Source organism: Pinus tabuliformis, chromosome 4_2 (assembly GCF_031772625.1).
Source record: "Pinus tabuliformis cultivar Carrire ecotype Pingquan chromosome 4_2, CPIR1, whole genome shotgun sequence".
NCBI lineage: Eukaryota > Viridiplantae > Streptophyta > Pinopsida > Pinales > Pinaceae > Pinus > Pinus tabuliformis.
Window position 1 is genome coordinate 759586825 of NC_142304.1, and position 288358 is coordinate 759875182.

General features: G+C 39.5%; 4 protein-coding genes and 2 pseudogenes across 7 annotated transcripts; 3 read left to right on the top strand and 3 right to left on the bottom strand.

Annotated features, from left to right (window-relative positions):
- The first annotated feature begins 4002 nt into the window (after positions 1–4002).
- LOC149171817 (uncharacterized) lies at positions 4003–5393 on the top strand (annotated as a pseudogene). The gene is made up of 2 exons (XR_016259029.1): positions 4003–4801; positions 5228–5393. The product of XR_016259029.1 is annotated as an uncharacterized LOC149171817 (transcript).
- Positions 5394–6000: 607 nt separating this feature from the next.
- Positions 6001–15278, bottom strand: LOC149171818 (E3 ubiquitin-protein ligase MIEL1-like). The gene is made up of 5 exons (XM_089424126.1): positions 14051–15278; positions 12147–12179; positions 11961–12038; positions 11780–11823; positions 6001–6303 (listed from the first exon to the last, which is right to left on the bottom strand). Exons 1-5 carry the CDS (start codon positions 14102–14104, stop codon positions 6135–6137), a joined length of 378 nt encoding a protein of 125 aa, XP_089280252.1. The 5' UTR covers positions 14105–15278; the 3' UTR covers positions 6001–6134.
- A 52-nt stretch (positions 15279–15330) lies between these two features.
- LOC149171819 (E3 ubiquitin-protein ligase RSL1-like) lies at positions 15331–17167 on the bottom strand. 2 transcript variants are annotated; one of them, XM_089424125.1, is made up of 3 exons: positions 16607–17167; positions 15689–16185; positions 15331–15483 (listed from the first exon to the last, which is right to left on the bottom strand). In XM_089424125.1, the coding sequence occupies exons 2-3, from the start codon at positions 16159–16161 to the stop codon at positions 15384–15386; spliced, it is 573 nt and encodes a 190-aa protein (XP_089280251.1). In that variant the 5' UTR covers positions 16162–16185; positions 16607–17167; the 3' UTR covers positions 15331–15383. The 2 variants fall into 2 exon arrangements, with proteins under 2 accessions (XP_089280251.1, XP_089280249.1); XM_089424123.1 differs by having other exon boundaries at positions 15689–16306.
- Positions 17168–77358: 60191 nt separating this feature from the next.
- LOC149171820 (B-box zinc finger protein 22 pseudogene) lies at positions 77359–78234 on the bottom strand (annotated as a pseudogene).
- A 16465-nt stretch (positions 78235–94699) lies between these two features.
- LOC149171821 (persulfide dioxygenase ETHE1 homolog, mitochondrial-like) lies at positions 94700–233776 on the top strand. 2 transcript variants are annotated; one of them, XM_089424127.1, is made up of 9 exons: positions 94700–95081; positions 183827–183955; positions 184191–184298; positions 184922–185056; positions 192256–192297; positions 192421–192480; positions 232846–232911; positions 233020–233044; positions 233200–233776. In XM_089424127.1, the coding sequence occupies exons 1-9, from the start codon at positions 94824–94826 to the stop codon at positions 233292–233294; spliced, it is 918 nt and encodes a 305-aa protein (XP_089280253.1). In that variant the 5' UTR covers positions 94700–94823; the 3' UTR covers positions 233295–233776. The 2 variants fall into 2 exon arrangements, with proteins under 2 accessions (XP_089280253.1, XP_089280254.1); XM_089424128.1 differs by having other exon boundaries at positions 232846–232899.
- Positions 233777–263521: 29745 nt separating this feature from the next.
- LOC149171822 (uncharacterized) lies at positions 263522–267939 on the top strand. The gene is made up of 2 exons (XM_089426094.1): positions 263522–264052; positions 267916–267939. Exons 1-2 carry the CDS (start codon positions 263522–263524, stop codon positions 267937–267939), a joined length of 555 nt encoding a protein of 184 aa, XP_089282220.1.
- The last annotated feature ends 20419 nt before the right edge of the window (positions 267940–288358 follow it).

Consider the following 288358-nt stretch of genomic DNA (forward strand, 5'->3'; position numbering starts at 1 on the left):
TGAGAATCCAGAAGAATCAACAGCGAGACACATTCAACACATAATGATCGACTGAATGAAAATCAAATGTATCTTTTTGTTATCCTCTTTCATCAGAATCTATACTAGTGCCATCTCTAGCAGTAGTAGGGAAAAAAGTAGCCTAAGGATCAAGGGGGCAGCCTCATTTTGTAAACCCCTTGTCTCCTCTCAATCTGCGAACTTTATGTACAAAGAGGGATTTAGACCCTCGTTTTTTTTCAGAATATAATACATAGCAACCGACTTTTTCAAAAAAAAAATAAAGTAATAATTACAACTCATAAATGAGACAACCCACTCTTACATTTTATCTTTGATCCTTCAAGTCTTTCGAGTAAAAAAAAGAAAATTAAAAAGACAAAATGACCAGCGTAATCCTACTAATGTGATCTTTTACCTTCAAGCTTTTAAACTAAAGAAAAAAAAAATAAGAAAAAAAAATTAAAAAAAGAAAGAAAAAAAAAAAGGACGACGACAACAAAAGAAAATTAAAAAGGAAAAATGTCAACCATAATCCTACTCATGTGATTTTTGTTCCTTCAAGCCTTTAGAGTAAAGAAAACAAAATTAAAAAACAAAATGACGACCATAATCCTACTCATATCTATTCACCTAAGGAGCACTCTTGCATGTGATCTTGATCCTTCTAACGTTTAGAGTAGAGAAAAGGAAAAATGTTATAACTAGCAATTGTCCCAAAAGGTACAATGAGAGGCCGATAGGATTATTAAAAGGAGGAAACCTCTATAGATAGGCAACGAAACTATTGAACATGGTAATTGAAAAGCGGCGAATTACATTTGCAAATATTAAAACAAATCACTTACATTGGTGGTTCACATTATAACTAAAACATTAATTAAAACAAATCACTTACATTGGTGGTTCACATTATAACTAAAACATTAAGTAATTGTAAGATGCTTTTCATAAGATGCGAAATAATGGACAAAAAGCCAATCCGGGAAAAAAGCATCTCATCCTTCTTGACATTGCAAGAACCCTAGTAGCTTCATTAAATAGTTGAGGCAAGATACAAATAACAGAATTACCTCTCCTCCTCCATGCCTAAAAATTGCTTCCTTTGCATGTTCCAGAATTTAACTTTGTCAGATATGGATTGTCATTTAACCATTGCTTCCTCTGCTCTGTTTCTTTGGCACCTGAACCTTGTTTTCCATGGAACAAAGAGCAATTGGCTAGTTCACGGGAGCATCAATGCACTCTCATCATCCCAAATAGAACAAATCCATTGAAAAGTAGCATAAAATATTGTTATCAAGCAGCAAAATCTGACCTTCATGATGACCTGTATATGCAGAAATGGTCCTCCTATTTCCTCATTTCTTGTATTGAAACACACTGTTTTCAGTTTAAAGAATGGGTATTTGCATATTAGATATGTTTGGGTTTGTACGTATATCTCATGTAATAAGGCACTGATGAATGCCCGTCACATAATGAAGCTCGAAAACCAGAAACGATGATGATCATTTCCCTTTTGAAAATGCTCCTTCTTTCACATTCAATAGAACATCAAGGTAGTTGCATGACTGACATGTTGTGGGAATCATATTACCACTATTGCTTTCAAGGCAAACGTTTCTTGAAACAGTACTAACAGATATCGTATATCTTTTTTAGTATAATCTGTAGAATTTTGAAACTTTTCCAACATTTCCTGTGAACTCTCATCAGGGAAAATAGATATGACAGATATTCATATAGAGATAACTTAGATCAACATCATGACATACAATTAGTCTCCTAAATTAAGAAAAAATATCATCCTGTACAAAGGTAACTATTCCATATACCATTATTGGCTCTGACTTTTAAGTTTTCACCTAAACTGAGAATCTTCCAATGCTAACATAAACAAAACAAAGGTAACATTTGTCATTCTGTATTGTTGTTCTGTACAAAAGTGGTTTTGAGGGGAATATCAATGGAAGAAGGCTAAACACTACGTTTTTATCCTTTTCCAGTTTTCCATCAGCCAAATCGAGCCAGTCAATCTTTGTCAAAACTGCAAGTTTGAATCAGTAAAATTGTTCGTTTTAATATTCCTACTCAAAACCACTTTTGTAAAAATTAACATCTGATATGTGCATTTCCATCAAAACCAAAACGATTCTTGCTGGATTTAGACTACAGCATAGTAAAGTCAAAAGATTTCACTAAAGACAGGAATTACATCCTCCGCTGATATACATTTTCCCATTGTAGGTTCCACCATGATAAGTAAGTGACATGATTATAGACCCATTTCCTGCCTGTTGTCTGTCTTAAAACTGCATGCAACCTTTCATTTATGCCTGGATATATTGCATATTATTTTTTTCTTTATTGATTTTGTTATGAGAAGCTAAGGGTATGCATACTAAGTTTCCTTTATACCCACTCTGTCTTCTGCAAATTTTACTGTTCCAGTTTATATGAATATAAAAGACGTTTTGGTTCTGGTAGATTCAAGATATTTGACTGTGATTAATATGCTTGACATTATACATTTTCGAAAATCTTCCCTTCATGGGTTAACATGATATACAAATTGAGGCTTGAAATTGTGTGAGACTGGAGAATGCATTGCACTCATGCAAATCTTCCTTGATGGATTTTGTGATGACAGGTACTGGGACATGCACATTTCCACAAAGGTATATACTAAGGAACCGCATTCCTCCTATCATTTGTTCTTTTTTCTGTTCTGCATCCATGTTTGAGCCCTGTAGCATCTTCATGATGCTTGCCTCCAATTGAAAAGATATGAAATGTGGATACACTCGAGTGATTGTAGCCACATCATGTATCTGTCAGTTGTCCAAAAAAGCCAAATTGTTCTAGAGTCACATGCCTTGATAGAGTTGCTTTGAGCCTGCTGGCAATGATTTTAGAAATCATTTTGTAGGTTGTGTTACATAATGATATGAGTCGAAAGTCAAAAAAGGTTGAGGGCTTCTCAGTATTTGGGATGAGTGCTACGAACATAACATTGGTCACCCCTGATATTTTGCATTTTGACCTAGATTCCTCTACCAATTCTATGAGCTCCCTTAACATAATGTCTTGAAAATGTAAGAAGAGCTCCGTCAAGCAACCACTTGGTCATGGACTCTTCTCCTTTGTCATCGATTTCAGAGTGCCCAACACCTCCTATTCAGTTATTGTCCTCTCCAAGTGTGCATTCTCCTCTGCATTTACCATGGAAAAAAATAAATCTATAAACTCTTTCTGGCAATAAAAACAAAGTCCTTCTCTGGCCTTACATAAACTACTAAAATAGTGGATCGCTTCCCCTTAATATCATTTTGTGAAGAAGGTATGCTACCTTCTTCGTCTTTGATGGGCAATATGACATTTTGTTTTTTTTCATGTGAGAAACAAATGCATGTGTCATCTATGATTAAAGGTTTTGTCTCATCCTTTGTCAATGAAAAACACAATTGCCTAATCTGGATTCCTAAGGTGATCGATATCTCAGATGATAAAATGAGAAATATATTTTACTTTTCAGTCCATGAATATATGTTAAGCACTTAAACACTTGAGCCCTGAGTATTAGTCAATCCTGGGGCACATATCATGAGTAGGGTACATGCCCTGTGTGTCCAACTGATGTGGCCAATGGTTAATGTCCCCATATGTTGTCATTTGTCAATTATTTTCAAACTATCAATAGTTGGATCTTAATGCACTATGTATGATCTATGGTGTATTCTTGCACATTTTATGTGTTATAATTCTTTGTTTTATTTCTATTATTTGCACACGTACACACATCATCGGAAATAAATCGCTAGGATACTCCCAGACACTTTTCCCCATTCTAAGCATGCCTGACTTTGTGGGAATCAAACTTGGGACTTCCACAGTCTGTTGGAGTACTAATAATGTCCTGGCAATACTGGCACCAACCCATTGAACTATATATATAGAGAGAGAGAGAGGGAGAGTGACCTTCAATGGAATTCTTTTCTTTGATATGCTTTGCACTATTGCAGATAGATTATAGTTGGTGGTTCAGAACCCGTTTGCTTTCAAATATAATTTCCCGTTGGTGCAATATCTGATTACAGAGCTAGTTGGATCAAGATGAATCCAAGCCTCTCACTGGATGAGAAATGGTGGTTACAATTTCAGCCTGACTTTCAAGGGAAGATCAATTTTGGTTGTGACTCTTTGTACAGTAGGAAATTGAGCATCACTGAAGCTCAATTACCTGCATGTACAGACTCAGATTTGAGTAATTGTTCCAATGGACAAACATGTGGACAAAGCAAAAATGATACATGCTGCCCACGGGAAGTGAATGAGGAAAACTCTGCCTTTAACAAAGTCAAGAAAGTGAATGGAAGTAAAGATCATACAGCTTCAGCTGTTGATGGTTGTCAAGATCAGGCATGGACAATGGATAAGTTGATGGATGGTACTGGGCTTGAAGGTTCCATAAACCACTATCTGAACTGTACAAATGCAAAATCTTATGAGAAGGGTGGAATTAGGTGGTGTAGAGCTGATCAAAGGGAGCTTGCAAAATTGTGATCTGGCACGGGAGTGCACCTTTTAAAAGCAGTGACAAATTTAAAGAGATGGACATGTCTAAATCCAAAGATGCAGTTTTTTCAACTTCTGTTGGCAGGTTCAAATCTCCATATCAAGAAGAGAAGGGCTTGAACTCCTTGTTACTTTATGGCCATTCACCCTCAACTTCAGAAGCCACCGAATCAGAAGTTGCCCATAAATCATCCTCCACTGATTACCGAGAGAGAATCATTAGGTGAGTTTGGTTGCCCCATGATGTCTCATAAAATACTATTTTTCAAAGGTGCGTAAAATATACTTGATAAGCAGGGGCATTTTTGTCTTTGTAATTCTTGTTCTTTGCAAAAGCTAATATGTATATTTACAAAAAATCTCTTTCACAGAACGTGAACAAAAGTCCATGATAAATTGGCAAACTATATTGGCACATCCATTCAATGTCCACTTTTTTAAATATTCTGGGTTGCCATACAATTTTCAGTTCCTTTTGAGTCTTAGAGAGTTTATAAACATGCAATACATGGAGAACCCTGCATTAAAGATATAGTGATAACCATAACATGAAGGTGTCATTGACAAAGGCTTCTTGCTAATAAATCTGGGTATTGGTAATTTATTCTTATTTTCTTGGTGGCTCAAGCTAGTCATTATTGTTTGGCAGATACAATCGCAGGTTAACCAGCTCCGATGGAGAAACAGAATATCTGGAAGCTGATTATACCAGGAAGTCAGACTTATTGGATGCTCTTCGACATTCACAGACTCGGGCTAGAGAAGCTGAGAAAACATCATATAACAGTTTTCTGAATTAAATTTCATTAATTCATTTAGAAATTGATTATACAGATATTTCATGTCTACAGAATATCTTCCTAAAAACATATAGAACACATAAGAAGACTCTATTAAATCTATGAGAAAAATGGATTGTCAACATGATGAGGAAGAAATGGCATTGTTGTCTAAAAACTGTATGCATATTTGTTGCACGGACAAGATTCATTTGTGATTTCAGAAATGGAATTATTTACATGCCGAACATGCAAGAGATGGTTGCAGAACTATTTCAAGCCAAATGTTTAGCCATAAAATACCAAAGTTCATATATGTATACTACAAGGAAAAGAGAATGCCCAACCAATTTACTGATTACATTCACAGTCATACAAAACTCTGTAATTCCATGATTTGCATAAATAGATCTTGACAGAACGAGAACAAAACAACAGAGTTTGGTCCAGAGCTAAAATGCTCAACTTCCGTAATAATCTGAAGATCCTGAAGTCGACAGGGACAAGTCACTCTAGACATGGAGATGTGTTTGGAAAGATATAACTAAACATATATACAATGAAAGTATTTGTTGGCTTCTAAACATATGTACAATAAAAGCATTCTATTATGTAGAGATGTGTTTGAGCATGTGCAGCTAATCATATATGCATGATGGGCCATGGCATCGGCAACACCAGTGAGTGTTTATTGTGGTGCCATATTGTGCGAGCTGTTCCTGCAATTGATGGCGCATTTGCCTGTGTGCGTCCCTTTCATGAATGTGAATTGTCATCTTAAGTATTTGCCTTATTTTTTTTAACAACTTGATGGCTGGGCGCAAACGGTAAAGTGGCATTGATTGTTGTGGCAGGATCCTTGTCTGCATATCTTGAAGCGTAAGTTCTTGTTGCTGAATTTCTTCGCAACACTCGTACAACCTTCGTAGGTAGCATGTATTCATACCTATTTGTTGGCATTATGATTCAAGTGTTGTCCTTGATGGCAACTCACTCAGAGGTTGGTACAGATGCTCAGAAGTTGGTACAGGTGATGGCAACTTAATCAGAGGACAGATCTGAGTATAGCAGGCCAAGACAATTCATACACGCAGGTTTGTTAAGCCCAAGTCGCGTGTACACGCAGGTTGGCTTCAGTAAAAATGCGTGTATGTGAAAACGTACCTTTGGTCCATGGCGGTTAGTCCTTGGAAGTTGTGCCTATGGTTTTGGACCATGGCGTCTCGACGGACGTGTTGATCCCTAGTTTTGAAGTTGATGGTATTGTGTTACTATGGTTTTGGACCGTGGTATTGTAAAGGGCCTAAGGCTATATAAGGAGAAGATCATTAGGCAAATGAATGGAAGCAAGGTGCAAGAGTGTGTGAGTGATGAAGATCTGAGGAAGTGTGAGATCCAAGTGCTGGTTATGGGTTGGTGATCTGAACCAAGGTTTCACTCATGTGGAGGATGATGAATGATGGAATGAGATCTCAAGGCTTGGAATGATTATCTTCGTATGGTTTGCCTGTGGATAGATCAGATCTACTGACGCATGTTTATTATTATGATCTGGGTATGTTTTGATGTCTGATATAGCTGCAGAGTTATAAGTTAGAATTTGCAGATATGTACGCGGGTTGGATTTGGTAAAAGAGCGTATACACGCAGGTTGGGTTCATCCAAGTAGCGTATACAATGTGAAGTATGATATTTGAAGATGAAGTTGGATCTGGTTGTTGTTATGTTGTCTGGTTGTTGTTGACAGGGTTACAGTGATTCAGAATTGGGTGTTTCAGTGATTGATGATGCAGGTTGTTCTACAATGATGATTGTTTCATGGATCCAGTATGAAAATGTATGAAACGTGGTCCCGGGAAGATCGTAGGCCGGCACCTACGTACTGGTAAACATATCAGCCAGTACAAGAGCCAAGGGGGTTGTAGCTCCCTTCCAGGAGCAGCTGGAAAACGAGTGAAGGTTGTAGCCTTCTGTAGGGTTGGCACCTACGTACTAGTAAATGGATCGGCTAGTACAAGAGCTATGAAGGTTGTAGCCTTCTGTAGGGTTGGTACCTACGTACTAGTAAATGGATCGACTAGTACAAGAGCTATGAGGGTTGTAGCCCTCTGCAGGTTGCAGCCTGCGTGCTGGTAAATGACTGCACCAGTGCATTGTAAAAGAAGTTTCTTATTAAAGAAGAAAGAGACGAATTGCAGCAGGTGGTTTTCACCCACATTGGGTTTCCACCTTATATCATGGTGTTCATGTGTGTGGCTCTTGTGTGATGTTCTGTTCTGTTATTCTGCACCTGTTTACTGTTAATATGCTTAATAATGATCTGATGCATTTACTGAAGATTAAGCTAACTGAATTATAAGATCTCTGGATATACGCGAGTTTCATTAGACACAGTAGCGTGTACACGCGGGTTCACTTAATTGAAGTAGCGTATATGTTTCTGAGCATGAAATTGAAAAAGTTTGATTGATCTGATAATACTGATTCACCCCCCCTCTCAGTATTATTTCCAACAATTGGTATCGGAGCCGGGTCCTTCAGAGAAGCTTGATCGCTTGAAGGAGATTCGTAGAACAATGGGGAAGAAAGCACGTCAGAAGAAGAAGACAGCTCAAAGGAACAATGACAACCTGCCGTTGAGTGGAAGTAAGAATTCAGATCCTGAATCACCTCAGAATGAAGATGGACAAACAAATGAAGTATCAGATCAAACCATAGATCAGCAAGATCTACCTAGCAAAAAGGAGAATGCCCTCAAAGAAGAAATCATCAAATTAGAAGATCTGTTGAAATGTGAATCCAGAATTCGACAAATGCTGCTAGCGCTGAATAAAGAGCAAGAGAATGAGATCCTCAAACTAAGGCATCAGTTGGATGAAGGAAGGAAAGCTGAAGAGACCTTGAAGAAGCAATGTCTGGAAAAAGAAGAACAACATCAAGTTGAGGTAAATATCTTGAAAAGTAAATTAGAAGAAAAGGATAAGCTTTTACGATTTCAAGATAGCTCTAAAGTCTTGGATGATATTCTTAATAGTCAAAGGTCCCCTGCTATCAAAACTGGTCTTGGTTTTCATAAGTCTATTGAAGGTGAATCTGGTTCACAAAGTAAGACAAGAATCTCTCATGCAAAATCTGAAAGGCTCTACAAGGAGATGAAAGGTCAACCTCATCATCAATCAAGGAAAGAGACTCCTCAAAGAAAATCTTTTACTCCTCCCATGAATAATGTTGAATGTTATGTATGTCATAATCTTGGACATGTTGCAGCCATATGCAGAAAAAGAAGGTTTCAAGACCATCATGCAGAAAGATCATCACATTCAAGGTACTTTAATGGATATTGCTTTTCTTGCAATATGTTTGGTCACAAAGCTGCTGATTGCTATAGGAGGAATATGAAACATGTAAGATGCTATGCATGTAACAAGTTTGGACATAGAGCAAAGGATTGCAGGAACAAAGCTCATGATAAGAAGAAATCATCAACATGCTTGAAGATATGGAAGAGGAAGGAAGTTCAGCCAGAAAGATGTGGCATAGCACAGGGTACTCAGCACAGCACAGACATAACAGACTCAGGGGGAGCTGAAGGCATAGAACTTCAGTGTTCTAATTCTAATACGCAAGTTTCATGAAGCAAATCCGCGTATATACGCGAGTTTCACACTACAAAGTCGCGTATATGTCAGTTTGTGAAAAAGCAGTGGGGACAGACTCAGAAAAGGGGTCTGATATGATCCAGTCCAGTATATGTTCTATTGGTTAACAGTTACAGGTTGCTGAGGATGTCTGGAAATGTCTTGATACTTATGGCACAGGCTCAGGGGGAGCATATACTTCAAATAATGCATTGTTGGCATTATGGTTAGAAGCTGTTGATAAAGGCTATGATACATCTTGCTGTTTGATCAAAGGAATGGTATTGCAGGCTAATGCTTATGGTACAGATCGTGATGCTGCTGGTGGCCTTCATAAGTCCTGGTCTAGATATTTCATCTCTATGTCATGTATCTCTTTTATGATGTCAAGGTCATGTAACGGCCTATGTTGGTTTCCCCACTATGCCTGGGATGAATGATGTAATGTTCATGTCTTATCATGAGTAAACTCTTAATGTATCTCCACATGGTTAGGTAGATGAGTCAATATTGGTATATCCCCACTAGGTTGGGTGATGAATGTATGTATTGAGTCTTTTGGTGATAGGAAGGTCTTCTATGATGTATAAGTCCTTGTTCTTCTTGAAGAACATCTTTTGCAGATCTTGCCTACAGTCAAGGGGAGCATGAACAGCACAATTCAGCAAGAGCAGGATGGATAGATTGGTACACTTTGGCATACACAAAGGGGGAGCACATTTGGAGATTTCAGCATGTACTCAGGGGGAGTATGGACAGCAGTATGGACAGCAGAGGGTATACCAAAGAAGAGAATATCTTGGTCCACCCTTTGCCCTTGATGTCAAAGGGGGAGAGTGACTTGGTGTGGTGGTTGCCATCAAGTCCAAAGGGGGAGATTGTTGGCATTATGATTCAAGTGTTGTCCTTGATGGCAACTCACTCAGAGGTTGGTACAGATGCTCAGAAGTTGGTACAGGTGATGGCAACTTAATCAGAGGACAGATCTGAGTATAGCAGGCCAAGACAATTCATACACGCAGGTTTGTTAAGCCCAAGTCGCGTGTACACGCAGGTTGGCTTCAGTAAAAACGCGTGTATGTGAAAACGTACCTTTGGTCCATGGCGGTTAGTCCTTGGAAGTTGTGCTTATGGTTTTGGACCATGGCGTCTCGACGGACGTGTTGATCCCTAGTTTTGAAGTTGATGGTATTGTGTTACTATGGTTTTGGACCGTGGTATTGTAAAGGGCCTAAGGCTATATAAGGAGAAGATCATTAGGCAAATGAATGGAAGCAAGGTGCAAGAGTGTGTGAGTGATGAAGATCTGAGGAAGTGTGAGATCCAAGTGCTGGTTATGGGTTGGTGATCTGAACCAAGGTTTCACTCATGTGGAGGATGATGAATGATGGAACGAGATCTCAAGGCTTGGAATGATTATCTTCATATGGTTTGCCTGTGGATAGATCAGATCTACTGACGCATGTTTATTATTATGATCTGGGTATTTTTTGATGTCTGATATAGCTGCAGAGTTATAAGTTAGAATTTGCAGATATGTACGCGGGTTGGATTTGGTAAAAGAGCGTATACACGCAGGTTGGGTTCATCCAAGTAGCGTATACAATGTGAAGTATGATATTTGAAGATGAAGTTGGATCTGGTTGTTGTTATGTTGTCTGGTTGTTGTTGACAGGGTTACAGTGATTCAGAATTGGGTGTTTCAGTGATTGATGATGCAGGTTGTTCTACAATGATGATTGTTTCATGGATCCAGTATGAAAATGTATGAAACGTGGTCCCGAGAAGATCGTAGGCCGGCACCTACGTACTGGTAAACATATCAGCCAGTACAAGAGCCAAGGGGGTTGTAGCTCCCTTCCAGGAGCAGCTGGAAAACGAGTGAAGGTTGTAGCCTTCTGTAGGGTTGGCACCTACGTACTAGTAAATGGATCGGCTAGTACAAGAGCTATGAAGGTTGTAGCCTTCTGTAGGGTTGGTACCTACGTACTAGTAAATGGATCGACTAGTACAAGAGCTATGAGGGTTGTAGCCCTCTGCAGGTTGCAGCCTGCGTGCTGGTAAATGACTGCACCAGTGCATTGTAAAAGAAGTTTCTTATTAAAGAAGAAAGAGACGAATTACAGCAGGTGGTTTTCACCCACATTGGGTTTCCACCTTATATCATGGTGTTCATGTGTGTGGCTCTTGTGTGATGTTCTGTTCTGTTATTCTGCACCTGTTTACTGTTAATATGCTTAATAATGATCTGATGCATTTACTGAAGATTAAGCTAACTGAATTATAAGATCTCTGGATATACGCGAGTTTCATTAGACACAGTAGCGTGTACACGCGGGTTCACTTAATTGAAGTAGCGTATATGTTTCTGAGCATGAAATTGAAAAAGTTTGATTGATCTGATAATACTGATTCACCCCCCCTCTCAGTATTATTTCCAACACTATTGTCGTCCAAAAAGGAAACATTGTAAGTGACAATGAATATGTTTGACGATTTTGTTTGAATATTCGAAATAAATTAACGATTCCAAACGTTTATAAAATCATATGAAACTAAATGTAATAGCAAGCAAGTATATGTGAAACTTCGTTATGTAGTGAGTGGTGTTTACCATGTGGGTAATTCTGGATGAAAGGTTGTACGATGGGTTAAAGTGTATTATTCTCAATAGATTTTGATGCAAGGAATGATTCCTCTTGTTGTCTAATACATTTCACAATAGCATGAAAGATTACTTTACAAGAGAGCAAGAAACATCAAAGGAAAAAGAGAAAAGCATACCTGCAAATTCCACATCCGTCACAGTGGTATTGCTGTTTTGAGTCCTGGAAACCAAAGTGGCAAGTACAATTAGAACCAAAAGCGTATACATCCAAACCATCTTTTTATAATTTTGTAAGATTGAAACTCTCTGTTTTCCTAAACCAGAACTATTAAACCTGAAAAGGCATTAAAAGCGTACCTCATCATCAAAAAAATTGCATTTTTCACAGAAGTACTTTCCCATACAAACACCACAAGTAACGCAGGTTTGCTGAACCTACAAAATGACAGTGCATAATCATTTTTAAAATAACTCAAGAAGCATTATAGTGTTTACCTCTAAATTTTCTGCACATTATTAAAATTAAAAAGGCTCAGCTCTTACATCTTGTTCAGTTCTACAATGTGAACAGATAACCTGCATACATACAAGAATAACTATAAATAACAAGAGCAATATACTGCAAACATACGAGAATAACTATAAATAAACAAAAGCAATATAGTAATCCAGCAAGTTAGATAAAATTTGCTAGATAATTGACCATTTATCTTTTGAGAAGAATAAAAGTTAAACCTTTACATCTTTAAAATCTACTTTCAGACCCCGGATGCGGGTGATTGTTAGCCAAGTGACACACAAGGCTCGTCCAAAGGGCAGGTGTCCGCCCGGACGAGCCAAGCATGACAGCAGGACATGTTCGCATCCCACCACCCTTCAGCATTTAAGGAGGGGAATTAAGAAGGTTGACAGAGGAGTCCTGTCAACCATCAAGGCGATTCTTGAGAAGCGCATCATGGCGCTTCATAACGGCCTTCTCCCAGACATTCTCACGCCATTGTTTGCTGCAACTGTTTCGTTCTCGCCGGGGTTGACGGAGGTTCTGAACTTAGATTGCGATTGTGAGTGTGTTGCAGAGGATTGTGAGTGTGTTGCAGAGGAAGAGCGGGGCAATTGGCAAGCTCACAAGCAAGCCAATTGCGCCCCTGGAAATTTGGTAACGCCTCTCTGTATGCGTCTTCCGTCAGCTCCTGCTCTGGCATTGTTCGAAGGTGAGGGCTCTAGGAGCTTCAGCTCGTATCCGCATCCATTGTTAAGTCCGGTTCTTGCTTCGTTCGAAGGTGCGGAGGCTCAGAGTCTCAGCCCTCACTCAATCATTGAGAAAGAGGGTCAAGGCGCTGCTGCCACTGGTCAAGGCAATTGGGATCCTCATACCTGGTCTGGCAGCATTTCTTGGCCGACTTCGCTGTTGCACTGTGGTATTGAGTGCTCTGCTCACAAGACCAGTATGCATCGTTCAAGGGGTAGAGGTAGCGGCGGCAGGGGTGGGCACAGTGGCAGAGCCACCTCGACTTCCTCCTCAATTGAGGAATCCTCTGATTGCAGAAGGCCGAGGGGACGGCCTCCAAGCAGAAGCAGAATGGGAGAACAGCCCGCGCGCATGGATTGTGGGCACACGGAGCACCCAATGGTGCGTTACCGCCTCCCCTGCACCTTAGCTCATTCCACCTTCTTTGTGACTGTCTCTGTTGAGCATTGTAGTAATCCTTGGGAAGATGAGGATGACATCCCTCGGGCGAACCCTCCGCGTGTTCCTGGGATTGTTCCCATGGTGGATATGGAATTCCCTGCTGTTGAGATGAGGCGACCCTTTCATGACCCGGGAGCGAGCCTGAGAGAGCCTGTTGGTGACTCAGGCGCTGGCCCAAGTGACTCAGGCGCTGGCCCAAGCAACCGTGGAGCGCGCGACCGTGGCAAAGCTATCCTACAGCCTCCACGCTGCAAGGCAGAAGATGAGCCGCAGACCACCGACGAAGATTGACACGCCCAGCTCGCACTCCAGGTTCTACAGCAAGAATTTTCTCAGTCAGCTTCCTATGCGGTTACATATGAGTCTGTCACTCTGTCTCTATGTAATGGTGTCGGTTTTATGTCATCTCTGTTCTGTGTCAATGTACTGCAAGTGTCTATGTCCATGTGTCAGCTGCATGTATGTGGCTATAAGTCTCTATCCATGTGTCCTTTGTCCATGTGTTCTCTGCAATTCTGGCAAGAATTCTCAAGTGTCTAATGTCTGTCCTCGGACAAATTTTACAGGGCCGCGGCCCTGTTGTAATTTTGCACAATGTAACTCTGCTCTTGCTGTAATATAATAGTTTAGTTTTACTTAGAAAAAAAAAAAAAAAAAATCTACTTTCAGAAAATTACAAAGAATACATATTGTTCAGAGCATTAAGACAAACATCATAATGAATAACATCTAATTGGAAAACAAGATAGAACCTTACCTTTCGAACTTCATGGCGCGGTACATTATGTCTGTCATGTGGATGGACATCCATTGAATTCTGTTCAGATATGAGATCAGACCATACTATACCCTCACAAATGAAATTAGAAGAGACGTAATTTTATAGTTCTATTTTAACAAGTATATAAACCAAACACAACCATTGAACTTGAAATAGCTACGAATGAAGTAAAGAAAAAGAAGCATAATTTGGCCTCATTATGACAATTCCTACAGTCAAAGACTTCATTACAAGACGGAGCCCTTATTTGGCATCTCCGGCGGTAGTGTGAACATCTGCCATCAATTATCAGTATCAAGAAAAGACACATCAGTAAAATCATCCGTGTAAGACACATTTTTCACCACTTTGTAAGATGCATGGAGATACCAATAAGAAAATATCAAAATTATATATAATATATAAAAGGCATAAATGTTACATTAAACAATAGTGTATTGAACATCTCCATTCTATTTCAAGGAAGAAATACCAAATACAGTATGGGTATGCATGTCAAACAATGTAGACGCTCACTACCTTAAATATTTATGTTAAGGACAACAAATGACCAGGATGAATTCCTTGACAGTTAAAAACAGAAATTTCATAGCCCCACGTTAATGAATGCTATTTTTGCACACTTCAATTCCCTGAGATTCATTGTCTTAGTAGAAAGTAAATTAAGCTGAAGAAAATAGAGAGACACACAGAAATACTCTTCTCATGTTAGCAATACAAAGAGGTCACTTTAGCACAACCTCTTTTCTTGTTCTATGAGATGAGATAGGTTTGCTTATGGCCAAAGGGATAAATAGAACAAATATGTGGGATACCATAGCCCCGCATAATATGTAAGTCTGTTCCAAAGGAAGGCCTATCGGCCTAAATATTATAATATGTTATTAATAGAAAAACCATTTCTTTATGCGTTACATCGACTCTTTATTTCTACATCACACAGAGACACGTCACTTTCAGTTGCTAATTTATATCCCATCAGAGCACCGACTGTAACAGAATATTAGTAACCTCTGGGTTGTAAAGAAAAGCACTGTGCACACTAATTACTGACAGCAAACCAAAATATTCCATCCAAATACTCCATTACAAGGAACTAATTGTTGCACAAATGGCGTGAGCAGGCTTTGCCTCCTCTGCCATGGAAGTGCATTCATACAGACAATATATTTGGGGATGTTGCACAGAATCCCCATAGCACCATCTAAACTCAATCCACTAACATAGTAATTACCCGGTAAAAATCATCTACAGCCTGCGTGTATTGCAAAAAATATATATCATCAGAACTCCTGGGATTATGAACCAGTCAACGTATTAAGCGGTCAACAGTTGTCCGAGGACAATTGCAGTCAGGGCTTCCATTTCTCCATGAGGTGCCACAAACGTAACAGAATTCGTGTTGGCACCTGCATTGACCATCACCAACACAGATTACTTACGAACCCAAAAACCCTGATTGCACAGTAACCGATTATTCGGTTTGTAGCGTTTTCTTTAATAAACAAGATGCCCAGGTTCAATTCTCAGCCCTAAGTCTTTATATGGGCTCTACTTTACCTGAGAATTCAACAGACAAGCGAAGAATTTCAGAAAATAAACGAAAAAACGTACCTGCAAGTAATGTGATTACACCCATAGATCAATTCAACCATCGATTTGCACTTTCCACAGCGGCGCCACTTATGATCCTCGGCCAGCTTGAGAAGCAGAAAATCCGCTTCAGTTTTGTCGGTGGTCGGCAGGCTCTGAAATTCGGAGCACTGTAAATTTGCATGCCACGGAACCTTGCAACGCGCGCAGAACAACCTGTTGCAGAAGGGGCATTCCGCCATTTCCACTTCCTCCACATCCAAGGTTCCAACACTTTCCTTGACAAGAAGTCCAGAGCAGTCGGAAAAGGGGCAGTATACTTTCAGGGCTTTGGGAATTTCTGCCTCCACCATTACAGCCGACCACTGCTCAAAGATCTCCGCAGGCAGAAAATACCTGCACTCATCCAGCGTCAATGCTTCTCTGCAAGTTTCATGCGGGCAATATACCTGATGCCTCCGCTGTTCGAGCATCGAGTGGATGTACCGCGTCATGCACGCCTAGCACCCATTTGTGTCCTGGAAAAACAGAGAAATATGCCTCTGAACAAAATAGGGAGCAGGCTGCAGGTAATGTTCAAAAACATTTACCTGATACACCTCACTCAAAATACACCTCACTCACATCTTATCAGTATCACTGATACACAATAAATAAAAAAAGTAACATTATAATTTATGCTGTCAAAATACACCCCAGTCACATCGATGCATCATACATTATAATTTATGGTGCAATGACAACAAGATGAATAATACATCACGAGAGTTCTGCACATAGCCACAATTAATCATGGTTTCGCTTAGAACAGGGAATTCTTCTAATTTTCTAATACAATTTCAAATCAAAAGCATCCATAATCAGAACAATAAAAATGCCTAACAAAATACTACAATCCTAGGTTTAACCAGCGGCAGCAGCATAAAGTGAATCTAATACCATTTCTGTGCGCAGGAGTCAAGATTTTGCTGCCAGAATTCGATGCAGGCTCACCCGTAAAGGCTGCAATAAACCCTCATTTTCCTTCATTCCCAATGAAGTTTAGGGGTGGTCGTATTTCTGGTAAGCTGCAAGAAACACTCATTTTCTTTTATTCACAAGAAAGCTTTAGGGGATAGTCGTATTTCTGGTAGTAAGGGTGGCTACGTTAATAATTTCAAGACTTATGAGCCAGGCTCGCCAGACGTCTGCTGTGTTGGCCGGATAAAGCTCAAGACGAAAGAGGCCAAGAAACTCAAAACCCTAACCAGAGCCTGTCGTGAAGATCGACAGCCTTGTAAAACCGAAGGGGACGGAAAACTGGACTCTGCAAGCTAAAAGTTGAATATATAGTGGATTTTCCAGATTCTAGAGTCACCGCCTCGGATAATAATTTGCAGAATGTGGGGGATATTGTTAAGGAGGAGGAGACTTCTCGTGGTTCAGTTCAGCGGTTCTCGGATTTTTGCGTCATAGCTGGAGCACAGCGCATTATCAAACAATAAACCCTATAAAAAATTCGAACTGACTGTTCTGGAAGTCTGGCGGTGCGCACATATGTTAAATAGAAATCTGTGTACACATGTCAGAAAGCTATAAGAAGTGTGGGACATCATTTATGGTGGAGCATAAGGCCACGTGTCAGCACAGGAGACAAAGTAACGACGAAAGTCTGTTCCAAAGGAAGGCTTATCGGCCTAAAAATGAACTCTCCATGTTGTGAGATAGCCACAATCAGCGATAGTGAGATAGCTAAAATCTTCTTTAAATAAATACTAACCTAGATTAACATGTTTATGCATATTATTATTTTAAAAAATAATAAGAAAAGGTAAAATACATTATATTTATATAATAAAACATAAAAATATAAATAATATTTTCATAATATTTTAATAAGATTATTTGTTTGGTAAATGTATGTATTTTTTTTAAATTAGTAAAAAGTTATTATATATATAAGATGCACGAGCGGGTGGGGTTATTTTTTATTTTGATGAAGAAAGAGAGTTTCAATTCGTTTGGGGTTTAGGAGTTGCTTCAAATAAGCAGACGGAGTATCTTGCGTTGTGGCAGGTTTTGGAAATGGCTTTCTTTAGAAGTCTTCAACATTTGTTAGTTTTTGGAGACTTTAAGATTGTGATTCAACAGGTTATAAAATGTCGAAAGAATGATGATCAATTTCTTCCTCCAATATTGCATCAAATCAAGTTGATGGTGGATAAATTCGATCTGATTGAATTTTATCACATTAGAAGAAACCTTAATGAGGTAGCTAACTCCTTGGCCAACCAAGGAGTGCAGTTAAAACAAGGAGAAATAAGGTATGATGATGGGAATATTTTAAACAAAGTTATACCATATTAATGCCAAGTCTAATCATTGTTTTTATGATGTCGGGGTGTATTAAGTTGAGGACAAGGAGTCAGAGTAAGGTATTAACTCCCATCGTGCATAACCATGAAGCCATCATAAATGGAAGGATGCAGTGGCTTTGGGAGAATATGGAGAGATGTGCCAAACTGGACATTTGGGAAGGTGACGTCACCTTGAGAAGGACAACGGACAGATGGAATAAGGAAGATAAGATATATAGTGCAGATCATATGTGTGAGCTCTCATTCTGCGGGATCAAATTTCCACGTGGTCTTCACTGGGGGAGCAATACCATACCACATGGGTTCATATTGGGGGATATATATTGAGGAAAAAATGACATAATATATTGGGGGATATATAGGGGGTAAAGGGTTTTTATATTGGTAGGTATAAAAAATGGAGCTCAAAGTCAATGAAAAAATATAAAGGGATATAAAAAATGGATACCCACAATATCTAGTGGAAGTAGGGGTTTTTTAAATTGGGAAGGCGTATTGGGTTTGTATTGCTAGGGGGTTAAATAATGTGATTGTTATGCCATGAACGCACGTGATAGATCAGAGGTTCATTGAGTGAAGCCCCCGTGCAAATTTCAGTGTGGCAGTGGACACTTCATTGATTGTGGAAAGGTCGCTCTGCTCCTCATTATGACTCTTGTAAATGGTTCCCTGGCGAAGCATATAGACTTTAATTTGGAATAGCGTGAGATCGAAGTAGAACGTGAAGTTATGACAATATTTATAAGAAGTATGCGGAAGACGTGATCCAGATTTATACAGGATCGCAACAGAATACAGATACAAACATAAACATCGAGATGCAGCAGAAATAAAACTTCATTCATTAATATCAAAGAATTGAAATATGCTTACATACAGAATAGAAATAAACTAGCTCAGGCATTGGTAGCTTATCTCTAAGAAAAGATGAGTTAGCGACATGTCTTTGAATTGTGTTACAATGAGGCTCGGTGGCCTTTTTATCATTGAGAAACAATGAGAAACCCTAAACATCCAAAAATCTAACCCTATGAGATGAAGCACCAAATTATAGTGGGCCCCATTGGCGTAAGTTGGAATGTCAACTTCCCGGGGTGGTAACTTTGGCATGCGATCTCCATTTGGCTATCATAATACCTTGTTTAGAATATCTAAAAGAACAAGTTGAAAACAAATAAGTAAATTGGTTTGACACTTTCCTAGACTCTCCATTTTCCCTAAAAACATCTTTTAGTCCCTCAAAATGGCTCTGAAAGTTTAGGACTCGAAAAACTGCCAAAAATAGTAAGTTGTGCTACAATTTAGGAAACTGAAAAGAAACAACGGTGGGGGTCCAAGTGGAATAGGCGAGTGGACACCAATATCCACCTGGATCAAGATGGGTAGTTGTGAACGAGAATTACGGATTAGTATTTGTTAAATTTGCCTTCATCTCTCGTCTATTTTCAAAACAATGGAGCACATTCTAAGGGATGACAAGGAGGACTTTGGCTCCATTCTCATCAGAATGGCAGGAGCTCTTGAATTCATAATCTCCTTGACATCGCGCCATGTGGAGATGATCTCGGCTGAAGTCACAGCGAAAAATGACTTAATGGCTCATCAACTAGGTTTATTGGAGCTTAAATTGGACATTCTCTAGCTGGAAACGAAGGTGTTAGAATTTAGAATGGGTAACCTGGGGAGGGTTGTAGAAAGGGGTGTTGATGATGAGCCTCATCCAACAAACAATGGAGTGGAGCAACTTGAATTTGCAATGTAGGATGAAGATGACAACAATGATCATGCAGGTGACAACAGTGATTGTGCAAGTGCTTAGGAAATCAGTTCAAAACAGGTTGTCGAGGCAAAGAATGGTGTTCATGAAGCCCAGGTCTTGGAAGACATGTAGTTTTTCTTACTTAGTATTTTATTATGTTATGCAGATATGTTGTTTTTGGTGGATTTTTTTGGAGAACATATGGAATCCATTAGTTTAGTATTGTTAAATGCAGCTTAGGGGATTGCAAAGATAGTGTAATTTTGAAATTTTGGACAGATGTAATAGATTATATGAACTATGTTGTAAAGGCCCTAACCTTCAAACCAAGTTTGTTTATCTAATATAATGAATACTTGTTCCTTTAAAAAAAAAAAAAAAACATATATAGATATATATATATATAGTCTACGGGGTCTTGGATAGACAGTGATCGGGTGCTCTGTTAAGACACTCCTTGATGTGAATTCACTGTTCAATTACCCGCCCCGATCAGGGTGATATATTGGACATGATGAAGATGTAGTCGTGCCAACCTTACTATATATATATATATATATATATATATATAGTAAGGTTGGCACGACTACATCTTCATCATGTTTTGTATATAAATTGGATATGGAGGAGATGCTTTTATATAACCTAATATTTAAAAATAATGAAATAATCATCTTTACATCAATAAATTAAAAAATAGCAGTAACAAAAAAATCAATATCAATTGTAAACAAGTGTTACATAGTAGCTAGTCCATGTCGCTTAGTTTAAATATAGCTAAATTCAAGTAAAAATATTGAATTCAAGTTAGTGTTAAGGTATGAAATTTCGTTAATTTAGATTTTACTGATTGGTAAATTGAGTTGTTTTGTTATTTGTAATTCAACATTGTGGCCATGGAGAATCCAATCCTACTTAATGACAATAATAATGTCTTATTAGTCCCTCACATAGCATAAAATATAAAAATCAATTTCCATGAACATTTTCAATAACTATAGTTGTTTTTTAAAAACATATTAGATTTTCTATAAATTATTATATTGTTTTGCAAAAATAAATAATTATGAAAATATTGTAATTAAAATAAACAATTTTTTTATTTATATTAAAAAGGAAAAAAAAAAACAGGCCGATTGAACACATTTTGCTCCGCGGGCTTGACCTAGCCGCGCGTCCTCCTCCCCGAGCTGCCTCCTGCGGTCGCCCCGCCTGGCAGCCTCCAACTGCTGGGCTCGCCTGCCCCTGCCTCCCCCCTGAGATCCCTCCTCGCATCAGCCTGATCGACTCTCCTCCTTGCTGTGCGGTTTGTGCAGCTGAGCCTGGCCATGGCTCCCCCTGGGGGCCCGAATCCTTTGGAACCTCCTCTGGCCCCTCCCCTGGAAGTATCAGCATTCAAAGCAATGATCGCTTCGAGCGGCAAGAGAGCGACCTCTGTCAACCAGCAGAAGTTCGTCAAGAAGTTGGATTCCATCCCCACAGTAGCCCTCCCTGAAGAAGAAACCTGCAAAGTAGCCATGAATCTTGCAGAGAGATGCCTCATAGGGAAGTTCACGGGCCTCTAGCCTTCACCCAAGTCGGTGGAGGACTGGACACAAAGGAACTGGAAGCCGTTAATCAAAGAGGGTATTAAAAGCTACTTCGTAGGCAAAGGTTTTTTCATCTTTGTATTTGAAAGTGCAGAGGACAGAAGCCTAATCTTCAGAAACGGACCTTATTTTATGGGCCCCCAAGGTCTATACTTAAATAAATGGTCACCAGACTTTGATCCAACCCAGGATGTCCCTTCAGCGGTTCCGGTGTGGGTGCGGCTCCCTCATCTTCCCTTACACTGTTGGAACCAGAAGTCACTCCAGATCATTGGCAATGGTTTAGGGAAATACATAGACCAGGCGGTAAGGAAAGACCAATATTCATGTGCACGCATCTGTGTCGAAGTCGATCTGGAAGAGGGCTTGCTGGAAGCCATAAAACTCACAGTCGCAGGCTGGACGCATATCCAAGAGCTGGACTATGAACAACTGCCATTTAAATGCAGACACTGCCATGAATACGGGCATTTCGCCAAACATTGTAAGAAGAAGTCTGAAGAACAATCAGACAAACAGAATGGCGAGCAATGGATCCAAGTACAAAAATCCACTTACCAGAAGAAAAGCAACGGGAAAGGCACCCAGAAAGAGACTCCAAGCACCTCCAACCCCACTCAAGAAAAGAACCCAAATGACAAAGAAAAGATCCAGAGCAAGACAGTCACAGCAACCCCAGAAAATGTGGATCAGATCGACCCTCCCAGCAACAACACAGAAGATGCAGAAACGGTACACATGGAAGCCCCCCAAAGAATCCCCTCCAACCCCTCATACACAGAAGTAGCAAGGTAAAAACCAGCTGAAAGCTCTGACTCCTCAGATGAGGAAACCTTCGAGCAACCTACAAGAAAAGCTGGAAGGAAATCCCGCAAAGAAGCAAGGGAAGAGGAGGCGGAAAGGCTCAAAACTCAAGGGAGCCAGCCTACAATAGAGATGTCAATCGGGAGAAACCCCAGGAATAGGCCCCCAAAGAGGGGATCCCACCCCACCCCTGGTAAATAATGTACCTCATCTCTTGGAACTGTAGAGGTCTGGGAAGCCCCTCGAAAGCAGAAGCGATCAAGGATCTCCTTAAAATAGAACCCTCATACATTCTAATGCTCCAAGAGACTAAGATAGAGGGGAAAGCCCTGCTAGACATCAGCAAGAAGAAATGGAAGAAAAGTACAGGAATAGCAGTCAACGCAAGAGGATCATCTGGAGGGTTGGCAACTCTCTGGACAGAAGGTCTCTTCCAGCTGAACAAATACCATGAGACCCAGCACTGGATCTACATGGAACTTGCGCACTGCACAAGTAAGTTAACCTTCTCCCTTTTCAACCTTTATGTTCTTGTTCTGTATTCTGAAAAGAGGGATTTTTGGAAATCCCTCACTGAATTCCTTGAGCAGCACTCCCCCAGTAACATCATTCTTGCTGGGGATCTAAATATAGTTTTAACAACAAAAGAAAAAAAGGGAGGCACTAACAACAGAGACCCCATGCTCCCCATAGTGGAAGACCTCATCCAGCAGTGGGATCTCCTCGATTTCACTCCGGTCAAAGGATCCTTCACTTGGTCCAACAACAGAGTTGGCGAGGATCATATCGCTGCTCGACTGGATCGCTTTCTAGTCCAAGGCACTCTGATGATGCATAAGAAGATAATCACCACCAAAATATTTCCCAAACTGACTTTAGATCATAAGCCCATCCAGCTAATCCTAGAAGAAGAAGAAAACCTTGGCCCAATCCCCTTTCGATTCAGCTCTCTTTGGATAGAAAGGGAAGGCTTTATAGAAACAGTGAAAACCGCATGGGCAAAACCTGTCACAGGATCCTCCAGTTATGTATGGGAACAAAAGCTTAAAGCCACAAAGCAAGCCTTGAAGGATTGGATTAAAAAACCGGTCTCAAATCCAACCAATGAAAGAAAAGAAAATGTACAGCTCCTTGAGGCCCTGCAAGCAGAAATGGAAAAAGGAGAAATAACCCCAATGCTCCTTGACAAAGAAGTCAAAAATCAATGCTCAACATATCGATCTTTTTGGGGGGAGGAAGAATACTGGCGAACTAAGTCTCGAAGTTTGTGGCTGAAAGCTGGCGACCAAAACACCACTCAGGGGCAGATCTGCAAAGGGTTCAGTCAAATAAAAGAAGCAGTCGTTGACCACTTCAGACAGCTCTACGCTGCAGATAATCATACAAATGAGGAGGAAACAACTGATCTCCTTTCCAATATCCCCCATCTAGTCAGCCCTGGAGACAATTCCGTTCTCATCAGCCCCATCACTGAAGAAGAAGTCAGCAATGTCATCTGGTATTTGGATCCGGACAAGGCCCCGGGGCCAAACGGATTCACTATCCACTTCTACAAGATTTGTTGGGACATTATTAAAATTGATTTGCTAAAAATGGTGAAAGGATTCATGGGAAAAGCCAAGGTAGGGGGAGGAACCAACTCCACTTACCTCGCCCTTATCCCTAATGAAACCAACTCAGAGACCTTCTCCAGATTCAGGCCAATATCATTTTGTAACGTCTCATACAAAATTCTGGCGAAGCTACTAGCTAACAGGATCAAGCCACTGCTCAACAAGCTGATATCTAACCATCAAGGTGGCTTTGTAGAAGGCAGGCACATTTTAGACAATGTCATCCAGGTGCAGGAGATTATCCACTCAAGCAACCAGCGCAAAGAAAAAGGCATGCTGATAAAACTTGACATGGCCAATGCCTTTGACCGTGTCAATCGCTCCTTCCTCTATAAAGTCCTCCTCTCCTTTGGCTTTTCCCCGCATTTTGTCAATCTTATCTCTGCCTGCACCCACAACCCCTGGATAGCTCCTCTTGTTAATGGTCGACCCTCCTCCTTTTTTCAAGCCCAGAGAGGCCTCAGGCAAGGATGCCCGCTCTCTCCCTTTCTTTACATCTTGTTGGCAGACTCCCTCAGTAGAAATCTTGCTGCAGAAATGGCCTTTGGCTCCCTCCCTGGCCTCAAACCCTCTCTATCCTCCCCAGCTCTAAACCATGCTCTTTTCGCGGATGACTCCCTCCTCCTGGAAGGAGTCACAACCAGAATAGCCAAAGCCTTTGATTCCGTTCTCAATTGTTATTGCAAGGTCTCGGGTGCTTCTATCAACAGGAACAAAAGTGAAGTCTACGGATGGAACATTGGGCAGCAGGAACTCTCAAGCATCTCCAACCTGATAGGCTTCAAAGGTCACGCTCAATGGGAAAAGTTCAACTACCTTGGCCTCCCCATCACAAACGGTGTCAACAAGAGGTCGTTGTGGACTGGAATCATCAGCAAAATAAAAACCAAAATTACAGGTTGGGGAGGACACTGGCTCACAAAAGCAGGCAAACTCATCTTGATTAAGACTGTCCTGTCGGCGCTCCCTATCTACCAAGCAGCCTTCCTTCTCGCTCCCAAAAGCGTAACAGATCAAATCTCCAAAATTATTAGGGAATTCCTCTGGAAGGGTGGGAAAGGAAATCAAAACAAGCTTCATTTAGTGAAATGGGACGTGGTCAAGCGGCCATTCTCTGAAGGAGGCCTCCAGATTCGCGACCCAGCATCAGCGAACTTGGCATTGGGAGGCAAGATCATTTGGAAACTCTTCAAAGAGCCCAACCATCCTGTTAGCGACATGCTGAAAACAAAATATGCGCACAACACCCATCTCAGGAACATTCAGACAGCGCATCCAAATCAATGCTCCCAGGTATGGAAACTTTACAGCAAAACAATGACTTTCTTCATGCGCAGCGTGTACAGGATCCCAGGAAGCGGCAAACACACGAATCTGTGGCAAGACAGAATCATGAACCGTGACCCCCTTGGGGAAAATGTCGAAATTACAGAGTTAAAAAGCTGGCTAGAACGCGCAGGCGTAAAAAGCCTCTACGACTTGTCAAATTGGGATTGTCACGATAACTGGAAAAGTTGGGATTTCTTTGGAATTCCAGAATGTTTATATCAGCAGAAAAGTGTCTTAGAAGATCTGTTAGAAGACGCAGCCCCAGTGAACAGAAAGCTAAAGGATAGCTGGGGATGGGGGCACTCAGGTACTTACACAACAACCGCAGCCTACAATTCCCTTCAAACCAATAGAAACAGCAGTAAACTGCCAGAGTTTTGGAAGAAAGTATGGGAACAATTAGCGCTCCCCAAAGTAAAATTTTTGTAGATCTAACCCAGAATATTATAGATCTGATATAAAAGTATAAGATAATGCAAATAAACCCAGAAATAATATGAAATGATACTTTATTGATCAAAACCCTTATGGTAGGGCAACACCATACATTCACTCCTTAAGGAAGGAGAACACTCCACAAGCCATATGCTTGTTCATACAAGAATGCTTCTCTTCAATCTCTCCATGTGGAGTCTCTAGCCTCTATATAGGCCTCATACATACAATACCATGGGTCATTACCATGGTTCCCTCATACCATCCACTAATACCATGGGCCCATTACATTATTATTAACTACTTGTGGTCCCTTACATGACATGGGTTAACCACCTTATTTATTACTATGGCCCATCCCATTATTACATTATTACCTTGGGTACCTCCCTTGGTACCCCATATTATCCCCCTTAGGTATATAACATTCCACCCCCCTAAGCATGTTTCGTCCCCGAAAAATGGGAAGAACACAAATAATAAGATCTACTCAAAAGAGTAGTCCACTGATACCATGCACGTGCATCTAGCCATCCAAGAGAAAGGTGAACCCTCGATCTCGCTGGTGCCTCGCTCGCTTGAGATGGAAGTTGACCGTGGCAGCTCTTCTGTGTTGATGTGTAGTAGGTGGATTGTCTCTCATTTCTATCCATCATGTGACTACTTGGTTTCCATGATGGTTGTCTTGCGGGGTGATGTGGGTGATGATATGTTGAAGTTTTAACCCACGATGGCTTTTGCTTGACTTCACCCTGTTGTGGTGCCCGTTGTGGTGTCTTCTTTTTCAATATGACTTCAACAACTGAGCCCTCCTCTGATGTATCATCACCTGTAACCTTTTCTTCTACATCCTATGTTTGTGTTTGATTGTCGATCATGAAAGGCTCATCATCTGATATGTCAATCCCTTGAACATCTTCTGCTTCAGCCTCCATGTGCTCTACCTGTTTATGGATGGAAATATCCTGTAATGTAATTTTCTTCTTTTTATACCATAGCTTCAGGAATTTCTTCTGCACATTAATATTGATAGTACCCACGGATTCCATCCAAGGATATCCCAAAACAACATCCATATTATCCATCTCTGAGGCATAAAAATCACCATGCAACACATATTTATCCATAGAAATCTTCAAATCCTTGTACACTTGAACATCCTCATTATCAACCTGTGTATGTTCAATTTGTTTTGCTGGGACTTGCAATTTTTTTTCCAAATTAACACTGATAAAATTATGTTTACAACTAGGATTGATAGAAACAATGATCTTCTCTTTCTGAATCAATCCATGAATCTGCAATAAGGATATACCAGTAGGAAATAACCCTTTAGGTTCCTTGGTTTCCTTCTTTTCTGTAAAAATAAAATCTTTGCTAGGTTGTGTGTCTGTCTGTGTGTGCTTATTCACAAGATTTGATTTACGGTCAAAGCGCTCTATAAGAGCTTTTTTGAAGGCATCCCAATTCTGAAAAGGTCCATTGCAACGCTGATGCCATTCCGCCCATTGCCATCGTTCATTGTCCAGGTACATGGTCACCACACTAAGCTTAGTCCAATCATCTAGGATATGATTCAATCTGAAATACTGCTCCATTTGTGCTAGCCATGTTGACGTGTGAGAACCGTCAAATTTATACAAGTCCCTCGAACTCCGATCTAGGCCCGCCATCACAAAAATATTGGTGAAAAATTGAAATGGTCACAGATCCGTCAATATTGCTCAGAATCTCTATTATAACCTGTTTTTAGAAATGGAACAACCACTCTGCATCTGCCCATGTGGTAGAAATCTTGATCCAGACACTTGAAATTTCAGATCTGCGCTGCCACTCTCCCGCCGTCACCCAAAATTTCTGCAAAAAGAGCTGATTTTAATTCAGCGATATCTCCCTCATCCGGACTCCGATTCGACTGATTTTTTTTTGAAATCATGTGTTTTTTCACAAAGATTCCAGATCTACAATTAGAGCTTGCCGATCTGGCACCAAGACTTCTAGATCTGCGCCGCCAACTCGCTGTCCTGAAAATTGTCTGCAACCCCACTGATTTTTAAATCAGTGATATCTCCTTCATCCGGACTCCGATTCAACTGATTTTTTTTTTTAATTTGGGTATTTTTTCACAATGAATACAGATCTGTAATTAGATTCTGCATATCTAGCACCAAAACGTACATATCTGATCTGCAATTTTGCCACCCAAAAGTCCCTGCAAAAAAATGAAAAAAAATTCTCCACGGTTTGCCCAAGAAAGTGCTCTGATACCACTTGTTGTAGATCTAACCCAGAATATTATAGATCTGATATAAAAGTATAAGATAATGAAAATAAACCCAAAAATAATATGAAATGATACTTTATTGATCAAAACCCTTATGGTAGGGCAACACCATACATTCACTCCTTAAGGAAGGAGAACACTCCACAAGCCATATGCTTGTTCATACAAGAATACTTCTCTTCATATCTCTCCATGTGGAGTCTCTAGCCTCTATATAGGCCTCATACATACAATACCATGGGTCATTACCACGGTTCCCTCATACCATCCACTAATACCATGGGCCCATTACATTATTATTAACTACTTGTGGTCCCTTACATGACATGGGTTAACCACCTTATTTATTACTACGGCCCATCCCATTATTACATTATTACCTTGGGTACCTCCCTTGGTACCCCATATTATCCCCCCTAGGTATATAACACCTTCCTTCTCGCTCCCAAAAGCGTAACAAATCAAATCTCCAAAATTATTAGGGAATTCCTCTGGAAGGGTGGGAAAGGAAATCAAAACAAGCTTCATTTAGTGAAATGGGACGTGGTCAAGCGGCCATTCTCTGAAGGAGGCCTCCAGATTCGCGACCTAGCATCAGCGAACTTGGCATTGGGAGGCAAGATCATTTGGAAACTCTTCAAAGAGCCCAACCATCCTGTTAGCGACATGCTGAAAACAAAATATGCGCACAACACCCATCTCAGGAACATTCAGACAGCGCATCCAAATCAATGCTCCCAGGTATGGAAACTTTGCAGCAAAACAATGACTTTCTTCATGCGCAGCGTGTACAGGATCCCAGGAAGCGGCAAACACACGAATCTGTGGCAAGACAGAATCATGAATCGTGACCCCCTTGGGGAAAATGTCGAAATTACAGAGTTAAAAAGCTGGCTAGAACGCGCAGGTGTAAAAAGCCTCTACGACTTGTCAAATTGGGATTGTCACGATAACTGGAAAAGTTGGGATTTCTTTGGAATTCCAGAACATTTATATCAGCAGAAAAGTGTCTTAGAAGACCTGTTAGAAGACGCAGCCCCAGTGAACAGAAAGCTAAAGGATAGCTGGGGATGGGGGCGCTCAGGTATTTACACAACAGCCGCAGCCTACAATTCCCTTCAAACCAATAGAAACAGCAGTAAACCGCCAGAGTTTTGGAAGAAAGTATGGGAACCATTAGCGCTCCCCAAAGTAAACTTTTTCTTCTGGACGCTGGTCCACAACAAGTTGCTAACTGGAGACAATTTGATGAAGAAAAGCATAGCAGGGCCGCACAGATGCGAGCTGTGTAGAAGGAGCTCAGAAACAGCCCAACATCTCTTTATGGAATGCCAATTTGCCAAAGAAGTTTGGGGTCTCATTCTTCAAGAGCTACATATCCCAGCCCCCTCTTATAATTCTGTTGCTGATCTTTTCGATTCTTGGAATCAAAGCTATCCCAGCAAAATACCAAGCAAGTCCATCTGGAGAAAAGTCTGGAATGCTATTCCCAAGTTTGTTTGCTGGCAGATTTGGTTGACCCGGAACGACTTAATATTTAATGACAAGCTGCAAACTCCTTTCAAGGCAGCGGCAAAGGCCAAATCCCTTCTACTTGAAGCAGTCCACCAGCAACATTCCCCAGAAGACTCCTTGCTCCTCCCTGAAGAAGAGAGGTGGCTGGGCCCCCTATCCCCTCAACCTTGGAAGCAGCTAACAGCTCGACATTCAGTGAACCCGGAATGGCGTAGAAGGGACTCCGAATCCAATTTCCATGAATGGTGGCGGCAACAAAAAATAACCACGATTTTTTTTACGAAGCCTCCAAAGGCAACCTCGGGACAGCAGGAGCCGGAGGGGTCATCTATGCCCCAGATGACACTAAAAGGGACAGTTTTTGCTGAGGCATTGGGCAGAAAACCAACAATCAAGCAGAGATCCAAGCCCTCCTTATAGCTTGTCAAATAGATAGAGACAGAGGAGACAAAGAATTCCAAGCATTTGGAGACTCAGAGATCTTAATAAAGAATTTAAATATGGGCAATCTGATTAACAATGCAGGCCTCAATAAATCTCTAAGCAGACTAAAGAGCGTCCTGCTCCACTTTGCCTCCTTCAAATTCTTTCACATTCTCAGAAGCCTGAATAATGAAGCAGACTTGATGGCAAACAAAGGTTGCAATCTGGGGAAAGGACAACTCCTCATAAATGGCGAAAGCTCTTATCATCCATGTAATCCATGAGGTTCCTGAATATAGAAACAGCATAAGAAGCAGAAATGGATGTAATGTAAAGATGGTTGCGATGGCGTGAGCCCAACCTATTTCTCATATTAATAAAACATACCCGTTTTGGTAAAAAAAAAAAAAAGGAAAGAAAACAAAATTATATATTTTTGATTGGTTGAAAAACATCAATTAATTGTAGTTGAGTATTACAAACAAACAAAAAAATTATCAAGATAATCTCTAATATAAACGAAGTAAAATATCAAAAAAATGAACCCATTTAGATTGTGATTGAATTAACACCGTAAGGTTGACAGAGATAGAAAAACTATTCCACAAAAGTTGGTAGTTGAAATCCATTATTGTGACATAATTCTCTAACTTATTGTGTCCATAATTATTCTTAAAATTTTTTACCTATGCATACCAATTTCTAGCAGGGGCTCCTTTCACAAGCTTGCTCTTGCTACAATTTCTAGCAAGGGCTCCTTTCACGAGCTTGCTCTTGCTGCGTTGCTCTTTGCTGTGTCTCTCTCCTGGTGAACCAGTGGTGAACCTACTCGGAGCTTTCACACTCTGATGGCCTCAACAACGACTTTCACGCCTTCCAACGGCCTTGGTGTCCCTTCGATCCTTTGGCGAACTTCCTGCGGATGAGGACAAAGAGAAAACTACTAACACAACAGACTTTATAAATGTGCAGAGATACTCAGATTTAGAATGGCTTACTCATTTTACTTCAAAATGGAGAAAAATATTACAAAATGCTCGAAAGTTTTACAGAGATAGACTAATCTCGCATTTACCGGACTTTTCACCGTTCAAAAATGAACAAATTACTACCGGAGGCTTCCTGGAGAGGTATAGGATCTGCCTTAGAATAAGACTTTATACACAGACAGACATTAAAAGACACTTCTAATGGTTCAGCCACTTCAAGTTCTCACCAGTGCCGAGCACACTGATGCGCAGGCTCCCAAACCACCTAAGGACTTTGAGTGATTTCTCGTGTTGCAAGCAGATCAGACTGATCATCCGCAGATGCAGAGTAGGAGAACACTCGACTCAAACACACACACACAAAGACTCTAAATGTTGATGTCGTCGTAATGAGCCTTACCCTCCTTATATAGGAAGAGAGGGGGGACAAACATCACTGTAGGATATCTGTGACCTGTCCTAAAGGTGGAAAGAATCATTACTTTCGGATAAGACTGAGACGACATCCGCACAAAGATTCCAATCCGATGGATGGAATAGTTGCTTTTGGGTAACGTCAAAGTAAATCGTACTCGTATACATATCTTTTCCAGAATCATTATGCAGGCCGACCATACAAAGTGGATGCTTTTTCTGTAAAAGCCCACGAAAAACCAAAGTGGATACTTTTTCATGAAAGCCCACGAGAATATTTACACAGTGAATGCTTTGGAATAGCAAAGCTCACGATAAACTGGCCACAATTAAGCCCTTGTGACTGGTACTTATTACTCTGATCAAAATACGGTAAAATCAGGGAATCTGTTTCTTTTATATAGAAAATCATCACAGGCTTTAGTATACATCCTGCAGACTATCATTGGCTTGCCTAAGATAACTTGGTGTTGTACTTTGGTTAGAATTAACCATTCTAGATGTTCCCTCATATATTCTTGAAGTGAATAATTTGTTCTATGAAATGGATCCCACTCCTTGATTGTCATTTCTTTAACAGTTTTATATACGGAGTGAAAACATTCTCCAATGTTATTTTTAAAGCACCGTTCATAGTATTTTCTTTCATATGCTTCATGATATACTGGGTCCATAGCTGTCCTGATGACTCCATAATCAGCCCACCAATCTCGAAACCACTAGCACTGTTGAGTCCTTTGGGATGCTGTCAATGTACAGAATTTCAGTTTTGTATAATGGGTTTCTTCTTTATCATCAATATTTAGGAAATCACACCATAACTTCTTATAACCAGCAAAATCATAAACAGTGTCAGGAAAAATAATTTTTGGATCATTTCTGGGCCACCGGGCACAAGGCTGGACCGGCAAGTGTCCTTGTTCATTCCACAAATCTCTGGTCCGATAGATGCAAAAATATCTTTCGTAGATCCCCGTACTGCGACCTCCATGGTACTAGATGCCAGCAATATCATGAAAGTTCTATTCAAGGACTTGATGAGAAATTCCAGCATCCCTTTTGGCCTTGTCATATATCATATCATGGATCCATTTTCGTCCTTTGGGATACACTGTTCTTTCTGGTACAAAATGTTGGACATCAGTGTGAGGCTGTAAATTAGCATCTAGGACCTTTGTATTACTTAGCTGCCATGTGGGTCTCCAATTATTTATGTATGTTTCCAGTCTTAGTCATCTGGGATGGTCCTTAGGAATTCTTGTTTCTGTTGTTGGTCCCACTCTATGATGATCATCATGACATGATATTTTCCTTCTATATATTCTCTGCTCAAGAAATCAGGCAAATTATTATCTTTTCCTTTAATGTGTTCTACCTAGAAATCAAAATTCGCAAATAAATCTTGCCATCTAGAAAACTTAGCTTCCCTAACTTTCTTGATATTCTTTGTCAGGACCTTCTGCAAGGCAGATGCATCAGTTCTCAAAAGGAAAGGTTTATTGATAAGATAAACGTCGAACTTGCTGATACAGTTCCATGCTGCTTTTACTTCCTTTTCGATAGTGGAGTAATTTAACTCTGCTAAATTCCAAACTCCAGAAGCAAACTGAACAGCTTGTTCATTCTTTCCAACTTTTTGTTTTAATACTCCTCCCCATCCAAAATTGCTTGCGTCTATTTCAACAATTTTGTAAGCAAGATCATCAGCAACATAAAGAATAGGCAAATATTTTACCTTTGCTTTGATGTTCTCAACAGCTTTTGTGTGAATATCTGTCCACTCTGGGGGATTCTTTTTCAGCCTTTTATTCAGTAATCTTCTGTCTGTGGCACAGTCTTCATAGAAATTGCTGACATAGTTCAAGCAACCCAAAAACCTTTGCAGTTGGTTCTTATCTTTCATGATATCTGGAAACTTATCTGCAAACTCTAGCGCATGTTTTTGCAGAGAGATTTGTCCATTGCAGATTATGTGGCCTAAAAAATTTACAGAAGTCTGAAAAAATTCTATCTTTTTCTTACTAAGCACTAGGCCATTGTGATTGACGAAGTTCTTAAAAATATTCACATGCTTGAAATGGTCATGAATACTTTTAGAAAAAATTAAAACATCATCAATGTATACAATCATCCAATCAAAATATGGCTTGAAAATATCATCCATTACCTTCTGGAACTTCGATGGAGCATTTTTGAGCCCAAAGGGCGTGACATTCCATTCGTAATGTCCTGCTGGGATACTGAAGGCTGTTTTAAACTTGTCTTTCTCGGTAATGGCCACCTGACAAAAGCCTCCCTTCGGGTCAAACTTAGAAAATATCTTGGCACCTGCAATTCTTCTGATCAGATCTCCTTTGTGGGGGATCGGGTAGGTATCATCAGCAAGGACTGAATTAAGAGGCTTATAATTTATGACCAATCTGGGAATGCCTCTGATCTGTTCAGCTCTTTTGTTAACATAGAATCCATAGCAGTTCCAAGGACTGTTGGATTCTCTGATCAATTTTCTATTGAGGAGCTGTTGGATCTCCTGTTGGCAAAGATCTCTGTATTCTTTGCTCATAGGAATAGCTCTACTCTTACATGGCTTTCCAGTGTATCCTTCCTTGTAGGGTAGTTCTACAGTATGCTGCTTTCTATGCCAGAAAGCATTTGGTTCTTCTGAGCAGCATTCTTCTTCAATCAGTGTCTTTAACTCTTCAATTTTCTTCTTTATTTGGGATGAATTGAGCTGCTCTTCTACTCTTAAGGTAGATTTTAGATCCTTCAGATCAGCTAATCGAGCTTCTGCTTTGTCCAAATTTTGAACTGTCTGGACCATTGTAGAAATTCTGGGATGTGAAATATAAGGGAGCTCAATTTTCTTTCTGGGACCTTTTGATGTGGGAACAGAGATGAAATATCCGGCCTTTCCATTTTTGAGCCTGAGAGATCCATGCAGCTCTACTGCTGCTAGGAAAACGTTCCCCAGTATGCAATCTACTGGAATATCTGCAACTGCAAACTTTAGATAAACACAGTGTGTATCAAAACATACTGAGGCTTCTGGTACTTCATATTGCAGTCTTTTATTTCCCAAGCCAACAACTGTTCTTTCTGCAGTAGTCCAATATCTTGCTGGAATATTTTTCATGTTAAGAATGTTAATATCTGCTCCAGAATCTAAAAGTGCAATCAGTTTAAACATTTGGCCTTTTATGCAGACATTAATCTTGACATGGTGTTGCTGATAAGAGATAGTGAGCAATCTCATATCTCTAAAGCCAAAATTTGTATCTTTCATTCCTTCAGCAACTAGTACTTCTGAATCTTTTTCATGATGACTAGTATCCCATGCATAGTCATCTTCTTTTTCTACATTCTTCCCTTTTTGTATTTCTGCAATTTGTGCTTTCATTGCAGAAATGTCTGTCTTGAGATTGTGGATCTCTCGACTGACTTCTCCCAGAGTAAGTGATCTTACTCTGCCTGGTTTCTGATGATGCATTTGAAATGATTTTGTATTCTTTTCATAAGATGCATCAATAAATAAGGGCTTCTTACCTGATTCTTTGGAAGCTTTAGATTTGAGCTGGTCTGTAAATGCTTCGATCAGGCGTGCTTTCATATCTCCTTCCTCCATGGCTCTTATCTGAGACAATATTTTCAGTTCATCTTCTTCTGTGGCTGCCATGAGGACCTTTTCCTTCTGAGGCTTGGGCCTCATTCCCTCTTCTTCTGCGCTAGTTTCACTGAAATATTCAGAGTCAGAATCATATTGGACATGACAAGCACATTCTTCAGGGTCTGAACATAAGCATTCTGAAGAACTAGATCCTGAACATTGTTTCATATATGCATGTATTTCTTCTGCAGAGGAAGAACTAAAAGAATCATAAGAAGATTCTTCAAGCTGGTGCTGCTGGGCAATATTTCTAATAGTCACATTTGGACATCCTTCTGTCCTATGTGATCGAGAACCACATTTTAAGCAGAGCATTGATTCTCTACCTTCTTACTTAACTTGCTTGGCTTTCTTAGCATAGGCTTCAGATTTCTTTCCTCTGCTAAGTTTTGATTCTTCACCCTGAGGACATCTAGAGGCTGTATGTCCATTCTGCCCACAAAGCCAACAAGTGATATTGTTCCATTTTTCTTGCTTATGAGAATGCAGATGAATATCTGAGGGATTGTAGTAATGTGTTTTTGGAACATATCTGTAGTATCCCTTTTTCTTTCTGGAAGTTTGGCCCTTACTTTGTCTGGGATATTTTCTCCTTTCTTTTGGATAATTTATTTTGTTCTTATAAAAAAATTCTTTGAATTATCTTTTAGCTCTTTTCTTTGCCCTTCTTCTTTTTACTAAGGGGTCATCTGCTGTAAGTCCATACTTGCTGCAAATGGACTTTTTATCTGGTAATCTGGAAAGCTTTTCCAGAGACTTATTTACCTTTGAGCTTGTGCAAAGACTCACCAATGTCTTTGTGATGAGAGAATAAATCTCACCCCAAGTATATGACTCAAAAGGTAACTAAAAAATTTCTTGCAGTCTAATATAGTCAACAAATCTGGAAGGCGGCGCTGCAAGATATACCTGTTTCCATAGCAGATTTTTGGAGTCCTTGACTTTATAAATTCTCTGCATCCAATCTCTATGGAAATCATCATACTGGCACATCTTATGGCATTTTAATTTCATGAGAATAACCTCATGTTTGTCAGCAATCTCTGTTTCACTACCACACCAATGTTCAAGAATCATTGATGTTAGTGCTCCAATCATGTTGTCGGTTACCGTGCCATCAGAATTATGAATAACATCTCCTTTCTCATCTTTTAGAACTTCTGCTTCCATAGTTGAAATGAGCTTAGGAGAAGATTCTATCTCCCACCACCTGAGGAGAGTCCCTGTGAAGCACTGTATAATGGTTCTGCATGCATCAATTTCAGATTTCCCACGAAGACACATGAGTTTATATTCTATATATATTAAGTCTATCATTTGTCGAATCTGTCCGACACTCATGTTATCTATGTTCCATTCTCCGTGGGAATCAGGGAAAAAAGTATGGGCTTCGGGAAGCTTTCCTTTTCCCTCAATATCTGGTGCAGAATATTTGGAGAATCTATGTTCAAGAGGTTCATAAATAGGAAAGATTTGTGTTTGTTGTTCTTTTCCTTTATCTTCTTTTTCTTCTTCTCTGAACAAAGATGCTATAGATATTTTTGGAGTAACCTCAGTATCAGAAGAGGAGGCTACTTCTTTAGGAAATAACGAAGGGAATTTATTTACACTTTTGACAGGATCCTAAATATTTATATTTCTTTTAATAAGAAAAGATGGAGGAACTGGTTTTTCTGCTTTGGTCAGACTCATCTTATCTACCTTGTCTGACAAACCAGTTATGAGTTGTTTAGTTGTATCAAAATGATCAACTATATTTTCATCTACTCCTTCTATTTTTGTTAAGGATTCTCTAACATAGGATTGAATAAGACTTGAATCATACTGAACATTATTCAAACAATTATTTACACTATTTATTGATACTTGGACAGTATCAATCTGCTCCTTGACTTCTTTGGATTTGGAGACATTCATTTCTAGTCCTTTTATCGCAGTGTTTGTCCAGTTGATTTGTTCACTGGTTTTTTGGATTCTGCCATCAATGCCCATAGCAGAATCATCTTTTAGGACTAGAGGAATAACTTTGGCTGCATTTGTATTTTCTCCTAAGACAAGTCCTTTGTAAGGAGGAAATGTTGTAAGAGTCTCTACTGTTGACCCATCAAGTGCAGTCCAAGCATGTTTGCTTGCAGTGCTACTGGTTGAGCCAGTGAATACATTTAATGGAGCAATCTTATCTTTCCATGAGTAGAAAGATATCCATGTATTATTCACTTCCATATAATGTTTCCAGTCATCAGCAAGCTTTTTCTTTTCTTCAGGCGTATAGCCGTGGTCAAACTCATCAGCCTGTGGATTAGTATATAGATCCCAGTTTATCATTGCTTTCATCCACTTGGCGCTGATCTGGGATTTTAAGCATTCATCCATAAGAGAGAATAACTTATGCATTTCCATCACTGCAGGCTTTTTACAATCAGAAGGAACAAGGCGAAATATGCAATCTGGAATTAGGCCATTTGTCTATTCAAGGTATCCTAAGCCATATCTGGGCTTTGCAGGTTTCATTAGACAAGACATTTCAGTGAGTCTCGGATCTTCTCCTTCAAGTGTGACAATTTCGTGCATCATGAGGACATGTTCTGCATCTTCCTCATGTGGGGAAGGGATTTCAGAACACTTGGGGTTTGGACATGGATTAATAGAAGTTGATGGCAGAGCAATACCAAACCTATGGTTATGATTTGAATGCATATTTATTTCAGCCAGAGTAAGCAAGTTAACAATATTTTGACATTCACGACATTTGACTTCAAGAGAATAGTAATTTACAAGTTGGGCTAGTTCATACAAACTATTATGCTTACAGAAAGATGAAGAAGAACAAGTTGTATCTACTAAAGAAGGGTCTCTGTAATATTTTGATGATTTACAGACGGCATCAATTCTTCGGCTGTCTGTTATCACTCAGGTTGTCCCTTGGCTCCTTAAGGGATACGGCCGAGGTAACCACAAACCAATCTTTGGACTGCAGGTCCTAGCCTACCTGCAATCAGAGAGGGCTCTCTCTTTCTGTTTTAACCTAGTTTCGGGTTGATTTTAGGCTAGTTGTATGCGTCTTTGGGTTTTGTTTAAGTTTTGGTGGGATGATTGATGTTTTCAAGTAGGGAGGCATGCATAGTGTGAGAGGTTCAAACCATTGGGCATGGAGTCATGGAAATGGGCTCTTGGTGCGTTTTCTTGGTCACAAGAGGAATATAGAGCAATATAGCTACACATGAAACAATCTTTTAAGTTAAAGGATGAAATGAAGGCCAAGGAATGAAAGGCAACTAAGAATCTCTCATTCAGCTTAACAGAGGGGAGGCGAGTGAACTATATCTAGGAGCAGTCAAGTATTCCTAAATAACAGCCACACATGAATGAAATAGAGCAAATAAGAGCTGTGAGGAATTCATATTTATGCCTGAATCAGAAGAAAACATATAGAAGTCACAGAAATTGAGCATAGAGTGCAGCCACGCAAGTTCTAAACTAATCTTTCTTTCTGTAACTTAGATGGTGATATATGTATGATATATATATGAATCGAAAACAGAGGTAAGAATCACTTATTGGGCCATGTAGCAGCGCAAGAATTCTATATTTCACTCTTCAACCATTAATAACACAACAGACAGTCCATCCTCCAAGCTTTTCAGCAGTCTTTGATTATAGAAATTCTCAAAACATACAGTGCGAGTTCAGCATGAGGATTATCAACCAACCAACCCTTTAAACAATGAATTAGGGTGGTTTATATAGGGAAAATATCTAAAAATATCCATTACAGAAGATCTTAAACAGATCTGAGGGAAGTGAGTTCTTTAATCTAATCTTGTCGTGGAATTAATGCAAAAAGATATCTAAGTGCTGCGCTGGGGCAGCTGCCTCAAAAATGAGTCGAAATCTGTCCTTATGGCTCTGTGTTGTTCATTTAGCCATAACTGTGCTTTGGGCTTTGATCCCCTGCTCTTGAGTGGTTTTGATGTGCATTAACTGTGAACTGAGAGCCCTTAAATGGCTTCACCACTTTCTTTGACTTTGCTTGGGGGCCTTTAATGTTCACCTGCTTCGATCTGATACTCTTTAATGTAATCGAGGCTTCGTCTTTCCTCTGATACTCTTTAACACTTAAATTGGGCTACTTTCTCTTGATCTGATATGCTTGAAACTGTCAAATCGCCCCTTTTCTGCCCTTTCAAGGCAAGAATGGCTGCTGCAAATGATTTCCGTGGCCTCTGGAATGCTACCGGCGCTGGCTGATTTGAATAGGAATCATAAATGAGGAGTTTCTGTCAAACTGCGAGTTTTCGGGCCTGCTGGTAGCCGAGCGATATGAAGCTTTCCATTTTGGTCATTTTTTCTTAGCGATGCGCGATTAGCGCTAAGCGCTAATCGCGCATCGAAAACTGCCTCAGTTTTTCATTCTGGGCTCTCTTTGCTGCGATTTGCGCCCTTCGCGCCTTCTTTCAGTGATGACGTCAGTATGACGTCAGCAGTGGGTCCCAGTACGGCAGTGACGTGGCAGGGTGATGTGGCAGGGTGACGTGGGAGTACGGCGGGGATTAAATCGGAGATCGGCAATCGGCGGGGACAGGGGGCAATGGCTTTTATATATGTGATGCGATGGGAGCGATCGCCGATTTCGGAAAGGCGATAAGGCATGCGGCTGTGCGAAAATGGGAAATATTGCAGAAATGAATGGATCACGATGCGATATGCTTTCGGGTGCGATATCAATATCGCGTCGGTGGATGAGAGGGGGGGATATATATACAGGTACAGAAACTTGTGACTGCCGATCGCGGAATCGCATCGGAGAAGTGATATCAGGAAGATATAAAAGGGGGTGGGCCGATGAATGAATGTTGTGAGGAAAACTCATCGGAGGAGGGTTAATGCGATCAGAAAAGGTTTTTTAAAGCTTTGGAAGGGTTCTTGATGAATTGAAAGGAGTCCAATAGCATTTGAAGGGGGTTTTTGTGTTTTGGAAGGAGTCCAAACACCTTAGGAAGATGGTTTTTTAAGCGAAATGAAGGTTCTTACTAAGTTTCAAGTAAACTTAGTAATTCCTGAGCATACTTATGGTTATATTTCAACCAGAGGAGGGGATATGTAAATAATGGGGATTTTTACCATATATTTTTAGTATGGGAAGGGGAAAGATAAGGAGGGATTTACGTAATAGAGTTAGGAGTTAATATGAATTTTGTGAAGAAACTGTTAAGTATGTAAATCTTAGGCTATTTAAGGGGGAAAATGACTCATAGAGGAAGTATGAACACTCCTTGAGTAAAGTAGATCTTTACCAAGGCAAATGGTACAGAAAATGATGAAACTAAGAGGTATTAAGCAGATCTTGCCCTCTTTGGGGAGGTTAGTGAATGATTTGGGGAACAAGAAGAAGGGGGAGTTAGTCATGCCTCATTTGAAGTCCTTCAAATGAAAAACTGCCTCAAACTCGTGATATGAATAGATATGACACTTGAAAAGATGAAATGGGTCACAAGCCATGATTCTGCAACCGCAAAACTACCTACCCGGCCTACTCACCTAGCATTTTTTCTTCTTTTGGTTTGGGTGCACTTGAACTAGCATACCCAGCTTTTCATTCTTTTCTTCTTGCTATCCTCCTATCTACATCTACACTTATTTCATTCAGGGGCTCAGATTAAGCTGTTGAGCACCCTTGTTTCTCTACCTATCTACAAATCTGCCAAGATTAAGCTGTTTGGACAGATAATTATTCTCTATATTCTACAACAGGAAATTGAAACCTAGGGAGACAAGGATTAAGCTGTTTGGCCTTCCCTTAACTGAAAACTTCATCAAAAATGGATCAACTCATCAAAAAATGGATCATAGCAGTGGCACTTAGACTATCACACTCTCGTGGACACTTCTTTGGCCTCTGTAGCAAATATGGAACATTGCAGCATGCAAAGTATGACATATTGTTATGTAAAAATGTCGATCATGAAAGATGAATACTTGTTGCAACAGGAGGCTAACACTGTCAATGGTAGATCTTCGAGGAAAAGAGATGACAGCAGAAGATTGATTCTCTTGGATGTCAGCAGATGTTATATTCTTGTGTATCAAAGGTTTTGGATTATTTACTACCCAATGCTCAGGAAAAGTCAAGTCTTCCCACCTGATGACCTGATGCTCGATCTTTTGGTTTCTTACATCAGTCAATACAACTGTACTTGACTTTGAGTCTCTACTGGGAGTATGGTGGATTGCAGGCCAGAGGGTATTAGTATGTCTGAAACATCCTTTGGTCTGGATGGCTATATTATTCCTCTTTTTCTTCATATCGAAACCATAAGTTTGGATCTGTAGTTGCAGAATTTGATCTATGGTTTCGTCAAAAGTATACACAGAGAAATTTGGATAGCAATCAAAATATACAGGGCCATCAGACAGAGGGGCGACAATCCCACCAATAAGGGAATCTGTGTACTTATTGTGTGTTAAGTCTCTCACAGTGGCTAACACAAAAGTTTTTAATCCTTTATGGGTTAAAGGATTTATCCCTACTCGGATACAACCAAGATGCAAATAATTTGTCTTAAGCCTTTTGGCTTCTGCCTGTAATTCCTTGGGATTCAGCAAAGAGATAGTCTGTACATTATCTGAGTTTTCTTGAATCTGACTTACAGATTCTTTAATACTTATCCTATTGGCAGCAATTAAATGAAAAGCAGAAAGGTCACTATATACTTGAGAAGGGTTTATCTGGGGCAATTCCCATCTCGCTGAAGGTTGGGTTTCCTCATAAGTAAGTTCAGCAGAATTTAAGGTTCTACTAGAACAACTAGCAAACATGTCTCTCAAGGGATTTTCCTCAGCCTGAGAATCTTTCTCTGCAAATTCTCTGAAAGAAACTGATTTACCCAAAGATTCCATTCTTCTTAAGAGATTATAGATCTGAGTACCAACCTTAAGAACCAGACGTTATTGGCTCTGATACTATTTCTAGCAGGGGCTCCTTTCACGAGCTTGGTCTTGCTACAATTTCTAGCAGGGGCTCCTTTCACGAGCTTGCCCTTGCTGCGTTGCTCTTTGCTGCGTCTCTCTCCTAGTGAACCAGTGGTGAACCTACTCGGAGCTTTCACACTCTGACGGCCTCAACAACAGCTTTCACGCCTTCCAACGACCTTGGTGTCTCTTCGATCCTTTGGCAAACTTCCTGCGAACTTCGGATTAGGACACAGAGAAAAATACTAAAACAACAGACTTATAAATGCACAGAGATACTCAGATTCAGAATGGCTTACTCATTTTATTTCAGAATGGAGAAAAATATTACAGAATGCTCGAAACTTTTACAGAGATGGATTCTTTACAGAGATAGACTAATCTCACATTTACCAGACTTTTCACCGTTCAAAAATGAACAAATTACTACCGGAGGCTTCCTGGCGAGGTATAGGCTTTGCCTCAGAATAAGACTTTATACACAGACACATTAAAAGACACTTGTAATGGTTCGGCCACTTCAGCTTCTCACCAGTGTCGAGCACACTGATGCGCAGGCTCCCAAACCACCTAAGGACTCTAAGTGATTTCTCGCGTTGCAAGCAGATCAGACTGATCGTCCGCAGATGTAGAGCAGGAGAACACTCGACTCACACACACACACAAAGACTCTAAATGTCGATGCCCTCGTAATGAGCCTTACCCTCCTTATATAGGAAGAAAGGGGGGACAAACATCACTGTAGGATATCCGTGACCTGTCCTAAAGGCGGAAAGAATCATTACTTTCGGATAACACTGAGACGACGTCCGCACAAAGATTCCAATCCGATGGATGGAATAGTTGCTTTCGGGTAACATCAAAGTAAATCGTACTCGTATACATATCTTTTCCAGAATCATTATGCAAGCCGACCATACAAAGTGGATGCTTTTTCCGTAAAAGCCCACGAGAAACTAGTCCCTTTCAAACATTGGGCCGACAAAACCAAAGTGGATACTTTTTCATGAAAGCCCACGAGAATATTTACACAGTGAATGCTTTGTAACAGCAAAGCTCACGAGAAACTGGCCAAAATTAAGCCTACTCGGAGCTTTCACACTCTGACGGCCTCAACAACGGCTTTCACGCCTTCCAACGGCCTTGGTGTCCCTTCGATCCTTTGGCGAACTTCCTGCGAACTTCGGATGAGGACACAGAGAAAATTACTAACACATCAGACTTTATAAATGCGCAGAGATTCTCAGATTTAGAATGGCTTACTCATTTTATTTCAGAATGGAGAAAAATATTACAAAATGCTCGAAACTTTTACAGAGATGGATTCTTTACAGAGATAGACTAATCTCGCATTTACCGGACTTTTCACTGTTCAAAAATGAACAAATTACTACTGGAGGCTTCCTAGCGAGGTATAGGCTCTGCCTCAGAATAAGAATTTATACACAGACAGACATTAAAAGACACCAGCCACTTTAGGTTCTCACCAGTGTCGAGCACAATGATGTGCAGGCTCCCAAACCACCTAAGGACTTTGAGTGATTTCTCGTGTTACAAGCAGATCAGACTGATCGCCCGCAGATGCAGAGCAGGAGAACACTCGACTCAAACACACACACAAAGACTCTAAATGTCGATGCCTTCGTAATGAGCCTTACCCTCCTTATATAGGAAGAGAGGGGGGACAAACATCACTGTAGGATATCCGTGACCTGTCCTAAAGGCGGAAAGAATCATTACTTTCGGATAAGACTGAGACGACGTCCGCACAAAGATTCCAATCCGATGGATGGAATAGTTGCTTTCGGGTAACGTCAAAGTAAATCGTACTCGTATACATATCTTTTCCAGAATCATTATGCAGGCCGACCATACAAAGTGGATGCTTTTTCCGTAAAAGCCCACGAGAAACTAGGCCCTTTCAAACATTGGGCCGACAAAACCAAAGTGGATACTTTTTCATGAAAGCCCACGAGAATATTTACACAGTGAATGCTTTGGAACAGCAAAGCTCACGAGAAACTGGCCACAATTAAGCCCTTGTGACTGGTACTTATTACTCTGATCAGAATACGGTCAAATCAGGGAATCTGTTTCTTTTATATAGCAAATCATCACAGGCTTTAGTATAAATCCTGCGGACTATCATTGGCTTCCCTAAGATAACTTGGTGTTGTACTTTGGTTAGAATTAACCATTCTAGATGTTCCCTCATATATTCTTGAAGTGAATAATTTGTTCTATGAAATGGATCCCACTCCTTGATTGTCATTTCTTTAACAGTTTTATATATGGAGTGAAAACATTCTCCAATGTTATTTTCAAAGCACCGTTCACAGTATTTTCTTTCATATGCTTCATGATATACTGGGTCCATAGCTGTCCTACTGACTCCATAATCAGCCCACCAATCTCAAAACCACTGGCACTGTTGAGTCCTTTGGGATGTTGTCAATGTATAGAATTTCAGTTTTGTATAATGGGTTTCTTCTTTATCATCAATATTTAGGAAATCCCACCATAACTTCTTATAACTTGCAAAATCATAAACAGTGTCAGGAAAAATAATTTTTGGATCATTTCTGGGCCACCGGGCAAAAGGCTGGACTGGCAAGTGTCCTTGTTCATTCCAAAAATCTCTGGTATGATAGATGCAAAAATATCTTTCGTAGATCCCCGTACTGCGACCTCCATGGTACCAGATGCCAGCAATATCATGAAAGTTCTGTTCAAGGACTTGATGAGCAATTCCAGCATCCCTTTTGGCCTTGTCATATATCATATAATGGATCCATTTTCGTCCTTTGGGATACACTTTTATTTCTGGTACAAAATGTTGGACATCAGTGTGAGGCTGTAAATTAGCATCTAGGACCTTTGTATTCCTTAGCTGCCATGTGGGTCTCCAATTATTTCTGTATGTTTCCCAGCCTTGGTCATCTGGGATGGTCCTTAGGACTTCTTGTTTCTGCTGCTGGTCCCACTCTGTGATGATCATCATGATATGATCTTTTCCTTCTATATATTCACTGCTCAAGAAATCAGGCAAATTATTATCTTTTCCTTTAATGTGTTCTACCTGGAAATAAAAATTCACAAATAAAGCTTGCCATCTGGAAAACTTAGCTTCCCCAACTTTCTTGATATTATTTGTCAAGACCTTCTGCAAGGCAGATGCATCAGTTCTCAAAAGGAAAGGTTTATTGATAAGATAAACCTCGAACTTGATGATACAGTTCCATGCTGCTTTAACTTCCTTTTTGATAGTGGAGTAATTTAACACTGCTGGATTCCAAACTCCATAAGAAAACTGAACAACTTGTTCATTCTTTCCAACTTTTTGTTTTAATACTCCTCCCCATCCAACATTTCTTGCGTCTGTTTCAACAATTTTGTAAGCAAGATCATCAGCAACATAAAGAATAGGCAAAGATTTTACCTTTGCTTTCATGTTTTGAACAGCTTTTGTGTGAATATCTGTCCACTCTGGGGGATTCTTTTTCAGCCTTTTATTCAGTAATCTTCTGTCTATGGCACAGTCTTCATAGAAATTGCTGACATAGTTCAAGCAGCCCAAAAACCTTTGCAGTTGGTTCTTATCTTTCATGATATCTGGAAACTTATCTGCAAACTCTAGCACATGTTTTTGCAGAGAGATTTGTCCATTGCAGATTATGTGGCCTAAAAACTTTACAGAAGTCTGAAAATTTTCTATCTTTTTCTTACTAAGCACTAGGCCATTGTGATTGACCAAGTTCTTAAAAATATTCACATGCTTGAAATGGTCATGAATACTTTTAGAAAAAATTAAAACATCATCAATATATACAATCAGCCAATCAAAATATGGCTTGAAAATATCATCCATTACCTTCTGGAACTTCGATGGAGCATTTTTGAGCCCAAAGGGCATGACATTCCATTCATAATGTCCTGCTGGGATACTGAAGGTTGTTTTGAACTTGTCTTTCTCGGTAATGGCCACCTGCCAAAAGCCTGCCTTCAGGTCAAACTTAGAAAATATCTTGGCACCTGCAATTCTTCTAATCAGATCTCCTTTGTGGGGGATCGGGTAGGTATCATCAGCAAGGACTGAATTAAGAGGCTTATAATTTATGACCAATCTGGGAATGCCTCTGATCTGTTCAACTCTTTTGTTAACATAGAATCCATAGTAGTTCCAGGGACTGTTGGATTCTCTGATCAATTTTCTATTGAGGAGCTGTTGGATCTCCTGTTGGCAAAGATCTCTGTATTCTTTGCTCATAGGAATAGCTCTACTCTTACATGGCTTTCCAGTGTATCCTTCCTTGTAGGGTAGTTCTACAGTATGCTGCTTTCTATGCCAGAAAGCATTTGGTTCTTCTGAGCAGCATTCTTCTTCAATCAGTGTGTTTAACTCTTCAATTTTCTTCTTTATTTGGGATGAATTGAGCTGCTCTTCTACTCTTAAGGTAGATGCCCAAAGCAGAATCATCTTTTAGGACTAGAGGAATAGCTTTGGCTGCATTTGTATTTTCTCCTAACACAAGTCCTTTGTAAGGAGGAAATGTTGTAAGAGTCTCTACTGTTGACCCATCAAGTGCAGTCCAAGCATGTTTGCTTGCAGTGCTATTGGTTAAGCCAGTGAATACATTTAATGGAGCAATCTTATCTTTCAATGAGTAGAAAGATATCCATGTATTATTCACTTCCATATAATGTTTCCAGTGATCAGCAAGCCTTTTCTTCTCTTCAGGCGTAATTTGTTCATTTTTGAACGGTGAAAAGTCCGGTAAATGCGAGATTAGTCTATCTCGGTAAAGAATCCATCTCTGTAAAAGTTTCGAGCATTCTGTACTATTTTTCTCCATTCTGAAATAAAATGAGTAAGCCATTCTGAATCTGAGTATCTCTGCGCATTTATAAAGTCTGTTGTGTTAGTAATTTTCTCTGTGTCCTCATCCGAAGTTCGCAGGAAGTTCGCCAAAGGATCGAAGGGACACCAAGGCCGTTGGAAGGCGTGAAAGCCGTTGTTGAGGCCGTCAGAGTGTGAAAGCTCCGAGTAGGCTTAATTTTGGCCAGTTTCTCGTGAGCTTTGTTGTTACAAAGCATTCACTGTGTAAATATTCTCGTGGGCTTTCATGAAAAAGTATCCACTTCGGTTTTGTCGGCCCAATGTTTGAAAGGGACTAGTTTCTCATGGGCTTTTACGGAAAAAGCATCCACTTTGTATGGTCGGCTTGCATAATGATTCTGGAAAAGATATGTATACGACTACGATTTACTTTGACTTTACCCGAAAGCAACTATTCCATCCATCAGATTGGAATCTTTGTGCGGACGTCGTCTCAGTGTTATCCGAAAGTAATGATTCTTTCCGCCTTTAGGACAGGTCACGGATATCCTACAGTGATGTTTGTCCCCCCTTTCTTCCTATATAAGGAGGGTAAGGCTCATTACGAGGGGATCGGCATTTAGAGTCTTTGTGTGTGTGTGTTTGAGTCGAGTGTTCTCCTGCTCTACATCTGCGGACAATCAGTATGATCTGCTTGCAACACGAGAAATCACTCAAAGTCCTTAGGTGGTTTGGGAGCCTGCGCATCAGTGTGCTCAGCACTGGTGAGAACCTGAAGTGGCTGAACCATTACAAGTGTCTTTTAATGTCTGTCTGTGTATAAAGTCTTATTCTTAGGCAGAGCCTATACCTCGCCAGGAAGCCTCCGATAGTAATTTGTTCATTTTTGAACGGTGAAAAGTCTGGTAAATGCGAGATTAGTCTATCTCTGTAAAGAATCCATCTCTATAAAATTTTCGAGCATTCTGTAATACTTTTTCTCCATTCTGAAATAAAATGAGTAAGCCATTTTGAATCTGAGTATCTCTGCGCATTTATAAAGTCTGTTGTGTTAGTATTTTTCTCTTTGTCCTCATCCGAAGTTCACAGGAAGTTCACCAAAGGATCGAAGGGACACCAAGGCCGTTGGAAGGCATGAAAGCCGTTGTTGAGGCCGTCAGAGTGTGAAAGCTCCGAGTAGGTTCACCACTGGTTCACCAGGAGAGAGACGCAGCAAAGAGCAACGCAGCAAGGGCAAGCTCGTGAAAGGAGCCCCTGCTAGAAATTGTAGCAAGAGCAAGCTCGTGAAAGGAGCCCCTGCTAGAAATTGGTATCAGAGCCAGTAACGTCTGGTTCTTAAGGTTGGTACTCAGATCTATAATCTCTTAAGAAGAATGGAATATTTGGGTAAATCAGTTTCTTTCAGAGAATTTGCAGAGAAAGATTCTCAGGCTGAGGAAAATCCCTTGAGAGACATGTTTGCTAGTTGTTCTAGTAGAACCTTAAATTCTGCTGAACTTACATGTCTGCATCTAGGTCTGGAATACTCATTAATTTTAAAATTTGTTAGTTTCATTTAATTCCATCTGGTCATGTCGTGTTGTTGGTTAATGAAATGACGTTGCATATCATGCCATAATATTTCTTAGCTACCATGGCCATATCAGTTGTAAAAAAAATGGATATCAAGTGCAACAAAAAAGTGCACTACGTGCATGAATTTTAATATATTAAGCAATCTTCCCCTTTCAAAGGCTAAAATATAAAAAAACTATATGAATGCTTAAATGTTTGGAATCAAACGTCTTAAAGTCTCACGGAAGGTAAGACAAGACATTAGATTTAAAACTTCCAGACGCCTTACCCATACCTTGCTATAAGCCCAAGGCCACACTAGTGATGGGACTTTTTTACTTTTTGGGTTTGTTAATCGAGGCATTGCTAATAAGATGCAAATGGATAGCCAATGGCTTGAGAGATATATTTGAATAAAGCAATTGGTTGGAAATAGAAAAAATGATTTGACAAAGTTACATTTTGGTAAATTGAAAAATATATTACATGTTTGTAAAGTCAACCATTTACCGGTTGCATTATACTACCCTAATGGCGATAATAAAATATTTTATTTTTCACCCTGTTTTTACATCAATTTTATCTAGATAGATAAAATAATTGAAAGTAAAAAACAAAAAAATAGTTTATAATTATTTTTTACTTTTTGGTGTGAAGGAAATGTGTAAGTTCTTCACTACTCAATATAAAGTTGACATGTAACATTTTATTATTGATATTACAACCAAATAAGAATATATATGCAATTCATTCAATATTTGGTTGACATGTGGTATTTAATACAAAAATATATCAATACGAAGAAAATTAAATATTATCAGCGATAAATAAAATATTTCAATGTGCATATTAAATAACATAACTTTATATGAAGTAATTGTTTATTTTTATTTTTTTCCATTTGCATTGTGAGAGGGGTGCTTAATTTATTCTATTCTTATGTAATATTTACAAAATATTAATAACAATAGAAATTTCAATGTGGATTATAAATTAAATTTTTCAATATGCACATTGAGAAAAATATTTCACATCAAATATATAGAGAGACTTTATGTTCTTTCTATTGATAGGTGGTTTTGATATTTGTATATAGAATTGACATGTAACATTTTTAAAACTATTTATAACAAAAAAAAAATGTGTATGTATAGAGAGAGAGATTCTATCGCATGAATATACGTTTATAACTTTTTAATATGGAGGGAAGTGTATTTAAAAATATATTATTAATAAAAAATAAATTGGTGTGGAGAATGTGGGTTACAAATAAATATTCCAATGGCCACATTGAGGAAAATATTTCAATGTCAACTTTGTATATATTAAATAAAACAAATGAAAATAAAAAAATTCTTATAGTTAAAACATTTTATTAGTGTGTTGCTAAAAATGAATGAAATGTGTAATTCTTTTCCTACTTAGCATGGAGTTGAGACATGGTGTGTGTGGGTATGTGTGTATAAAACCAACATAGATTCATGTTAACTCCAAATCTATCAAATTTCAAGAGAGATTAAATCCCAAGAGGTGCATTTTTTTCTTCAAATTTTGCACTCTAAAATGAAGGTTTACAACTCAAGAGGTTTGGTCCTTTTCAATAATATAGATATGGGATTAACATGAATCTATATTAATATACCAATATAGATCCATCTTAACTCTGGATATATCAAGCACTGAGAGGGATCAAATGTCTTGAGGTGAAAACCTCTTTTTTTAGTACAAAACTTGAGGAAAGGTTTGCACCTCGAGAGATTTTATCCATGAACTTGATAGATGGATCTAGGTTGGTTTAATTCTTAATTCTTAATAATTATAATTATTAAATTTGTTTTTTTAATTTTGATTTTATTTTTATATAATTTGATAAGTCAAAATGTTTAAATAACATAACATAACGAGACGTTATAGCATCTCGTCCATTCTCGGCTAGAGAGTGTCTCTCACCGCAAAAATGCAATAAAATTAAATTAAAGAAAATTATTTATAAAATATTTCAATTATGAAATGAGAGATGGTTTTTGGGCATGTGGTATTGATGACCCATGGTATTGGCCCGTAGTATTGTAACATAGTCTATTTGCAAGTTAATAATATCCATGATAAATTGGGGGTGAATATCTATGTTAAAAAAATTGTTATATATTGTAAGTACTAAGATTTTATGTGCTTATTAATGAAATTTAAATATGGTTATAAAATTATTATTTTAATCTATAGTTATTATTTATATCTTATAGATTTTAATATAATAAAGGGTTTAGATATATATATATATATTGTAAGTCAGAGAAGCATCTTATATTACGATAATACAAAAAATTACATCACAGTCTGTTGGTCAGCCAGACTCGAAACCAGACCAGCTGCAGTAGAATAAAGCCTTGTTCCAGAATTTAACTAAGTTAGCCCAAAGGATATTTTGTCTATGATATCTCCTAGGCCTATTAACAAAATTAACTTGTCTACTGACACTTAAACATTTACACCATACTGGAGGTCTAAGCGTAAATTTATCTTTCAAATCCAGATCTACATACCTTCTAATTATTCTATAACTATACTTTTGCCTCGCTAGCCTATCGACTAAATACAACAAAATTAAACAAAGAGACATAATCATTTATCTAGGGACAATGGTGGAGTCCCCTCCACGTCTGAACTAGATGCAAGTGTAGCTTTCTCCATTAGGGTTGTTGGCATTGTCATTGCCGCTAATTCTCCCACTCTCGGTGTTGTTGTTGGCTTGCCCAAAATTAACTTGTCTACTGACACTTAGACATTTACACCATACTGGAGGTCTAAGCGTAAATTTATCTTTCAAATCCAGATCTACATACCTTCTAATTATTCTATAACTATATTTTTGCCTCGCTAGCCTATCGACTAAATACAACAAAATTAAACAAAGAGACATAATCATTTATCTAGGGACAATGGTGGAGTCCCCTCCACGTCTGAACTAGATGCAAGTGTAGCTTTCTCCATTAGGGTTGTTGGCATTGTCATTGCCGCTAATTCTCCCACTCTCGGTGTTGTTGTTGGCTTGCCATTGGCTCCCGCTACCTCTTTGAACTTATATTTCATTAACTTGGTCGAATCCCCACGTCCCTGCCCCAGTGTAATATCCAAGTTGTGGATATACTTCAAGTAAATTGAAAAATCTTGGTCATGTCACCAATGTGATCATCCTGTAGGCGTTCGATGTTGACCACCCTCTGGAGTGCCTCCTCAACTCCTTTCAATCTCTATTAAATCGTTTTCATTTGTGAATTTCTTTCCATCTACCGCTTAATTCTTTCCTCCATTGCCTTTGCATGTAGCTTTCCTACTAATGTTTTGACATGTCAAGTTGTTTCTGGCATTCTCTAGTACACCATTTGTCTCGTGCGAGACTTTCCCGTATCGATTATCCAGTCAACCTCTTCTTCAATCTTGTAATTTAGGGTGTTCCTCCTTAGTCACCTTACTTCATTTTCCCAGACCTCGATAATTTCCTTGCCTCGGTCAGGGACAATCTCATGGTATTTGAGGGCTGCTTCCTTTGTCGCCTCCTCTAATATTGTTCTCTTACCAACTGGGGGTGCTTGAGCTTCTGCTCTTGGCCTTCCATTCCCATTTCTTTCCATAGCTCATCTAGGTGTTGCGTCTCTCTGATAACCAAACCTTCTTTTCTTACTGCTCCCCTTTTTTTCTTCCAGACTCATCACAATGACTCCCATGCAGCGCCCCTCCTTATAATATAAAGGAAAATTCCATAACACTGCAATCCTCCCCATACTTTGGGCTCCTTCGTTGATCATTTTCGGCAATTTCTGTTTACCAATGTCATTACAGTGAAATCGTGTGAGGACGAGACAATCCTACCTCTCTTTCGCCTCTGCAAATGGCCTATGCATGCCCATTATATCCATGGTACGATACTAGTATTGCTTCACACTAAGTTTTGTCCTTCCCCACTTCTGTGACCGTCCGTTCTCATAAATTCCACCTCCCGGTGGACGATTATGTGATCCTGGCTTCCACTTATTCCCATCAGCGATTGTCATGTGCTTCAATCCTTATTGACACATTCCTCCTCGATATTCCCCACTACCTACTACTTGTCCACTCATTTTTATCATAAAATATTCCCTTCGCCAGGTGGGTTGTTGTTGTCCTCTTGGCCCACCCCGTGTCCTTCATGCTACTCCTCTGACATAGGCAGATCTCTTACCACCAACTTTCGACAACCCACCTTGAGTTGTCCTTCCACCATTTCTTTCCAGGTCATTTCAGTTAGAACTATGGTGCTCTCGACCCCTCCGTTGGCCACTATGTCTGCCAATGGATTTGTCGAACATCTAACTAGAGTGAATTCTACCTTTTTTAGCTCTTCCAGGTGATCTTAATCCAATGAATAATTTGGCTAAGCTACCATTCCTCGTGACTTTGTTCATCGAGGTACCAAATTAAAGTCTTTGTGCTACCTAAATGGATAGCATCGAGTCGCCGTCTACTATTACATTTATCTTCCTTTCCTGTTGCAACATTTCCAATCCTTGTTCTAGAGCCTGGAACTTTATTGCGTTGTTTGTGGCTTGTCCCATGTTAATGAAGTATAACCTTTGTATTTTACCAATCCAATCTTTGATGATTCCTTCTGCACCAACGTTTCCTATTTCCTTTGGCCGCCTCGTCAAAGTTCAATTTCTAGAAACCTTTGGAAGGCGCTTGCTGCAATGTAGTGCTTGTCCTGATACAAATTTATTTTGGTCTGAGGATCTTGTCACCCACGTAATTCAGGTCAAAAAAATTTAAGGTTCTTGCTTCCTGAAGGGATGGCTATTATTTCTTCATTTGAAATCATTTGCTACTAATGGTTTCCTTCATCTAACGTTGAATTTATTCCATCGGTTTTGTTATAGGGAGCTTTTTATCTTTGAAGATTATGCGATTACACTCCTTCCAAAGTGACCAAAGGATGAAACCTGAGAACAAGTTCCACGTTGAGTTAACCACTTAATTCTTGGTATATTGCACATGCCATTTTTTAATTGTGTCTTGAAAGTTTTATTTATTTCTATCGATTTGTTTGTATATAATAGCCAACCAATCCCATAGGGCTTATAAATATTTACAATTGTTTAATAAGTGGTTAAGATTTTCTTCTTCCTTCTCACACATGCAGCACCATGATGGGCCTATCATTCCTCTCTTTGTGAGATTCTCCCAAGCTAACACCTTTCTATGCAAAATTAGCCATAAGAATGTTTTGATTTTCGGCAAATGAGAAACCTCCCAAAGTTTTCTCTAGGACAGGTCATGGATCTCGAGATTTTCAACCCAAAGATAAAACTTGGCTTCCTCGAGGTTGAAATCCCCTCCATCTCATTGTCCCCATCTGAGTTGGTCTTTGTTTCCATTTTCCATGATTTGTCTTTTGCTAAGCTCTTCTGTGATATCTTGCATTTCTAAGTTGCTTAGATTAGTTTGACGGAGGATGTTTAAGTTCAATGCTCTCCATTTGTCATTTAGCAGCTTCGGAGACCAAAAATGGTGGACCTTTCTGAGTCCTAGTCTCTTTGTGGCTTCTTGTAAACTTCTCCATTCTAGTTTATTTAATTTTGGTATTTGTTGCTAGGCATCATCCCAGAATAGGGATTTTTTCTATCTCTTACTTCCCTGTTGGACTATGCTAGGGAATAAATGGTTGAGCCTGGGATTGAACCCATGAGCATGATCAAGTTTTTTATTTGACAATTTGGGGCATATTTCACTTTCCACAATTTTTCCCAAGGCGTCTTCCCTCTCATTAACCATTTCCACCACAACTTTGCTATATTTTCTTTGTTGATTATCTTAGGGTCCTAAAGCCCTAGGCCTCCTTCCTATTTGGAGTTGAAAATCACGTTCCAAGCGACAAATGCCCATTTTCTCTTTTCCTCTCCTACTCTCCACAGGAAATTTCTTTGTATCTCCTTTATTTTTTGAAGTACTTTGGGCGTTGGAAGGACATATAACATGTATCCTAGGATGGCTTGAAGCACCGCCTTTACTAGCACCAACCTGCTTGACAAGTTCAGTGCTCTCACTATCCATCTCTTGACCCTGTCTTCTAGGTTGGATATGATTTTTTCCCAATTAAACTTTTTCTAGGCTTGTGTCGTTAAGGGTACCCCAAGATATTTGGAAGGGAGGGACTTTATCTTGAAACCCAAGATAGTTGCTAGATTTCTTTGGATAACAATGTGAGTGTTGAAAAATAAAATCATGGATTTAGACAAGTTTAACTCCATACTTGATGCCTTCATGAAGGTATTCAAAATGTTTTTGTAACTACGGGCCTCCTTAACTATAGGCACACCATGCAACATGGTGTCATCTACAAATTGTTGGTGAGTGGTTGCTTGAGTGTTGTCGTGTAACTTTAGCCCTATGATAGTCCCTTCTATATTAGCCATTGTTATAGCTCTACCCAGCCCTTCCATCATTAGGATAAACAGGAAGGGAGACAATGGGTCTCCTTGCCGAATTCCCCTGGATGGGAAGAAAGGTTTTGAAGGGGCTCCATTAAGAAGAATCGAAAAGCTGGGTGAGGAGACCATTTCCATGATCCAACTGATCCAGTGGTTATCAAAGCCAAATTCTTGTAACAATGCTACCATATATTCCCAGCTGATCTTATCATAGGCCTTGGATAAGTCCAACTGCATTATCATTCCATATTTTTTCTATGTCTTCAATGAGTGAGCCACTTCATGTGCCAGTATTATATTGTCTAGGATGTGACTTCCCTCCACATAGCTTGATTGCTATTCCGAGATAGCTTGATTGCTATTCCAAGATCAGATGTGAAAGAATTGTTTTTAACATATTAACAACTACTTTGGATATGATTTTGTAGATCAAATTGCACAGTGCTATAGGTCTGAATTTGTACTTGCCAGTTCTTCCTTAGGGATTAGGGTTATAAATGATGAATTTAGAGGTTTAAGAGTTGTTGTTGATTCTTGAGAGTCAACTACCACCTTGTAGATGTATTCTTTGGCCGTTTCCTAGCAAGATGTGAAAAATTATATGGTGAATCCATCAAGCCTAGGGGCTTTCCCATTTTCCATTTCATTAACTTCCAAAGCCACTTCCTCCCTAAAGACCGGGTTATTTGTGTTTTTATTGTGTTCCTCAGTGAGTATCTTTGGTATGTGTCTCACTATCATTTGTATATATTCCCCTCTTTCCACCCGGGGCTCTTCATATATCTTTTGAAAGAGTTGAACCAAGACCTCCTCTATGTCCTGGTGAGCCTCAAAGATCTGCCCTCTATCATCCTTTATTATGAGGATTCTATTGGAGTTTTTGTGCTCTATTATTGATCAGTGAAAGGATTTGGTGCTTTTCTCTCCCTCTCCGAGCCATAACACTCAAGATTTCTGCCTCGAGAGGATTTCCTCGTGTTTGCATCTTTCCTCCCATTTCATTAGTATCTCCATTTCCTCTTCTTTTCTTCCCTTTGAGTAGTCGTATGAAATCAATTGTTGTTGTTGAACTTCCATTTTCTTTTCCAATTCCTTTTTCTCCTTAAAAAACGTTCCCAAAATCCATTTTGCTCCACTGCTTTAGTTTCATCTAGATGTATTTTAATCTACTCCGTAGGGTAAACATATTTTATTCTCTGTCATAGATTCTTTCCTTTCACCACGTGTTGATATTCTCTCTAAAGTTAGGATGTTCCAACCAAAATTCTTCAAATATGAAGGGTCTATTTTTGGGAGTTCCTGTCAGTTGCATGATTAATAACATTGGCCAGTGGTTAGATCCCCCACATGGTAGAATGTTTGTTTCTGCATCTACCCCTCTCATTAGTAAATCCTCTAAAATTAAGAATCTGTCAAGCTTAGACGCCGCTTGATGTTGCCCTTTCTGCTTATTGCTCCATGTGAAGCATCCTTTCGTTGTTTCCATGTCTATGAGTCTAGTTTCCTCTATGAATTCCTTGAATGCGTATGAATCTATGTATGTGCTTCTTTGTCCCCCCTTTTTTTTTCTTTTACGAAAGAGAGGTTATCATATTAAAATCCACCCCCCCCCCACCACCCAGTGGAGGTGTCCTTTCCTGTTTTTTATTCTTCTTAGATTTTGTAGCAACTTGATATTTTCCTCAAGCCTTTGAGGCCTGTATACATTAGTGAAAACCATTGTGCCGGGGGTTCCTATGAATTGCATTTCTACTGACAAATATGCTTTGTTGGTTTTAATATCCAGAAAAAACAGGGATGTGGGTTCCAGCAAATTGCTAAACCCCTTGTCGAGCCTTGCGCTTCCACTTCTGTTGAGTCATACTATCTTCCTAGTTTCTTACATAATTCATTTATTTTTCCTACTGAACATTTCGATTCCTGAATAAAAAGGATATTAGGTTGTTCCATTTGATTTTTGTTAAAAAAACCTTTGTTTTCTAAGGCTACTAATGCCTCTTATATTCCAAGATAAAACTTTCATGATTCAAATATGGGTGGAGGAGGGCGATCCTAGAGTGCTCATCTTACCTGAATTAATTAACATAGCTCCCAGCTCTTTTACAGTGAGTTATTAAAATTCTCTCAACATTAAAACATAAAATTCCAACAAAAAAAATAATTAATTAAATAATTAAATAAAAACACACCACTATCAAACTTGTCGGCTCTTCACACTACCATCCCTACCATATCCTCTATTTATTACACATCAATCTCTGACTTCTTCACATATCTAATCCTGATGATGAACCACAGAGGATGGTTCGAAACGTCGATACACAAAACAGTAAAATGCGATGACTCCGGAAGACATAACCACACAAAATGCAGATCGCAGAAGTCTCAAATCTATTCACTACAACAAAACAGGCAATTTACGCCAGATTTAGCACCATATTTTAGTGTATTTTTCTCTCCATTGGGATGAGCATCCTGGCGCTAAATCTGGCTCTATTGTACAATTTTTAAAGCGTCCTTTTTTCCACCAAATTTTGCATCTTTTTTCTACGCCAAATTTTGCATCATATTTTGCACCAAGATTTGCATTTGGTTTTACAATAGGTTTTGCTTCTAGTTTTGTGCCATTTTTTGCATCTTTTTTTGCTTCTCGTTTTGTGCCATTCTTTTCTTCTATTTTTATGTCGATATTTGCATCGAGTTTTACACCATCTTTTGCATCTGATTTAGTGCCTTTTTTGCATCGAGGTTGTGCTAGTTTTTGCATCTAGTCTTATGCCATTTTTTGCTTCTAATTTTGTACTTATTTTTACATCTATTTTTGCACCAATTTTTCTGTCTTTTTTTACACCATTTTTTGCATCTAATTTTGTACCATATGTTGAATCTGATTTAGTGCCAAATTTTTCATCCATTTTTGAACCATTTTTTTCATCCACTTTTTTGTTTCATTTGTCTCCATTTTTTGCATCCTATTTTGCACCTAATTTTGCATCATTTGTTGCATCCAATTTAGCATCATTTTTAACAACATTTCTTGCATCCAATTTTGCATCCTTTTGAGCATCTAAATTTTCACCCTATGTTGGACCATGCATTGCGTCCACCTTTGAATCCCATTTTGTGTCTAAAGTTACGTTCAATTTTGAGCCATTTTTTCGTCTACTTTTGCATTTGTTTTTGCACCAAGTTTTGAATCATTTGTTGCACCTCTTTTTGCATCCAAATTTGAGCCATTTTTATGCCCATTTTCACACCATTTTTCTACTTTTGTGTCCAAATTTTCACCATTTTTTATGTCCAATTTTGCATCCTTTTTGGTATATAATTTTGCATCCTTTTTGGCATCCAAATTTGCATCCTTTTTTTTGCCACATTTTGTGTCCACATTTGCATCTCATTTTGCACCTAGATTTTAGTTTGAATTTTCATCTAGTTATGTATAATTTTTGGCATCCTTAGTTTCACCATTTTTTAGCCCCATTTTGCTTCTTGTTTTGTGTCTTTTCTTACAACCTTTTTGCACCCAATTTTGCATCCTAATTTTACACCATCCTTTTCATCCTCATTTTGGTGTCCATTTTTGCATCCTTGTTTGCACCCAATTTGGTATCTTTTTGTATGCCCTATTTTGTTCCCTTCTTTGTGTCTAGTTTTGCACCCCTTTTTAATTCTACTTTAAACCCCTTTTTGTCTCATTGTTTGCATCTTGTTTCGATGGTTAGTTTAACATCCAATTTTACTCCCAATTTTGCATCGATGGTTACATCCTCTTTTGGCTTCTTGTTTAGAGTTTTACTTTTACTTCCATTTTACTAATTTTATTACATAGTGAAATATATTACAGTTTCTAAATATCATTTTGTTATAGGATTTAATGCACAGTTAGATGAACATAAAACCCTCTCAGTTTATCCTAGAAACCTAAGATAGACTGATTAAGAGAATGGTTGTTCTAAGGCTCAGGATTCTTAGTAGATCAAGATGTAGAGTATAGATTAAGAAAAGAAGAATGAATTCATGTGAGTCCTCACATGCAGGTCTTGTTGGAGTTTTTAGTGTAGCTGGGAAGCGCTCCTAGATAGCTCCAAATCTTGGTCCTACACACAAGAGAGAGAACAAAGAAAACTTCACAACATAATATCTTGATAATTGAAACTATCATAAACATATAAATATTACTGAATAAATAAATATAAACCAAAATCCCATACATTCATTAGTTAAATAGGATAAGTAAAGAATGAATAGTAGCATATGGAAGGAAGAACAAATAATCTATATTAATAAAGGAGTTGGAGGAAAGTTACAACCATCAGATGCAGTTGCAACAACACCTCCCCCAACTCCTAGCTCCAAAACTCTCCCTCTCAAGATAGATCTCAGCAGCGTGACAATACACGAATTCCCATCATTTCCTCAATGGCCAAGCCTCCAATATATAGGAAAGTGAATGCTATGAAGATTTCCCAAATTCCTCATTAGTTTAATTTTGGCAAAAGCTTTTGGGTGAATAATGTTTCCTCATAGACCTGGATGCGGGTGCTCCCTCCAGGTAACCATGTCAAACCTCACAGATCCGACAGCTGGCTTCTTTGCTGGCATAAGGGCGTACCGCATGGTACAGGAGGTAGTTGAAATTTATAGGTTCAAGGTGATTGCAATAACTGTGGAGATGTCTCGAAACTGGTTCGATTTCACCTCGCGCATGGCAAACATGAAGGCGCATGGGTTTTGGGTACTGATACCAGCTCATGGCATTAATGCTACATTGTTCTTTAATACCAAGCCGCTCCTGTCTTGCAGCATTACGATGTGTGTCTGGAGTGGAAGAATTCAGGAGGTATCCAGAGCTCCCTCCTCTCTGTGTCACTGTATTTCCTTCTGCCTTCATCAGTTCTCGGTGCCTGCTATCAAAATGCGCAGGCGTGGCATTCCTCGGAGGGGCAGCAACTATGGTAATCGGGGAGGTCGAGCTCATCCTGTACCCCCGACTGTCAATCCCATTTCTTCAATTCCGCCATCTCCTCCGTCGCAGGAACCTGTGGGAGCTCGTCCGAACAGCTCGTTTCAGTCTTCCAGCTTTTCTTTCCAGAGTGATGTTAATAGGCCTCTTATTACTATCAATTTCACTGTTTCGGTGGTAGAAGAGGAAGGTAATTCCTCCAGTTCTGCTCCCACGGAGAACGACCCCTCTCAAGATAACAGTATCCTGCTTGGGGATCTGTCAGGGCGTGTGTATCGTGCGGGTCAACAGCAAGAAGACCCTCTGGCTCCTGTTCAAACTCTGCCTCCGAATCCAGTTAATGAAAGCGCCATGGTTCAGGAACAGAGGCCGAATTCACCTCCAACTCAGATAGATGTTCCACCTGTTGGTCCTTCGCATAGGTACTCTGGAGTCCTCCATCTGGTCACTCATCCCAACGGCGAGCCAGTGATAGATGAAGACGGGTATGTTACCTGGGTAGCATCGCCCAGCCCGGAAAGGAAGGAAATGCCAACATCCCCGAATCATGGCGGTTCAGCACAGTAATCTCTGGCCGGGTGGCCATCCTGCTCTTTTGTTTTGTTTTTTTGCTATTAAGGTCATGGATAGCAAGTCCAAAGTTAAGTACTGGCATACCCTGTTAGCTGTTTTGGTCTATAGCAGAGACTTTTTGGTCATTTTGGTAATGGTTGTCAATGTAGGTCCAGAATTTCATAAGTTTGCTGCATCTAGTCTGCAGGACCTTACTGTAATTGTGACTGAAATGTTATATTGTAATATCCATGACTTTCTTGCTGAGGACTGGCTGAGGCCTCCTCCCGAAATGTAACCTCTATGTACATATTTTTACTTTCTTAATAGATTTAGCTTTTACCGAGAAAAAAAAAATAATGTTTCCTCATATAAAGATGGCATTTTCCACTTTTTAGATGCTTTTGTGCTTAGGAAAAAGCTTCCCCATGCTTTATGGCTCTTTCCCACTTTTGTATGCTTTTATTTTTTAGGAAAAATCTAAAGATGAGGACAAAGAGATCACATTCCACCATATGAGTTTCCAAAAGTGAACAAGAGTGTCAAATTCTAGTTAACTTGAGCTTTTTTTCTCGCATTAGAGGAATTTTCATTTTAAAATATTAACATTGAATTTCCATGTCATAATGTGTAAGCCAATCAAAATCCTTTAAAATTTAAAAGACATACATGTGTGACTAGGCAGTGGATTTTTTTTAATAATATAACTTACCTAATTTAACTGTGAATGATGCCCGAGTGACCCAAAACTATATTAAATATTAAAAATAAAAATAATATCTTAATCTATAAAAGTTAGAATATCGAGAATATTTTTAATGAAGGGTAAATCATGGTGTGTTAAATAAATAAATTTAAATATAAAATCCTAAATCCTAAATTTAATTTAAATTTTAAATTTACTTTCTTAATTTATTTTATTAAATCTTGTATTGATAAATTAATTTAAATATAAAATATAAATATATGGTTATTTTGATAAAAGTGCATTTATTTGGGTAACTTAAATTTAAACTTAACTTAAATTTATATTTTAAATTTTCCTTTTAAATTTAAATTTTCTTAAATCTTGTGTTAATAAATTAATTTCAATATAAAATACATGTAGATGGTCATTTTTTATAAAAGTGACGTTATTCTGGGTAATTTAAATTTAAATTTAAATTTCCTTTAAATTTAAATTTAATTTTCCTTTAAATTTTGAATTTGCTTTTTTAATTTAGATTTTCCTTTTTAATTTAGATTTACTTTTTTTAATTTAAATTTTATTAAATTTTGTGCTAGTATATTAATTTAAATATAAAATACATATACAATTATTTTGATAAATGTGACATTTATTTGGGTAAGTTTGGTAAAAGAATAATAAAAATGATATATTAAAAAATTGTCTACATGATATTATTTTATTAGTTTCTTAATTTTTTCTTAGGTGGTTATTTTTTGAGTTGAAAATTCCTCTAATGTGAGAATTTTGGTAACAAAAGTTAGATGAAAGGGACAACTTGTTATGGACTAGGATACCATGGTTCTCATGGTACATAACTTGTATTATAGGCCTATATAGTTTAGGAGAAAGGGGTATTTCAACCAACGTCATAGTATTCTCCTCCAAGATGATCAGGAGGTATTTTCATGTATAACACATTTAAGAATATATCACAATTCAAATTCATAACTTAGTATTTGTAAACAAATTTAAGAGTAATTGACAACGTTTATAAAAAATATAGCAGTATCCTCATATATAATAATTCTCCATCAAAAAATCATTGACAATTTTCAATATACATATATTACTACTAAATCAACATTTATTGCAGATATCATTATTCCAAGTTAAATTCACAACATTACATCCAAAAATAGTAATATCATCATACATAATCATTCCCCATAAAAAAACATTGACAGGTTTCAACACATATATAAAGTAACAAGATAATACTAATAATATCCTCATCATCTTTAATCAAATCAACTAAGATTCAAATGTGTGATTATCATATCAAAATATTTCATGAACACCATTATGCTAAGGTAAATTCACAACACCCATCAAAAGATAGTAATATCATCATACATAATAATTCTCCATCAAAATAATATTGATAATTTTCAATATATACATAAAATAACAAGATAAAATTGATAATATCATCATCATATTTAATCAAATCAACTAAAATTCAATGTAAAATTACCAAATGAAAATGTTTCATAGATATCATTATGCTAATGTAAATTCACAACATCCATAAAAAAATAGGAATCTCATCATACACAATAATTCTTCATAAAAAAAATTGTAAACAATTTTCAACATATTCATAAGGTAAGAAGATAGTACCGATAGTATCATCATCATTATTCAAATAAACTAAAATTCAAATGTATGATTACCATATTAAGACATCCAACAAAATATAAAAAATAACGCATGACTAGCTAGCACCACGAAAATCATAGTCAAGATCATCCTCATGATTATTTCCATGATCATCATCCTAACCATCCTGATAATATCATCCACATAATCATCACCAATGCCATTTCCATCCTCATCATCATCATCTCTGATATATGATGTAATCTAAACATAGTCTATATCATCATCTTCATGGTCATTACCTATAACTTTTTGGAAAAAAAATCAATATTACATGTTAGTACTAATTCTATAGCAAAATGCATATTTTTATTACAATGCTAATAATAAAATGAGTTAGGACATAATAACATTTAATAGTACTAAAAATAAAATGAAAATATGGCTTAAGATATATTGGAGATCCAACTAAGATTACACTTGTAATTCACATTAAGTAGTAGAAGCATTTTTTAATCCATATGAAGTAGGTACCCATTTATTCTTCATATTATATTGTGAATGTTTCTTATGATTTCCATGCATAATTGGTAAATTAATATTTACTAGAAGCTTTATTTGAAATTACAATTGTAATTCAGATTATAAATAGAAGAAATTTTAACAAGAAAAGAATGTCACATGAAAAAGTAAACTGTTTCTAATGAAAAATAAGTCGCATACAATATGAATGTCACATGAAATATTGAGTTGTTTTTAATGCATATACTTTTCTCTATAATAAGATGGATCCTAATGTTTGTTCAAGAACAAACACTCACAAATAATTACTTCATTTTATCCATTATCACACTTAATCCATTATACCTAGTGACGACAATGATTCCATTCAAATTGCTTTGAACTCCATAAATATAACGTAAAAGAGAAAACTCCACGACTATGACCATGACCGCAACCCCCTCCCTTGCCTCTTCCATCATCAGAGACAATGAACTTGGAGTTATGACCATGATAGTAACCCCTCCCTTGCCTTCTGTCCACCATTAGAGGCATTGAACTTGGAATTAAGAGTACTCATGTTTTCTTTGCTCTAATTAATCTCCAAGGAATCAAAACTTGATCAATATATCAAGGACTCCATCAAGGAATAGATATATCATAAGAGAAGCTCAATAGGCTTTGCGAAAAGAGTGTGAAATAACACTTATCTCTGTTTTATGAAATAACTTGAGTGAGTGGAATGGATGGTGGGAAACACTTACCAAGGAAAGGAATATTTTTGGTTCGTCCTTATTTCTATTATTATTTTTGCTTCTTAGAATGGAGGGAAGTGTTTAAAAAAAATCTAAAAAATATTTTAAATTTAATATATATATATATATATATATATGCTTAATTTTAGTTTTTTTTTAGATATATATTCAGTTTAGTATTTTTTTATTTTCTAAAAAAATATATTTAGTTTCTGGTTTTTGTTTGTTTGTTTGTTTGTTTTGTTTGTTTTTTTTGTTTGTTTGTTTGTTTGTTTTGTTTTGTTTTTTATTTTTTTGTTTGTTTGTTTTGTTTGTTTGTTTTTTTTTTTTTTTTTTAACAAAATTATATTTTCTTTTTATAAAAATGGGTTTTAAACATCCATTCATGTAAAATTTGTGATTTTATGATATAAGTTTAAATTATATATAAAACAGTAACTTAATGCCATGCGTTGTGTCGCTGAGATGGGTATTATACATCTCTTCCTTGCTAAGTTATAGAATGTGCTTGGGTTTTCTTAATGCGATAAAATTAATTCTTCTCTTTATTTTGAGATGTTCAACTTGCACCTAATAAAACAATAAAGTTAAAATAGGTTTGACTTTGTCCTTTGTAGATTTCTTTCCCCATTAATCCTTGTCTTACTAGATTAATTGTCTTATGGTGGCCTTGAGTGGTCACTCCCATTAGTTGCATGCTTTTTAGTTTTATGTTAGTGACATTTCTTAGGATTGATAACATGTTATTTAATTCATGAAAATGTGTTATTTTCCATATTATTGTTAAATATTAATATTAAATATGTTGGTTTTGAACATGGTTTAGAAAAAAGTTCCCAAAAGGTTTATAGATTGTAATTTATAATGTAATGCTTCATTACTTGATGAAATTGTTTTGGATATTTTTTTTAAAGATTCATTGATTTATGAAATTTTTATGGATATTTTTTTTAGTATATTAACTTGTATGTGATAAATTCAAAAGTCACCTCTTTTTGAGATTTTCATTGGTTAATTTCCCTTAAGGCTATCAAGTTCACCATTCAGTCCCAGGTTAAGGAAATATAGGAGTCATGAAGTGGCATTGTCCAATAACTTAAGTCTTGGAACATGTTTTTTTTAGTCACATTATACTTCCTTTCTGTGTAAATTCTCCATGAAAATAGTCTCATGGAACATGAGGGACCTCAATAGTAAAGGAAAAAAAATACTCCTAAAAGAAAAATGGTTCGCTAAGCACCCATCAATAACGTTGATATAAGAAATAAAAATATTAAGTGAGGTTCTACCTCATATAATTAGAAAATGGGGGAGGAATTTCCAAGTAGTAGCGATTGATGATTAGATATACTTGGGTGGAATGGCTATTATTTGGAATGATCAGGACATCAAGGTTACCAATATGTTTACCTATTTTCGCATTATGACAATAAACTTTTAGTTAATTGACATTGAGGACTAAGGTACTACCATGTATCCAATGTCTGTGACTCCAATGTCGCAAATGGAAAACCTCTATTTCTCAATTCTATTTCCAGCACAAGTAATTTATACTCCCCATCTTCGTGGATTATTGGGAGTGACTTCAATATTATCAAGTGTCTCGAGGAATAGAAAGGATGAATCACAATGTTTACCAAGAGATTTTGTAAGATATACCATCAAGGCCCTAAAGTAGTATCCATGAAAGTTCTCAAGCAATGAGTCTCCAACCCATACATGTGGATCAATGACATGTAATACATGTGTGTGTGGTGACTAACTTAATACACTGTTCTAATAACTCCACAAACTTAAGTATTTCACTCCATCACATGATTGATCGTAGTGTGACATAAGTAAACCAAGAGTAGACATGAAACCCTTAGGCAAGAAAAATTCCCTAGATCCTCAATTAGGTTCTTAAATGATGAAGTGAAAATGAAAAGGGAAAATAGGACTTCATGATTTAACCATCACAAACATGTGATCAAGTGTGACTAGGAGTGTATAAATTCATATGTTTTCCAAAGAGGGTGTGAATACATGAGTTACCATTCATTGGGCCTTATTTTTCTTTCTTTTGATTTTTCTTATATATAGGACTTAGGGAATAAGGTTTTCATAAGTTTTGAACAACTCATAGATATAATATTTACATAAATTTTCACTTTAACCTTAGAGTTTAGACTTAGATAAATCATTATAGTGTATCTTTAACGATTTTGGCTTTCACTTTTTGATTTTATTTCATCACAAATGACAAAAGGGGAAATATTTTGCCACAAATCTATGAATGCTTAATCATAAAGGCGTCATGTGATGAAAACAAATTAATGATGATATTCCCTATGAAAATGATGGGTATTCTTGAGAAACGCTTATGCTTGTGGATGTCTCCTCCCTAGTTGAGAGGGAGTGAGCATTGACACCATATTATCCATTTGTCATGTACTACGACCGAGACTAACAGTCGTAAGCCTACTTAAGACACCAGTAGGGAGAATGGTGGATTAGATAAACATATGGGACCAATATTCTTTGAGAATTTGTGCTTTGACTAGGACTAACCGCCATAAGTCAAGTACATTAATCTAAGATAAGAATAGTCATGAGGATTGACATTTCTTGGTGTCAAATATTATGGCAGTGGATTAGGAAATGATCATGCGAGGACATGCTTGATGAACATCCTAGTGTGGTAAGTGCCTAAAGAGGCAGTGGTGTCCAAATTTATGCCTCCCAACATTGTGCTATGATCTAATGGAGAGATATAACTTGTTAGTCAAGGCATTTCTATTTTGACAATGTTGGCTGTGATGATGTAAATCATCGTTGATTCTTATCAATCCAGATCCCTTCTTATATGAATATTTCAACTTGAGAGTACTTTTTTGTCTCATTATGAGTATCTCCCTAGTTTAGAGGGAGTGTCATCATCTTCATCATCATCATCACCACCATCAATCTCATCATTGCATTATCGTCATAATCGCCATTCATGTCGTCATCATCATCACCACCATCAATCTCATCATTGCATTATCGTCATAATCGCCATTCATGTCGTCATCATCATCATGATTATGGACATTGTCGTCAATTGTTCATAATTATAGGTGTTGTAAGAAATATCATCAACCCAAAAAATATTACGAGTACTCAAAAAGGGTTGTTAGGACACATGATATATGCAAGATAAATGACAACTTTAGTTTTTAGAGATGATCAATGATCATCATCATCACTACCATTATCATCGTCATCATAATTTTCATCACCCCCATCATCATAATTAATGTAATTTCTATCATCATTGTTGTCAACTTTGTCATGAACATCATAATCATCGTTCATGCCATTATTGTTGTTGATGATGACCAAGATGAAAATAATGATAATGATGATGACTTGGAAGATGACTCTAAAGATAATGATTATGATTATGACCATGACAACATTTAAAAATTGGGAAGATTGTCCAAGGTCATTAGCATCGCCATCATCATTGTCATTATAACCCCCATCATCTTTATCATCATTTTTATTATCATAATATTAATCAAAATTCATGTCATCGTCATCATCTTCATTATCATCATCGTCATAATTATTGACATTGTCATCAATTGTTCATAATTGTTAATGTCATAAGAAATATCATCAATGCAAAAAATATATGAGTGTTGGAAAATGGATGCAAAAGTCAAAAAAAAAATGGGGGCAACAATAGACGTAAAATTGGATGAAGAGTGGACACAACATAAGTAGATGCAAAACAAGACAGAAAAATTGACACAAAAGTGGATGAAAAAGTAGATGCAATAGTTGATGCAAAATTGGACACAAAATAGGATGCAAACATGGATGAAAAAGTGGAAGAAAACATGGGTGTAATAGTAGGCATAAAACTTAGCATGAATTGTTGTGAAATAAATGTGGATACAACAATGAACAAAAAAAAAGAAGACATAAACTTGGATGAAAAAAGGAGGAAAAATTGGACTAAAAAATGGATGTAAACATGGAAAAAACATGGGTGCAATAGTGGACACAAAATTAAATTCAAAATTGGACGCATCAGAAGTGGATGTAAAAGCACATGCAAAATGGAATACAAAAAACATAAAAATTATTTGGTGCAAACTTTGGACATAAAAGAGGACGCAAATGTGGATGCAAAATTGGAAGAAAATGTGGGTTTCAATGATAGGCACAAGATATGGCACAACAAAAGTGGATGAGAAAGTGGATGTAATAAAAAACACAAAAAAAGATGCAAACTTGGATGCAAGACAAGATGCAATAATGGATGCAAAAGTGGATGCAAACATGGGTGCAACAACAGAAACAAAATTGGATGAAAAATATGGATGCAATGGAAGTAGATGCAAAAGAAGATACAAAATGAGATGCAAAACCCAACACAAAAGTGGATGCAAAAATAAATGCAATATTTTAATGCAAAAGTTGATGCAAAATTGGAAGCAAACGTGGGTATAACAATAAGTACAAAACATGGTACAAGTAGTGTCACAATAAAAGTGGATGTAATGATAGATGCAAAAAAAGAAGCAAATGAAGATGAAAAATAAGATGCAAAAAGGGATGCAAAAATGGACGTAAACATGGGTGCAACAATGGATGAAAAAAATGATGCAAAATTTGATGCAACAAAATTCGATGCAAAAGTAGATGCAATATGAGACACAAAACCTTATGCAAATCTTGACGCAAAGGGGATGCAAAAAATGATGTAAAAATGGATGCAAAAAATGATTTAAAAAATTATGCAAAAGAGGATGCAAGAGATGATGAAAAAGTTGATGCAAGTTTAGGCGCAAAAAGTGGATGAAATAAATGATACAAAAGTTGGCAAAACAAAATTAGGTGCCAAACTTGATGCAAAACATAGTGCAAAGGATGGTATAAAACTGGCATAAATCCTGACGTAAAACCTAGTGTAAAACCTGATGCAAAACCTACTACAATACTTGGTGCTAAACTTGGTGTAAGACTTGGTGAAAAACTCGGTGCAAACTTTGCATCAATTTTTGCACCATATTTGATAAATGGATACAAATAGCACCAAAAATGGGCTCTAGACGCAAAAAAGGAAGAAAAAAGGGATGCTAATCACAGGGTTTTGTTGTAGTGATTGTTTTTGTGTTTATTAATTAAATTAAAATATGGTTACAAAATCATTATATTAATTTATAAGGTAAAGTGGACCTTTAACTTATAACTACTACTTATATGTTATATATTTTAATGTGATATATATATATATATATATATATATATATATATATATATATATATATTATGATTTTCTTTTATCTAAAAAGTTATTAGTAATTTTATTAATAAAAACAAAATTACAATATAAAAACTTGAATTTTATTTATTTTATTATTTTTAACTTTTTACAAACTCTACAATATTCCCTCATATTGGGCTCTATATTACTTTAACCTTTTATTATTATTTAATTGAGCCAACATGTAAATGTTTACAAATCCTTTATGTTGTAGAAATTCTCACTGTAGATCACTTGATAATGCAATGTAAATAAAGCAAAATACTTGATCTACTTCTACTATCAAACTTTGCGGAAGCTTAATCAATTTGAGCAAGATCAATCGGAACACATATAACAGAGAAGAAGAAATCAATCACACATGAACACAGAAGAATACTCTCGGGAAAGCCTCAGCTAAAAACCCCGCTATCTGTATTATCATACAAGTGGAAATATCTCCGGATTACACAAAGCTTTAACTCACAAGCTATCCAGCTCTCGGTGCAATCCCTCAATGCTGCTCATAGACTAAATAGACACAACATATGCCTTCCTTTAGTCCTTCAAGCCTCCTATTTCCTTGCGCAGTTTCTCCTGGGTCCTCTGGTTGCCACCTGTGTGAATTATCCTCTCACACAACTGACCAAACTCAAAAGTAATTGCGCAATCTCCAAGGAATGAATTCCTTCTACATGCAAGAGATATCCTCAATGGAATATTCCTGCAACTGATAGTACACTGTCCCATCATCCGATCTCAACTGGGTTTCTGACTGAACTGACATGCAGGAGTTATTTGTGAGATAATATTCAGTTATCTGAAGTACAATAGTTAATACAGTAGTTACATGCATGCATGCATTAACTAACTGAACTCACAATCAGTTCCACAAACTGTTGGAACTAATCTAACTGGACTTAACTCAGTTAACTGAGCTAACTAATTACAACTCAAAGTACAACTCATCTTGATCTCCTTAATTAAGGGATAACTTCCTCAATCAAAGGGAAAACTGTTGCATGTCTTCACATAGACTTCATGTTTGATTTTCTCCAACTAATTAACTCAAGATGAATTAATTAATTATTTTTCAAACAACTGCTAAGATCAAATTCGAATTTTAATTCTCAATTTTAGTTCAGGGACTAACTAAAATTGGAATTTATCCTGAAATGCTATTTGTGGCAATGTTATCTTTAGCATTTCTTGTTGCTATTTTCAACGCTCCCTCTCAATAAGAAAGGGATGATCTGTCACCCCAATCCTGTCTCTATGGAACTCGAATTTCCATTTTGATAATGCCTTAGTCAAAACATCTGCATCCTGTTCCTCGGTCAAAACATACAGCAACAACATGATCCTCTTCACCACACAGTCTCGAAGATGATGATACCAGATATCGATGTGCTTGGACCTGTCATGAAATACTGGATTCTCAGAGAGTTTGATGCAACTCTGATTATCGCAATAGATCACAGTTGGATCCATCCTCTAACCAAACAATCCAACTAGAATTTTCCACATCCAAATGGCCTCACATGTTGCCTGACTGGCAGCTATGTATTCAGCCTCTGCTGAGATAAGTGCAAATGACCTCTGTTTCATGCTGTACCAAGAAACTGCAGTTGAACCAAGGTTGAAAATTCCTCCCAAAGTGCTCTTCTGGTCTGATGGACTCCCTGTCCAATCTGCATCTGTGAAGACCTAAATCTTCACTCCCTCTGTCCGTCTGTACCATAATCCATACTGAGATGTTCCTATGAGGTATCTCAGCACATGCTCTGTTGCCTTCCAAAACAGCTTGGTAGGCTAAACCATAGCTTGACTCAGCTGGTTCACCGCAAAACACAAATCTGGTCATGTGTTCACTAGATACATCAATGAACCCACAAGCTGTCGATAAACAGTAGCAGCTACTACCTCACCTAAAGTAGCATCCTCCTTCCTCCAGTTACCAGCTAGAGGAGTCTGCATGGGCTTGCACTTCTCCATGTGGAATCGCCTGAGTATCTCATTGGCATACTTTCCTGGAGACACAAACACTTCCCCTTCCTTCTACCACACTTCCATGCCTAGAAAGTAGTGCATGAGACCCATGTCTTTCATCTAGAACTCTCTTGCAAGGTCCTCCTTGCAAGGTCCTCCTTGCAAGACTTGATCAACTAATCATCACATGTCAATATGAGATCATCAACATAAAGAACAATGATCAATGGATTACCTTCTACCATGATGTGGTAAAGGTTCGCATCCGCTTCACTCTTTGTGAAGCCCAACCCAGTGAAATAGTTGTCGATCCTGGTGTACCAAGCACGAGGTGCTTGCTTCAGCCCGTACAAAGCTCTCTTGAGTCAGCACACATGCGACTCACGATCAAAGGTCTCAAATCCTTCCGGCTGCTCTATGTACACCTCTTCCTCAATCTTGCCATTGAGGAACACAGTCTTCACATCCATCTGATGGATCTTCCAACCCATCTGTGCTGATAGTGCCAACATCGATCTGATAGATGAGTACCTTGCTACAGGAGAAAAAGTCTCATCGTAGTCGATCCCCTCGACCTGTGAGAAACCACGGGCAACAAACCTTGCCTTATGTTTCTCAACACTCCCATCAGCTGCTTGCTTTACCTTGTAAAGCCATTGGGAACTCACTATTGACTTGTCCTTTGGTCTTGGGATAACATCCCAAACACTGTTCCAAACGATGGAGTCGTACTCCTCCACCATAGCATCAACCCAGACTGGTTGTTGCACTACTTCCTCAAATGAAGAAGGTTCGGTCTCTATACACTCCCCAACCAGGGCCATGTAACCAGTGTATCGCTCGAGTGACCTCCTCTGTCTACGCTGAGAAGATGGTTGTCCCACATTCTCTCTCGCATCCAACATCAATCTGTCAGCTTCCCTTGAGCGTTTCCGCCCATCTCTGGAAGACTCTGCATGAGTGGATGTCTCCACTCCCGGATCCTCTACATGCGGCTGCTCCGCATCAGTCTGAGGCTCCTCCTCCTTAGGAACTAAAAGTTCCTCCTCTGCATGAAACTTGAGCTCCCTCTCAAGGGAAACTCACATGACTTTCTGCTCATCGAACTTCAGATCTCTACGTACCACTGTCCTCCGACTGGTAGGAAGGCACACCCAATAGTTGTGGGGTGTATCAGTGTACCCACAAGTATCCCCAACTCAGCTGTTGGATCTAGCTTCTTCCAAGCATCTTTGGTCACATGGCAATAAACTGATGATCCAAAGATCCTAAAGTGACTCACATTTGGTCTCTTCCCGGAAAAGGCCTCCACTGGTATCTTCATCCCTAGTATATGATGTGGGTTTCTATTCTGCAAGTATACTGTTGTATTGCATGACTTAGCCCACAAATGATGTGGTAGGCTTTGGTCATGCAGCATCGCCCGAGCTACTCCCACAATCAATTTGTTCTTCCTCGGGCACCCCATTCTGTTGTGGGTTATGGGGTGCCATCAACTCCCGTTTAATTCCTTCTGCTGCACAGAAGTCCTTAAATTGTTGGGAGACATACTCTTCACCATTGTTGCTTCGTAAGGCCTTTATTTTCTTTCCAGATTCTTTCTCTGCCAAGGCTTTGAACTCACAAAACCTTGAGAAGGTTTGATCCTTCTTCTGCATGAAGTAGATCGAACATCTACGAGAAAAATCATCAATAAAAATAGCATAGTACCTTTGTTTAGCAGTGGAGGCTGTAGAGAATGGTACACACATATCTGTATGAACTCGCTCCATGATTGCTCTAGCTCTACTATCTTGATCCTGAAAGGAAGATTTTGCATACTTACCCAAGGTACAACCTTTGCATGTATCCACTTGCTCCAGTTTTCCTTGGGAAGTCCGGTAGAAATCTGTTGCATGATCTTCAAGGCCCCATGGTGCAAGTGGCCCAATCTTCTATGCCATAGCTCGCCAATATCTTGGTTCTGCACCAACTCTGCTTTGGAACTCAATGCAACACAGTCGTCTACCTCCAGCTTGTAGAGATTCTTTACTCGAACCCCAATCCTCTTGGTTTGTCTAGTGCCGATATGCCTCAGGAATGCCTTTCCTTTACTAAAGACTACATCATAGCCTTTGTCTTCCAACATAGTGTTCTTCAGACCAGGCACATACTTTACATCAATCAGGGTGAGAGGAGCTCGATGCTCCCTCTAAAACACAACCGTGCCTTCACCTGAAACACGATACTTTCCATCATCGTCCATCTCTATGCGCATCTGGAGGTCCTTCTCATCCAAGGTACTAAAAATACTTTTGTCGTCGGTCACGTGGAATGAGGCTCCACTGTCCAGTTACCAAACACAACCCACCATTGATGAAACCATGTATGCGATGAGGGTGAAATCCAATTCAAATTGTGAGGCCAGTGCCTCACTATCTAATCCTTTCAAGGATCCCTTCTTGGATTTATTCTGTGGGCAATTTGTAGCATAATGGCCCACCTCATGACAATGAAAACATCTCATTTTCGATTTGTCAATCTTCTTCCCACCATGGGAAGAACTCGATTTGGAATGGGATGCCTTCCCCTTCCCTTTCCTCGCCTTACTCGCTAAGGCTATATTTTCTTCATCATCTTGCTTTGATGAAGATCCATCTCTAGTGCTTCTTCTTATCTCCTCTTGCATCAGATCCGAAAAAAATCGTTCCCAATCTGGCAGTTTCTCTCTTCCATTTACCGAGTCTTGGTAGCTATGCCAGCTCTTAGGAAGACCGAAGAGAGCAAGACTCACCATGTCATCATCGGCTGTCGTGATCCCTACACTTCCAAGTTCATCCCTGCAGGTGGTGAGCTTGTTCAGATATGTAGAGATCGTGTCGCCCTTTTCACACTTGATTTTTCAAAGCTTGTCTTTTAGTGCTAGCTTCCTCTGATCGCTGATGTTCTGATATAGATCCTTCAATGTTTTCCACATTGAAAACAGTGTCTCCTTCGCATGGAGACTCGAGAATATGTGGTCTCGAACTCCCTCCAAAAGAATCCTCCTCGCTGTAGCCACACATTTTTTCCATTCCACTAATTCTTGGGCATTAGCAGCTGCTGGCTTGGGGACTTCTTGATCAATGAAGTCCTTCAAACCGTTTTCCTCTAATATTGCTTCCATGCGATCCTTTCAGGCTATATAATTTGAGCTGCCATCAAGGGCATACTCGAGTCTCAAACCGTTGAACGCCATTGGTGAAATTTGAGATGTGATAAGAATTTGATTTCTATAATCAAGAACTTCAAACTTCAAACTTCTTCCTTCTTTGTATATTGTTCTTTGCTTTGATCACCTTTGCTCTGATACCATGTAGAAATTCTCACTGTAGATCACCTGATAATGCAATGTAACTAAATCAAAATACTTGATCTACTTCTACTATCAAACTTTGTGGAAGCTTAATCAATTTGAGAAAGATCAATCAGAACACATATAACAGAGAAGAAAAAATCAATCACACATGAACACAGAAGAATACTCTGTGGAAAGCCTCAGCTAAAAACCCCGCTATCTATATTATCATACAAGTGGAAATATATCCGGATTACACAAAGCTTTAGCTCACAAGCTGTCTAGCTCTCAGTACAATCCCTCAATGTTGCTCATAGACTGAATAGACACAACATATGCCTTCCTTTAGTCCTCTAAGCCTCATATTTCCTTGCGCAGTTTCTCCTGGGTCCTCTGGTTGCCACCTGTGTGAATTCTCCTCTCACACAACTCACCAAACTCAGAAGTAACTGCGCAATCTCCAAGGAATGAATTCCTTCTGCATGTAAGAGATATCCTTAATGGAATATTCCTGCAACTGATAGTACATTGTCCCATCATCTGATCTCAATTGGGTCTCTGACTGAACTGACATGCATGAGTTATTTATGAGAGAATATTCAATTATCTGAAGTACAGTAGTTACATGCATGCATGCATCAACTAACTGAACTCACAATCAGTTCCATAAACTGTTGGAACTAATTTAACTGGACTTAACTCAGTTAATTGAGCTAACTAATTACAACTCAAAGTACAACTCATCATGATCTCCTTAATTAAGGGATAACTTCCTCAATCAAAGGGAAAATTGTTGCATGTCTTCACATAGACTTCATGTTTGATTTTCTCCAACGGATTAACTCAAGATGAATTAATTAATTAATTTTCAAACAACTGTTAAGATCAAATTCGAATTTTAATTCTCAATTTTAGTTTAGGGACTAACTAAAATTGGAATGTATTCAGAAATGCTATTTTAGCACTTCTATATTTAGCATTTCTTCTTGCTATTTTCAACATATGTCTTATATATTGAACATATTAATATAAATTCAACATATTAAGCCAACATGTAAACATATATATATAATAAATTACAAGAATATTTATATTTTTGATTTAAGACTTCTATGATCCATATCATTATCAAATAAATTTCGGAATAATCACATCATTGTTTTGGAGTTGACGTTTCAAACAATCTATTGTGGTTCATCGGACAAGGATGAACCACAATAAATGGTTCAAAACTTCGACTCCAAGACAACAATGTGATTATTCCAAAATTTATTTGATAAGAATATTTATAATTATTAATTTATTTATTTTTATATTAATAAATTTTAAAATATGATATTTAATTTAATTGATTTGAAGTAATTGTGCTAAGAGATGCTTTCAGCTTAATATGGTGGAGATGATGTAATATAATGTAATGTCCTCTAAACATTTTGACTGGGTCAAAATAAAAATAAAAATAACTCTATATTTGTTGGACACCTAATCCTAATGGGTTAGTGTGGAAGTCGAATGGACAAAAGCAGTCCAAGAGACCTTGGGATCTGAAACCCAAGAGTCACATATTGTACTATAAATGTATATCTGATGTTAATAAAAAAATGTACTCACTGATTTATCTTTCCTATTCTATGTTTCCCATGTGTGTTTAACATGGTATCAGAGCAGGCGATTGCTGGTCCTGCTCCAATTTGAGCCATTTGTTTTGTGGCCTCTATGTGCATATCAGTTATGACATTTCTGTTCACTGTCCATAACACTCCATTAATTCACTGACAGTCAGAAATTTGATGCTTTGACTCTGTCCATTCCTTGGATTATCTCTCTGTTGCGCCTAATCGAAATTCATGCACATATATGTGTTTGTCTGTTAAGACTGTGCCTTCTGTCTAGACTGCGCCACTCTGATGCACTGCCCTGACATCGTATAATCTGCTGCCATGGGTGCCAAATGGTGTATCAATCTCTGGTGGAATTGAGAAGGACGTTCAGGTAACGGTAAAACCTAGAAGAAAAGAAGCCTGACAGCTCTGACGCGAACGCATTATTCACATATATACAAAATGCTGCTTTTTGCATAGAATCCACTACGTCTCTGCCAAGCCTATGCTGCCTTTGTCAAGTTAGCGTTACTGAAATAATAGCCATTACACCGTTTCATAGAATTTAGAGTCTCAGGGTGAGAAACGGTGCATCTCCCGGCGAATAATAGTGCATTTTATGTGTTCTTTTGTCCCTGGTCATGCAATCGACGATAAGACGTTGGAATTTGAGAAATGATCACGCTAAGTACCGGCTTTTGAGTAATTTAGCCGCTAAAACTCTTCAATGAGGTAAGGGAGTTTTTTCGTGATACAAAGGTCGGTGATTATTTTTCGGTGGAGATTGCTTTTGGTTTTTTATTAAGCCCAAAGGATTCTGTGGAACGGGCTTCGAACCTCGGCGGGCTGTTTAGGCATATGCATTTATGATATTTGCTCGTATATATCTGTAAAGACGGACATTGCAGGCGACATCTAAAAGTCTGTACAGAAAAGCTTTATATAGGAACTCGTGCAATTTTACGGAGATATTTGTATAACTTTTTTTATATGCATCAAATAAGATCAAATGTATAGAATCTTTGAAAACCTTGGTCTGAAATTTGTGCGACATATTTGTAGCATTTTGCCGTGCATAGAGGTAATATGAGAAAACATTTATAAGCTTTGAAAAGAAAAGCTTTGAATGAAAATTTGGGCAACTGTGAGTTGTAAGGCCGGTGAAATATCTTTACAGTTAAGCTTTGCACAGAAAACCTTGCAGCGGATCTTTGATTGGCATCTTGCTTATTTTGTCTCGTGCTCTGGTGTTGAGAGTGGGATTCATAAACCTCAGCATCATCATCTTGTTGCTACACAATACCGGCTCTAGCTCAGAAATTTGTGTGAAGGGGATTTTAGTGGGGTCGGTTGCTTCGACCATCGAATTGTTGTGGTGTTCACTTTTGTATTATGATTGCTAATGTATTCAGTTCGTGCTCTTTATATCTAAGTTGAAGCCCAAAGAAACGAGTTGAAGCAATTTTGGAACCAAGGAAGCATCATCAAATCCAAAGATCGTCAAGTCCTCTCTTCGCTTGCCTTCCTTTGGTTGACAAATAGTTTTTCGAGGCCAATAAAGCCCAGATGCGGTTGGGGGAGATGCCATTTCAGGCACCTGTGCAAGACAATTTTCAGAATTATCTTCCTCCGTGCAAAAGGAATTTGCAGGCCATTCTTCTACAAAGTTGGCATTATCTGCCCTGGAAGAACCTGCCTCGCCAAAGCCATAACCATTGTCCAAGTCAGGCAAATTGAGAAATTCATCCATTCTCCAGAGCGGTAGCAAATCCGAAAAATACTCAGAAACAGTACCTCTTCGGGATATGCCTCCTCCTCCTATTCCCTGCTGTACTCCTTGATGCAACGATGCAGGGACTTCCGTTGGACCATTTCTCAAGGTTTTTGGTTTTTCGTGGGTGATATCAGACGACTGTGTAGAAGTTTTTTTGGAAGGAGAAATGGTGTTCGAGGGTTAAAGGCCAACCTTAACCCCTGTCACTAGAAATCTTTGATGGGAAGCTACAAGATTGTTAAGAGAATGTATTGAAACATCGCATTGCCGGCAAAGAAGAGCTCGGTCTTCCAGACAGAAAAAATATCCCGTCTTCTCCTGGAAAATGTCACATTTGGGCGACTGAGAAGAAGGGATGATGAGGGATACTCTCTGATGTTTGCTAGCTAATTTGTTGGCAGCGTGGACATTATTGTCACTGGCTGAACAGAGAGCAGCCTCATCAGCACAACACAGGAAAGTGGCCTCTGCTTTTTCACAGACATCACACTGGACCTTCATCTTCATCTATTTCTGCACAACACCCTGATATCTGTTTGCTATAGCTAGACCCTGGTTATAAATTCCTATTGTAAACCTCAATTATCATGTGTGGACTATGGTGAAAGTTGTGGAATTTTGTTGAAGCAATCTTGTTTAAACCTATGTTGAATGAGGCATTGAAGTGTTTGTAAGGGTGGCAAATGTGTTCCTGAATATCTCGTGTGGAAAATGTCCATGCTAAGAACACTTTTCTAGCTACAGGAGGAACATGACCAGAAATATGTGCTCCACAATCTGAGTTTGAATTGGAATTATTCTCCATGTATGTGAACCGAGAAGATCAAGAGGCATCCTGTACTGTTGTAGTAGATGAAATTTCTTCTGGTTTGTTGATCATAAAGATCTTCTTTTTGACTTAGTTGTAAGCTTTTTTTGACATCAAGCTCACCAGTTTTATTTCCAACAATTCTCTTTGCTACCAGTGGTTTTTTAACTGTACTTGCAATAGCTGGAGGTGGAAGACCTACTTCAGCTTTAAAAGGAACTGCTTGAGAGACATTGCTACAGTTTTTGATACTCTATAAAACTTATATTCAAGAGACAGTGTTGATGAGCTAACGAAATTGGGTGTCAGAACTTGGTCTATTGTAAATGCTATTACTGAGATTATATGTCTATATCAAGTGTTGAGATATAAAAGTTTTCAATAAGAACGAATCTGCATTATCTAGTTTGCTTTCTGGTATTCCGGTTTCAGCATCTTCGAATTCTACCTGTTGCTTCTTGTTGCACACTAATCATTTGCTGCACACTTATAAGGATATTGCTGTGTACTGTGAGTGGGTATTACTTTTCTGCATTAAGTAGTAGTTTTGATCAGTTTTTAACGCATAAATGGCCAGAATCAGTGAAGTATTAGAGTTCATGAAAACTCTTATACAATCTACTGTTGATGACACATTACAAATCAACAAAGGATCTCTCTCAGAAATTCAGACATGCTTATATAATGCACAGGAAAAGATTGATTTTTTACAGCTTGAATCTCAGCTTCAACAAGAAGAATTAAAACAAAGGAGTCATCATTCTGAACCTGTTTTTGTTCAGAACAGTGAAATAGACTCCCATAAGCAGCAAGTTCATTCAGATCCAATGCCCAATAAAGCAGCAGTTGAACATGCAGATGTAGAAACTCAATCTGCACTTCCCAAGCCCATCATCAGACCTTGGGAACAGCTTGTCCACAACAAGCACAGAACTGGTCTTGGATATGACAAGGACTTGTCCTTTCATATTCCAGACTATGCCAAGCCCATTCAGTTTCAGAGTGCTGGATTGATTCATGACAGTTCACCTGCTCTTCATGACAGTTCAGCTTCAGCTGTTCCAGACTCTACCCCTCTTCCACAACAACAACAACAACAGATCATAAAATGACAACACTATGACTGAGTTGGCCATCTGAAAGATCACTGTTTTGATCTTCATCCATGTAAGCACTGTCATAAAACCAGCCATTCTTCACACAGATGCTTCAGAAATAAACGTCCTGCAAGAACAAAGATTCATCTTGGATGGATCACTTCTTGGCAATGAGCATCAACAGCCAAGAAGATATTCCAAACACATGTCAGAACTTGTTCCAGAATATTGAACAGTCTTGCAGTTGAGTTTTCTCCATCTTTTCACCTTGTATCTGACAGGGGGGGAATGATGGTCATCTACAAGCTTCAAAGTCACATCAAGCGAGCCTGAGCCACAACCTGCCACACCAGTTTCAGAGTTGTAGCCAGAGACAAAGATGCCCCTGAACATGCCTTCAGTTGGCAATCTGGGACACTTCCTCTAGCAGAAGACTCCAGCTTCTTGCCAGTTTTGGAAGAGTTCCAGGAATCGCAGAGTTGTTGGTCATCCTTAAACCATCACAGATTAAGAACACTTCCTCTAGCAGAAGACTCCAGCTTCTTGCCAGTTTTGGAAGAGCTCCAGGAATTGCATTAAGCATTCCAGAGTTGTTGGTTATCCTTAAACCATCACAGGTTGAGACTTCCCTTTTCATGTTGAAGTTTTACCTTTTATGCGGGGTGAGACCTCCCTTTTATGGTTGAAGGTTTCCCTCTTTAAAACAATAGGATCACTTCCTCTAGCAGAAAACTTCAGTTTCTTGCCAGTTTTGGAAGAGTTCCGAGAACTGCACTAAGCGTTCCAGTGTTGGTGGTCATCCTTAAACCACTACCCTTTATACCAACATTTCATAGAGCACATTCAGCCTAGTGTTGCCATGCATTTTTTGCACATTTTGTATTACAGCTCTCTTCTTGGACTCATACATAACCCTTCGGATTAAAGGGGGGAATGTTGGACACCTAATCCTAATGGGTTAGTGTGGAAGTCGAATGGACAAAAGCAGTCCAAGAGACCTTGGGATCTGAAACCCAAGAGTCACATATTGTACTATAAATGTATATCTGATGTTAATAAAAAAATGTACTCATTGATTTATCTTTCCTATTCTATGTTTCCCATGTGTCTTTAACAATATTAAAATAAAAATAATTTCAAACTAAAATATAAAAGAATTCTACATTATTATTATTATTATTTATTAATTTTTGTTGAGTAGTGTAAAATTGACTTGGTTAAGTTACAGATGGTTTTTGTGCTCTAAGTTTATGAGAACATATGGTATTGATCCATGGTATTGAAGGAAATTAAACCAACCTAGATCCATTTTAACTCGAGATCTAACAAGTGCTCAAAGAGACCAAATCTCTTCTCACTATAAAAGAAATTTACATTTCAAAAAATTTAATCCTCTCAACACTTAATAAATCCAAAAATAAAATAAATCTAAATTAATTATAATTTTTAAATATATTTTTGAAAATAATTATTTAAATATATATTTTTTTTTCAATAATAAAAATTGAAACATTATTACGTATCTTTTTCTTTTCACATGGATAAAGTTAATAAAGACTTTAATAAAATTTATTGAGTTAATTATGCAATTTGGTTAAAAATTATTACTCAACTTACCTTAATATAATCAAGAATACTATTTACCTTTACGAGTTGAGTTTTCTAAGCTTGCATTTTGTCTCTTAATCCTTGATTTCATTTTTGATGAGTTTTTAATCAATCATAATAACTTCTATATAGAAAGGGTAAACGTCACTTACCTCAAATGGGAGGTTTGTAAAGTTTTTGTTATTATTCAAAGGTTTAAGTTTTGAAATTGCCTTAAGAATTTGTATGACATCGATTCTAATTTTTTGGATTATTACTCCTTTTTATTTTCTTCAAAAAATTATCAATCTTTATATTAGTATCTTTTAAATAAATTTATTTTATGTTTATATTTTATAATTTTATCAATTTTTTATTTAATATTTAGTTAAATTATTTATATATTTAAATTTTATTTTTTATGATATTATTTATAGATTATTATTAATAATATTTTTTTTTTAATTATTTTGATGGAATAATTTTCTAAGTTAGTCAGCAAAATCTTAAATTTTATATTTAAATTTAACGAGTGTGTTTATTTTAGAATAACATTTTAAATTTTTTTAATTTAATTATCATATAATGTTAGTGTTAATAAATCAATAAATAATAATAATGTTCATAATAATAAAATAAATGAAATAATATTTTTTTTTTGGGATTATATCTTCATCATGTCCAATATATTACCCCGATCAAGGAAGGAATTGAATTGGTGACTTCACATCAATGAGTGCTTTAACAAAACACTCAATCACCATATACCCATGACCCTATAGACCAAATAAATGAAATAATATTAATATATATAAATGAAATAATAAATAATAAATTGAAGTTGTGAAGAGAGAGGGGGAGTTAACAAAAAGTAAAAAAGAATAAAATAAGTAATAGTTAAATTAAGGAAATAGTTAAGTAAAACTTAAGACAAAGAAATAAAAATTGGCATGTTGAAATATGGATTGCCAGGTGCATTTAACCTGGGTCAATTGTTTATCAAAGGAGTTAGTTTGTAAAGTTGAGATTTAAGGATTATGGGTTAGTTAGCTCTTATCAAGGGATAATGGATTAGAGAGAGATTGTAGGGATCAAAAGAGATATTTTGGGAGTTAGTTTAGGGATCTAGAACCTACCTTGGGTTCTAATCCATTTGTATAAATTGAGGTGAGTCCATGAGGCATGTGAGAGGTAGAAGTGTGTGAGTGAGTGTGAGGAATGAGAGGTCAATCATTGGGCCATGATTTCTAGATAAATATTCTCATTAATTAATTATTTTGAGATTTTATGTGCACTTTGTTATTAGGTAAATTTGAGTATATTTTTGTTATTATGGTGTGTGTAATTTATGATTGCAGACCCTATGGCTAGATGTATTTGACTCAAAGCTACCCAAGTGTGGATCTGAGTGGAGGAGTAGTGTGGGGATCGAGTTGTGTTGATGGAGACCCAATGAGCAGATGCATAAAGTCGTGTGCAGAGGACGAAGTTGATGGTGGATGGCTGCCTAGTGTAGATTTTGAAGGGCGAGGTGGTGTTCAAATCTTGCAGGTTAGCAAGGATTGAGAGAAGCAGATGATAGAACAGAACCTTACTTCTCAGGTCCAAGTGGGTTCGGTCCCTACAATGCTCTTGGCACACGCATCTCATGGTTCATCTACAATCTTTATCTTTTAATTGTAGCAAGAGCAATGTATGTGAATCTTTACAAGACTAAATGTTGAGGATACCTTGCTAATGCAAAAGTAGAGTCATTTCCTCTTGACACACACATCTCATGGTTCATCTACAATCTTTACCTTTTAATTGTAGCAAGAGCAATGTATGTGAGTTCTTTACAAGACTAGATGTTGAGGATACCTTGCTAGTGCAAAAGCAGAGTCATTCCTTCTTGGCACACACATCTCATGGTTCATCTACAATCTTTACCTTTTAATTGTAGCAAAAGCAATGCATGTGAGTTCTTTACAAGGCTAGATGTTAGTGCAAAAGCAGAGTCATTCCTTGGCGAAGAGTTTCAGCAAATTCTTGAAACCTTGAAATTCATGGTGAAACCACCGAAAGGAGAAGATGCAGGGGGTACAGTCAAGTCTCTGGCTGAAATGTGAATTTCTACTCATGTACTTTCTGGAGACGAGCATACTGCCGCAAAATATGTAGCTACATGAGGAGCTAGAGAGAAGAAAAGGTGAACGCAAGAAACACGTGTTTGGCGACAACACCCTCAAGCATTTGGAGCATCTTCGCAAAAGGGCTCGAGCATTGACTAGAGCCAATTGGCGGACCTGTAGAATCGAATTCAAGCAGCGGAAGCGTGTCTTCGAAATTTGATGTTGTGGGGAGCTATGGATGTCGTCTGTAATTGATCTCTTGATCTCTTCAACAAGTGTTTGAAGGTGTGATTTTCATTACAAACAATGCAACAACAAAAGATTGGAACAAAAGTCAAATCTGCTTTCATCGACCAACGAAATTCCCTTAAATCCACCAGGAATTAGACTAAGGGAGAGTGCACGCTGGACACCATTTGCGTTGCAGAATTCTGTGCACAGGGAGCTGTTCTTAACTGGTGTAAGTATCTCCTTGCCCCCCGGAGGGACAAGCGGCTTCGCAACCTTGATGAATTCGCCCCTACCGGTCCTTGGCCCCGGAGGGACAAGCGGCTGCGCACCTTAAAGCTTGTGAAGGTGACAGTATTGATTGGCCGGAACGCCCTTTGGTGAATAGATTGTGTCATGGGATTAACTTCTTCGAAGTTGTGGCGACGTTGATATATTTTTAAACTATTCGATGGGGTGTTGGACCAACTAGAGAGAAGATATTCTGAAAGAATCATTAAAGGGGTGTATGCAAAAAAAACACAAAGCTCAACAATTATATTAAAACATGATGCCAAGAAAATAAAAAATATAAATGACTAGTTATGATGAGAATTAATGAAAAGCATCATTATAATATTATTAAAGTTCATTGGAAGAGTGGAAATCTAGGAGGAAGGAAATGTGAAAATTGTAAAGACTTTTAAAGACAGATTGTGGTTAAATAAGGAGCGCAAAGTGATTTGCTTGGAATATAAATGTGTGTTTGAAAAGATGGAAGAAGTATGCGAGGAATGTCAGAAGCAAGTCCTAATCCTAATTGGAAAGTGCAACAATTTTAAGGTGGAGTCATGAAGTATTTATCCATCCAAAGCCAATTTGTAAGTGGTGAGAAAGTTACAAAAGAGCATATGTGAATTCAAGTTGAACTAAGTAAATGTTTTAGTCATTTAAAGTCAAATTAGAAAACTCATTAAAGGTCAAGTCTATATATTTGGTAAAAAAAAGAAGATTGTAATGAAGCTTTTGTTGAAGGTCATGAGTCATAATATTGAAAAAGTTCAAGTAAGGAAGGATGTCAAAGGTCAAGAGATCAATGTTTTTTAGCTTGAGTTAAGTCAAGATAGAGTCCACAATTAATTATTGAGTTATTGTACAAAAGGGTGCATTCTCGGTTGTAACCGACACCCAAGGTCCATTAAAAGTTGACATCAAATTAGAATTCTGGAGTCAAAAGGAAAATTAAAGTCATAAGTCAAGTCAGAGGTTTGAGTCGTTGGATGTAATGGGTGCATGATCAGTGGAGCCCGACACCCAAAGTCTCATCATTGTGAAGACAATTTGAAGAGTTACTGCAATTTTTGTTTGTAGCAAAAAGGAGCAAGGAGTGCTCGAAAAGAAGGTTTAAGTGAAGTGAACCATTAGCCAGGTTTAGAGGTGATAACTTGGAAAAGTTATTAAGTTGCAGGTTACAGTGAACAAGGTGAAGTTCACGAAAGAAGATGAAGATGGATCAAGAGAAAGGTCACATCGATAGCATAGCAGGTAGCATTACTCATGAAGAGAAAGAGATCGTGAAATTAAAGGCACGACTTGACATATTAATGGAGCTATTACAAAGATAGAGACACAGATGGGTAATAAAGAGAACAATTAAATGGCCAATCCAACAATTGATGGAGAGAAGACAGAAGCGTAAACTGAAAATTTTAGAAGTAGAGAAACTCCAGACAAATATATACATTTGCAAACGAGAGCAAGGATCATTGCTTGGTGACGTTGATGAAATGAACGTGGGTTCAATTCCCATAGACTATGCTACAAATTGTTCAGAAAACTAGCATGAAGACCTGAAGACAGATTCATTTGTCAAACCTCGTGTTTTTAAATATAACCATTGGTGTGTGCATGCAGGATATGTTGTTGAACAACAAATTGATATAGACATGAAGCAAGTTGTTGATGAATTGGAAAATGATGGGATAAACGTCAACATGAGAGATATTGCAGCAGAACTAAAGTTCTTAGAAGAATGGTTGGACAATCCAAAGCTAGAGCGTGACGCAAAGGAAATTATGATGGAATGCAACATGCCTTTAAATTAACAAATCTTGCAGAACAGAAGCATAGAGATCAACAACAAAGTTCAACAAACAAACAAACAATAATGTGCAATGAGAAGACAAGCTAGATATTGAAATTGAAGATATGAAGAAGATGACATTGAAAGAATCTCATAAGATATTCATTGAAGAAAGAAAAAGCAGAGATGACCACAAATTACTAATGACTGAACAATTATACATCAGCAAAAAGGGAGGACAACTACAACATAAAGTTTGGAAGCCTGGAAGACAAAAGAAGAAAGTCATAGAATATCAACAATATGACAAAGTAACTGATCAGCGACAGACCAAAGTTTGGGATCCAATCGCAGTTTATCATCTATTGAAGATTAATGGTCGGGAGACCATGATTTTCTTTTACCTGGGGAATCTGATGTAGGTGAATCTAACGTGGGTCAATTGTTTATCAGAGGAGTTAGTTTGTAAAGTTAGGATTTAATTAATTAATGTATTTTTCTAATAGTTTTAAGAGAGAATGGTGATTATTGTAAATAGGAGAAGATTCGAGAGTATTGTGGAAGGTTTGGGAGGATTATGGATTAGTTAGCTCTTATCTAGGGATAAGGGATTATAGAGAGATTTTATGGATCAAAAGAGATATTTTGGGAGTTAGTTTATGGATCTAGAACCTACCTTGGGTTCTAATCCATTTGTATAAATTGAGGTGAGCCCATGAGGCATGTAAGAGGTAGAAGTGTGTGAGTGAGTGTGAGGAATGAGAGGCCAATCACTGGGCCATGATTTCTCTGTAAATATTTTTATTAATTAATTACTTTGAGATTTTATGTGCATTTTGTTATTGGTAAATTTGAGTATATTTTTGGTATTATGGTGTGTGTAATTTATTATTGCAGACCCTATGGTTATATGTATTTGACTTGCGTCAAGATCCCTTTCCAATCTCCTTCCATTTAATAGATGAAAATACAGATGAGAGACACTCATTCTTTCCAGAGGAGAGCACTGTGAGACAAAGGATTATCTAGTAGTAGTGGTTGATTGAGGGCTTGGGGGTGGCCAATTGTAGAAAGATTCTATGCATCTAAACCTACAATTGGGTGGAGACTCGTCCCCAAAATTTTGTTGTGGTTAGCTAGATTCAAGTAGCACAACGACACTATAATCGACAATAAGACATAATTTCACTCTACAGGTAAGCATTCACTACTCATGGTTTTTGAGAATTCTATGTTAAAATCAGTTGAATATTTTGTGTCGATTATTCGTAACACCGTTTGATGTAATTAGTTTGTATATTTTAATTTTGACTCTAACATGTGATTATGCAATGCTCTGTATTAATAAATAAATAAATAATAAAAATAATTACGATAATAGTCATAATAAAATGTACAAACTAATTGCATCAAACAATGATTTGAATAATCAACACAAAATATTCAACTGGTATTAGCATAAAACTTTCGAAAACTATGAGCAGTGAATACTTACCTATAGAACGAAGATATGTCTTATTATCGATTATGATATTACGATGTTGTAGTGCCACTTGAATCCCACTTACTGCAACAAAGTTTTGAGGACAACTCTCTATCCAATCGTAGGCTCAACTGAACAAAATCTTTCTACACTTAGCCACCCCCAAGCCCTCAATCAACTATTACTACTAGAGAATCTTTTGTCTCATAACATTCTCCTTTGGAAAAAATGAATGTCTCTCATCTTGCTTTTCATCCATTAAATGGAAGGGGGTTGAAGATGGATTCACATGCATACAATCTATGTGTCAACATGCCAACTTATATTTCTTTGTCTTAAGTTTTACTTAACTCAAATTTTTTCTTAATTTAACTCTTACTTATTTTATTCTTTTTTACCTTTTTTTGGTCAGCGTTACTCATTCTTACTATATATATATAATTTTAGTTTATTTACTATTATTATCTTTTCTTTATTTTTTATTGTTTTTTTATATACTAATATTATTATTTTTATTATTGTTGTTATTATTATTATTTATTAATATGGGCATTATGTATCAATAATTATTATGTAGAAGTATAAATTTTACTTTGATAGATATTCTAGAATATTCTTAATAGTAGCTATCTCTAAATTAATTATACTATTTGTGCACTTTTAATTAAGTCGATTAATTATGGTTAGAGACATATCTATTCTGATGTAATGCTTCCAAATTTTTTAATTTAATTATCAATACGTATTAGGTGGATGATAAATAATAATTTTAGTGATGGTCACAAATCAAAAGTTGAGATTTATCTCCAAAAAAGTTATGTCCTTTCTATCTTTTTAATTAGATTGATTAATTAAAATGAATGTCATATAAACAAGTCCACACTAAAATAAGTTATAGTTTTTTGGACATATAATATTGATAAGTCCTAATATTATATGATGACCTACCAGGTCTATACTCCACAATCCGTAGCCTTAAAACACTAAGACTACGCTACAAGTCTTAACAAAGAGACTTCAACCCTTCCTATCCCTCACTCTTTGATTAAAATTGCAAACACATTAGTTATACATAAACATGGAAGGATTGGTTTTCAGAGTTTACCAAACGCTATACGGAATACTTGAGCGTGATTAAGAGAACACATGAGTATGTCAACCCTCTATTGCTCGAACTTCTATCTCAAAATATTTTTGACCAAGCACGACGCTTCTGAGTGAGGATGGAAAACTCAAGTTTTGGAGGCCTTCTCCTAGGTATTTTGTCGAGTTTGATGGCTCATTGGGAAGTAGACATGTGGGGCTACTTGACCTAGTTTCCAGAATTCAAAATGGACTCCTAAAAGTTGGTAAAAAAAAACCCTGAACCGACGTGATGCTTCTGCGGGCTGGTGCGACCCTTCTGTCACTTGGCGTGACCCTTCTGTCTCAGGTGTGACCCATCTATTTTCTGGCACAACCTTTCTGTTTTTCGGCGTGACCTTTCTCAATGCATTCACAATGCTCTGTCATTCTTCCTTTGCTCTTCTAGATCACGATCCAAATTGGACAATATGTGTGATTCCCTTGATTGCTCCGCTTTAGAATCCTTTTCGCTCTCCTTTGAATGAAATTGACTTTCATCAACAACAATAATCTCTAGTTCCACTCTGTAATTGGAAATCTGCATCAATGCAATAAAAATCCAACTGTGCGTCAACAAAACCCCAATTTAATAACGCTACTCCAAATTCTAATAGCGAGATCTTATTATCAGAATCAAGTCTTCTCCATAAAACACCTTGTTGTAACAATTTACACGAAAGAAGATTGGCAGATCAATTCACTTTTGGGCACACATCTTTGTCCATAGAAATTACACTTCCTGTAGCTAATTACCATTCGAAACCAATAGAAATGTTAACTATTTTATTTAGCGTCCTTTACAGAGGTATCCTGAGAATAGAAGATTATCATTTAACCCAAATTCACTATACAAATCCAACCTACAATACATTTCCTTTAGATGCATATATCACAATCTCGATGCATAAATTTCCAATTATCCAATTCAACTGAATTTTACCAGATTCCTTCAATCTACACTTTAAATTACAAACTGTGTATTCACCACATGCACATAAAAATATATTTCATTAACCTGTTTCAAATATATATAATACTTGGCCTGATTTCCAACATGGGCATGCAACCCTAGCCCTTCTCTCCACATTCCATACTCACCTCTTTTCTACATGACCCCCTTTTCTTACAATTATAGGAATAATTACATAGTTATGGATCATTTTGGTTCCTAGTTCTTCTCTATAGATCTCTCAACTTAAATCTCTCAATTAGTTCCTAAAATCTCTTAATGATCCCTTGAGGATCTCAACAACAGTTCTATATCTAAATTTTGCCTTTATGACCAGAATACCAAGTCTCTCAATCCACTTTTAAGTCAACTAATTTCCTATTCTAGGATCTCCTAATCTCCAAGATTTTTATGAGATCTTCATAAGTCTAACATCTCTCATATTCTCACATAATTCAGAATATTTACATTTAAAGCCTCACACATATATTTCTCACTCAAATTACTAAAATATACAAAATTTCCTTTAAGAAATAAAAAACATCAGATCCCCTAAGTTAACCAAATATACAATGATTTCTTGAGTAGGATGCTCTTGCATGAGACTCCCACAATAGCAAAAAAAAATCATAGACTCTTGTCTATGAGGTCTGTCACTTTTCTGTAGTAATGTCTACAAGTCTTAATGACTTTCTACCTCCAGGATCCCAAACCTTAATTTGTAATTGTCCAAATGCTTTGCACCTTTGTTGTTGTTGCATGTCTGCTGTCTTTTGGTTCATTTTCATTTCTTCAATCAGTTTCAAATTCTAATTGATCATCCCTTCTGCTGTCAGTTGTCTCCATCTGGACTGTCTCATCATCAATTTCCACAGTTCTTCAATCACAAAATCAATTTCTGCTTTCTCATGGAATCCTTTTGTCTCAGCAACTTGCCTGAGATCCTTTCTCTGCTGCAATTTTGCACATTCATTTTTAATCTGCTGGTTGCTCTTTTCAACTTTTTTTGCCATCCATACATCCTTAATGTCTTTGAAAACATCTTCCTCTACAATTTCCATTTGTTGCTTCTTATCTTCAAATTTACTTTCAAGAAGTAAATTGTCTGTCATCTTTCTGACTGCATACTCATCCACCTCTTCTTCTCTGTTAGCTAGTACATCAAAAACTTGGCAACTAACACATATCTTTGTCCCAATCAAAGCTTGAGACACTCCTTCATTTCTGACTGTAGTTACACTCTCATACTCTTGTTCTTTCAGAAAATACTCCAGCAACTCAATTTCTCTTTGACACCTCACAAGTACTTCATCATGATGTTGTTTATAGTCTTCAATAGGTTCTTCTTCTTTCTTAACATCTTTCAGTAGCTGTCCTTCCTCTTCATTCAGTCCTATGACTGTCTTCTTTTTGTCCTGAGACAAATCTGCCTCACCTCCTTCTTCAACACATTTTGCATTACTATCTTTTTGTAAGCCCTCTTCAAGAGCTATCCTTGCCCTGTCTTCTGCCTTAGCATTCTCCCGCAATTTTTCTTCATCAATAACATTAGTCAAATTCATTGGCTTACCTCTCTGAGACAATGTTCTTTCATTCTTCATCAGAATAAGATTTTGATCTTCCATCTCCATAACAACTTCAGATGATTGTCTTCTCCCATTAAGTAACTCATCAATGAACTCCTTCTGCTGCAACCATTCAAAGCCTTCCTCATCTAAGAGGTTTTCTTCATCATATTTTACTTCAAGATCTTCATCCATCCTGAAGACATCTTCAAAATTCTTCCTATCTCCTGCAATACCTGCAATCATACACAAATTGTCAATTTTAAACACATGACCTTGCTGTCTCACTTGATGCTTCAATCACTAGGTCTTCTTGCCGCTCTGAATCCTTCATATGATTCAGAAGATTCTCTATAGATTTCTCCTTTGTATTTTCACTACTTTCAAAAAGCAATGGGCCATGTTCTGGTTCACAAACCAAAACGTCATCCTCATAGTCATTTACTCTGAGTAATTCTTCCTTTAGCTGAGCATTCAATCTATGTTCCAACTTCACTTGCAATCTATGTCATTTGACTTTTCCTTTCATAATCCAACCATACCTCTAGTCTTCCTTATCCTTCTGTAAAATCTCCATCAATAACTCAAGACGAAACTTTATCTCAACTTTCTCTCTATCAATCTCTTCTTGACTCTTTCTCATGCCATTTTCCTTCTCCTTTCTATGGCTTCTCCACGTACCTCTGCAATGACTATCAATAATCACCTTCTCCTCCTTTGTGAACTCCATCTCGTTCACTTGTGGATTGCACCTAAGCCTCTCTTTTTAGCAAGTCTCCATACCTGCCTTTGATATCTCAGCAAGCTTTTCTTCTTAAGCTTAGCCTATTGATACCTTACCTTACCAAGCTATCTCCTTGAGCTTGATCTATGGTTCTCTGCCTCTGGAACAATTCTTTGAGTGAAATCTTTTTCTCTTTTAGGCTCTACAACTTCCACTTCCTTTGAGAACATTCACTTGTCCTCCTTATCCAACCTCTGTTGGAATTATTCAAGGTTCTACCATTGTTTAAGAGCTCACATGCTCTTCCACTTGAGAACACAACTAGTTCTTTGTTACAACTCCTCTCAGTTGTCTTTGCTGCTAACACCCTTTTTGTCTGCAACCTGAAATATGCAAACACAATCCTCAAAACCAAAGTTAAAAATAAAAACATACCATATCACCTTCAAGATCTCTGCATGATCTTGTTCCACCATTCATCTGCACTTTGAATGGACTATTCCTTTTTCATTTTCCTTTGTAAATTCTCCTTAAGAGTATCAACTACTTCCCGATATTCTGCCACACTTTATCTCTATATGCTTGCTGCCTGTCAGATTTAAAATATGATCCTTTCTTCCCGTGTAATATCTTTAACAAATACACACAAAGCACACTAGCTTTGTTTTCCTGCTTTGTTCTGTTAGTATTTACTGATCTCCTCTTTTTGTAATCACAATTGTATTTGCATATACAACTTCAAGAGCATAACTCTGTTCTAGTTTTCCCCAAAGAGCTTTTACCACTCTGATACCAAAATGATGACCTACCAGGTCTATACTCCACAATCGGTAGCCTTAAAACACTAAGGACTTCAACCCTTCCTATCCCTCACTCTCTGGTTAAAACTGCAAACACATTAGTTATACATAAACATGGAAGGATTGGTGTTCAGAGTTTACCAAGTGCCATATAGAATACCTGAGCGTGATTAAGAGAACACATGAGTATGTCGACCCTCTATTGCTCGAACTTCTATCTCAAAACATTTTTGACCAAGCGCGATGCTTGTGAATGAAGATGGAAAAATCAAGTTTTGGAGGTCTTCTCCTTAGTATTTTGTCGAGTTTGATGACTCATTGGGAAGTAGACACGTGGGGCTACTTGACCTAGTTTCCAGAATTCAAAATGGACTCCTAAAACTTGGTAAAAAAAAAAACCCTGAACCGACACGATGCTTCTACAGGTTGGTGAGACCCTTCTTTCACTTGGTGCGACCCTTCTGTCTCAGGCACGACCCATCTATTTTCTAGCGCGACCATTCGGTTTTCCGACGCGACCTTTCTCAACGCATTCACAATTCTCTGTCATTCATCCTTTGCTCTTCTAGATCACGATCCAAACTGGCCCAATATGTGTGATTCCCTTGATTGCTCTACTTTGGAATCCTTTTCGCTCTCCTTTGAATGAAATTGACTTTCATCAACAACAATAATCTCTAGTTCCACTCTATAATTGGCAATCTGCATCAATGCAATAAAAATCCAACTGTGCATCAACAAAAACCCAATTTAATCATGCTACTCCAAATTCTAATAGTGAGATCTTATTATCAGAATCAAGTCTTCTCCATAAAACACCTTGCTGTAACGATTTACACGAAAGAAGATTGGTAGATCAATTCACTTCTAGGCACACATCTTTGTCCATAGGAATTACACTTCCTGTACCTAATTACCAATTGAAATTTCAACTATTTTATGTAGCGTCCTTTAGAGAGGTATCCTGAGAATAATAGATTATCATTTAACCCAAATTCACTCTACAAATCTAACCTGCAATACATTTCCTTTAGATGCATATATCAAAATATCGATACATAAATTTCCAATTATCCGATTCAATCGAATTTTACTAGATTCCTTCAATCTACACTTTAAATTACAATCTGTGTATTCACCACATGCACATAAAAATGCATTTCATTAACCAATTTCAAATATATAGAATACTTGGCCTGATTTCCAACATGGGCATGCAACCTTGGCCTTTCTCCCCACATTCCATACTCACCACTTTTCTACATGCCCCCCTTTTCTTACAATTATAGGAATAATTACATAGTTATGGATCATTCTGGTTCCTAGTTCCTCTTCATAGATCTCTCCTCAATTAGTTCCTAAAATCTCTTAATAATCCCTTGCGGATCTCAACAACAATTCTATATCTAAATTTTGCTTTTATGAGCAGATTATACCAAATCTCTCAATCCACTTTTAACTCAACTAATTTCCTATTCTAAGATCTCCTAATCTCCAAGATTTTTATGAGATCTTCAAGTCTAACATCTCTCAAATTCTCACATAATTGAGAATATTTACATTTAAAACCTCACACACATATTTCTCACTCAAATTATTAAAATATACAAAATTTCCTTCAAGAAATAAAAAACATCAGATCCCCTAAGTCAATCAAATATACAATGATTTTCTTGAGCAAGATGCTCCTATATCATTATAACAACACTTATTTATAAATTATAACTCATATGCTATTTTTTTATTATAAATAATAATAATAATAATAATAATAATTATTATTTAATTTTCATGATATTTAATATTAATATTATAGCATTAAATATGTTTTTGGATATTTATATAAATTAATATTTATCTATATTTACCAACTATTTAATTTATACAACTATATTAGCTATAATGTGATCTATATATTATTATTAATAAGTATATACAAATTCGATCTATATTTACCAATTATTTAATTTATAGAACTATACTAGCTATAATTTAATCTATATATTATTATTAATAAATATATAAAAAATTTCGAGAACGAAATTTTACTTATACTCCATTTATTAAAAAATATATATTTTTAATAATTATTAAACTCAAAAATATATATTTTTAATAATTATTAAACTCTTATGTATATAAATTCTAAGTAGTTACTTAAAGTTATTTTAAATGGTTGCATAAAATAGATGTTATTTCCTGCTGACTGTTCTCCCACTTCCAGTTCAATACAATCAGAAAACTGTAATGGCCACTAACTTATATATATATATATAATTATGTATTAAAATTTTATTTCCCACTTCCAGTTCAATACAACCAGAAAACTGTAATGGCCACTAACTTATATATATATAATTATGTATTAAACCCATTTAATAAATTGAGCATTTTTTTTCCAACTCAGGTTGAAAACGACGATTCGATTTGAAAAGAGTAAAATCTCACGCTGAAAACGACAATTCAAGCTGAATCGATTCAATTTAATACACTTTTACATCGCTGATATCAGGGAGGAACAGGTCACAGAAAGAGCTTTTAATAGAAAATCTGGATAAGAATGCCCGTCAGCAGCAGAGGGCTCTCTGCAATGCAGTACGTTCGGCTCCATTTGACGTCCGTTGCTCGTTTAAACTCCCCACTGAAATCTCTTGCGCAGATTGTATCACCAACTCGCGCCAGAGGGATGTCCAGCATGGTCGCAGGGGATGGCGGGGCAAAGGCTCCGAAACTCTTCTTCAGACAGCTATTCGAGAAGGATTCGTCCACGTATACGTACCTTCTTGCTGACATGGAACACCCGGACAGGCCTGCAGTGGTGAGTGAGTTGTATTTATGGAGTAGTTTGTATAAGCTCTAAAATTTACTTAAATCTTTTTATCATTTTACGCACGAAATTTGATGTTTTTTTGAAAAAAAAATGGTAATTTTGGTTTTGTAAGCAGACAGGATTCGGTATGGGCAATTTGTGAATTCTTGGATTATTTTTTGGGAATTTGAATGAATTGCATGACTATCTTAGCATATGAACTATCCAGAGATTTGAACCCCTAACCTCCGATCTCTGAACCCCTAACCTCCTCAATCGCAGTTCAAAGATCCGATTTTTTGTTGAAAAAGCATTAAGTTCACTCTATTTTATAGTTTCTCTTTTCAGTGAAGTATGCATATTGCAATATTGATCTCAAAAGGCGAGGTTTCAATATATATATATATATATATATATACAGTGCCAGACTCTTGCCAGGTGGTTTTGAATCAAAGCTTTATAATCGCCAACGATGGCAACTCTTGTTTGTAAACATCTGAATGACATATCTGAAATTTCCTTTGTGCCATGACCCAGTCGATCCTCGCAAATTAATAGTCCCAACTTTTGGTGTTTTACTGTCTTCTGTTTTCCACAAAAGATGCAAGCAAATTTTATGAAGTTTTACTTGGCCAACTTAGCTTTGGTGGAAAGACCCAACGGTACCACAAGCCAAGCAAATGTCATGAATCCCATGGCTTTTAACTAGAGAGTGATTGGTGGCAAGACAAACACCCAACTTACACAAAAAAATGCATAAACAAACATACAAATTATGCTTGCTCAAAATATTCTTAACCACTTATTTTTTTGCTAGGAAGGGTCAACTCCCTAATGTTCTATCATTTATGTCAAAGGGTGCAAATTCATTAGCACAGGACATCAAAGATAGCGCACACACCAAAAGTGATACGCACTGGCATAACACCAAACAGGGGAAAACAACTTGAGTTGCAACTTGTCGGATTTACCCCATTGGACACTAGTCCCATCATTACTAGCCTTTTTTTTTGGTTTCAAAATACTAGCTCTCACGTTGGCATCCTTCCTCTCGCCATTACTTTGCTTCACCTGCCTCTCTAAATTAGGAGAATGAGAGTGAGTACCTTTTAAATCTTGCTACTGGTTAATGACTTAAGTGCCCTAACTTTTAACCAAAGAGTGATCCGTAAGAGGCAACCTTGCAAGCTAATTTTATTTTCTTTCCTCCATGCCATTCACCTACTCTTGACCAACTTTCAGGACTCGAAAGTCCTCTTCCTCCTCTAGTTCTTTTACCCTTTGGAGCGTTGCTCTATGACCAGGACAATCATTGATTTGATGATTAGGAACCTGATAAATGAAACATTCATTCAGGGAGTTTAGATATTGAATCTTTGGAACACATCTTTCTCATACATGACCAACTTGACATGCTTATGGAGTATTTGAGCAATATCCATTTCAATGCACACATGGGGGCATGCTTTGAAAGTATCATTCTTTGTGTCCCTTATTAACATCTTCATAAATTTATTTCAATACTTTTTACATAGATCTTGATATCCATGGCATGTTTTAAACTCCACCCAAAGGGCATATATGACTTTACTAAAGTCATTTGGGTCAAAATCATCCTGCTAAAACTAAACATACGCTAGATAACTTGAAATATTCCAAATTCACATATGGAGAATATTTTTAGCATTTGGACACATTTGAAAATCACCCCCACATAACAAAATCCCAAACCCTTGTAAGTTTGCATGACAATAACCTTGTTATTCCAATAAAAGCTACAATGATTTTTAAAATCTAGGTCTAGGCTAGAGAGGTGGAGATTGAGATGGTCCATTTGCACCAAATGTTGGAATTTGGGGTAGTGCACCTTGTATCATGAGCAATAAGGTGTTTGCTAACTCCCTAGCTTGTTTTGCTCATTCTCATCAATTTGAAGGTTGTGCTTGGAACTAAAATGGCTGTGTTGTTTGCAAGTGCTATGAGGGGCAAGATAGAAGGTTTTCATGTCTTGCACCCTAGAATGACAAATTCTAGTGTCTAGTGTTGGCTATCTTTGAGGCTGAGAATCCTCCTATGCTTGAGTATGGCAATGACGGCTAGGAGCCTATTCTCAACAATCTTGACCCTATTGTTGAAGGTTCGGCCCTGTTGTTGCTTAGATTAGCAACCTTGGCAAGGTTTGGTCAAGGTGCTAAGTAGTAAGCACACTAGAGATGCAACCACTGTCACCTCAACACTTTTTTCTCACTTTAGCTCAACTCTACAATGCCACAGGGGCTATCCTAATCTACACACACTTCACCAACATGGCAACAACCCTAAGAGACTGGTGCCTAGAAGCACTACATATGATGAAGGTTAGGAGTTAATTGAAACAAAATGCTAAGTCTGATATATAAATGATAATTGTAGAAATATGAACTACCATACAAAACTCAGTCAAAATACCCAATAAATGGTTACCTTTGATGCCTAACAGTGAGGGAAATGTACATACATCAAGTGACATGATTTGTTCTTGGTTGCCACGTGATTTGCAACCTAATTTGGAGAAGCTTACTGGTGTCCTACACATCCAGATCTGCAAAATAACTAGAAAACATAGAAATACTAGATTTGGTGTGTCCTTGAAGCAATCTGGAAGTGTGGAAATGCACTAGGGTAATGGATCCTTGGGTGCTTGAGCTTGGGTACTGAAATAAGTGTGAAACTACAGCTCAATAATGATAAAAATGCAAGTGAATGGTAGGTTACAACAATCTGATCCAAACTTGCATGAAAAGGGGTCCAATCCTCCTAGGGCCCAGGGTAAAAAATGGAAAATATCTAATCAAGATGAAACCTTTTGCAGCGTTTAGGGCAGCTTTAAACATTTCAAAATATTGATAACATGTAGTTAAAACACAGTTGAAATAAAACTAGGACTTTAAGGGCTTAGGAACAACCTCTCTCACAAAATGCTAGGCAAGGAGACTTACCAATCCTTGAGAAAATATTGCTGTAACCAAATTTCAAAATTGTGAGGGCACGTTCGAAACCCTGAAAATGATGTTAGATAGTCCTTGAAAGCATAAAACAAGAGGGTTGTTTCTCTTTGGGCCTCTAGATTATCAATATGGCAAAATTTCCAAACAAATTGTCTAGATCAAAAATATAATCCATGAACTTTCTTTTAGACAATAAATAACAAAGATTTTCCATGGTTTTACTTTTTTATTTTTGATGGTATTTTCCTATTTTAGGGTTTTTTCAATAATATAAATAAATACAAGAGAAGAACTTGAATTTTGTAAAAAATGGTTGGTTGTTGGATTAGGGCTTGAGTGCCTTATCTCCACTAGGGCTATTGGGGTCAAGATCGATGCCCCTGATAAAGTTGGTTATTCAATGCTTGTGGATTAGGGCAAAGAGGTAGAACCCTAGAAGTTCAACTACTTATTTGTCTAATCAAGACAAGTTATGAAATCAAGCCCTGCTAGAAGGGATCCTGCCAAGTTGAAAGCCTTCAACCATAAGATCAACTATGGAATGGAATAAAATCAAACCCTTGTTGAGGAACCTTAGGGTATGGCCCAACAAGGAAATTGAATCCTCACCTCACACCAACAAAGGAAAAGTGAGAGATTTACCCTATACATCTCTCCTTCTAATTGACAAAGTTGCTTTTCAAATGGATTGATCTTGATAACCTTGTAGTATTCTTGAATTGACACAAAATTGCCTTTGAAATATATGTAGAATAGCCAAGAAAAAGTGACTTCCAAGTTGACACCAAGGCTTCATGAAAATAACTAAATTATGGCAAAAATGATCACAACATTTCACAACGATTTGGGAGGAGAGTAAGCTCTCTATTTATAGAAGAGGCTCTCAACATCTCCTCTCCCCTTGCTCCTTAGAAAATGTTTAAGAAACCTTAAAGAAAGGTTGACTTGTCATCCACAATAAACTTGGAGACTAAGTCATTATGAGATTTAACTTGGCAATGTTTGAAACCCTCTAAAAAGAGGTTGACGTCCCACTTGGAGAGGCTCGACCTGCTTCAAGGAGGAGTCAGTTTGCCTTAAAGGTCCAACGTTCCCTTGAGAAATGGCTTGAATTGACTTGGGGAAAATTAGGAGGCGCAAAGTGCCCCAATGACTTGATTTTTTTGCTCATCGTTTGGTTGGGATGGAATTTATGACCTCCAATAGCTAGGAAAAGGTGGCTGGCTCCTTCATTTGGTCCAAAATTTGTTTGATTTTGTGATTTAAGGCTTGACTTTGATTGCTTTTACCTTGATCCTGGTCCATAGGAATGATCTTCACTTGCAATGATCCTTTCCTTGCTCATAAGATGTGCTATGCTGCCTAATTTACCCCTCAAGACTACCCAAAAGCAGTCAACCTTCCCTTTTTTGAATAATAACACTTGAAATGGGATTTTGAGAAGGGTGTTTTGAGTGCTTTGACTTGGAGATGATTTGGCATGCCTTGGTGGGTGCAATGGACCTCCTTCTTGCCTTGGAGAATGTGGGACGTTGCCTTGGGGAGCGCAAATGCATTGAGACTGCCATGAAGAATGATGGCCATGGCCAAAGAGGTGTGCATACATAAGAGAAATGGTCCATGTGGGGAATAAAGATAGGTGCGCTAGTACAATAATAAAATGGGTGTTCTCACCCTTACATAGTGCGATCACCTTTATAGGGTTTGTTGCCGCTAAATCTAACAGTCCTTGGAGAGGGGTACCCTACAAGGCTATTATTAGACCAAGTGACAACAATGGGGTAGTGGCCCAATGTCACCATAGCCAAAACCCCCTGCTCCTTATGGAATTTCATCAATGGGAGGAGTCTTGGTATATGTATGGTAACCCAATAGATATTCTAGGTTTGAGGTATGAGGGCAACCAAGAGTTTCCTAAGGGAAAGACTCAACTTAAGTACAAGGCTCCAATCAAAGAGTAAGGGAAATTCGCTTTCCATAGAGAGGCCAAATTTATTCACACAAGACATAGGGCTTGATTGGTAGGTTGAGAGTTGGGATCAATGTTATAAAAAACAGACCGAAATCAATGGAACGAACCGGTGTGAGTGGTTTGGGCCCAAAACCGGTATGGTTTGAGCTTCAACACTGGAATAGGCTTGTTTAGTACTGAATTGGTTGGTTCCATTACGAAATCTGCCAGTTCAGTGCGGAACCGACCTATTTCAGTGAATTGCGCAGTTCAGGGCTGGTTCCATGCGGTCTGTACCTACGTGGGCCAATTTAAAAAATTTGCCCTTTTTTTGTTTGTTTCACATTTGGTTGGCCCACTTCTAATTCTTCCCTAGGCCAGTTTAATACTGGATATTCAAGCCTATGGCCCTATTATTGATATGTAATTCATGTAATGTTAAATTTTTAAAGTAAAAGTGACATTCTCCTTATCTTTCATTTTCGACATTGTCCTTTATCTTTCGTTTTCATCCTTTTACTTAAATTTTTAACATTACCATGAAATGACTCAGGATGTTTGAGAGTGATTCCAACCTCATTGGATTTCATATGGAGAAAGTAGAATTTTAGATCCCACTCAAAATCCAGTGGACTTAACAGTTTTTTAGGATTTTAGGATTGGGGGGATTGCAACGTTTCCATTGTATTTTGTCATATACGAGGGTATAGAACTTGTATTTAATCAAGAGCACCAAGCCCTCTATGTACTTTGATGTTAGTGGCATTGGTTGTCGAACTCCTCTATCGCGACTCTACTAAAAATGTACCTATCACTCAAACAAAATCTTGACTTGACATGCTATGCTTTTTCTATTCTTAATGCTTAGAGGGTTGCGTTGATTACAAAAATCCCAATATAGACAATGATTTTGATGATATGCAGGTATTTGTTGCAGCATGATTTTTTTGGGATGCTATAGGCCATCTAGATCCTATTTGTTGATGTATTTTCAGTTTAGAGATGGATTTCACTCTATGCTATTTTGGTTATGTGCACCCTTGCATGCTATATAAATGAGAACCTTTGCTTATTTGTGTATAAATGGTTTGGTTTCATATGGATGCACATGAATATATATGTTTTTCTTTAAATTTGAATATTTTATGTGTTTTTGGTCAATCGGCTTTTTGCTCTGGCTTTTTAATCTGTTCTGGTCTGGTTCCAACCAGTTCACGGTCCACAAGGTTTTCCGGTTTGGTCACTGGTTTAGTTTCGATAACATTGGTTGGGATGGACAATGGTCAAGGTGAAGAGAAAAGATTTTCCACAATATGTTTTAGCAAGTTCAAGGAACATGAAACCCTAAAACACCCCCCAAGTTGAAGCTAAAACTAAACTAGGGTTTACCTAAGGGCAAACAATTAGGGCAAAGAAATTTATGGACGAAATTGAAGTGAATGCGTAGCAAAAGGGGTGATTTTGTGCCAACCACTATCCTTTTGATATTTAGTCTCTCCAATATTGAAAATTCCTCTTCCCTAGGAATTCACGCTAAGCCCTTGCTTGGCCGTTGGGCCTTAAGGGGGCTTAATTAGGTCAAGAGAGAGAGGGAGGAAAGTTTGTGGATAAAATGTTGAATTGATCACCAACAAGGAAGGCTAGTGCCTAGTCCTAAGGTCAATGGAGTCTATGGATTCTCAAAATTGATTTAATCTTGAAAAGGAGTAAGGATATTTTGATGCCCTAGCATCAAAACCCTAACTACCACCTTTGTGAGGGATTAAAGGTCAGTTGGGAGAGCTAACATGAGATCACCAAGGGGATTGCCAATAACATATCATATTGCGAGTAGTGCATGCAATAATATGACCTAGTTTCCAATAAATTGATCTTCAGCAAAATTTGGGCACAAAATTACACTAGATCATCAATTCATTCCATACATTAAACATAAAATCAGAAATTTGCAATAAACGAGGTACTTACAAGACAATATGCATGAAACAATCCAATTCTTGATCCAAAGTGACTTCTCCAAATACAAGAACAAATGCGCAAGAAAATTTTTGCTTCATAGATCACATTTTTCCCATTAGAACAAAACGCTGAAATTTCCAAAGAGGTAGAATTATACAAGTCCAAGTGATGATGATTGACAAGATGATCCTCTCCTCTATTTATATGAGGAGGAACAATGCCTAATTAGCCTAAAAGCCCCTAAATCTCAAGTAAAATTACAATGATGAATTGGGTTACAAGCCAACCCACTAGCCAAAACATAAAACCAAGTGAAATGCCCACATGTGCAAGTCGAAATGCTGATGTCATCCATGTGTAGGGCTCTATGAGGCATGTGTTGAGGCTTCTTGGTGCCAAGCAAGCTTCAAAAGCCTTCTAAAATTATTAACCTTCACATTTCTGTAAAATCTCTCGGTGGGCCCTAAATATCACCTTGGGGGTCAGAATGTGGTCTCAAGGGTCTCCAAATGGTCATAGTGTTAATCTCTGCTGCAATGTTGAGGGCTTCCAAGGTGGTGCTAGCCCTCCCATGTGTCAAAGGGCGAGACCATCCTCCTTTGGGCCCTAGATTAGTTGCCATCTCTCTCTAAGTGCTAAGACGACTAGGGGCCTGCTGGGTCCAGGTGCACCATTGTTAGCTTTTGTATCATCAGACAAGTGTTCTAGTCTCGACTTTGGTCAGAGAGGCTTAGAAGCACAAGATTTCCAAAACGCAAAAAAGATTTCAAGAGAAAACACCTAGAGATAGCTCAATTAAATTAATTGATCAATAATTAAATATTTCCTAAGTCTAACTTAGGAAAAGTGATTAATTAACAATAATTAATTGAGAAAGGTGAGAATTCTTTAGAAATTCACACAGATCGCGTTAGAGATGATCTTAGCTGTTGATGGGGATCTAATCAATGGCCGTTAGTTCACCAACGAGAGATTATAAGAGCAACTCGATGGGTAGATGGAGGACACACTAGTGAGGTTGAGTTCCTTGGTAGGTCGAGCTATCCAGTTGCAGAGGTCGAGTAGGGAAGAAGAGTTCAAGCCAGAAGGGACGCAGAGACAAAGATGGAGCAACAGAAGTGAATACTGGAGGAATTTCCAGTTTCAAAGGGGCAACAACAAGAGGCCAAGCTATTCCACTAGAGGCTGTGCAAGGACTGTGCAGATAACTTCAATGAGACAGTTCGATTTGGCTGAGCCAAAGGTCGATTCAGTTGCTGGAGGCTGGGATAATTTTCCAGAGGGATGGAGAATCACTTCCAGAGGCAACAACAGGCAGGGCGACTTGATCAGAGGCAAATTTAGCCTGCGTGTGAGGGTTTGCGCAAACACTGTGTAGAGCCCTGCGCAAGGGCTCTTGGAGGGCTAGTTTTCTAAAGCAGGTTTTGCTGGGATTGCTTGTGGAGAAGGGAAAACTTCCCTTAATAATTTTGGCCAAATTATTTGTTGAGGATAGCCAGTTTGGCATCCAGATTGTATTCATAAATTTCACTGCTGCATAATAATAATAAAATGCTGCACCGGTTTTCCCACATTGGTTTTTTTGGGGACATTTGTCCGAAAACAACTGTGTCAATTTTATTGTGTGTGCCCTCATTTTCTTAGTTTCCAGTTTATTTCTGCAACATATTTTATTTGTAAAATTGCAGTGCGATTTATTCGCTGTTTGTCTTAGCAAATACACTGCATAATTTATCAGTTAGAAGAATAAATTTCCAGTTGCTGCAATTTAAGGAGATTTCACATGGTATCAGAGAATTGAAGATCAAATCAGAGGCTTAGTAGCGAGAAAGAAATTTTGTGCAGGTTCAGAGGGAGTTATGAGCACATTTTTTAGGGTCTGCGCAGGCGAGCAAGGCAGTTAGAATTGTTGGGTAGGAAATTCGATTTCCAGATCCAGACTGGTGGAAAAGTTCGATTTTCCCAGTAGCAGTGCTAGCAAGCAGTGGATTTGTCGGATAGAGGGTTTCAGTGAGCAGATCAGTCAGTTCATTGAGCAAATTTGGGTGTAGTTGGTTTGCATCTAGTTCAATAGTAGCAAATCGGTGCCGGGTGGATGAGAAAAAACAAACACAGAGGAATTTCTCAAAGGGTTTCCATATCCAGTTTCTAGGAGATAGTGTGAACTTCAGGAGCAACAGATTGTGTGCCAGATTCCAGTGAAGGACTTTCGGAAGGTTGAGCGAGTTGCCCAATTGAGGTAGTAGACAGTATGAGTGTCGAAGAAGGACATCTCGAGGTAGACGATTGCAATTCTAAACACTTCAGAAGGGAGTGTAAGTAGCAGCAGTAGGACTGCAAGAAAGAGAGGGAGTTTCTTGGTTTATTTTCTCAAGTTTATTTGAGTTTCGCAGATTTTGCAGCTTTCAAGAGATGGCCGTACAAGATTGCTAGAGCAGGCCATACGAGTTAGCCAAAATGCAGATCTGGGCAATAGATCGACTTCCAGTTGCCGGAGATAAGTGCCGGAGCAAGTGCGAGTTGCAAAGCAAAGCAATTTTCCAATAAGGGACAAGGCTCAAAAGGAGATAGTGGGGCACTAGATCCAGGTGGAAGAGTATGAGACTCGAGTGTGCTAGATGGGTAGGGTCCAACACAATTGCAACAAGGAGATCAGTCAGAGCAGTTCCAGTTTGTTGCAAAGGGACCATCACCTTTGCTATAGGGTGCACAGTTTCAGTAGCAGATGGATCAATGTCAACTTGGCACAGTCAAATCTTGAGGGACAGTTGCAAGACTAGTTGCAGTCAGTTATTGAGGGGCGCATAACCAGTCAGGGTGCAGAGGGACTTAGTAGACAATGTAGAGGCTAGTTGCAGTCAAAGACTCAGGAGACAGTAGCAAAGCTAGTACAGGGACAATTGATTTAGAGTTTTACATTCTCAGTTGCAGTTGCAGCAACAACATGAGATCAGTTGTAGTGTAGAGTAGTGTTGGCAGTAGTTGTTGAGTCCCAAACTTGCATCTTCCCTATACACCTTTTTAGCCTTTTTCCATTTACCTGGACCTCCTAAGCTGTCAAATCATTGCATATTAGTTTAAAAAGAGCATATAAAATGGTTTCCTAACTATGTCTTGTGACTGCTGTTTGATCTAGATTTTTGCTCATTCAGCTGTGGAATCTTGTCACTTTCCGCAGCTAGCTCAACTTTCCGCAGCCTTTTTGTTGAAGTCTATGTTACAGGTGTCTACAGGCGAATCCGGCCACATGGGCAAGTTGCAAATGATGTGGACATGGACCGTGTCCTATTGGTTTAGCCGAATCCCTCACAGAAGGCCGTGGTCAAAGACAGTCAAGCGGTGGTCAACCTAAGAGTTTTACGGTGGCAGAACTCTGTTTTTCACCACGTGAAGACTTGTGTGGCCGTTCCTAAATCTCAGGAGACGTGTTAACACCTGGGGATTGCTCCATGAACCGAATCTAACAGTGACCCTCCTTGGATTTAATCTCCACGGTTACCATAATGCTAGATTTCTGGACATGGTTATTCACGTGTCTTTTTATCAGCGCAGATTTTAGGAAAGTAGTTGTGTCATCCTCTGTTATAAATAAAGCGTTCTCATACGCATATTAGCTAGCTTTTTGAATGTAATTTTGACTATTTACGAGCCCACTGTGCCGTGACTTTATCCTTATGTTATGACTGCATTTTAATACATGAGAAGACACTGTTTATAAGTTCAATTCGTGGTTGATTGCTGATTGACCGAGGTTGTGCAAAGGGCCCCTGTACACACCAAGGTTTTGTAATTGCTGTATAGTTTCATGCTTTATTCCTTTACGTTCTTGATGCCATAATTGTTTACTTGTATATATTACACTGCTTATGGTATTCATGTTGATTGCTGTCCATAGTTTTTATGCTTTCTAATGCTGTTAACTGATCAGTGTCTTTATTTCAGGTTCTAATAGGCAGCCCGGGCATTTGCACATAGCTTTATAATGACTACTGACATGGAATTATCTTGTCCTTTTGCTGATTTATTTTCTTAGTTCTAATTCCAACACTGTTTATTTCTTTCAGTTTTGTTCATTTACTTTTCTGCAAGATAGATATTAGATTACTCATGTCATTTTCAGTTACCTCCTATAGCTAGAGCGAGTCAAATGGTGAGGGATTGAAGTATGAATGCATAGTTTGATATTAGTTTATTTTTCTGCAAGTTAGTTATTGAATTGCTCATGTCATTTTCAGTTACCTCCTATAGCCAGAGCGAGTCAAATGGTGAGGGATTGGAGTATGAGTGTGTAGTTTAATATTAGTTTCATTTTATGCAAATTAGATATCAGATTGCTCAATTTGTTTATGATTACCTCCTAAAGCCAGAGCGAGTCAAATGGTGAGGGGTCAGAATATGAGTTGATGTAATATGATTTTAGTTTACTTTGCTTGCAGTTTTTGAATTTCTTTGAGTTCAGTTTCTTTTTATACAGCAGCAAGGATACTGGGTTTCATAGTCACTAGCTCACTGTTTGGCTTAATTAGAATATTGGTACATTTTTATTTTCTCTTAGGAATTGATTTCATCATTGCAAGTTTTAAAACCTTTTTGGAAACTTTGAAGTTTGGAAATCATTTTAAAGGTCACCATTGCCTTGAATACTTATATCCATACTTGACTTTTAGAATTTCCATCTCACATTAGGGAATCAACAAAAGATAAACCCAAAAACAAACCAAAAATCAAAAACGACAAAAAGTAAGAAATCGGTTATCTTGCATATATAGTGCACCTCACTTCAGCAGTTTACGACTCCCGGATTGACAATTAATATAGCAATTTAGGACACTCTAAATTGACCAAACATTTTGGCGCCGTTGCTGGGGAAGTGAAACTAGGTAGCCAATTTCTTAAAAAAAAAAACAAGAAAATTTCAAGGAAGGTAAAAATTGATAACTTCTCAAAGTATGCTCTCCTCTTGCACCTAGTGTGACCTGGAGGATTAGAAAAGAGAGTTATTGGTTCAATAATTTCTTGAGTATGCTCTCTTCTTGCACCTAGAGTGATCTGGAAGATCAGAAAGAGAATTATTAGCCCGACTTGAAGAAAAATAAAAAATGACATGCATAAAGCAAGAGATTTCAGGGGAAGGTTTATAGCTAGGGCCAAGAGTTCAATTTTTACAACTTCATCTACTTCAAGGCATAGACAAGATACACCTCCATCATCTCCAACTCACACTCCTAGCCTTAGGATTCCTGGAATTCAAGGGGCAACAGCTAAATTAGGAGACTCTCCCACACTATCCACCGAATCTGAGTTAGGAAAAGACCCTTTCTTTACTTCTACAGGAAAACAAATTGTAATCGAGGAAGTAGAATCACCTGAAGAAGAAGAGGGAGAAATTCCTCCTCGTTCGCCATTAATAGAAGAACCAGAGGACTCAGAAATCTCTGAGGAAACTATCATGACAGAGGAAGTAGTAAACAGATTTGGAGGAGGTAGGGGTAGAGGTAGAGGAGGAGGAAACAATGGAGGAGGTAGAGGTAACAACAGGGGAAATAGGGATGGAGATAACTCATTTGGATTTCCTATAGTTGATGAGGAATCTCGAACAACAATGAAAAACATCTCACCATCTGTCCTCCCAAACTTTTATGGGTTGCGAAGTGAGGATCCTGAAACATTTCTATTTGAGTTTGAAGTCGTGTGCCGAACTTATGATTATATGGAAGACTCTCAAAAACTCAAATTGTTTCCTTCAACATTGAAGGGAGCTGCTCTAAAATGGTTCATGGGATTAGTCACTCAATCTATTAGGACTTGGAATGATATGAAACAAACATTTTTGGATAGATACCTGGACTATTGTATGCCCACCAATCATAAGGATGAGGTATTCAAAATGGTGCAAAAAGAAGATGAAAACTTGGAGGATTTACTTGAAAGATTTCAATACAACCTGAAAAGAGCAAAAATGAATAACCTAGATGAGGAAACCTCGAAAGCCCTTCTATTGAAAGCCATTAGAGATGAATGGATAGATATTTGGAACATGATGGGAAAATGGGATATATCTCAACTTCCACTTCATGATATAGCAGAGCTATGTGTCCATCTCTCAAGGGTAAAATCTAAAACTGGAAAAGGGCCTAGAGATCCTTCTCTCATTAGAGCAAACAAATCTGCAACTGGATCAGTAAGTAGGGCTGAGATTGGCAACATGCTTGATGAGTTCAAAACTGATATTTTAGGGAGCCTTAGTGAGTAACTAGACACCCTTAAGATACAAAACAAGTAGAAAGTAGAAGCTGAAGCTTTGGCCATCTTTTGTCCAAAATGTAGGAAGAAACATGCTCTAAGGGAATGCCCCTTGGATGCAAAAGTTGTAGACACATGTATGATTTGTTCAGAAAGCCATGAGACCAAGGATTGTCCTTCAATTCTTGGGCTCAAAGCTGTCTTTCAAGAAGACCCAAATTCAATTGAGTCTCTCTGCTTTGTTTCAAGGAGACCTTGGCAGGGGCAACAAAATCAAGGGTTTAACAACCCCACGAACTTTCAACCCCCACCAAATTGGAATCCTTGGCAACAACCTTGGTCCCAACCTCAAAATCCATTTCAATCATGGGTACAAGGTATGCAAAATCCTTATGGGAGATTTGCTCAATTCTATCAATATCCTCCATCTTTTCAAAATCAACAAGCTCCACAACTTCCAAATCAAAATCCACAACTTTCATTGCCATTTCCACAACAACAACAACCTTCTCAACAAAATCCAAATTCCCAACTCTTGCTTCCATTCCAACAAAAGACAAATCAACTACCTTCCCAGCCATTGCCAAACCCCAATAATAAAAACCCTCAAAATGCTTACATGGTAGAAGGACAACAATTTCCTACCTATATGATTGTTCCTCTCAATGATGTACAACTCAGATCTGGTAGAGTTTTAGAAAAACCTTCTATAGATGCTCAAAAGCAAAGCATTTCTGAGGAAGATTCTCTTGAAGCCAATAAAGGTTCTGAAGCATCTCTTCAAAACCCAAGCACTCAAAAAGAAAAAGAAAAAGAGTCAACCCCCACAACTCCTATAGTTGAGGAACCTGCATCTTCATCCACACCTCATTTTCCTGAAAGATTACAAATTGACAAAGGAGTGGAAAAACAAATATTGTTGCCTGACTATGATTTTCTAGATGAATTAAAGAGTGTTTGTATCAAGATTCCCTTGCTACAAGCCATTAGAGAGATTCCTATTCTAGCAAAAACAATAAAGGAGTTGAGTCTCAAAAGACCAGGAAGGAAACCAAGAGATACAAAAAGAATCCACCTGGTAGGAAAAATTGCAGATATCATGATGGGAAAAATTACCATGCAGAAGTATGTAGATCCCGGTAGTCCAATTGTCAAAACACATATCAATGGGGTAGAAATTCCAAATACATTGATTGATTTAGGGGCTGCTATCAACATTATGAGTAGACATACTATGGAACAGCTAAAACTTCCTAATCCTCTTTTTACACCTACTCTATTGCAACTTGCAGATCGATCAATTATCAAACCAGATGGTGTATTAGAAAACATTTTGGTCTCCTTAGATTCTTGGGAATATCCAATAGATTTCATGTTTTTAACTCCCAAGAGTAATCTAGGAGGGCACCCACTCATCTTAGGAAGACCTTGGCTAGCCACAGCTGATGCTTTTATCAGTTGTAGATCTGGGGATATGTATATTTCTGATGGTAATTCGACAAAATAATTCAATTTGTATCCTCCAGCGAAAGCAATTACAGAAGTAGGAGATAATGAATGGGTCGATGATGAGGACACTATACAACCTGTCTTTACCATTTCTGAAATCAGTGAAGATAGTCAAATTCTGAACACATTAGAAAATTTTGAAACATCTTCAGAATATGACCACACACAATTTCAGTTAGATTCTGACATTGAGTATCTATCATCTAGACAAATGTCTCTTTACTCTATGGAAGAGTTTGGTAGTTTCGCCATTGAGATTTTTCCAGGTAAAACATTGAATATCAACAAAAACTTGGAAAAATCACAACAGGGAGAGCTAACCAAAATCTTGCAAAAACATTCTACTGCATTTGCATGGGAGTATACCGATATGAAAGGTATTGACCCTAAGACTTGCATTCTTCACATCTACATCGAGGAAAATAGTCGACCAATCAGACAACCTCAGAGAAGGATGAATCCAAACCTTAGGGAGATAGTGAAAGAAGAGCTCCAAAAATTACTCAATGTAAACTTCATTTATCCAATTTCAGATAGCCGATGGGTTTCTCCTTTGGTTATAGTACCTAAAAAGAATGGTAAATGGAGAGTCTGCATTGATTACAGGGAATTGAATAAAGCAACTTTGAATGATCACTTTCCTTTGCCCTTTATTGATCAGGTATTAGATACTCTAGCAGGCAAAAAGTACTTTTCATTTTTGGATGGTTTTAGTGGCTATAATCAAATTCAGGTAGCACCTGAAGATCAAGATAAGACCATATTTACCTGTCCATGGGGAACTTTTGCTTACCGAGTGCTCCCTTTTGGATTATGTAATGCACCTGCAACATTTCAAAGGGAAGTACTAGGAATCTTTTTTGATCTAATCCATGATTGTGTAGAGGTTTATATGGATGATTTTACAGTTTATGGTAATTCATTTGAAGAGGCATTAGAGAATTTGGAAAAAATCCTTATGAGATGTAAAGAAACAAACCTTTCATTGAGTCATGAAAAATGTTTTATGATGTTTACTGAAGGTATTGTTTTGGTACATCACATTTCAGGGGATGGGATTAAAGTTGATAGATCAAAAGTTGAACTCATCTCCAAGTTGCCTATTCCAAATTGTCAAAAAGATGTTAGAAGTTTTCTGGGATTTACTGGGTACTATAGAAGATTTATAGAAAACTTCACCAAAATAGCATCCCACTCTTCAAATTACTTTTAAAAGACTGTGAATTCAAATGGGATCCTGATTGTCAATCAGCATTTGAAACTTTGAAAACAAGAATATCTGAAGCACCCATCTTGAGAGGGCCAAATTGGAAACTTCCTTTCCATATTTCTACAGATGCTTCAGATACAGCTCTAGGAGCTGCGTTGGGTCAAAAGAATTTAGTTCCTTATGCCATTTACTATACCAGTAAAAATTTGACTCCCACTGAGTTGAACTATACTGTGACTGAAAAAGAGTTCTTAGCTGTTGTTCATGCAATCAATAAGTTTAGACATTATATAACAGGCTATGAAACTTTTGTCCATACTGATCATTCTGCGATTAGATATCTAATGAACAAACCTGTTACTAATGGTAGAGTTACAAGATGGCTCTTACTTTTACAGGAATTCAATATTACTGTGTTGGATAGACCAGGGAAACAAAATACAGTAGCTGATTTCTTGTCTAGGATCCAAAATACTAAAGAAGATTCTCCTGTAGAGGATAAGTTTCCAGATGAATATTTATTTGCAGTAACTACTAAGACTCCTTGGTATGAAGATATTGCTAACTATTTGGTTACAGGGAAACTACCTTCACATCTATTTCCTAGTGAAAGAAGAAGAATTCTTCAGGAGAGTTCAAAATATTCATGGATTTCTAACGAATTGTTTAAAACAGGGCCAGATTGTGTGATGAGAAGATGTGTTAGGGAACATGAAATGTTTGACATCCTCAAAGCATGTCATGATGAACCATGCGGTGGACACTTTGCTAACAAAATGATGGCCTATAAAATCCTTTCTTTAGGATATCATTGGCCTTCCCTCTTCAAAGATACAAAAAAATATGTCAAAAGGTGTGACAGCTGCCAAAGAGTAGGGAAACCGACTCTTTCAAATGAAATGCCATTACAACCACGGGTACTCATCGAACCCTTTGAAAAATGGGCTTTAGATTTCATTGGACCCATTAATCCACCATCTAAACAAAAGAAGTATATATTGGTATGTACTGATTATGTCACTAAATGGGTAGAAGCCAAAGCATTACTTTCTGCTACTGAAAATTTAGTTAGTTTTCTTTATGAGGACATTTTTACTCGCTTTGGTGTCCCAAGAGAAATTGTGACAGATCAGGGAAGTCAATTTACATCCAACATGATGGAAAAGCTGATGGAAGAATACAAAATCAAGCACAAAAAATCTACTCCTTACCATCCGCAAGCAAATGGCCAAGTGGAGTCTACAAATAAAGTTATTGAAGGCATCATCACCAAAACTGTTCATCTACACAGAAGAGATTGGGTAGAAAGGCTTCCTGAAGCCTTATGGGCCTACAGAACTACATGGAGGAATACAACAGGACATTCTCCCTATGAACTTGTTTATGGGAAAGAAGTCCTGCTTCCCATTGAGTTTCAAGTCAAAACTTTCAAGATGGCAGTTCAGTTGGGGATGGATCTATCAGAAGCCCAAAAGCACAGAATGGAGCAGTTGAATGAGTTGGATGAGATCAGACAAGAAGCAATCCTAAGAACTGATCTAGTTCAACATCAAAGAGCTAAGTGGCATGACAGATACATCAAAGAGAAAAAGTTTCAAGAGGGAGATTGGGCATTACTATTTGATTCCAAGTTTAAAGACTTCAAAGGTAAATTTCAGACCCATTGGCTTGGGCCATATGAGATTGACAAAGTCTTTAGCAATGGAGCGGTAAGAATCAAGACCATTGATGAATTTCAAACTCCTCTTATTGTGAATGGCCACAGATTAAAGATTTATCATAAAGCCACTCTCAAAAGAGGAATTTGTTAAATTGTATCAAGGGAATTCTGCAATAAGGTTGGTGAAGAAGAATCCTTCTTCTCCACCAGCCTAGCCTTTGTTCCTTTCTGTTAAAAAAAAAATAAAAGAATAAAAAAATAAATAAATAATTGTATAAGTCCGAAAACCAATCACTGATTTACACAGAAAATATAGAGTGAAAATCAGGAACACCTGACACCCTATATTTAAAAAAAAAAAACTCTCTTTCTTTCCCATTTTCACTCCATTTTATTTTCATTCCACTCCACTAGTGAAAATCAGGAACACCTGACACCCTATATTTAAAAAAAAAATCTCTCTTTCTTTCCCATTTTCACTCCATTTCATTTTCATTCCACTCCACTCCATTTCATCCATTTCATTCCATTTCATCAATAAAAGTCTTTCATGACCATTTCCATTCAGTTAGTTATTATCTAACTATCTTTATTCAGCCAAGTGGTTGCTGTGTCAGTTTCCGCAGCTGGAATCAGTTTCCGCAGCCAGAAGCAGTTTCCGCAGCCACCACTCTGTTTTTCAAATTAACAGTCAAGATGTTAGTTCAATAATCATGAAAATGCAGGTATGACTGAGCATATGTTATGAAGACATGGAGCATCTAAAGACATCAATAAGGAGCAGTTGATTAAGGGCTAATGGACAACAAATGGCAAAGATTCCAAGGTATGAGTAAAAATTTCTTTCAAATAGCAATCAAAGGCACAATTTTGCATAGTTATTAAACCTTAAAGCTCCACTATATGCAATGATTACCACGATAGCTCCATTACCATTTCATGACATTCCTCCATGAACCATGCATTTATTCCCTAAACGGTCTCATGATTAATTCTCGGGTTTAACTCGTAGTTGATTGCATTTTCACACCCCACTTGTAATCATGAGATGTGACCTATTTAATTACGGCTCCTCTCCACCGCATAATTTCCGCAGAGATTTCATAAATGTGTTAACATCTCCTACGCAGCCGTTCAGTTTAAAAATTCCGGGTTCACTTCACTCCCCTGCCATTCTATTGAAGCCACAACTACATTACCACCTCGTTCACATACGCCTCCACTCCATTTCGTGAACTCACCTCGGCTGCCTATCCTCTGTTTCCGCTTACAGTCCCTGAACACTCCCGTTACCTATTCTCCAGCTTCCATTTTCAGCCACTGTTTTTTTTCTCCATAAACCTCGTAACCTAGTCGTCTTACCTCTGCTAAACCCCTCACATGCAGTTGAATTTCAAACAAAAGGATGGGTCAGTTATTGAGGGTAGAACCGGAAGGGCCCAAGTTCTTAGAAGGATACCCTCAAGTAAAAGACTTGTTGAAGAAGGCAAAATGGCTACGTTTCATTCAAAAATTTAAGGGCCACAATAAGGAGATAACAAAAGCTTTTGCAAGGTCTTTCAACGGCCAGGTGGTGGAAATTGGAGACCTTAAGTTCACAGTCACCGAAGCATCCATAGCAGTTGCTACAGACCTGCCCCAGGAAGGTGAACGTTGGTTTAAAAACAAAAGTTTGGACGAGCAGGCATGGAGAGTCATATTACGTAACCCAGGTATGGACGTAACTGTATTCACAAAAGGAATTCCTGTTCATGCATTAAAAGAAGAGTGGGCCAGCTTACTGTTAATCATTCAAAAGTTCATTACTTGTGAAGGCCGTTTTGGAGCAATGTACATGTATCATACTCGGTTATTGATGAACTTCTTAGAGAACCAAACCCTTAATCTGCCCTACTTCTTATTGCTGAGCTTGAAAAAGATGTGCACAACAGTCCAAAAGAACATAGAAGACATAGAACCACATGGGCTTGTGAGGGTTCTAATTGAAGACCAATTGAAGAAAAACAAAGATACCTGGGAACGGTTTTTAGTAAGAAACTACTTTCAAGAGCCATCTGAGGCACCTGAAAGCAGTGCACCAAAAACACCAAAGAGTAGGAGAAAAGAGAAAAGTGCAATAATTCAAGACTCTCCTATTCGCAAAACTAAAGAAGTTGGTCAAAAAGAGGAGGAAAGAACTAAGGATAGAAAACAGAGAAAATTGAAAGGAAAAAGGAGCATAGAAGATGTCTACCAATCACCAGAACCATCTGTAGAGGAAGACTATCAAGTGTTGTCTGAGAGACTAGTGCATCTTCGAAAACAAGCTGCTACAGCCAAGAAGAAAGAAAAAGGAAAACAGAGTATGGAAGAAGAGAGTACTAGCCCACAGTATTTAAGAAGAAGCAGCAGGCTTAGAGGAAAGTGGAGGAAAACACAAGTAAAAGGACCCCACTTCATTGACTTGGGTGGGGAAACACCCGAGAAACCTCCAGCTGGCCGTAGCCCACCTCATCCTCAGCCAAATATTGAAACCAGTCCTCCAGATGTTGATATAAGTCCTTCTCGGCCAGAATTAGAAATCAGTCCTCCTCCTCAACAAGACTTTGAGGTCAGCCCAAGGAAAACACTCGAAATAGATCCAAATCAGCAAGAGGTGTATGATTACCTCGAATCCTTAGAGAAAACAGCTGCAGGCCCGAGCACATCATCCACTCTGCCTCACATAGCACAAGAAGCACAAGTCCAATCATTGAAACAAGAAGTGTTTGAATTGGAGGTTTTAAACAGGCACATTAAACAAGAAAATGAAGCATTAAAGGAACAAAGCATGTTAAGATATTCCGATACACAGGAAATAGCTAAGTACAACTTGGTCTAGTATAGAGTTAGGTAAAGTGTGTTTCTTTACTATGTACATTTTGTAACTTACAATCCGACGGTCACGATATGTAGTGATCCAACGATTCATTCTCTCCTCGGTATTACCGACACTTGATCCGTGGCTTAACACCCGATTGATCCATGATCTCTATTTAAAGAGCATGGAGGGTCATTTGTAGGGTAATCCGTTTATGAGAGAAGCATATGTAAATTTTCATTCTTTTATTAATAAATTGCCTGAAGTGGCCGCGTTGGCTTAGGCCGTGGACTGTTTCCCTCTTTGAGGGTTTTAACCACGTCAAAATACTGGTGTATTGATCTGTGATCTGTTTGTGAGCGGTGCCATTTGGTGTTCTGTCTGAGGAACTTACCCTGTAAATTCTTACATGGTATCAGAGCTATTTGAGGGCCGCGTCCGTTGGTGATCCAAATCTGAAGCCGGTAGAATTGCATCCGACTACCGTTTCCTAGATCTACTGTTTCTAACTGCTTTCGGGCCGAGAGGACTGCTCTGTTGTGTTGGGAGCATCTGTTCCAGTGAGGAACCCCTTTCGTTTCACGCGAAAAGGTTTCCGGTAGCCTTAGCTGCGTCATTTTTAAGATCTGGAGGTATACAGTGTTTATTTGCAGTTTACAGTTATTTTCTCTTTGTTTATTTCGGTTTTCGGTTTATTTAGCCTTTTTTATTACCGGATCTATACCTTTCATTTCTGCGTATGCTCTTTGCCCTGCTACTCTGTGCGATCTGGGCAAATCAGAAACAGAAAGGAAGGATTTTTCTCATGCGTATGCTCTTTTCCGCTGCGCCTTAGTGTGATCTCGGAAAATCAGAAACATTGAGGAAAATATTTAGTTTCCGGCTAAAGCTAACTTCGAGCCGCAAGGTTCGTTTTTTTTTTGTATGTCCGTGTTGGGTTTTGTGTTTTTTGTTTTATAGAGAAAAAGAGCTTTCTCAAAGCAAGCACGCAACTCAAAGCATTCACCCCCCTCTCTCTCTCTCTCAAACTTTTTGTATAGCTCACTTGGTGCAAAGCTAATTTATGAGAGTAGAGGTCTTGGGTTCAAGTCTCCATTTTGTAGGGGCGGATTTTTCATTTCTACACATTCCCGCACTTTGTCGGCGACTTCATCAAATTTTCTTCAAAAAGCCATAACTTCTTCATCCGGAAGCCGTTTTCAGAACCGTTTTTTTTGAAACAGTCTAATTTTTCGAGATCTTTCCATTGAAACACTTAGTTTCAGCATCTATAGCTTCAATTTTTAAAAAAAATGGAAAGTCCATGCCAAGTTATTCTTGACAACACTAACTACTTCCAATGGTGGTCCTACATTGTGGATTTACTTAGAAGTAAAGGTCTTTACAGAATGGCCACAGGCCAAGAGACCAAACCAAAAGATGAAGACAAGGCAGCTAAATGGGAAAATAGGCAAGACCAAGCGCGTGGGTTGATAGGGATGTCTATTTCTCCAGATCTTAGATTCCATATTGCAGAACTTGATACTCCTGATGAAACAATGAAACAGATCACTAAAGTCTTTGGAATTAAAAATGAACTTAAAGCCCATCAACTTGAAAATGAATTGCTTACATTGGACCCTAATAATTTTTCTTGCATTGAAGATTTTTTGTCCAAGTTCAAGACCCTTAGACTTCTCTTGGAAGGTGTTAAGGTTAAGAAAGAAGATAGTAGCCTTATCTACTCTATTCTTACTAAGTTGGGACCAACCTATTCTGTGTTTTTTTTTACACCTTCCATCTACAAGAGAAGCCTTCATTTCTGAAGGACAAACCTACAAGTCCCCTTCCTTTGATTCCTTTTGTGATTCTTTAATAAGAGAACAAGAAAAACTCTTACACCTTGGTCTTCTTCATCTTGGAAACTCTTCTAAGAAAGCGTTAGCCGCCCAGCAACAACCAAATTCAAAGAATCCTAAGAAGTCGTATCTTAAAAAGAATGGTCTTAAACCAAACAAGGGTCCTAAGCAATTTCCGCCTCAAAATGAAAAATCATTTCAACAAAATGATAAGACAAATAAAAACAAATGGAAGAAGACTGATAGACATTGCAACTTTTGTAATCGAGATGGCCACTTAGAATCCAAATGCTTTAAGAAGATGGAAGCCTTGGAAGCAGCAATGAAGAAGCATAACATCCATTTGGAGCAATCTTCAACTTCAACTTCATCTTCAGGAATGGCACTTTCTGCATGTGGTTATCAAGCATCTCGGTCTGGCTATGCACTAAATGTATCTTCTTCTTCTCATTCTCATGAGTGGCTCATTGATTCTGGAGCTTCTTATCACATGGCCAAAAACAAAGCCATGTTTTCTTCTTTAAATGATTGTAACACCAAAAATATATATGTTGGTGATGATAGATCTCTTAGTGTTGTAGGGACTGGAACTGTTCATCTAGACACTGGTCAGTTTAATGATGTATTATGTGTTCCAACCTTATCCTGCAACCTTCTATCTGTATATCAGATAACCCATTCAGGTGAAGGTAAAATCGTTGAATTTTCACCTCACGATGTTGTAATTAAGGACCTAAGAGATAGACAGATTTTAGCTACTGGCATTGCTGATGATTCTACAAGGTTGTATAAGTTTCACAACTTTGGGTCATCAAATCTTCCCTCAGTGTTTGTTGCTCATAATGATGAAGTGAGCAAACTTTGGCATGAGCGATTTGGTCACTTAAACTATCGCTCTCTTCAGAATCTATGTAAAGAAAATATGGTGACAGGTCTTCCAATGGTATCTTGCAGAGATGGTGTTTGTTCCGGATGTGTACTCGGAAAACATCATCGGGACAGTTTTGAAAAACGTGCCTCTTGGCACGCCTCAGCCCCTTTACAGCTCGTGCATAGTGATTTATGTGGTCCACTTCCAGTTGCTTCATTCTCTGGCTACAAGTATTTCTTAACATTCATTGATGATTTCTCTAGACGCACTTGGGTATACTTCTTAAAACTCAAGAGTGAAGTATTTAACATGTTCTTGGCCTTTAAGGCCTTTGTTGAAAAACAATCTGGACATCAAATTCTTAAGCTAAGATCTGATAACGGCGGAGAATATGTTAAAAACACATTCATCAACTTTTGCACTGAGAATGGAATTCAAATGCAACATACTGTTCCATATACTCCACAACAAAATGGTGTAGCTGAAAGGAAGAATCGCACCTTAAAGGAAATGGCTAATTGTATGCTTCAATCTAAAGGACTTAGTCTTAATTTTTGGGCAGAAGCAATTAACTGTTCAAATTACATAATAAATCGCACTCCTACTAAGGTTTTCAAGAATATCACTCCAGAAGAAGCATGGAGCTCAATCAAACCAGATGTAAGTCACTTTCGTGTTTTTGGAAGTGAAGCATGGGCCCATATTCCAGATGAGAAACATAAAGCTTTAGAACCTAAGAGTGAAAAATGTATTTTTGTTGGATATTCTGAAGATGTCAAAGGATATAGACTTATTCCACTTAAGTCCAAAAATGTTATCATTAGAAGAGATGTAAAGTTTGTTGAAAATATATCGGCCTGCGAGCCTAGTTCGGCGGATGTACCACCTCTCCCTATCTCTTCTACTTTTGAAAATATTTCTTCTTCAGATGATGAAAGCGAGGATGAAAATCCTCCCCCACCTTCTCAGGATCCTCCTTCAGCGCCTCAGGTTCCAAAATGGGTCCGTGCTACTCGGGATGCAGCAGGTGATCTTGTCGATGATCCTACAGATCAGCGACGTACACGTTCTCAGTTCGAGAGAGCCTCTTCTTTACTGGCTCAAGCTTCAGTGAATTATGATCCTGACACTTTTGCAGAAGCTTCAGGCTATCCAGATTGGGAAGCAGCTATGAATGAAGAATATCATTCATTATTGGCAAATGATACATGGGATCTTGTTCCTCTACCAAAGGGACGAAAACTTGTTAGATGCAAATGGGTTTACAGAACCAAGTATGGACCAGATGGGAAAGTTGATAAACATAAAGCTCGTCTTGTTGCTAAGGGTTTTTCACAAGTTGAAGGCATTGACTAATACTGAAACCTTCTCCCCTGTTGCCAAAATGAACTCTATCCGCCTTGTTCTTTCCCTTGCTGCCTCTTTCAAATGGGAAGTCCATCAGATGGATGTTAAATCCGCCTTCTTGCATGGGGACTTGCATGAAGAAATCTATATGGAACAACCTATTGGCTTTATACAAACAGACTCCAGCCTTGTATGTCGGCTTAAGAAATCCCTTTATGGTCTCAAGCAAGCTCGTCGAGCTTGGTATGCCAAAATGGATAACTTTCTTTTAGAAAATGGCTTTTCTAGGTGTCACTCTGACAATACTGTCTACACCAAGAAAGTGGGCAAGTCTCTTATCATTCTTGTTCTTTATGTTGATGATCTTATCCTGACTGGTAGTGATCCCAACCTTATAAACCATGTGAAGTCTAGCCTTAAAAGGAAGTTTGAAATGACAGACTTAGGACACTTACATTATTTTCTCGGTCTTCAAGTCTTGCAATCCAAGGAAGGTATTTCCCTTTCTCAGTCCAAGTATGCATGTGATATTCTACGTCATTTTCACATGGAAGACTGTAAGCCAGCCCCTTCTCCCTTTCAGTCTGGAGTCAAACTTTCAGTCACTTGTACTTCTCCTGAAGTTGATGCTACCTTATACCGTCAACTTGTAGGAAAACTTTTGTATCTAACCCATACTCGTCCTGACCTTTCCTTTGTCGTTGGCCTTGTTGCTCGGTTTATGCAAAACCCACATGAAAGTCATTGGAAAGCAGTGAAAAGAATACTTCGTTATGTTCGAGGTACAGTTCAGTTTGGGATTCATTATAGTGCCGCAGCTCCTCTATTGGTTGGTTTCACTGATTCCGATTGGGCTGGTGACCCTGATGATCGGAAGTCTACTGCAGGTTATGTGTTCACTCTTGGTTCAGGACCTATTACATGGGCTTGCAAGAAACAAGGTGCCATTTCTCTTTCTTCAGCAGAAGCAGAGTATCGTGGTGCCGTAGAAGCTAGTAAGGAAGCCTTGTGGCTTCGTCAGATCCCGTCAGAGTTTGGCTTTCAGCAGCAGCATCCGACTACACTTTGGTGTGATAATCAAAGTGCCATTCAACTATGCAAAGATCCAGTCCAACATCAGCGCAACAAACACATTGAACTGCACATGCACTTCATCAGAAAGCTCATTCATGACCATGTTCTTGAAGTGCAATATTGTTCAACAGATGATCAAGTTGCAGACATCTTTACAAAGGCTCTCACAGAGGCGAAGTTCACTAAACTTCGATTTGTGGTTGGAGTTCAGGAAGTTGTCACTAAGGGGGGATAGGCTCTAGTGCCTCATTCCTTCTCATATTGTGTCATATTTGTAAATCCTTCAATCCTATCCCAAGTTGTTCTTAAGGGGGGATGTTAGGATATTCCGACACATAGGAAATAGCTAAGTACAACTTGGTCTAGTATAGAGTTAGGTATAGAGTTAGGTAAAGTGTGTTTATTTACTATGTACATTTTGTAACTTACAATCCGACGGTCACGATATGTAGTGATCCGACGGTTCATTCTCTCCTCGGTATTACCAACACTTGATCCGTGGCTTAACACCTGATTGGTCCATGATCTCTATTTAAAGAGCATGGAGGGTCATTTGTAGGGTAATCCGTCTATGAGAGAAGCATATGTAAATTTTCATTCTTTTATTAATAAATTGCCTAAAGTGGCCGCGTTGGCTCAGGCCGTGGACTGTTTCCCTCTTTGAGGGTTTTAACCACGTCAAAATACTGGTGTATTGATCTGTGATCTGTTTGTGAGCGGTGTCCTTTGGTGTTCTGTCTGAGGAACTTACCCCGTAAATTCCTACAAAGCAAAGTGGACAAAATCATTCATGATAACACTATGTTACATCTGGGACTGTGGCAGAAAAAGAACAAGAAATTAAAGAAAAAGTGCAGGAAGTTGAGTAGGGAATTAATCAATCTCAAATTCAGATGTTTGATAAGGAAGCCTAGGATGGTAGTAGCACCAAGGAAGAAGAGAAGAGGACTGGATGTACTGGCAGAAGCTTCAGAACACATGGACTAAAGGGGGGATGATCAAAATTTTGGTTGCATGAGGACATGCAACACCTTCACAGTGGGGGTATGTTGAGTCCCAAACTTGCATCTTCCCTATACACCTTTTTAGCCTTTTTCCATTTACCTGGACCTCCTAAGCTGTCAAATCATTGCATATTAGTTTAAAAAGAGCATATAAAATGGTTTCCTAACTATGTCTTGTGACTGCTGTTTGATCTAGATTTTTGCTCATTCAGCTGCGGAATCTTGTCACTTTCCGCAGCCAGCTCAACTTTCCGCAGCCTTTTTGTTGAAGTCTATGTTACAGGTGTCTACAGGCGAATCCGGCCACATGGGCAAGTTGCAAATGATGTGGACATGGACCGTGTCCTATTGGTTCAGCCGAATCCCTCATAGAAGGCTGTGGTCAAAGACAGTCAAGCGGTGGTCAACCTAAGAGTTTTACGGTGGCAGAACTCTGTTTTTCACCATGTGAAGACTTGCGTGGCCGTTCCTAAATCTCAGGAGACGTGTTAACACCTGGGGACTGCTCCATGAACCGAATCTAACAGCCACCCTCCTTGGATTTAATCTCCACGGCTACCATAATGCTAGATTTCTGGACGTGGTTATTCACGTGTCTTTTTATCAGCGCAGATTTTAGGAAAGTAGTTGTGTCATCCTCTATTATAAATAAAGCGTTCTCATATGCATATTAGCTAGCTTTTTGAATGTAATTTTGACTGTTTACGAGCCCACTGTGCCGTGACTTTATCCTTATGTTATGACTGCATTTTAATACATGAGAAGACACTGTTTATAAGTTCAATTCGTGGTTGATTGCTGATTGGCCGAGGTTGTGCAGAGGGCCCTTGTACACACCAAGGTTTTGTAATTGCTGTATAGTTTCATGCTTTATTCCTTTACGTTCCTGATGCCATAATTGTTTACTTGTATATATTACACTGCTTATGGTATTCATGTTGATTGTTGTCCATAGTTTTTATGCTTTCTAATGCTGTTAACTGATCAGTGTCTTTATTTCAGGTTCTAATAGGCAGCCCGGGCATTTGCACATAGCTTTATAATGACTACTGACATGGAATTATCTTGTCCTTCTGCTGATTTATTTTCTTAGTTCTAATTCCAGCACTGTTTATTTCTTTCAGTTTTGTTCATTTACTTTTCTGCAAGATAGATATTAGATTACTCATGTCATTTTCAGTTACCTCCTATAGCTAGAGCGAGTCAAATGGTGAGGGATTGAAGTATGAATGCGTAGTTTGATATTAGTTTATTTTTCTGCAAGTTAGTTATTGAATTGCTCATGTCATTTTCAGTTACCTCCTATAGTCAGAGCGAGTCAAATGGTGAGGGATTGGAGTATGAGTGTGTAGTTTAATATTAGTTTCATTTTATGCAAATTAGATATCATATTGCTCAATTTGTTTATGATTACCTCCTAAAGCCAGAGCGAGTCAAATGGTGAGGGGTCAGAATATGATTTGATGTAATATGATTTTAGTTTACTTTGCTTGCAGTTTTTGAATTTCTTTGAGTTCAGTTTCTTTTTATACAGCATCAAGGATGCTGGGTTTCATAGTCACTAGCTCACTGTTTGGCTTAATTAGAATATTGGTACATTTTTATCTTCTCTTAGGAATTGATTTCATCATTGCAAGTTTTAAAACTTTTTTGGAAACTTTGAAGTTTGGAAATCATTTTAAAGGTCACCGTTGCTTTGAATACTTATATCCATACTTGACTTTTAGAATTGCCATCTCACATTAGGGAATCAACAAAAGATAAACCAAAAAACAAACCAAAAATCAAAAACGACAAAAAGTAAGAAATCGGTTATCTTGCATATATAGTGCACCTCACTTCAGTAGTTTACGACTCCCGGATTGACAATTAATATAGCAATTTAGGACACTCTAAATTGACCAAACAGTGGTGTACGATGACATAGTGTAGTGTCAGCAACAACACAGATGCAGGGTGGTTCAGCTACAGAGTGGTAGATGAATCAGAGTATGTGCAGTGGCTTGGTGGGTAGTGGAAGATTGTCACAGTTGTTAGACATTAGTAGTGTGAAGGAAGATGGTACAAGTGAAGACAGAGAGAACACCTTCCTCGCTAAGAGGGAGTGTTAGTTTTTGTAGCATCAGACAAGTGTTCTAGTCTTGACTTTGGTCAGAGAGGCTTAGAAACACAAGATCTCCAAAACCCATAAAAGGTTTCAGGAGAAAACACCTAGAGATAGCTCAATTAAGTTAATTGATCAATAATTAAATATATCCTAAGTCTAACTTAGGAAAAGTGATTAATTAATAGTAAATAATTGAGAAAGGTGAGAATTCTATAGAAACTCACACGGATTGAGTTGGAGATGATCTTAGTAGTTGATGGGGATCTAATCATGGCCGTTGGTTCACCAATGAGATATTATAAAAGCAACTCGATGGGTAGATGGAGGACACACTAATGAGGTCGAGTTCCTTAACAGATCGAGCTATCCAGTTGCAGAGGTCGAGTAAGGAAGCAGCGTTCGAGCCAGAAGGGACACAGAGACAGAGAGGGAGCAACATAAGTGAATTCTAGAGGAATTTCCAATTTCGAAGAGGCAACAACAAGAGGCCGAGTTATTCCACTAAAGGCTGCGCAAGGATTGCGCAGGCAACTTCAATGAAGCAGTTCGATTTGGCTGAGTAGGAGGTCGATTTAGTTGTCGGAGGCCTGGATAATTTTCCAAAGGGTCGAAGAATCACTTCCATAGGTCGCAGTAGGCAAGATGACTTGATCAAAGGTAGATTCTGGCTGTGCGTGTGAGGGTTTGCGCAAGCACTGTGCGGAGGCCTACACAAGGGATATTGGAGGCCCAGTTTTCTAAAGCAGGTTGTGCCGGGATTGCTTGTGGAGAAGGGAAAAGGGTTAGAGCTCGCTTTGCATTACTGTTCACAACTCAAAGGGTTAGAGCTTGCTTTGTATTACTGCTCACAACTCAAAGGGTTAGAGCTCGCAGTTACCTCGTGTGCGCCTTTTACTGTTGATTGATTTTTCTCTGTATTATTGCTCGCAACTCAAAGGGTTAGAGCTTGCTTTGTATAATGTATAACAATTGTATTACCCCTTAATGATGAGGAAACTCATTACCCATCAGGGTTGGGACATGCAAGGGTTCCTTCATGATGTATAGGAGCAATATTATGTTCAAGAATTGGGTTATGGCCATAATGGGTGAGGTAGAGCTCATGCTAGGCTCTTGCCCACGTGCTAATGTGTATGTCCCAACCATATTTTGCATTTTGATATGCTTTTTCCTTTTCTTTTAACTGCATCAACCTCCCAGGGAAAAGTTCTGGGCCCTACCCAGGTATGTGGATGTATGGGTGCCAAATCCTAGAGAGCCAATGGTTAGTTGAACCCGAAGAATGGAGGTGGAATAAGGGCTTGCAATGTAAGATGGAAAGTGGTAAGTATGGAATAGGGATAGATGGAACACACTATCTCAATCAAAGGTTCCTAAGTAGTGCCCCTCTTATACCCAATGGGGCATTAGGGGAGGTTGCATTGAACTAGGGTCGAAGATTAACCCCCCATTTAAGGTGATGGAACAAGATCACGGTCAATTCCCTTCCTTCTTCTAGGTCACCCCATAATCCATATCAAAAGCCCCAAATTAAAAACAAGCATAAGCACCGATTGCAAAATGATTAAAATTTAAAGTACCTTTTGATTGGAAGCCCACCTTCATCCATGTGCTATTGCCAAATGGGTGAGAAGTCACATGGCTGATGCAAGTGGCATAGATGAAAAGCATGTGGTCAACAACTAGTGGTGGCTGTTGGTTGGTCGATTGGATGTGTAGTGTGGGAGAAAAGTTTTCTCCTATGGGGTCACCCACTTTTGATGGGTAACATCTGGCTCCAACTGGGACTTGAGCTCACTGTAGAGCGCATGATCCATATGCTCGAATAGGGACTTCAGGAGAACTTCAACAATCTTTGGGACCATAGGCTTGTAAACTACACACTGTAATCAACTTGTTTGAGAGCATGTGCACTAGGCATAGGGCATTGCCCATGTTTTATACAAAAGTAATAAATCCATACAAAAAATCTAATCTAAATGCAATCTACACTACATGAAACATGAGATGAATGATGTTAGAATGCTCACATAATATGCAGCACACCTACACTACTATGCATGATATGTGAATGTCAATTTCCATCAAAGAGGGTGAGGTGTCTCCCTTTAACCGGGAAAGGTAAAAGTTCACCATCAATTTTCACAATGTAGAAGTAACCTACACCTGTTTTCCCATGGGTTTTGATAGGGATGACAAGATCACCAATTAACCAAGACAAGATCACCCACTTGGTAATCTCTCTTTGGTTTTTGGACCCATTGTTTCTTAGGAATGGTCAGGCTAGGGTCTAGCTTTTTGATGTAGCAAATCTCTACCACTAGGAGGATTGCAGTTCACCCTTTTTGGAACTTTGGTCTCTGGGCCACTACATGCAGGAAATGGAAAGGGGTTGCATCTTCAACATGATTAGGTAATTGAGGTTCCCTAGAGAGGACAAATAGGGTCCCATCAAGCTCGGGAATGGTAGCATATGATAAATCCATTTGCAATTGTCCACCAATTGACACACACCATTTCCTGGGTAAACAACATCCCCCAAGTGTCAGGGACATCAATGACAACTATGCCCATCAACACAAAAATATCTTTGTTGGCTGCTAGGGTTACCTTAATACCTTTGATAAGACCATAAATAGGGATGGACCTAGAGTCAAACCCGCACACATTCTTATAGGGCCTGTTACTGACCACCTATGGGTAGTGTGCGTGGGAGAATTTTTTTCTTCTAGATGGTCCTTGTTACCGCTCAAACTAGCAGGGGGTCCTAGAGGGGAACTTGTTAGGTCAAGAGCAACAATGAAGCTAAAGCCCACTGTCACCACAGCTAAAGCTTCCTACTCTTTACGAACTTTCACCGATGGGAGGAGACCCAATATATAGAGAATCACTTATGAAGGATAGATCAACTAAGATGGATGTGAAGTGATCTCGGGGACCCTTTCCTAGGGGAGGCTTAAGAATGGGACTTGCTTGCTTCTTAAGCAAGGTACAAGGCTTTCTAGGAGGAGGGGATGAGGATTTAAGGTCTAGGTTTAAGGAATGTGAATTGTAAAAGAGATTCCAAAACCCTAAAATCCTTGTTGAACTCAGTTTCCCAGGTGGTTTTTGAAGAGTTGACTTTTCAAAGGTATGTGACCACACGGGACCAAGTGGACCCAAGTTAGGTCAAGAGGAAGGAGTTTAGCAACCAATGATAGACTTGACTAAATTAGGAAGGGGAAGGGATCAAGGAATGAATTTTCAATGAAAGGAAATGCAAGGATCCCAGTGAGGTTTCTAGCCTAAGGGAAACCAAGGGCAAGAATTGGTCTTTGAGTTAGGGCTTGCGATATCTCAAGATCCCACAGTCGGAATCTCATGAAATTTGGAGGGCTTTTTGAGGAGACACCAACGCAGTTGTGGACCAAAAATCGAAGTATTTGGATGGCTAGATTGTGAGATAATTGATGCCCTAGGTAACCTATGTAGGCTAGGCCTAAAAAAAGAGGTTTGTTGCAACAGTGGAAGCCGAGGAGAATTACAGTCATCTTAGGGAGCCGAAGTGGAAGAAGGGCTAGTCAAAAGATAAGTTGAGATAAGCCAAGAGGATACTCCATCCTAAGCAAGGGTATCAAGGATATTTCTCTAAAAGAAGGTTTTGAATTAAGGTCAAGGATTGCAAACCTAATTCAAGAAGGCCAAAGGTTTGAAGCATAAGGAAGCCGAGGTTGAAGAAGAAGCCGAGAAGGAGGAAGGAGCAGAAGGTTGACTATCGTTTTCCAAGGATCTCATCAAGAGAACTTGTGTCTTGGTCTTGGAGTGGCAAATAGGTCAAGGGTCTTGGTCTTGGTATTTGTTAATTTGAATCTCTATAAGAAGAAGAATTTGTTCGGGTTTTCCTCTCAAGTTGGAGAGGTTTTGGCCCTCACTGATAGCCTATATTCTGTGTCTCTTTATGGTTTATGCATTGGTAGTTGTTTGATGAAGAACAACACTAATAACCTAAGTAAAAGAAGATCCTAATCTAAAGAAGTTAAAAGCACTCACAAGCAGTTACTTATATAAGAGGAATCACTTAATTGTTATGCCCTAGATTTCTCAACATGGTATCAGAGCGAATGTGACAAAGTCAAGGATGGACATCTTATCAAGGGACACTCAAGGATCAAATCTCGAGGAAGGCATCAAAGCAAAGATCATCTTTAAGACAAGATCTACAAAGGAAGCATTATAACCCTAGATTGAAGGAGGAGTCTACAAAGAAGTCTTGGGATCATCATCAAGAAAAGAAGGCCAAGTTGAAGAGATCTACGAATCAAGGTCCTTACCATTGAAGACATCACCAAGAAGTCATCATTGATCTTCATCAAAGGATCCAAAGAGATCTCACTCTCTATGGGATCAAGGATCACTCTTGAAGAAAACTACCTTCATCAAGGAGAAGTTTTCTACTCTCTATATCATCATCAACATCAAGGAAGCAGCAAGGAGAAGGAGCATCCTATCAAGTAAGTATCTAAATTTGTCAAAATGTCTTTTTGTAAGGAAAACGACAAATTGGTTGGGGCCTCAAACTATCTTGCATTGAAGAAAAGGACTTTCAATGAGGTTATGGAACATGTCAAAGGATTTGTCACTAAACCAAGAAAAGAAGATGCTCAAGCTCTTGCAAAGTATATGAAAGGGGAAGTTAGGGCTCAAAGGATTTTCATAGAATCTATCAAGGATCCTCTCATCCCATATGTATCCAAACTTGAAACTTCAAAAGAAATCTATGACAAACTGGTAGAATTGTATTCCGTAAGCATTGCTGGAGAAGCCATCTCATTAAGGCAAGAACTTTACAAGCTGAAGATGCCAAGGGAAGATGGAATAGCCTTATACTTTATGAGGATATTTGAAATCCCAGATTAGCTACAAGATCTAGGAGAAGTCATGTCTGATAGAGAAATGACTACAGTTGTATTAAATGCACTATTGGAGGAGTGGGGTAACTTTACTTCAAGTATTTATGGGAAGAAAGAAGCTACTCCATTCTTGGATCTATGGTCACTGTGCAAGATTGAAGAATTTAGACTAAAGCCAAATCTGATGTGGGAGCAGGTGAGCAAAATCAAGCATATGCTGCAATGACAAAAAGAAAAGGAAAATGTGGAAAATTTGGTCCTAAAAAAAAGAAGAAGAACATGGAAAAAATACTATGCTATGGGTGTTAAAAATATGGGCACTATAGGAGAGATTGTCCTAAGCTCAAGAAGGACAATAACAAAAGAGGAAGAGAAGAATCCCACATCACTGAGGAAGTGGAGGAAGTTGAAAAGAAGAAATCCAAGGAGGAAGTAATAGATCTCCACTATTGAGATAGTCTTCCTCACCTAAGTTCGTTTCAAGTACCTGAGTCTTCTGTTGTAAGATACAACTATCATGATTCACTAAATGGGATGTATCAAGGCATCATAGAAGCATTGAAAGCAAGAGCTCGGGACATCATCATAGAGAAGCATGAAAGATGGTTAGAATCTATGGAAGTCAAGGATATAGCTCTTGGGAATCTCATTGGAAACATAAGTGGCTAGGTCATCTAGTTCAAGGTTCATCGTACAACTGTCAAAAGGAAACATTTGCTGAGGGGGATACTTTAGATCCTCAAGATTCTCTGATGGAATCTTCATTGGAAGGTTCGTCAATCACGAGGGGAAGCAAGTGTTTCATCAAGAATTCCAAACTTGTGGAATTCATGGGATGATGGTATGATGACATAAAAGTGAAGCAGATCAAGGGATTGAAGCTCTTTCAATCAAGGAAGCTGCTGCAGGAAGTCTGGATGACCCAAAGGAAAAATGAGGTATGTGTGCTTACATTTGATATTGTGGAAGTCATGTCATATGGTTGCAAATATCATGAACCAATGCTCTATCTTAAGAGCATGATCAAAAGAAAGGATCTCGTCCCTTAAAGGGATGCAAGAATGCATGGGTCGCACATTCACTAGATGAAATCAACATAATATTCCCTCATATGAAATATGAGATGGTTGACTACAATTGAGGGACTCTGATTCGAAGCTCATGGGAATGAAATGTGTGAAGAAAGGAAGGAAGAGATCGTGAAATATGCAACCATGGTAAAGACAATCAACATCCGAAAGACCAAGAAGATTTGACTAGGATATCTCCATGGAAGATATGAAGACTCTGATGGAGTCCGAAAAAGAAAGAGACCCTTGACAATATATATCTTTGGGAGATATGTCGATATGTATGCAAGATGTTGGTGCAAACTAGAAGATGTCATGTTGAAAAAACATCACAAAGGTAATGTTGATTTTAATGTTCATTCCTTTATTTCTGAACAAATATTTGGATGGGTTTATACAAGGCTGCCAAGGGAAGATCTATGGATGTCTTCCACCACCAATGCACATGTAGTAGGATGAAAGATCCTTAAGTAAACATGGCATGAAGAAAGCAACATGGCATGAAGGAAGGCCATATATGGACTGATGGATCACTTTCTGATGATGACATGGCTGACTCATGGATGAAAGTGATGGATGGTCAGTGCCCTATGTAGAAGTCCCAAACATGAAGACTCCTTAATAACGAAAAGAATTTCATGACATCGCGAGGAGGAGTTCTTCAAGCAGCTGGTTGTCCCATCATCTCCACCTGAGGAGCTACCGTAGGTCCCTAATTAATAGGGAGCCTGGAAACAAGTTTTTTACTTGGAAAGTCCTAAGCCAAGAGGGAGCTTAGGTACATTCTTTCTATAGGAATGAGTACATTCCTTTGTTGGAATAGATATGTCCTCCCTAATTAAGAGGGAGAGATAGACACATCATTCTTGTCTTCACTTGGGAAGATAGAATGGAGGATTGGGTAAACATCTGGCATCCGATACTCTTTGATTATGAGTTAGGGCATCCAAGATAAGAGTAGTCGTAGAGGACCGATATTCTTTGAGGATTGTGAATCCAAGATAAGAATAGTCCTGGTGGAACACACCCTGAGAACCTGGGTGGGGTATGTTCCGAGAGAGACAATGATGAAGGTGTCTATACATCATTGGTCTTGCCAGCTTTGTGCTCAAATCTTGTTGAGAGATAGAGCTGTTAGTCAAGGCCTTGCTATGTGACAATGCTGGTTGATATGAAGCTAAACAGATGGGTTACCAATTTGACTCTTTTTATGAGAAATTCTTCAGATTGAGAATGACCAAGTACCATTATGAATACCTCCCTACTTAAGAGGGAGTGTTGAAAAGTGTAACTAGTTTCGGTCTTCATAATGACGTGTAATTGTGATTTTATGTAATTGATCTAAAGAAGGAAAATAAAATTATTATTGTAATGCTTATCTCATGGGTTTCATGAGCAAGGAATTTTATTTTTAGTGATGGCTCCCATTGTGAGCCTTTAGGATTTGTCATCTAGTCATAAAAGTCTATGTCATGTATGAAGGACCCTTCTTGGGCAAGTTACACATTAAAAGAGTCAAAAGACCCTCCAAGACAAGTACAAGCATCTCCTAGCATGTCGACTTCAAGATGGAATTAATAAACTCCTCCAACAGACATGTTGGCTCACCCTCTTCAAGTTGGCTAATTTGAGGGGAAACCACTAAAAATAGGCAACTCAGCCTTAATTCAGAAGACAAAATTTCGGTGGAGCAGAGATTTGAAACGAAAAGTGCAAAAAAGGAAAAAGAAGAAGTCTCCCAAACAACAAAGTAAGAAGAAGGAAGAGCGAAGTTCTTAGGGCTATTTTTGGGTATGTTTTAAGGGCTGTAAACCTCCATATGTGCAAAGAAGAGAGAGGTCCGTTGCAACAGTGGAAGCCGATGAGAATTGCAGTCCTCCTAGGGAGCCGAAGTGGAAGAAGGACTAGTCAAAAGAGAAGCCGAGACGAGCCAAGAGAATACTCTATCCTAAGCAAGGGTATCAAGGATATTTCTCTAGAAGAAGGTTCTAAATTAAGGTCAAGGATTGCAGACCTTATTCAAGAAGGCCGAAGGTCTGAAGCAGAAGGACTCCGAGGTTGCAGAAGAAGTCGAGAAGGAGGAAGGAGCAGAAGGTTGACTATCGTTGTCTAAGGATTTCATCAAGAGAACTTGTGTCTTGGTCTTGGAGTGGCAAATAGGTCAAGGGTCTTGGTCTTGGTATTCACAATTGGAATCTTTATAAGAAGAAGAATTTGTTTTGGTTTTCCTCTAAAGTGGGAGAGGTTTTGGCCCTAGCTGATAGCCTATATTCTGTGTCTCTTGTCTCTTTATGGTTTATGCATTGGTAGTTGTTTCATGAAGAAAAACACTAATAACCTAAGTAAAAGAACATCCTAATCTAAAGAAGTAAAAAGCACTCACAAGCAAATACTAATAGAAGAGAAATCACTTAATTGCTATGCCAATGATTTCTCAACATTTATTACCTGATTATTCTAATGACTTATTGTATTGGAGGGCAAGGGGACGCATTGGATCTTATGCAAGATTGCAGGTGGTTCTTCATTTGGGGCTTGGTCTCCCTATACAGGGTCCTAGCCCTCTAGAGGGCCACATTGGCACTTGTAGGATGAGCGTTGAGAGCCATGGGCCTCCACCATAGCAAATATTACTTCATGGATCCTCAACACCGATCATTGATTGCTCGTGTTCAACCTTTTGGATGAGGATGATGCACTTGGTCCACCATGCCCAGCCGACTCCACACTTGCACCATACACTTGACAGATGTTCCAGGGTCTAGGGGATGTCTCTCGTTACAGAGGGAGGGATTACATCACCATCCTAGCCCTTACAGATGGTCTACAGGCATTTTCGATCCACTTGGAGACCCATGATGATGTCTTTGTGCCCCCACACCCATTTGGGAGCACCACAAGTTCTTGATTGGAAAACAAGGGGCCAACCGCTTGTCCACTATGTTGGTGGTCAATTTCTACATCATGGCACCCCTTGGACTTCATTAGGCCTCCTAAAAGGCCAATGACTCACTTTATTGATCATTCGACTCTCTTGAGAGGCTTATTATTGTATTATTGAGCTATTTGGTGGGCTTGTCACCAAAAGTATTGTTATTATGCACATTATTTTCTTTTAGGGGCTTAATTAGGCCAATTTAGCTAAATCGAATTCATTAGAGTGTATAAATAGAAGTGAGATGATTCATTTTCATCTTCATCACTTGGATTGGGTTATTTGCTCTTGTGAAATTTTCGCTATCCCTTTGGAGGACGAGTTTGGATGTTATAGACGAATTTTGATGTTTGGATATATCTCTCGTCTTGGAGCTTCATTATTGGCATACTTGGATGATTGGATATACTCTTTTATACATGTAAATACTCTTTTAATACTTATTCTTGTCATTTACTTTTGTCACATGAATGTTGTTGGGAGTTTCGCTATACAAGTTTGAAATTTACTACTGCTCTATATGAAATTGTGGAATTTTTTGTTCTTTATAGCGTTGCATCATGTCATGGGCCATGTATGAATGGGTGAATGTTCCTAGAGATAATTTATGTTAAATACATCTTGATAAGTCATCATTTATTGCAAACCGAAGTATAAAGTCCTTGCAACAATTGTTCTCATGCTCTAAATGCCATGCGAAGTTGTTGAAGGCCTCCTTGATTGGGTGAATTCTTCCCAAACCATAAATTCTCCTTGACTCCATCTCTCCCAAAGGACAAGGCATTAATCCTCCATTGGTGATCATTTTCAATGATTATTCTTTTCACCTTCCTTTTTTTCTAGGCCTAGCCTACATAGGTCACCTAGGGCATCAATTATCTCACAATTTAGCCATCCAAACACTTAGATTTTTGGTCCACAACTATGCTGAGGTTTGCTTTAGAGGCCCTCCAAATTTGAAGCAAATCCGACAGTGGGATCTCGAGATATAACAAGCCCTAGCTCAAGGACCATTTCTTGCCCTAGTTTTCCCTTGGCTAGTGTCCTCATTAGGATCATTGAATTTAAATCTCAAAGAAAATTTGTCCTTTGATCCTCTTTTCCTCCCTAATTAGGTTAAGCCCCTCATTGGGTGATCAACTCCATACTCTTGACCTAATTTTGGGTCCGCTTGGCCCTGTGTGGTCGCACAACCTATTGACGCCAATTCCACAAAGATCACACAAAGACCAATTCTCCATAAGGATTTCTAGGCCTAGGAATCATCTTTGCAAGATATCTTGAAGGGAGGATCCCTATACTGGATCAATCTATGGAATCTCCTTCTGAAGCACTCTCTCCCTCGCATGAAGCTTCAACCACTGATGACATTTTGAGTGATGTGATTGATAGATTTGGGAGACTAAATCTAGATTCAGCCCCATCTCAGTCAACCGAGCATCCTGGGCCATCTAAGAAAGGTCCTCCAAAATGGCTGACAAAGACACTTGAAAGTGTTCATCCTGATGAGGTTGGAAAGACATGAACAAGAAGCTCAACCAAACAAAATAGAGGTGATCTAGACATTCCTGATTAACCTGCTGATATGGATGTTTCTTATGATCGTGAACTGAATTTGTCTACAGATTTCGAACCATCTTCCTTCAAAGAAGCTGCTTCTCATGATGAATGGAAAGAAGCGATGCAGAAAGAATATGATGCTATGATAAAGAATGGCACCCGAAAGCTGGTTGATCCCCCATTGGGAACCAAACCAATACGCTGCAAGTGGGTCTTCAAAAACAAGTATAAAGTTGATGGATCACTTGATAAGCACAAAGTCGGGCTTGTGGCAAAAGGTTTTGCACAGAAGGAGAGGGTTGATTATGAGGAGACTTTTGCCCCCACAGTAAAATGGGCTACCATCCGGACACTCTTTGCCTTGGCAGCTCAGATGATTGGAAAATCCATCAAATGTATGTAAAAACTGCTTTCTTGAATGGAGATCTGAAAGAGAATGTTTTTATGTCCCAACCAGAAGGATTTGTTGTGAAGGGTCAGGAACACAAAGTATGCAAGCTTGTGAAATCCTTGTATGGCCTCAAGCAAGCACCATGAGCCTGGTATGAGAAGTTAACTGAGTATATTCTGAAACCCAATTTCAAACATTATGATCTTGATGATGCAACTTTGTTTGTCAAGAAAGTTGGCAAAACAGTTGTATATCTTGTGGTGTATGTAGATGATCTTTTGATGACAGGGAACAATGAGAACTACATTGCATCCATAAAGAAGGAACTGAGGAAAGGTTTTGAAATGACAAATTTGGGCTATGTTCATTACTATCTTGGTATTGAAGTAACCCAACATCCAAAGTTTATATTCCTCTCTCAGAAGAAGTACATTAGAGATCTGTTGAATAGGTTTGGCATGGCTGAGTGCAATCCTTTGACTACTCCAATGGAACAAAACTTAAAGCTCACATCCACTGAAGGAAAATAATTTGAGGATGCAACAAAGTCGTAGGAAGTCTCAACTACCTGACTACTACCAGACCAGACATTTCATTTGTTGTTGGAATCCTCTCTAGGTTTATGCAAAAGCCTTGTGAGGGTCATTGGTCTATTGCAAAAAGAGTTCTAAAGTACTTGAAGGGAACTCAAGATTTTGGACTCAAGTATACACAGGTGGGTGATTTAAGTGTGATTGAATACTTTGATTCAAATTTCGATGGAGATAAAGATACTAAGGTATCTACTTTAGGTTATGTTATGAGTCTTGGATCAGGTGCTGTCTCCTGGAGGTCACACAAACAATCAGTTCTAGCGGATTCCACAACTAAGGCAAAATATGTGGCAGCAACTGAAGCAACAAAAGAAATTGTGTGGCTCAGGAAAATTCTGGAAGATTTGCAAGAGAAACAGGTGCATTCAACTCCTCATTTGATTGACAACACTTATGCAATAAAGCTGTCCAAGAACCTAAAGTTCCATGATCGAACCAAGCACATCAATACAAAATACCGTTTGATTCGACATCATGTTGAGGCCAAAACAATCCACCTACGACATTGTTCCAAAAATGAGCAAATTGTAGACATCTTCACCAAAGCACTTGGAAGGGAAAAGCTTGAAAGACGCAGAATGGTACTTGGACTCACCAACATCCCTTCAGATTAAGGGGGGGAATGTTGAACACCTAATCTTTGGGATTAGGAATCCTATGTAAATATTGTAAATAACAAAATAAGAGAAGTTGGAAGACGAAGAGACATTGGGAGATGAAACCTAATAGTCTCCCTCTCCTTGTATATAGTCATATTCTATCTTAATCAAAATGCAACAAAATCATTCGGAGTTACTCCTGGCCTGGCACTATTTTTGGCAGTTTTTCAGGTCCTAAACTTTCGGAGCCGTTTTGAGGCCCTAAACGATAAACAGGCAGACCCGTAGCTAGAGGCAGGGGTTTGTAGTCGAAAGTTGTTTCCCTGGGATAAATATTTCTAATGAGGTATTGTACGCATCAAACAAAGATCGTATGGCAAAGTTATGACCATGGGAAGTTGAAGTACCAACTAACCCCAACGGGGCCCAAAAACTTTTGGCGCTTCATCTCCTAGGGTTAGGTTTTTGGATGTTAAGGGTTTTCCATTGTTTCTTAATAGTAAAAAGGCATCCGAGCCTCATTGTAACACAATTCAAAAGGCATGTAGCCACCACATATATTCTCAGATATAGCTACCATTACCCGAGCTAGTTTATTTCCATTCGCATATAAATAATTTTCAGTATTTGTTATTAATGAATTGAATTTTAGTTTTCGCTGTGTTTATGAATTGACCCAACCTAATATAGGGTCCAAATTTTTTTTTCCCCGGGCGCTGCCTCGGACCCCGTAGAGGGGGGCTACCCGCTTCACTCAAACCCCCTGGACAGGGGGGTTGCCGCCCCCCCGTGACCCCCCGCTGCGTAATCGACGCAACAAAGGGGGGGCTCCGTGCCCCCTCTAATCCCTGGTTAACTACGTAGACTAGTTGTGGAAAGAATATAACACAACCTAACATTCTCCCACTTGTTGTTTTCTTTCCACAGCGGGCCACAAGAGAGCTTAGTCATTTATCGAGCCCTACAACGCCCATTGTTTCTCTACACCAAAAGAACTTCTCAGAGCTCACAGATTTTGTCAATGCATCTGCGGTATTCTTCAAAGTGTCCACCTTTACCAACAACACCTTTTTGTCTTGTATCATATCCCTCACAAAGTGATATTGAACATCAATGTGCTTTGTCTTTGAATGATAAGCAGGGTTTTTTGCCAATAAAATTGCACTTTAGCTGTCACAACCTATCCTTATAGCTCCCTGTACTAACTCCATACTTGAACACAATCTTTGCAACCAAACTGCTTCTTTGCTTGCATGAGTGGCTGCCATGTATTCTGCCTCTGTAGTTGATAGTGCCACTATAGATTGTTTCTTACTCATCCAACTAACTGCACCTCCAAATAGGTTAAACACATACCCACTTGTAGATCTTCTCTGATCCAGATCTCTAGTCCAGTTTGCATCAATAAAGCCACAAATATCCAACACTCTGTCCAATCCCGGTCTTCCTTTGTAGCACAAGCCATAATCACTAGTGCCACGCAAATACCTGAAAACCCGCTTCACTGTTGTCTAGTGCTCCTTCCCTGGTTTTGACATAAACTTGCTCAATACTCCCACTGCATGTGCAATGTTTGGTCTAGTACAGACCATCGCATACATCAGGCTATCGACTGCACTTGCATATGGAACACGGAACGTGTCCTCTTCCTCTTTTTGTGCCTTGGGACACTGTTCAACAGATAACTTTACACCTACAGGAATAGGAACCTTCACCGGTTTACTATCCTGCATATTAAACCTCTGCAATACTATTTCGACATACTTCCTCTAGTTTAACCAGAGCTTCCTCTTTGCATGATTTCTTTTAATTTCCATGCCCAAAATATAGTTTTGCAGCACCAAGATCTTTCATGTCGAATTTGGAGAACAATTGGGTCTTCAAATCTTGGATAATTTCTTTGTCATTTCCAACCAGCAACATATCATCCACATACAAGGCCAGATAAATAACACGGTCACCAATTAATTTAAAATACACACAGTGATCTGCTTTGCTTCTGATGAAGCCAAGTCCACGTATAAATGTATCAAATTTCTGATACCACATCCTTGGTGACTGTTTTAACCCATACAAAGACTTCTTTAACTTGCATACCAGTTCTTTCCTACCCTTCACCGCAAAGCCTTCAGGTTGCTTCATGTAGATCTCCTCTTCCAGATCCCCGTGAAGAAATGTTGTCTTTACATCCATCTGTTTTATCTCAAAATCAAAAGCAACAACAACAAATAAAAGTAATATAATAGAAGCTACCTTGGCAACAAGAGAAAATATATCACCAAAATCAATTCCCGACACCTGGGAATAACCTTTTGCTATCAATTGAGCTTGTATTTCTCCACCTTTCCTTCTGCATTTGTCTTCTTCTTGAACACCCATTTGTTGCCAATGGGTTTCCTTCCAGCTGGCAACTCCACCAGATCCCAAGCCTCATTGTTGTGCAAAGATGCCATTTCATCAACCATGGCCTCTTTCCAGAGTTTTCCATCCTTTGAATCTACTGCTTCCTTCACAGTTCTGGGATCATCATCAGTAATAGATAAAGCAAAATTTGAACAGAAAGCAGATGGACTATACTTTTTTGGTTGCCTTCTTTCTCGAACTGATCTTCTCACATCCAGAGTTTGTGGCTCTTCATCTTCTGATTCCTTCTATGTTGTAGAGTCTGATTTTTCTTCCTTAAGCTCAAACTCTATCTTCTCAGGTTTCTTTGGTTGGACTTCATGTTTAATAACATCGTTCACCTCTCTGAGGACCACATCTCAGTTGTACACAACCTTTCTTGTTACTGGGTTCCAAAGCTTATAACCCTTTAAACCATCCTTATACCCAATAAAGATGCACTTTTTAGATTTACTATTCAACTTGGTTCTTTTCTCCTTTGGAACATGTACATATGCATCACATCCAAATACCCTCAGATGTGAAAGAGAGGGTTTTTTACCAGTCCATACCTCGTGGAGTCTTATCCTCCAACGCTAATGAAGATGATCTATTGACCAGGTAACACGCTGTCTCCACTGCCTCTGCCCAGAATTCCTGTCTTAACCTGACACCACTGAGCATGTTTCTTGCCCTTTCCATCAACGTCTTGTTCATTCTTTTTGCAACTCCATTTTGCTCAGGTGTGTATGGAGTAGTCTTCTACCGTGCTGTACCACACTTCTTACAGAATTCTTCAAATTCTTTGCTGCAAAACTCTCCACCGTTATTTGACTTCAACACCTTTATCTTCTTCTCTGTCTGGTTTTCCACCAGAGCCTTAAATTCTTTAAACCTATCAAAGACTTCAGATTTATTCTTAAGGAAATATATCCATGTATTCCTTGAGAAGTCATCTATAAATGATACATAGTACACAGACTTACCCAGTGATGAAACCTTCACAGGTCCAAACACATCACCGTGCACAAGCTCTAATGTCTGTTTCGCCCTCTTACCACCAGAGGGGAAACTCACCCGATTCTGCTCCCTGTATACACAATTTTCACAGAAATCAAAATCCAGAGAGCTATTACTCATACCTTTTACCATACCTCTACCATGAAGTATTTGAAGGCCCTTCTCTCCAATATGTCCAAGCTTTTGATGCCACAGGAGTGAAGTGAAAGGATGCACCTGAGTCAATCAACCATGCCTCATGATCTACATGTGTACTTGAAGAAGCCAAGTACACATCCCTACCTTCATCTGAGGTGGTTTTCGCCTCTGCAGAAGGAGCATCATCAGATCCCTTTCCTTTGTCAGGAGCTTTAGATTTACAGTCCTTTTTTAGTGCCCTTCCTTTCCGCATTTCCAGCAAACCACTTTTACAGGTTTTCCTGGAGATTTAGATCTCCCACTCAATGAATTATTTCTATGTCTGTTCTGGGATCGTCCTCGTACAGACAAGGCATCACCATTCTGGCTCTTCATATTTTTCCGTCTCATCTCCTATGTCAGCAAGGATGAGACTATTTCATCAAATTGCAAGGCAGTTGCATTGCTACCTATTGCAATAACCAGAGTATCCCACAAATCTGGTAGAGAACATAACAAACTGATGTACTTATCTTCATCTGAAATTTTAATATCAACAGATAATAACTGACTTACCACAGTATTAAATGCGTTGAGATGTTCTGTCACCGAGTCTCCATCTTTCATTCTCAGGTTATATAGCTTTTTCCGTAGGAACAGTTTATTCACCAGAGACTTAGATTGGTACAAAGTCCCTAACTTGTCCCACAAAGCCTTCGCCGTAGCTTCCCCTGATACATTCAACAATACTGAATCTGAGACACAATCGTATTGTGCTCTTAGCCTTCCGATCCAACTTCTTCCATTCTTCATCGGACACTCCCGTTGGTTTAGTACTTGGATCTACCGCAATCCACTGATCTTTATCCACCAATAGATCTTCCATCTTGAGTTTCCACAACTCAAAACTCTGACCATTAAATTTCTCGATCTCTATCTTTCTACTGCTCGCCATCTTCTTTCACCACCAGAATCGATCCTGCAGATTTCCCACTGAACAGGGTCTACCACAAGCCTGAGCGAAACCCCTCAGCAATAAAGGCGTCCCCTTGAAGCCAAAACAACTTCGATACCAAATGTAAGTTTTAGCCCCGTACAGAAATTATCTACATACGAAAATTCTAAAACACAGAAAATAAACAATGCGAGAGTATAACACATAAAACACATATACACAGAGATTTTCTCCTGGATCCCAAAACCGGGACTACTAGCTTGATTTTTCATTATGTTCCGTTCAATGTTACAATACATATTTATACATGCCGAAGTATCCAATACCATGGACCAAAAACCATTGCGTCCAAAACCATGGACCAAAAACCATCGCATCCAAAACCATGTGCGAAAACCATGCACAAAACCATAGGTAGGTCCGCCCAACCTAATATAGGGTCCAATTTTTTTTTCTCTTGGGCGCTGCCCCAGACCCTGTAGAGGGGGGCTAGCCGTCCCCCTCAAACCCCCTGGATAGGGGGGGCTGCCGCCGCCTCGTTGTGCAATCGGCGCAACAAAGGGGGGGCTCCAACCACCCTTTAACCCCTCGGTTAACTACGTAGGCTAGTCGTGGAAAGAATATAACACAACCCAACAGAATCTGTATTTCATTTTGTTCCTGCATAAATTTGGATCAATGGTATCAGAGCAGTCTGCTCTTGTCTATTTTTATGCACATGTCCCGAACGAGGCCAGAGCACAAGGAGTTGGGATTTTAAATACTACAACCTTTGCAAGACTGCCTTCATCGACCTCGACAACCTTACATGGCGGATGAAAAGAAAAATGATAGAGTAGGAGATCTTGTCAAACTGTTGCTCGAGGAAGCACTTACATGGCAGAGGAGAGAGATGATGGAAGCCTTTACAACATCTCATTGGATGGTGAAAATTTACAAAGATAAGCCACCAAATCTCTACCAAGTGGATCGACAAGTGAACTATTTCAGCACCATTGTAGGTCAACTACACAAAACCCTTGCGATCGAAGTCCATTTGCTAGGCCAAACACTGTCAACATCACAGTTGGCCCACAAGCATTACATAGCATCTCTATCCTTGGATCTTCGTTCATCACGATTATGGGTCAACCACACAAAACCCTTGTCATCGAAGTCCCTTTGCTAGGCTACACGCTGTTAGCATCACAGTTGGCGCATAAGCATTACAGGGTATCTCTATTCTCGGATCTTCGTTCATCACGGTTAAGGGTCATCTACAAACCCACAGTGATGGGTTAACCACGCAAAATCCTTGTCTTCAACAACACTTGGTTTTGAGTCATCCATAACCCACAATTATGCTCTTATTCAACAAAGGCTTCCCTAGAGGAACTTTATGCAATGGGGACCATTGCTTCCTAAAAGGGGGGATCTCCACCATTGTTTCTTTCAATTTCATTAATTGTAGCACAATTTAATATTTTTGGTTGTTTTTTCGGGTCCTAAACTTTCAACCCCGTTTTGAGGCCAGATAGATCTTTCTAACAAAGCATCATACACATCAAACGAAGATCGTATGCCAAAGTTACGACCCCGGGAAGTTGATGTACCAACTAACCCCAACGGGGCCCACAAAATTTTGGCGCTTCATCTCCTAGGGTTAGGTTTTTGGATGTTTAGGGTTTTCCATTGTTTCTCAATAATAAAAAGGTCTCTGAGCCTCATTGTAACGCAGTTCAGAAGGCATGCAACTGCCACATCTCTTCAAAGATAACTACCATTGCCCAAGCTAGTTTATTTCCATTTTGCTTATAAACAATTTTCAGTATTTGTTATTAATGAATTGGAGTTTAGTTTTCACTGTAGCTCTGTGTTTATGTTTAAATCTATATTTCATTTCGTTCCTCCATAAATTTAGATCATGTGCAACATTATAGAAATTTTTCCAGCGTGGTATTTGTTTCAAGTACCAATGGAGATAAGTTGATTTCATACATCATAGAATAAGTCAAGCGACACTACTAAATCCAAGTATTTCAGAAGCAAAGCTAGATCTTGAAAAATTAGATAAAAGAATGAAAGGGATGAAGTAGAATTTGTTCCATAGGAAGAGCAAGATGCATTAAAGATAATTAGTTGAGAAGCAACATGGAAGCAAGGAATTTTTTTATCAAAGATGTTCTTGTTAGTTTTTGGTAGCATCGGAAGTGCTCTAGCCTTGAAAATTGGTGGAGAGGCTAAAGCACATGAACTCTAAAGAACCCATAAACCGTTTGGTGAAATTCCACCTGGATTGTATTTTATTAAAATAATTAACATTTTTAATGGAGTTCCTAAGTCTAAACTTAAGGAAATTAAAATATTAATGGGTATTAATCAAAATATGGGTGAGAATGATCTAAAAGGCAGATCAAGTCATGTTTTAATCTTATCCATTGATTAGAGACTCAATCTCGGCTGTTGAAAACTCAACATGAAAAGTATAAAATGGAGGTTTGGGGTTCATTTGGAAATACACATGGAGAGAATGAATTGATCAAGAATTCGATTCCTAGGGCACGATTTGCTAAGGATTTTGAATTAAGTGATCATTCTGCAGCAGAGGGGCAGTGAGAATCTGAGAGAAGGAATTTCCAGAGAATACAGACAGAGAGGCGGAGAGAGTCAGCCGAGCAAAAAAACTGCATGTCGTGTAGAAGTTGGAACTGCGAGGAACAACTGGAACTATTGGGAACTGCTAGAACAACTGGGAAAGCTGACCTAGAGGGCAGAAGCTGAAAATCCCAGGAACATTCGGAACTGCCAGGAATAACCGGAACTGTCAGAACAACTGGGAACTATCGGAGCAACCAGGAAAGCTGACGCAGAGGGCAAAAGTCGAAACTGCCAGAACAACCGGGAAAGCTTATGCATAGGGTAGAAGCCGGAACTGATAGGAACCGCCGGAACTGTCGGAACAACTAGGAAAGCTGACACAGAGGGCAGAAGCTGGAACTGCTAGGAACAGCTGGAACTACTGGAACAGCCAGGAAATTTGACACAGAGGGCAGAAGAGGTGATGCAGAAATAGCCGGGGTTAGGCAGTCTTGTGCTGGATCAACCAGAATTCTGTTCGGTGAAGTGAGGTAATACTCACTCAGATTTTCTGCCAGTATTTTCTCTGTAAGGGATTGCTATATGAGCATCCTAGATTTGTATTCAGATATTTCTCCTGTATAATAATGAAACCCTCAGAGCTGCTACACTGATTTTCCCGCATAGGGTTTTTTTCCGGGGACTATTGTGTCCAAAAATAAGTGTGTCCTATGTATCTTGTTCTTTGCTCTATTTTCTGTTTCATGAGATCAAATATTTAATTAGTGTAGGCTGCAAAAGTAATTTGCTCCAGTATTCAAAAGAATAACTTGATGAATGTAATTTAAAAATCAAGTAGGTGAAGTAGATTTAGATTTGTTGTAGTAGGGGTTCCTTGGACTAGGAACTTTCACATGGTATTAGAAGATTGATTTTGAAATAGGAAGAGCAGATCAAGCGCTGAGCAGTGAGGCCAAAAGCTGCACTTGGTAGCAATTCGAATCCCCTTGAAGGGATTGCGCAGTCCTTACCGGGAAGCAAATCTGAGGAAATCTCTCTCTGAGTGAGACGACAGAGAGGTATGATTTCTAGTTCGTAAGTTTGTAGAGGCAGAGGGAGTGACACGAAGGCTCAGCGGAGTGCTTGAATGACAAAATTTCTGCTGGGGTAGAAATCCGTCGGAAAAGAGTGAAGACACAAAGTAGGGGAATTTTCTCCTCAGAGGACTTCCAGCCAAGGAGTTTGAATCTTCACTTGCTGAACAACAGCAAAGAGGGGCAGATCTACAAGCTCCAGCAGGGACTGCGTAGGCTAGTCTAGTGCTGTGCAAAGGAGAGAGGAGGACATTTGACATTTCTATTTGGCAGAGATGGCAGCCGCATCTCTAGGAGGCCAGTGGTGAGATTTAGAGTTGTAGTTCGAAAGACCTACAGGTGGGCAAGATCCTTGAGGAGTCCACCTCTTGGATCGATTCCTTGCTACGGGAGGCCAAGATTTAGCGATAGCGAGATGGACTTAGTGTCAGATGATGCAGTGGATTGTTTGGAGGACGAATGCAGTAGCCGGAGACCAGAGACTGATCAACGCAGAGCAAGATTGGCAGTAGTGCAGTTGGCACAGTGCAGAAGTCAGCAGCAGTGCAGAAGATTCAGAGGGTCAGAGACTAGAGCAGTCAGATACCAACATTCATGGTATTATGCTGAACACAGTTAAGTTTAGTAATATTGGATATTTTTCAGTTACTTCTCTATTGACAGCGCTGGACCCACCAACATTCAGGGGATCTCCTCGATATGAAGTCCCAACTAGACCTCACACCGTTTGGTGTAGAGTCTCATCCGATGCGATGGCCTGATTGCCATTATCTTAAAGATATGCCTTAGCTCTTGCTTGTCAGCATGTGAGAGTGGTCTGCTTTGTCTTTGAACAACGAGGTTTGCGTGCCTAGTGAGTGCTTGGTGTTACTTGTGTCAAAGTTCTTTCACTGCAGAGGGAGAGGGTGGAAGTGAGTCTCAGGTTGAAAGGGAATAGTCCCAACTCTGCTAGAGACACACAACACAACAGGACATGCACAACTTCTGGCGGAGTAGTCCACATGGATGCGACAATCACAAACACAAGGTGAACAGATAACACGTACAACACCCAGCGGAATAGTCCACACGAGTGCGACAGACGTTTTAACAAGTTTAAATGAATAATTCTGTCGAGTGTTCGGCGGGATAACCCACATGGTTGAGACAACGTTAACAAGCTATACAACACATTTTCATAAGCATATGTATTAGAACAACCGAAATAGTTCAACTATTTTAACACAGGTTTAAGTAACATGCATTACAAGTGCCCAAAGAATAGTCTTACAAACAATTACAATACATGTGTGAAAACGCGCTGGCCTGCTAACAGGCTTCTGAATTAAGAGAAAGTTTCAAGACACATTCGTACACCATTACATCACTAACCCCAATAGCGGGGTGTTGGAGGCACTGCTTGCTCCCCAAAGAAAAGATTATAGACTCTCAAGGCTATGTGGGAGGAGCCGAGGTGAAAAGTCTTTTGCATGTACAAGTGGGGTATTTATAGCCAAGGGTAAAACTGGCCCTTGTGACTGTTCGACTTCCCTCATGACTGTTTGACGTACATGACTCTTCAACTTTACATGACTCTTCAGATTTACATGTGGGTCTCTTGGACTTTCACGTTACATTACATTGATTACAACAGTGTGGCACACAATAGTGATGTGGCCGAGATGACTCATGATATGACTTGACCCAACAGAGCTGGTGTGTTCATGCTGGTGGTGGTGTGCAGGTCGAGCTGTAGTGCTGCTAAGTGATGGATGTCCTCTTGGTGTATCATAGCTTCACCTCTGCATGGCAAGGTGTGCGGAGTCTTTGATGCTCTTGGTGTTCGTTTGATGTTGCATGTGCACGTCGCTCCTTCGCTTTTACTTTGGCATGCTTCATGTGTTCGTCTGTTTATAAACAAATCTCCTCGCATGTAATCCTCGTTCTTCCGTTCGCGAACAAATCTCCTGGCATGCATTCTTCGTTCGTTCGTTCGCGAAAAAATCTCCTCACATGCTCTCTTTGTTCATCCCGTTCGTCGTCGCGTCATGTCCCATTCATGTACCTGTATCTGCATTCACTCATGACGAGACGACATCAAATCTAGAAATCTCCTAGTTTACCATGATGCATTGTTGTTTGCTTTCGGATGTAGGTGACTAGGAGAGAGGACAAGGCTTTGAAACTGCATAAGGTAGATTTCAAGTTGGGATGTGGGTTCCGGGCACTGTCGGTGAAAATTGCGCAGAAGTCATTGGGAGACTAAGATGGATAGCCCGGATCAACAGTGACTATCTGCGGGATCTGGCTCTGTTGGAGGGCAGATTTGCGCAGTTTTTTTAGGGAGGTAGTGCAAATAGTAGAGGGGGACTGGTAGTAAAAACTGCGTAATTTCTTTAGGGCACTGGCAACGGGCTGCAGGAGTGCTGTTGACAAAAATTGCGCAATTTTTCTGGGGAGCTGGCAGCGGGCTGCGGGACTGCTGCTGACAAAAAATACATAATGCTGGGAGGCTGGACTACTGGACATCCTTGCGCAGTTTTTGAGTTGAGCGGAACGCTGGGGAACTGCTAATGAAAACTGCGTAGTTTTCCGGGTGAGCAGTAGGCTGACTGACTGGGTGACAGGTTGGAAAAATTGCGCAATTTTTTGAGGGGGACAGTGACGGACACAGGGTGTCTGTTTGGCATGTCTGTGAAGTTTCTTTAGCCAGCGAGCGGGCATGCTTTGCAGCTTTTGCGCAATTTTTTGGGGGAGTGAGTCCCTGGGTCAATGCTTGGTCAAACTTTCCGGTTGACCAGCTGGAGGCTCGGTTGATGTGCTTGCGGGCAGCGCAGATTGAAATGGCTTGCTGGGAAACTTCTGCACTGTTCTGGGTGGCAGTCGGTCGAGTCGATTCCAAGGTTGCGTAGTGCAGTCTGCCTGGGAAGCTGCCTTAAGCTCTGCGCAATTCTGGGCAGTAGTACATAATCACTGAGAGCTGAAACTGCGCAATGCAGCTCAACGAATGTCCGACTGTTGGAGGATGGTCTGGTCGACAAAGCTTCAACAAAATGACCAAGTGTGTGAATGAGTGACTTCGTACATGCATGACCTCGCGAACACACACTCAACATGACTTGACGACAAGACACCTCGAACCAACAAGACAACATACACTCAGTGTGACTGACCGACAGTGTGAGCAACAAACACGACACTTGTGATAGATCGTTGAACGACCGCGACGATGCTTGCATGACAGTGCATACAACTTCGTGTGTGAGTGCGACAGATGTTTACATAGCGGAGACAACTTGTACACACGAAGGCAGACCTTGTACATGGCTAGAACATGACTGCAAGCATGACATTGTGACCAACATGCAAAAAGATGTCAGTTGAACGGTCAAGTGAGGAGGGTGCAAAGACTCGACACGAGCTCACGGGATGAGCTCGAGTGCTTGCAAACAACAAGGAAAAACCCTAAGAAGGCTTTGAAATTGGATCGAGGCTAAAATTTTGGAGGGTGTTGTAGCCGCTACAACACTTGGTGACACATTGGTTGAACTCCAGCTTCTCTGTTGTAGTCCATTGACAGCACAGGGCCTTGGTCTTTCAGGGAGTATTGAATCGTTGTGCGGGTTGCTTTAGCTTCCCCACTTACCCCGTGGACAAACATGGTTCACCTTTTGCCAACTCAGTCAAACATAACAACAAGATTCAACTTGATCACAGTGTTTCGAAATCGGGAAGGGTAGTTTGGCTCGTGAGTTAAATTTTTTTCAGAGTATAAGTTTTCATCTCTGGTGTTGCTCCGTTGCCAGTAGGAGTCACGCAGGAACACATGCATTGCGCCACTGCTAGTGAGCCTAGTCAGTACCTTGATGGAGTTGCATGCTTCACATCTTTGCGCAAGAAACCTTTGTCTTCTTTTGCCTTTGTATTTTTTAAGAGGACTGTGCATAAGCACTTATTTATTTTTGGGGCAGAAGAGGGATCCTGATTTATTGAGAGCAGAAGAGGTTGTTCCTTCAGAGAAGCATGTAAGACCTTTGACATAGGTTTGCTCGTTTAGATTTTCCCCTTCTTCGTTTCTACTAGTTGGATGAGCTTGAACACATAGAGCAGGAGGTTGAGTACAGGCATGGGGTTTCCTAGTGTGGACATAGGTTGGACCCAAGCTTCCCTTGCAGACGGCTCGTATTTTTCGTCAAGGCTTCATTGGCCGAAGGTTTAACCAAGCACAGAGAAGACGGATGCAGGACTGGGCAAGTGTTGCAGCGTCACAAGACTCTTCGGATCTCAGCCACACATACTCATTCAAAAGCCAGAACTCAGTAGAGGGCAACACTTATTTACACAACTAAAAATAGCATGATACTAAGCAAACAAAACAAATCGAAACAAAAATAGTAAGCAAAGCAAAGAAAACAAACCAGAAAGCAAAGACAAGCAAGAAAGCAAACACTACTCCTACTCCTATGCTAAACAGTGCATGGGCCTACTCACGTGAAGTGATATTTCCAATGCAGCCATCGGCGCATTGGCTGGCCCATGTTGGTGAAGGCATGGTTCGCGAGAAACACAGTCAAGCAAACCAACAAACATAAAAGATATAAAAATGAAGCCCAACACACTTCGAGTTTAAACGCGTCTACAAAAAAGAAAAGAATGAAAGCACAAGGCAAACCCTCTGTGGACTTACCATGGTGCTGTGACACACTGCGTACAGATGATAAGCATATGCACTCTCTTGACTGTGTCAGACAAAGCAAACATGAGAAAAAGAGACAACTTACGCCTTGCAAGTGTGCTTGCTGCGAATGATTCCTCCAATGCACAAGCGATGGGATCATGTGATTTCGGTGGAGGAAGCGAAATCTGTGTGTTGGATTGATCTTCAGTGCATACAGATGAGTGATGAGGAGCCTTGGTTGTTTCGCAAATTTTCTGGTCAGAAGTGGAACTAACCTCAGGACAACGAGGGCCTGACATAACCATTAGCTCAGGCTGAAGTGCATCGACAGCCTGTGGGGTTCCCACTTCGTCAATAGATAGATCATCGGAGACCAGTGGCTTAGATAGATCAACAACGAGTGAATCAACGTCGCGATCGAATCGAGAAGTACAGAGATCACGACAACCATGATCAGAAAATTCAGAATGTTTGTCGGCATTCTCATGATTTGATGAATCATATAGAGGGGTAGATGAGAAGCAAGAATGTTCACCCTCTTCGTTTCCGAAAAAAGTAGATGAAACGTCAAGTGGATTCTCAATGAAAGATTTGTCCTCTCTGCTACCAAATGATGGACTGACATCGGGGGTGTTCTGCAAAAGATCGGAAGTAGACGCATTCGTGGATGGATTTACACAAGGACAATCAGAGATAACATAGTCACCAATTATGTCAAGAAAAAGTAGAGGAGGCACGGACAGAAGGGGGTCATCCTTCACCGCGGGTTCATGCTCAGATGCTCGATCATACTCTTCGTGAATGACAACGTAAGTTGGTTGTGCAACATCAACTCCGTCGATGAATTGATACTCATTCACAACATGTGTAGAGTCCGGAACGAAAGAACACAAGACAGTGCAATTCGGAGGATTAGCAGAATGCAGAGATAGAGGTTGAGGTAACAAGTGTGTATGACAACCCATGGGCTTCCCAACTAAATCTGCGTAGAAATTGGGAGTAGTGAGGGTGGGAGGATGTGACAGTTGAATAGTTGTGTGTGCATGTTTTCCCACATCACTCTACGGGGGTGGAGTTGTTTGATGAGGGGAAGGCGGACAATCACTTGTGACAACGATGGTGTCCGCTTGTTATTGCGCAGCTCCATCACCGAAGTATGCTGAGCGGGGATTGAACTTTAGTTTCATCTTGGGACAGAGTGATTTGGTGAGGCAATATTCAAATCTATCCATGAGATATTGGAATTTCATCTGACTTTTCGGAGCTTCAAACATGAATAGACGGAAATGCTGCAAAAAATCCATAGGCGATTCATGTGGGGCCTTCTGTTGTTTTAACAACTTTTTATCAAGTGCTTCAGGATCAAAATTGGGAAAAATAGATTCAATTAGATCATTGAACTGCTTGAATGAGTGCACGAAGTTATGAGGCAGTATGCTACACTATCGCAACGGGTGGTCGCAAAGTGTGTGTGCGAGGCCACTTCGTCTTCACCATTGTACGTGATTTCTGACAAGTCATCCTAGAACTCCCTCTCGACGTGGAAGATGTGTCCGTTGGACAGACATTTCGGAGGGTGAACTATAACAAACTCCATGATAGATGTGCGAAGATTCAAAGCAGATTGTGAGGACTCAGCTTGTCATCGGGCCCTCCTTCTAGCGCCAGAAATGTTGACGGTGCTGGACCCGCCAACATTCAGGGGATCTCCCTGATATGAAGTCCCAACTAAACCTCACACCGTTTGGTGTAGGAGTCCCATTGGTACGATGGCTCGATTGCCATTATCTTAAAGATATGCCTTAGCTTTTGTTTGTCATCATGTGAGAGTGGTCTGCTCTTTGAACAATGAGGTTCGTGTGCCTGGTGAGTGCTTGGTGTTACTTTTGTCAAAGTTCTTTCATTGCAGAGGGAGAAGGCGGAAGTGAGTCTCAGGTTGAAAGGGAATAGTCCCAACTTTGCTAGAGACACACAACACAACAGGACATGCACAACTTCCGGCAGAGTAGTCCACACAGATGCGGCAATCACAAACACAAGGTGAACAGATAGCACATACAACACCCAACGGAATAGTCCACACGAGTGCAACGGGCGTTATAACAAGTTTAGACGAATGAATCTGTCGAGTGTCCGGCAGGACAACCCACACGACCGAGACAACGTTAACAACTTATACAACACATTTTCATAAGCTTATGTATTAAAACAACCAAAATAGTTCAACTGTCTTAACACATGTTTAAGCAACATGCATTACAAGTGTCCAAAGAATAGTCTCACAAACAATTACAATACATGTGTGAAAACGTGCTGACCTGTTAACAGACTTCTGAATTAAGCAAAAGTTCCAAGACACATTCGTACACCATTACATCACTAACCCCGATAGCGGGGCATTAGAGACACTGCTCAACCCTCAAAGAAAAGATTAGACTCTCAAGGCTATGTGGGAGGAGCCAAGGTGAAAAGTCTTTTGCATGTACAAATGAGGGGTATTTATAGCCAAGGGTAAAATTGACCCTTGTGACTGTTCGACTTCCCTCATGACTGTTTGACTTACATGACTCTTCAGATTTACATGTGGGTCTCTTGGACTTCCACGTTACATTACATTGATTACAACAGTGTGGCACACAGTAGTGATGTGGCCGAGATGACTCATGACATGACTCGACATGATAGAGCTGGTGTGTTCATGCTGGTGGTGGTGTGCATGTCGAGCTGCAGTGTTGCTGAGTGATGGATGTCCTCTTGGTGTATCATAGCTTCATCTTCGCATGGCAAGGTGTGCGGAGTCTTCAATGGTCTTGGTGTTCGCTTGATGTTGCATGTGTACGTCGCTCCTTTGCTTGTACTTTGGCATGCTCCATGTCTTCATTTGTTTGCGAACAAATCTCCTCGCATTTATTCCTTGTTTGTCTGTTCGCGAACAAATCTCCTTGCATGCATTCCTCGTTTGTCCGTTCACGAAAAACTCTCCTCGCATGCTTTCCTTGTTCATCCCGTTCGTCGTCGCGTCATGTCTCATCCATGTACCTGTATCTGCAATCACTCATGACGAGACGACATCAAATCCAGAAATATCCTAGTCTACCATGATGCATTTTCGTTCGCTTTCGGATGCAGGTGACCGAGAGAGAGGATAAGGCTTTGAAACTGCGCAAGGCAGATTTCAAGTTGGGATGCGGGCTCCGGGCATTGTCGATGAAAATTGCGCAGAGGTCACTGGGAGACTGAGATGGACAATTTAGATCAACAGTGACTGTCCATAGGATCTGGCTCGGCTGGAGGGAAGATCTGCGCAATTTTTTTAGGGAGGCAGTGCAGGTAGCAGAGGGGGATTGGCAGCAAAAACTGCGCAATTTCTCCGGGGAGCTGGCAGCGGGCTGCAGGAGTGCTACTGACAAAAACTGCACAATTTTTCTAGGGAGCTAGTAGCAGGTTGCGGGAGTGCTGCTGGCAAAAAATGCACAATGCTGGGAGGCTGGCCTGCTGGACATCCTTGCGTAGTTTCTGAGCTGAGCGGGATGCTGGGCAGCTGGGGAACTGCTCATGAAAACTGCGCAGTTTTCCGGGTGAGTAGCACGCCGGCTGATTAGCTAGAAAAACTACGCAATTTTTTGAGGGGGACAGTGACGGACACAAGGTGTCTGTTCGGCATGTCTGTGCAGTTTCTTTAGTCAGCGGAGCAGGCATGCTTTGCAGCTTTTGCGCAATTTTTTGGGGGAGTGAATCCTGGGGTCACTGCTTGGTCAAACTCTCTGGTTGACCAGTTGGAGGCTTGGTTGATGTGCTTGTGGGCAACACAGATTGAAATGGCTTGCTGGTAAACTTCTGTGTTGTTTTGAGTGGTAGTCGGTCGAGTTGACTCTAGGGTTGCACAGTGCAAACTGTTTGGGAAGTAGCCTGAAGATCTGCGCAATTCTGGGCAGCAGTACATAATCACTGAGAGATGAAACTGCGCAATGTAACTCAGTGGATGTACGACTGTTGGAGGATGGTCTGGTCGACAAAACTTCGACAAAATGACCAAGTGTGTGAACGAGTGACTTCGTACATGCATGACCTCGCGAACACACACTCAACATGACTTGACGACAAGACACCTCGAACCAACAAGACAACATACACTCAGTGTGACTAATCAACGATGTGAGTGACAAACGCGACACTTGTGATAGATCGTTGAACGACCGCGATGACACTTGCGCGACAGTGCATACAACTTCGTGTGTGAGTGCGACAAATGTTTACATAGCGGACACAACTTGTACACACGAAGGCGGACCTTGTGCATGGCTAGAACATGACTGCAAGCATGACATTGTGACCAACATGCAAAAAGATGTCAGTTGAATGGTCAAGCGAGGAGGGTGCAAAGACTCGACACGAGCTCACGGGATGAGCCCGAGTGCTTGCAAACATCAAGGAAAAACCCCATGAAGGCTTTGAAATTGGATGCAAGCCAAAATTTTGGAGGGTTTTGCAACCGCTACAACATTCTCTTATCAACTGAGTTGCAGTACAGATGCAGTGTCAGCAGTGGCAGTGCTAGCAGCATAGCAGATGCAGCGTTTGAGAGGGAGCTGTAGTATAAATGCAGCAGTGGCAGTGACAGTATCGTGGGCAACAGTACAGTAGCAACAACAGTGCAGAAAGGAGGTGCTTCAGAAACATAGCAGCATGCAGGGGGACATTGTTGCTAGAGCACTTTCCTCGCTTAGAGGGAGTGTTAGTTTTTGGTAGATCAAAAGTGTTGAAAATTGGTGGAGAGGCCAAGGCACATGAGTTCTAAAGAACCGAGAAACCGTTTGGTGAAATTCCACTCGGATTGTATTTTATTAAAATAATTAATATTTTTAATGGAGTTCTTAAGTCTAAACTTAGGGAAATTAAAATATTAATGGGTGTTAATCAAAATATGGGTGAGAATGATCTAGAAGGCGGATCAAGTCATGTTTTAATCTTAGCCGTTGATTAGAGACTTAATCTCGGCCATTGAAGACTCAACATGAAAAGTATAAAATGGAGGCTTGGGGTTCATTTGGAAATACACACAGAGAGAATGAAATGATCAAGATTTCGATTCCTAGGGCAGGGTTTACTAAGGATTTCAAATTAAGTGATCATTCTACAGCAGAGGGGCAGTGGGAATCTGGGAGAAGGACTTTTTTGAGAATACAGACAGAGAGGCGGAGAGAGCTAGCAAAGCAGAAAAGCTGCCTGTCATTTAGAAGCCGGAACTGTTAGCAACAGTCGGAACTGTTGGGAACTGCCGGGAACGCTGACATAGAGGGCAGAAGCCGTAACTGCCGGAACAGTCGAGAAAGCTGACGCAAAGGGCAGAAGCCCGAATTGTCGGGAACAACCGGAACTGTTGAGAACTGCCTGAACAACCAGGAAAGCTGATGTAGAGGGCAGAAGCTGGAACTGTCGGGAACAACTGGAACTGCCAGGAAAGCTGACGTAGAGGGCAAAAGCTGGAACTACCGGGAACAACCGGCACTGCCGGAACAAGCGGGATAGCTGACGCAGAGGGCAGAAGGCGGAACTGTTGGGAACAACCGGGAAAGTTGATGTAGAGGGCAAAAGAGCTGACGTAGAAATAGCTGGGGTTAGCCAGTCTTGTGCCAGATCAGTCGAAATTCTGCTGGGTGAAGTGAGGTGAAACTCACTTAGATTTTCCGCAAATATTTTCTCTGTAAAGGATTGCTAGATAAGCATCCTAGATTTGTATTCAGATATTTCTCCTGCATAATAATAAAACCCTCAGAGTTGCTGCATCGGTTTTCCCGCATTGGGTTTTTCCGAGGACTATTGTGTCCAAAAATAAGTGTGTCCTGTGTATCTTGTCTTTGCTCTGTTTTATGTTTCATGAGATCAAATATTTAATTAGTGTAGGCTGTAGAAGTAATTTGCTTCAGTGTTTAGAAGAATAACTTGATGAATGTAATTTAAAAATCAAGTAGGTGAAGTAGATTCAGATTTGTTGCAGTAGGGGTTCCTTGGACTAGGAATTTTCACAGTTCTCTTACTTCAAATCAAGGAAGCTACTCTTATTTTGGAAAGGAAGTCTCAAATCAAATTCAAAAAGGGGGCTCATGGATTAGAGATATTACCTTCAGAGAGAGTTGGAGACAAAGCATGATATATGCTGATCATATATTCTACTTCTAGATGGTTGGTTAGAAAATCAAACAATGCTTACTATCAAAATTCTTCTAAGAAGGTATTGTCATCTTCTAAAAGGAGAGTTCCAGCTGTACAAAGAGGGCAAAAAGAATAGAGATGTTTGGAGCTAGCCTCCAAGCCATATGTTATCCATGATAACCCCTAGAAATAATTTTTAGTTTGATTAATCATTTGCATCTATCTGCTACTTTTCTGAAAGAGGTTGCTGTGCTTTGCAAATTGGAGATTAAAGGAGGAAGAACAGGTCCAGTTTAAATTGTTTTGGAGAAATTTCCATATTCTCTTAAAACCATTTCTTTCACAAACCCCATTTCTTCCTTTGTTTTTTAAACTCTAGCCGCAGAGACCCATTTTTTAACTCTAGCCGAAATCCCTTTGTATATCCAACTCTAGTTGTGTTTCCCATTCCCCTTTGAAATGTTTTAAAACATTCAGAAATCATGCTGAAACCCTTTTTAAGCGTCGGGACCCACAAACCATAATCGCTATCGGCCCCTTCCCTTTTTGTGATACATATCCGCCCATCTCCCTTTTTAACTTTTGCGATTGCGATATCACATATCGTAAAGTTTCCTCGCCGATTGCCATATTGAAGTCCTGTCACCCCTCCTCGCCAATTGCAATAATTCCTTCCCCCGTCGATTGCGATATTGCAATCGGGGATCGCACAAGTCAAAGTCCCTCCTTCGCCGAAGTCCCTTCCAACTTGCGATTGCGATGTGCAAGAACCCTCTCGAATGCGATATTTTATGTATCATGCTTTATTGAAGTTTTACGTCTGGACAATCGGAAAGCACTATGAAATATGGTAAAAAGGCCCTCTCCTGTATTGCGATTGCGATACCAACAGGTCCGGATCAATGACCTAGATTGAATCGGCTCGAATCAACGACCTAGATTGAGTCAACCCGGATCAACGACCTAGATTGGATTGGTTTGAATCAACGACCCAAATTGACGAACATTAAAACGTCTATTTCACTTTCGCTCAGTGGGACGACGAGGGTATTTTTCGACGTATATCCAGCAGCATGGTCATCAAACAGAGCAAACAGAGGTAATACTATGAAATGGCTGATTGTGATATCTTGGGTGGGTCCAACCCCGCATATCGGCGATCGCAAGTGTCAAGGGGAGCAAACAGAGGAAATACTATGGAATGGCCGATTGCAATATCCCGGGTGGGCCCAATCCCGCATATCGACGATCGCAAGTGTCAAGGGGAGACACCGAAGGCGAGCATTAGAAATCACCGATATGTGGGATTTTGTTTAACAAAGGGCCGAGCCTCACAGACACGAGCCCAAAGGTCCTAGCACCCAAAGACTAAAATCTTGGTCGTAGCCCCTGGTCACATGAAGCAAAAGGGGCTAAAGTAGATCGGAATGTCCCGTCCTGTAAGGACCTTTAATGGAAAACCTTGATGCGATAACTTTGTGATAAAGTAACGCAAAACTTTAAAGGCGTGGTGGGTCGACAGCTGAGGCATTTAAGAAAGGAGATGCAGCATTCAAAATCGGCATGGGCTGACCCAAAAAGGCCCCTTGTGACACGAAACCAGGGTTGATGCTGACAGAGTAAATGAAGACATGGAAGCTTGGGAGGACTTGATGATCTAGCATGGTGCTCCACACAGAGGGAAGACGAAGTACCGCCTAGGCGACCTCTGCTCCTGTACTGTGGCATTAAACTGATAATTGACCGCTCCCAGTTTTGAAGAACGAACGATCCGAGCAGTAAAGGCAGAAGCGACGGGAATCGGCTGAGTGACACAGGTGGCCAGACCGTGGGCAAGCAACAACTTGAGCAAAGGCAATCCCAGGGATGGGCATGGAGAGATTTTGTTGGCGTTTCCATCTAATTGTTGACCTATTTTGTAATCATGTAATGTGTCGACCATTTAATGAAGAAATTAATCTTTTGTAGTGATTTTTGGGCCACAGAGCCATTCTAGGCCGAGATAGCTAGTCGATCTGACAGCTGAGGCTCGGCTGAAGATATTTTGTTGTAATTATTGTTCAATGCTCCCCTCTCTAGATAAATAGTGGGAAGCAACACTTCACAGAGGTTCAGGATTCTAAAGAAAGAACTACATGTTCTATTCAAGACTGTATGATTCTATGATATGCATCTTTCAGAATATTAATGAAATGGTGGTGATTCCTCCTTCGAGTACTACAATATGTTATCCCTCTGTTAAATTCCATTATGTTCATGTTTCCTCTCTGAATTCATGTAATCGTAGCTGCTAGAAATGTTTCATATGTTCTTACAGATTCATTTGTATTGACTTGTTAATGCATGTGTGTTAATTTATGGTATGTTCTATGCTTAGTGCAATTTACTTCAATTTCTTCTTATTAGCCCAATGTCATTCACTGTTTAGCAATTGCATTAACATAAAGTAAAATGCTGATAGAACATAAATAGATCGACAGAAAACAAGCCAAGACAAGGGACACCAGATGTGGCGGCTAGCTAGGGACAAACCCCGATGTGGGGAAACCCCTTGATCAATTCTTCTATAATCTTCAATAGTTCAGCACAGAGAGAAATAGTACAAATATACAGTTTTGTAATTTTATGACAACAGTAATAAAACCCTAACCAGTGCTTTCAAAGTTGGTCAAACAGTCCACAAATGACTTTGAGTCAACTTTGGTCAACTCGTCCTTCAACAAAAATGAAGGTCAACCCAAAACAGTCCAAACGAGATGGTCAAAGTGGTCAACGCGTATGCAGCCCTGCGGTCAATCCTAACTAGTCAACGCTGGTCAATTCGGTGGTCAAATCAAGTCAACGGATTGCTGTTCAGATCTGTGGCTTGCTTGATGGAGACTCCTCACATTAGGCCGAAGTCAAAAGAACCTCCTCGCTAGTCAACCTTAGCTTACTGCTCCTTGGTCAACCTTAGTCAACGCTGAAACAAACCTGTGTCCTCCTCCCATCTGCGTCTTCCTTCTCGCTGCGTCCTTCTTCTCCCACGTGAGAGATGTTGCTCCTTGTAAACCCAATCAAGTAAGGAGAGAGAGAGAAGAATGTAAGACGAGATGAGATGAGTGAATAATGCCTCAGCCTAACTTGTATTTATATGAATCATTGAGGATGTGTGCCACACATTTAGTTGCTGGCCGACCTTGACAATTTGTCAAGTAAATACAAATAAATTCATATCTCCATAAATACTTGTCGGAATCAGATGATCGTTAGATCAATCCTACACCTCTCGAAGAGAGGAATCCAAGAAAAATATCAGCTGCCATAAATAAGATGACCCACATGGAGTTTGACCCTAGTTGCCAATTTTAACACTCCCTCTCAACTAGGGAGAACTCCATCTTCTAATCCATCTGACCGTCAGTACTATCTTTGCCATCAAATGCACTGCCCTGCACTGCTCGGCTTTGCTCTGCTGAACTATGAAGGAGAAGAAATGATTAAGGATGTATCATACCATCCTCCACTGACTTGAAGTTAGTCCCAAAGAGTGTGTCATACCACTCTTACTGATCCCAAATCAGTGCTTGAAGAGAGTGTCTCAAACCACTCATACTGATCCCAGATTAGTTTCATTGATCCCAGATCAATGGAGGTCACCCTAGCATAGGGAGTACGGTAGATACAACAATGCGTCCATCGATAGTACTACTATGGTCCCTAACCCCATTTCCCTTCTCATTGGCCCAATGAGAGGTACTTCCCATGAGTCCCAGACTGCATGGGTAGGATGCCTCAATAGGAGAACCACTCACCCTGTCCATAAGTCACCACGGGGTATCACGGGGGAAGGCTGAACCTTTCACTTTGTACACAGTGCACCACTAGGGGAGGGTGAGTCACCCTATGGTCGCTTGTCACTCCAAGAAGTACCCCAAGCCCCCCAGAGCTCCCAGAGCTCAATGCATGCATCATGCAGGACCCTCATAAGAGGGTCTCTCAACGACTCCAAGTCGTTCTCGGAAAGTCAAGAATTTGACCTTTCCCAGGGGCTTCGTCAGAATGTCGGCAACCTGCTCATCTGTACCGATATGATGGAGCCTTATTGCTCCTCATTGTACCATATCCCGGATAAAGTGGTACCTGATATTGATATGTTTGGAGCGATCATGAAATATGGGATTCTCTGATAAACGAATCCCACTTTGGTTGTCACACAGGATCACGGTAGTATCCAATGTATATCCAAACAACTCACTGAAGAGCTTCCGCAACTAGACAACCTCACAAGAGGCCATACTCGCAACAATGTACTCTGCCTCAACGATGCTCAAAGCCACCGACTTTTGCTCCCCGCTCATCCAGGATGTCGAGGCAGATCCCAAAGAGAAACAACAATCGGAAGTGCTCTTTTGGTCCACCACACTGCCTGCGCAATCAATATCGGTATATCCATGTAGTCTCACATCTCCTGCAGTGTATCTCAACCCATGAGTGATTGTGCCACGAAGATATCTCAACAGATTCTTGGCACCAATCCAATGTGAGTGGTGAGGCTCAACCATATGTTGGCTTAACGTGTTGACTGCAAAACATATATCCAGACGGGAATTCACCAAGAACATCAATATTCCTATGAGTTGATGGTACTTGGTAGCATTTTGTAAAACAGGTCCAGCAGCACTACCGCTTAACTTCTTGAAGTCAAGCTCCATCGGGGCCACATAGTTTCCTTGAGATAGGAAAATCTCCCCTGGCTTCTGCTAGACTTCCAATCCTAGGAAATAGTGCATCACTCCTAGGTCCTTCATCTCAAACTCGGAAGCCAACTTCCTCTTACATTTGTGAATGAGAGGGTCTGCACCTGTCAGAAAGAGGTCGTCAACATACAACACCAGTATGAGAGGCTTATCATCTTCAACCTTAAAGTAAAGGTTTGGATCGGCTTCACACCTAGTGAATTCCAACTTCATAAAGTAGCTATCGATCCTCTCATACCAAGCTCGGGGTGCTTGCTTTAGCCCATAGAGGGTTTTCTTCAACCTGCACACGTGAGATTCTGATCATGAATCTCAAATCCCTCGGTTGTTCCACATAGACTTCCTCTTTGATCGAACCATGCAAGAACGCGGTCTTGACATCCATCTGATGTAGGTTCCATCCTTGCGAAGTAGCAAGGGCTATGATTGAGTGGATGGTGGTGTATCAGGCAACACGTGCAAATATCTCGTCATAATCTATACCTTCCTTTTGAGAGAAGCCACGAACGACAAAACGAGCCTTATACTTTTTAGCACTACCATCAACTCCATGCTTTATCTTGTAAAGCCATTTCGAAGTGACCACTGTTTTGTCTTGGGGTCTGGGGACCATATCCTAGACATCGTTCTTCATGATGGACTCGTATTCCTCAGTCATAGCATCTTTCCATACTTGATGCTTCACGGCTTCCGCGAATGATGAGGGCTCATTTTGAATGATCGCGCTCATAATGGTCAAGTATCCTTGATACCTGGCCGACTTTTTACTCTCACGGAAAGTCCCTCTGGGTGCAATGTGTCCTTCAGCATCATCAAGTGTCCCCCTAAGCCATGAGGGCCTCTTCCTAGAAGAGGAAGGCTCTTGCGGAGGGGGATCAATAGGGTCCATGGGTTCTTCCACTTCGGGCATTGTCTCATCTTTCTTTTCCTCCGGTTTGCTGGTGTCAGCTTCTCCAGTTTTCCTTAGTATAGGAAGATTGTCAACTTTGCTAAGAGCCATATCTTCGTCAAAGGTGACATCATGGCTAATCTCGACTTCCCTTTGACCAGCCACATAGATTCTATAGCCCTTAGTATTTTCGCTATAGCCCACGAAGATTCCCTTCTTTCTAGATGCACCCAATTTATTCCTTTTCTCTTTTGGCACATGAAAATATACAGGACTTCCAAAAATTCTAAAATGAGATACATCAGGTTTCTTACTAGTGAACATCTCTTCGAGAGTCTTGGAATCCAATGCTTGATGAGGGCATCGGTTTTGAACATATACGGTGGTATTCGCAGCTTTGGCCCATAGAAACTTTGGAAGCCTTTGATCATGGAGCATGGAATGAACAACTTCCAAAATCGTACGGTTCTTCCTTTCCGCCACACCATTCTGCTCAGGAGTGTATGGTGTTGTGGTCTCCCTCTTAATGCCAGCTTCTTTGCAAAAGTCATGGAACTCATTGGATTCATACTCGGTCCCATTATCAGTCCTTAAGATCTTGATCTTCTTCTCAGTTTGATTCTCGATCAAGGCTTTGAAGTGACGGAACCAGGAGAACACTTCATCCTTCTTTTTCAAGAAGTATATCCAAGTCTTGCGAGAATAATCATCTGTAAAAGTGAGGTAATATAAATATCCTCCCAAAGAGTTCACAAGCATCATACCAGATATGTCGGAGTGAACCAACTGCAATATATCGGAGGTCTTGCTATGGCTTGAGGGGAATGGTCCCCTTTTGAGTTTTCCTTCGGCACACCCCGGACATACACCTTCTTGCTCTACTTTAAACTCGGGCATACCGGTCACCATTTGTCTCACATCGGGTAGAGCCTTATAGTGAAGGTGGGCAAACCTCCGGTGCCATAGTTCAGACTGAAGAGTTGTGTTGCAAGACATGACTCCCAACAGACTTCCTCCAACTTGATATAGAGAGTCAACTCGAAACCCAAGAGTGAAAGCATCTTTAAAATTCTTTTTCCATACACGTACCTTGCCATCGATGAAGGCCACCTTGTAGCCTTTGTCTTCCATTGCCGAAATGGATACCACGTTCTTTTTGAGATCAGGCACATATAGAACTTCTTGCAAATGAATTGTGTTACCCTGATTCAATTGAAGAGAAACATTCCCTATGCCCTTCACGGGATAGGTGGAGTTGTCTCCAAGAATAATTTCCAGGTTGGTCTCCTTCTCTATCAGATTAGAGAGAGCTTCTTTGTAACCAGTGAAGTTCCTTGAGGCACCACTATCAATAAGCCAATTGCCCAACGAGTCCGGAGGAGTAGTAGAGAGGGCCAATATCAGATAATATTCATCTTGCTTATTGTTAACAACGTTAGATTCATACCTGGAGTTTCTTGCCTTCTTGGAGGGTTGACCACTTCCTTGATTTCCGGCATTCCTCTTTCCTTTGCCATTGAACATGCCCTTCCTTTCCTTCCACCTTTCGGTCCGGCCTTTCCTTTAGATTTTGACCCGGAATTATTTCTCCTTTTAGCATGAGAGGAGAAAGCAGTGGGATTGCCTCTAAAGGCAGGCATTTCCTGCTCTTCCATCCTTGTCTCTTCTTGAATGCATCTCGCCATCAATTCCTCAAAACCTGGAATTACATTATTGTCGAGAAGAGTGGTTCTAAATACATACCATTTAGATGGGAGTCCTCCAAGAGTTGTGATAGTCAGTGCCCTGTTAGGAATGACTTCCCCAATCGATAGGAGATCATTCTTGATCCCAGTGATCCTTAAGTAGGACTGCATATTCTCGTCTTTTCCCTTCTTAATTTCCTTCAGCGTATTCTTAAGGAACAAAACTTGATTTGCATCACTAACTTTAAACAAGCTTACCAGTCTATTGTAGATTTCCTTGGAGGTGGTCAACTCGGAAACGTAGGCCACCAGGTGCTTGTCGATAGAGTCCCGGATAATCTTCACCCCTGGTCCACTTGTTCCTTGCAGCAACTGATGAATTTGATGGAGGCTCAATGATTCTGTCTCTCACATGGTCCAACACTTCCTGCTCTTTCAATGTCAGATCGAGAGACATCTTCCATCCGTGATAGTCAGACTTCTCATGGAGCTTGTCTTTGACGGGGAAGTTTGATGAGGAATCCATGAAGTCTATAGACTTTTCCAACAGTCTTCGGTGATTGCTCTTGCTTGGGCTTTGTCTTCACCTCAGCTCGATACCATGTTAATTTATGGTATGTTCTATGCTTAGTGCAATTTACTTCAATTTCTTCTTATTAGCCTAATGTCATTCACTGTTTAGCAATCACATTAACATAAAGTAAAAAGCTGATAGAACATAAATAGATTGACAGAAAACAAGCCAAGACAAGGGACACTAGATGTGGTGGTTAGCCAGGGACAAACCCCAATGTGGGGAAACCCTTTGATCAATTCTTCTATAATCTTCAATAGTTCAGCAGAGAGAAATAGTACAAATGTACAGTTCTGTAATTTTATGACAGCAGTAATAAAACCCTAACCAACACTTTCAAAATTGGTCAAACAGTCCACAAATGACCTTGAGTCAACTCGGCCTTCAACAACAATGAAGGTCAACCCAAAATAGTCCAAAAGAGATGGTCAAAAGTGGTCAACGCATCTGTAGCCCTGCGGTCAACCCTAACCAGTCAATGCTGGTCAATTCGGTGGTCAAATTAGGTCAACAGATTGCTATTCAGATCTGCAGCTTGCTTGATGGAGACTCCTCACACTAGGCCGAAGTCAAAACAACCTCCTCTTTGGTCAACATAGTCAACCTTAACTCGCTGCTCCTTGGTCAACCTCAGCGAACGCTGAAACAGACCTGCGTCCTCCTCCTATTTGCGTCTTCCTTCTTGCTGCGTCCTTCTTCTCCCACGTGAGAGATGCTGCTCCTTGTAAACCCAATCAAGTAAGGAGAGAGAGAGAAGAATGTAAGATGAGATGAGATGAGTGAATAATGCCTCAACCTAACTTGTATTTATATGAATCGTTGAGGATGTGTGCCACACATTTAGTTGCTGGCCGACCTTGACAATTTGTCAAGTAAATACAAATAAATTCATATCTCCATAAATACTTGTCGGAATCGGATGATCGTTAGATCAATCCTACACCTCTCGACGAGAGGAATCCAAGAAAAATATCAGTTGCCATAAATAAGATGACCCACATGGAGTTTGGCCCTAGTTTCCAATTTTAACAATGTGCCTGTATAGATCTTTGATATTATATCCTTAAAATTGGGCTCCATGAATCATTGCACCCATCCTCTTTCATCCATTATGTCTACCTTTAACTCAGATAAGTGTAGAATTTTAGAGGCTTCAAGCTCTATGCGATAAGTGTAGAACTCCTGACGCTTCAAGCTCTATGTGATGAGTTGCTCCTTCTCCTTATCCTCTCTCATTGCTCTGTCAAAGCTTATTAAACTGTAGGTCCTTGAAATACTCGACCTCCACTAGTTTATGCATATATTTTTGTGAGTTGTATATGTGAAGAAGTATACCATAAATACATGGCTTACGCCTTTAAATGAATGAACCAACCCATTTTGTTTATTATATATATATACATATATACAAAAATATATGTGATGTCTCTAGTTTCCCGAGAATCATATGAGACACACAAAATCTTGATGTTCCAGGCACTAGTCTTGTAAGCAATCCAAGGTTGTCTCTGGAAGCGACAACATCGTCTGGTGACGTTGCCGGGGACGTATTGAAGGATTTTTCCCCTGGGATACGACAAGTTAAGCACTCTTTGTGTAGGTGAGCAAAGACATTCTGATTGCATCCTCATCACCTTGGCGATTCCAAAAATCCCATTATTATTTATCATCCTGGCTTTTAGAAAGCCTCACACTCGCTCATATACATCTCAGCAGAAAACCCCATCTGTATCTGACCCAGAGAAATTAATTTTCAAGAGAGTCTGGAAGGAGAAAAATCCTACTACCTATGCTACTGTTTCATCATTTTTTGATGCCTCCTCATCCAGCTCCCAACCCGCTGTCATTCACTGCTAAGATCCTTACATACCCTGCTCTCAGTCTAGCCACTCCAACCACTGTGGTTTTGGCCCAAGTTCTTTCGACAAGTCTCAACCCCCCTCCATTAATTTAGATGGTTGTTCCGGGTTTCTTGCTGAATAAATATGCCCCTCTTGATTTACCTCAACCTCTAAGTGCTATGCCTCAGGACTACCTAAAGCTTTTGCCTAGGTTCAATGGGGAGGATGAAAACATTGCACAGAGGCACATTGAAACCTTCTGTGCTTTTGCTGAGAATCTAAATGTAGAACAACTGGATGTGGTCCTGAGACTCTTTGTACAATCCCTTGATGGAGAAGCCAAAAAATGGTTTAAAGCCCTACCTAATGCCTCCATCACTACCTGGGAGGAACTCGAAAACTCTTTCACACAAAAATGGGGTGAAAAGAGAAATCATGAGTATGTCCTCACAGAGTTCAATGCTATAAGGAAGAAGCCAGAAGAGGATATTTCAGAATTCATAAAAAGGTTCAATAAGCAGTATAATAACCTGCTTGGTGAGATAAAGCCCCCCTCAAGCTGCTGCTCGCGTATTATTTGTGGGGACCTTTGAATCCGACTTTGGTTGTACCCTAAGAGAAAGGAAATATTACACTTTGGATCAACTCCAAGTTGATGCTCTTGAGGTAGAAGCAAATTTCACCTCGGTAGGGAAGTCAAGAGGTAAGGATGAACCTACTGAGAAGAAAAGGGGGAAGAAGAAACATCCTCCTCTGGTCAAGCTAAAGAATCGCCAAATCTAAAGTGGGAAGAAATGGATAAATTCATCAAGAGTTTATCGCATAAGGTGGTGAAGCTTGAGCTGGAGAACAAGAGTCTCTCGAAACCGAATGCTCAAGGTAACAACCAAGGTTATAACCCACAGTACAAAAGGCCACCATTGCAGATACTTCCAAGGGAAAGAAAGGACCAACTTGATCAGATCCCTCATCCTCTATATTTAGAAGATGATCCCGATGAACAATCATCAGATACACATGAGATGCAAGGAAACTTGTATTCCTCTTTCTCTGAAGAAGAACATGAAAATATGGCTCACTAGGAGACAAGTCATGATAGAGAAGCAACAACAAATGAGGAGGACATAGGTGACTATTGTAAACAGTTTGCAGATTTCATGCAAGCACAACTATGCTGAAGGTATGATCTGAGATCTTCAAGAAAGAGGTTGAGGGAACCAGAACAACAAGAGGGAACTACTCCCCAAGATATTCCCCCAGTGCCAGATAAAGGGAAAGGTAAGCTGAATCCTGACTCATCCAAGGTAAAAGTCCCCTCAAATAAGGAATGCAATAGCTTTGAGGTACACACAGAAGAGAAGGCACTTGTTCTGATAAAAACTACCAACGATAAGGAAAGAGAACCAGAGCTAGGAGGTGTAGAAGAAAGCCAACCCGCATTCAATCTTCAGAAGGAACTTGAAAAGGTAAAGATCTATGTTCCTCTAATTGAACTTCTAAAGTAGCCCACTTATAAACTCAGTTGATGCTTCCATCCACCTCAGTACTGACCCATGACTGTTTAAACCTTCAAGAAGAAAGACCAATGGTTGTTTTTGGGCCTCATGTTGAAGAACTTGATCCTTCCACTGCACCCTTCTATGTGACCCTGATAATTCATGACCTCTTATTGCATAACTGCATGTTGGACTCCGGAGCCTCACGTAACCTCTTGCCTTTAGCTATGATGGAACAACTTGGCTTGCAGATCACCAGGCCTTACAAGGACCTATACTCCTTTGGGTCTAAGAGGGTAAAATGCTTGGGAATGATAAAAAATCTGGTGGTAAACCTGGCTCAATTCCATGTGAAGAGAGTAGTGATAGACATTGTAGTGGCAGATATTCCCCTCGATTCGGCATGCTCCTATCTAGGTCTTGGGGTTCCAAGGTTAGGGGCTCTATCAAATTAGATCTAACGTATGCGGAGGCGAAGAAAGGATGTTGTATAGAGAGTCCATATTTGTAAACACTGTGACCCTAGCTGAAGGTTCCAAAAATTTCCTAGTGTATGGAAAAGAAAGAGGCCTCTCTTGCTTGTTCCTAGAGGAAGATGAGACCATCTTAGAAGAAACACCAGCACATCTAATGATGCAGTTAGAACACCAGCACATAGATGAAAACAAAGTGTGGAAATTATACTTTGACGGAGCAAATTCCAAAGAGGGAAATGGAGCAGGAGTATTGTTGGTATCTCCTGAGGGCAGCTTGATACCCCTCTCATTCAAGCTGGAGTTTGAGGCAATCAACAACATGGCAGTGTATGAGGTATTGCTCCTTGGGCTACAAACGACAAGGAATGTGAATATTGAATGCTTAACTGTGCAAGGGGAGTCCGAGCTAATTGTAAAGCAGATCAGAAATTAGTGCCAGGCTAAACACCCCAAATTGAGGACTTACCAGAATGAAGTTTGGGATTTGATTGATAACTTCTTCCTGGCCTTTAATATCCAATTTTTGCCCAGAGAAGGAAACATAATGGCTGATTCCCTTGCTGTAGCAGCAAGCAATTTCAAACCCCCTCAAAATCCGCTTCTCAGGTACGAGGTGGAGGTCAGATACAAACCCTCTATACCTGATAATGTCAAGCACTGGAAAGTATTCAAGGACGATGAGCAGATCAAACGATTTATAGAAGTAGTTGGGGAGTTCGCTAACTCAACCTTTGATCAAGGAGAGGAAAAAGAGGCAAATCAAGAACCCACTTTGTGGGAAGACACAGTGGCTGGACATAAAATTCTACAATTGAAAGGGAATACCATTCCTCGTGGGCTAGTCCCATTGGAAAGATTATTTAATAAGGATGATGTAGCCTCCAAACCAATGGCTCCGGAGATGGACGAACAAGTAGAAGAGGCTCAGAGGATGAACCCCAGATGGTTAGACTATCAAAAGGAATCCCTTCGCAATATAAACAAAGGTATTTAAATCTCTTCAAAACCTATAAGGATGTTTTTGCTTGGTCTTATGAGGACTTAAAAGCATTTGATACTAACATCATACATCATAAGATTCCTTTAAAGGGTGGAATAAAACCATGCAAGCAGAAGCTCAGGCAGATTAATCCATTTTTACTCCCCTCCATTAAAAAAGAAGTGAGGAAACTGCTACAGGCTAAAATCATAGTGCCTTTAAGGTATTCAGAGTGGGTGGCCAACTTAGTCCTAGTCCGGAAAAAGAATGGAGAAATAAGGCTATGTGTAGATTTTCGTAACCTTAACAGGGAATCGTTGAAAGACAACTACCCGTTGCCTAAGATGGATTACATATTGCAGAAGGTGGTTGGGTCAGTCAGAATGTCCATGATGGATGGGTTCTTTGGTTACAACCAAGTGGTAGTCCACCCTGATGATCAAAAGAAGACTGCTTTCACCACCCCATGGGGAACATTCATGTATGCTCGCATGCCTTTTGGTCTTATTAATGCAGGGACCACGTTTTAGAGAGCTATGGATATAGCTTTTGTAGGGGAGCAAGACAAGTTCGTAGTGGTATATTTGGACAATATCACAGTCTTCTCTAAGACCGATGAAGAACACATCCTCCACTTGAAGCTCACCTTTGAGAAATGCAGGAGGTATGGTCTTTCTTTGAATCCCAAGAAATCTTAGTTTGCCCTGAGTGAGGGGAAGCTACTAGGACACATAGTAGCACAAGGAGTGAAAATCGATCCTAAGCGAGTCGAAGCTATCAGTCATATTCCTCTACCTAGAAATAAGAAAGAGGTCCAAGCCTTTTTGGGGAGAATCAATTTCTTGAGGAGGTTCATACCCAACTATGCAAAAATAGTGAAGGGTATTACAAATATGCTAAAAAAGGAAAATGAAGTCAAGTGGAGCCCTGCCCCTCGAGATTCTTTTACTAGAATTAAAGAAGCTTTGGCTGAAGCCCCGGTACTAGTCAACCCTGACTACTCAACACCTTTCTATATCTTTTCTTTTGCTTCTCGCATACTATTGCTGCAGTTCTGCTACAGAAGAATAAAGATGGTTATGAACAACCCATCACCTTCTTCAGCCAAGTCCTGAGGGATGCTGAGCTGAAATATAACATCTTGGAGAAACAAGCCTATGCACTAGTCAAGGCTTTGAAGGCATTTCGAATGTATGTGCTACAATCGGAAATCACAACATTTGTCCCAACGACAACAGTCAAGGACATCCTTGTGCAAGGAGACAGTGAAGGAAAAAGGGGTAGGTGGATAGCAAAGATACAGGAATATGAGTTAGACATAAAGCCTACTAAGCTCATAAAAGGCCAGGGGTTGGCCAAGGTTTTATCAGAATCTAATTGCCAAGCTTTAGGGATAAACCTGATAACAGAGGAAGGTAGACCAGAGGTTCAGTAGAATGGGATTAAAACATCAGAGCAAAAGATCTATGCTAAATATGAGGGATCACCTTGGTATAAGAATATCATCCATTATCTCTTATTCTTGAGGTGCCCACTAGGGCTGGATAAATCCAAATATAGAACTCTGAGACTGCAAGCTCAAAAGTATATCATATCCAATGGTCAACTCTACTGGAAGGACCCGGTGGGAGTTTTGCTGTTATGTTTGGTAGAAGGCGAAACTCATAAAGTGATTGAGGAATTTCATGGAGGAGTTTGTGGAGGTCATTACAACTGGAAGACCACAGCTCACAAAATCCTCAAGGCAGGATTCTACTAGCCTACACTATTTGGAAATGTTCATTCCCAAGTCAGGTCATGTCAGAAGTGCCAAGTGTTCGCTGAGAGACAAAAACTTTCTCCTCTCCCCCTGATTCCAGTGCATGTGGAAGAACCCTTCAGACAGTGGGGACTAGACTTCATAGGAGAAATAAACCCACCTTGCAGTGGCCAACATAAGTGGATATTAACAGCCACGGATTATTTCACCAAGTGGGTAGAGGCTATCCCAGCCATAAACGCTACTGACTCAGTGGTAATTAAGTTTATGGAGGAAAACATATTATCGCGTTTTGGTTGCCCTACCAAAATCATCACTGACAATGCTCAAGTCTTCAAATCCGCAAAATTCATCGGCTTTTGTCAAAAATTCAATATCATCATCGGGCACTCCACTACCTACTATCCTCAAGGTAACGGCTTGGCTGAGTCCTCAAATAAAACTGTGGTGAGAGTGTTGAAGAAGACCATCACCAAGAATCAGAGGAACTTGGACTCCCAATTGAAGTTTTCCCTCTGGGCTAACCGAGTAACTCCTAAACGATCCACTGGAAAATTACCTTTCGAGCTAGTGTATGGTAAGGCTACAGTCTTCCCAATCCAATTAGCAATGCCAGTGGCGAAGTTACTACAAGAAGCTGAGGAAGAGCCAAGTGCCTTAACACGAAGGATAAACCAATTGGTCGAACTTCATGAAAACAGAGAACAGGTGGGGGCTAAATTGGCAAATTACCAACAAAAGATGAAATCCCTGTTTGACAAGAAGGCCAAGGATCGACCTCTTCAACCAGGAGATTTAGTTCTTTGATGGGACGTTCGACGGGAAGAAAAAGGAAAACACGGAAAATTCAATCCACTCTGGTTCGACCCTTTCAAAATTTCAGAAGAGAAAGGAAATAATATGTACCTGCTCGAAAATCTGGACGGTGAATCGTTGGAGCTGCCAGTAAATGGTCAGTTCCTCAAACTCTATTTCCAAAATTAGAGGTACCTATCTTGCACCCATTGTAAATACCAATGTGTGTGTTGTAATTATTATATGAAATTTCCAGTTTCTGTTGAAAATTTCACTTTCACAAAATTTTCACTTGTTTAAAAAGACTCCATGCCCAAAAAGAGAAGTTCATAGACTGTAGGTTCTCGACGCATTGCAATCCAATGCCCCGTCCCCAGGTGGAGCCAATGTTGTCACCTTCTGAAAAGAGAGTTCTAGCTGTACAAAGAGGGAAAAAAGAACAGAGATGTTTGGAGCTAGCCTCTAAGCCATATGTTATCCATGATAACCCCTAGAAATAATTTTTAGTTTGATTAATCATTTGCATCTATCTGCTACTTTTCTGAAAGAGGTTGCTGTGCTTTGCAAATTGGAGATTAAAGGAGGAAGAATAGGTCCAGTTTAAATTGTTTTGGAGAAATTTCCATATTCTCTTAAAACCATTACTTTCATAAACCCCATTTCTTTCTTTGTTTTTTAAACTTTCGCTGCAGTGACCCATTTTTTAACACTAGCCGAAATCCCTTTGTATATCCAACTCTAGCCGTGTTTCCCATTCCCCTTTGAAATGTTTTAAAACATTTAGAAATCATGCCGAAGCCCTTTTTAAGCGTCAGGTCTCATAAACCATAATCACTATCGGTCCCTTCCCTTTTTGTGATACATATCCGCCCATCTCCCTTTTTAACTTCTGCGATTGCGATATCACATATCACAAAGTTTCCCTATTGATTTCCATATCCAAGTACCGTCACCCCTCCTCGCCGATTGCGATAATTCCTTCCCCCACCGATTGCGATATCGCAATCGGGGATTGCACAAGTCAAAGTCCCTCCTCCGCTGAAGTCCATTCCAACTTGTGATTGCGATGTGCGAGAACTCTCCCGGATGCGATATTTTATGTATCATGCTTTATTGAAGTTTCGCATCTGAACAATCGAAAAGCACTATGAAATATGGTAAAAAGGCCCTCTCCTGTATTTCTATTGCGATACCAACAAGACCGGATCAACGACCCAGATTGAATCGGCCCGAATCAACGACCCAGATTGAATCAGCCCAGATCAACGACCCATATTGAATCGACTTGGATCAACGACCCAGATCGACGAACATTAAAACGTTTATTTCGCTTACGCTCTATTATGATCTTGACTTGCGAGAAATTCCAGAATACCAAATATGCGAAGAAATACAACCCAGAACACAGAATAAAATGAGAAAAACAACAAGTATTTTATTATTCAGAGATAAAGCAATGTTCACTTGGCTCTTCGAGGGGGCAACCTCTAACAGAGCAGAGCTCGATTACAAAATAATACTCGATGATCTTTCCCTTCTAACTACAACTATTTATAGCTAAATGACCTTCAACAACCTAACGACTAGTGGTCCTTTGCATAACATGCGTTAACCACTTTATTTATTAATTATGGCCCGTTGCAACTAACTGTGGTCCCTTTCTTAAATGCGGGTCAACGACTTACAATTTTTAATACGGGCTTTATTGACTCTTGAATTAACTATGACTATGACACGACCCTATTGGGTTTATTACATAAATAAAGGGGTTAGGGTTGGACCCTAACATGCACTCCCCCATCAAAAGCAACTTTGTCCTCAAGGTTGAAGCTGCAGAAACTGCTGAAGAATAGTGGCTGGTTCCCAGGTCACATCTTCTGGAGAGGTGTCTTTCCACTTGATGAGGACTTCCTTGATCGTGCGACCGCGCAAATGTCGTTCTCGAGTATCGAGGACCTGTTCAGGTTGGAGCCAGAGTGAACCTTCATCCAATTCAGGTAGACTGGTTTGAATTCTGCAATTGTTCCCCACCACTTTCTTGAGGCATGATACATGGAAGACTGGATGGATTTTTGAAGTTGGTGGCAAGGCCAGCTTGTAGGCTACTGCTCCAATGCGCTGAAGTATTTGATAAGGTTCATAGAATTTTGGAGCTAATTTTTGGCAGCCCTTTTCTTTGAGCGATGTTTGCTTATATGGTTGTAGTCGTAGGAATACCTGATCCCCTTTTTGAAATGTGCGCTCTGAACGATGTTGGTCTGCCTGTTGCTTCATTCGATTTTGAGCTTGATGGATATTATCTTTGAGACGAGCTAGCATGGCTGCACGGTTTTGTAGGAGTTGATCAACTGCTTGCACCTTAGAGCATCCAGGGATATAAGAAATAGGTGAAGGTGGGAGTTGGCCATACACTGCTTCATATGGAGTCATCTTGGTGGCTTAATGATAGCTAGTATTATACCACCATTCAATTAAAGGTAGCCACTGTACCCATTGATGCTGCTTTTCTGAAGTGAAGCACCTTAGGTATATCTCCAAACATTTGTTGACTGCTTCAGTTTGACCATTAGTTTGGGGATGATAGGAAGTACTTAGTTGGAGTTGGGTGCCTTCTAGCTTGAAAAGTTCTTGCCAAAAGTTACTGGTGAAATTCGGGTCGCGATTAGACACAATGGAAGTGGGCATGCCATGTAGTTTGAATATTTGGTCCATGAAAGCTTGAGCCACCAAAGTGGGGGTAAATGGGTGGGGTAGAGCGCAAAAATGAGCATATTTAGAAAGTCTGTCCACAACCACCATGATGACTGATTTGTTGCCTAACTTCGGGAGACCAGTAATGAAATCCATAGAAACATCCATCTAGATGGAGGTAGGGATTGGCAATGGTTGTAAGGTTCTTGGTAACTTGACTGTTTCTCCTTTGTGGCGTTGACACACATCACATTCAGCTACAAAAGTAAGAATGTCAGTTTTCATGCCTATCCAAAAGAAAGAACGACGAGTGCGAGCATAAGTCTTCTGAAAGCCTGCATGGCCTGTAGTGGGAGATGAGTGCAACTCTGCCAAAATGCGCGTTTTGAGGGTGGATGTCGGCGATATAACTACTCGATCCTTGTAGCGAAGAATCTCATCCTTCCAAGAGTAGCCAACTGAGGAATTAGGATCTGCTCTCAAGTTATTAATGAGTTGGGAGAGAGAGGGGTGTGAAAACCATTCCTTGCGGGCTTCTTCAATCCAATCTGGTATGGGAAGAGAGATTGATAGCAGGGTGCTTTCATCCTCAAATTGGCGTGATAAAGTATCCGCTACTACATTGTCACACCCTTTCTTGTAAATTATCTCATAATCATATCCCAACATTTTGGCCAGCCATTTATTTTGTTGTGGCGAGGATAGACGTTGCTCCAAAAAATATTTGAGGCTTTGATGGTCTGTGTGGATTTGGAAATGCCACCCCAATAAGTATGGTCGCCAAGTATCTACTGCATGTAAGATGGCCATCATCTCTTTCTCATAGGTAGATTGTCCCAGATGTTTCCCACTCAGTTGTTGGTTGGTGAAAGCCAAGGGTTGACCTTCCTGCATTAAGACAACACCAATACCAGTACCTGAAGCATCGCTTTCAATGACAAAAGATTTGGTGAAGTCAGGTAGTGCCAATACTGGAGTGGAACACATGGCCTGTTTGAGAGCCATTAATGCCTGTTGTGCTGAATCAGTCTAGAGGAATGGATTTTTCTTGAGAAGGTTAGTGAGGGGTCTAGCAATGTGACCATAATTGCAGACAAATTTGCGATAGTAGCTGGTGAGACCCAAGAATCCCCTCAAACTCTTCAAGGTTTTTGGTTGGAGCCAATCTTGCATTGCTTGTATCTTTTTGGGATCAACCCTGCCACCTTCACGACCCACAATGTGTCTCAAATACTCTACTTCTTTCACGCCAAAAGAGCACTTGGACAATTTGACAAATAATTTGTGATTTCGGAGTAGTTGCAAGATCAGGTCTACATGCTGAAGATGTTTTTCCCAGGTTAGGTTGTAGATGAGAATGTCATAAAAGAAAACGAGGACAAATTTTTAGAGATATGGTTTCAGCAGGTGATTCATGAGGCTTTGAAAAGTGGATGGGGCATTACAGAGACCAAATGGCATGACCAAGAATTCATAATGGCCTTCATGAGTTCGGAAAGCAATCTTGGGAATGTCTACTTCTTTCATGCGTATTTGGTGATAGCCAGAGCGAAGATCTAGCTTAGTAAAGAATTGAGCACCATGTAGTTCATCAAGCAGATCATCAACAACTGGGATAGGGAATTTGTCTTTGACAGTGAGCTTGTTGAGGGCCCGAAAGTCTGGACACATGTGCCATTCCCCATCTTTCTTGAGCACCATGACCACTGGTGATGAATAAGGACTGATGCTAGGACGAATAACACTGGCTTCAAGGAGTTCCTTGATGATTTTTTCAATTTCATTCTTTTGGGCGAAAGGATATCAATATGGGCGCACATTCAGCGGTTGTGCCCCTGGGACCAAAGTGATGCTATGATCATGTTCCCCTCTAGAGGGTGGAAGCTCTTTAGGTTTGTCAAATACCTGTTGGTGGCGGTTTAAGACCTGTTGCATCTCAAGATGAATATGAAGAGTAGTGGGTTCTATGGCCTGGATGGCATTAAACTGGGCGATAACTCCATGATGGCCCTTTTTCAACAACTTTTCCATTCGATGCGAGCTGATGATAGAAGGAGCACCTGCCTGGAGTCCACAGAGGGTATGCATGTGGTCATTCTGCTTAAAGCTCATATATAACTCTTGGAAATCCATTGTGATTGGGCCTAGTGTGCGAAGCCATTCAACACCCAAGACAATGTCACAACCACCCATGTTAATCGCAAACATGTGGGTCTTTAGGTGGTAGTCTCCCATCTGAAGTTTAATATTTTCACAGCGGCCTTCACATTTCATTGTCCCCCCATCAGCAATAAGGACCTGGAAATTAGAGATTGCCCTTACAAAACAATGAACAACTTCGGCGACTCGTTGATGGATAAAGTTATGAGTGCTGCCACTATCAATCAATACTACTATAGGGTGATGTTTAATAAAGCCTCTGATTTTGAGAGTTTGGGGCGTAGAAATGTCCGCCAAAGCATGTAGCGAGATAACTGGTTCCTCTGGCGTAGCTGTGAGCTCATTGTCTTGCTGGGTTTCCTCAACTTCGTCCTCTGGTCCCCCAAGGGGTGGGGCTTCCTCAGATGAGCTGTGATCAGTAACATCAATTTGAAAGAATTTTGGTTCCTTGCATTTATGCCCCAGGGAGTATTTGTCATCACAGTAGTAGCACAATCCTTGTTTTCTTCTTTCAGCCATTTTCGCTGGAGACACCTTTTGAACCTTAAGTGTTTGGGTAGGGCTCTGAGCTTGGGTGGGGCGTCCCTTGGCTATGAAATTTGGACGAGTACACTGGGAAGCTAACGCACATTCCACTTCAGCAGCCTTTGTGCAAGCGTCTATCCATGTAGGTGGGTGGTGCATTTGGACATGTGCTTGGATGGCTTCTTTGAGACCACTTATAAAACATTCCAAGTAGAATTCATCTCCTAGACCTTCTGTTCGGATGGCCAATGTCTCAAAGGCTGCAATGTAGTCTTTTACTGTGCTTGTCTGTCGGAGCTTAGTAAGACGACCCAAAAAATTAGATTCTTTATCAAAGTGGTCACAAAGGGATTTTGAGAACACCTACCAAGTTATGTTCCCGGGATAGCATTTCCGATGCCACTGCCACCATTGCCATCTCTCTTGGTCCAAGTAAAGGGCTCCCACACGTAGTTTAGTTGGATCATCGCGGATATCATTCATAATGAAATATTGTTCCATTTGTGCTACCCATATTGCCGGATTAGAGCCATCAAATTTATACATGTCCAGCTTGGGTGGCTGAGGGTGGGAATGTTGGTGATTTCCATGGAAATGAATATGATGGCTAGATTCTCCTTCAAGGTGTTCATCAATACCATGTGCCTCCTGATGCAACCCTGGTGTGCTTGTATTGAATTGTGCAATGAATTGTGTAATTTTCTGCATATCTTCCTAGAAATTATCCAACCTTTTTTCAAGGCGCTCGATCTTCTCATTGCCCATGACTTGAGCTCTGGTTTCTACCATACACAGATCTCGGTCACGGAGTTTTACTCCCCGCTGATCAATACTGCAGTGGCCAATTTCTAGAAAACTTGATCCTGCCCAATGTCCTACGAAAATCGGGCCCAGACTATAGCAGCCACAAGCCTTACTGCGCAGAGGGTCAGATTTGCCTATGAGACCCCAACAACTGAATGTGAGTTGGATTGCAGCGGCAAAACCCCAACTGGTGGATCTGATTGGTGCGGCAGCGACAGAACCCCAACTACTAGATCTGAATTGTACTGCGGCGGCAGAACCCCAATTGGTGGATGAGGATCTGATTGTGGCGGCGACGACAGAACCCCAACTACTAGATCTGAATCATACTGCGGCGGTAGAACCCCAACTGGTGGATCTGATCTTGCAAATAAGATAATGGGTGATCTTCAGAGAGTCGAGGGAACTATGGTCATAAAGGAGTGTCAGGTGCTACAGATCGCAATATACATAAGGGTCCAACAATAGTACTCGGCCCAATCTTTCAGGGCACTAAGGAGGATCAACCGTACCCTTAGCCGTACTACCCGACTACCCTATCGTACGCGCGAGTAATCTCCCTGAGTGCTGTTCTCAATGTATTGTAGCAGCAAGACGACCGATGGCTTATCTAAGGCGAGGTTTCAGGTGAGTCTAGGCAGCTTCCGATATACCCAAAGGGTACGTGGAAGGCAATCCATGCGCGGTTCTGTCTAATGCGCTACTACTCAAAGGGGTGCCCACAGGGGTTACAAGGAAGTATAACAAGCGTGACCACCTGTTGTATTTCTTGCGTGCATGCCTCCCCAAATCCGCAGGTTTATGCGCTCAACGACAAATTTCGTGGTTTAAAGACATCGAAACACGTCTCTAGCCTAAAAAAAATTTCTGCCAGAAATGGAGGTACCAGCGGCCCTGGAAAGTGCTCTGATACCACTTGTTATGTTCTTGACTTGCGAGAAATTCCAGAATACCAAATATGCGAAGAAATACAACCCAGAACATAGAATAAAATGAGAAAAACAACAAGTATTTTATTATTCAGAGATAAAGCAATGTTCACTTGCCTCTTCAAGGGGGCAACCTCCAGCAGAGCAAAGCTTGATTACAAAATAAGACTAGATGATCTTTCCTTTCTAACTACGACTGTTTATAGCTAAATGAGCTTCAACAACCTAACGACTAGTGGTCCTTTGCATAACATAGGTTAACCACTTTATTTATTAAAAATGGCCCGTTGCAACTAACTGTGGTCCCTTTTTTAAATGTGGGTCAACCACTTACAATTATTAATACGGGCTTTATTGACTCTTTAACTAACCATGACTATGACACGACCCTTTTGGGTTTATTACATAAATAAAGGGGTTAGGGTTGGACCCTAACACGCTCAGTGGGATGACGAGGGTATTTTTCGGTGTATATCCAGCAACACGGTCATCAAATAGAGCAAGCAGAGGTAATACTATGAAATGGCCGATTGCGATATCCCGGGTGGGCCCAACCCTGCATATCAGCGATCGCAAGTGTCAAGGGGAGAAAATAGAGGAAATACTATGAAATGGCCGATTGCGATATCCTGGGTGGGCCCAATCTCGCATATCGGCGATCGCAAGTGTCAAGGGGAGACACCGAAGGCGAGCATCAGAAATCACCGATACGCGGGATTTTGTTTAACAAAGGGCCGAGCCTCACAGACACGAGCCCAAAGGTCCTAGCACCCAAAGACTAAAAGCTTGGTCGTAGCCCCTAGTCACATGAAGCAAAAGGGGCTAAAGTAGATCAGAATGTCTAGTCCTGTAAGGACCTTTAATGGAAAACCCCGATGCAATAACTCTGCGATAAAGTAATGCAAAACTTTAAAGGCGTGGTGGGTCGAAAATTGAGGCATTTAAGAAAGGAGATGCAACATTCAAAATTGGCATGGGCTGACTCAGAAAGGCCCCTTGTGACACGAAACCAGGGTCGACGCTGACAGAGTAAATGAAGACATGGAATCTCGGGAGGACTTGATGATCCAGCATGGTGCTCCACGCAGAGGGAAGACAGAGTACTACCCAGGCGACCTCTGATCCTATACTGTGGCATTAAACTGATAATTGACCGCTCCCAGTTTTGAAGAACGAATAATCCGAGTAGTAAAGGCAGAAGCGACGGGAATCGACTGAGTGACACAGGTGGCCAGATCATGGGCAAGCAACAACTTGAGCAAAGGCAATCCCAGGGATGGGCATGGAGAGATTTTGTTGGTGTTTCCATCTACTTGTTGATTTATTTTGTTATCATGTAATGTGTCGACCATTTAATGAAGCAATTAATCTTTTGTAGTGATTTTTGGGCCATAGAGCCATCCCAAGCCGAGACAGCTAGTCGATCTGACAGCTGAGGCTTGGCTGAAGATATTTTGTTGTAATTAATGTTCAATGCTCCCCTCTCCAGATAAATAGTGGGAAGCAACACTTCACAGAGGTTCAGAATCCTAAAGAAAGAACTACATGTTATATTCAAGACTGCATGACTTTATGATATGCAGCTATCAGAATATTAATTAAATGGTGGTGATTGCCCCTTCGAGTACTACAGTATGTTATCCCTCTGTTAAATTCCATTATGTTCATGTTTCCTCTTTAAATTCATGTAATCGTAGCTGCTAGAAATGTTTCATATGTTCTTATAGATTCATTTGTATTGACTTGTTAATGCATGTGCCTGTATGGATCTTTGATATTATATCTTTAAAATTGCACTCCATGAATCATCGCACCCATCCTCTTTCATCCATTATGTCTACCTTTAACTCAGATAAGTGTAGAATTCTGGAGGCTTCAAGCTCTATGTGATGAGTTACTCTTTCTCCTTATCCTCTCTCATTGCTCTGTCAAAGCTTATTAAACTGTAGGTCCTTGAAATACTCGACCTCCACTAGTTTATGCATATATTTCTGTGAGTTGTATATGTGAAGAAGTACCAGAAATACATGGCTTACACCTTTAGATGAATGAACCAACCCATGTTGTTTATTATATATTTTGAATATATATATATATATATATATATATATATATATATATACACAAAAATATACGTGATGTCTCCAGTTTCCCGAGAATCATATGAGACACAAAAAATCTAGATGTTCTAGGCATTGGTCTTGTAAGCAATCCAAGGTCGTCTTTGGAAGCGACAACAGAAGGTTGGTTGACAGTCTACAAATATATGGCAACATCAGTGAAGAGTTTTGATCTAGCAGCTAATTGGTTTGAAGCTTTGATCACATCATTAACAAAGCTAATGTTGACACTACTGATGGTCATTTCTACTTGGAATTCAATGGAATCTCTCGGAAGAATGTGAAGTTAGTAGTATTGAATTTTTATTGACATGAAGGATCTTACAACTTGGGATTTGAGGTTACATCGATTGTTTTGGAAAGTGTTGATAATAATGAGAGTTACTACTAATGATTGAGATATAGTATGGTCTTCTAGAAGAGTATGTAGCATAATTCTGTAGAGGCAAAAGTTGTAGCAGTTGTGAGACAATTTGTTACTGATATGTTTTCTTGAAAAAGCATGAAGCAAAACTCTGTTGCAATGCAAGGAAAGAAGTTATGAAGGCTTGTAAAATCAACTATGTAGAAGTTTGGCTTCATAAAGTGTTTGATGAATTACTTGTTGACATCAATTACAATATTGATCAACGCTGCATGAAGATTGTCAAAAAACCAAGAAGGTCGAGGTGCTTTATGATTCGTGAGTATGATGTAGATAGAAGTTGAGAAGCTCGAACATATCTCCACGGAAGAACAAGTAGTTGATGAATAGATGAAGTTCCCTTTCATAAAAGGTTAAATATTTTTGAGGCAAGCTTAGGCTTGTGGTTATCTGCTCCCTGATTGAGAGTGAGTGTGGATCTCATCCTTGGTTGAGAGAGAGTGAGGGTGGACATTGTATTCTCCATGTGTCACGTACTATGGCTAGGACTAACAACGGTAAGCCTAGTGCATGAACACTAGTAGGGAGAATGGTGGATTGGATAAGCATTAGGGACGTACATTCTTGAGTCATGTATTGTGATTGACTAGGATTAACATCCTAAGTTGGATACATGGACTTGGTAAAGAATGGTTCGGAGGATGTACTTTTCCTTGGATTAGGAAATGGTCTTGTGAGGTCATACCTTAGGAACACCTAGGTGGGGTATGTGCCTTGAGAGGCGGTGGTGTCCAAATTTATGCCTCCCAGCGTTGTGCTCTGATCTAGTGGAGAGATAGTGCATATTTGTCTAGGCCTCGATATTTTGACAATGCTGGCTATGATGATGTAAATCATCATTGATGCTTATCAATCCAGATCTTTTCTTATATGAATATTTTAATTTGAGAGTATCATGTTGTGTCATTATGAATACCTCCCTAGTTAAGAGGGAGTGTTGAAAAATGTAGTTAGTGTCGGTCTTCATAATGTAATAAAATGTGATATTTATCATTGATATATTATTATTATTATTCATTACTATTATTTTTATTTTTGGTCAAAAACATGTTCTTCATGCTTATAGAGTCAATTGGGTAAAAAAGAATTTATTAAGAGTCAAAAGAAAAGTGTTTGAGTCAAGTCCCATTACGTTTTGTAAAGAAAAAAAGATTTTTTTTGAGTCAAAGAGTCAACACAAGACCAAGTCAACCCTCCTTGGACAATTTAGCCCATGTGGCAGCTATTCGACCCTCCTGGACAAGTATATATATGAGACAACTCGACCTCTTGGAGACATTCACTCACTCATCACATACATCATCGATTTTTGTGCCTAATCAAGAAGAAGAAGAGTTGAAGTCAAAGGAGAGATAAAATTTGGTTTTCTAGCTTGTTTCTGCTCACATGTGCGAAGGTTCTGTGGCATATTAGTGAAAATTATAGGTCCGGAATTCATCCTTCACTGCTGGTCTAAAAATTCTGCAATTTGACTAGAATTCAGAGGGTTTGACTGGCATTCAATTTCGTTGACTTTGACTTGGTTAGAGGTGACTTGGAGGAGAGTTGACTGGGGATCTTTGTGGCAGTATTGGTCTTGATCTTTGAGTCTTGGATATCTCATTTTGATCTGATTCTATAAGTGAATGATTGTTTTGATTTCCCCCCTTGTGGGGTTTTGCCCTGGCTTGGAGCCTAATATTTGGTGTTCTTTGTCTCTTTGTGATCTTTATATTTTGCACATTTGTATAATTACTTGATGAAGAAGATAATATAAGTAATAAGAAGCCAACAAGCACTCACAAGTAATTATCAAGTTAAGAGAAACAAATCATTATCTTCTAGTACTTGGTTTCTCAACATCTTCAAAGTGATTTCAAGATAGGACTTCTTCAAGAGTGATCTCTGTGCTCTTTCCTTCACCAAAGCTCTGAAACCGTGTTGATTTTTCCAGTACAATAGATGCAAATACTTATTTCTGAAACTCGATAATTACTTCCAATGATTTAGATGATTATTTAGCTCTTTTAGTTCATTAAGCAATTACACATTCAAAAATTCAACCATAGAGACAATAGATCAATGTATATCACAATGCATAAAGAGACAAGAAGATTTTACCCTGGGAAAATCCACTAAGGGGGGAAGACCCTGCCAACCTTTTCTTTAGAGAATAAATGCAACAAGAGATACATCAAAGTCAAACTAACCAGTTAGATGACAACCACAAGATGCCTCAAGATGCCAAGTCAAAGCTTCACCAAAATACTTCAAGATGCCTCTTCACAAGCTCGGACTAGCTCTGCACTAAGGCTGAATTTCGGCCTCTCCTTTGCCTCATATTTTCGGATCTTTACCATAGAAATTTCAGATCATCAACCATACGTGTGAGGGTAGCAAAGAAAGAGAGATCACACGTGCAAGTGTCTTCTTCTAGAGCTTGGCTTCTTCTTCTTTAATTCATCCTTCTTTGCTATGCTAGATCAGAATTACTCTTGATTGATGAGATGCAAATTGTGCTTGGAGTTGAGACAAGTGGTCTCTATATATACATTTTGGAAGGGGTTGAATAGGCGCCTCTTGGATATGGCCGACTTCATCACTTGTAGTCCGACTTGGCATCTTGTGGTGTCTAGAATAAAAATTCAAATTTTCATTTTCCCGCTTTGATACGGTCACGAAGAACGTGCCTTATAATATTTTTTTTTGAATACAAAAATCGAAAACATTTCTTTTCTTGCAAGCATGAAGAACATGCTTCATATAATTTTCTTTTACAAATATAATTTATATTTCATCATTACAAGTACAAATGAAACATTATGAAGACTGACCATAGCTACAAAATTCAACAAGAGGTGGAGATAAAAATCTTGCCGGAGCTTTGCCACTGTCAGGCAAGCAGTTGTAATTTGTCCATAGCGGTTTTTGTTGAAAATATTAATAAAAAGCTATCAGATCTAAAAACTGGTTTTCCCCACATCGGGGTTTTTCCAGGAACATTTTGTCCAAAAATACTGGTGTAAATTGTGTGATTGGTTTATCGTATATTTCCTATAATTTGATTTTGTGATTGGTGCTGTTTATGTTATTATTCGTTACTTCCCACAAAAGAATTAATGTGCCGTGAATAAGTAACAGGAAATAATTAACTGGGTTAATAGCATCATCTGGGTAGCCAGAAATTTCACAGTCTGATATGCCAAAATCGCTTGAAGTGCAAGGCAAGGAGCATACACAGGTTGATGGAATGCCATCAAACTGAAAACTTTGCCCAGGGAAAGCTAGAGAAATAACTTCACAAATCAAAGATTTTACACTTTTTGAATGATACAAATGGTGTGTATAGTTGGAAATGATGTTCCTGGTGCAATGGAACAGTCCACTTGGCCCAGAAATGCTCTGAAATTGCAGAAACCCAACTGATCTTCATGCATGCAAAACAACTACTAGATTTAGTTGTGCAAGTGACAAAGTTCGAACTCAAACTTTGATCTACACAAATATCCTTCCATAGTTGTTGCAGGCTATTGGGATCTTGATCAAAATGCACTCTGATACAATGTTTGAAATCTTGTATAATCACACAGGTTTGGATACCAAGAATACATTTGCTCACATACAGGTCAAAGATAGTGAGACCAATATTAAAATATTTATGTGGTTAAAATCCCTCAAAGAGGGAAAATAGTGCAAGACACTAAAAGCAATTCATTAATTCAAAGTAATTGACATGAAAATAACTCTCATAAATCATTGACAAATGTTCTTCCATGCTCTTTAAATAGATATCATGGACCAATTGGGTACCAGCCACAAATAAAGTAGCATTATAATCGAGGAGATGTTGAACTGTCAGATCACTTATGTATGGGACATGATTGTAACCTCTGGATTAATAAAGTACATAAACACACTAAAGAAACACATTTAAACCACACTTGACTTAAAAGAGCATTAGACCAACTTGAAGTTGTATTTAAAGTTTAAACTTACTCCCAGGGTTGTAATATCCTAACAATGCATGCAGAGGGTGCCAGAGCACCACTGTTTCCTTCCCTGCCAATATTCTTCAGTGCCTATTTTGTAGGTCCATTTTTTTGTTTCTTTACTGGCCTCTAAATGTTTCGCTTGAGATAATCTCTACTTATGCCTTTTCTGAATAGCCTCTGATCTCCTATTACAATATAGTGAGCAAAATTAGCTGTGAATTAGATGCATCAATGGATGGTTAACTGTTTAAGATTTCAACTGATAAGACACTTCAAACTGATACAGATATAGAGTTCATATATTTACAAGAATATTTTTCTCTGTAGTTGGTGGATCCAGTGGACAAAACAGTGGACAGGGATCTTACTCTAATAAAGGAGCTAGGCTTACAACTGATATATGCCATGAATACCCATGTGCATGCTGATCATGTTACAGGGACTGGTCTGATAAAGGTACACTTCTATTATATTGCTCCCAGATTATTGATGATGTCATGCATTACAGTGAAATTGGGAAAAGGACCAAGGTTTTAAGCATAATTTGCGTTTTACAATCTTATATCATAATTGAACTGGTTGGGTGGGGATAGTAGGGTGCTTTTTAGACTCTCAAGGATGTGCTTTGAAGTGTCTAACGTTGTGGCAAATCTCAATGACACTATGGATGGATTTTGTTTTATTTTGGCAGTCTAAAATGCCAGGTGTAAAGTCTGTGATATCAGAAGCAAGTAAAGCAAAAGCAGATGTATTTGTCAATGGTGGCGACAAAATTTATGTTGGCAATCTGTTCCTGGAGGTAACTTGCACAGCATTTTCTTGTTATAAAGGGGTTCAGAAGGAATTGTTATTTGTCCTGGATTTGAGATTGTGAGTCTCATACATGGAATTACTCTGTTTGTCAAGTAAATATACACTTTGAATATTTCTTCCTGTGTATCTATGTTTTGAAATTTGGCAGTACATCTTCTTTTTGACTTGGTTATATATCACATTGCCTTTATGGGAGGAGGTTAATGAATGTATTTAGAGCTGCTTTTCTTTTGCCAAAGAAAATTTAATTGTCTGCAACAAAATTATTGCATTTTTCTTTGTTTAATTACCAACAAATGCAGTGTCCAAATGAGGTTTATATATTGATACTATTTTGTGCCTTCATTTCACAGTGCACACAAATTCCTTCTTTGGCATTATGTATTCTTTTTCATTATATAGTAACAAGAACTTGAACCCTTTTATTGTCCATTCCACATTCTACAGTCTCTTAAGCATGCTTGAAGTACTGTAGTTTGCAATCAATTTGCAACAAACAGAAAATTATGTTATCTTTAGAAATTAATATATGATGGTGGGTTGATAACTGATCTATCCCACAAGATAACTGTGGAAAATAATCTGAAAATTCCTCTCATGTATTTGCAGGTTCGACCTACTCCTGGTCACACACAAGGGTGTGTGACTTACGTAACAGGTGAAGGCCCTGGCCAGCCTAATCCAAGAATGGCTTTCACTGGAGATGCTCTTTTAATACGTGGCTGTGGTCGCACTGATTTTCAGGCAAGGGTTTCTGTGGCATATGGAAATTTGAAAGTAAAAGCTTTTATATCCAAATATGAATTGTGAATCATCACACTTTGTTTGGCTTGTGACCACCGTAGTTAAAAAAATATGCTTAGCCTTGCCAAAGACTATCCCACAGAATATGAATTGCCTAATTTGCTAAAAAGGTTCTATTCACTATTCTTAAGCTTTGTAAGAAGTCTTCAGCAGAAGATGACTCTTTTGTGCTCCATGTGTGCTGACTGTAGCCAAGATGACCAGGAATTCCTGGCCGAACTTGAAAAGTTAATTCTCAAGTTAACTCTTTCTACTTAATAACATTTAGCCTTTTTGACAAGTTTGTTAAGCATGATAAAATGTTGGGTGCAAGAGTTGGACTGCATTGAAAGAAGGTAATGGATGATTCAGATTAAATTGCTTTCTGACTTTTTGAAACTGTCGGACATGAACGTTGTTTTATATAATTTATATATTCTGCTGGCCAGCCTTTTCTTCATGACAACATGATATATAAACTGTCGTGGATATTCCACTGAACACTGCGTCACAACATATCTGATACAATTGTACTTAAAATCTGAAATCTTTACTATGGGGGTTGTTTCCTTAGACTTGTGGATCTATTAACTTGTTTTTGTGCACGCAATATATAAAATGTAGAAAAATAGAGAACAACGAAATAAAACTCACAAACCACATTGAACACAAGATATGATATGGGAAATCCTTATGGGAGAAAACCTAGCTGGAAGGTGAGGCTGCTATGTGCTTTCTTTCTTTGAATGGAAATGGATGTAAGTACAAAGTAGTGAGACCTGTGGCCCATGGGTTGCTACAGTATGAAAACCCTCTCTGTTTGCTCTCACTTTCTATCCACTCTTATCTAATCTGCTCATTTATGGAGCAAAATGCACTCAAATAGAATGAAACACCTTTTCCTCCTCGTGGCCCAGTTATAACACAGCCTGGTAGTACTCTTCCATATGGGATTTGATCTGCTTCTATCACATTGGTTGCATGATTAAAGAGACTTGCACTTGCATCGTATTCTTGGTCTTATCTTGTGACTTGATCATTGGAGCTACAAAGTTTTGAGAATGGTTGATTAGCTTCCAACACTATTTAATGGCTGTCAACTGGACATTGGCATGTTGAATGATCTTAAGCATTATTTAGTGCTGGGCTGACACTCCATTGACAGAATTCATAAATACCATGGCACCTCCACATGAATGGATTTCTACTAGGAGTCTAGGACATTGCAATCTTCCATTGGTGCTACGTCACAAAGGACATAATTGTGGAACAATTTGATTTGATCTGAAATTTGCACTACTTATTGACTAATATTTCCTTAACTTCATTCAGCCCAATTCTATAGGGTTGGGGCCCGAGGGAAAGGTAGAGTTGCTAAGACAAATCACTTGAGTATATCAACACTGATCAAGTTCCTTCGATTGCCATTATCCATTACGAAATGAAATGGAGTTCCATAACCAATATCTAAAAGTGAAAATGACACCCTTTCTCCTCCTCGGGCTCAATTAGAATATCATGAGCTGTAGGCACGGTAGAGCATAACACTTTGGATTTCAATTCCACAAATTAATTTTCTTTATTCTTGTATTGTGACCTTTAGTTTGTCATTGTACCTCCTTGCTGTTGATGAGTGTAGTAGTGGACATGTACTTATGCATTCGCTAAGTGTTAAGCATGTAGCAGTTGTCCAAAGTCTTTTTAGCATACTGGCTCAATTTATTGAGTAAGTTGCTTTTGTAATTTAGCCTAAGACCAAATTAGGAAAATCACATAATTAATTATGTTGGCTACTGAGCTAAAGAAACTAAGGAAAAAGTAAATTATTACTTTCATGAATTTCTTTTAATCTCAACCATTAATCTCAAGTGGGTTACGAATCACGATTTAATCCTAGCCGTCCATCACTTTGGAGATTAAGGTTAGGGATTCAGCTCAATGAGAAATTATAAAAGCAAGGCTAAGGTGAGGAGAAAGACACAAGTGATATTTAGATTTGAGAAAGGGATTTTCTTAGTAAGTGTGATACTTAGGGTTGAAGAGAGAGGAAGTTTTGTAGCAGAAAAATTACAGAGAAAGAGACTAAGTGGAGGCCAAAGGCTGTACTAGTTCTTAGCACAGGTTTGTAGCTAGATGCATGTTTGAGGGAGAGACAACTCGGGCTAAGCATGTGAGCAGATTGGGCCGCACATGCAAGGTAGACTGTGCATGGGCCACATGTGCGAGTGTGTAGGCATTGCTACAGGCTGCACGTGTGAGGGTTTCAGGTGGTCCAGAGGATGCACGAGTGGGAGAGATTTGGTTGGTATAGATCCAGAGTTTTCAGGGAATCAATTTGTCTAGGTTCTATTGCTGTAAATTTTGTATTTTCTCTATGGGCTATTTTCCTAGTAAGGGAGCCCTCATTATTCATATAATAAAAGTGTAGAGTAATTGGAGGGTTATTTGCTTTGTGAAAGATTTCTTCTGTATATGCTTTATAGTTTATTATCTAGTGCGTTACATTCACTAATCGCAAAAATATTTTTTGGACATAAAAAATTGCTAGGAATTCAAACCAGATCTAGAATTAAGAAATTAACATGGTATCAGAGCTATAACTTTGAAGGAAGGAGATCTGTGTGTGCTTTTGCTATTTAATTTTCTGTTAAAAATTCCAGTGTGTTTTACAGTTAGTAATTGCACAAATATTTTCTGGGTATAAAAAATCGCTAGGAATTAACACCAGATCTGGAATTATGAAATTAACACTTGCCACTGGTTCTCAGGCATTTTACATCATGATTTTGCATACTTAGATATGTGTAATTGCATTAATTTGTTGATTTCAAAAGATTGACCAACTTGAAATTATTGTATTTCATGGAAACACATAAAAAGTAATGGTTATGGCTACTTTTGGGGGCTGAATTCGCCAATGTCATGTCATGAATAATTTAGTTTGGAAGGAAGATCATCATAAGCAAGGGTGCCAGGGTTTGGGAATGTGGGTATGGGTGCAGGTTGATGTTCAAGTTCAAAACTTTGAAATTGTGGATTTGGAGGTTCGATGGTGCTACAGTATATATGTGCATGCATGTGTGGTTGAGAGAATTTGTGTATATCCATATGTGAACTTTATTTATATGTTATGTATAAAATTATTGTAAATTATTGTACTAACTTAATTAATTTCATTTTTAGATTGAGGGGCACGACCAAAGATCATGCCCCCTCATGTAATGGCTCTTGGGCTATTTTAAAGCCAGAGCCCTCATTCATTGTAATCACCACTTTTTGACTCAATTAATAAAATATATATTTCTTCTGCAAATACTGAGCGAGTTCGCTCCATCTGGTATTTTCTAATCTATAGTAAAACATGGAAAGAGATACAACATCTGGAGCAAGTTCTCACTATATTAGAAGAACATCAGTTCTATGCAAAGATGTCCAAGTGCACCTTTGGAAAAGAAGAGGTAGAGTACCTCAGACACATAATATCCAAGGAAGGAGTAAAAGTAGATCCTAATAAGATCAAAGCGATAAAAGAATGGCCCAAACCAAATAACATCTCCAAATTAAGAGGATTCTTAGGGTTGACTGGATACTATCGAAGGTTTATTCAAAATTATGCTCATGTATTTGCACCCCTAACAAATCTGTTGAAAAAGAACTCCTTTAAATGGGATGATAAGGCAAAAAAATGTTTTGAAGACGTAAAGAAAATCATGTCCAAGGCACTTGTATTAGCAACTCCAGATTTTGCAAATCCTTTTGTAATTGAATGTGACGCTTCAGGTCTTGGCATAGGAGCAGTATCGATGCAGGATGGTCATCCAGTAGCGTTTGAAAGCAGGAAGCTCAACAAGCGAGAATGTCTCAAGTCTACATACAATAAGGAAATGCTCACCATTATGCATGCATTCGCTAAATGGAGACAATATCTCTTGGGAAGTAAGTTCTTAATACGAACAAGACATAATAGTCTTCAACACCTCCTCTAGCAGAAAACACTATCTATAGAACAACAAAAGTGGATCGAAAAAATTGCTACCTTCAACATGGATATATTACATAAGAAAGGGAAAGACATCGTAGTAGCAGATGCTATGTCCAGGAAAGATGAAGAATCATCATTACTTGCAATTTCATTTGCTATCCCAGAATGGCTTAATGAAATTCGAAGTGAGTATGCAAAAGATCCAGAAACAAGTGTTATAATCAATAACCCTTAGAATTCAAAATTTGAATGGAAAAACGATATTTTGTGGTACAAGGGGGGAATTTACCTAAGTCCAAATTCTAAATTTAAAGCCAAAGTTCTCAAAGAGTCCCATGAATCATTGTCAGTCGGACATGTAGGTTTCTTTAAAACCTATTACAATACACACCAATCATTTTTCTGGAAGGAAAAGAATAATGATATTAAAAAATATGTAGCAAAATGCGATAAATGCCAGAGAAATAAAAATGAGAACATTATGACACCTGAATTGCTCCTTCTCTTAAATATTCCAAATTAGAAGTGGGAGGAAATATCAATGGACTTTATCGAAGGGTTACCTGTGTTTGATGGCAAGGAAAAAATTCTCGTAGTAGTCGACAAACTCACCAAGTATGCACACTTCATTGGAATGAGGAAATCAAACTCAACAAAACAAATTGCTAAGATATTTTGCAAGAATGTCTACAAATTACATGGGTTTCCCAAGGTCATTGTTAGCGATAGAGATGCCAAATTCAAAGGTAATTTCTGGAAGGAATTTTTCAAACATATAGGAACCTACCTCAACATGAGTTCAACATACCATCCTCAAACAGATGGCCAAACAGAAGTTGTCAATAAATGTTTAGAAGCCTACCTACGTTGTTATGCAACAAACAAACAAAATAAGTGGGCTCAATGGTTACATCTTGCCGAATGGTGGTACAATTCCACTTACCACACTTCAGCGAAAATGACTCCATTTCAAGCTTTGTACGGTTACGAACCTCCTAAATGGAAGGACCTTGCCATTATCGAGACAAAACTTCCAGCAGTTAAAGATTAGTTAGAAGAAACCCAAAAGGTTGTCCAAGCACTAAAAGAAAATCTAAATATTGCAAGAAATCGTATGAAGCAATAGGCTGATCGAAACAGAACAGAGAGAGAATTTGAACTTGGATAATGGGTAATTTTTTAAACTTCAGCCTTACAAGCAGTTATCTTTAAAATAGAAGGGAAAAAACAAATTGGCACCAAAATTCTATGGACCATACTAGATTAACAAAAAGATCAGCCAAGTAGCATACAACTTAAGCCTCTCTGATAAAAGTCATGTTCACAACGTTTTCCATGTATCTTGCCTTAAAAAGGCAATTGGAAAACGCCAATCAGCACAAACAACACTTCCGACTTTAGATGACGAAGGGAGGATCATTTTAGAACCAGAAGGTATAATCTCCACTAGAGAAAAGAAGTTGCGATCAAGAGTAATCAAAGAATACCTGATTAAGTGGAAAGACCTACCAGAAGAAGCTTCCTGGGAGACATAAGCATTTCGTCAACAACACCTGTCGTTACATATGCTTTGAGGACAAAGCATCTTTTCGAGAGGAAGGCAATGTTATGTATAAAATTATTGTAAATTATTCTACTAAATTAATTTCATTTTTAGACTGAGCGGCACGATTAAATATCATGCTCCCTCATGTAATGGCTCTTGGGCTATTTTAAAGTCAGAGCCCTCATTCATTGTAATCATCACTTTTTGACTCAATTAATAAAATATATATTTCTTCTGCAAATACTGAGCGAGTTCACTCCATTATATCTGCATGTCTCTGTGTTGTGTGTTAGGGTGAGGAATCAAGTACATTAGCTTAGAAGTTTTTTTTGCAATATTTATTTACTTCTCTTTTGACCTTCTGGTTATGTTTAGGTGGGTTATCTGGGGATATCCTGAAGAAATCTAATAAACCAACGTTTATTTAGGGTCTGTATGGAGAATCCAAGTTTGTCACAAGAATGTTTTACCAAAGTAAGAATCAATCTTGAAAAATGGGTACAGGTTGAAGTGTCCTTTGATATTGTGTTTGCAAAGCCAGTAATAGAGGTTATAAGTCTCTTAAACTTAATGTAGCCATAACCAAGTTTTAGTTGTAAGTGACATGTAAGCCTTTTGAGTTTGCAGTTGCAGATCAATGAACAACCCCTTTATACATTTATCAGTTGCAGTTGAGTGGATCATATGACATGTTCCAGTTTGACCATATCTTTGTACAGAAATTCATCCTGTAATCTAGAATCTGGATGACCTTCATTTCATCTCTAGTATACAGTTATCATATTTTATAATTTTTAATAATACCATACTATTTCCTTTTATCATTTGGATCATAAAAATACAAGTACTTGAAAAACAACCCCTTATGCAACACAACTTGGAGTGGAATGGCTTGATTTCATTGAACAAAATAGTAACATTCTGTCTCCTAGTATTCTTGATGCAAAGATCCCATTTAGGTGCTGTTGATAGTCTCACTCCTCTGAAGACAATGGAATGTTGTGCAAAAATGTTTCTATGATATTTTAATTGCAAAGGGTAACAAATTATTCTGTAGTGTCAGCATTGCAGCTATCCTTAATGATCTGGGTAACAGGGATTTACATCCCTGACTGTTGTGTCTGGAAACCGATTAGAAGGTGTTAAAGTTTGAAGTGTTTTTTTTGAAGGTACTCCCTTTCAAACTGTGTTTTTGCTATTATGTGGAAAGGTGAAATACTGACTTGAAGATAATGTGCATAAGTTCATACTCTAGTCTCTTAAGTTGGGCAGATTTTCATATATCTTATGTGAAGTACTATACTGTCTTTAGTTTCTCTACTTGCAAGAAAATGAATGCGATCCCTTAAAAATATAGCAAGCATTGACAATCAGGAATGATGAGTGGTTGTATTGAATGACCTTGTCAAGATAAATCGTTATAGTGTTTCAATCTTGGTAGTGATAAGTATGATCAGTCTGTTAAATATTACCTACAAAGTAGTTAAATTTGAGTCTGACAACTTTCCAATTCATTGAAGGAAAATCAAATCCATGTGGACTGTCAGTTTTTACAGAATTCTGTCTTATTTGATTTCTTTAAGATCTATAATGTTTGGGATGTTTGAATGGTACTGGCTATCTTATCTGCAGGGAGGAAGTGCGGAACAACTTTACAAATCTGTGCACTCAAAGGTATGAGAATAAATTTGCATGGAACTTGGTAATTACAGGCTGCATAGCAAGTTGGTATGCAGCTATGGTAATTATGATGTGCATCCTTTGCTTCACATAACATGATTTTTCTTCCTGTGTCAGATTTTGACATTGCCAAAGGACACATTGCTGTTTCCTGCTCATGATTATAAGGGCCATACAGTAAGGACCACCCTTATCCAACATCCATTAGCCTTTTAATCTAAGCAAAGAATAAGTTTAAATTTTGATTTGTTGCTTTGCAAATCTGAATGTAGTTACCTGTTAAATTCACTAGCAGTAGAATTGATTGTCACCAGCTCAAACTACACACTCATTGTAATTCAAATTGGAAAATCTTCAAACCTCTGATGTTCCCCAGGGTTTATTATGCTCTTCTGACCGAATGAACCTATCATTCAACTTGATAATATAATGGACATGGTACACATAACTACAGGGCTTCATTTGGTATCTATTGCCTATAATTACTTGTATGCACTCTCTTTTCTAAAGCTTCCTCTGACTATTAATATGTTCAGAATGTGTACAGAAAATGTATTTTACACAAAAAAGGGATGCACATCCAGCCTCCACAAGCACTATCAAAACTCAATCTGCTTGTCTATCTTCCAGAAGCCCATATATTTAAACTGCCACCAGGAGCAATATGCATAAACTGACATACCAAAGACCGTCAGTGAGACAAGAAACAAAGTGGCCTTTGGCCCAAGCATAAACAAAGTGTCTTTAAGCTATTGCAGGGAGAAGCCTCATATTGGGCTAAAGATCTTCATGATCATTGGCTGTTTGGTCCCAACTACCAATCGGCTGTGCATCCACAATTATAGATCCAGTTGTCCCTCATATTGTACAAGCACTATGACAACGACTCAGGTCGGGCGCTGTCACCCTGATCCCCGACCTCTCCGTTCTAGCTGTTTCCTAACAGCAGGCTATGTGGGGTAGTCCCTATGGAAATGTGAAGATAGAGGACAAGTTGGCAACCAACCAGTCCCGAAGACATTATTGAGTGGCCTAGCTATTTGGTTAATTTAAGCAAGATTTAGGGATTAGATTAAATTCAACTTTGAGACCAGTGCCTTATAGAGTCAATTTCTCGCTTGTTATCAATTTAAAGACCAAGTAACCAGATGGACAATCGCTGTTTAGATGGTTCACTAACCTATATGCTATGCAAATCCCAAGAACTAGGTGTGATGCAAGAATCTTGGTTACTTTTAGTTATATGCCTATTCTAAGTAAGACCTTCCTTTTAACTGTTTTGGAACTAGTCTTTAGAGTAGGTTGTGAGATGGAAGCCAACAGGAAGCAAGCAAAGGATTGATTAACGATACCTCCCCCTGTGTTTCAACCACCTGATGCCTCCGGTGTTGCAGAGACTGTGGCTCTGACGACTGCAAGGTCACCGTGTTAACCATTAGAAAGGTGCTGAATCCCTCAAGCTAGATGAGAAAGGGTGGCCCTAGATGTCTATCAACCAAGCCTATGCTTGGAGGTAATTTATTAATGCAGCTAGACTTAGGATGCTTATGCAAGGTGGATGACTGATTCTTGGTTTAAGATTTGTTTAGTGTTTAAGTAATTAAGTTATGATTGATCTTATGACGAAAGTACTTAATGACGATTTATGAAACAATTTTATAACCAAGAATGCACCAAATTATTAAGTTCCAATGCTAAACAATAGATAGATCCACAAGATGCTTAACCAATGATAGCAATTAGAGGAATTTAGAGCAATTAGCCAATGATTCTCAACACAAGATGCCAATCACAATTACTCAAGATATTCCAATGATGATTTTACAACACGATTATTAATGATCTTATGCCAGTGTTAATGCCAACCAAAAAAGATAAATAGATTAAGATGCCCAAAGAAACTTGAATTATTCAACACCAAGTTGTTTGAGATTATGGTGCTTGAGTGAGTGTTATTATTAGAAGTGAACTTATAAATCAACTCACAGCAACAAATGTGTTAGTGCACTTGCAACAATTAGAAACCACTTTGCTATAAAACCATGAAACAAGAACAATTATGATGTATAGAGCATGAGCAAAGATAGATCTTATGTTACTTATATCCCAATCAGATTTAAACGAGCGATTATTAAACTTTTAGAACAACAACATGTAAACTACTCTAGATCCAAGAAATGACAAGCATGTAAGAACCAATTATGATCAATGCGACACTAAATGACTTGCCAAATGAAAACAAAAATTAGCCATCCTTCTTATGATGAAGTATTCAGCGCTATATCAGATCTGAAATCACTTATTAGAGTAGTAAAAGAACCATGAAAACAGTGAGCTATCAATATGAGGGTGTATGCCAAAAGATGCCCAAAATTTCTGAATGCCGAAGACAAGTTTGCCAATATGAAATTATGAGTTTTTAGGCCCTTTTAAGATGTAGATTTAGATTATATCAGATCTGATCTAACTGATTATGCAGAGATATTTCAGTCAGCAAACAAGTTGATCTATGCCCAATAATCAATGCCCAACTAACCAAAACACCAGTAAATTTTTACCATGGATTTCTTAGTGTGCTTAGGCTATTTATAGGTGATTTTTAGAGCATTTGAACATGAATTTCACCCCTGTTATGAATGATTCAGAGAGCTGTAGCAAACAGTGAGAGAAAATGAGGGTTTAGAGATCAAACCTAGGCCCAAGGCCTTGAAGATTGCTTGCCCAAGTTGCCAAAATTTTTCCAATGAACTTGGCACCTGAAAACACCAAACTTGAGCTAATTTCTCCTTGCAAAACCCACCAATATTCAGTCCAAAAATTTCAGAGAACAACCAGGGGATGGATGAGGGCAAGGTGGGGCTAGGAAAATCATAGGAGGCAATGAAGAAAGGCCTTATAGGCCTGCAGCTAAGGTTATGAGGCCTAGAAAACCCCACGTCAGAGGAAGAAGGGTCCAAATAGGCCCAAGGCAAGCCTAGAAGGCTGCCGTCTAGCTCAAGGAAGGGGCTGAAAGGCCCTAAAGGGCTGCAGCCTAGGGATTTAGAGCCCTTGAGGCTTGCGGCTGCCCTAAAAGGGGAGGCCGAGGCCTAAATTAGGCCTGGTGCTAGGCCACAAGGAAGAAGTTGAAGGGGAAGAGGAGGTAGCGGACGGCAAAAGAGGACGGTGTTGAAGGAAATGTAACTAGGTTTGGTCTTCATAAATGTGATTTTGATATTTGTATTTATTTAAGAAGAGAGAAATTATTTTTATAGTATTTGTCAATGAGTTTCTTGCTCATTGAAAATAGGTCAAGCACATTTTAAAGTGCTTCTAGAAAGTCAAAGTCAAAATGTAACTATGATGAGACCCTTTGAAGGCATGTTACATCATGTACAAGGTCATGGGAACACCTCCAAGCAGAGTCAAATCCTCTCCTAGCATCAACGAAGTCTCCAAGCAGCGAAATAATGAATAAAAGATGAATTATAGTGCAAACTCTCAAGTCTGCCTAAAGAGGAGGGACATACCTCTATTTATAGAGGCTTTCCACTCCTCATTTGAGATCACTTCACTCTGAAATCTGCAAGCAAGAAAGAGGACGAAGAAGGACGAAGAAAAGCCAAGGAAAAGGGTTACAAGGGCAGTGTGATAAGGAGACAGAACAATGAGGGTAAGGAGACGGTTTCTAGAGCAGCTACAGCCACACGTGCAAGGTTAAGGAAGGTCTGCCTGCGGCCATAGTAGCAGAAAAGTAAAGGTCATCCTATCTCACCGTTTTGGGTGCAAACAAGGTCTACAAGACCTCTCTCTACAAGCGAAGGAGAAGCCCTCATAAACGAAGGAAGAAGGAACAAGATCGAAGTTGAAGGGAGTGTTTTCTAGGGTAGAAAATAGTCACATGTGCGAGAATCAGAACTCTTTATGTAGTCATAACAACCCTACATCCAAGTTAGTTGATTGGTGGAAAGAAGAAAGGAACCATCCTAAGAAGAAAGGTCTCATCAATAGTGTCTTCTCTAGAGCAAGTGCGAAAAGGTTACTAACAAGTTGAAAGAAGAACGAAGTGTCGGAAGGAGGATGAAGCACTGAGGAGCAAAGTGTTCGGAAGACAGAGGTCCATGCGCCGGAAGTTATAGTGCAGAAAGAGGAAGGATCTGACTTATGCTTGGAGGATATCCTAGTCAAGGGTCAAGGGTTCGGTAGTTGTTCAAATAAGAAGCTTCAATAAGAGAAAACTTACAAAGGGTTTTCCTTGGCAGAGAGCCAAACATTATGTTCTTGTTATTTTGTTTTGATAGCAATTTGATGAAACACACATACTGATAAGAAGAAGAAGATAAATTGTAAAAGTGCATCACAAATTGTTATCAAGTAACGAAGAATCACACTACACTACTTTTCCTTAGATTCTTCAACATGGTTTCAGAGCGTAGGTGACACATCAAGGAAAGGGCAACTCAAGAACATTCATCAATGGGAAGCATCTACAAAGTTGAAGCATCAAGCCTAGAATTCTCAATCACTTCAAGGTCAAGAAGGGTCTTGATCTGAAAATCACTTGTGAATGATCTCAGTTAATTAATAAAGGTATTACAGACTCATGTGCTGGGGTGTGTCTATGTTATTTTAAGCAACGGATCGATAAGATTGCGAAATACACAGACACTTGAAACAGTAAGAGAAACACAGTAAGCAAATACAAAACACAACAAATTTAATAAGGAGTTCACCCAATCCTCCTGGGCTACGTCTCCTGGTCCAGCCTTTAGTGGTGGCCTTTTCTATTGTGTCTTAAAGTAGAGATTTTACAATAACGAGCTCAATTTGAGTCTCACTTAACAGAGAATGATCAGTAGGGTGGTACTTGGATCCCCCAAGCCTCTAGAGTACACAGACTCCCCCTTACTGAATCTCGACCTCAACTGGTCTCAATGGTATGAGTCCAATTTGGTACTCAATACCTGACAGGTATACATAGAGGAGTTTCTTGAACCTCTCAAGCCTTCTCTGGAGTTCACAGACTCTCGGACTCTCTTTGTCTCTGTCTGCTCGATACTGCCTTTGCTCTGCAGGTCAGCTCGGCTTCGCTGCTCTCTGCGATTCACTTCTTTCTCTACGTCTGTTCCCCTCTGCTCCTTGTCTGTTCGTGGCTTAAAGCCAATCTGTTCCCTGACTGTTCGTTTCCTCTTCCCGGCTCCCTGGATCGCTTGCCTCTGTCCGTTGGAATTCCCCTGCTCTATGTCATCATCGCTGTGTAACGCTGCACAGAGAGGCGGCCACTTGTCGCCTTGCGAACTGAGTGTCAGTTTTCTTTAAACGGTCGTTATTTCCGTTACTCCAGGATTTGCCTGCGAAATTGATTCTTCTTCCAGCTCATCGGTCATGCCGGACCTCAACTCTTATGCGCCTCAGTCTATTCCCCTGTCAAATCTGGTCATCCATCGGGTTGATTCTCCGCTGTTGATTTGGAGCCTCCAGATCCTACGATCTTCGTTTATATTGCGTGGGTAAGTTGCTCGACCGTTACTCACGCGATGTAAGCGGTTTTCTCTCTCATCCGCCGGACACGTGTCGCTCGGTGTGTGGCATCGCGCTGAACTCCGCCAAACCTGCTTACCGCTCGAAGTGCACGTGATATCCTGCCGGTTTTTGGGTGCAGGACCCGCCTTCTGACGATTTCCGCACGGTTTTCCTGTTTTCCTCGCGACCAAGCGCTCGGGCCTTTCCTTCTCTGAGGGTTTTGCTTTGCGATACGCGATTAGCGCTTTGCAAACAGAAACTGCCTCTGTTTCTGGATCTAGGCTTCAGGTTGCCAATTTGTGTCCCTGCGCGGTCTCCATGGGCCAACGGTCAACACACTTTGACCGAGGTTCCTCGTTGTTCCGTGCTGGCCATAATTGCCATTGTCCAGAGGTCATTTCTGATAAGCTTGTTATTCATAAGATTTGATCTGACATAATTTGAAACAGTCATGAAAATGTTTAAGGATCCAATTCGGATCACGACCTTCCCACTGAAAAAGAGCTTTTGGACCGCCAAAAGTTGGTTTTCAAGTATCGACTAAGTGAGGGTATAACTGTCTCACTTGTCCAATCTCTATCCATTTTGCACTGCTTGGCTTTGAACCTTTGAGTCCAATCCTGAGGTACTCAACATCTCCCCTGCGCGTCGTCCTCACCTTCTTGTCCAGAATTGTGTCTTCCTGCAATTCGTTGAGATATTCAGGTAACAGATCATCAATAGAAGGCAATTGACTTTGCTCTTCGAGATCTTCAATTAATGAAGGTTCAAATAGTCTCAACCTGTCTGCATTAATGACTGAGTAGATGTGCATGTAAGTTGGTAAATCAAGGCGAAAAGCATTCTCACCAATTTTCTCAAGTATCTCGAAAGGTCCATACCTTATCGGCTTTAGCTTTTTACCTTCACCTTGCATTCTGTCCTTGCTGATATACAGCCAAACTTGATCACCAACTTGGAAACTATGCTCCATCCGATGCTTGTCATGCCTTGCCTTGTACTTGGCTTGGCTCTTTTCTAGCTGTTCCTGTACTGCCTGGTGAATCTCTTGGATTTGTTCAATGAACTTGGTTGCCTTGTCCACATCACTGTGTCCATCAACTGCTATGTCTTTACCAAAGACAAAATCCAAGGGAGACCTTGGTGTGAAACCAATACAGATCTCAAAAGGAGATCTCTGTGTAGAAGAATGTTTTGCTCGGTTGTAAGCATGCTGCACATAACACAAATGTTCATCCTAAGGCTTGGGATGCTTGCTGCAATAGCCTCTAAGCAACTGGATCACTGTCTTGTTAACTACTTCTATCTGGCCATCTGTTTGTGGATGAAAGGCTGTGCTTTTCTTCAGTTTGGTGTCCATCAGCTCCCACAGACTCGACCAAAACTTCCTAACAAATCGGGTGTCTCGATCAGATACAATGGAATTGGGTAATCCAAAATGAACCCATACATGTTGAAAGAACAACTTTGCGGTTTGTTCAGATGTAATCTGTTTGTTACAAGGTATCAAAATACACATTTTGCTGAACCTATCCACAACAACATATAAATAGTCATGACCTTTCCTAGATTTAGGCAGTCCTCCAACAAAGTCCATGGAAATACTTTCCCAAGGATGAGAAGGAACTGGCAGTGGAGTGTACAAGCCTAGTTTTCTATTGTTGGGCTTGCTTTTAGCACACATGGTACATCCTCTTACATATCTAGAAACTGTCTCATTCATTTTTGGCCAATAACAAAATCTTTGCAGCTGTGCAACTATTTTACTTACCCCAAAGTGACCTGATATTAGAGAAGTGTGTGCTTCCCGAATTATCTTTACTCTTTCAGTTTGTGGAATGCATAGCTTCCCACAATGATACAAGAGTCGGTCCTTAACATGATAATCCAATTCTTCTATTCGTTTGCCTTGACTTAAAGTTGCATATACATCTTTAAAATCTATATCTTGAGCATATTGTTCAATGTAGCTGTCATGCAGTACTGAATTATGCTTAATTATAGTGGACGCATTTATAATAAGTCTAGATAACATATCTGCAACTTTATTTTGTATGCCCTTTTTATATCTGATGACTAAATGAAACTATTGTAGAAAACCCATCCACCTATAGTGTCTTGATTGCTGCAATTTAGTTTGGGAGTGTAGATATTGAAGTGGTTGATGATCAGTATGGATAACTGTCTCTTTGCCCATTAAATAATGTTTCCACTTTTTCACACTGTACTAATGCATACAATTCTTTATCATATGTTGGATAGTTAACTACTGCAGAATTAAATGTCTCAGAATGATAACATATGGGTTTACTGTGTTGTATCAACACTCCTCCCATGGCATAGTCACTGGCATCTGTTTGGATCTCAAACGGTCTTTGAAGATCGGGCAGTGCTAGTCATGGTGCTGTACTAATATTTTATTTCAAGGTGTCGAAGGCTCTCTGCTATTTGCCTACCCACTGAAACACCTTGTTCAATCTTGTCAAAGCATGTAAGGGAGCTACAATTGAGGAAAAGTTAGAAATGAACTTTCTCCAATATTGTGCTGCTCCTAAGAAGCTTCTCACTTCTGTAGCATATTTGGGTTTAGGCCAGTTTACAATGACTGCAACTTTAGAGGGATCTATCTTCAATTCACCATCCCCTACTATATGTCCCAAATAATTCAAAGATGTTTTGCCAAATTCACATTTTGAGAGTTTAACATAAAGTTTTTCTCTTTTCAAAACATCTAGTGTCTGCTTAACATGCTTTAAATGTTCTTCCCACATTTTGCTAAATATAAGAATGTCATCCAAATATACAATAACAAAATCATCAAGAAAAGGTCTGAGTACATCATTCATTATTATCATGAAAGTAGCAGGAGCATTAGTTAAGCCAAAAGGCATAACCAGCCACTCATACAATCCCTGCTTTGTTTTGAAAGCAGTCTTTTATGCATCTTGTTCTGCAACTCTGACCTGATGATATCCACTATGCAAGTCTAACTTGGAAAAATAAACAACTTCCTTTAACTGATCTAATAGATCATCTATGCGAAGAAGGGTATAACGATTTTTGATTGTTATCTTATTCAGTGCTCGGTAATCAATGCACATTCTCCACGAGCCATCTTTCTTTCTCACCAAAACGATTGGCGACCCACATGGTGATGTGCTAGGTCTGATCAACCCCTTGCCGAGCAACTCCTGCACCTGCTTCTTGATTTCTGCAGTCTCTAAAGCGAACAACCTGTACATCCCAATGTTAGGCAATGGAGCATCTTGCTGCAAATTAATATCATGCACTATTTCCTTTTTGGGTGGCAGACCTTTAGGTTCTTGAAACAAGATATCATATTCTGAAACTACTTTTTCTAAATCAGCTTTCTGTTTAACATCATAGCCCTCAAATACATTGGTTTTATCAGGTTTCTTTTCCTTTACAACCATCAGTAAAAATTGTTTGCATGAATTTACAATTCGTTTCATCTGCCTTGAGTTTATGAGAGTATAATTATTCTTGAGCTTATGAGCTCTTACAAAGTATTCGATTCCATCTTTAACAAGTAGATACTTGTTCTCAGCTCTATAGAAAATAGCTTTTCTATCATACAAGTAAGGACTTCCTAAAACAATTCCACATATATCTAGGGGAATTATATCTAACTCAACCTCATCTACAAACATTGACCCAAAAGAAAACTTAAGTTTACATTGTCTACTCACTTGTAGTTGTGCTTTATCACTTAACCAACCTAGTGGGTATGGTTTCTTGTGAGGTGTAGTCAGTAATCCCAACTTCTTTACAATTGCTTCAGAGATTAAATTTACTTGTGAGCCACTATCAAACAAAGTATCAATCTTTTGATGTTTGGAAACAACTTGAATATGGAAAAGCTCATGTCTTTTTCTCTCATTCTCTTCATCATTAATAGATTGTGCAGAATTACTAGTAGATGCTTTAGAATTTTTACCTTTTATACCTGTGGCTGCAATGGTTGTTTCATCTCCTGAGTCCGACCCCAAATCTTTCTGAATAGCTGCAGCAATCTTCTTCTTCTTGCCCTCGAACTTCTTAGGTCTCAGCTCTGGATGCAGAATCCAACAGTGCTCATCATCATGCCCATCCTTTTTACAGTGAGTGCATGAAGACTTTGTCTTTTGTGCAGTATTGGCCTTCCTTTCTTTCCATTTCTGTTTTCTTTTCTCCTTATTCTTGCTTGCAATGGGTTTGGATGATCCCCCAACTTCTGGGTTCCCATTCTTTCCTCTAGCTTCTAGATGTGTAGCCTGAACAGATACCTCATCTATACTAGTGGGATTAAACATGAAGATAGTGTGCCTCATGTAACTGTGTAGACCACCGATGTACTTCAACAGAGTCTCAGGTGAGTCTAATGAAATTCCTAAAATCAAAGCTCTTTTCCTAAATTCTTGAGTGTAACCCTGTACACTTTGCCCTTTCAATTGGCAAAGAGTTTGCTAGCTCATCATGGCCTGTTGCATGTAAGCTGGTGGATAGAACTGCTTTTTGATTGCAGAAACAAATTCACTCCAGACAGAAAGAATCTTACCATGTTTCTTTATGTTAGCTTGGGTCCTGCCTTCCCACCATACCAAGGCAGTGCCTCTGAGGCGTAGGCTGGCCAGTTGAATCTTACTCTTGTTTGAGTCGACACTCTGCACTCTGCAATACACATCAATTTGTCTGATCCAATTATGCAACTGCTCTGCATTCAACTCTCCATCATATATGGGTAAATCAAATTTAACATCTAGTTTAATCAAAGATGTCTTCTTTTTATGTTCAGGGCTATTAGGAGGTGTGAGAAAGTTTTCTTCCTTCCCTTTGCCTTTTGAGTGGTCATGTAGGAGAGATTCTTCTTCTCCTTTATCTTGTTTGGAGCCTGATGAGTCCTCATCTTTATGTTTCCTAAAGTCATAAATTTCCTCTACCATGGACCTCATGGCCAGGAAACTATCTATAAATTGAGGATTTGGTCCCAAAGGACTTTCCTTTGACATTTTCTTCTGAGGATAGACCCTTCCAATTTCTGGGTTAGTTTCGACCAACTCTCCTTCTCCTAATTTAAGCTTTGATCTAGTTAGCATTCAACAGCAAAATCCAACACAAGCTTGTCTAACCTTAAACAACCTAGGAGCTCTGATACCACTTGATATGAAAATCACTCGTGAATGATCTCAGTTAATTAATGAAGGTATTACAGACTCATGTGCTGGGGTGTGTCTATGTTATTTTAAGCAACGGATCGATAAGATTGCGAAATACACATACACTTGAAACAATAAGAGAAACACAGTAAGCAAATACAAAACACAACAAATTTAATAAGGAGTTCACCCAATCCTCCTGGGCTACGTCTCCTAGTCCAACCTTCAGTGGTGGCCTTTTCTATTGTGTCTTAAAGCAGAGATTTTACAATAAGGAGTTCAATTTGAGTCTCACTTAACAAATGATGATCAGTAGGGTGGTACTTGGATCCCCCAAGCCTCTAGAGTACACATACTCCCCCTTACTGAATCTCGACCTCAACTGGTCTCAATGGTATGAGTCCAATTTTGTACTCAATACCTGACATGTATGCACAAAGGAGTTGCTTGAACCTCTCAAGCCTTCTATGGAGTTTATAGACTCTCGGACTCTCTCTGTCTCTGTCTGCTTGATGCTGCCTTTGCTCTGCAGGTTAGCTCGGCTTCGCTGCTCTCTACGATTCACTTCTTTCTCTACGTCTGTTCTCCTCTGCTCTTTGTCTGTTCGTGGCTTAAAGCCAATCTGTTCCCTGACTGTTCATTTCCTCTTCCCAGCTCCCTGGATCGCCTGCCTCTGTTCGCTGGAATTCCCCTGCTCTACGTCATCATCGCTGTGTAATGTTGCACAGAGAGGTGGCCACTTGTCGCCTTGCGAACTGAGTGTCAATTTTCTTTAAACGGTCGTTATTTCCGTTACTCCAGGATTTGCCCGCGAAACTGATTCTTCTGTCAGCTCATCAGTCATGCCGGTCCTCAACTCTTATGCGCCTCAGTCTATTCCCCTGTCAAATCCGGTCATCCATCGGGTTGATTCTCCACCGTTGATCTGGAGCCTCCAGATCCTACGGTCTCTGTTTATATTGCGCGAGGAAGTTTCTCGACCGTTACTCACACGATGTAAGCAGTTTTCTCTCTCATTTGCCGGACATGTGTCGCCCGGTGTGTGGCATCGCGTTGAACTCAGCCAACCCCGCTTACCGCTCGAAGTGCACGCGATATCCTACCAGTTTTTGGGCGCGGGACCTGCCTTCTGATGCTTTCCGCACAGTTTTCCTGTTTTCCTTGCGACCGAGCGCTCGGGGCTTTCCTTCTTTGAGGGTTTTGCCTTGCGATACGCGATTAGCGGTTTGCAAACAAAAACTACCTCTGTTTCTTGTTCTGGGCTTCCGGTTGCCAATTTGCATCCCTGCGCGGTCTCCATGGGCCAACGGTCAGCGCGATTTGACCGAGGGTCCTCGTTGTTCCTTGCTGGCCACAATTGCCATTGTCCAGAGGTCATTTCTGATAAGCTTGTTATTCATAAGATTTGATCTGACATAATTTGAAACAGTCATGAAAATGTTTAAGGATCCAATTCGGATCAGGTCTAAAATCCATCATTCATCAAGGTGTACAAAGCTAGAAGAAAAGCCTTACATAAAGGCACCTACAAAGAAGAGCAGATTGAAGCAGGACCTACATCAAGCTACAAGTTATCAGCCAAAATCTCATCATCAAGCAAGCCCATTTGGAGAAGGCAACTTGAAGAACATCAAAATCCAAGGAAGGCAAGCCATCAAGTCTTCAAGAAGGAAGCAAATCCATTACATCTCAGAATCTATCAAGTAAGTACATGTCCCCTTCTGAATATACATCAATGTCTTTTTGCAAGGAAAGCAATAAATTGGTAGGTACCAATAACTTTCTTGCATGGAGGAAGAGGACTGATCTACTTCTCAAGAAGAATGAACTCCTAGAACATGTTAAAGGGAATATCACTATCCCTGCTAAGGAACAGACTCAATCCTTAGCCAAGTACAATAAGGATGAGACAAGAGCTCAAAGGATTTTGATAGAATCAATCAAAGACACTCTCATTGCCTATGTCTACAAGTTTGAGACATCGAAAGAAATTTATGATAAGCTAGTAGAGCTATTCTCGGTATCCACAACCAGAGAAGTACTATCTCCAAGGAATGAATTGTACAAGATGAAGATAACAAAGGAAGGAATATCTCCCTACTTCATGAAAATCTCTGAAATGAGAGATCAACTTCAAGAGCTTGGGGAAGTCACGTCTAACAGAGAGATGACAACTGTTGTACTTAATGCTCTACCTGAGGAGTGGGGAAACTTCACATCAAGCATATATGCCAAGAAGGAAGCAACCACTCTCAGTGAAATGTGGTCTCTATGTAGAACAGAGGAAACCCGACTTAAGGCAAAAGAAGATGTGGGATCAAAGGAGCAAGCATTTGCTACCATGGCCAAAAGAAAAGGTAAATTTGGCAAGTTTGGTCCACGAAGAACAAACAACAAAGACATGTCCAAAATCCAATGTTTTGGATGCCAAGAATATAGACACTACAAAAGGAATTGTCCTAAGCTTAAAAAGGACAACAACAACAAAAGGAAGAGGGAAGAAGCTCACATAACTCAAGAGACGAAAGAAGAAGGAAAGAAGCAAAAGAAGGAAGATCCTCAAGATCTCTACTATGACTAGGTCAAACTCTTTACTTCTAGACTTCTTTCAAAGTTTGAGTAGAATAGGAGCATGTAGGAATAAATTAAAATTGCATGGCTAGAAACATCCTCTAGAATCTAGCAGCATAATGTACATAGAGTTCTAGATACTCATGTAGATATAGCATTTATGATAAAGAACAAAAATACATAAATATCTTCTAGAATATAGGAGCATGGCAAATATAGCTCAAGATATTCGTGTAGAAGAAGCATAACTAGTATAGGACCTCATACATGATGAAAGAAAAATTGATCATGATGAGAATCTTAGAAAACCTACATCATCAAAAGAAAGGAAACATTTGCAAGGCAAAGATCTTTAAGATCCTATGATGGAATCTTCAAAAGAAGGTTCATGGACCAAAGCAGATGTCTCATTGGGAATCCCATTCATGGGTTTCAAGAAAAGAATGATATGCAGGCAAGCTAAGATGAAGCAAGAAGGGGCACACCAAAGGATGATAAAAGGAGAATCAAGATGATGTATGTATGCATCAAAGTTTAAGTCATGTTATCATTTGTATATTATTGAGTCATGGGTATAGTTCTATAACATGATCAAGCATGAAAGAATCTCTTTCAGCAAGGACATGCTCAAAGGCATGCACTACAATGCAATGAAGGTCAACAAAAGAATATGCTCACATAAGGAGCATAAGATTGTCGACTAAGAAGTAAGAAGAAATGTTGACAAGTCTAGAAAGCAAGCAATGAAGGAATGCTCTCACAAGAAGCATTAGATGGTTGATCTATCTATCTGAGAAGAAGCAAATGAAGAAAGAGATCAAGCATGTGAAGAACACCATGATCACCATGAATCACTATTTGACAAAATGCTTTGAAAGATATCTCCCGAAAGAAGGCAGGACAACTTTGATGAAGGAAGAAAGGACCCTTAACACCTATGAAGGCCTTGGAGATATAAAGGTGCAGATCACTGATTCTACTCTACAGAGATGTCATGATGAAGAAGCCATCCAACAAAAGAAAAGGCAATGTTGAAACAATATTAGGATGAAGTCATGATGGGCTACTAGGTCAAAGCATGTAACCTAGCAGGTACTATGAAGCATCCATGAGAAGAGTATTTCGAAGCATGGACAAGATGACCAAAAAACCTGATTGTCACTTTCCACGAAGGAATGACATGACAAACCAAGAAAGAAAGTGATCGGTGGATGGTGTCCTACTAGAAGAAGTTCGAACAAAGACTTCATGACATCAAGAAAGGAAGGAGATCAAGCAGTTGGAGGACCCTCGAAGAAGAAGCTGCTGATGAAGGAAAGAGTCCCCAGTTAAGAGGGAACTCTGACCGATCCCTGATCAAGAGGGAGTTTTGGATCACCCTTGATTACAAAGGAGTGATAATTGTGTTTTCCATTTCATGGGTCATGCACTAGACTAGGACTAATAGCTGTAAGTCTAGATGAAGACCATGAATGGAAATGTAGACACAAGATAGACACAACATTCTTGTCTTCACTTGGAAGAAAGAATGGGAGGATTAGGTAATCATCTGGCATTCGATACTCTTTGAGGATGTGTAGGGCATCCATTGTTGATTTGGGGTAGCATCGGATGTGCTCTAGCCACACAATTTGGTGGAGAGGCGAGGGCACATGAGATCTCCAATACCCAGGAAGGGTTTGGGCAGATTCTAAACAATTAGGGAGATATTAAAATAATTAATATTTTTAATGGAGTCCCTAAGTTTAGATTGAGGGAAATTAAAATATTAATGTGGATTAATATAAAACTGTGTTAGAATGGTCCAAAAGACATAGATTAAGCCATATCTAATCTTAGCCGTTGATTAGGGACTTAATCTTGGTCGTTGATATGTCAACGAGAAAAGTATAAGAGGAGGCTTGAGGGTCACTTGGAGAACACACCAGAGTGATCAATCATTCTATTCTCTAGAGCGGGGTTTGCTAAGAGAGATAGAATCAATGATCAAAGTTGCAGCTGAGGGGCATTGAGTACAGAGAGACAGAGAGGCAGAGATAGCGTCGGGAGAGTAGTGCAGGAGCTAGAGAGAGTGATGCAGTAGCATCCAGGGCTCACGCAGAGCTACGTAGAGGCAGCTGGTAGCTGCGCAGTGCTTCAGAGAGGCCAGCGTTGCTAACGCAGAGGGACAGAAGGCTGACGGAGGGCCTCTTGAGGTTGATGCAGGCCCATTTAGGGTGACGTAGGGCCAGCGCTGGGTAGAGAGAGGTTGACGCAGTCCAGAAAGGCAGACGCTAGGGTTTCTGGGGCAGATTGGAGCTGAGGAGTTGCCAGAAGGTTTATCCGGGGTTTCAGCCGGAACACTTGTCTCAGATTGAGAGGTACTACTGCCAAGGAAATTCTCGGTTGGGTAAGCCGGATTTGGCACTGTTGACACCTAATCCTTGTGATTGGGTGAATTATTGTAAATAGATAGATAGGAAATATGAACAGTCATCAGGAGACGAACTGAACAGTCTCTCCCCCATGTATATAATGAGGACCTACCTGATGGAATAATACAGTCAAATTTTCTGCCCTATGGAGTTACTGCTTGGCCTGACATGGTATCAGAGCTAGCTCCTTTTTTAGGTTTTATGCACTTTGTAACTCCCTATTCTGCTCCTCTGCTCCTCTGCTTTCCATTCAAAAATGTTGCCTGTTCATAAATATGGTAGCCTGCTCCACTCTGTCACCTGAACGTTACTGCCTGCGCCCTCTTCTCTGACCATTTTTTTCATATTCACTGTAAGCTGCGCTGCTCATCCTCTGAAATACATTCTGGACGTTGTCAGAGGCGTTAGAGGATTTGAAAATCGTAGGCGTTGGAGGCAGGCAGAAGCGAGCGAGCATTGAAATGAGGTGAGGTTAAGATTTCCCTCTGCTGTATCTATGAATCTTATTGTTATGCTCTGTAGTGTTCTCCAACCAGTCGGCTTTTCCTTAAAGAGAAAGACACAACTGTGGTCTTAGCTGTGGTATTCGCTGCCCATACATACAGTTACGCTGCCCATGTTTTACCTCTCACAACGCTGTCATGCTGTTTTGAAAAGCTTGAACGATTGGCTCCAGAAACGCTGTCACATATATACGCTGTGTTAAATGCTGCTTTACATAAATGCTAATGTTTATATATTTATTAAGTATAGGTAACATGGATTTGGTTGCACCCTATGAACATGATTCATGCAAATTCCAAGATTGAATTTGTAATCACGTGAAAGGTAAACTAAGCAGGAATCTGTGGACAATGAAGAATCGATGCAATCATCTATTAACTGATCACATTTCTGAGCATTTCACAGATTCAAAATTTACGGTGAGAGCTGGTTATTTATTCATCTTCATCGTCGTACGGGCTGAATATAAGTCGTATGGTCCTTTTTTGTGGTTGTCACATGGTAATTGAGTTTTAAAAGGAGACGTATGCCATATAATAGTGGATTTATATAAAACTTATATGAAGTTTATATGAGATTTATATGGTGGATTTATATAAAATTTATATGAGATTTATATAAGGTGGATGGATTTATGTGGGTAATGCCCTTTTGAGGACAATTTTACTGTATATTGGCAGAAATAATTTTTTTACAGAATGCATTCAATCATATCCATGGTGGGAGTAGTTCTCACTGGCAAGGAGAACTATTCTGAATGGTCCCGGATGATAAAACACACCCTCATCTTCAATGAGTTGTGGAAGGAGTGTGTGTCGGAGAAGGAGACAATGACCCAGTACAGCCTAGCTCAGACAAAGAGCTCGTCATTTGGGAAAACAAGAACAACAAAGCTTATGCATTAATCGCAGCATCTGTAAATGAAGAGGTGAGTCGCCATATTTCGTCATATTCAACTGCCTTTGAAGCCTTACAAAAGATCAAAGAACTCTATGACTCACACTTTGCACTTGAAGTTGTCCAACTCATGATTAAACTCTTCACTCTTGAACTGCAAAATAATGATCCTCTTGCTCTTGCATCTGAAGTAAAGTCTATAATGCATGATGTCAAATCTGCTAAGGTTGAATTGGATATTCCTCTTATTGCTTTTCTCAAGGCACTTCATCCTACTTACTCCAATTATCTTGAGTCATTGCAAGCAAATGGAAATCTCAAAGATATAACCTTTGACTCTCTTGTGAAAAAGTTTGCTGAAAGAGAGAAAGCTTTTGGAAAGAAGACAGCCCCTGAATCTTCTGAAGAGACTGTGTGCCTTGCTCATAAAGAAAAGCATTCTGCTCAAGATTCTACAAGAGGAAGAGGTGGACGAAGAGGAAGAGGAAGATATTTCAAAGGCAGGGGGGGCAGACATTCTCAAGGAGAAAAGGCAGATTTGCACTGTATTCGTTGCAAAAGAAATGGATCACATGATGCCTCTACATGCAAGCTACCATGGGACAAAATTGAGCAGAGAAGAAACCAACAGAAAGGTAAAACTGATGATACAGACAAAGGTAAAGCACCTGAATCCGCTCACTATGTTGAGGCACAATGTAACATTGGAGTAAATGAAGATTTGTTTAATGCTTCACTTGATTCTTGGAAAAATGATTGGTTGCTTGATTTAGGAGCAACCTGTCACATGACTCATAGAAAAGATTTTTTTGAAGATTTCACTGACAATGTTGATGGAGCAGTATAGTTTGCAGATCAATCAAAAATCAAGCCATCGGGGCTTGGCACAATCAGGCTTAAACTGCCTGGTCTTCCAGACTTTCTTCTGCATCATGTTCTATATCTCCCACAACTGAAGAGAAACTTGCTGTCCCTGGTCCACATCCGCCAGCAAGGTCACTCCATTCATATGTTTGATGGCAAGCTTGAGGTAAGAAAAGCATCTGACCACTCACTTTTCATGAGGGGAATAGAAGAAGAAAGGCTTCTCAAACTGCAAGGAACCTCTGCTCATGCACAACATTTCTCATACAATTGTCATCATGAAGAAGGTATACTTCCATCAAGTTTATTATGGCATGCTAGATTTGGACATTTGAACTATGACAGTCTCCACTTATTGAAGAAAAATGGTGTTGCTGGTTTGCCTACAATTCCTAGGAAACTTAAGCAATGTGATGCTTGCATTCTAGGAAAGCATAGCAAACAGTCTTTTCATGATTCACATTCAAGAGCATATAGGAAGCTTGAACTCATTCATTCAGATTTATGTGGTCCAATGCCTGTTCCTTCTGCAAATGGAAATAAATATATCATGACATTTATTGATAACTACACCAGAATGTGTTGGGTTTATTTATTGAAGAACAAATCTGATGCTTTTCAAACATTCAAGAATTTTCATAAATGGATTGAAAATGATGCACAATCTCATATTGGGTCTATTCGCACTGATAATGGAAAAGAATACACATCAAATGAATTTGAAAACTATCTTCGCCAACATGGGATCAAACATCAAACAACTGTGCCTTATAATCCCCAACAGAATGGTGTCGCTGAAAGAATGAAAAGGACAATCTTAAATATGGTACGATCCATGCTTTTCTTCAAAAATGTAAAGATAATGTTTTGGGCTGATGCTGTTCTATGTGCTGCATATATAAAGAATAGATTTCCATCTAATGCTATAAGAAACAAGACTCCTTATGAAATGTGGTATGGACATGTTCTTTCGGTAAAACATCTCAGGGTCTTTGGTTCCACCCGTTATGCTTTGATACCAAAGGTACATAGAAATAAACTTGGTGCTAGAAGTCGTAAGTGTATCTTCCTGGGGTATTCAAACACCTCCAAAGCATACCGCCTCTATGATGAAGTAAATAAGAAGTTTGTTGTATCTAGAGAAGTAATTTTTCTTGAATCATCCAAAATTGACAATGTTGTTGAGCGGCAAATTGATCGCTTGGATAGATTCGCAAAAGAAAAATCATTTCAAGAATTTGATAATCAGATTCCACATCTTGAAGGGGGGATTCCTATACTAGATCAACATGTGGAATCTTCTTCTGAAGAACACTATCCCCCGCATGAAACTCCAACAACGGATGATGCTTTAAGTGATGTAATTGATAGAATTGGGAGACTAAATCTTGATTCAGTCCCAACTCAATCAATGGAGCAGCCTGGACCATCTCAGAAATGTCCCCCAAAGTGGCTGACAAAGACACTTGAAAGTGTTCATCCTGATGAAGTTGGAAAGACAGGAACCAGAAATTCAAACCGGCAAAATGGAGGTGATGTAGATGACCCTAATTCACCTGTTGATATGGATGTTTCTTATGATTGTGAATTGAACTTGTCTACAGATTTTGAACCAACTTCCTTCAAAGAAGTTGCTTCTCATGATGAATGGAAAGAAGCAATGCAAAAGGAGTATGATGCCCTCATAAAGAATGGCACTTGGAAGCTGGTTGATCCTCCATTAGGAACCAAACCAATTGGCTGCAAGTGGGTCTACAAGAACAAGTATAAAGCTGATGGCTCACTTGACAAGCACAAAGCTAGGCTTGTGGCAAAAGGTTTTGCACAGAAGGAAGGGGTCGATTATGAGGAGACTTTTGCCCCCACAGCAAAATGGGCTACCATCCGGACACTCTTTGCACTAGCAGCTCAGAACGGTTGGAAAGTCCATCAAATGGATGTAAAAATTGCCTTCTTGAATGGAGATCTAAAAGAGAATGTTTTTATGTCCCAGCCTGAAGGATTTGCTGTGAAAGGACATGAACATAAAGTATGCAAACTTGTCAAGTCCTTGTATGGCCTCAAACAAGCACCGCGAGCCTGGTATGAAAAACTAACTGAGCATCTTCTGAAACTCAATTTCAAACATTTTGATCTTGATGATGCAACTTTATTTGTCAAGAAAGTTGGCAAAACAGTTGTATATCTTGTGGTATATGTAGATGATCTTTTGATGACAGGGAACAATGAAAGCTACATTGCATCCATAAAGAAGGAATTGGGGAAAAGTTTTGAAATGACTGATTTGGGCTATGTTCATTACTATCTTGGCATTGAAGTAACCCAACATCCAAAGTCCATATTTCTCTCTCAAAAGAAATACATTGGAGATTTGTTGAACAGGTTTGGCATGACAGAGTGCAATCCTCTTACTACTCCAATGGAACAAAACTTAAAGCTCACATCTATTGAAGGAAAAGAATTTGAGGATGTAACAAAGTACAGACAACTTGTAGAAAGTCTCAACTACCTTAACTACTACCAGACCAGACATTTCATTTGCTGTTGGAATCCTCTTCAGGTTTATGCAAAAGCCTTGTGAGGGACATTGGTCTGCTGCAAAAAAAGTTCTAAGGTACTTGAAGGGAACTCAAGACTTTGGAATCAAGTATACACAGGTGGATGACTTCAGCTTGATTGGATACTCTGATTCAGATTTCGATGGAGACAAAGAAACTGGGGTATCTACTTCAGGATATGTTATGAGTCTTGGATCATGAGCTGTCTCCTGGAGATCACACAAACAATCGGTTCCAGCAGATTCCACAACAGAAGCAGAATACGTGGCAGCAGCTGAAGCAACAAAAGAAATTGTGTGGCTTAGGAAAATTCTTGAAGATTTGCAGGTAAAACAAGTACAATCAACTCCACTCATGATTGACAATACCTCTGCAATAAAGTTGGCCAAGAACCCAAAGTTCCATGATCGAACGAAGCACATCAATACTAAATATCATCTGATTTGACATCATGTTGAGGCCAAAACAATCTATCTCCGTCATTGTTCCACAAATGAGCAAATTGCAGACATCTTCACCAAAGCGCTTGGAAGAGAAAAGCTTGAACGATTCAGAGTTATGCTTGGACTCACCAACATCCCTTCAGATTAAGGGGGGGAATGTTGACACCTAATCCTTGTGATTGGGTGAATTATTGTAAATAGATAGATAGGAAATATGAATAGTCATCGGGAGATGAACTGAACAGTCTCTCCCTCATGTATATAATGAGGACCTAACTGATGGAATAATACAGTCAAATTTTCTGCCCTATGGAGTTACTGCCTGGCCTGACAGGCACCCAGATTGTACTTTGAAATTGCTTAATAAGAAAACCCTTAGATAGCTACACTGATTTTCTCACATTGGGTTTTTCCGAGGACATTGGTCGAAAAATAACGGTGTCATTTGGTGTGATTGTTTCTGTTTCCTTCAGTTGTTGATCTGTAATATGTTGAGCATGCACTAGTGTTTATTTTTAGTATTTACATTGTAAATAACTTGTTAAGTAACACAATGAGTAGGTAGGAATAAATCAGTGAAAGTGCATGGAGGGTTTCTAACTGGCAGACTTAGAAACTTCAACATCCATGACAAGAGTAGGCAAGAGGACCGATATTCTTTGAGGGCTGGGAACCCAAGATAAGAATAGTCCTAGAAGGTCATACTCGGAGAACACCCGGGTGGGTATGTACCTTGAGAGACAATGATGAAGGTGTCTATAAATCATTGGTCTCGCAAGCATTGTATCTCATGGTCTCGTAAAGAGATGGCACTGTTAGTCAAGGCCTTGCACTATGACAATGCTGCTATAACAAATGGATTGCTAATCCATTTTCTCTTATGTGAATTATTTAAGATTGAAAATTGCCAAACACCTTGTAATGGTGTATGAATACTTCCCTAGTTAAGAGGGAGTGTTGAAGGAAATGTAACTAGGTTCGGTCTTCATAAATGTAATTTTGATATTTGTATTTATTCAAGAAAAGATAAATTATTTTTATAGTATTTGTCAATGAGTTTCTTGCTCATTGAAAATAGGTCAAGCACATTTTAAAGGGCTTCTAGAAAGTCAAAGTCAAAATGTAATTATGATGAGACCCTTTGAGGGCATGTTACATCATGTACAAGGTCATGGGAACACCTCCAAGCATAGTCAAATCCTCTCCTAGCATCAACGAAGTCTCCAAGCAACAAAATAATGAATAAAAATGAATTATAGTGCACATTGTCAAGTCGACCTAATGGACAGTCAAGTCGGCCTAAAGAGGAGGGACAAACCTTTATTTATAGAGGCTATCCACTCCTCATTTGAGATCACTTCACTCTAAAATCCGCAAGCAAGAAAGAGGAGGAAGAAGGATGAAGAAAAGCCAAGGAAAAAGGGTTACAAGGGCAACGTGATAAGGAAATGAAACAATGAGGGTAAGGAGACAGTTTCTAGAGAAGCTACAGCCACACGTGCGAGGTTAAGGAAGGTCTGCCTGTGGCCATAGCAACAAAAAAGTGAAGATCATCCTATCTCATCGTTTTGGGCGCAAACAAGGTCTGCAAGACCTCTCTCTACAAGTGAAGGAGAAGCCCTCATAAACGAAGGAAGAAGGAACATGATTGAAGTTGAAGGGACTGTTTTCTACCCTAGAAAACAGTCACACGTGCGAGAATCAGAACTCTTTATGTAGTCATAACAACCCTACATCCAAGTCAATTGATTGGTGGAAAGGAACCATCCTAAGAAGAAAGGTCTCATCAATAGTGTCTTCTCTAGAGAAAGTGCAACAAGGTTACTAACAAATTGAAAGAAGAACGAAGTGCCGGAAGGAGGACGAAGTACTGAGGAGAAAAGTGCCGGAAGACAAAGGTCCATGTGTTGGAAGTTATAGTGCAGAAAGAGGAAGGATTTGACTTATGCTTGGAGGATATCCTAGTCAAGGGTCTAGGTTTTGGTAGTTGTTCAAATAAGAAGCTTCAATAAGAGAAAACTTACAAAGGGTTTTCCTCTCAAGAGTGGAGAGGTTTTGTCCCTGGCAGAGTGCCAAACTTTGTGTTCTTGTTATTTTGTTTTGATAGCAGTTTGATGAAACACACACACTAATAAGAAGAAGAAGATAAATTGTAAAAGTGCATCACAAATTGTTATCAATTAACGAAGAATCACACTACACTACTTTGCCCTAGATTCTTCAACAGACGGAGAGGAGAGGGAGGGTCAAGGGTAAGGGAAGATCCTCTAGTGCTTGCGACAACGGCTAGAGGGGAGGCCGAATGGCCTAGAGGCCACGACTAGGATTAAGAAGGCTGAAAAGGGCTGATGCTGGGGCCAAGGAGGCTAGAAGGCTAGCCTAGAGGAAAACGCTGGGCCTTAAGGCCCTAAGAAAATGAAAACCCTCGCTAGAAAATAAATTTGCTTCAAATCTTCAAATTCATTGCAAAATTCCTTAAAGTTGGCCCTACAAAAAATTATAGAGGCTAGATCTTATCTTCAAGGTTCTAGATCTAGCTCTAATCTAGCAATTTGCCTTTGATCTCACCTGCACAAATGAATTTACAAATGCCCAAAACCCCAAGATATACAAAAATTTCAAAATAATTCAAAACCCCAAAACCCCAGTTGCAAAACAAGGGTTAGAAAATAAATTATTTACAAAAATCTATTTTACAAATATATTTAGAAAATATACATGTGTACAATGCTTGAGAAAATTTAGAGAAATTATTTTTTTGTAAATCCTTGATAATGGCTAAATGTATTTTTCGAAAGATAGATGCAAAATCCACAGCCTTAGTGAAGTTAGAAAACCATGAAAATATTTAGAATCCAAACATAGTCAGCGTCCATCCAAAGTTTGTTAACTTGGAACCCAAGGGCTAGGGAGCCTGCAAACGCTATATATTTAAAAAAAAAAAAATCGCTAGAACACACAGTGAATCCACTCACCTAAATTAAGTCCACAACTTACCAATAGAATATTCCTATCACCTACAATGAAATAACGATTAATAACAATTATAAAGCACGCTATAGGAATGCCGTACCCAACACATACAACAAATCAATAGATCAAAGACACCATAAACTGCACCCCAAATTCTTTATTATGATTATTTGAACGTTTCCAGCGTGACAATAGTTTACATCATCTTTTCAGAGTTACACTAGCCAAAATCAGATGACTTGAGACACAAATGACCTATAATTTATAGATAAATCCTCCAAGTGGAAAATAACGGATAGTTGGCTTATCCCCGTCAAAATATTCTTAGCCGTTGATAAATCTTTGATGATCTTTTAATCTATGCTGTTGAAATAACTATTTTTGAAGAATTTTCGAATTTTTCATTAAATCCCTTTTTTATTAGCTCAAAACTAATTATTTTGAGCTAATTTCCTCAAAAAATTGACTTTGACTTGACCACCAAGGCCCAAGGGTCCAATTTTTCTTGAAATTTCCAATATTCCTTTGGTGGGGGACCTTGAAAAATTAATTTCTTTAAGGCCAACGATTTTTTCCACTTGGAGAATTTAATTTCTCTACTAAATTTAATTTTTTGACTCAAATTAATTAATTTTCTGGCTTAAGATCAATTTTATTTTTGCTAGAAAAATTAATTAATTGACACTTGAGGGGATTAATTATTTTTCCACCCTCAAATATTTTAGCTATCGTGTCAAAGTATGAGGGACCATGCATTAAAATATTTTTTTACATAAGATTTTACAATAATTCAACCTTTAAAGGGAGAATACCCATTTGTTATAGACCTTCAAAATACATACCCAATTCTGCGACACAATATGATCTAGTAGACCAAGTGTTTTGTAATAAAATACTTTAGCCAATTAGTTTAAATTATTTCCAAATCAATTTTACATAAAACTCGACTAAAACATTAGTACTCACCTAAGACTTTGATGATAAATTCCACCCTAGCTTTGGGGTGAGTTTGGAGGGAAAAAAGAATTTCAACCCCCACTCCAGTTATCAGTTTTCCTTATCACTCCATGCATTTAGTTTTAAATCCAAGCATGATAAAAATTTTAAAATCTGGAAGTGAAAATATTTTTTTGAAAACACAAATTTAGAAATTTCAAAACTGTTGAAATTGTAGAAATAAAACACAGCAAAATTATGACAGCCACACAAAAAATAACAGTGATTTTTGGTCAATGTGACCCTGGAAACTCCCCTTCAACTCTTGGGGAAAACCAGTTTGAGAGTTCTTCTTTATTTTTGAAAATGCTTTTACAGAGAAACTGAAATACATAGTAAAAATTCTAGCAACTACAAATTACAACTTATCTCGATTTCCGTGCTTGAACTCCACTTCGAAAATCGTGCCAATCAGCAAACCAAAAAACAGAAATTTTCCAGTGATAAAACAACATTAAATGCTGTACAACTTGCCTTAAAAAACATGCCAAGAACTTGCTGTATGAATTGTATGGATTTTAGCAGTACGGTTTCTTCGAAAATTGTACCCAAATATGCCTTGAAATTCGTGCCCTTGTTGCTGTCCCTCTTCTTTGATTTTTGTGCCTTTCTCCTGCTGTACGGTTTTGCCTTGGGATGCATGCCAATATATGTTGCTGCCCAGATTTGCTGAAATGTCTTCTTGTTGCTCTCCTTCACTTCCTCACTGCTTAGAAATTTTCTCCTTGCTCTCTCTTCTTTTTCTCTCAAATACTCATGAAAGAATGAATTGATTTTTTTCTCTTCTCTTCTCCTTTTACTCTCTAAATGACCTTTTGGGTCACCCTAAGATCTAATGGCTGAGATTCATTTAGATCTAGCGATGAGAATAAATGTGCATTTAATTCTCACTTTTTATTTTTTAACTCACCTACTTAAATAAAGACCCACTTAGCCTTTTATTTCCATAGTCATTTTTTCACTTTCTAATTTTTTATTGACTTTAATAAAGTCACCTTTAAATTAGAATATAACTTTGCCACTTATAAAGTCACTTTTAAATTAAATTGACTTTATCACTTATAAAGTCACTTTAGGAGAAAAGTACAAATATATTTGGACACTTTTTCCTAGGCCAAAGATCAAAGCCTTAGGGAACCACTTGTCCTCTGGTACCCAAATTTTAACAATCCATTCGTTATAGACCCTCAAAATACATACCCAATTCTGCGACACAATATGATCTAGTAGACCAAGTGTTTTGTAATAAAATAATTTAGCCAATTAGCTTAAATTATTCCCAAATCACTTTTACATAAGACTCTACTAAAACACTAGGACTCACCTAAGACTTTGACGATAAATTCCACCTTAGCTTTGGGGTGAGTTTGGAGGGAAAAACTCTATCGATTATCTGTGTTTAGAAACATAAATGAATCAGTGAGACGAAAAACTTCCTAGGATGAAATTCGTCGCCAAAGTAATAGGCTTACCTAGGTTGTTACATACATATATGGTCTTTATTAACATCATTTACATTAAAACTTTGTAGAATGGGTTTACAATGACATAATACTTGACGACTAATGATCTTGATCCTTTGAAAAATATGGTACAACTGCTTCCTTGGAACTTTGACAAAATGTGTGCAACATCTGGCTCCATATGGGGACATGTTGCTTCCATGAAATAACTTGAGAATCCCAAATTCCTGTATCCAAGAAAACAGAAGTCCATCAAATAGATATCCATTCAAAATCAAAATCATCATGCATACATAGAAAATTCGCTGGATTAGAAAGAATCTACTCTAACAATTTGGGAAATATAAAGAACATGTAACTTAAATACATGGAATAAAACTAGCTAACGACATAAACGAAAAGGAGTAGGGTTAGAGATACTGTACAAAAGATATCTCATGGCATCAGATGTCATCAGTGTGGCACAATTTGGAACATCTGTTTGCTTATAGGTAGATCAATAGGCTATTTATCAAATGTCCCTTGATGAAACTTGACCCTCTTTGGTTGATGAAGATTCTGATCATTGTGCTGCACATCTCTGTCATATTGAAGTCTCCTTCTTTTTCTGCTCGGAAGGAAGGATGGAAGATGTGATGAAGAAAAGTGATATGTCGGCTGAATGAATTCTGACTCAAAATGTGGTGGATGACCTTGTGGCTTGATTTCTTCACCATTCTCCAGCCTCTTTGGCACCTCGACATGATACCTTCTCTCAACTTCCCTGTATAGTCTGACCATACCACCTGCTACGACAGGAATAGTGGCATATGATAAGTCCATCTGAATAGACCCACCTAAGTCAGCTGCAAACTTCCTAGATAAGAGCATTCCCCATACATTTGGCACATCAATAATGGCTATGTCCATAGTGATGATCTTATATGGATAATCAACCAAGGAGACCTGTAGATCTTTGACTACACCAAGGACTTCAACTTTTCTAGAATCCATTGAGCAAATGTTATGGTATGGTCTAGAAATTCTTAAGTTCAACTGATCCATAACCCTTTTAGTCATAACATTCGTTGATGCACCAGAGTCAAGCATGCAATTATGAAGCAATCGATCATTAATATCCAAAGTCAAGAAGAAAGGTTGATGATCTTCATTGGTCATGTAGCAGTTTAGATCCTTTAATTTAATTTCTTCATCCTTAGGATTGTTATCGATATTACCCTGCTGAACCATACCTAAAGCTTTGAAGAATGATGCCTGCTGAGATGGAATCTTTAGAAGCTCAAGCATCGGGACAAACATTTTAATACTGTTAATCCAAGTGGCCCAATCAACTTTCAATCCTGACTTATATCTTTCAGAAGCAACCTGCTTACTTTGACTTTGTTCTTTACCCTTCCTTTGATAAGTGTAACCCTGACTTTTAGCAATTTCCAAAATTTGCTCTTGAGACGGCTTTTCACCATACATCTGCGTGATAGGATCCTTTTCATCACTAAAATTATTGATGGTGAATGATGAAGGAATCATATCCGCACAACGACTTTCCCTAGATGAATCCTGACCGACATGATTTATTCGTTCATTTGCTGCTTCATCCAAGATCTTTTTAGCTAAGGCACACGCACTTTCTTCATGGAAACTTTCACAAGGTCTGTAGAAAGGGATAGGCTCATCAACAACATTAGCAGATTCAAGTGGAGTAGGAGGACTTTAATCATTTGGAGAGTTCCTTCTTGGCCATGGATTGTTATTTCCCTTGTTATTGTTGTTATTTCTGGGCTGCATTATCTGCATTCGACTTCTTTCCATCTGTATTAGTTGATTTTTGCATATCACTTATTTGTCTGGCATGCTCAATTTTCATTTCCTTAATTGTTGATTTGAGGTAGCATCGGATGTGCTCTAGCCACGAAATTTGGTGGAGAGGTTGGGGCACATGAGATCTCCAATACCCAGAAAGGGTTTGGGTAGATTCTAAACAGTTCAGGAGATATTAAAATAATTAATATTTTTAATATAGTCCCTAAGTCTAAACTTAGGGAAATTAAAATATTAATGTGGATTAATATGAAACTGTGTTAGAATGGTCCAAAAGACATGGATCAAGCCAGATCTAATCTTATCCGTTGATTAAGGACTTAATCTCGGCCGTTGATATGTCAACGAGAAAAGTATAAAGGGGGCTTGAGGGTCACTTGGAAAATACACCAGAGTGATCAGTCATTCTTTTCTCTAGAGCGGGGTTTGCTAAGAGAGATAGAATTAGTGATTAGGAGTTGCAGTTGAGGGGCATTCAGTACAGAGAGACAGAGAGGTAGAGATAGTGCCGGGAGAGCAGCGTAGTAGCCGAGGAGAGTGACACAGTAGCAGTTAGAGCTCACGCAGGGCTACGCAAAGGTAGCCGGGAGCTATGCAGAGCCTCAAAGAGGCCAGCGTTGTTGACGCAGAGGGCCAGAAGGTTGACGCAGGGCCTCCTACGGCTGACGCAGACCCATCCGGGGTGACGCAGGGTCAACGCTGGGCAGAGATGGGTTGACGCAGTCCAGAAAAGTCTAATGCTGGGGTTTCTGGGGCAGATTGGAGGTGAGGAGCTGCCAGAAGGATTATCCAGGGTTTCAGCCAGGAGATTTGATGAAAAGAGATTTTGGGGTAAGGCCAAAACCCCTTTTCTTTACATATTCCGATCCTGGGACCTATGGGATATTAGCCCATTTCGTTATCGGAAGCGTTTTATTTAATCGCTTAGTCCATAAGCCTTTATACTCGCGGACCATACAACTATCATAACCTTTTACACTATCAGGAGCATTTAAATATGCATTTAGCCTTTAAAACCCCGAGCCATTTAACTATCGGGATTTTCCTTTAAAACCGGGACCGCACACTTTAACGCAATTACACAGGAAACACGGGGAAACCCCGCTTTACCCTTGCTCGGATCTTAAATATTATGAACCCAAATCTATGAATTGTCGGGTCTGCACGTTTGTTACTTTTCCGCAGTGCTCCGACCTCCGAAACTTCCGATCCTCGATCAGTGATCGCTCCGATCGCTATCGGCGTATCAATATATCACATATCGGCCATCAACATTCCATTGCACTGTCTGCTCTAAGGCCCTTGACCTCCCCGGATTGTGATTAGCGATCCCATCGGGATCGTTGATCTGGCTTTTGATCCGATGGTTGCGATTAAATTGCATATCGCTATCGCTATATTTAAAAGGCCGGTTCTGATATCACTTAAAGGGTTTCGCCGATGCGATGTTTCGCTCTGCTCCTCAGCGGCATAATCTGAACCGTTGATCTTTGAGATCCAATGGTCGCTGTGCATTCTCGCCCGCTTCCTCCTTAACTTAATCTCGCTTATCTTTTGATGGATTTCTGTGTTAAACACAGTTCTACCACAGTCTCTACAATTCTCTGTGACGATGCGCACAACACTCAGGCAACAATTAACTATGATAATTTGGATTGCCATCGATCCTTTCAGTGGTCGATGGCCAATCAACACACTTGTAAACGGATTTAAACCATTCACGGATATATACAGCATAACTGAAATATACAGACACCCGGAAACCCACAAACACATGTATTATATTATATACAAAATTTAGTTACAAGCTAAGGCATTTCAGCCTTAGAAGCAGTTCTCCTCTCGACTACATCTTATACACACACTGGTTACACAATTTCTATCTATTGCTCTATATTACTCTCCTCCTCTTCTATCTGTCTCCCGATATATATATGTATATATATATATAAGGGAACATTGGATTGGATCACTATGAAGGATCCAATCACATCCTTTCCTAAAACCTCTCAACTGTCCCTAAATTCTCTCTACATGCATACATATGTGGTAGATTACATTTAATAAAGTCTCCCCGAGACTTATCCATTCCATCATTTAAGCTCCGTTTTAACAGAAATGTCCCCTATTTTGCTCGTTTGTCCACTTCCTCTCGTTCTCTGCTTTGGATTCCTCTTTTGACTAGGAGGGTCATATGCTCCTGCATCAGACTCCCGAGGCACAAAAATTTATGACCTCCTGGTCATATGCTTCTCCTTGTCCTTAGCAATTCTACCTACTTTCAGTGGAGCTGCTTTCATGATCTTCTGTGAGCTGCAACCAACCTCTACAGTAACAGTCTTCCTCTGCTACACGATACCTCACCAAGCTCTCCTTACTCAGTCTTTTGGCATCCTTCTGGTTCTCTTCTCTGGAACCAATTGAGCACACCTTGCTCTAGGTTGTTGCAAGTCTTCTCACCTTCTGCTGCCGCTATTTGCACGAAAGTAAGACCACAAACTCTCCATACTTCCATACCTCAACAATTGTACCTCTTCTCCCTTCTTCCTTCTCGCAGGAAATCCTTTCCCTACTCTGATACCACTTGATGAAAAGAGATTTTGGGGTAAGGCCAAAACCCCTTTTCTTTACATATTCCGATCCTGGGACCTATGGGTTATGAGCCCATTTTGTTATCGGAAGCGTTTTATTTAATCGCTTAGTCCATAAGCCTTTATACCCGCGGACCATACAACTATCGGAACCTTTTACACTATCGAGAGCATTTAAATATGCATTTAGCCTTTAAAACCCTGGGCCATTTAACTATCGGGATTTTCTTTTAAAATTGGGACTGCACCACTTTAACGCAATTACACAGGAAACACGGGGAAACACCGCTTTACCCTTGGCCTTATCTTAAATATTATGAACCCGAATCTATGAATCGTCGAGTCTGCACCTTTGTTACTTTTCCGCAGTGCTCTGACCTCTGAAACCTCCAATCCCCGATCAGCGATTGCTATCGGCGTATTGATATATCGCATATCGGCCATTGGCATTCGATTGCACTGTTCGTTCTAAGGCCTTTGATCTCCCCGGATTGCGATTAGCGATCCCATCGGGACCGTCGATCTGGCTTTTGATCCGACGGTTGCAATTAAATCGTATATTGCTATTGCTATATTTAAAACGCTGGTTCCGATATCACTTAAAGGGTTTCGCCGATGCGATGTTTCGCTCTGCTCCTGAGCGACATAATCTGAACTGTTGATCTCTGAGATCCAACGGTCGCTGTGCATTCTTGCCCGCTTCCTCCTTAACTTAATCTCACTTATCTTTTGATGGATTTCTGTGTTAAACATAGTTCTGCCACAGTCTCTGCCATTCTCTGTTACAACGCGCACAACACTCAGGCAACAATTAACTATGATAATTTGGATTGCCATCGATCCTTTCAGTGGTCGATGGTCAATCAACACACTTGTAAACGGATTTAAACCATTCACGGATATATACAGCATAACTGAAATATAAAGACACGCGGAAACCCACAAACACACATGTATTATATTATACACAGAATTTAGTTACAAGCTAAGGCATTTTAGCCTTAGAAGTAGTTCTCCTCTCGACTACATCTTATACACACACTGGTTACACAATTTCTATCTATTGCTTTATATTACTCTCTCCTCCTCTCCTATCTGTCTCACAATATATATATATATATATATATATATATATATATATATAAGGGAACATTGGATCGGATCACTGTGAAGGATCCGATCACATCCTTTCCTCAAACCTCTCAACTGTCCCTGAATTCTCTCTACATGCATACATATGTGGCAGATTACATTTAATAAAGTCTCCTCGAGGCTTATCCATTCCATCATTTAAGCTCTGTTTTAACAGAAATGTCCCCTGTTTTGCTCGTTTGTCCACGTCCTCTCATTCTCTGCTTTGGATTTCTCTTTTGACTAAGGAGGGTCAGATGCTCCTGCATCAAGATTTGTCTCAAACAAAGAGGTATTACTGCCAAGGAAATTCTCTATTGGGTAGGCCAGTTTCGACACCCAGATTGTACTCTGATATTGCTTAATAAGAAAACTCTCAGATAGCTGCACCGGTTTTCCCCCATTGGGTTTTTCCGGGGACATTGGTCCAAAAATAACGGTGTCATTTGATGTGATTGTTTCCGTTTTTTTCAGTTGTTGATTTGTAAAATATTGAGCATGCACTTGTGTTTATTTTCAGTATTTACATTGTAAATAACTTGTTTAGTAACAAAACAAGTAGGTAGGAATAAATCAGATAAAGTGCATGGAGGGTTTCTAACTAAGTAGACTTAGAAACTTCAACATGGCATCAGAGCGTGATTGCAGATCACAGGAGGACTGAGGACATCAGCGGAGCGAAGCAATAGCAGCTAAAAACAGTTGTCCCGAGGTGACAGACGCTGTTTCTAGCAGAGCAGCAACAAGGGAAGGGTGACGCAGTGCTTGTGTCATCAAGGGTGAGCCAGGAAGAGGCAGCGCTGAGGCTAAGGAAGGCAAAGGGAGCCTCACGCAGAGCCACCCAGAAGCTGGGAGGGTTGACGCAGTTGGCTGAGGAGGCCGGGTCGCTGGTGCCGGGTTTGCGCAGAGCCTAGGAGCTTTCACCTTCAAATTGCTGGGGTCTAGAAGGCTGTGGGAATATTGCAGAGTGGAGCTGGTGAGGCACTATAGTCAGAACAGTACCTGACAGAGCAAGGTCAAGAGGAGGGAGTTGCTACTGAGGGTTTCTAGTGGAGGAACCCGCATCAGTGGTGCGGTTGCATAAGACGATCAGAGTAGGGGGCATCTCAACAGCAGCAGAAGGATTTCCAGGAGGGAAATTAGGACCCAGAGGGAGTCCGGAAGATAACTTCTAGACGGGAAATAGAGACTCGGAGGAGTCGAATAGAGAACTTCCAGGAGGGAAGTAGAAGAGCATCATGGCACTACACGGAGTAAGAGACTAGGATAGACTAGACGGAGCGTCGAACTTTGCAGTCTCGAAGGCCAGAATCTTATCCGTACTTGACAGAAATCGTGTCAAGAACTTCGCCTTGAAGGTTATGGCTATTCCAGTCGACCCCAATGATAACGACAAATACGAGGAGGCAATGGCGAGGGCCAAGAGCATCATCCTTGACGGGGTCAAGGACCATGTAGTACCACGCATTGTCGAGAAGGAATTGACATATGAGATGTGGGAGGCCCTCAAGAAATTTTACCAGCATACTTCTGTGCAGAGAAGAATGTTACCTGAGAACCAGTTGAGGTCATATCAGATGAAGAAGGGAGAACCGATTGACACCTTCCTCGGAGAATTGAATGAGATCCGAAATCAATTGACCTCTATAGAAGCCACACCAGATCAGGAATTGATGGTGAGGATGACCCTGAATGCAGTCTCAAAAGACTGGGAGGTATTTGTCCACAGTATACTGGGCAGAGGGACACTTCCACCTTGGGATGAGATGTGGGCTGCTCTTCGCCAAGAAGAGATCATACGGCAGTCGAAGACGGGTAGTAGCAAAAAGGGGATCAAAGTCAAGCAGGAGAAGGAAGATGTTGCCCTAGCATATGAGGGAAAGCAGGAAAAGCGGAAGAACAAGGATCTCTCCATGATCAAGTGCTTCCACCATGGGGAGTTGGGTCATTATGCGACTCAGTGTCCAAGGATGAAGAGTAAGGGAGAGTCTTCCGAGACTAAGGCAACACAAGCAAGGGTAGAGAAGGAAGTGTTGACAAACGATGACTGTGCCATGACTGCACACGCACCACTTGAGCGGAAGAGAGGAGACATCAAGCTGTAGTCAGGCGGATTACAAGCGATGAGGGGTAGGATCCTTGAGGTTCCCAGCCTCTTGGATTAGACCTTGCTATGGGAGCCCCGAAGAGGAGTAGTAGGACTGGCTGAGTTGGGTAGAGACAGATGCGGATGAAGCGGTAGAGAGAGCTACAGTGTAGACGTCCCGAGACAGCGCGAGGCTAGCAGGCTGCAGCAGTGCGAGAGGCACAGGAGTGTTGCACCAATGCAGGATGGCACAGAGAGGTGTGCAACGGTGCAAGATGTAGGGAGTTGTTGTAGCAACGCAGAGGTTAGAGAGGGAGCACTTGTCAGCGGCAGAGGGAGCTTTAGCATCATGAGGGTCTCTAGCCCGACAAGAAGGTCGGGTTGGGAGATCAGTTACTTACTTCTCGGTAACTGAGTTGCAATGCAGCGGTGGGCAACATGATGCAACATGATGAGAGGAGGTGCAGTGCAGATGCAGTGTTGGGAGAAAGGACTAGTAGCAACACAAATGCAGAGGGAGCTGTTGTACAGATGCAGCAGTGGCAGTGGCAAAACCATGGGCAGCAGTACAGGATACAACAGTGCAGAGGATGGTGGGCAGTAGGCCTAACATCAGCACAGGGATCGATGCCGGATGATCAGAGTAATACTTAGTGAGGAGTATTGCTAGAGCACAATTCTCGCTGTGAGGGAGTGTTGATTTGGGGTAGCATCGGATGTGCTCTAGCCACGAAATTTGGTGGAGAGGTTGGGGCACATGAGATCTCCAATACCCATAAAGGGTTTGGGTAGATTCTAAATAGTTCAGTAGATCTTAAAATAATTAATATTTTTAATAGAGTCCCTAAGTCTAAACTTAGGGAAATTAAAATATTAATGTGGATTAATATCAATCTGTGTTAGAATGGTCCAAAAGACATGGATCAAGCCAGATCTAATCTTAACCGTTGATTAAGGACTTAATCTCGGCCTTTGATATGTCAACGAGAAAAGTATAAGAGGGGGCTTGAGGGTTACTTGGAGAATACACTAGAGTGATTAGTCATTCTATTCTCTAGAGCGGAGTTTGATAAGAGAGATATAATTAGTGATTAGGAGTTGTAACTGAGGGGCATTGAGTACAGAGAGATAGAGAGGTAGAGATAGTGCCGAGAGAGCAACGTAGTAGTTGGGGAGAGTGACGCAGTAGCAGCCAGAGCTCACGTAGGGCCACGCAGAGGTAGCCGGGAGCTGCGCAGAGCCTCAGAGAGGCTAGCATTGCTAACATAGAGGGCCAGAAAGTTGACGCCAGATATGAGCACGATGATATGTTTTTGATCTACAGAGAGCAAGACTGATTGAGAAAACTGAGCCAAACCTTCCCCCTTGTCTAAGCTCCTAGGGTGTGAAATTGAGATGGAGGGTTCTTAGGGTTGAGGGAACTCTGGAAAATAGGTGTGCATGATCCCTACTCTTACAATAGGTCGGGTATCTCCCCTATTGTCACCCATAGGGTGTGTGTGATCCTTATCCATTTTGACAAGTCGGGTATCTCCCCCTATATTGGTCTAGCAGAGTATACCCTAGTTGGCATCATGCCCACAAGTTGGGCTTGTTGGGATTGCCCCTCCCTGTCTGGCCAATGGGTTGAGGAGGCTTGGGGGTGTGTGATCCTTACCTTTGCTAAATTAGGTGTTGATTTGGGGTAGCATCGAATGTGCTATAGCCATGAAAATCGGTGGAGAGGCTAAAGCACATGAGATCTTCAAGACCCATAAATGGTTTGGGGAAATTCCACTCGGTTAGAGAGATATTAAAATAATTAATATTTTTAATGGGATTCCTAAGTCTTAACTTAGGAAAATTAAAATATTAATGGACATTAATATAAAACTGGGTGAGAATGTTTTAAATGACATGGATCAAGCCAAATCTAATCTTAGTCGTTGATTAGAGACTTAATCTCGACCGTTGAAGACTCAACATGAAAAGTATAAGAGGAGGCTTGAGGGTCAGTTGGAGATACACCAAGATTGATCAGTCAATTCGATTTTCTGGAGTGGGGTTTGCTGAGAAAATTCGAACAAGTGATCTGAGTTGCAGCGAGGGGTAGTGAGTACATAGCAGAGAGGCAGAGATAGTGCCAGAGGGTCAGCGCAATGATTGAGGAGGCTACGCAGAGGCAACAGGAGCCACGTAAAGGTAGCTAGAGACTGCGCAGAGGCTGAGGGGCCTGTGTGGGTGACGCAGAAGGCCAGAGAGCTGACGCAGAGAGGCAGAAGGCTAACGCAGAGGGTTCTAGAGCTACGCTGAGGCTAGCAGGGTTGACACAGAGCCTTGGAGAAGCGCCGAAAGGATTTTCGTGGGGCAGACTTGCTGAATATCTGTCTCCGAGAAGAGGTATTACTGCCGTGTAAAAATCTCTGTTGGGTGAGCCAGTTTGGCACCCTAGTTGTACTCAAGAAATCTGCATAATAATAAAACCCTCAGAACTGCTGCACCAGTTTTCCCGCATTGGGTTTTTCCGGGGACGATTGTCCAAAAATAACAGTGTCCCTTGTGTGTTTGTCTAGTATTTCAGTTGCTGATCTATATATGAGTTAAGGTTGCATTTGTGTTTATTTTTAGTATTTATATGAATAAATAACTTGTTAAGGAATAAACAAGTAGGTGAAATAAACCAGATAATGCACTAGGGATTTCTAATGGGTAACATTTAGAAATATCAACATTAGGTATCTCGCCCAAGCTCAGATTATGATGCAGGTGTTCCACCACATGACTCTTGAGGGTCATTGTTGGGAAGATTAGTGGGCAATAGGATGGGTTGAGATGTGCTCCCCTATATCACCTATTGCTCGATATGGGGTTGAAGATGTTTTTCTCCCCCATGAGATTCCGGGTTGAGATGTGCTCGCCGATGTGATTTTTGGGTTGAGAAATGCTGCCCTATGCAGTTCCAGGTTGAGACTAAGCTCTCTGATGTGGTTTTAGGTTGAGATGTGCTCCCTGATATTCTTTTGGATTGAGATGTGCTCTACGAAATGATAGAGGATGGTTGTTTAGGCTCCCCTCTAATGTCAAATTCTTCTTCTTTTAGATTCAAGAGTGTTCATCATATGAGTAGGAACAATCAAGAGATAAGCAAGAATAAACAAAGATGAACCGAGATGAGTAGTGATGACATTTGATGTCAAGATACTTGAGAGAGGATATGATGCGATGATTACATGATGCAGTTGGAATTTCTCCCTAGCTGAGAGGGAGTGTTAATTTGGCAGCTCAGTGACAAATTCCAACCATGGGACAAGATTCCTTTTTTTGAGAGGACCAATTTTGACTATTGAAGCACTCAATTTGGACAAGGGAAAGTGTATTTTTGAATTAAGCCCCACATGTGCATATTTGATCAGGTCGACCCAAAAGATAAATTGGACACCCATGGATGGCTATAAATACAAGTTAAGTGACCCTCATTTGGACATCATCATGAAGCATTCTTCTATTCTTCTTTCTTTGGTTTTGGCTCGCATAGGTTTGAGATGGTTCGTGGAAGTTCGCTCGCACAGGTCCGAGATTACAGGGTCCGAAGCCCGCACGTGTCTAGGGATTTTGGGTCACAACCACAGGCTTGTAACTAAAAATTTTCGGATGCAACCACACGTAGGCTAGCTCATCCGTGCGACTGAAGCCTTTCAACGCACGCACATCACTTCATCCCTACGGTTGGGACCTAAGGTTTGGTTTTATCAGTTGACCTCAAATTTCACTCGTTGACTGTAGGGTTTGGTAGTTGACCACATATAGTGACAGTTGATCGCAGGCTTCTGAATTAGGGTTATGATTATTAGCATTGTTGGGTTCATCTCAAGAATATTGTTGGATAGGATTATGGTTGATGATATGGATCATTGTACTCTCTTTTGCTGAACTATTCAATGACAATCTAATAATAAGAAGAATAATTTGAAAGGGTGTTCCCCATAGTGGGTTTTGCCCTGGTCTTCGACCAATCCTAGCGTCTCAATGTGTGAATTCTTTTCTTCTATTGTTCCTTTATGTTCCGCTGCATTGTTGATGATGGTGTTGTTCTTTCTATATAATTGGATATGCTGCTGAATAATGTTGTAAATCTGAATAATGTTAAGTTGCTATGGGGTGAATTTATTATGCAAATGTTGAAATGCAATTATCAAAGCAAAGAACAATGTAGCCCTAAGAGAAAAAAAAATTAACAGCTATGGTCGGTCTTCATAATTGATATTTTATCCCTCCAAATATATTTGACATGTTCTTCATGTCAGCTTCAAAAAGAGGGAATTTTGAATTTCTAAATATTGAAAATTTTGCCTCCAAATGTAAGGTCGGATTCAAGTCAGCCCCAGTGAAAGGATACACCAATTCGGCCTCCCAGGATCTCTGTATATATGCCATTCGACCTCCTCTTGGCCAATTTCAGATCAATCACAGTACAAAGTATCATCTGCTCATCCACACGAAGAAGACAAGGAAAAGAAGGACGAAGTTGTCTAGAAGAAGACGGATCTCTCTCTCTCTTTCCTCATTTGATCTCACACGTGTGGCAGATAGGCCAAATCTTTCTAGTCATTTTCACTAGGAATGGGCCAAGATTTTCTGGGGAAGGAGCAGCTCCGAATTTCGGCTTGCTTGATTGACCCTGACCCAATCTTCAAGCTACATTTCATCTCATCTTGTGGAAAATTTGTCTTGGAATATTGATGGTCAATTTGATCTCGTTTTGACTAGAAGGATTAGATGTATTTTTTGATGAATTGAATAATTTCTCTAAGAAAAAGATTGCTAGGTTTTCCCAGGGTAAAATTCTTGTCTCTTGTTTGGTTTTCTCTTTATGATCCTAGTGGCATTTTGTTTCTACCATTGAGATATTCTGTGTAATTGCTTTATGATGAATGTGAATGCAAGAAAGATTAATATAAGAAATCATAAGAAGTAATTATCAGATTAGGAGATCCTTGAAAAATCAACAACTACCTCCCAGAATTCTTTAGGTGAAGCTTAGAAGGTAAAGGGAGAATGGATTTCTTTTTGGTTTAACTGCATCACATAATTACTATTGAAGTGTATATTCCAATGATAAAAGTCTAATTAATCCTGTTAAGGCAGTCAAACGTATTTCTCTTTTGTATAGATGATCCACAATTACTGCATTGCAATAATTGGGATGAGACTTGCTCAATAAGTGAACCAAATGCAGCACTAAATACTTATCATCACTAAAATTGGTGCCATGGACTTGTTGGGCCCGTTTTAGGGGCAAGTAATTTTGCTGATTTGGGGTCCTGAAACTTTTGGAGACCTTTTGAGGCATTAAACAACTATTTTGGTGGTCAAAAATATGTGAATGCCCATGCATTCGATATTGTTCTAGTTGTCAAGAACTTGCCAACAATGGAAAGATCAGCTCAATTGGAGTCCATATGAGGAGGTTATGCCTTTCGCAATTGACCTATGTTTTTATCACCATAGTACTGAGTGGTTACCATGTTAACTTCCATTACTCACACATGTCAAGCTAGTCACATAGAACTGCAAGAAGATTCTAAAGGGTTCAAAAATGCAACCCTAATCAGGAGACAAGCCATGTAAAAACCATAAACCTAGATGGCTAGCAGGGGATGTTAAATATTGGGCTGCTACGAAAGGAAGGGGTTTCATTCCTATTGTATTGATTTGCAGTCACATAATTGACAGAGTGAAGGAGTGGGATATTATGAGCAAAATAGAGATAGTAGAAGATCCAATAGCATTGATTCAAGCCACAATTTCTATTGCACTCCATAGTGAGTCCATCTCTCTTTATATTTGCATTCTATATCTGAGAAGAAAGGAGCAAGGCATAGTTCTCACCTTCTAGCTGGATTTTCCCAGTGTACATCTTCTGCTTATTGTGTGGATGGTGTGGTATTTATTATTTCAGCTTCTTTCACTACAATGCAGTTGATTCGAGTTCATTTCAGTAATTTGAGTGATATGCTTGTAATCTTAAATTATAGAAATAAGTCAACACTGCATAATAGAGGATAACCTCACAGTGTTTTGCAGAAACTTGTGAAGTCTGTTGTAATGAACTACCCAGTGGAATACCCACAGCAGTTTACAGATCAATAAGCAAAACATAAGTATAAATTACATTGCAGTGTCCCTGCTATGACTTTGGGAAAATTCTATAGTGTCACACTAACTATTACTAGGATTCTGAACTATATAAATCTTTATGTTTGTTTATGTTCATCAATATCAATCTACCAAACACTGTTTGCTTGTTTAACAGAATTATTTCTACAAATACTCAAATTATGTAGAAGGGAAAAATAACTAAGGGTTGTGGAATCCTTGCCCAAAATATTTTGGAAATGAATGTGTGAGAGCATTTGAATCACCAACGTCATCATAGTCATGCTTGAACCAATGAAAATATATCTTGAAAGCTAAGAAGATGGATGGCAAAAACACCTTAGCATTTAGCACATTCATAATTTCGGTAAATGAGAGATGCTTTTGCTGACGTTTGCCAAAAAGACTTTGCATGTCAAAACCTTTATCATCTTTCATGGCAGGTCACGACTGTAGAAGAAGAATTGCTCTATAATCCTCGGCTTTCAAAGGATATGGTATGTTTGCAGGTCCAAAATTTGCATAATATTATTCCTTTGGTCCATTATTTGAAATTTCCTCTGTAAATTGGTAATTATTTATCATATATAATGTTCTTTATGGCGGGTCTTTTGCAGGATACATTCAAGAAGATAATGGAAAGTAAGTGCCAGCCATTATTTTAGTGCATTACAGTTTCTGCTGGTTTTGATTTGTACATTCTTTTACTAATATGCCAAGAAAGTTAATAACTTCCTAGGAACCTCGGCAACTGCTATAATTCTTGTTTTATTTCTAATTCTACGTATTCTATACAGATCTTGGTCTTTCTTATCCAAAAATGATTGATGTAGCAGTGCCAGCAAATATGGTGTGTGGTATTCAAGATCCAGTGAAAGTGTCAAGTGCATAGATTTTCAGGATGCTCAAGATCTAGATTATGTTGTTCAGCACAGGCAGATCATTGTTTCAGTTTTCTCTCTTTGACCTTGGAGGAACAAGTATTACATTTTGGCAGGATTTTGAATAACACAGGATTGAGAGAGAAAATTTGTTATTCATGACATGCACTACACCATCTTGGTCCATGCACTTTCAATTAACTTTTCTGCTAGACAAGATCTACTTGACTTGCAGGTTCCAGAGTACCAAAGTGCTGTGAATTATGGTAGTAAGCTTACATACACTCACAAAATTTAGGATTTAGAAATGTGATTTCATGCACCATCATTGGCGAGATGGCGGGCTTGAATCTTATTCATTCTTCCAGTTTGGTTCATAACTTTGAAGCCTTATATAAGGCAGAATGGTCTAGGATAGCAAATGTATGCATACCTTAGTTTTTCTGTGGTTTATATCTTAATAAATAACTTAACCTTAGTGTAGGTTTGCAAATACATGGTGTGTCCTTTGTTTTCCTATAGTTATATTCTTTCAAAAGTTCTTTGACTGTTCTATTCTTCCACATGTCTTTTGTCCTAATAATTAAGTTTAATAATCAAAATAGTTTGTGGGAGGAATTGTTTAATACCCAACCTCTGTATATTGATATTATTGGATTTGAAACCCACTATGCTTGTTACAACACGATCTATTAACCAAAAATGTGAAGCCCTACATCTATGTGATGAATTGTGGAACTAGGAGGTTGGCCACTGTCACCTCAACAACTCTCCTTTGAACTTTGGACAAAGGATGAGCGTAAGTCAAGGGGGGCTTCCGTATTGGTTACTAGGTTCATTATCATGTAGTATGGAGTGGAAGAAAAGGGAGCTTAGCAACAATGCAACAAATGAAAAATGAAATATTCAAATGTTTGGGGGTGATATATAAAAGGGGATCTAGTTCCTTATTTTGAAATTCGCTTGTAAACTAGAATTTCTGATCATAATAATTACTTGTGAAGATGTTATTGTTCTTTTTAGTCTTTCTTTATTATTCATCAAGCAATTATCAATTTAACCAATCAAGTACAATGCACAAGAGACAAGAGACACCATAAATTAGGGTAGAAGCAAGGACAAAACCCACAAGGGGAAAAACCCCAACAATCCTTTCCTTAAAGAAACAGATCAAAATGAGAGATATCCAAGCCAAGACCAAGACCAAATTGCCACCAAGATACCAAGTCAAACCCTCCAAGTCTCCTCCAAAAGTTAAGTGAATGTTGGTCAAATTCAGAATTTCAGGCCTGCAACAAATTCAGAAAATTTTGGCCACTTTCCACAGAAATTTGTCTTTACACATGCGAGCTGGTAGAAGTCAAAGATTTGGTCAACAATGCGAGATTCTTCCTTGTTTTGAGTCACCTCTCTCTTTCCTTTGAATCAACCTCTTCCTCCTTTGTTAGGTGCAGAAGATACTTCTTGTGATAATGTGTGAATGTGTTCCAAGTAGGTCGAACTTGTCTCTTATATATAGCTGTCCAGGAGGTCGAATAGGTGCCACTTGGAGGGCTAGGATGACTTGTCCAAGGAGGGCTGACTTGGTCATCTTGTGGACTTGTGACTCAAAATAAAAATTCAAACTTTCTTCCTTTTAAATGTCCAAATGGGACATGATACAAAATAATTTTCTTTTTGATTTCAAATAAATTCATTTGACGCTAGCATGAAGAACATGCTTGAGAAAAATATAATAAATACATCAATGATATATATATATATATATATATATATAATGAAGACCAAACCTAGTTACAACTTCAACACTTCCTCTTAAATAGAGGGGTATCCATAATGACTCATCGAGATATTCTCAAGTTGAAATATTCATATAAGAAAGGATCAAGATTGATAAGCATCATTAATGATAACATCTTCGTAACCAACATTGTCAAATTACCAAGGCCTTGACAAGTAAATTTTATCTCTCCACTAGATCATAACACAATGTTGGGAGGCATTCAATAAGACACCACACTACCTCTCCGAAGCACATACTCCACCTAGGTTCACCAAAGTACTTGTAACTCAAAATAAAAATTCAAACTTTCTTCCTTTTAAATGTCCAAATGGGACATGATACAAAATAATTTTCTTTTTGATTTCAAATAAATTCATTTGACGCTAGCATGAAGAACATGCTTGAGAAAAATATAATAAATACATCAATGATATATATATATATATATAATGAAGACCAAACCTAGTTACAACTTCAACACTTCCTCTTAAATAGGGGGGTATCCATAATGACTCATCGAGATATTCTCAAGTTGAAATATTCATATAAGAAAGGATCAAGATTGATAAGCATCATTAATGATAACATCTTCGTAACCAACATTGTCAAATTACCAAGGCCTTGACAAGTAAATTTTATCTCTCCACTAGATCATAACACAATGTTGGGAGGCATTCAATAAGACACCACACTACCTCTCCGAAGCACATACTCCACCTAGGTTCACCAAAGTATGTCCTCCATAGGACCATTTCCTATTTGTCACAAGGAAATGTCAGCCCACTAAACCATTCTTTCACCGAGTCAATGGGTGTTAATCATAATTGGCCATAGTACATGCCTCAAGAATGTCTGTCCAAGATGCTTATCCAATCCACCTTGCTCCCTATCCATGTCCATATACTTGACTTATAATTGTTAATCCTAGCCATAATACATGACACATGGGGAACTGGGTGTCCATCCTTACTCCCTCTCAATCTTGGGAGGGGTAATCCACAAGCCCAAGCTTGTCTCGGAAGTACTCATACTTCCCTTACATCAACTACATGTTCATCTACGGATATCCATTGTAGCTTCTTGGCTTCCATTTGCATCATATCTCATATCATAATGTGCTTCAACCTTCCATGAAAAACCATGTTATATGACAATCTTCATATTGCTTTGATCATTACAAAGTATCACGGTTGAATCCAACATGTCATTAAATAGTCCATCAAACTTTTTTAGAGCCAAACTGACTCACAACTAATTGCAAAAAATATTGTTTCTTCTGCCTCCTCATTGCTTAGTACAACAAAATCCCACTTCATGCTCTTCCAAGAAATCATAGAAAATCCCAAGCAGAAACAAACACCAATAGTACTTCTTTCATCATCAGCACTGTTAGCTTAGTAATTGAATCAAATACATCAGAGAACCAATCAGCTTCCATCAGCCAAATTCCAGTTGGATCTTGATCATATGCTTTCTTTGGCCAGGTTTCTACCAAATATCAAGTCCCAAGTAGTAGTGTATGAATCCAAGATCCTTCATGTTAAATTTTGCTTTCAACTCCCTCTGAAGACAACACGTTTTCCTTCCGACACTTCTATTGTTAGAAACAAATCATTTAATCAATCCCAAACTACGAGGTCTTCTTTAATCACGAGGTTCCTTTTTCATGCTCTTCAAAAATCAGGGGTAACTCTTCCAACAAAGACAAATGTCTTATTATGAACCTCTTCCTTTTACAAGGAGAACCTTCTTGCTTCTATACTTCCATCTTCTACATACTAGATTTTGACTTCTCTTAGGCACAAAGAATCTTAAATTCCTCCGAACTCTATTCTACACATCAGTAAAGTCCTCATGCTTTGCTTCATTCTTCTAGTTATTCCATTTGCTACCAATACTACGGAAACCCTAGCCATTGTGCTGCAATCCTCTTTGAGAGGATATGAAAGAATGATTACAACCAAGAAAATGGTACATAAACAAGAAACTAACTAAAAATTAATAACAATAGCCTTAATCAAAGAGGAAAGTTATAGAATACTTATCTTTTGAGAAAATTCAACTCCCTCTTAATCTTGGACCTTTTGTAACTTTCACCATCTTTAGATGCTTCAATGTCCAAGGTCTTCAAGACTTGCCATCCTTCAAATTTGCAAATTCTACAAGTATACTAATGTGTTAGTTGCAGGTCCTAGGAATGCTATTGACAAGCCTTCTATACACGAGACGTTCACTAATTATCTAACCTTGATCACAAAAACTTAGTCTTCATATGCAAGAAAAGGATTTGAATACTAACATATCAATCATTGTCCTCAAGAGAGGGGACACGATCTCTTATATAATATATCTATACAAACCCTTTTATAATATGTCAATATCTTTCAAAGGAGCATAAGATCACTAACTTACTCTTCATGTTATTCCCTAGATGCGATTTCTTCATAACCCAGTAGACTTAACATTCCATGCAATACAATTCACCTAGATCATTAGCTGCAAGAGAAATCTGAAATGGTCTTACAATTTAATAAGAACAAAAATTATACATACCTCTTGTATTTTAACCTTACTTGTGCTCAGCGCAAACACAATTTCTTCGAGTGCTTCAAAGAGGTACTAAGTCAACTACTTGCAATGTCTTTTGTCTTTATTTGATTACCTTCAAATTTTATTTAGATGCTCTAGAGATTTGCAAATTCTTTTGTTGTAGTTGCTATTGCAGACCTTGGCTTGAACTATTTCTTTCACTCTTCCATTAACTTAATGTAGTTTGTATTTGTTTCCTTACATAGAGATGATGAACTTTTTCACTATTAGTAATATAGCTTAAATTCCCTTTCCTTCATTAAATGCTCAGATCTTGTGTTAGAAAATCAGAAAGGCAGAAATACTTTCTTATGTTGATAATTACTTGTGTTATTCTTGTATTCTTATTATCTTCTTCATTTTCTTCTTGTTGAAAAGTGTAGCTTGGGAGGTATTCCACAAGCCTAGATGGGGTTTGTGAGAATTTTGGTCACAAAAAGGGGTTTGTGAGCAAAAGATCCAAGTCAAGGGGTTTTAGACCTAGTTGGGGTTTAAAATTCAAAAAGAAAAATTAAAGGATAATTAAAATTAAATTCCCAATTCTAAAGGAAGATCAAACCCCTAAGGTCTAGAGGGTTCCTAAGAAGGCTTGGGAAATCTATTTAAAGGAGGCCTTAGCATAAGGCTAGGCATCAAGTGAGAGGGAGCTCATTTGATGAAGATGCTAGCGAAGATGTAGCCTAGGTAGGAGGTTCAAATGCCTCTAGATCGCATTGATCTAAGGAGGTCGAATGGGAGCAGGAACGGTCATAACCAAGTCTGGAAGGAGGCCGTAAATGCTCAGATTTAATGGAGGAAGTTCCTCAAGGAAACTCATACTCAAGGAGAGATCAGATTTGTGAGCCCTAGATGGGGCAAATTCCATGATGCCGCAAACTTATAGTCTACTTCATGATTGTTGGGTTATGTACAAGTGTGAGGGATGAGACCCTTAGAGGCAAATCTCCATCCTGAGATAAAGCTGCTGATTGATAGGCCTATCTCTGTGGTCTATATCAACAAACTAGGGAGGCTAAGATCTTGATCAGGAGTGCAATAATGAAGGCAAAATAGAAGGATGATAAGGTGTATGGAATAGGGCCAACAGTAGGGTAGGAACAAGAAAGAAATCCAGATAAGAGGAGACGTAGACCTAGAAGGGTTAGATTGAGGGAAAATAACGCTGAGATAGGAACCCTTCTGCTCAGATATGATTCGGCCGAGATAGGAGCTGTAGGCTGAAATTTGGAAGCACTGTATAATGCATCAAGGAGTGTAAAACCCTCACAACGAGTAGTGATCCATGGAGAAACCAAGACCCTGCAATGGAAGGCTAAATATGTAGATCTATTGCAAAAGATGAGTTGCTCAAGTTTGTGACACCAACGCTGATTGTGAGAAGGGTTTTGCAGAAGAAGATGCACTAGAACTATGGCCTTGTAACATACAACAAAATGTTATATGCAAGGTCATAGAACGTTAATGTTGGAGGGTTGTTCTTGCATTGAACAATAGATCTTTAAGAGCCCTAGTAAGGGTTGTTAAATGAATACCAAGTTTGCTTAGAGAAAATGTGTGTGAAAGAGAGGGTGCTGAGTCATCCAATGAACCCTAACAAGCTCAGGTTTAAGTTTTGTGTAGAAGGAGTGACCGTCTTTGTGGATTGTATGACATGTATAATCTCACAAGATGAATCCAAGTGTGAGCAGAAGTGTGACTTGTAAGAAGTGAACAAAGAGTGATGTATGGAAAACCTAGAGGCCTAGATATGGGTAGATTTGGGTGTGTACACTGTGGTTGAACATAATTTGACAGTGAGAAGAAGCCGTAGGTGAGGGTAGACTTAGAAAGTCCTAGATCTGTGCAATATCTCCTCTATTGCAGAATAGAGGGAAGTTTACTCAGAGCCTTAGATCAGTTCGGATGGGATTGTAAGTGGGAAAATATGAAGGGTTCAGGTGGACAAATGTATTGGGTGCCTTAAGGTTGTTGGAGGGAAGCAAGTGACCCAAAGCAGTCTTAGATCAACTTGTCAATAAGGACTTTGACAGCTGTAAGATGGATGAAGATTGGGGCCCTAAGTGTAGTACATTGAAGGACTAATGCATCGCTGGCATTGGCAAAATTGGTGAGCTCAGGACTAGTTCTTGAAGGACAAAGAAAGAAGTTCAAGGGGGAAGATCACATCAGCCCATGTTCACTAATTAGAGAAGGACTTCCAACAATGATAGGTGGCAGCTGTTGATTTGGGGTAGCATCGGATGTGCTCTAGCCCCAAAAATTGACAGAGAGGCTAAAGCACATGAGATCTCCAATACCCAGAAATGGTTTGGCAGAATCTAATCAGTTTGGGAGATATTAAAATAATTAATATTTTTAATGAAGTCCCTAAGTCTAAACTTAGGAAAAATAAAATATTAATGTGAACTAATATAAAACTGAGTTAGAATAGTCCAAAAGTCATGGATCAAGCCAGATCTAATCTTAGTCGTTGATTAGGGACTTAATCTCGGCTATTGAATTGCCAACGAGAAAAGTATAAGAAGAGGCTTGAGGGTCAGTTGGAGAACACATTGAGGGAGACCAGTCAGTTCAATTTCTGGAGCGGGGTTAGCTGAGAAATTCGAGCTAATGGTCTGGAAAGCAGCAGGAGGCAGCAAGTATGGAGCAAAGAGTTAGGATCAACGACAAAAGACCAACGCAGAGGCAGGAGAGGCAGACGCAGGGCCTTTCAGGCAGAGGCGAAGGCAGCAGGAGACTGTGCAGTCACTAGAGAGCCTGCGTGGGTGACGCAGACAAGCAGCCACTGCCACAGAGTGTCTGGGAGCTATGCAGAGGTGTGCTAGGCTGATGCTGGGACTGGGAGAAGTGTTGGAGAATTTTTCTCTCTGTTGGGTAAGCTAGTTTGCCACCCGGTTGTACTGAAGAATTGCTGAATAATAAAATCCTCCCTTGTTGCATCGGTTTTCCCACATTGGGTTTTTCTAGGGACTGTTGTCCAAAATATCTGTGTCGATGTGTTGATTCTTGTGCATGTGTTTGTTTCTGTATTATGGTGTGACATCTGTAGCATAATTTATTTTAATGTTTATTGAAGGAATTTCATAAATAACTTATTGAAAATAAGTAGGCAAAGTAAATCAGATGTTGCAGCGATATAATTTTCACATCGTATCAGAGCGAGTAATTAGAGATAGGAAGGGAAAATCAGTTATGGGTCGAGACCATGATGTAGAGGCATCAATGTCAGGGGACTCGCACATGTTTTCAGAAAATTGCACAAGAGATTTCGAATTCTCCATGTTGGCTTCCAGGATGGAAGAAGAAGTGGCTTGTATGACTAGTTCTGCATCATCAGAAGTATGGTATATAGACAGTGGAGCCTCTTGGCATATGACGGGAATAAGGGAATGTTTCTCAGAGTATCGAGAAGAGAAGAACTTTTAGATCACCATGGGGAACAAGAAAAAGTGTACTCAAGTAGGGAAGGGTACCATAGTTTTTCAAACAGAATAAGGAGAACGGTTCCACGCTACAAATGTGCTGCATGTACCAGGATTGAGGATGAACTTACTTTCTATGTCACAACTTCAAGGAAAGGGATATGACGTCTACTTCATCATGGAGAAATTATACGTCAAACACCCGAGCTGGAAAAAGAAAGCACAGATCGGGATCAAATGTAATAGGTTGTACATATTACAACTAGAATCACCAATGACACTAATAGGCAGTCATGGAGACAAGGACTTGAACGAACTATGGCACAGAAGAATGAGACATTTTCACCATGGGGCTCTAAGAATTCTTAGGAGCATTGTAACAGGAGTTCCGGTTCTTAGTACGAAATGAGATGATGTATGCAGAGGATGTGCTCTAGGAAAGTATGCCAAGGCAGCGTTTCCTAGGAGTAAACACAGGGCCAAGAGTGTACTAGGATTGATACACTCAGATATCTGCGGACCTATGTCCACCAAAGCTCTTAGTGGTGCCGAGTATTTCCTTACCTTCATTGATGACCACTCAAGGAAAACTTGGATTTATTTTCTGAAAACCAAGGACGAGGTTTTCTATCGATTCAAAGAGTTCAAGGCTCTGGTGGAGAATCTGACTAGGAAGAAAATAAAAGTTTTGTGCTCAGATAATGGAGGAGAGTATGTCGATAAGAACTTCATTGATTTTTGCGCTAAGGAGGGCATCAGAAGAGAGTGGACAACTCCGTACAATCCGGAGCAGAATGGAGTAGCAAAAAGGAAGAACAGGACTATTGTAGAAGCAGCTAGGGCCATGATGTATGATCAGGATATGTCAAAATTCTCGTGGGCAGAAGCATGCAACACAATAGTCTATGTTCAGAACAAGACTCCTCATTAGGCGTTGGGCAAGATTACTCCAGAGAGAGTTTTCACAGGAAAGACGCTTAGTCATTTTAGGATATTTGAGATTTTAGCATATTTCCGCATACCCGAGGAAAAGAGGAAGAATCTGGATCAAACTGCGGAAAAGGGATATCTAGTGGGATATAACGAAAATGCTAAAAGGCATCCAAAATCTATTTTCCAGGGAGAAGGGAGGTAGTGGTTCAACGAGATGTAAAATTCGTGGAGGACAGGGATTTCAGAAAATCTCGTGAGATGCCTTTCGAGGAGCAATCAAAAGAAGAGTTGTTGGTTAAACCTCTTCAGCCAACAGAAGTAAAGAATTCTTCCTCGGCTCAGGAAGATTCACAGGATGAGGAGGAGCTAACAGAGGCATCTGCTGGTAGAGGAAGAACTAGCAGGGAGCTTCGTCAGATTTTGCGAGATGCAAAGGACTTCATCGGTGCACCAAGAAACAATAAGAGGGAGCAAAAACAACCAGATAGATATAAGGAATTAGTAGCTCAGGATGGGGAGCCTCCTAGTTTCCAAGAGGCAGCTCAACATCAAGTTTGGCTAGATGCGATGGCAAAGGAGTACAACTCCATAATGGTGAGCGATGTCTGGGAGGTAGTGCCAAGGCCTCAAGACAGATCAATAGTAGGTTTGAGATGGATCTGCAAGATCAAATACACTGCAGACGACATTGTTGAGAAATATAAGGCCAAGTTTGCGGCTAAGGGGTATGCTCAAAAGGAAGGAATTGACTACGGGGAGACCTTTGCCCGGTAGCTAGGTATACATCTATTAGGACCGTGATATCTCTTGCAGCTTAGATGGGGTGGGAGATTCATCAGATGGACATCAAAACGGATTTTCTGAACGAGGTTATAGAAGAAGAGGTATACATTGAATAACCAGAGGGCTTTGAGACACATGAAAAGAAGTCTCATGTATGCAGATTGAAGAAAGCCTTGTATGGGCTAAAATAGGCACCTAGAGCATGGTATGGTCGAATTGATGGCTACTTGCAGAAGATGGGGTTTGTTAAGAGTGACGCGAATCCGAATCTCTACTATCTAGTTATAGAGAATGAGCCGCTAATCTTAGTATTGTATGTGGATGATCTTTTTCTGATAAGATCTGTAGAAAATCTGATGGTAGGTTTACCTGATAATGCAATATAAATCAAAGCAGAATACTATAACCTACTTCTACTATCAATTTGCGGAAGCTTAAAGATCGCGCTGAACAATATAACCAGAAAAAGAAGAATCAATGCACAATACACATGAAAATACTTTGGGGAAAGCCTCAGCTAAAAACTCCACACGATTGTATTATCATACAGGTGGAAATACATAGGAATTATACAAAGCCTTAGCTTTCACAGCTAGCCAGCTCTCAGTGCAATCCTCACAGATGCTCACGGGCAATCTTGGCTTCTCTCCAGCCTTCTTCTCTGCCCTTCAAGCTCCTATTTCCTTGTGTTGTTCCTTGTGGATGATTCTCTTGTTACCAAGTGGATGATCTCCTTCAAAACTACGCAATCCTCAAGGATAGATCTTTGAGTGCATGCATGAATTTTATCCATGAGAAAACACATGCAACTGATAGTACACTGTCCTTGACTTTACTCTCAACTGGGTCTTTCTCAGAATAGACATGCATGAGTTTCTGATGAGGGAATCTTCAGTTAACTGGAGTAGCACTAGTTGAGTGCATGCATGTATCAACTAACTGTTAACTCACCATTAGTTCCTCAAACAGTTTGGAACTAATTTAACTGGACTTAACTTAGTAAACTGAGTTAACTAATTACAACTCAAATATAACTCAATCTTATCTCCTTAATTTAAGGGATAACTCTTGCATGACTTCAGAAAGACTTCTAACTTAAATTTCTCCAACTAATTAATTTAAAATAAATTAATTAATTATTTCCAAGCAGCTGTTAAGACTAAATTCGATTTTAATTTACAATTTAATTCAAGGACAAATTAAATTTGAATATTCTTGTTGCCATATTTCAACACTCCCTCTCAACAAGAAAGAGATTATTTGCCACCCCAATCCTGTCTCTATGGAACTCGAATTTACACTTTGACAATGCCTTTGTCAAAATGTCAGCATCTTGCTTTTTTGTCGAAATATACTGCAACACCATGATCCTCCTCGCTACACAGTCTTTGAGATGATGATACCGGATGTCGATGTACTTGGACCTATCATGAAATACCAGATTCTCAGAGAGTTTGATACAACTTTGATTATCACAATAGATCACAGTTGGATCCATCCTCTAATCAAACAAACCAACTAGGATTTTCCGCATCCAGATGGCCTCACATGCTGCCTGACTTGCAACCATGTATTCTGCCTCTGTCGAGCTAAGTGCAACCGACCTCTGTTTCCTGCTGTACCAAGAAAATGTTGCTGACCCAATGTTGAAATCCCTCTTGATGTGCTCTTCCGATCTTATGGACTCCCTGCCCAATTTGCATCAGTGAAGCCCTATAGCTTCACTCCCTCTGTTCGTCTGTACCATAATCCATACTGAGATGTGCCTCTGAGGTATCTCAATACATGCTTTTCCGCCTTCCAAAACATCTTGGTAGGCTGAACCATCACTTGAGTCAGCTGGTTCACTGCATAGAACAAATCTGGTCGTGTGTTCACTAAGTATATCAGTGAACCCACAAGCTGCCTATACACAGTAGCCTCTACCACTTCTCTTGAAGTAGCAACCTCCGTCCTCCAGTTACCTGCTAGAGGAGTCTGCATGGGCTTGCACTTCTCCATGTGGAATCTCCTGAGTATCTCGTTGGCATACTTTCCCTGAGACACAAACAACTCTCCATCCTTCTGCCACACTTCCATGCCAAGGAATTAATGCATGAGACCCATGTCTTTCATCTCAAATCCTCTTGCAAGGTCCTCCTTGTAAGACACGATCAACTGATCATCACCAGTTAATATGAGATCATCAACATAAAGTACGATGATCAACAACTTACCTTTCACCACGATGTGGTACAGGTTCACATCCGCTTCACTCTTTGTGAAGCCCAACCCGGTGAAGTAGTTGTCTATCCTAGTGTACCAAGCACGAGGTGCTTGCTTCAGCTCGTACAACGCTCTCTTGAGTTGGCACACATGTGACTCACGATCCAAGGTCTCAAAACCTTATGGCTGCTCTATGTACATCTATTCCTCAATCTGGCCATTGAGGAATGTAGTCTTCACATCCATCTGATGGATCTTCCAACCCATCTGTGCTGATAGTGCTAACATACATCTGATAGATGAGTACCTTGCGACAGGAGCAAAAGTCTCATCATAGTCAATCCCCTTGACCTATGAAAAGCCACGGGCAACAAATCTTGCCTTATGCTTCTCCACACTACCATCAGCAACTTGCTTTACCTTGTAAGGCCAACGGGAACTCACAACTGACTTGTTCTCTGGTCTCGGAACCACGTCCCAAACACTATTATGAACTATGGAGTCATACTCCTCCACCATAACATCAACCCAAATCGGCTGCTACACTGCTTCCTCAAAGGAAGATGGCTCGGTCTCAACACATTCCCCAGCAAGGGCCATGTATCCAGTGTACCTCTCTGGTGACCTCCTCAGTCTGCGTTGAGAAGATGGTGCTCCCACATTCTCTCTTGCATCCTCCAACAATCTGTCATCTTCTCTTGTGCGCTTCTGTCCATCTCTGAAAGACTCTGCTTGAGTGGATGTCTCCACTCCTGGAACCTCTGTATGTGGTTGCTCTGCATCAGTCTGAGGCTCCTCCTCCTTAGGAACCAACAGTTCCTCCACAGCCTGTAGTTGGAGCTCCCTCTCAAGGGAAACTCGCATGGCCTTCTGCTCATCAAACTTGAGATCTCTGCGAACCGCTGTCCTCCAACTAGTAGGCAAGTACACCCGATAGTTGTGAGGTGTATCAGTGTACCCCACAAATATCCTCAACTCTGCTGTCGGCTCAAGCTTCTTTTGTGCATCCTTTGTCACATGGCAATATACCGATGAGCCAAAGATCCTGAAGTGACCCACATATGGTCTCTTACCGGAGAACACTTCCTCTGGTGTTTTCATCCCAAGTATGTGATGCGGGCTTCTATTTTGGAAATAGACCGCTGTGTTGCATGCCTCAGCCCACAAGTGAAGTGGTAGGCCTTGGTCATGCAACATTGCCCGTGCTGCCCCTACAATAGTTATGTTCTTCCTCTCGACCACCCCATTCTGCTGTGGGTTATGAGGTGCCGTCAACTCTCGTTTAATTCCTTTCACTGCACAAAAGTCCTTAAACTCTTGAGAGACACATTCTCCACCATTGTCGCTTCTCAAGGCCTTGATATTATTCCCTGAATCTTTTTCGACCAAAGCTTTGAACTCACAAAACTTTGTGAAAGTTTGGTCCTTCTTCTGCATGAAATAAATCCAGCATTTACGAGAATAGTCATCAATGAAAATCACATAATACCTTTGCTTCGTTGTGGATGCTGTTGAGAATGGTCCACACAAATCAGTATGAAATCGCTCTAAGATAGCCTTTGCTCGACTGTCTCCATCATGAAAGGAAGACTTGGTGTACTTTCCCAAGGTACAACCTTTGCATGTGTCAACTCGCTAAAGTTTACCTTTGGGAAGTCCTGTAGATATCTGCTGCATTATCTTCAAAGCCCCATGATGCAAATGGCCCAACTGCCTGTGCCACAACTCGCTAATGTCTTGGCTTTGCACCAATTATTCTTTCATACTCAATGCTGCACAATCATCTACCTCTAGTTTATAGAGATTCTTCACTCGAATCCCTATCCTCTTGGTCTGACTCGTGGCTGTGTCTTAGGAATGCCTTTCCTTTACTGAAGACAACATCGTAGCTTTTGTCCTCCAACATCGTGATTGATACCAAGTTCTTCTTCAGTCCAGGCACATACATCACATCTGTCAAGGTGAGAGGAGCTCCATGCTCCCTCTAAAAAGCAATCGTGCCCACTCCTGAAACACTATATCTTCTATCGTCACCCATATTTATGTGCATCTTGAGGTCTTTCTCCTCCAAGGCACTGAATAAATTTTTATCACCAGTCATGTGGAATGAGGCTCCACTGTCAAGATACCAGACACAACCCGTCATCGATGACACCATGCATGCGATGAGGGTAAAGCCCATTTCGAACTGAGAGGCTAATGCCTCACCTTCCAATCCTTTCGAGGATCCCTTCTTGGATTTCTTCGATGGGCAATTAGTCGCATAATGTCCCATCTTGTGACAATTAAAGCATCTTACTTTAGACATGTCACCCTTCTTCCCTCCATGAGAAGAATTCGATTTGAAATGGAAAGCCTTCCCCTTCCCTTTCCTTGCCTTACTTGCTAAGGCCAGATTTTCTTCGTCATCATTCTTGGATGAAGAACCATCTCTTGTGCTCCTCCTGAACTCCTCATGCATAAGATCCAACCACAGTTGTTTCCAATTCGGTAGTTTCTCCCTTCCATTCATAGTGTCTTGGTAGCTATTCAAACTCTTTGGAAGGCCAAGGAGAGCGAGGCTCACCATATCATCATCGAAAGTAGTTATTCCCACACTTCCAAGCTCATCTCTGCAGGTGGTGAGCTTGTTCAAATATGTGGAAATAGTATCGCCCTTCTCCATCTTGATTCTTCGAAGCTTATCCTTGAGCGCTAATTTCCTCTGGTTGCTACTATTTTGGTAGAGGTCCTTCAATGTCTTCCACATTGAAAATGGAGTATCCTTCCCATGGAGACTCGAGACAATATGGTCTCGAACTCCCTCAAGGATGATCCATCTCGCCTTTGCCACACACTTCTTCCACTCAGCCAACTCTTGTGCATTAGTTGAAGCTGGCTTTGGGATTTCTTGATCAATGAATTCCTTCAAGCCATTTTCTTCTAATACAACCTCCATTCTATTTTTCCATGCTATGTAATTCGAGCTACCTTTTAAGGCATACTCGAGTCTCAAGCCATAGAACACCATTGGCCAACCTTGAAGTATGATATGAATTCGATTTGCACCTGCAACCTCGAACTTCAAACTTCGAATTCTCTTCTCAGTATACTGTTCACAGCTCCGATATCATGTAGAAAATTTCTACAAATCCAGCTCTGATACCATGTAGAAAATCTGATGGTAGGTTAACCCGATAATGCAATATAAATCAAAGCAGAATACTATAACCTACTTCTACTATCAATTTGCGTAAGTTTAAAGATCGAGCTGAACAATATAACCAGAAAAAGAAGAATCAATGCACAATACACATGAAAATACTTTGGGGAAAGCCTCAGCTAAAATCCCCACACTATTGTATTATCATACAAGTGGAAATACATAGGAATTATACAAAGCCTTAGCTTTCACAGCTAGTCAGCTCTCAGTACAATCCTCACGGATGCTCACAAGAAATCTTGGCTTCTCTCCAGCGTTCCTGTTTGCCCTCCAAGCTCCTATTTCCTTTCGCTTTTCCTTGTGGATGATTCTCTTGTTACCAAGTGGATGATCTCCTTCAAAACTGTGCAATCGTAAAGGATAAATCCTTGATTGCATGCATGAGTTTTCTCCATGAGAAAACACATGCAATTGATAGTACACTATCCTTGACTTTAATCTCAACTGGGTCTTTCTCAGAATAGACATGCATGAGTTTCTGATGAGAGAATCTTCAGTTAACTGGAGTAGCACTAGTTGAGTGCATGCATGCATCAACTAACTATTAACTCACCATTAGTTCCTCAAACAGTTTGGAACTAATTTAACTGGACTTAACTTAGTGAACTGAGTTAACTAATTACAACTCAAATATAACTCAATCTTATCTCCTTAATTTAAGGGATAACTCTTGCATGACTTCAAAAAGACTTCTAACTTGAATTCCTCCAACTAATTAATTTAAAATAAATTAATTAATTATTTCCAAGTAGCTGTTAAGACTAAATTCGATTTTAATTCATAATTTAATTCAAGGACAAATTAAATTGGAATATTCTTGTTGCCATATTTCAACAGGATCATCCAGGCTCATTGGGGACTGCAAGAAGAATCTAGCCACAGAATTCAATATGAAGGATTTGGGACTAAAACCTAGGAAGTTTGGTAGCAGAAGGGAGAGATCTTCCGTGGGCAAGGGAGATATGCTACTGAAATCTTGAAAAGATTTAGGATGGAGGTGTAGGATATTCCGACACATAAGAAATAGTTAAGTATAACTTGGTCTAGTGTAGAGTTAGGTAAAGTGTGTTTATTTACTATGTACTTTTGTAATTTACAATTCAACGGTCATGATATGTAGTGATCCGACGGTTCATTCTCTCTTCGGTATTACCGACACTTGATCCATGGCTTAACACCCGATTGGTCCATGATCTTTATTTAAAGAGCATGGAGGGTCATTTGTAGGGTAACCGTTCATGAGAGAAGCTTATGTAAATTTTCATTCTTTTATTAATATATTGTCTGAAGTGGCCGTGTTGGCTTAGGCCGTGGATTGTTTCCCTCTTTGAGAGTTTTAACCACGTCAACAATACTGGTGTATTATCTGTGATCTGTTTATGAGCGGTGTTCTTTGGTGTTATGTCTGAGGAACTTACCCTATAAATTCCTACATGGTATCGGAGCTATTTGAGGGCCGCATTCATTGGTGATCCAAATCTGAAGCCGATAGAACTGCATCCGACTGTCGTTTCCTAGATCTACTGTCACTGACTGCTTTCGAGTTGAGAGGACTGCTCTATTGTGTTAGGAGCATCTGTTCCAGTGAGGAAGCTCTTTCGTTTGACGTGGAAAGGTTTATGGTAGCCCTAGCTACGTCATTTTTAAGATCTGGAGGTATACAATGTTTATTTGCAATTTTTAGTTATTTTCTCTCTGTTTATTTTGGTTTATTTAGCTCTTTGTTTTTTTTGTTATCGGATCTATACCTTTCATTTCTGTGTATGCTCTTTGCCCCATGACTTCGTGTGATCTGGGCAAATAAAAAACAGTAAGGAAGGATTTTTCTCATGCACATGCTCTTTTCTGCTGCGCCTTAGTGTGATCTCGGAAAATCAGAAACATTGAGAAAAATATTTAGTTTCCGGCTAAAGCTAACTTCAAGCCATAAGGTTTATTTTTTTTGTATGTCCCTATTGGGTTTTGTGTTTTTTGTTTTGTAGGAAAAAAAATTCTTTCTCAAGTAAGCACACACCCCAAAGCTTCGGTGATTTAAAAAAAACAAAAAAAACTCTTCCTATTTTCCAAAAATTACTAACCTTTTAATCTAGCTCACTTGGTCCAAAGCTACTTTATGAGAATAGAGGTCTTGAGTTCAAGTCTTTCTTTTTTTTGAGCTAATTAGATTAAGTTTGGAAAGGGAGCGGATTTTTTTTTAAATATATGATTATCATTCATTTCCGCACATTCCTGCACTTTGTTGGCATCTTCAACAACTTTTCTTCAGAAAACCATAACTTCTTCATCTGGAAGCCGTTTTCAGAGCCGTTTTTTTGAATCAGCCTAAGTTTTCGAGATCTTTCCATTGGAACATTTAGTTTCAATATCTATAGCTTTAGTTTCTATTAAAATGGAAAGTCCATGCCAAGTTACTCTTGACAACACCAACTACTTCCAATGGTGGTCCTACATTGTGGATTTACTTAGAAGTAAAGGTCTTTACAGAATAGCCTCAGGCCAAGAAACCAAACCAAAAGATGAAGATAAGACAACCAAATGGGAAAATAGGGAAGATCAAGCACGTGGGTTGATAGGGATGTCTATTTCTCCAAACCTTAGATTCCATATCGTAGAACTTGATACTCCTAATGAAGCAACGAAACAGAACACTAAAGTTTTTGGAATTAAAAATGAACTTAAATCCCATCAACTTGAAAATGAGTTGCTTACATTGGACCCCAATAATTTATCTTCCATTGAAGATTTTTTCTCCAAGTTCAAGACCCTTAGACTTCTCTTGGAAGGTGTTAAGGTTAAGAAAGAAGATGGTAACTTTATCTATTCCATTCTTACTAAGTTGGAACCAACCTACTATGTGTTTGTTTCCACCTTCCATTCTACAAGAGAAGCCTTCATTTCTCAAGGACAAGACTACAAGTCCCCTTCCTTTGATTCCTTTTGTGATTCTTTAATAAGAAAACAATAAAAAATCTTAGATCTTGGTCTTCTTAATCTTGGAAACTCTTCTAGGAAAGCTTTAGCTGCCCAACAACAACCAAATTCAAAGAAGCCTAAAAATTCGTATCCTAAAAAGAATGGTCCTAAACCAAACAAGGGTCCTAAGCCATTTCAGTGTCAAAATGAAAAATCATTTCAACAAAATGATAAGGCAAATAAAAACAAAGGGAAGAAGACTGATAGACATTGCAACTTTTGTAATCGAGATGGCCACTTAGAATCCAAATGCTTTAAGAAGATGGAAGCCTTGGAAGCAGCAATGAAGAAGCATAACATCCATTTGGAGCACTCAACAACTTCAACTTCATCTTCAGGAATAACACTTTCTGCATGTGGTTGTCAAGCATCTCGGTCTGGATATGCACTAAATGTATCTTCTTCTTCTGATTATCATGAGTGGCTCATTGATTCTGGAGCTTCTTATCACATGGCCAAAAACAAAGCCATGTTTTCTTCTTTAAATGATTGTAACACCAAAAATATATATGTTGGTGATGATAGATCTCTTAGTGTTGTAGGGACTGGAACTGTTCATATAAACAATGGTCAATTCAATGATGTATTATGTGTTCCAACCTTATCCTGCAACCTTCTATCTATATATCAAATAACTCTTTCAGGTAAAGGTAAATTCGTTGAATTTTCACCTCACGATGTTGTAATTAAGGACCTAAGAGATCCTAGACAGATTTTAGCTACTGGCATTGCTGATGATTCTACAAGGTTGTATAAGTTTAACAACTTTGGGTCATCAAATCTTCCCTCGGTATTTTTTGCTCATAATGATGAAGTGAGCAAACTTTGGCATGAGAGATTTGGTCACTTAAACTATCGCTCCCTTCAGAATCTATGTAAAGAAAATATGGTGATAGGTCTTCTAATGGTAACTTGCAGAGATGGTGTTTGTTCCGGATGTGTACTCGAAAAACATCATCGAGGTAGTTTTGAAAAACGTGTCTCTTGGCATGCCTCAACCCTTTTACACCTTGTGCATAGTGATTTGTGCGGTCCACTTCCAGTTGTTTCATTCTCTGGCTACAAGTATTTCTTAACTTTCATTGATGATTTCTCCAAACGCACTTGGGTATACTTCTTAAAACTCAAGAGTGAAGTATTTAAAATGTTCTTGGCCTTTAAGGCCTTTGTTGAAAAACAATCTGGTCATCAAATTCTTAAGCTAAGATCTGATAATGGCGGGGAATATGTTAACAACAAATTCATCAAATTTTGCACTGAGAATGGAATTCAAATGCAACACACTGTTGCATATACTCCACAACAAAATGGTGTAGCTGAAAGGAAGAATCACACCTTAAAGGAAATGGCTAATTGTATGCTTCAATCTAAAGGACTTAGTCTTAATTTTTGGGCAGAAGCAATTAACTGTGCAAATTACATAATAAATCGTACTCCTACTAAGGTTTTAAAGAATATCACTCTAGAAGAAGCATGGAGCTCAAGTAAACCAGATGTAAGTCAATTTCGTGTTTTTGGAAGTGAAGCATGGGCCCATATTCCAGATGAGAAGCATAAAGCTTTAGAACCTAAGAGTGAAAAATGTATTTTTGTCGGATATTCTGAAGATGTCAAAGGATACAAACTTAGTCCACTTAAGTCCAAAAATGTTATCATTAGAAGAGATGTCAAGTTCGCTGAAAATATATCGGCCTACGAGCCTAGTTCTGCGGATGTGCCACCTCTTTCTATCCCTTCTACTTCTGAAAATATTTCTTCTTCAGATGATGACAACGAGGATGACAATCCTCCCCCAACTTCTCAAGATCCTCCTTCAGCTCCTCAACTTCCAAAATGGGTTCGTGCTACTCGGGATGTAGCAGGTGCTCTTGCCAGTGATCCTACAGATCAGTGACGTATACGTTCTTAGTTCGATAGATCCTCTTCTTTACTAGCTCAAGCTTTAGCTAATTATAATCCTGACACCTTTGTAGAAGCTTCAGGCCATCCAGATTGGGACGCAGCTATGAATGAAGAATATCGTTCATTATTGGCAAATGATACATGGGATCTTGTTCCCCTTTCAAAGGGACGAAAACTTGTTAGATGCAAATGGGTTTACAGAACCAAGTATGGACCAAATGGAAAAGTTGATAAACATAAAGCTCGTCTTGTTGCTAAGGGTTTTTCACAAGTTGAAGGCATTGACTAAACTGAAACCTTCTCCCCTATTGCCAAAATGAACTCTATCCGCTTTGTTCTTTCCCTTGCTGCCTCTTTCAAATGGGAAATCCATCAGATGGATGTTAAATATGCCTTCTTGCATGGGGACTTGCATGAAAAAATCTATATGGAACAACCTACTGGCTTTATACAAACAGAATCCAGCCTTGTATGTCGGCTTAAGAAATCCCTTTATGGTCTCAAGCAAGCCCCTCGGGCTTGGTATGCCAAAATGGATAGCTTTCTTTTAGAAACTGGATTTTCTAGGTGTCATTTTGACAATATTGTCTACACCAAGAAAGTGGGCAAGTCCCTTATCATTCTTGTTCTTTATGTTGATGATCTTACCCTTATTGGTAGTGATCCCAACCTTATAAACCATGTGAAGTCCAACCTTGAAAAGAAGTTTGAAATGACAGACTTAGGACACTTGCATTATTTTCTTGGTCTTCAAGTCTTGCAATCTAAGGAAGGTATTTCCCTTTCCCAATCGAAGTATGCATGTGATCTTCTACGCCATTTTCACATGGAAGACTATAAGCCAGCCCCTTCTCGCTTTCAGTCTGGAGCTAAACTTTCAGTCGCTTGTACTTCCCCTGAAGTTGATGCTACCTTATACCGTCAACTTGTAGGAAAAAATTTGTATCTAACCCATACTTGTCCTGACCTTTCCTTTGCTGTTGGCCTTATTGCTCGATTTATGTAAAACCCGCATGAAAGTCATTGGAAAGAAGCTAAAAGAATACTTTGTTATGTTCGAGGTACAGTTCAGTTTGGGATTCATTACAGTGCAGAAGCATCTCCTCAATTGGTTGGTTTCACTGATTCTGATTGGGTTGGTGACCCTGATGATCAAAGTCTACTGCAGGTTATGTGTTCACTCTTAGTTCAGGACCTATTACATGGGCATGCAAGAAACAAAGTGCCATTTCTCTTTATTCAGTAGAAGCAAAGTATCGTGGTGCCGTTTAAGCTAGTAAGGAAGCCCTATGGCTTCGTCAGATCCTGTCAGAGTTTGGCTTTCAGCAACAACATTCGACTACACTTTGGTGTGATAATCAAAGTGTCATTCAACTATGCAAAGACCCAGTCCAACATCAGCGCAACAAACACATTGAATTGCACATGCACTTCATCAGAAAGCTCATTCACGACCATGTTCTTGAAGTGCAATATTGTTCAACAGATGATCAAGTTGCAAACATCTTTACAAAGGCTCTCAAAGAGGTGAAGTTTACTAAACTTCGATTTATGGTTGGAGTTCAGGAAGTTGTCACTAAGGGGGGATAGGCTCTAATGCCTCCTTCCTTCTCCTATTGTGTCATATTTGTACATCCTTCAATCCTATCCCAAGTTGTTCTTAAGGGGGCATGTTAGGATATTCCGACAAATAGGAAATAGTTAAGTATAACTTGGTCTAGTGTACAGTTAGGTAAAATGTGTTTATTTACTATGTACTTTTGTAACTTACAATCTGACGGTCACGATATGTAGTGATCCGATGGTTCATTTTCTCCTCGGTATTACCGACACTTGATCCATGGATTAACACCCGATTGGTCCATGATCTCTATTTAAAGATCATGGAGGGTCATTTGTAGGGTAACCGTTCATGAGAGAAGATTATGTAAATTTTCATTATTTTATTAATAAATTGTCTAAAGTGGCCGCGTTGGCTCAGGCCGTGGATTGTTTCCCTCTTTGAGGGTTTTAACCACGTCAACAATACTGGTGTATTGATCTGTGATCTGTTTGTGAGCGGTGTCCTTTGGTGTTCTGTCTGAGGAACTTACCCTGTAAATTCCTACAGGAGGACTGTAGACCCATGGATACTCCAATGATCACCAACTAGAAGAAGATTGATGCATCAGAAGACAAGGATGTTGATCCCACCCTATACAGGTAGCTCATAGGGTCCCTGATGTATCTGGTCAATACCAGGCCAAACATTTGCTACGCTGTCAACGCTCTCAGTCAGTTCATGGTGGAACCGAAGAGGGCGCATTGGGTAGTAGCCAAACACGTTCTCAGGTATTTATAGGGAACAATCGATTATGGACTCTTGTACACTAGGGGTAAGGATATCAGGTTGAGTGGATTTACTGATGCAAATTGGGCAGGAAGTTCAGTGGATTGGAAAAGTACCTTTGGGTATTGTTTCAACATTGGATTAGGAATGAATTCCTGCTACAATAGGAAACAAAAGTCCGTGGCTCTAAGCTCATCTGAGGCTGAATATATGGCGGCGAGCACAACTTTGTGTGAGGCCATATGGCTTAGAAAACTGCTTGTGAACTTATTCAAAAGGAAAATGGAGGCGACCAGGATCATGTGTAATAATCAGAGTTGCATCAATATCTTTGAGAATCCAGTGTTTCATGATCAGTCAAAGCATATTGATATCAGTGTCACTTTGACAGAGACTGTGTCCAACAAGGAGCTGTACAGTTGAGCTACACTCCTACAGGAGAACAGGTGGCGGACATCCTCACTAAGGCCCTTGGAAGGAAAAAGTTTGATTACTTCAAGGAAAAGATGGGGATGATAAAGAACCTGTTTTAGTAGCAGAAATGGGGGTGATACCAGCATAGATGTAGAGGGAGTTGCAATGCAGATGCAGTGTTGGGAGAAAAGGACCAACAACAACATGGATGCAGAGCGAGCTACCGTACAGATGCAGCAGTGGTAGTAGCAAAGCCATGGGAAGTAGTACAGGATGCAACAGTGTAGAGGATGTTGGGCGGGGAGGTTTAGCATCAACATAGGGACCGATGCCGGATGATCAAGGTGATACTCAGTGAGGAGTATTACTAGAGCACAATCCTCGCTAAGAGGGAGTGTTGATTTGGGGTAGCATCAGATGTGCTCTAGCCACGAAAATTGGTGGAGAGGCTAAAGCACATGAGATCTCCAATATCCTGAAATGGTTTAGGCAGAATCTAACCAGTTTGGGAGATATTAAAATAATTAATATTTTTAATGGAGTCCCTAAGTCTAAACTTAGGGAAAATAAATATTAATGTGAATTAATAGAAAACTGGGTTAGAATGGTCCAAAAGGCATGGATCAAGCCAGATCTAATCTTAACCGTTGATTAGGCACTGAATATCGACCATTGAATTTCCAACGAGAAAAGTATAAGAAGAGGCTTGAGGGTCAGTTGGAGAACACGCTGAGGGAGACCAGTCAATTCAATTTCTGGAGCAGGGTTAGTTGAGAAATTCGAACTAGTGGTCTGGAAAGCAGAAGGAGGCAACAAGTATGAAGTAGAGAGTTAGGATCAACAACAGAAGACCAACGTAGAGGTAGGAGACACAGACATAGGGCTTTTTAGGAAGATGCTGAGGCAACAGGAGACTATGCAGTCATTAGAGGGCCTACGTGGGTGACGTAGAGAGGCCTAGGGCTGCCGTAGACAAGCAGAAGCTGATGCAGACAAGCAGGGGTTGACGCAGAGTGTCTGGGAGCTATGCAGAGGTCAGCCAGGCTGACACTGGGACTAGGAGAAGTGTTGGAGACTTTTTCTCTCTGTTGGGTAAGCCAGTTTTCCGCCCGATTGTACTGAAGAATTGATGAATAATAAAATCCTCTCTTGTTGCACCGGTTTTCCCACATTGGGTTTTTCCAGGGACTGTTGTCCAAAATATCTATGTCGATGTGTTTATTCTTGTGCATGTGTTTGTTTCTGTATTATGGTGTGACATCTGCAGTAGAATTTATTTTAATGTTTATTGAAGGAATTTCATAAATAAATTATTGAAAATAAGTAGGCAAAGTAAATCAGATGTTGCAATGATAGAATTTTCACAGCAGCCCCCCTGCCTTGTGCTAGCATTCAAATAGCAACAATGGAAGGCTATAGTGGGAAGAAGACCTTGTGTAGATGAGGAGCAACAATGGGCAGAGGGAGTTGTTTACAAATAAGTTATGAACAAATCAAACGTAGTCTCGATGTGTTGATGTGTAGATGGACTTACAATCAGTGTGAGAGCAGGTAGATCTATGTTCAGTGGGAAGATGGACTTTGTTCACTGATAGAAGAAAAAAGGTGGGCGTTGCAGACTAGGAGACGAAGGACCGAGTAGATGTGTTCAGGATATGATCATGTCAGCTGTGATTGAACTCTACATCAACTAGACGATCAATGTATCTTGTTCTTGTTTGTATCTTGTACTTATGGACGTATGAGGGCCATTGTCCCTGGTACGAGAGCCTTGATAGTTATATTATATGTTGATAATATAACAAAGATGGGTTGAAAAAGTTTAAAATCTTCATGTGCGCTAAATGATTCACTGATGTGTTATTTTCTGCTTTTCAAAGTAGGATAAGTTGAGGCATTTAAGTTGGTCATGTCAGATATTTTAAGACACTAACCCATAATCTCATTTGCCATGGAAAATCAACACTTATTTTATTTTAGTTTCATTAAGAAATCATCAAATCGAAACATGAAGATCAATGAGACCAGATATATGCACTCAACCATGGCTAAAACGCCACTCTAGGGGAAAACCCAGTCAAACTCTTCCACTAATCAAATTGAGATAGACCAAGTCCTTAGACCTGACCAAAATACCTTTCTCCTCCAACAAGTTAGCCTTCCAATATGATTCAACAAACTTGAGTAGTCTCTCCTTGTGAAACAACTACAACCCAACAACCCATAATTTTGGCCCCCAACAACTTCAAAATTTTGGCCCAACAATTTTGCGTCTTCCAACAAACCAACAACTTTACACGTGTGAGGTAAAGAGAGAAAAGATCAACTTCTTATTGTCGAAGAAAATGTAACTAGGCTAGGTCTTCATAAATGTACTTTTGATATTTGTGTTTAATCAAGAAAAGAAATATTATTTTTATAATATATGCCAATGAGTTTCTTACTCATTGAAATAGGTCTAACATTATTTAAAGTGCTATAGGTGAGTCCAAAGTCAAAAGAAAAGGTTGAAGACCTTAAGGGCATGTTACACCTTGTATTAATATGTATGAGTCAAAGAAGACACCTCCAAGCAAAGTCAAGTCTCCTCCTAGCTACAAATACACCATCAAAAGAAGCAATGGCAACATTACAAGCACCTATTGCAACAACGAAAGTCAAGTCGACCTCAATGCAACAAGTCGGCCTAAAGGAGGGACAATCCTCTATATATTGAGGCTGTCCACTTCCTCATAACGTCAAGCACTTGCCTCTGAAATCAGGGAAGAAGGATAGCCGAGAAAAGGTGAAGAGAAGACAAGTTTGAGGAGCCTCTAGTGCAGCGAAGGAGAAGTCAAAGGGACTGTTTTTAGGGTGAAAAATAGTCACACGTGCGAGATACAAAGTCATCTCTGTGGTCATAACAACAATAATATAATAGTCTCACATCCATCATTGTTTGGGCTTCAAACTAGGCTTACTAGGTCTCATATCCAAGCAAAGAGAGAAGGATCTCAAGTGAAGTTAGAGGGAGCCCTATAAATACAACAAGAACTCTCACATGCGTGAAGATTAGGGCTGCAATACTGTCACACTCATCATACCACCATACACCAAGAAAGAACTCAGATGATCTAGAGAAGGAATGAGTATCCTTAGGTGAAGGATATCACTATGTAAAAGTATCTCTCCTAGAATATCTACTTACAATAGAAGGAAGAACGAAGTGCCGAAAGGAGGACGAAGTACAGGGGGACAAAGTGCCGGAAGGAGGAAGCCTATGTGCTAGGGAACAAAGTGCAGAAAGGAGGAGAGGAATTGACTTGTGCTTGGAGGATATTATAAGTTAGGGGTCTAGGGTTTGGCATTGATCAATAGAAGCTTGAATAAGAGAAATTCACTAAAGGGCTTTCCTGTCAAGAGAAGAGAGGTTTTGGCCCTAGCAAAGAGCCAATATCTTGTGTTCTTGTTCTTATGTTTGGTAGAAGTTTGATGAAGTACACACACATGCATAAATAAGAAGAATAAAAAGATTAAGCTAACAAGAAAAGTAAAAAGACTCCACAAATTTTTATCAAGTAATGAAGAATCACACTACATTGCTTTTCCCTAGATTCTTCAACACTTATGCTGGAAAAATACCTCCTTCTTCGCTAGGGTTTCCTTCCTCTTCCTTGACTTTCACACCTTTTTTTGCCTCTAATAGCTGCAAATCGAAGTTGTTGGTGATTTAATTCAAAAGAGGCCGAGTTGATGCCTTTATATAGTAGATTCTGCCCCTTAATTAGGTCGACCTGTGCAGGTTGAGGCCGACTTGGTGGAGGAGGCCTAAAAGACCTATTTTACATAAAAACAAATTTCTTTCTTGATTGACAAAGCCCAAGAAGGGCCTTTTACATTATGACATGGACAATGACAGTTGACATATACCCTATAAGCCTACATTGGAGGCTTTGATCTAAGAACCATTGACCAAAGCATGAAACCCATGCTTTAATAAGTCAATTTATTTTTCTTTCTTTTGACAAATATATTACATCATGACTCAAATATAATTATGAAGACCGTCACTAGTTACATTCTTCAACACTCCCTCTGAACTAGGGAGGTATTCATATATACGGAGGTACATGGAAGATATCAAAATGATATACTCTATGAAGAGTTCACATCACACACAACGCTACATATTAGATACTTGACTGGGGTACTCTAATTGGGTGCGACTAAGGTGTACTAAATCTTTAGCCCCTCTAGGTACCATCAAAGTTTTAAGCTCTAACACCAACCCAGGGATCTGGGTGCGTATCCAAGGTCGGAGCTCCATGACCAATGCCACCCTCCCTAATTTGAGATCTAGACATCAACACATAGGTTGACCAATTGTCCTCCCAAGCATCTTGTTTCCACAAGATGCTTCATCTCCCCTTTTCAACTAAATCAAATATATATCCACTACTCCAAGCATTTTTCAAACATTCAATCCTTTTACGGAGAGATCTTGCACAATTACAACCCCAATCAGTAATAAACCATTTAAAGACATATTCAAGTAAATACAAACCTTCGGGGTCCTCAATCATTCTGATGCTACTGATATCATCATCAAATTTATCCATATACAGCTTTTCCAGAAGCTTTCTTCCTTCACTTATTCAGTAGCACCAAATACAACCTCATTACGTCACAAGTATTTTATTCAGAATTCCATCTATAGTACTTTCATTCATTCTTCGGTTTCATTCTTTCTCCATGGTAATTGCTATGAATGTCATAATATGTCCTCCCTCTTAACTAGGGAGATATACCCTTTCCTCTATCCAAGCTGCCTCTCAACTATAGGGAGATCAACAACTTCCTTCTTTTATAACATCGAAGAAACTTTAACTTTTCAAGGCTTAATTCTTCCTTACAACATCAAGGTCAACTTTGATTATCATTATTCTTATAACTTCCTTCATCATGCTCATCATTATGAACATATTGTACCTTAAGACTTTAATAGAAATTACAACCAAAAACAAATATACAAAAGCATGAAGTCAGTCATAATCATGTTATTACAATGGTGGCATCAAAGAATTCAAACTTTAGGCATCAAATACCTAAACCTAGTTAGGTTCACAATCAACAAGAGACATATATTTTTACATACTAGACTCCAACTGTGTGCTAGGGTTTTGTCATAAACCCTAGATTCCATCTTCAAGACATAAAGCCTTATATTTTAACAATTCAATCAAATAACAATCCAATCATATTACTATACATCTAAGGTTTCAACAATATGCTTTTAGACTCTTCTAGGGTTTGTTACAAACCCTAGACTAAATCATATCATTAATAAAAAACAATAGATATATGTCCTAAAATATCAATCTCTACTAGGGTTTTGTTACAAACCATAGATTTTACAAACTAAAACACAAGTATCAACAATTAATTTAGCATACTCACATATACATATCTAGGATGCACTAGCATTTCACATTAATATCTACTAGGTAAACCCAATATACAAACATCAATACATCAAAGTTAGATATTCAACAATTTGACCAGGCTAGGGTTTTGATCGTATGGAAAATTATACACCTAGGGTTTCATTCCTAGGATCTTACTTTAGTTATTAGAAGGGTTTTGTTCATAAACCCCAATTCACCAAACCTTAAAGATCTAGGGTTTCATTATATAAAAACAAACCCTAAGGGACTATGGTTTTTATCATGACATTATCAAAACACTAATTTCAAAAGAATAGGATTTCGTCATATGTTCTAGACTTTATCAACAAACCCTAAGAAGAATAGGATTTCATTATTGACATACCCTTAGCAACAAGAGGCCAGGGTTTTACAATGAACCCTAAGGGTTATGGTTTCACAAGAATTATCAAATGGCAAGAGACAATATAACGAGGGTAGATTTAATCTAATGATTATTTACCCAAACAAGAATCTTTAAGATCCAAAACCCTAGACATAACGATGTCGGTAATTTAAAGAAAATTTCAAAAGAGAATGATCATACCTATTGTATGAAGAAAACCTTGTAAAAAAAATTGTATTCTAAGACATATCTTGTGTTGTTCTTTGAAAAAACTTGTAGGAATTCAGTTCTTGAAGGGGTTCCTTTGCAACATAACTTTTTTCATGGTTCAAGTCTTTCCTTTTTAGTCTCCTCTATATCCCTTATGTATTCTGCAAGTTTTCCCAACCTTTTGGTAAAATGTGGAGGCTCCCTCTTAATCTAGTCCTTTGAGAGATACCTACACTTTAAACAATCCAAAAATGTTCTAACATGATATATTAGACCTACAAACTCTGGAAATTAAAACATAAAGAAAAACATTACAAAACTTAAAATAGAAGACTAAGAAGGACATTATTGTCTTGCTTCTGCGAATTGTATTTTGTGTAGAGTTTTCTTCCGGGATTATCACATCCATAATTCTTTGTATCGACGTTTCGAGCCATCTACTGTGGCTCATCATCAGGATAGATCAGAAAGTGTGTAAGCTAGATCTCTGTAGAATGAATAAATAGAGGTGTGAGATGGTGATGGAGTGAGAAAGATGGTAGCCGACTGTCTTAGGTTAGGTTAATTGATAATTATAAAACTTTGTAATTCATATTTATTACAGTTAGTATTTTTATAATAATAATTGAATTTTAATTAATTATCATATTGCCTTTATTAATTTATTTATATTTTTAGTTTCTTAGAATTATGATAAAATGAATAGAATTAGAGATGAATAATATTAATTAATCTTAATTTTACTTTGTTTTAGCAACAAAATGGATAAACATGGGACAGTAACATGGACAACCGTAGGGAAACATCCACCTACCTCAACAAGCAAACATGTGGTAAATCTGACAAGCATCAGCATTGACCAAAACATTCTGGATCTCCTTGGAAAAGGTTTAAATTTTGCCATCTCACCTCGTACCATCCCTAAATAAGACATTCTGTGCAGCATTGAGTATGGGATAAAGGAGCTACCTGACAACATCAAAGAAACTATTAGACAGGACTGTTCTATCATTCTTAGAAAATCCAACCCTCCCAAAAGTAATATCTCCAAACAAGAATATCTAGCACTCAAAACCTTAAACCAAAACCCTAATGTTGTAGTCCTAAAAGCTGATAAAGGTGGTGCAACAGTCATTATGAACACAAAAGATTACAATGACAAAATGATAGACCACCTCACAAACAGTGGTTGCTACATCAAATTAAAGAAGAATCCCATAAAAAAGATCTCCAGAAATGTACAAAATTTGATAAAAACAAGTAGAGAACATAACATTAAAAATCTAATAGAAAATAACCCCTACACCCCCAAGATCTATGGAGCCCCGAAGATACACAAAGAAGGCATCCCCATAAGACCCATTGTAAATACCATAGGAGGGCCCACATACCATTTGGCTAAATACCTAGCGAAGAAACTTAAACCTTTGGTAGGCAACACAAGTTCCTTTGTCAAAGACTCCACCCACTTCATCAATGAGATCAAACACTTAAACCTAGAACCAAATGACTTATTAGTTAGTTTTGATGTTAAGGCTCTATACACCAACATTCCCATAGAGGAAGCCATGAAAGTAATCCGTAAAATCACAACCTATGACACGACCCAATTAATAGAGGTTTGTCTCAAATCAACCTTCTTCAGCTTTAAAGATGAAATTTATGAACAAACCTGTGGGGTAGCCATGGGATCTCCTCTATCTCCCATCATTGTGAATCTCTTTATGGAGGACTTTGAAAACAGAGCCATTGAATCTTCCCCATTAAAACCCAAACTGTGGAAAATATTTGTCGATGACACCTTCATTATCTGGCCCCATGGGAAAGAAAAATTAAACATGTTCTTGCATCACCTGAACAATCAATCCAATTCCATCAAGTTTACCATGGAACTGGAAGAAAATGGAAGCCTTCCATTTCTTGACATCCTAATCAATAGAAACCAGGATGGTTCCATATCTCACCAGGTATATCGTAAGAAAACACACACAGAACATTACCTACATGCCAACTCTCACCACCATCCTTCTCAGAAAATTGGTGTTCTCAACACTCTAGCAACCAGAGCTGTACGTATTTCAGATCATGATCACTTTGAGAAAGAGAAAACCCATCTTATGAATGTATTCAAAAAGAATGGATACAATAAACACCAAGTGATCAAAGCCTTTATGAATGCTGAGAATCCCAAAAATAGACAACCTATAGACGATCAAGTGAGTAAGGTTCACCTCCCCTACATATTAGGTACTACAGACAAAATTGCCTATATTCTAAAGAAAAACAACATTAAAACCACCTTTAAACCCATGAATACCATTAGCAAGTGCCTTAAATCAGTCAAAGATCTGGTTGATCCCAAATGCCACAAAGGAGTTTACATGGTTCCTTGTTCATGCGGAAAAACCTACATAGGGGAAACTGGTCAATCTATCCAAACTAGGATTCAAGAGCATGCTGCTGACATAAAACATAACCGCTCAAAAACCTCAGCCCTAGCTGAACACTCCTGTAAAACCAATCATCATGTCTGTATTGAAAACTCCAAAGTAGTGGCCAAAATCGATCATTATCACCATAGAAAATTTAGAGAAGCTATAGAAATAGGAAAACACCCGAACAACCTCAACCGAGATGAAGGATGGAAAATAAGTGACAACTGGATTCCTACCTTAACCTCCTGATCCAACCTCCCTCCAATACCACATCCTCTCTCCGGTAAACCTTTCACACTTATCAACAAACCTGCTTATCTCTCTCTCCCCACCTCAGTCTCCATTAATCACAACATATAACTTAAAACAATCATATATAAAATTAAAATTGATTAAAATAATCCAAATTATTTTTTATATATATTACTATATAAAAATCTATTAATTCAATAATAAAACACTAATATTACAAGAATCTCAATAACATTCTTAATTAAATCCAAAAATTAATAATAAAATAAAACTAGAATCATTCATTTATTACAATAAAATAGTTAATCATTAATTAATGACAATCTTAGATTAAATACTAATATCACATAAATCTATAAAAAAACAAAAACAAAAATAAATAAATCTTAATAACATTCTTAATTCCAAAAGTAAATAATAAAATAAAAATAAACATCACTCAATTATTACAATAAAATTGTTAATTATTAATTAACTAATACTAACATTATAGAAATCCTAAATAACATTCATAATTAAATTAATTTAATACAAACATATTTAAATGAAAATTATTAAAATTATAGAAATCCTAATGAGCATTCTTTCATATCATGATAAAACAAAGTAAAATTAAGATTAATTAATATTATTCTCTATCTCTAATTCTATTCATTCTATCATAATTCTAAGAAACTAAAAATATAAATAAATTAATAAAGGCAATATGATAATTAATTAAAATTCAATTATTATTATAAAATACTAACTGTAATAAATATGAATTACAAAGTTTTATAATTATCAATTAACCTAACCTAAGACAGTCAACTACCATCTTTCTCACTCCATCACCATCTCACACCTCTATTTATTCATTCTACAGAGATCTAGCTTACACACTTTTTGATCTATCTTGATGATGAGCCACAATAGATGGCTCGAAACGTCGATACAAAGAATTATGGATGCGATAATCCCGAAAGAAAACTCTACATAAGAAGGACATGTAAGAGAGGACTTAATAGTATAAGTCTTTGACTTTTGATTCTTCAGTCTTGTTCTTCTTAGGTGGAGCTGCATCAATAACATTAGCTTGTTCTCTATCTCTCTTTTTGTTCCTTTGATTCCGAGGACATTGACTTTTGTAATGTCCATTTTGTGACAATTGTATCACTCAATCTTTGATAGATCAACTTTCTTCTTTGGTCCTTTGGACTTCTTGAATGTTCTCTTCTTTTTGTGATGGGTAGAATAGGAATTAGAGGTGTTTTCTTCTTCATCCTCCTTCTTATGATATGCAAGCTTCTTCTTGATTGCATGCATTCCACATTTGTTCAAAGGTTGGAGTATCCTTCCAATTGCTAATTCTTGATGCAAAAGCACTCCAAGATTTTGGTAGACCTAGAAGAGCAACAATCACGAGTTCTTTTTATGGTACAACTTCATCTATTTCTTGGAGTTCATCTCTTATTCTAGATATCCTTACAAAATATGATGACACAATATCATCTTTTGTCATCTTTATTGTCCTTAGTTCATTCTTGAGGCTATCTATTTGACCAATGTTCTTGATGGTGAATAACTTGGAGAGAGCTTCATACATTTCTTGAGCAGAGTCTATGTTGGATATGTATGGAATTAGGTTGTCCTTTACTCCATCTACTATCAGATTCATGGCCAAGATTTCGATTTCTATGAACTTCTTCTTTCCTGCATCATTCGTAGGTTTCTTTATTTTTCCTTGAACAAGATTCAAAACTTTATGCTTAGTGAGGATAAGAGTTATCCTCTTTTTCCATGCCCTTTAATTGGAGGCCCTTTCTAGCTTGTTTTCTACCTTCATTTTAGTTTCAATATTCTCTATAGATAGTAGGCTTCTCTTCTTATAAATTCCTTTTCCTTAATGACCTTCTTTCGATACCATTTTCTTCAATAGATCTTCAAGCTTACTTTTTCTTCCTTCTTCACCTTAGCTTTGATACCATGTTAGAAAATAAAAAAGGCATAAATATTTTCTTATGTTGATAATTACTTGTGTTATTCTTGTATTCTTATTATCTTCTTTATGTTCTTCTTTTATCTTATTTTCATCAAGAAATCATCAAATCAAAACATGAAGATCAATGACACCAAATGTAGGAACTCATCGAGGGCCAAAACCCCTCTCTAGGGGAAAACCAAGTCAAACTCTTCCACTAATCAAATTGAGATAGACCAAGACCTTAGACCATACCAAAAGACCTTCATCCTCCACCAAGTCAACCTTCCAATATGATTAAGCAAAATTGAGTAGTCTCTCCTTGTCCAATAACTACGACCCAACAACAACCCATAATTTCGACCCAACTATAGTATTGCAAGTTTGGCCCTTCCAACAACCCGACAACTTCGCACATGTGAGATAAAGAGAGAAAAATTTAACTTCTTATGCTTGAAAAAGACACCTTCTTCTTCACCAGGGTTTCCTTCTTCTTCCTTGAATTTTAGACCTTTTTTTGTTTCCAACAACTGCAGATTGAACTTGTTGGTGATGTACTTCAAATGAGGTCAAGTTGTTGCCTTTATATAGTACATTTAGCACCTTAATTAGGTTGACTTTCCTAGGTTGAGGCCAACTTGGTGGAGGAAGCGTAAATGACTTATTTTACATAAAAACATTTTTTTTTCTCGATTGAAAAAGCCCAAGAAGGGTCTTTTACCTTATGACATGGACAAGGACACTTGACATAAACCCTATAAGCCTATAATGGAGGATTTGACCTAAGAACCATTGACCCAAGCATGAAACCAATGCTTTAATAGGTAAATTTCTTTTATAATAAAATTTCACTTTCTTTCTTTTGACAAATATATTTTTTTTTTCTCAGTAAGGACTAATTCTATTAAAAGGAAGAATGGTACAATAAGAAGTTACAACCAAGAGAGGCAAGAACACAGGCTGCCGGAAAGGATAGGCTATCCACCTCGGCCCCTAGAAAGGAAAAGAGAAGAGAGCTGCGCTGAGCAAGAAGAGACAAGAAGAACAGAGGAGCAAGAGCAGAACAGAGGATTCTACCCAACATGTGTAGAATCAGTTATTCGACACTTTTTTCCTTTCTTTTTACCAACTTTGACCCAGTCAAGAGGACTTTGCTGAACCGGCATGATTTGCAGATTGGGTTGTGCTGACGGGGAGGACTCCTTGTCTGAATCTGAGGGGGAGGATTCATGATTCCTTTTCTGTGAGATTGGTGGGACAGACGAATCCTCAGGATCGGTCAAGGGAGGGTCCTGTGCCAGCTTTGCTTCCATTCCTTCCTCAACCTGTTCCTCTTCATCCGAGCTGAAATCAAAGTCGTCCATGGGGGGAGGATCATGAGGCTTCCAGCTCTTGGATTTCTGCTTAGGACTGACTTTCTTCTTTTGGGCAGGTATCGTGGGACAAGAGCCCTTAAGGTGCCCTGTGTGATGGCAGTTACGGCATCGAAAGGCTGTGTTCTCATAGTCCAGGGTCTGAGTCCAATGGAAGTCTCCAATTTTGAGATTGATCTGGTCAGGGAGACCTTTGCTCATGTCTATTTCTGCACAGATTCTGGCAAAGGTGTAAATTCCCTTTTCCCCTCTAGAGACGTCTGTGTCTAGAAAGTGGCCTAGAGAATTTCCGATCCCTTGGAATACTGCAAAATGCCATAGGTGTGCTGGGAGATTTGGAAGCCTGACCCAGATGGGGAGCTTGGTGATGACTGCTGTAGTGGGATCGAAATCTGGGAACCAAGGGGTGAGGAATAAACCTGTTGATCCCCAGAACCATGGGCCTGCAGTAAAAGCTTTCTGGTAGTCCTCATCTAGAACGAAGACTACTATGAAGAAGCCCTTTGAGCATAACAACACCTTGCAATTGTTGGTCCAGTTGGAGTGAATCCATTGGTAGAGGTCGGCAGTGCTCGGCCATAGCCCATTGAACCTGCAAATAATGGCTTGTTCTGCAAACGTTTGGGTTTGCTCATCCAGCGATGGATGCATGATTTCAATAGAGGGGGTTTCCTCAAGTTTGTCCACCAGAAAAGGCTTGGGTGCCTGAACCGGTGGAGCTGTCTTCTTAGGCAACTGAGCATGGACAACGTCTTTATATGAAAACGTCTTAGCAGAGGAGGACTGTCCAACAGCTCCCCCTCTCAAGCGTAGAGTAAGAGTAATGGATGCATTTCTGTTAATGTTATAAAAAGACAGGGGGAGAGAATCCTCAAGTTGTTTACCTTCATGGAGGAGTCGTTGAGCTGCAGAAGGTATCCCCAACTTGAGATCCAGAGCATTCTTGAGGTTCTGCACTAGATCCGACGAGTTCACCCAATGTAGCTGAGTTTTGCCGAAGATAAGCCTGATCTGGATCTGAAATGCGGTGAAGGATCAGGGTTCTGCTTTCCTTTGCAGATCCAAGTTGAGAGGCGGCTGGAGCATTGAAGGGCCTTCTTCCCCTGAACTTGTCGTAGGGGTTTGTGAGGAGAAGAGGAGAGGGTCCAAAGACCATTGAATCTGTCAATGCAATCCACCCAGAAGAGCTTCCAGACAATTCGTCCATGTAGATCCAGGACACGTAAAAAAAACGGAAGATCTAGAGCAAAGAAATGGCTGTTTTGGGGGGACAGAGAGGGTAATGGAAAGAATGAGCAACCTTCTAGAGTAGAGACTTTCTTCCCAAGAGCCTCCGCCTGAGGAGAGACGATAGAATATTCGGCGCGCTCATCCTTGTCCTCTATGTTTGCATTCTGATGGAGGCGACTGGTAAGAGATGCGGCAGCCGAGGTCCAAGATTTCACAGATGCAATGCTGGGAGCAGAGAAAAAGAGGGATAGGGTAGCTTTCAGAAAGTGATTGAAAACTTGCGTATCAGAAAAAAAAAAGAGAGAGGAATTGAAACTCCCGTAACCCTGGACTGAAATGCGTGTCTCCTGCTTCGATATGGCAAACCAGAGGCCAGACGGCGGCCGAGGTCGAGGCAGCGGCGACTGTAAATTTAGGGTTCATCTTCGGCACTGAGCTCAACTCCTTGAACATCGTGTTGTTGTGAGTCGAAAGAAGAAGAAAAGAATAATGGAACATTCTAAGGAACCTCTTCCTCAAAGCATTCCTTTTGACAAATATATATATATTTTTTTCTGAGTAAAGACTAAATCTATTAAGTGATGAAAATATAGTACAATCAAGCCTGGAAACAGGCTTACCAGAGAAGCTATGGAGCTGAAGGTGATAGGGAATCAACCTTGCTCCAAATAGACAGATCAGGGACAGGTCATAGAAGCATAGGATTACAAAGGAAGGTACTAATCAAAAGGCTACCCCGAAGGGTTGTTTCCTACAAATCGACCTTTTTTGCCTTTTTTCTTGCTCACTTTTATCCACCCAGTGGAGTTTGGCTGTGTCATGACAAGTTGTAGATTATTTTGTCCTGAAGGCTGATCATCCTTGTCAGAGTCTGATGGCGAAGAGAGATGGGTACGTTTCTGAGAAATCTGCTGGTTAGAGGGAGCCTCCTGGTGAGCTGAGGGGGCATCCTTCGGAATTTCCTCATTCTGTAGATCAGCTTCAATTTCCTCATCAACCTGCTCATCTGCCTCAGATTCCTCCTCCTCCGAACTCGAGAAGTCTAAATCGTCCAGTCGACGGGGTAGTTCAACAGGATTCCATCTCTTGGATTTGGGCTTACGATTCAGATTCTTCTTTTTGTCTTTGAGCTGTGAACATGTACTCTGAAGGTGCCCTGTTTGATGACAATGGCGACAACGGAAGGCTGTGTTCTCGTAATCCAGTGGTTGAGTCCAATGGAAATCTCCAAACTTGAGATTAATTTGATCCGGCAATCCTTTGCTGATATCTATTTCTGCACATAGTCTGCCATACGTGTAGAGTCCATTATCCCTTCTTGAGGTGTCTGTAGCCAGGTATCGTCCCAAAGTGTTTCCAATAGCTAGGAAGACAGAGAAATCCCAAAAATGTGCCGGAAGATTCGGGAGCTTGACCCAAATGGGGATCTTGGAGATGACTGCTGTAGAGGGGTCGAAGTCAGGAAACCAGGGGGTTAGAAAAAGCCCAGCTGAACCCCAGAACCAAGGGCCTCCCGTTAAGGCTTTCTGGTAGTTTTCGCTTGATTCAAAAAGCACCATGAAAAAACCTTTTGAACATAAGAAGATTTTACACTTTTTAGTCCAAGAGGTATGGACCCATTGATAAAGATCTGCTGTGCGAGGCCATAAACCATTAAATCTGCAAATGAGTGCGGATTCTGCAAAGCTCTGGTAGCGGCTTTCAACCTTGGGATTAGAGAAATCGATGGAGGGAATTTCCTCTGATTTGTCTACCAGAAACGGCTTTGGAGCTTCATGTGGCTGGGATGCCTTTGAAGAGAACTGAGGTTGGGCAGTATTTTTGCGTGCTGCATCTTTGTAAGAGAAAGAAGGGGCAGAGGAGGTTTGCCCAAATGAACCACCTCTTAGACGGAAAGAAACCCCAATAGACGCGTCCTTTTGAATGCTGTAAAAAGAAAGAGGAAGGGAATGCATAAGCTGCTTACCCTTATACAGCAATCTGAGGCAGGAGGAGGGAATCCCCAGCCGGCATTCAAGTTTTTGCAGAAGATCCTGCACTAGATCTGTTGCGCAAACCCATAACATTGTCGTTTTGCCGGAAAGGTTAACTTGGATCTGGAATGCATGAGATTCTTCTGGTAGATCCAGCTGGTTGTGGCCGTTTTCCTTCCGGGGGAGCAAACCAGCAATATCTTGGCCGATCTGAATGATGAGAGCCCGATCTGCATGATCAGCTGCGGCGATCTCTAGATCTGGCCATAGCGGGGGCTGTTCTGCCTTCTGGGTGACCGGATCTGGCTGATCTTTGTCAGATCTGAGTCGAAAACCGTGTTTCGGAGAGCTGGTAAATGCCCCATATCCAAACAGAGACCATGCAAATGATGAGATCTCCTGCTCTGGTTTGTGGCCAAAGCGCCCGGATAGCTGTCCAGCCGTAACCAGAAGAACGAGTGCAGATCTGCTGTGAAGGCGTGATGATCCCGCGCTTTGCTTGCTGCGGCTGCCCTGAAGGCTGGGTTGGAACGGTGCGTGAAGGAAGTCTGCCAGAGCCTTCTCCTTTTCGTTGTGTTTGCAGAGATTGTTACAAACAACCGCTGAGGCTTCCTGTCCGCCATGGCTGTCGTAAACAACGATGGGAAAGCTGAGGGAAGAAACCCTACCCTGAGCGGCCGAGGGCGAAGATCGTATCACTTGCTGGTAATGTCCGTATAGAAGCGATGCGATCTCGATTTGAAAGCGAGAAATTGCAGCTTTCGAAGAGTTTTTAGAAGATCCGAGGCCTGCGTATGCAACCGCAGCGGAAAACCTGTCGGGATATGCCATTGCAGAGCCAATCCCTTGTGACCCCTTTTGACAAATATATTACATCACGACTAAAATATAATTATGAAGACTAAGACTAGTTACATTCTTCAACATCTTGGACTATACCAAATTCTTGGATCATCATTATGCAATAATGAATACCACGAAGTCATAGCTCGGATCACTGGTCCTTTGATTGTATAGATAACGTTGACCTCAAAGATACCATTGGAATTTTGCTCTACCATGTTGGAGAATGTAAATAGTTTCGGTCTTGATAATTGTCATTGGTCTCATGTGATAATTATTTTTTATTGATCAAAATAAGAAAGAATACTGTAAAAAGAAAATTTATATAAAGCACGAGTTTCATGCTTGAGTCTCTTGGTCAATATGTCAGACATCCATTGTATGCCTTTAGAAATGTCTTATGTCAAAGAATAATTATATTATGTAAAGTCCCATTTAGATTCTTGTATCAAAAGGAAAGAATAAAAGGTGTATTTTGTAAATGAGTCTAGAATTGCTTCCTAAAGAACCTGTCGGCCAACCAGTTTGAAAGTCGGTCTTAGAGGGCTAATTGGACCCCTTAAAAATGATATAAAGGAACTTGTCCTCCATTTGGAGGGCGAATATATTTTCTTTTACAATGGATTACATGGCCAAAATGGGTCTTTAAACTTTGACATTGACTCTATGAAATTTATGACTTGATGACCAAACCTAATAGCTCACAATGGGAGCCTTAACTAAAAATATAATTCCTTGCTCATGAAACCCATGAGACAAACATTACAATTTTTTTTTTCTTTACATCAATTACATAAAATCATAACTATACATGTCATTATGAAGACCGAACCTAGTCACACTTTTCAACACTCCCTCTTAACTAGGGAGATATTCATAATCCATACAAGGTACTTGGACATTCTCAATCTGAATAATTCTCATAGGAAGGGGTGGAATGGTAACTCATCTGTATAACATCATATCAACCAACATTGTCACATAGCAAGGCCTTGACTAACCGTTGTAACTCTCCATAAGATCAGAGCACAACTCTGGCGAGACTAATGATGTATAGTCACCCTCATCATTGTCTCTCTCAGAACATACCCCATGTTAGCGCTCGAATTTGGCCTCAGGCTGAAAAAGACAAAATCCAAGGCAACATCAAACCACTTAGCCTCGTAGCTAGCCCTACGGGGACAGGAGAGGGCTCTCTCCGGGTCTATCTCGGAAAAAGGTCTTCAAAGGGCTGAGATGACCAATAAAGAACACTGATTTTAGGCTAGTAAATTGATAGGGAAAGTTTGATTTCAAATTTTTAGGGTTTTGTTGGAAAACTGAGCACGGCAATTTTGGGTGCGGGGATGAGACACAGTTTTTGCAGAGGTCTTTTTGGGGCAAGGTAGGAGATTGTCTTGATGCCTTTGAAATAAGTGAATGGATAGATATGACCGGTGAGGAGCTAAGTAGAGCAAGAAACCATCGAGAGTTCTCCTTAAACAGATGAAAACATAGATATTAAGCAAACTTAAAGGTAGAGCATAGAAACCATGAATTCTACCTTAACACTTCATTTACTTAATTTGCAGAAGAGAAGAGTAGGAAAATGATACACATAAAAAGCTTACAAGTACATGAGAGAAACACACCATCAACACAAATCACCACAGGAATCCCAAATAGTGCTGCAAAACCCTGGTCTTTCCTTTGCCAAAATTGCAGAGATACAAAAAGTAATACAGTCTAAGCTTATCCCTCAAGAGTCCAACCATGAAAATGACTAAGAAAGTACATAATATAGGCAAGCTAACACATTTCCTTGCCTCTAGGGGTCGAGCTCATCATATTAGGAGCTGTTTCAACCAATTCTAAATTGAACACTACAATCTAGGCAATCAAAACAACTTGCCTCTATAAGCTAGGAAACCAATTCATTCATTAGTTTTTTGCTATTTTATGAATGAATCTTCTAGAATAGGTAAATAAGTGTCATGTCAACATAAAATTACATTAATTACATCAAGGAGGGTGAAAAATCCCACCAAAATTCAAAACTGGTCAAATGCTGCGTTTTCCTGAGCTGAAGATGAAAAATAGAGAAAATGTCCTGATGCGTAGCGCGCCATTTCTCAACGCATAGCGTGCCTTTGAGCCCACTTTTGGGGCACTTCCCGACATCCAAATGAGGCAAAAGTGGGCTTGTTGGAAAGGTCTGGATCTCTACTCTCTAGCCCAAGTGGAATTTCTCAATTTGGTGGCCATTGACCCCTCAAAAAATTCAATCTCCCAAGACTGCTACCTGTGTGTCCAAAAAGTGGCAGAAGGTCATTTTTTGCTTGTTTTTGACCTTTTGGGGGCCCAAATCTCAATGAAATGTCTTGGTAGTAGCTGAGAAAGTGTAATTTGTCATGAAAAATCCAAAAATGCAGAGTTTTTGTGAAATGGACCTCCCCATCTTCAGGGTAGCGCGCGGCGCACTACGCGTTGAGGGCAAAAACCTGTTTTTAGCAAAAAAAAATTTAAAATTGACCAAAATTGCTCCAAATTTTCTGAATTTTGAGCTGGGGGTGTATCATTGAGCACCATGCTCCTTCAAGGAGGCTTTAGCCAAAATCCTAAGTGGATCGGGCCTTTTCCTCCGTTTTAGTGCCTTGGCCAATCGTCCTTTGAGTACCTTCATTTTTTCTTTGCACACATGCATGCGGGCCCAATAATGATTCTTCATGTGGCGGAGCATATCTTTGTCCCTGTTTGCCTTGGCTAGCAACTTCTCTAAATGAGTGTTCACCCGAATGAGCATAGACCCTTGCTCAATAGGTGTCAAATCACCGGGTCTCTTGCGAGCCAAGTTCCGGTCTTCTCAGATCCTCCGCAACTCATCAAGAGTGTGTTCATCCTCTAACTGTTTTTTGCGCTGCTCTAAGTATTTGATTGTCCAATTTTCCATTTCCAACTTCTGCTGCAACAAGTGATTTTCAGCCTTTTGTTGCCGAATGATCTCCTTTAGCTCTAAACTAGGAGAGTTGATATCAAGGTCAATAATATCTATGTCTGGATCACCTGATGGCCCCTCATCAATCATGGGCTGCTTGCCTCTCTCTTGTACCTGTGCTGCTGTCGAAAGCGAGGCCCCTTCCACCTGATGTGGAGATAACACTCGCTGTGCTGACGAAGAAGGCGAGACCCCTTCCACCTGGTGTGGAGATAATACTCGCCGTGTAGATGCAAATAAGGCCCTGTGGCCTCTCTGATATGTAACACATGCTGGAGTGCTGACATGCTCGGGCTCTGGAATGTGAAACTGCTGTGAAGGCCCTCCCTCATCATGGAAAATCTCAGGAGGTGGCTGTGGCACCATGAAGAAGTCGTGAGAAATGAAATCCTCCCAAGCAATACCCTGCTGTGCCAACTGATGCATCACTATGATCTCGATCAGTGCATAATGATATATACTTTTGTGTTGCTGTGCGGGGTTCTTCCTTTGCACTACGGGCACCATCTTCTCTATATTTCGGCACATGAAAAATGGAATGTTCATCATTCGTACCCGGGTGAAATGCATCAACAAACGGATATGGTACGAATATAAACGTGAAAATCTGCCCTCACAAGTGAAATAGCGCATAATGAGCCTCATCAAGGGTGCATACTCATCCCTTAGGAATCTGAAAGGAAAAACAGCAGTTAGGTGTCTCATGCACCCGGGTTTGATATATGGTTGATAATGAAATCTGTCTAGCTGCTGGCGCTTGTTCCACTCCTCCCCAACATTTGGTATCCTGGTGGCTTGAGCAACAATTTCAGGTGATAGGGTGAAATCCACTCCTGCAAGGTTCACATGACCATTGTGCAAATGTAGGACAAACAAGCGGACTAGTTCTCTGTGATGTTGAATTTGTGAGATCCGCTCACAATATCCAAAGCATGATTGATACTGAAAACATGTCATTGCAAGTGGACAAGCTTGCAAATGAGCCAGAGAAGTGGGCTCCTCCCTGACATGCCGACCACCCTTACCACCCTTGTGATGCCTCCTTGGCACTTCTACCTCTGGTGTTGAATCACTGTCATAACTCTGCTGATAATCTGATTCGGTTTCTGACATGGTTTTGAAGGCAAGATGACTGAAATGTATTGCTGACTTTGCACCCAATTAACTACTGTTTGACTTTTTCAAATGCTGTCACCAAGGGGACATAAATACAAGGGAATTGTTAGGGATAGGGGAACATGAGGGAATTAGGGACAATAAACATAAATAAGGAATTTAGGGAAGGCAACATGGGAAATCACAAAATTGTGGGATTTTAAGGTGAAGTAGGGTTTGGGAATTTAGTAGGTTTTAGGGATTTTAGAGAGGAAAATTATGAAATTTTATTGGAAAATTTGAAGGAGAATGTTGATGAAAATGAGGGAAAAGAGGGATCACAAATGGGCAACCTTGGACAGCAAAAAAAAAAAAATTGAAACCCTAGCACCATTAAGTCTTTAAATCTTCCACAGCAATGTAGGGTTTTGACTTCTCATTTTCATGGCATTTAAACATATTAATTTCTCATTCATCTTGCAAAACCAAATCTAGCCATGGAGGAGAGGCCTACCTGCAATTTGCTTGAGAGAAAAGTGGATTTGGTAGCTTGCTGACAGTTTGTTGGGCGAAAAACCCAACGCGTAGCGCGCCTCGCCCAACGCGTAGCGCGCCTCTGACGCGTAGCGCACGAGCAATTTTGCTCTGAGAAAGGCAGCCTGATGCGTAGCACGCCCCTGACGCGTAGCGCGCCCTCCCTGATGCGTAGCGCGCCTCTGAAACTGCCCAATTTGCTCAATGACTCTTAAAATCGCCTTTGCAAGGATTCACTTAGCTTGTGAGAGGCAAATGAGTTGCTAATGAAGAGTGATGTGCTTTTATAGGCTTCCTTTAGATTTTTATTTGCCCAAAACCCACTTTATAATGTTTGAGTGTTGACACTTTTTGAATTAATTGGCTCTGACTTCTGGTTTCCTTTCTTTAAAAAATTGGTTGAAATGATGATTTCTTCTGAAAATTTTTGCAGGGATAGCTTCTAAGATGCTTTGGCAAAGGAGACCAAGGCTGCGCTTCGACATTTGGAGAATTTGAAATTTTGACAATTTTTACAAATACGAGATAATGACCTTTGTTTTTCAAAAACAGAGTTTTGAAAACAAGGTGAAAATTTAGCTATACAATAGTGAGAATTATTGAAATGATGTTTTATGAAGGACATCCCTCTGGCCTGCTGGTCCTTTATGACCTCTCAAGACAAAAATTGACTCAACCCTAGACCTAAGACCTCGAAATTTAAAACAAGATGAACGACCCTTTGAAGATTTTATTTACTTGAACAAACCTGAACCTGCAGTGCCAAACAGGAGGGGAATAAAAAACACAAACTCCCTCCATCGGGATTATGGCATGCCTAACGGAATGCAACATGATCACACTGATAGGACACCTAATCATGAAATGCAAAGAGCTTTGATCTCTGGTGGAGGGCTACTAGACCGACTCTAACATTGGCTCCAATGGGGATGATAGCTCCTTGGAGATGCCAAGAACCTCAGACCTCTGGGAGAGCAGACCAGTGCTTTCAACCATTGGGCGATGGAGTCATTATTTACTCATTTGACACAAGCTCTGACAGCTTTAGTAACTGCAGATTTGACTGAAAATTGGACACAACTTTGACCCAAACTAACTCAATTTTGGACAGAAAATGGACTGATAAAAACACCTTGACAAACCTCAAACCAACCAATCTTCATCTTCAGAATTATAGCCTTCACCGCGGGCCCCAGACTGAGGATGAAAGATCAGTACACACATGCGATAAAATAAGAATAAAACGGTATGTACAATGATGGTGACAAGAACAGAAAATGCTCAGACATGATACCTCTTTAGCAGCCGACCATTGATCGACCCTCCGGGATAATCATCTCCGTTCATTTCCTTGAGAAGAAAAGCATTTTGGCCACGATATGCTGCGATCTTGTAGGGACCCTTCCATAAATTGTCAAATTTGCCGTGCTTCCCTTTGTCTTCATTCCGAGCATCCCACCTCAGAACCACATCATCTATTTGGAAGTCATCTGGCTTTGCTTTCCTGTCATAAATCTTCTTTATGCGCTCTTGCAACTTGAGAGTATTGTGAAGAACCTCCTCCCGTGTCTGTTGTAAATGAATCATTTGATTAATCCGCCTCTGCATGGGATCTTCCTCACTACCAGCTTCTTGAAGCAATTTGACCACCGGAATAGCGAGCGAAGTAGGAAACACTGCATCTGTCCCGTACACCAACTCAAAAGGAGACATGCCAATTGAATTTTTCTGACTTACCCTATCAGCCCACAGTGCATTCACTAACTTTTTATGCCAGCTCTTCTTATTGATTTCCAGCAACTTTTTAATGATATTTACCAAGGACTTATTTGAAGATTCTGCCAACCCATTTCCTTGCGGATGGTAGGCGGTAGAATGCCCCAAGCTGATATTGTATTTGTAGCAAAAGTCAACCATTCTCTTTGATTTGAATGCTGCTACATTATCTGTAATTAACTTACTCGGACAGCCAAAACGTGACAGTATATTATTTTCAAGGAAAGAAATAATTACCGCATCCGTGGCCTGCCGGGTGGGAATGGTTTCAATCCATTTTGTGAAGTAATCTGTAGCTTTCAATATCCATCTATGCTGTCCTGATGATGCCGGATGAATCTCGCCGATAAAATCCAAGCCCCAGTGCTGAAATGGTGCGCTCACTTCAATTGGTTTGAGAGGCAATGGCTGTAATTTTTGTTTCCCTTGAAAAATTTGGCACTTGTGACAATTCTTGACAGCTTTATATACATTTGAAAACAATGAAGGCCAATAAAAACTTGCCCTTAAGATCTTATTTGCTGTAGTCTTCCAAAACAAATGGCCCCCGCAGTCACCTTTATGAAAATCTTCCACAACTGTTTTGGCTTCCTCCTCGATCAAACAATTCAACAATATTCCACCGGGGTCTTTCCAATATAGTGCAGATTTGAGGATGCAAAACTTGGCTGCTTTCAACTTCAATGTCCTACTTTTGTTTCGAGGCATCCCGGGAGGTGAAGACAATTTTTGAAGTACATATATAATATCAGCATACCAAGGAGAAGAAATAAAGATGTCAGATACCTGTTGTGCTGAATTCTCCTCATCTTCATCGGACATGGCAGCCATCAAATTGATATCTAGGACGTGGAGATTTGTTTCAGCCATCAATTTGGCAAGACCTTGACCTTTGATCAGCTTAGTGGGTTTAATTTCCACATCATACTCTAATAATGCAGCAATCCATCTACCCCGCCTTCCTTCCGGTTCTACCTGTACTAAAACATCCTTTACTGCTGCGTTAGGAACATATGCAATAATGTGGGAATTCAATATATACACACGGAAATCCTTCAATGCCTTCACAAGCGCAAGCGCTTGTTTTTCGATGATGTTATACTTCAATGCTCCGTCCCTTATAATACGGCTGAAGAAAGCAATAGGCTTCTCAACTCCGTCTCTTTTTTGCATTAGTACAGCTGCCAATGTGTGCTCAGAAGAAAATGAAAATAAAATAAAATCTTGTGTGTAATCCGGACTGATTAGAGTAGGGGCTGAAGATAGAACCAACTTTACCAAATTGAAAGATTTTACTGCCTCTTCGGTCCACTTTAGCTGGCTGTCCTTTTTCAGCATGTTTGTGATTTCTCTAAGATGCTCGGCAAGATTCGGAATGAAGCGACGCAGAAAATTCAACTTACCATTAAAGGACTGTATTTCTTTTTTGTTCCGAGGCTGCTCGATTTGCTGAATAGCTTCAACACGTGCAGGATCTATACGGATGCCATCTTTGGAAATGATGTGGCCCAAGAGCTTGCCTTCACTCATGGCGAAAAGACTCTTCTTTGGATTCAGCGAAATACCATATTTTCTGCACTTTTGAAAAACCATTTTCAAGTGATATAAATGTTCTTCATCAGATTTCGAAAATACAGTCAAATCATCAAGGTAAACAACTAAAAAGACATCTTTCTCGTTGGCAAAGGCCATATCCATCGCACGCTGAAAAGTGGCACCTGCATTTTTCAAACCAAACGACATCTTTGCATAATGAAATGTTCCCCATGGAGTAGTGAATGCAGTTTTGTCACGATCATTCTCATTCACCAAAATCTGATTGTACCCAGAATAGCCATCGAGTAGCGACATCCTTGATGCTCCAGCTACTCGCTGCAGTATATGATCCATCTTGGGCAACGGATAATTGTCTTTTAAAGACACCTTATTCAAATTTCTGAAGTCAATGCATAAACGGATCTCACCGGTCTTCTTTCTTACGGGTACCAAATTGGATATCCAATCGGAAAATCTGATAGGTACTATAATTCCAGACTTGTACAACCTATTCACTTCTTTTTCTATCAATGGCAGCAATTTAGGATTGATTCTCCTCAACTTTTGACGGAAAGGTTTCTGATTTGGCTTTATAGGAATAGTATGCTGAATGATATTAGTGTCATATGTTTTTAGATCTGAATAATCCCATGCAAAGACATTAGAAAACGAAGATAACAATCTGAAATACTCCTTCTTTACCTTTGGTGACAATGATTTTGATAGCTTTACCATCTTGGGATTCTCAGCTGCTCCAATGTTTACTTCTTCAACACCTTCTTCAGTTGTTCTCAATGTCGGTTTGCGGGCCACATCATCTTGATCAAACAGCTCTTCCAAAGGAATCAATCCTTTAGGAATAAAATTGTCCTTAAGTTGCAGCACATCCATTTGATTTACTTCATCTGGTTCTATATCTATGGAAATGTCTTTAAACTCACCTTCAATCTGCAGAAAATCTTTAATTTCTTCATCATCCTGGAAGACTTGCCAACATCTTTGATTATCTGGAACTGTGGGGCGGTGTTTCACATAAATCTCAAATTTGTTGCTGGAATTCATTGGAATTTTTAAGTTACTTATTGCCTTGGCCAGCGCATCCGCAACACCATTTTGTATGCGGGGCACACATGTCAAAGTATGTTCAGAAAATAATTTCAAAATATCTTGGATAGCATTTCGATATGCCCTCATACGAGGATGCTTGGCCTGAAACTCACCTTTAACTTGCTTTATCACCAACTCGGAATCACCATAAACTGCAATCTTTTTTGCTTTCAACTTGCGAAGAATTTTAAGGCCAGCAATGAGAGCCTCATATTCTGCCTCATTATTTGAACAATCGAATGCTAGTTTATAAGAACACACTCTCACCTTGCTTGGACTTTGTCTCGGGCAGAAAAGGGACTTCGAATCCACACACCAATACCAACACCATCGCTGCCCACAGTGCCATCAAAATCCATGGTCCAAAGACCATCTTCATCCTCTTCCAACTGCTGAAACTGTGTTGCCTCTGTTTTTTCTATTTGCTGCCCCTTAGCTTCAGCTGTTTGCTTCGTGGCAGCTGGCTTTTCTTCTCTTTCGTTTTGCAGAACTTCTCTAAAATTTTCAGTAATCTCTGGTATATCCTCTGCCTGAACTAACTGACCATCTATCTCATTAAAATTATCAGCAAACAAAACAAATGACTCCAAATCTGTATGTACATAATTTACAGGATGATTTATTGGCTTTTCTTTGCTAGTTATCATGTATTTCATCTTTTGCTCCCGATATAACTTTCTCATTTGATCGAAGACTGGAATTGTAGCGTAAGAAAAATCTAGCTGAAGTGTACCTTTCAACTTAGCTCCCCAAGACCTTGAAAGCAACATACCAAAACGCGGAGGAATATCCGCCACAACCACATCCATCAAGACATTCTTGGCTGGAATTTGATCTAGGCTTACCACCAAGTCCTTGATCAATCCGATACACTTTACCCGGCTGGAATCAAATGAATACAAATCATGATATTTTCTTGTGATGTCTAATCCCAGCTTTTCCATGATTTCTTTCGGCATCAAATTGTGCGAAGCACCCGAGTTAAACATAGCATTATGTAAAACATACTCGTGCAACCTCAAACTGATATAGAAGGGAGGAACATCACTTTCAGGAGACTCACCATCTAAAGCAGGCCCAAAAATTAATTCCGGCTGATCATCTTCCACATTTACCGTGTCAAGCATTGGATCAATATTCAGAATTTTGGAAATTTGACCTCGGTAGCTGGTGTTTTTCATGATTTCAGTCAATGGAATAGACACTTTTAGCTTTGAAATTTCATTCTCCAAACTAAATGCTGAAACCTTTTAACCTTCTTTGGCCGGGACTTCTCTTCTTTCAACTTTATCCCTCATTGTACTTGGTGGCTGATTTACCTTATCCGCTGAAGATGATTGACCTGCTGGGGGATCAATTATTTCTTTTCCGTTTCTCTGTGGGGAAGCTGAATCATTTTTTGCTGAAGTATCTTTCTTCTTCTGAATGGGATTTATGGGAATAGCTCGATTTCTTAATTGTTTCTGCTGAGCGGACAAAGCATTGAGATATCCTCTTTGGTACTCCTCCGATTCTTCCTCAAGCGCTGCATCATTTGATAAGATACAATTCTCATCCTGATGGATGATGGAGTTTCTCACAAATTCTTCTTCTTCTTTAATATAGGTAGGCAGATCATCAGGAGTGAAAAAGTGATTTTCCTCTCCGATAGTGTCACCTTCATCCTCGGATTCTTGGCTAACAAAATTCTGCTGAAGAGGAGGTTTTATTTGTTGCTGAGCTGCTAACTCTTGTGCCCTTGTTTCACGCTGCTTAATTTTGTATTGTGGCTGCTGCGGACCTCGGAAATTAGGATTGCGAATCTGCGGTTCCGGCTTGTCAAGATGAGCCTTTTCGAGCATCCTTGCTACCTTTTCTACCTTGCGAAGGAGCTGATCTGATGTAGAAGCTTCTTCTTTGATTGTCACTCCTTTTTCGGCTTTCATCCTTGCTCTTTTATCATTCAAATTCGCTTCAACACTAACAGCGATTTTCTGCATATCCTCCAAGGTAGGCGGATCTCTATCTCACAATGAATAAGCCATCTCCGGATCAAAGCCATCCGGGAATTTGAGAAGAGCTGATTTTCTAGATGGTCTTAAATCATCTGGAATAGCATTGTAAACTGTGTTAAATCTGATAATGTAATCTTGAACAGACTCACCATGATTGCATTTGAGATTGTTGTACTCGGCATTGATCTGAAGTGGATCCTTTCTGATTTCCCATCGATCTAGAAACTGCTTCTGAAGTTCATCCAATGTGGGTATGCTTCTAGCTGCCAAACCTCTGAACCATTTTCTTACTTCTCCTCCAAATGTTTGCACAAACAAACACATAGTTACATCTTCTTCATCTATCTCATATAGATCAAAGAATGTTGCCATTTTGTCTATATGTTGCTGAGCGGAAACACCTTGAGGAGTGCCATCAAACATGGGAATTTTACTCTGATAATCAGCTGGCATATCATGCAGGTTTTGAGGAAGAGCAAGAGGGGCAAACCGAGCAGCCATTGCTTTAGGTAGATTGGGTCTAGGAGTAGTAGGTGGAGTAGGTGAATGAGGGGTATAGGGAGGTGTAGGTGGAGGAGAAGCGATATGGGATGAAGAGGGAGAATTGACTGTAGATTCAGGATGTGTGACTATAGGGGATATAGAAATAAAAGGAGGATTGGTCTGTTCATGCGGAACAGAAGCCGTGATAGTAGATCCAATATTGACAGATATAGTTTCGAGGAAATCAACAAGATTAGTGACTTGGATATCTGTCTGAAGGTGTCTTAGGATGAAATTTTCAACCAATTTATTATGTCTCTCGATTTCAAGGGCAGCAGCAAAATCAGGGTTGGGAACTAGAGAATCAAGTGCACTTTCAGATTTGGTTTTGAACAGGGACAACTCGAAGCTCTCGTCAAAATCAATGTCTTCAAGATACTTAAAAACAACTGGACATGAGTGAGATTTTAATATATGACTAGAATCTGAAGCCAGCTTGGATATCAAGGAACAAATAGCCAATCAGCCTGTGAAAACTCTCAACTTATCATCAAAAGTTCAGAGTTTACAAATGTACTGGGGTAAAATGCAAATGAAGTGCTGTATTCAAAAGCTCACGTAGATGGACTGAAGCAGCGTTTATCTACTTCCGCTTATGCAAAGCAAAAGCGTTTCGAAGGCTACTTGGCATAACTTCAGGCTCCGTCTAAGACTTATGAAATAAACACATCAACCCGCAAACAAGTTGTTCTCCCCAGTATGGTCGCTAATATGTTAGCGCTCGAATTTGGCCTCAGGCTGAAAAAGACAAAATCCAAGGCAACATCAAACCACTTAGCCTCGTAGCTAGCCCTACGGGGACAGGAGAGGGCTCTCTCCGGGCCTATCTCGGAAAAAGGTCTTCAAAAGGCTGAGATGACCAATAAAGAACACTGATTTTAGGCTAGTAAACTGATAGGGAAAGTTTGATTTCAAATTTTTAGGGTTTTGTTGGAAAACTGAGCACGGCAATTTTGGGTGCAGGTATGAGACACAGTGTTTGCAGAGGTCTTTTTGGGGCAAGGTAGGAGATTGTCTTGATGCCTTTGAAATAAGTGAATGGATAGATATGACCGGTGAGGAGCTAAGGAGAGAAAGAAACCATCGAGAGTTCTCCTTAAACAGATGAAAACATAGATATTAAGCAAACTTAAAGGCAGAGCATAGAAACCATGAATTCTACCTTAACACTTCATTTACTTAATTTGCAGAAGAGAAGAATAGGAAAATGATACACATAACAAACTTACAAGTACATGAGAGAAACACACCATCAACACAAATCACCACAGGAATCCCAAATAGTGCTGCAAAACCCTGGTCTTTCCTTTGCCAAAATTGCAGAGATACAAAAAGTAATACAGTCTAAGCTTATCCCTCAAGGGTCCAACCATGAAAATGACTAAGAAAGTACATAATATAGGCAAGCTAACACATTTCCTTGCCTCTAGGGGTCGAGCTCATCATCTTAGGAGCTGTTTCAACCAATTCTAAACTGAGCACTACAATCTAGGCAATCAAAACAACTTGCCTCTATAAGCTAGGAAACCAATTCATTCATTAGTTTTTTGCTATTTTATGAATGAATCTTCTAGAATAGGTAAATAAGTGTCATGTCAACTTAAAATTACATTAATTACATTAATTACATCAAGGAGGGTGAAAAATCCCACCAAAAGTCAAAACTGGTCAAATGCTGCGTTTTCCTGAGCTGAAGATGAAAAATAGAGAAAATGCCCTGATGCATAGCGCGCCATTTCTCAACGCGTAGCGCGCCTTTGAGCCCACTTTTGGGGCACTTCCCGGCATCCAAATGAGGCACAAGTGGGCTTGTTGGAAAGGTCTGGATGTCTACTCTCCAGCCCAAGTGGAATTTCTCAATTTGGTGGCCATTTGCCCCTCCAAAAATGCAATCTCCCAAGACTGTTACCTGTGTGTCCAAAAAGTGGCAGAAGGTCATTTTTTGCTTGTTTTTTGACCTTTTGGGGGCCCAAATCTCAATGAAATGTCTTGGCAGTGGTTGAGAAAGTGTAATTTGTCATGAAAAATCCAAAAATGTAGAGTTTTTGTGAAATGGACCTCCCCATCTTCAGGGTAGCGCGCGGCGCGCTACGCGTTGAGGGCAAAAACCTGTTTTTAGCAAAAAAAATTCAAAATTGACCAAAATTGCTCCAAATTTTCTGAATTTTGAGCTGGGGGTGTATCATTGAGCACCATGCTCCTTCAAGGAGGCTTCATCCAAAATATGAAGTGGATCGGGCCTTTTCCTCCGTTTTAGTGCCTTGGCCAATCGTCCTTTGAGTACCTTCATTTTTGCTTTGCACACATGCATGCGGGCCCAATAATGATTCTTCATGTGGCGGAGCATATATTTGTCCCTATTTGCCTTGGCTAGCAACTTCTCTAAATGAGTGTTCACCCGAATGAGCATAGACCATTGCTCAATAGGTGTCAAATCACCAGGTCTCTTGCGAGCCAAGTTCCGGTCTTCTCGGATCCTCTGCAACTCATCAAGAGTGTGTTCATCCTCTAACTATTTTTTGCGCTGCTCTAAGTATTTGATTGTCCAATTTTCCATTTCCAACTTCTGCTGCAACAAGTGATTTTCAGCCTTTTGTTGCTGAATGATCTCCTTTAGCTCTAAGCTAGGAGAGCTAATATCAAGGTCAATAATATCTATGTCCGGATCACCTGATGGCCCCTCATCAATCATGGGCTACTTGCCTCTCTCCTGTACCTGTGCTGCTGTCGAAAGCGAGGCCCCTTCCACCTGATGTGGAGATAACACTCGCTGTGCTGACGAAGAAGGCGAGACCCCTTCCACCTGGTGTGGAGATAATACTCGCCGTGCAGATGCAAATAAGGCCCTGTGGCCTCTCTGATATGTAACACATGCTGGAGTGCTGACATGCTCGGGCTCTGGAATGTGAAACTGCTGTGAAGGCCCTCCCTCATCATGGACAATCTCAGGAGGTGGCTGTGGCACCATGAAGAAGTCTCGAGAAATGAAATCCTCCCAAGCAATACCCTGCTATGCCAACTGATGCATCACTATGATCTCGATCAGTGCATAATGATATATACTTTTGTGTTTCTGTGCAGGGTTCTTCCTTTGCACTACGGGCACCATCCTCTCTATATTTCGGCACATGAAAAATGGAAGGTTCATCATTCATACCCGGGTGAAATGCATCAACAAACGGATATGGTACGAATATAAACGTGAAAATCTGCCCTCACAAGTGAAATAGCGCATAATGAGCCTCATTAAGGGTGCATACTCATCCCTTAGGAATCTGAAAGGAAAAACAGCAGTTAGGTGTCTCATGCACCCGGGTTTGATATATGGTTGATAATGAAATCTGTCTAGCTGCTGGCGCTTGTTGCACTCCTCCCCAACATTTGGTATCCCGGTGGCTTGAGCAACAATTTCAGGTGATAGGGTGAAATCCACTCCTGCAAGGTTCACATGACCATTGTGCAAATGTAGGACAAACAAGCGGACTAGTTCTCTGTGATGTTGAATTTGTGAGAACTGCTCACAATATCCAAAGCATGATTGATACTGAAAACATGTCATTGCAAGTGGACAAGCTTGCAAATGAGCCAGAGAAGTGGGCTCCTCCCTGACATGTCGACCACCCTTACCACCCTTGTGATGCCTCCTTGGCACTTCTACCTCAGGTGTTGAATCACTGTCATAACTCTGCTGATAATCTGATTCGGTTTCTGACATGGTTTTGAAGGCAAGATGACTGAAATGTATTGCTGAGTTTGCACCCAATTAACTACTGTTTGACTTTTTCAAATGTTGTCACCAAGGGGACATAAATACAAGGGAATTGTTAGGGATAGGGGAACATGAGGGAATTAGGGACAATAAACATAAATAAGGAATTTAGGGAAGGCAACATGGGAAATCACAAAATTGTGGGATTTTAAGGTGAAGTAGGGTTTGGGAATTTAGTAGGTTTTAGGGATTTTAGAGAGGAAAATTATGAAATTTTATTGGAAAATTTGAAGGAGAATGTTGATGAAAATGAGGGAAAAGAGGGATCACAAATGGGCAACCTTGGACAGCAAAAAAATAAAATTTGAAACCCTAGCACCATTAAGTCTTTAAATCTTCCACAGCAATGTAGGGTTTTGACTTCTCATTTTCATGGCATTTAAACATATTAATTTCTCATTCATCTTGCAAAACCAAATCTAGCCATGGAGGAGAGGCCTACCTGCAATTTGCTTGAGAGAAAAGTGGATTTGGTAGCTCGCTGACAGTTTTTTGGGCGAAAAACCCAACCCGTAGCGCGCCTCGCCCAACGCGTAGCGCACCTCTGACGCGTAGCGCACGAGCAATTTTGCTCTGAGAAAGGCAGCCTGATGCGTAGCGCGCCCTTGACGCGTAGCGCGCCCTCCCTGATGCATAGCATGCCCCTGACGCGTAGCGTGCCCTCCCTGATCGTAGCGCGCCTCTGAAACTGCCCAATTTGCTCAATGACTCTTAAAATCGCCTTTGCAAGGATTCACTTAGCTTGTGAGAGGCAAATGAGTTGCTAATGATGAGTGATGTGCTTTTATAGGGTTCCTTTAGATTTTTATTTGCTCAAAACCCACTTTATAATGTTTGAGTGTTGACACTTTTTGAATTAATTGGTTCTGACTTCTGGTTTCCTTTCTTTAAAAAATTGGTTGAAATGATGATTTCTTCTGAAAATTTTTGCAGGGATAGCTTCTAAGATGCTTTGGCAAAGGAGACCAAGCTGCGCTTCGACATTTGGAGAATTTGAAATTTTTACAATTTTTACAAAAACGAGATAATGACCTTTGTTTTTCAAAAACAGAGTTTTGAAAACAAGGTGAAAATTTAGCTATACAATAGTGAGAATTATTGAAATGGTGTTTTATGAAGGACATCCCT

Bases quoted from the DNA above. Each gene is read 5' to 3' on its own strand.
- LOC149171818 (XM_089424126.1), bottom strand. From the start codon at position 14,104: ATGGATGTCCATCCACATGACAGACATAATGTACCGCGCCATGAAGTT. The intron at 11,824-11,960 runs GTACGCTTTTAA...TTTGGTTTCCAG, and splicing joins GCAATTTTTTTGATGATGAG to GACTCAAAACAGCAATACCA. The intron at 6,304-11,779 runs GTATGCTTTTCT...GCCAACAAATAG, and splicing joins GACGGATGTGGAATTTGCAG to GTATGAATACATGCTACCTA.
- LOC149171819 (XM_089424125.1), bottom strand. From the start codon at position 16,161: ATGACGCGGTACATCCACTCGATGCTCGAACAGCGGAGGCATCAGGTA. The intron at 15,484-15,688 runs GTACGTTTTTTC...TGGTCAATGCAG, and splicing joins TGTAATCACATTACTTGCAG to GTGCCAACACGAATTCTGTT.
- LOC149171821 (XM_089424127.1), top strand. From the start codon at position 94,824: ATGCCCGTCAGCAGCAGAGGGCTCTCTGCAATGCAGTACGTTCGGCTC. The intron at 183,956-184,190 runs GTACACTTCTAT...TTATTTTGGCAG, and splicing joins CAGGGACTGGTCTGATAAAG to TCTAAAATGCCAGGTGTAAA. The intron at 232,912-233,019 runs GTCCAAAATTTG...GGTCTTTTGCAG, and splicing joins AGGATATGGTATGTTTGCAG to GATACATTCAAGAAGATAAT.
- LOC149171822 (XM_089426094.1), top strand. From the start codon at position 263,522: ATGGGATCTCCTCTATCTCCCATCATTGTGAATCTCTTTATGGAGGAC. The intron at 264,053-267,915 runs GTGAGTAAGGTT...TCTTTTGGGCAG, and splicing joins GACAACCTATAGACGATCAA to GTATCGTGGGACAAGAGCCC.